We start from the raw sequence: 243,793 nt of genomic DNA on the forward strand, positions 1-243,793 counted from the left end.
AGTCAAGAGATCTGGGTTAAATCCATCGTTCTTTTGCCCACTACGCCACCCCAGTTCAGACATGGCCATATGCAAATCAGTCTTGACCCTGTGCCTCATGGGAACAGTCCAGCCCGAACTGCCAAGCCATGTCTTCCCTGGACCGGAATCAAGCATCCTAGGACCGGTTTCTGGCTATCAGCCGTCATCAGCCAGGATAGCTTGACTCCAGTGGCGTAGTGAGCACGGGTCCCACGTCTGGGAATACCCATCCCACTTAGGGCGAAAAGCGTTACAACAAACAAATGATGGACGGAATGCTGACAATGCAGGCATTCTCCCCCAGTCAAGAGATCTGGGTTAAATCCATCGTTCTTTTGCCCACTACGCCACCCCAGTTCAGACATGGCCATATGCAAATCAGTCTTGACCCTGTGCCTCATGGGAACAGTCCAGCCCGAACTGCCAAGCCATGTCTTCCCTGGACCGGAATCAAGCATCCTAGGACCGGTTTCTGGCTATCAGCCGTCAGCAGCCAGGATAGCTTGACTCCAGTGGCGTAGTGAGCACGGGTCCCACGTCTGGGAATACCCATCCCACTTAGGGCGAAAAGCGTTACAACAAACAAATGATGGACGGAATGCTGACAATGCAGGCATTCTCCCCCAGTCAAGAGATCTGGGTTAAACCCATCGTTCTTTTGCCCACTACGCCACCCCAGTTCAGACATGGCCATATGCAAATCAGTCTTGACCCTGTGCCTCATGGGAACAGTCCAGCCCGAACTGCCAAGCCATGTCTTCCCTGGACCGGAATCAAGCATCCTAGGACAGGTTTCCGGCTCGCAGCCGTCATCAGCCAGGATAGCTTGACTCCAGTGGCGTAGTGAGCACGGGTCCCACGTCTGGGAATACCCATCCCACTAAGGGCGAAAAGCGTTACAACAAACAAATAATGGACGGAATGCTGACAATGCAGGCATTCTCCCCCAGTCAAGAGATCTGGGTTAAATCCAACGTTCTTTTGCCCACTACGCCACCCCAGTTCAGACATGGCCATATGCAAATCAGTCTTGACCCTGTGCCTCATGGGAACAGTCCAGCCCGAACTGCCAAGCCATGTCTTCCCTGGACCGGAATCAAGCATCCTAGGACCGGAATCAAGCATCCTAGGACCGGTTTCTGGCTATCAGCCGTCAGCAGCCAGGATAGCTTGACTCCAGTGGCGTAGTGAGCACGGGTCCCACGTCTGGGAATACCCATCCCACTTAGGGCAAAAAGCGTTACAACAAACAAATGATGGACGGAATGCTGACAATGCAGGCATTCTCCCCCAGTCAAGAGATCTGGGTTAAATCCATCGTTCTTTTGCCCACTACGCCACCCCAGTTCAGACATAGCCATATGCAAATCAGTCTTGACCCTGTGCCTCATGGGAACAGTCCAGCCCGAACTGCCAAGCCATGTCTTCCCTGGACCGGAATCAAGCATCCTAGGACCCGTTTCTGGCTATCAGCCGTCATCAGCCAGGATAGCTTGACTCCAGTGGCGTAGTGAGCACGGGTCCCACGTCTGGGAATACCCATCCCACTTAGGGCGAAAAGCGTTACAACAAACAAATGATGGACGGAATGCTGACAATGCAGGCATTCTCCCCAGTCAAGAGATCTGGGTTAAATCCATCGTTCTTTTGCCCACTACGCCACCCCAGTTCAGACATGGCCATATGCAAATCAGTCTTGACCCTGTGCCTCATGGGAACAGTCCAGCCCGAACTACCAAACCATGTCTTCCCTGGACCGGAATCAAGCATCCTAGGACTGGTTCCTGGCTATCAGCCGTCATCAGCCAGGATAGCTTGACTCCAGTGGCGTAGTGAGCACGGGTCCCACGTCTGGGAATACCCATCCCACTTAGGGCGAAAAGCGTTACAACAAACAAATGATGGACGGAATGCTGACAATGCAGGCATTCTCCCCCAGTCAAGAGATCTGGGTTAAATCCATCGTTCTTTTGCCCACTACGCCACCCCACTATGCCTTTTATTAGTGCATGTTTTTAACACATAAATAAAAGGCCAATAGCGCAAAATCTCTCAAAAGCGAGACCTAAGGCATAAGAAATGCTTGTTTTCTTTTTGGTTGGAGGGGGGGTAACACAAACAATGGCAGAGTGAGAGGTGAGGTGAAGAATTAACACAGACAATGGGAGGGGGAGAGGTGGGGTGAAGAATTAACACAGACAATGGGAGGGTGAGAGGTGGGGTGAAGAATTAACACAGACAATGGGAGGGTGAGGGGTGGGGTGAAGAATTAACACAGACAATGGGAGGGTGAAGGGTGGGGTGAAGAATTAACACAGACAATGGGAGGGTGAGGGGTGAGGTGAAGAATTAACACAGACAATGGGAGGGTGAGGGGTGGGGTGAAGAATTAACACATACAATGGGAGGGTGAGGGGTGGGGTGAAGAATTAACACAGACAATGGGATGGTGAGGGGTGGGGTGAAGAATTAACACAGACAATGGGAGGGTGAGGGGTGGGGTGAAGAATTAACACATACAATGGGAGGGTGAGGGGTGGGGTGAAGAATTAACACAGACAATGGGAGGGTGAGGGGTGGGGTGAAGAATTAACACAGACAATGGGAGGGTGAGGGGTGGGGTGAAGAATTAACACATACAATGGGAGGGTGAGAGGAAAGAAGGATAAACAAGAGAAGGACAGAAGCAGCAGCAACACTGACGCTGCGATAGAAGGAGGACTTATTATTTGAACAACACTAACTGGAGTAGCTACCCCTCAATCTGTATGTTGAAACGAGATGTTATACCCAAAAGGAAGCAAAAAATGCTGATTAAAAGTGACATTAAAATGGACATAGACCGGTTGATAATACTGCACCTGAAGCAGTTAAGTCAAAGCTGGCCCATGATGTGCACGCCTACGCTGGCCCCTCGTTTCTGATGCTTGTGCACAACTTCCTGTTTACTAAAGCATAGCCACCATTCTCTCATCAGGTACAAGTATAAGCTCTGTTTACAAAGCACACACACTTCAAAGCAGTTTTAACCCAGTACAGAGAGGAATATCAAAGTAAAGAAGAAAATGCTACCTGAGTGTTAGAAATAACTGGATTCAAACAGCGTTCTGGGCGGTGGTATCGTTCGAGGTAGACGCGCGAGCTGAGCTCCATCTTTCACAAAGAGAGTAGAGGCTAGCTTGTTTCTAGGTCTTTCACTTAGTTTACCATATTGGAATAGGGAATTTATTAAACATGCAGCGCCAACAGGACGGTTAAAGAATTCTGTTTTAATCTAATAATTGAACACAACCGCGACGCCCACACATCTGCACAGTGGGAAAAAACGGATATCCTTTGAAAAATCCTACATCGGAACACAACACTGCACAACTTTGCACTTTCACCAGGAAGTGTGATTTGCCCCCAGTTGTTTCTGTCACTGTGGAGGACTAAAAGCAATGTGTATTTATGATGGTCATTTAGGTAGGTTTCACAGCTGTAATCGGGCAGGATGAAAACTAGGCCAGCTAAAAAGGGCACTCTTGTGCAGGGCCCGTGGGTCAAGGCACTGGGGTCAGCAAAGGGGTAGGCTGATATGCGTGGAAGGGAGTGTTATGTTGTTGTCTGTCGTTGTACAAAGTGTTAAACGAGACACGTCTGAAGTAAATTCAGAAAAACAAAAAACAGCAGACAGAATAAGGAGGTATAACGTGTTAAAGCGGACACTTCGGAAGTATGTTGAGAACAACAATAACGGCAGACAGAATAAGGAGGTATAACATATTAAACGAGGCACATTGGAAGTTAATTGAGAAGTACAAAAAATGGCAAACAGAATACGGAGGCACAAGTCATCTGCAGTACACAGGCGTTAACAAGTATTCATGACATATTAGCACAGCAAAGGGCAGCGCTTAAGGTGCTGACAATGCATGACGCATGGTTACCCAGTGCATGCTTTGGGCTTTAAACTCTTGACATGCTCCCATTAAACAAGGTGTCGAAATCACGATGTACACTACACAATTGCCGCGAGGCTGCGACATGCATTTATTTCAGTTTGTTAGATGCCTTTACAATGAAGGTGTTTGAGCCGTGCGGACCAAAAGTTCAGAATAAAGTGGGCTCGAGTATTGTCTGTTTGTGAGGTCTGTTGCCGGGAGCCCCCTGCTCAGTGATGTTTTGAAATAAAACATGGCTCTGTTTTTCAAACTTGAAAGCTGGTGCCGCGCTGAAACACAGCGTGGCGCACGTGTACTTAAAACGGATGTGCGGCTAAAGTATTGCCTGTTTCTATGGTCTGCGGCTGGGAGCCCCGGCTCGGTGAGGTTTTGAATAAAACATGGCTCGTGTTTTCCTAACTTAAAAGCTCTGTGGTGGGGGAGGGGCAGAGCGAGGCGCTTGGGAGAGCAAGGAAAGGGTGCCGCGAGGAATGCACATAATAAAAAAAAAAAAGCAATGGCCGTGCGGCCATGAAAGTGACACGGCCACACGGCATGACGAAAGTGAAAGGACAAAAAAGCTGACGAAAGCCAGATGGCAGCTATGCACGTCGCGCGCGCTTGTGCGTGTAACAGCAAGCTGGTGGCCAGCTAAAGCCTCTGGGTAGCACTTTCAAATCCGCATACTAAATGTCTCGCCTGAGACAGCGCATGCGCTGGCTCAGGCGAGACCTAAAAACTCAACACTACAAAACGGTATTCAATCTGTACCACACTCCTGCCAAGATGTTGAAATGAGGGGGGGAAATGATGGGAAATGTTTTCGGTGTGGTTCTGACAACGCTGATATCCTCCATATATTATATTTGTGTCCTAATCTGACCTCTTTGTTCGGACGTATAGAAAGGTTTTTGTCAGAGGTCACTGGAGTTTCAATAAAATTATTGCCTTCCATGCTGTTGTTAGGGATTGGGGAGGATTTATGTCAAGGAATGCCAATGTATGAATTTTGTTATCTAATATTTATTGCCATGGCAGTAGCACGTTTATGTATAGCATCCTCTTGGCTGCAGGCGGAGGCACCACCGTTCGAGATGTGGCGGGCTAAGTTTTGTAACACTTTTAATTTGAAGTTTAGTTTATATTCTGTCAAAGGGCACAGAAAGGGAAAAGTAGGCCTTTATTTGTGAAGGGCTATGATTGATCATGTGACGGGATGACTCTTATATTTAGCTACGGGAATGGACCTAAAACATTATTGTCTCTGGATGTAAGATGTGGTCTTATGAACTTATGTGAAGCATGTTTGGTGATATGGACTATCCCTATGCTGGATTGATATATATATATTTATTTTTTTCTAAAAGGGAATGTATTGAATCTGTATTGTGTCCTTATTGCAGATGTAAGTGTTTATGTATTTTGATACTGTGGATTTAAAAAAAAAAATGATTAAAGTTCAATCTGTGGTTGTTTTTAAACATAAAGAGTTCCCTTTTCCTTCTCTGTTTAATAATCAGTTTAGTGCATACCCTGCGGTGTCCTTACATACTCTTCAGTAATCACTGCAGACTATGTAAGCGCAAGGAGCTGTGCGCACTGATAGGCCGAAGGAGTGCCAAAAGCATAGGGCGGAATATAAAATAACTGTTATCATCTTTCCATCTCTGCCCCTTAACTCCTCGCCCCAACACTGAGCTCTGCCCCTGGTTGTTCATCTGAGTACTTGCACATATGGGGCCCGATTCACAGAAGTAACTTAAGACAAAATCCTAAACTTACTACCATTTTGGTATTCACAGAAGGCACTTACTCACTTCGGTATTCACAGAAGTTAGGAGTCCTAACTTCAGGACTCCTAAATGCCTTCTGTTAATACCGAAAGTCATAAAATTAGGATTTTTCTCAGTTTAGGAGTCCTAAAGTTAGGACTCCTAACTTCTGTGAATACCGAAATGAGTAAGTACCTTCTGTGAATACCAAAATGAGTAAGTGCCTTCTGTGAATACCAAAATGGTAGTAAGTTTAGGATTTTGTCTTAAGTTACTTCTGTGAATCGGGCCCATGCTTTTTAAATTTAGAGCTCTGCAGCTGTCATTTACACAAGTGGCGATTCCTGTTCTCCTCACTCGATCAAACTTGCTAACTAGTTTGCTATTTCGACGTTTCTAAACCTTTACTTCGTGTAGCAGGCTGAATCAACAGTTGTACTGCCGGCTCTGTCACAATGTAAAATGTTGTAATATTTTCTGGTGATCCGAGGTGCGTTCCAATCTTGGTTCCTTCTAATCCACCGGCAGATTTACAACGCCTAGTTTATTTTTCACACTGGTTGAGAAGAAGGCGGCCTGTGCACGGTCCATTGTTCACACTGGGTGAGGAGAAGGCGGCCTGTGCACGGTTCATTGTTCACACTGGGTGAGAAGAAGGTGGTCTGTGCACTGTTCATTGTTCACACTGGGTGAGAGGGAGGTGGCCTGTGCACTGTTCATTGTTCACACTGGGTGAGACAAAGGTGGTCTGTGCACTGTTCATTGTTCACTCTGGGTGACAAGAAGGCGGCCTGTGAACAGTTCATTGTTCACACTGGGTGAGAGGGAGGCGGCCAGTGCACTGTTCATTGTTCACACTGGGTGAGAAGAAGGAGGTCTGTGCACAGTTCATTGTTCACACTGGGTGAGAGAAAGGTGGCCTGTGCATGGTTCATTGTTCACACTGGGTGACACGAAGGTGGTCTGTGCACTGTTCATTGTTCACTCTAGGTGACAAGAAGGCGGCCTGTGCACAGTTCATTGTTCACACTGGGTGAGAGGGAGGCGGCCAGTGCACTGTTCATTGTTCACACTGGGTGAGAAGAAGGAGGTCTGTGCACAGTTCATTGTTCACACTGGGTGAGAAGAAGGCGGCCTGTGCACTGTTCATTGTTCACACTGGGTGAGAAGAAGGCGGTCTGTGCACGGTTCATTGTTCACACTGGGTGAGAGGGAGGCGGCCTGTGCACTGTTCATTGTTCACCCTGAGTGAGAGGAAGGCGGCCTGTGCATGGTTCATTGTTCACACTGGGTGAGAGGAAGGCGGCCTGTGCACTGTTCATTGTTCACACTGGGTGAGAAGAAGGATGTCTGTGCACTGTTCATTGTTCACACTGGGTGAGAAGAAGGAGGTCTGTGCACTGTTCATTGTTCACACTGGGTGAGAGGAAGGCGGCCTGTGCACTGTTCATTGTTCACACTGGGTGAGAAGAAGGAGGTCTGTGCACTGTTCATTGTTCACACTGGGTGAGAGGAAGGCGGTCTGTGCACTGTTCATTGTTCACAGTGGGTGAGAAGAAGGCGGCCTGTGCACTGTTCATTGTTCACACTGGGTGAGAGGAAGGCGGTCTGTGCACTGTTCATTGTTCACACTGGGTGAGAGGAAGGCGGCCGGTGCACTCTTCATTGTTCACACTGGGTGAGAAGAAGGCGGTCTGTGCACTGTTCATTGTTCACACTGGGTGAGAAGAAGGCGGTCTGTGCACTGTTCATTGATCACACTGGGTGAGAAGAAGGCGGTCTGTGCACTGTTCATTGTTCACACTGGGTGAGAAGAAGGCGGCCTGTGCACTGTTCATTGTTCACAGTGGGTGAGAAGAAGGCGGCCTGTGCACTGTTCATTGTTCACACTGGGTGAGAAGAAGGCGGTCTGTGCACTGTTCATTGTTCACAGTGGGTGAGAAGAAGGCGGCCTGTGCACTGTTCATTGTTCACAGTGGGTGAGAAGAAGGCGGCCTGTGCACTGTTCATTGTTCACACTGGGTGAGAGGAAGGCGGCCTGTGCACTGTTCATTGTTCACACTGATTGAGAAGAAGGCGGCCTGTGCACTGTTCATTGTTCACAGTGGGTGACAAGAAGGCGGCCTGTGCACAGTTCATTGTTCACAGTGGGTGACAAGAAGGCGGCCTGTGCACTGTTCATTGTTCACAGTGGGTGACAAGAAGGCGGCCTGTGCACCGTTCATTGTTCACACTGGGGGAGAGGAAGGCGGCCTGTGCACTGTTCATTGTTCACACTGGGTGAGAAGAAGACGGCCTGTGCACTGTTCATTGTTCACACTGGGTGAGAGGAAGGCGGCATATGCTCTGTTTATTGTTGACACTGGGTGAGAGGAAGGCGGTCTGTGCAATGTTCATAGTTCACACTGGGTGAGAAGAAGGAGGTCTGTGCACTGTTCATTGTTTGCACTGGGTGAGAGGAAGGCGGCCTGTGCACTGTTCCTTGTTCACACTGGGTGAGAGAAAGGCGGCCTGTGCACTGTTCATTGTTCACACTGGGTGAGAAGAAGGAGGTCTGTGCACTGTTCATTGTTCACACTGGGTGAGAAGAAGGCGGTCTGTGCACTGTTCATTGTTCACAGTGGGTGAGAGGAAGGCGGCCTGTGCACCGTTCATTGTTCACACTGGGTGAGAAGAAGGCGGCCTGTGCACTGTTCATTATTCACAGTGGGTGAGAAGAAGGCGACCTGTGCACTGTTCATTGTTCACACTGGGTGAGAAGAAGACGGCCTGTGCACTGTTCATTGTTCACACTGGGTGAGAAGATGGCGGCCTGTGCACTGTCCATTGTTCATACTGGGTGAGAGGAAGGCAACCCGTGCACTGTTCATTGTTCACACTGGGTGAGAGGAAGGCGGCCTGTGCACTGTTCATTGTTGACACTGGGTGAGAGGAAGGCGGCCTTTGCACTGTTCATTGTTCACAGTGGGTGAGAGGAAGGCGGTCTGTGCACTGTTCATTGTTCACACTGGGTGAGAGGAAGGCGGCCTGTGCACTGTTCATTGTTCACACTGGGTGAGAAGAAGGCGGTCTGTGCACTGTTCATTGTTCACAGTGGGTGAGAGGAAGGCGGTCTGTGCACTGTTCATTGTTCACACTGAGTGAGAGGAAGGCGGTCTGTGCACTGTTCATTGTTCACACTAGGTGAGAAGAAGGCGGCCTGTGCACTGTTCATTGTTCACACTGGGTGAGAAGAAGGCGGTCTGTGCACTGTTCATTGTTCACAGTGGGTGAGAGGAAGGCATCTGTGCACTGTTCATTGTTCACACTGGGTGAGAAGAAGGCGATCTGTGCACTGTTCATTGTTCACACTGGGTGAGAGGAAGGCGGCCTGTGCACTGTTCATTGTTCACACTGGGTGAGAAGAAGGCGGCCTGTGCACTGTTCATTGTTCACACTGGGTGAGAGGATGGCGGCCTGTGCACGGTTCATTGTTTGCACTGGGTGTGAGGAAGGCATCTGTGCACTGTTCATTGTTCACACTGGGTGAGAGGGAGGCGGCCTGTGCACTGTTCATTGTTCACACTGGGTGAGAGGAAGGCGGCCTGTGCACTGTTCATTGTTCACTCTGGGTGACAAGAAGGCGACCTGTGCACTGTTCATTGTTGACACTGGGTGAGAGGAAGGCGGCCTGTGCACTGTTCATTGTTCACACTGAGTTAGAGGAACGCGGTCTGTGCACTGTTCATTGTTCACACTGGGTGAGAAGAAGGCGGCCTGTGCACTGTTCATTGTTCACACTGGGTGAGAGGAAGGCGGCCTGTGCACTGTTCATTTTTCACACTGGGTGAGAAGAAGGCGGTCTGTGCACTGTTCATTGTTGACACTGGGTGAGAGGAAGGCGGCCTGTGCACTGTTCATTGTTCACACTGGGTGAGAGGAAGGCGGTCTGTTCACTGTTCATTGTTCACACTGGGTGAGAGAAAGGCGGCCTGTGCACTGTTCATAGTTCACACTGGGTGAGAAGAAGGTGGCCTGTGCACTGTTCATTGTTCACACTGGGTGAGAGGAAGGCGGCCTGTGCACTGTTCATTGTTCACACTGGGTGAGAAGAAGGCGGTCTGTGCACAGTTCATTGTTCACACTGGGTGAGAAGAAGGCGGCCTGCGCACAGTTCATTGTTCGCACTGGGTGAGAGGAAGGCGGCCTGTGCACTGTTCATTGTTCACACTGGGTGAGAGGAAGGCGGTCTGTGCACTATTCATTCTTAGTGCTGAGAAGGAAGTGGCCTGCACACTGTTTGTTGTTCACACTGAGTGAGCAGAAGGCGGTCTGTGCACTATACATTCATCATGCTGAGAGGAAGGGGGCCTTTCTCAGTTCATTGTTCACACAGAGTGAGGGGCAGGTGGTCGGTTCCTGTTCATTGCTGACACAGGGAGGCAGGTAGCATGTGATCTGTTCTTTGTTGGTGATATTTGGTTAGAAGCTGACTGTTGCCCTATTGTTTCTTTCAAGTTTTATAACAGCAAAAGCAGGTGGTCGGCTCAACACTGTTCATTGTCTGTACTTCTCTTGTGCTCTGTCAGAGATGGTACAGATGAGGTCTGTGGTTTGTTCCTGAAGATGAGACTGTGTACCATGACAGATCAGCATTGGGATACACATGACGCAGTGTGTGATCTGGTGCACCCACATATCCCTTGAACCACAGGGCACCACCAAGAGAGAGGATGGGAGTCAGGCACCAGTGTGAGCCCCTGAAGCACAACACAGGCCTCTGGAAGGTCTCCTGCAGAGCCAGGGCTCTGGTGCTTTTCAGAAGGGCAGCTACAACCTGCAGCCGAGACTGTATTTGCCATGGTCTGGGAACTGGCACTGTTACAGACCTTCATCCCGGAGGGGGAGGTAGTCATTTATAGAGGTAAAGACTTCACCCTCAGGGGTGACTGACAGATCACGAGAGGAGGCTTCACTCAAGCCTCTCCTGGTGCCAGCCTCAGGGTCTGATGTTCTCCTCCCTCCACCCTGTGCCCACAGCCAGAGATGTGCAGATGGCACTGCGTGTAATGTGCTGAGGCTGCAGGAGGTTCGTGTGTGATTGTCATCAAGAAGCGTGTGGTCTTTATTTCCCGGTGTTCTGATTGGATATCTTTGCAGAAGTCATCTCCGGATGCTTCTACCTCATTGGAAGATCATGTGCTCTGAATGTGGGCTCCAGGGCTGAGGTCCAGGACACGCACTGTGAGCCTTTCAGCACAGAGGGGCGAGGGAGGGAGGGGGAGAGAGGAGGGCAGGATAGAAGGAGGAAGGGAAGGAGGGAGGAAGGAAGGAGGGAGGGAGCTTGAGAAGGTGCAAGGGTTTGGGTCATTCAGGGAGGAATTATTGCACATTTTTAATATATTAATACCAGGCATTGGTCTGATGCTGTAAAAGGCGGCTCATGGAATGTTGTTCTCGTTAAGCAAATTAAGTAGAATGAATGCTCCCTACATCCTTCCAAATACTATGAAAGCTTCTAAAAATGGAAAGTGAATATTCTAAATATCCATGACATGACATAGCACTTTCTATCATATTTGCACAGGGATATGAATACCAGAATCAGAATCAGTCTCAGGGAGGAGTTTCCGATGATATAGGTGTCCACCGTGGGGTGAGACAAGCATGTGCATCAGTCCCACTTTCATTCATGTTATATATTAACAAGTTGCACCTTTTTAACTTATGTTACACCAGATGTATCACAAGTCAAAGGCACGTCGCTCCCTTCGCTCTTATATGCAGATGACGCAGTTCTGATGGCACAAACGCCTAGAGCCCTGCGCCAGCGAGTGTATGCCCTCGTGGATTTTATGGGCTCCTCAGACTTAGAAACCAACTATACTAAGTCTTGCATTATGGCACGTGCTCCCAAGAGACATCAGTTAACAACTCTTTCTTACAAGACAAAGAAAGACCGTAGGGCTATAGGACAGTCGCACTAGTATTTATCAGTATTAGTTCATTAGTTAGACCCAGACACTCAACTATTTGTGATTCTACCGCCAACGGATCACTACACAAAGCACATACAGGACAGGAGTGTCTATTATCTACACTCGTGTTATCATTGAAAATATCATTAATCTTTTTTAGAAACTACACATTTCCATCATTGATGATGCCCACACATCATAATTAATATAGACCAAATATATAAATTGTCCAACCCGTAATTACTGGAGTGTACATTAGTAATACACAGGAGTCACGGAATCTTGTTGAAAAAAATCCTAATTTATTTCTAGTTTTTTTGTAGATGTAAACACAAATTCAGTCGAGCCAACACGTTTCGTCCTAAAAGGACTTCATCAGGGCTCAAAAGTTTAAAACACATACAAAAACTTTTAATCAGATTGTTGCTTTAAATATACATATTTTCAATCTAAATCACTTAAATCATTTTCATACATTAATCAACAAATAATCAACACAAATAGACCATGACTCCACCTACTTCAATGGATCAGATATCTATAATGAATATTTCGAAAGTGCACTGATACATATTTAAGACACAATTTAGATAAGAAACAAAACAACGTGACTTTAAATAGATTCCAACAATACAGATCAGTTTCCCATGATAGATGAAGACACTCCACATTTCTTACTGTTGGCAGAAAATCAATTTTCATAATCCCAAATAATATAATCCTATTCCGTAAAACTCACGTGTAAGTAAATGCTCAAAACCAGGCGTATCATCTCTAGTTAGGCTTTGCGTTGTAATTGAGTGTATCCCAGATGGTAGTCTGAAGTAATATTTAAGGGATCTTGAAACATTGTATTCTGTATTTATTTCAATCGTATTATGATCAGATAAAGTTCTAATGTGTATAAAATACTTACATCAAAGATGAGTCATCAAATATTTTATGTTCAACTCCAATTTATTTATTCCAACCCTCCATCTTCCTCATCAGAAGTGGATTCATTATGATTAACTATCAACTATAAAAAATATTTATACAAAATAAAACGTAACCTATCCACAACACCAAGTGATTCATTATTATATAACCCACACTACCTACAAGACACTTTTAACAAGTTATTATCTACACCTCACTTGTGGAAAGAACCACAACAGATACAGATGGTTATCACTAAGCAAAATTATAAAGGAAATATCTATTATTTACAAACACCATTAGCTACTGGCCCCTTGAATACTACACTAACATTCATTTCTTGATGAACAATATTAAATGTTTCTAAATACTACACTAACATTCATACCCCTATTTATACACTATATTAAGAACAAAGCCTCACGCACAACTACCGTCTATCATTTGCCCCCAAAAAAGGCATCGAGCACTTATTTATATTGCTCTTCCATGGATCCAAAGCAACATCTACCAGGTTCAGAATGGCCAGAAGACATACGATAGTTATTTTAAGCCTGTTGCCCGGCCAATACCGTTCAAGTATAAAAAAGAACCAATAGGCTTACTTGTAACAAAATAAAAACATATGGGGCCCGATTCACAGAATTAACTTAAGAGAAAATCATAAACTTACTACTTTTGGTATTCACAGAATGCACTTACTACTTCTGGATTCACGCGGGGTAAAGATTACGCCATGTGGCGACTAGTGGAATTTGGCCAGAACTATGCATTACAAGAGCGACCCAGTATCGCCAAATTCCACCAATTCCAAGAGAGGATGACATTTTCCACCTGGGCCAAGCAATGTCACATTGGTAGTGTTCCATTATCTGAGATGGATCGCCCATGTCCCGATCTATCTGAGCCATCTCTTTATGATTTGGGAGATATTAAAACACAACTGGACCACCACTCTAAATCCCAAATCCCCAATTCCAAACAGTGAACCGTTGAGTGCAGTGGGTGCAGGAGGTCCCTTCAGGGTCATATCCAATCAGAAATGTGATCACAGCTGCCAATTCCTAGACATGGCCCCCTGAAGGTTTGATATCCAATGAGAACCGAAGTCCTCCTCTGTGAACTTTGACTTTTGAGACCAGTGAGGATCCCTGACTGGTCTCTGCCTTCTGTTAAACTCACCCCTCAAATTTCCATCCACAGGGTCCTGAGGTCTCACTGATTAAACTCAGGAAAATTTGGATTCTCTTGGTTTACCTTTAACCTCTTCTTGTGTGTGAGTTAGGATTTCATTTAACTTTTGTGTCTGGGAGATTTTCCTGGGGTCCTTTCTTCCCACCATAAGTCTAAGCTCCATATCAGGCTCTCATCTTGAACTGAAGCCTGCACCGCACACCATAGAAATGTTCTTCCTCAAAACAAATGCTTGTGCCCTTCCCCCACTCATCAGATAACGTGCAGCGCTGCATTTTATTTTCAATGGCCTTTTTCCAGCATACAGAGGCTTGGTGCAAGAGTAAGTACAGCCCATCTGTTAAGAAATACTGACCTGGCTGATAAACAGGGCAGGGTTATAACAATAGCAGGTTTCACAAATGTAGAAACATGTTTACGAGGCAAATTGTAGTAAAATTCCTCTTTTAACATGGTTAGCCCCCACTTCTTGGCTGATGCATGATGTAATTGCGAAATGTAAGTGCACTGGTTTTCAGCTAACCAGGTTTCAGGTATCAGATCTCTTTCCTAAAACTGTACCACCATTGGCACCACTCCAGTCACCCCTGTAAATCTCTAGTAAATGGTGCCCCTAGTACCTAAGGCATGGGTACTGAAGATGGTTCTCTAGGGCTGCAGCAAAAATTGTGCCACCCTAGGGTCCTTTCACCAGGACCATGCAAACTGCCATTGTAGGCTGCGTATCATGGTTAGGGCTGGGCGGTGAACTCCGCCGGCGGAGTTTGCAGAGTTTTTGCCACTCTGCGCTCCGCTTGGAACACAGAGTTTGGCAAAACTCTGCAAACCACAGCGAAGCGGTGTTTACCGACACCCTAAGCCCTTTAACTATGGTTACAAATGAGGAAGCAGGCGTGGGAAGACTACATTTCCCAGACTGTTGGAGGTAGTGTAATTGTGATCTCAGAATCCTCGGCTGGAGGGCAGTGGTAAGGAGCTGTGCGGTTGTGCCCGCACCATGGCCCTGCAGTGTGCCATGAAGGAAAGCCCAGAACTGCTCGCTGTCAGCTTGGGAAGCATTACTTCTGGCCCCAATGGTCACCTGCAGTTCGGGTAAAAAAGAAAAAAGAAGAAGCTGATGTTGCTGATGCGGGAGTACTTTGACTGACTCCAGGCATTTGCAGGTAAGAGGGGAGCCAGGACGGCCAGGGAATGTGGGTGCATTGGGACCATTGTTGTCAAAGAAGAAAGCAGGGGCAATAAAACACATCCCTCTCTTTCTCCTATAAAGTTCAGATGTGCATCTATGCAGGGTGTGGGGCAAATTATTTTCTATCAGTAAAACAGTTAGCGCACCCGAGGAACGCCCGACGGATTGGTGTGGATTAGCAGCCAATAGCAATGCATGGAAGTTCATCACCGCCCTACTGTCTAGGTAATAACCTAGTAGTAATAGAGGGAATCACTGAGATGCAAGTGGCCTCCTTCCTTCGCGCCTTTGTTCCGCATGCTTGGTCCCGTTGCTGCAGTGAAGATAAAAGTCAATCACCATGCCTGCCTCATTTACATTGGCCGCAAGAAATCAATCGGGACATGACAGGATGGGAGTCGGCTCATTCCGCCCACACGAGGAGCTCACTCCGCGGAATCACAGAGTTTTTCAGCAACTTCACGGAATTCCCCGTAGTGAAACTCTGCACGCACTGCCCAGCTCTAGTATTGGTGCAGAGAAAACCGAAGTCAACATGGCACATAGCCCTGTATGCCATGCCCACAGGCACTGCATGAGGTATAGGTAAGTCACCCCTATTGCTGGCCTTACCGCCCTAGGCAGGGTGCAGTATATCCCATGTGTGGACATATCTGCATAGGCAGATACGACCCTACAATACCTGGTGGATATTGTAAGTGCAAAGGGAAGCCATAGAGTCTGCATGGGTTGTACACCCGTCATTACAAGTCCCCCGGCACCATGATGGCTTCACTGTACCCAGGCATGTTTGGTATCAAACATCTCATTTTAATAAATCCTCACTGATGCCAGTGATGGATTTATTAATAAATGCACACAGGGGACACTTTAGAGTGTCCTCTGAAAACCTATCAAGCACTGGTGTGGTCTCTAACTAGTCTCAGCCAGCCTGCCACCACCAGACATAGTTCTAACCTCATGGGGTGAGAGCCAGTGATTTCAGAGGCCAGGAACAAAGCCTGCTCTGGGCAGAGGTGCTTCTCACATCCTCCAGGCCAGAATGGACTTCCAGAGCTTGAAGCTTCAAAGGGGGTGCCGCCTTTTAAATGAAACCCAGGCATCCCCAGATAGTGGAGGATGTCAACCCCCCTCCCGTCCTGTTACACATTTGGCAGGAGAACAGGCAAGATTCAGATTAGGAGGAGTGCCAACATTCAGGTGGGGCAAGTGATGTGGACACTACTTTTCCAATTCCTTCATCTTGAGATGGCAGGAAAATATCCTATCAGGGCTAGGGTAGTGCCCCATCCCACATGAAGTGGTCAGTTAGAGGATGTAGGTACCCTAAAGATAAGTAGCCCTTTGGCTACTACCTGTCACTCCCTTTAACGCCACTAAATTCAGTATTTAAGTGGCAACCCCAGACCCTGAACTTAGATTCGACGGACCTAAGAAGAGCAATGGACAGAGAAGAGCTGCTGACCCGAAAACTGAAGCCCTGCTACAGAATATTGGTGCCAAACCCTGCCTGCTGCTTTAAGGACTCGACAATCGTGGTGTGCTGTCTCGTCCTGCAACTGTGAGGCATCCAGGAACCCTGAAGCACCTCCAGCCTTCAACATATTGCCAAGGACCTCCATCGGAGTAGAGACGCTACTCAACGCAGCACCCAAGCCAAAAGTGGCACACCACCTCCGGAGGATCGGATCTGTCTTCCCACCAAGTGTAAAGAAACCAGGATCTACCAGAGCCATGCTGTTCCAATACCCAGGGTACTGGACCCTCTGCAGCACACAATGAGACGAAGGGTCCAATCCGGACTCCAAGTGCCCAGGAAGCATGCACCCATTGAGGGACTTCTATACCCCTGAGGTCCACTTTGTGAGTGGCCCAGCTGTTCCGAAATCGCCTCTACAACCTGCCTTCTCCTGACTGCAAGGACATCTTGACGCATGCTATCTGGCTGAGCTATCTGCTCTGCACCCAGTCTGCCCACCAGCTGTGCTCATGTGGTCTGGAGACCCTTGCCACCTGCTCCTTCAAGTGGGACCCCTTGGACTTACCTTTCAGTCCCCTTGTGCAGTGTGTTTTCAAGTGGCCCCCGTCTTCGTAGCGCACCCACTACCAATGACACCCTGAGAATGTCACAGAAGGACCTCTGCACCGTGAGTTGGTCACCAAAGACTTTAGATGCTGAAGCATTGCCTCATCTCACACTAGTGACCTGTAAACCCATCCTAAGCTTCAGGTCTGTCTTTCAAATGCTATTTGCATATCGTAAATTGTAAAATTGATACTTGTATAGCACACTACTCACCCGCAAGGGTCTCAAGGCGCTTGTACGAATACCGCTGTGGAACCAATCCTGGCTTTCCCTGTGAGGCGTCCACTCCTGGGCACCCCCAAGGTGGAGGCCAGGCATCCTTAGCGTTGTGGGGGCCGTTGTGGAGATTAAGCAAGCTATTGCCCAGAGTTGCAGAGTGGGACTCCATGATTGGAATGGCACCGAGGCGAGAATTATCAGGTCCGTGGAATTTTTGAGCCCAAGACCCGCCGAGGCGGGGAATTGAACCCTGGTCCCGGGCTAGACCACTGCATCAGGGGCTGCCACTTTAATCATTGAGCCACACTTCTTCATATCGGCATATTATCTCTCACTCAGGTCCACAACCCTGATGTTAGTGAGGTCACCAACACAGGTCCAACCCGGCCACCATACCACTAATGGATTTGACCCCATGACCAGGATATGACATGCTCCACGTTGGCAGAGATGAGGAAGTAGGGGTGGCATGGTGTCTATTGATCGTAGTGCTGCACTAACTGGTCTTCAGAACTTCACCTACTCCATTGAAGGCCGCTCTACATGCAGCAGCTTGGTTGGCTTCAAATACTAGAAGAACTCCCTGCTCTACACCTGATCTTACATCCCTAGGAAGTCACACAGTGTGTAAGACGGCTTGCATTCTATTATAAAGAAGCGTTGTTCACACAGTGTGACAGGAAGATCTCTTTATTAGGACACGGGCAGGCAACCGATAGATAGCGATCTCACTTCAAGAACTGACCAGGGTTCTGATGATGAACTCCATGTTCTATTGAATGCATCATCAGTGCCTAGAGGGATAATTACAACACATCTTCCCTTCACAGAACAGTAAGGATAGGGAAAAAAAACATATTAAAACAGCAAAGAGAACATAAGTAAGAGAATAGCAATTTAACTACATTTCAAACAAGAATTCAATACTTAGAAGAAGAATACTGAAAAGAAGGTAACAAGGAAATGAGGTCATCCTAGGATCACTGACATAATATCGACTACAAAAATATAGACTTACAAAAATATCGATGCCAAAATATAGAATGCCAAAATATCGAAGTCCTATCTCCAAACAGGAAATTACAAAAATATCGAATCCAAAATATCGTTGTAAATAATATAGTCAGTCAAAATATCGAATTTTTTTAATGTTTTAAAAGTAATGTTAAATTAATTAAATAATACATATAATTAACTGACACATACTTAAAAATACTTAAATAACAGTAAACTTAATGAATAATTAAAGTAAGTAAAAAAAAAAATTTAATGCATATATCTTAACGTGATATTAATTAAAAATATTCTATATTTTCTGTGTAGGATAGCGGGCGCGTAAAATTTACTATTACCACTCCAGTAAGTGCAATAGTAGGGAAAGCGTTGCATAGCGGGAGGGTAAAAATTACTATTCCCACTCCAGAGAATGCAACAATAGGGAAAGCGTTGGATAGCGGGAGGGTAAAAATTACTATTCCCACTCCAGAGAGTGCAACAGTAGGGAAAGCATTGGATAGCGGGAGGGTAACATTTACTATTCCCACTCCAGTGAGTGCAACAGTAGGGAAAGCGTTGGATAGCGTAGGGGTAAAAATTACTATTCCCACTCCAGAGAGTGCAACAGTAGGGAAAGCGTTGGATAGCGGGAGGGTAAAAATTACTATTCCCACTCCAGAGAGTGCAACAGTAGGGAAAGCGTTGGATAGCGGGAAGGTAAAAATTACTATTCCCACTCCAGAGAGTGCAATAATAGGGAAAACATTGGATAGCGTAGGGGTAAAAATTACTATTCCCACTCCAGAGAGTGCAACAGTAGGGAAAGCGTTGGATAGCGGGAGGGTAACATTTACTATTCCCACTCCAGTGAGTGCAACAGTAGGGAAAGCGTTGGATAGCGTAGGGGTAAAAATTACTATTCCCACTCCAGAGAGTGCAACAGTAGGAAAAGCGTTGGATAGCGGGAGGGTAACATTTACTATTCCCACTCCAGTGAGTGCAACAGTAGGAAAAGCGTTGGATAGCGTAGGGGTAAAAATTACTATTCCCACTCCAGAGAGTGCAACAGTAGAGAAAGCGTTGGATAGCGGGAGGGTAAAAATTACTATTCCCACTCCAGAGAGTGCAACAGTAGGGAAAGCGTTGGATAGCGGGAGGTTAACATTTACTATTCCCACTCCAGTGAGTGCAACAGTAGGGAAAGCGTTGGATAGCGTAGGGGTAAAAATTACTATTCCCACTCCAAAGAGTGCAACAGTAGGGAAAGCGTTGGATAGCGGGAGGGTAACATTTACTATTCCCACTCCAGTGAGTGCAACAGTAGGGAAAGCGTTGGATAGCGTAGGGGTAAAAATTACTATTCCCACTCCAGAGAGTGCAACAGTAGGGAAAGCGTTGGATAGCGGGAGTGTCAAATTTACTATTCCCACTCCAGTGACTGCAACAGTAGGGAAAGCGTTGGATAGCGTAGGGGTAAAAATTACTATTCCCACTCAAGTAAGTGCAATAGTAGAGAAAATAATAAATGTATTTTTATTTTTAAATTAATTAATTATTAATACAAAAACAAGTATTACAATTAATTACCAATCACACAAGAATTGATTATTTATTAATACCAATACATTTTTGTTTAATTAATTAACAATTAATAATTAATTAACAAACAATTGTTTTTCAATAACAAACATTAATAAATGCAAATAATACCAATTAATAATTAATTTATAAAATATTAATTAAGGATATACACAAATTATTTAAATAATTATTTTTTTCCAATTATATTACTTCCCACCATATTCCCGTATAAACACAATACCCACTACAAATATTAATTGAATACAATTAACATAATTATCAATTTACCTATTAATACTAATTAATTACCAATTAATACTAATTATTTACCAATTAATAATTAATCAACAACCAATTAATTTGCAATACCAATTAATAATTAACTAATAACAATTAAATTACTTCCCACCCTATTCCCCTATAAACCCACAACCCGCTACAGAAGTAAAATGCAAAATTAAATTAAAGATATATTAATTAACAATATACACAAATAAATTAAATAATTATTTATTTACAATTATATTACTTGCCACCATATTCCCCTATAAACACACTGCCCGCTACAAATATTAAATGAATACAATTAACATAATTATCAATTAAACAATTAATACAAATTAATTACCAATTAATACTAATTATTTACCAATTAATAATTAATCAACAACCAATTAATTTGCAATACCAATTAATAATTAACTAATAACAATTAAATTACTTCCCACCCTATTCCCCTTTAAACCCACTACCCGCTACAGAAGTAAAACGCAAAATTAAATTAAAAATAATTAATAATTCCTATAAATTATTATTTAATAATCTATAATTAAATTACTTCCCACCCTATTCCCCTATAAACCCACAACCCGCTACAGAAGTAAAACGCAAAATTAAATTAAAAATTATTAATAATTCCTAAAAATTATTATTTAATGTACTATAATTAAATTACTTCCCACCCTTCTCCCCTATAAACCCACAACCCACTACGGAATTAAATTACAAAAAAATAAAAAACACATAAAATTCAATAATTTAAAAATATTCTAACATACATTCCAATAATAATACATACTTTTAACACATATACTAACACTTAAAACACTATAAAAAATTCGATATTTTTAACAACTATATTATGACTGTCGATATTACTTACTTCTATATTATTGCAATCGATATTTCTTACCTGTTTTTCGATATTCTTCACCACTATATTTTTGCAAGTCGATATTCTGTCCATTCGATATTTAAAACTCGATATTCTGGCTACTCGATATTTTTTTTTCGATATTATGTCTAGTTACCGTCATCCTATAGACAAGAGGGGTATAGAAAACAAATCAAGGCAAAATATAGTCATTCAAATAATGTGGATCGATCCTTCTCCTTTTCTCTAAAGGAAAATTATCAACATCAGTACCAACATGGGGATTTGCATGGTAATGATCAACATGAGTTCCAACCTGGGGATTACCATGCAAACGTTGACCTTCCTTATCCCCAACACATTCACGAGTACTAATATCATTTTTGGAATTCTCAAAAGTGCATTTAGATAGTCTAGACATACTCCAAATATTACCATCCTCCAATTCTACAACATTTTGCATCACTTTAACAATGCGTTTGGGACCAAAAAATGTTGACATTCCTTTGGGAGACCAAGTGGCTTTTTTGACAAAAACAAGATCCCCAACTTTCCATGAATTCTCTTTCACATCAGATTTAGTATCATATCTTTTCTTGTACATAGTTTGATAATTTTTAATTCTCTGGTCAGCAACCAATCTTGTATTCTTACGTAACCATAATGGCATGAGTTTGGTTCCAGCCAGTCTACCTCTAAGTTTTTTAAAAGGAGGTACACCAGAAACACTGTTAGGCGTGTTCCTGTGAGCCCGCAGCTTTTCTCTCAAAACAGATTTTAATGGAACATTCATCTCTAAAGCAGACCGTGCACTGGCTCTAACCAAGCTATTCATGCTCTCCACAAGCCCGTTGGCTTGTGGAGAATAAAGTGCAGTGCGATGATGTGTGATAGAGAGATCTCTAAAAATTCTATCCATTTCATAAGAAGTAAATTGTACACAATTGTCAGTGATAATTATGTCAGGAATTCCTTCACAAACGAAAACATCTTTTAAAAGTTCGATGATGTTCTTCGTAACAATCGAATTCATGCAACATGCATGTTAGACCCGGCCTTGTGGCATGGCCATCCCTGACCCCTAGCCACACCCCTTGACCCGTTCACCTCATTCAGCCCCCGAGTACACGGCCTAGCCGGTCCTTCCCGCCAGGACCCACACACACCCGACCCGGACTTCCCCGTCCGTGCCCTCCATCTTCCCAGCACCACAGGGCCCGCATGCCCACTTCATGCACCTACGATGGCCGCCCAGCTCCAGCGCAACCCAGGCCTAGAGGCGCCGCCCCGGCTGGAGGACTTCGCGCTCCCACAGAGTGAGAGAGGGAGGAGCAGTTTCCATCGCACCTCTGACCTCCCCTTGGGAGATGGGTTTCGATCGGCGCTCCGGCCTCCCTGAGGGCTGGCTCCACGCCTGCTGTGTGTCTGGGACTCCTCCCGACCCGGCCCTGAAAGGATCAAAGGACGACATGGCAGGAAACTCCAACAAGCGGCCCCCAGGTGCTAAGACCCCTGCCTACACAGACTCCGGACATCAAAGAGGAGTTGACCTATAACAAGGGGTGCTCTGGGACTATCTGGCAGATTCGACTCTGGAACGACGAGAGCCCTGCTGACGTGGTCGCAGCTCCCTTGCAACCTTGGAACACCTGAGCCCTGCTGAGTGACTCGCGGCTCCCCTGAAGATCGTAAGACCTCCGACCTTGTGCTTGAGCCCTGCTGAGTGACTCGCGGCTCCCCTGAAGATCGTAAGACCTCCGACCTTGTGCTTGAGCCCTGCTGAGTGACTCGCGGCTCCCCTGAAGATCGTAAGACCTCCGACCTTGTGCTTGAGCCCTGCTGAGTGACTCGCGGCTCCCCTGAAGATCGTAAGACCTCCGACCTTGTGCTTGAGCCCTGCTGAGTGACTCGCGGCTCCTAATGACTCCCTCGGTCCGGCTGGACCCCAATGACCACAGCGTATCCCCCAGCTCGAGGATTGTGAGCTGTGCGCCGGGTACGTCCCTGCATTGATCCGGATCCCCAAAGACTGTCCCGCTACCCCCTATCCCTACCGAGACTCTTTGAGCCCGTGCTCTATTTGTACATATCCACCTTGTTGATCATAAAGATCCTACGAAGCTAATTAGATAAAGATTTGTTCCCAAGAACATACAGTGTGGTGTCTCTTTGTCGTGTGGTGCAGTGTGTACGATCCTAGACACGAGACTCTTCCCCTGAGGAGTCTCCCGCCAGTGCCTGGCTACGATACCCCGAGGGTAGGTCTCAGGGTGCTCAGGGACCCTCCCTGTCTCCTCTGAGGTCGCCTTCTAACATTGGTGGCAAGCGACGGGATTCGGGCCCATAATCTAGAGATCGTACCGTAAACGGCTGACGCACTACCGGCAAAGACGGCAGAAGAAAATGCCATGAGTCACACAGAAACCGACGCGAGTACTGTGTTCCAGGCGGAACAACTGGAAGAGTACACGCACAAAGAACTGAAGCAATTCTGCAAAGAACTAAAAATCGCTACCACTGGTCTGAACACCAAAGAAGATATGCAGAAGGCACTGAAAGCTTGGGTGGAATCCGGAGCCCCCCGCCCAGAAGGAGCGGGGGAGCTCCACGACGAAGCTGGACTCTCCCAAAGAGAAAGCAGCAGCAACCAGGTACGAAGCTTCGTACCAGACGGGGGTCTATCCCCAGAAGAACTCGCAGACAGAGAGAGAAGTCGTAATCACGAACTCGAACTGGCCAAACTGAAAATCGAGGGTGCGTTGAAATTAGCTGAGAAGAAGCTAGCAGTGGAACAGATGCGAGTACAAGGCGAACTAGAAGAGAAGAAACTCCAACGGGAGCACGAAGGAAGAAGACTTCAACTGGAGCACGAACGCAGCTTGAAAGAAATCTAGCTCAAAGCAAGGAGCGAAGAAGCGCGACCCCCAGAGAACCGAGGGGCGCCCCCCCGGCGGAACAGAAGTTCCTCATTCCCAAAGATGTGGTCAAGGAATATTACAAAAACAATGACATCCAACAATGGTTCAAGGCCTACGAGGTCGCCATGACCTCCCACCGAGTCCCGCAGAAGGATTGGGGGGCCGGGTTGTGGGGCCGATTTTTGAGCGAGGGAAGAGACACCCTGCTCGACCTACCATCCTCCATGCAGACCTCCTACAGCCACATGAAGGAGGCCCTCCTCACAAGGTACGGCCTCACCCAGGAGATGTACCGCCAGCGGTTCCGGGACTGCACGAAGATCCCTGGCACCACGTGGGTGGAGTATGTGAACTTTTTCAGCCGTACATTCGACGGGTGGATTAAGGGCAGCAAAGTAACCACCCTGGACGAACTAACCGACCTCATGTTATGGGAACACCTGGCCGCGAACTGCTTTGTGAAACTACGCCAGCATCTGCTCGACAGCAAGCTCACGGATCCGAGGAAGCTGGCTGTCGAGGCGGATCGCTGGAACAACACCCGGGTCTCCCGGGGCCCTGTAGGAGAATACCCCCAAGCCAGTCAGGGACCACCCCGCCACAGAGGGGGGGGGGGGAACCAGGGAGGGCAGAAAGAATCCCAGTCCGGTCCTCCGAAAAACCAATCTCCGCACTTCCCGGCACCCCCACCAGCTGTATCCGGTCCACCCGTGAGACGGGGGCACCGGGTGACCATCACTTGTTTCCATTGCCAGAAGCCCGGGCATTACGCCAATGACCACGAATGCCCCATGGCCCTGCGCATCCCCACTACAGCCCCCCCAGCCAGACAGATAGCCAATGTAGCCCTAGGGGAGGAGATTGAGGAGACCATAGAGTGGGAACCCGCCTCCATGGCCTTAGTATCATTAGGAGACAGAGAAATGGTCCCTGGGAGCCTCCTGCCCTACAACACGAAGAAATACGGGCAGCTAGTGACGATCAATGGCCAACAGGTAGAGGCCCTTCGTGACACCGGGGCGAGCATCACCGGTGTCCTCAGCCACTTAGTCCACGAAGACCAGATCCTCCCCAATATATTTTGCCCTGTAATTGCAGCTGACAACACTGAGAGCCTCTGTAAGGTAGCCCTGGTGCCTTTTGAATGGGGAGGAGTGGTCGGTAAATTGAAAGTAGCAGTAAGAACCTCCCAGCCGGTCGACTGTCTCCTGGGGAATGACCTGGAAAGTTCCCCCTGGAAGCAAGCCGAGCGCAAGGCGCACCTAGGGATGATGGGTTTTCCCGAGTGGGTGTGCGCCACCACCCGTTCTATGGCGGCCCGACTGCCCCCCTTGGGGAAGTCGAGGACGCACCTGCCAACGAGGACAGGATTGTCCCGGCCGAGGTCCCCCACATCTCCCCACGAGGAGAATATGTCGCCAGCGACGAACCCCTACCTTCCGACCCCGCACAGATCGCAGAGTTAGGCGATCTGCCTGAGTTAGCCCAGTGGCGCCACGAGGGGGGCCCCTCCCGAGAGGAGTTCTGCCTGGAGCAAGCTACCTGTCCTTCCCTGGTCGGACCCCGGCGGCAAGCAGAGGCCCAAGCCGCGGGCGACCAATCTGGAACACACCGGTTATATTGGGAAAATGACCTTTTGTACAGCGAGCAGAAGTCGGTGGAGCTAGGATTAGCCCGGGTGCTGGTGGTACCCCTACGCTTCCGAGACTTCCTCCTGGGCTTGGCCCACGATGTCCCCCTCGCGGGCCACTTGGGCCAAGACAAAACCTACAGCCGCCTAGTGACTCACTTTTACTGGCCTAAAATGAAAGCAGATGTAGAAACCCACTGCAAGTCCTGTCCCACATGCCAGGCTAGTGGGAAAAGTGGAGGAAAGCGCAAGGCTCCCCTCCAACCCTTCCCTGTCGTCAGTACCCCTTTTGAACGGGTCGGGATCGACATCGTGGGGCCCCTGCACCCCCCAACCTCACAAGGTCACCGCTTCATCCTCGTCCTAGTGGACCATGCCACCCAATACCCTGAGGCCATTCCCCTACGCACCATCACCGCCCCCGTGGTGGGCCGGGCGTTGATGGGGATCTTTTCTCGTGTGGGTTTTCCCCGCGAGGTCGTGAGCGATCGCGGGACGAACTTTATCTCCAAATACATGACGTCCCTGTGGCAACAATGTGGAGTGTCCTATAAGTTCACCACCCCGTACCATCCCCAAGGAAATGGCCTAGTAGAGCGGTTTAACCAGACTCTGAAGGGTGAAGTACTGGGTTTTTCGGAACCAACCCAGCGGTGCCAGGGGACACACCCGAAGACTTTGAGTTCTTCCTGTTTCAGACTACAGAAACACAGAGTCTTCTAGGTGAAGTCAAAGATCGTATTTATTGGCTGCAGACCAATCACAGGTATCCGAGAAGTACAGCACGGTGTATGTTCTCAGGAGACTGCTCCTCAACCAAAAAACAGTCTTTTCTTATATACAGAATATTACGCTCTGGGCAACACCGCCCCTATTTTACAAGTGGTCATTCACATATTTTTGCTTCAAAGAAAGAGCAAAGTCATGATGATAATCCCACATTTCAGCTCGGTCAGCCCATAATTATTTACCCAGCGAGGCTCAGAACCCTCATCAGATATCAGCAGACCCCAATAAAAACGGGCACCCCCTCCTCGTAAAACAAGCCATAAAGTAGGAAACAGAGTCAGATGTGAAAGAGATTAGTCAGGGTTCGTGTGGGATGCACGACTTTATGATGTGTCGGGCCCTGATGCTAATCCCATTTGGCCGCAGTAAAAGGAACTGGCCGGGCAGGACTGACCTCGGGCAGCGGAGTCAGTTTGCACAGGTCACAAAGAAGTCACAGAAAGATTGCGTGTCCTTTAGGCCTAGGCATGGCCTTAGTGCGCAGCCTATGTGAGGGCAACCACAAAATGGTTACCGTTCTAAAATGGACCCCGAGAGTTTAATATGTAGTATCGTATACACGGTGAGTTCATCGGGGAAACATGACGAAAACACTCATACATACCGCATTAGTCATTTGCGGTTCGCTGATACCAAAATCGGCATGGTAGGACCATGCTACCAACATGGTTCCGAAATTTACAGTACCACAGACCCTCCTTTTGCCCTTACATAGGCAATAACTATACTCATACTAATCTGAGTCCAGGTCTATATTCATAAAGCCATGAAGATGTTGCTGTAGCATCATCCTATTGCTTAGCTCGTCCCTTGATACAGGTTTCCTTACACATGATGTAACACAGAGGCTACACATTACAGGAGCACACTGTATACATAGACAGAACAGGAAAAGAATGGCTAAGATCGTCCCAGTGACTATCAGAATCTTCCATCCCCAAGCTGATATCAGTCCCCAGAACCACCCCATCATCGACCAGTCTCCTTTATCCACATGAATGGATTCGGAAATCTTATGCAGTTTGGAAATGGCCTGATAGACTGTCGGAGCGTTATCTGGTATGAAAATACAGCAGCTTGATTGGATAACCTTACATACCCCACCACGGTCTGCAAGTATGACATCTAGAACCATACGGTTCTGCAACGTCATGAGGCGATCCGCTTGGAGCTCAGCTGTCAAGTTACCAAGGGCACCAGCCGTTACATTAACAGTGGATTCAACTACACGAGTCAGTTGTCTCAGGTTCCTGCTATTGACCATTGGTCCCCAAAACGGCAGGAAACCCAGGAAGAAGTCTCCCGCTTCCTGACCGGCAGTATCCTCCTTACTAGCAACGCCTCTCACAACTCTGGTCTTGTGATAATCAGAGGCGGTAGTAAATGTCGGCGGTAGCAAATTTGCAACATAACACGTGCCCAAGAAATCAGGGGGCAACCATGTATATGCTCGGTCATTACAAACAAAGTATGTACCCTTGGCAGCCAAAAACGCAGGGGAAAACTGTGATGGAAAAATGTACGTTTCAGCACAGTCACTCTTCCCTAATTGAGCTCTTGGATTCTGACCATTGCCTTGTAAACAGAACCGACCTATGTGGGGTATGACCCAAATCGGAGATGAACTTTTACGCTGTTTCTCGCCCAGACTAATGCTATACCCCGTCGCGTTCCAACCCACATAAGCTCGCAACTCATCCTTGGGAATAGATGAATATGCATCGATATCTCTACTCATATCAGCAACTCCTCTCATCAAGGCTTTATTGTTCGTGCTAGGTCTATTGTAACGCGGTGGTCGTGGGGAATAGGTCTCAAGTGCAAAAAGAAACATAGTCTGGAATGCCCATGATGACCCATTATAGCTAAACGGCAGCACTAGATACGGGATACCCTTATCAATGGTATGCGGCATCAAACCACACACCCAGCAATTTGTTGTGTTCATAACTAGTTGGTGCTGGTGCAGGAGTTGAATAAACGAATTGTTTATGAACTCAGAACGTCTAGCTTGTTCGTGTTCAGGCAGAGGGTGGAAAGAGTGTGAGGGAACAGTAGGAGGAGGTATGGGCTGTATAGTGGGTGCAAACGGCACTTGAAAAGACAATAATACATAACCTACAGAAAACATCATCATGCTAAATAGTACAAACAGACATAATATTACAAAACGTTTGCTATTCATTACTTTACATATTCTGCTCTTAAAATTTATTTCCTCAGCGGGTCTCTCCATCTCGAAAAACTCCATCCTCTAATCGTACTGTTCGCGGCGGATGAATGTCTTCTGCTAAGGAGTTCACCTGTCAGTCCAGGGAACGCCCTAGACCAACCAGACCGTTGACCTAACGTCTCCGGCTTGTACCCCAAAGTCTTGGCACCGCGACCCTACAGCTGAACCCGGATGGTGGTTCGAAAAACAAAAATAAAAAAAAAAGTCCTTCAGATGGGAGAGGTGTAATATTAAAAAATAGCAAGGGAAAGGAATTTTTTATTTGTCTATAGTCTTTGACCTCAAATTGTAATGGCTTTTCCCAGGTACTGTTTGGTCTTGAAACAAAAGTTCAGGTTCTGTAGTGTCCAATCGAATTGACGGTGGCACAGCTTCTTGCAAAATGTCATCGCTTTCCTTCTCAGAAAGCGTTCCTTTTACTTGTGCATCGCTAAACGGCAGAAAACGAGGCACAGTCTCAGTCTCTGAGTCAGCGATCCCTTCCTGGACCCACTGGTCGTAAGGCAAAGGCAAAGGGACCCTCTTGCAATGAACGCCGTGGATCCAGTTCTTTTTCCCTTTCACTCGAACAGCTGATCTCGTCGAGAGAAGGACGAGATGGGGGCCGGTCCAACGGGGCTCATCATTTTTCGTCCGCTGAAAGTTTTTGACCAGCACCCATGATACAGGATTGATGGGGTGTCCTGGAGCTTCAGAGACCTGAGGCAGAGTATCATGCACCTGTTGGTGTAAAACACGCAATTTAGCCGTCAATTCATACAGGTAATCAAGCAGTATTGGATGTTCAATTTCGCTGAATTTTGTCGGTCTTGGCACACCCCATATATTGGCCGGACGGCCAAACACAATCTCATACGGACTAAGTCCCACTCGTGAATGCACAGTCATTCTTGTTGATAGGAGTGCTAAGGGTAGAGCATCAGGCCATTTAAGACCAGAACTCGCCTGAATCTTAGCCAACTTAAGTTTCAAAGTGCCATTGTAACACTCTACTAATCCAGCTGATTGGGGGTGATTTGCAGCGTGGAATTTCTGCTTAATACCTAGTCCCTCACATACATTCTTCATCACTCGACCTACAAATTCACTCCCATTATCACTCCATACCATTCTTGGCATTCCAAACCTAGGGAAAAATTCTTTGACAAGGGCTTTAGCTGTGGATAAGGCAGTATTGTCTTTTAGGGGATATGCTTCTATCCACCTTGAAAAAGCGCAGACAACAACAATTACATATTTCAAATTGTTGCACCTTTCCATGTGGATGAAATCTAGCTGCAAAACCTCAAACGGATACGTTGGAGGCGCAAAATGACCAGCTGGAGTTGGGGTTCCCCTACCAGGATTGTATTTCAAACATAGCATGCAATTTTTGACCACATTCTCCGCACACTTGGGAATTCCAGCATTCTGCCATACTGGAGCCAACAACTTACAAATCCCTTTCACACTGATATGCGCCATTCCATGTGCCATCGTGACCACTGGAAGCACATATGCATCAGGTAACAACCATCGCCGGTGTTCTGACAAATCAACCCAACAACCATTTTCATCCAATTTACCCTTACTTTCTTTCCACATACTCAATTCTTTCTCTGTGGCTTCAGCTTGAAGGGACTTCACACTCTCTATCGTGTCTTCACACATTCCAACATCACCAACCCATCTTGCAGGGCCTGCAACATACATTCGAGTTGTAACATCTTTTGCTGTTTCTTTCGCTATTTAGTCAGCAAAAGCATTACCACGACCAACATCATCGGTAACCTTCTTGTGTGCACTGCATTTTACAATCGCAACTTGTAACGGCAAGGTCAACGGTTCAAGGAGATCATTCACCAACTGACCATTCTGAATCTTAGTTCCATGTGAAGTCAGGAACCCACGTTCTTTCCACAAGCGCCCAAAACTATGGGCCACGCCAAAGGCATACTGACTGTCAGTATATATGTTCACTTTCATTCCTTTCGACAACACGCATGCTCTTGTAAGTGCAATTAATTCTGCTGCTTGAGCCGAATTATGTGGTATACGTGCAGTTTCAACAATCGTGTGCAAAGTCGTGATAGCATATGCAGCAGTCGTATCACCATTCGGAAGCTTGAAGCACGAACCATCCACCCATAAGGTACCATCACTCTCAACCAGGGGAGTATCTTTAAGATCCACTCTCCCTTTTGTTTCTTCTTCTGTTCTGAACAGACAATCATGCTGTTCAATCTCATCTGTGTCTGCCGAAATCGGCAATAATGTAGCTGGATTCAATGTGTTGCACCTCTTTATGTGCCCATGACTCGCTAGCAGTGTTAACTCGTAACCTGACAATCGAGCACTAGTTAAGTGCTGTGTCTTGGTCTTGTTTAACAATGCGTCCACTGCATGCGGAACCATTACAATCAACGTGTTATCCATCACTAACCCAGCAGACTGTCGAATAGACACAGCTGCTGCCGCTGTGGCTCTCAAGCAACTCGGCAATGCCTTAGCTACCGGATCCAAAGTCGACGAAAAATACGCGCATGGACGCTGTTTGTCTCCAAAAGACTGTGTTAACACTGACAATGCGCAACCTTCCTTCTCATAAACATACAATGTAAAGGGTTTACTGTAGTCGGGGGTACCCAACACAGGAGCTGAACATAATGCATTACGCAATTCTGAAAAACTTTTCTGACACTCTTCAGACCACGGGACAGGATTCGGGGTATCTTTACTTGTTAATGCTATCAAAGGTTTTGCCAGCAAAGAAAAACTCGGGATCCACTGCCTACAGTATGAAGTAATACCCAAGAAAGCACGCACTTCTCTCTGTGTTCTTGGCACGCTCAATTGTGCAATGGCCTGAATTCTTTCTGGGGTCAGTTTTCTTACCTCTTTCGATAAGAGATGACCTAAGTAGGTCACTTCTTGTCGACAATATTGCAGTTTTGAGAGAGACACTTTGTGATGAAAGGTAAACAAATGACGCAACAACGACAATGTAGCTTCTTTACAAATCTCCTCAGTATCCGCGGCGACTAGTAAATCGTCAACATACTGAATAAGGGTAGCACCACTAGGTAAAACAATTGTATCAAGCTGCGCTTTTAAAGCCTGACTGTATATTGATGGACTTTCACAGTAGCCCTGTGGAGCGCGTTTAAAACGGAAGCTTCGACCTCCTAAACAAAAGCCAAAAATATCCCTGCTCTCCTCTGCAATCGGGATGCTAAAGAAAGCATTCTTTAAATCGATCACTGAGAACCAAGCAGCGGAAGCTGGGATCATAGTTAACAAGGCAGTTATATCAGGGACGACTGGAAACTGTGGCACAACTATCTTATTGACCTCTCTAAGATCGATCACAAACCTGTAAACAGGTGGCTGAGAAGGGTCAGTACGTTTTAAAACAGGCAAAACAGGACTATTGCAAACGTTGCCTCTTGTCTCTTCAATTACATTCTTTTCAATCAAATCATAGATGATCGCTAACAACGCTTTCTCACCTTCATTAGAGATCTTGTATTGGGGAATGCGTGGCAATTTAACATTGGCTTTCAAAGTGACCACATATGGCGGTATTTCCAAGAGGCCCACATTATTAGGACCAGTAGCCCAAAGGACATCTGGAAGAGACGACAATTCAGCTGGCAGTTTATTCTTCGACAAATACATTGGAGAAATCACTTCCCTACCCAGTGTAAGTTGTACTCCTAAGGGAGAACAATATAATGTCGCATGTAACCTCTTTAACAAATCCAATCCTAACAGATTTTTACCACAACCTGTCGTTAGGATAAGGGGTGCTTTCAGCTCACAAGGTCCAACAGAAAGGGGCATTGCACTAGAGATCGGGTTCCTAACCGGGGCGCCAGAAAAACCTACTGAAACATTCATTTCGCCAGACAAAGGCGCGCCAGGGAGTTTTGAGTGCATAATAGAACTCTTTGCAGCACCAGTATCCAATAGAAAAGGCTCTGACACACCCGCTGTAGTCACCTTGACATACGGCCCACTCTGATCCACTGGCACTGAAACAACTCCCTCTCTTTGTCTATGGCTGTCCTAGTAATCATTACCTTCCGCATTTTCATCTTCCGCATAATAGTCGTTATTATAGTACTGAGCCGTCCTACCAGTTGCATTGGCTTGCTGATCAAAACTATTCATCGTATTTTGAGGCGGAAGAGGACGCGCGTTCTGGGGAACATTTCCACGCCCTCTACCTCTAAGAGCTTGCTGACCACCTCTACCTCTTGTGCCATAAGCATTATTCGTACGCTGCAACAATATAGGACAACTATACTTAAAATGACCTTCTTCTTTACAATACGAACATTGATTGGGACCTACAGGAACACGCGGTTGGGAATATTCGAACCTTTGCATGTTTCTTTGAAACTGCTGAGGTTGCTGATAGTTACTCTGACTACCGCGTGGTGGGTAGGCCTGCTGTAACAGAACCTTCGTCTTCAATTCTTTTGTTTTCTTGTCTGCTCTATCCTTCTCATCTTTATCCCTATTTTCGTAATACTGTGCAGTAGCCAGTATTTGCGCTGAAGAGGAAACAGCCGAAGAACTCTCTGAATCTTTTAATTTCTTGCACAACTCGGGAAGCAAATTATGCACGAATTTATCAACATATAACCGTTGACCACCTTCCGTACTCATGTCTTGACCACTGTGGTCGATAAATGTTTCTTCAAACCTGGTGAAGAAATCAGACACTGACTCATCTTTCTTCTGCTTGCATGCGGATAATTTATCCCAATTCACACGCATCGCGGGCATTAAAGTTTTCATCTAGGTAATAATTCTAGCAGAGAGTTGTGCTACTAAGGGCTCAGGTTTCGCACCACCAACTTGTCTAGTGTCTGCAGCAATGATATTAGCCCATGTGTCACCTAGTTCTGCAGCATGATCTGCATTACGAATCGATCCCCATAAAGGCTGCGGAACAACATTCCCGAACAACATATCTATGTCAGCTAGATTCATGACACACGATTCTGCGGTCTGTGATAACTCCTTATAATATCCTGCAGGGTTTTTACGGGGGTCAGGCAAGGTCTGCTTAAGGGCTAAAACTTCAGATCGCTTCCAAGGAACATGTACCCAAACACGCTGAAAATGAGCTGGCACAGCAACAATACCTCAAGCGGCATCAGCTGCAACAGCGTCCTTCCATACCGGAGGGACTTCTCTCATTGGGTATTGTTTAACCTTTTTATCAGAGGAGTCATGTTCAAACAGTGACTGAGAAGGACCCTCTATCCTGAAAGACAATAAAGTCGCAACTGCTTTCTCAACATCGGGACCCACAATCATACCTTTTTCAAAATCAAACCGTACATGACACAACTCCTGCGCGCTTGAGTCTAAACCATGATCTTCCAATTCCTCACAGAGGAATTCACACATTTTCTCGAAAACGTATCTCTGTTTTGGTGCTTCCCATTGATGAAAAACATTTACAACAGACCGTACATCATATCTTGAAGGATAAACAATCCATTTATGTGCCATGCGGTCTAATACTTCTTTCTCTTCAGAACCAGGCAGCTGACTACGCAACTGCTTACGTTGTGAACCAGGGGTCGTACTAGATGACCCGAAGAGAGCCGATATAAAACTAGTGACCGCACTAGCTATTCGTTGTCGTGTAGAAGGTGAAGTTGAGGCAAGAACAGGGGGAAAGACAGAGGGAAGAAAAACGGGTGCGGATACAGGTACAGGGGTCGTATCAGGAAGAGCGCCGACAGAGGCAGCTGATGTACTAGGTAGAGTCGCAGGAAGCGCAGAAGAGATAGGTAGCGAAATCGGCGGCCCGTGAGAGGGCTGCGCTGTAGGGATAGGAGCCGGCCGAGGAGGAGCTGGCGGCTGCGGGAAGGCTTGCGGCAAATTAACTGGAGGCTGTACGTTTAAAGGTTGCGTAGGCGCTGTAGCACTCTGCGCATACGGTGGTGGCGTACTCAGCAAATGTGACATTAGGGGATCTTTCTCCTTTTCTTTTGACGCATCTTGGTGAAGGGGCGGCAAAACTGGGTAACATTTATCAATCACTAGTTTACGTTGCCTTTGCAACTGCTCATTCATTTGTTCTTCTTCATTATCTTTAAACTGTAAAGCTGCTTGCATTATCGACATACCTTTCTCTCTTTTATTTTTCCTCGCTAATTTGATTTCTTTCTGTTTGGCTTCCTTTCGCCATAGGCGGAAAGAATCAAACATCGCCGGCCGGGCTTTCTTTTTAAATAATTTAACCTCTAGATTATCCAGAATCTCTGTGTCGAAACTACCATATTGGGGCCATTTTAAATCACCATCTTTCCTGGTGTATCGAATCCATACTTCATTGTACATAATGGGGCCCACGCCATGTTTCACATAAAGCTCATAAGTTGGAGTTCCAATTGGAGGAACCGGACACGAATCCTCTAATCGGGAGTCCTTATTACAACCCAGACAAAACAAATTTTCAAATATACTAGAACCAGGCATCTTCGCTCACTAGTCTAGTTTCAAACTTCAAAGGATTATCGAATACGATAGTCTCGTGAATACACGAGTCCTTCGGCTTTGGCACTTGCAAGTTCCAAATCAAAGCGATCCTAAAGGGATACCAAACTAAGAACCAAACTAAGGACTGGGAGACGCTCCACTTATACTTAACTGAGGTATCGATGACGTCACCAGAAGACTCGTTAAATCGTTTCGCTCTACCAAATCATCAAGGGTCCAAAACAGGGCGATAGTCAGGGCAGCAGTCCTTCGTAGCCGTAGGGACGCGGAGAACCTCGCAGTAAAGACTTTCGGACCACGTCGACATGCAGGGGTCGATAAAGTGGCGGCCTTCCTCCAGAATTTTCACATGAAGCTCCTCACAAACCTCTTTCTTGGACCGGTACCGCTGAAATCGCCCCACGTTGGGCGCCAACTGAAGTACTGGGTTTTTCGGAACCAACCCAGCGGTGCCAGGGGACACACCCGAAGACTTTGAGTTCTTCCTGTTTCAGACTACAGAAACACAGAGTCTTCTAGGTGAAGTCAAAGATCGTATTTATTGGCTGCAGACCAATCACAGGTATCCGAGAAGTACAGCACGGTGTATGTTCTCAGGAGACTGCTCCTCAACCAAAAAACAGTCTTTTCTTATATACAGAATATTACGCTCTGGGCAACACCGCCCCTATTTTACAAGTGGTCATTCACATATTTTCGCTTCAAAGAAAGAGCAAAGTCATGATGATAATCCCACATTTCAGCTCGGTCAGCCCATAATTATTTACCCAGTGAGGCTCAGAACCCTCATCAGATATCAGCAGACCCCAATAAAAACGGGCACCCCCTCCTCGTAAAACAAGCCATAAAGTAGGAAACAGAGTCAGATGTGAAAGAGATTAGTCAGGGTTCGTGTGGGATGCACGACTTTATGATGTGTCGGGCCCTGATGCTAATCCCATTTGGCCGCAGTAAAAGGAACTGGCCGGGCAGGACTGACCTCGGGCAGCGGAGTCAGTTTGCACAGGTCACAAAGAAGTCACAGAAAGATTGCGTGTCCTTTAGGCCTAGGCATGGCCTTAGTGCGCAGCCTATGTGAGGGCAACCACAAAATGGTTACCGTTCTAAAATGGAACCCGAGGGTTTAATATGTAGTATCGTATACACGGTGAGTTCATTGGGGAAACATGACAAAAACACTCATACATACCGCATTAGTCATTTGCGGTTCGCTGATACCAAAATCGGCATGGTAGGACCATGCTACCAACATGGTTCCGAAATTTACAGTACCACAAGGGGATGATCGCGGGCCTGGCAGAGCCCCTCCGGCGCAAGTGGGACGTCCTGCTCCCCTGCCTTTTGTTCGCCTACCAGGAAGTTCCCCAGAAATCCTTGGGGTTCAGCCCGTTTGAGTTACTCTACGGGCATCCCGTCCGGGGGCCCCTCAGCCTGGTCAAGGAAGGGTGGGAGGCGGCGCCCCGAGGCCCCCCCCGAGATGTGTTCCGATACGTTCTGACCCTCCGAAACCAGACTAGGAAGTTTCGAGAACTGACCGAGGCCAACCTGGAGGCGAGCCAGGAAGAAATGAGGCGCTGGTACGACCAGAATGCCACTCTGGTCGAGTTCCAGCCGGGTCAGCAGGTATGGGTCATGGCCCCAGTGAAACCTTGCGCCCTCCAGGATAAATGGACCGGGCTCTTCAAAGTCGTTGAGCGAAAGAGCCAGGTCACGTACTTGGTGGACGTCCATTCCCCTCGCGACCCCCTTCGGGTCCTTCACGTGAACCGCCTCAAGCCTCACTTTGTGCGGACGGAGCTGAGTCTACTGCTGGCCTCCGATGACGGGGCCGAAGAGGAGTCAGATCCCCTCCCTGACCTCCTGTGTACCAAGGAGAAGGATGGCTCCGTGGAAGGAGTGAACCTCTCTCCATCCCTTACTTCCCAGCAACGCGAGGACTGCCGCCAGCTCTTAGGGCAGTTCCCCGACTTATTCTCTCTTGTCCCCCAAGTCACTGACTGGTGTGTCCATGACGTGGACACCGGAGACAGCCAGCCGGTGAAGCAACGAGCCTACCGAGTCCCTGATCGAGTCCGGTCCTGCATTCAGGCCGAGGTCTCGAAGATGTTGACCTTGGGGGTGATCGAACCCTCAGACTGCCCCTGGGCCAGCCCCGTGGTACTGGTCCCGAAAGCAGCTGCCCCCGGTGTCGCCCCAGAACTCCGATTCTGTGTGGACTACTGGGGACTCAATGAAGTCACCCGAGCCGACGCTCACCCCATTCCCCGAGCAGACGAGCTCATTGACCGTCTCGGGTCTGCTCATTTCCTCAGCACATTCGATCTAACCTGCGGGTACTGGCAAATTGCGCTCACAGAAGGAGCCAAGGAGCGGTCCACCTTCTCCACCCCGGATGGGCACTATCGCTTTCGCGTGATGCCCTTCGGGATGAAAAATGCCCCGGCCACCTTCCAGCGTCTGGTAAATAGAGTCCTGGCCGGGCTGGAAAAGTTCAGCGCCGCATATCTAGACGATATCGCGGTTTTCAGTTCCGAATGGAGTGAGCACCTCCAGCACCTCCGGAGGGTGCTAACGGCCCTGCGCCAGGCAGGCCTCACCGTAAAAGCCAGCAAGTGTCAGATTGGGCAAGGCTCGGTGGTCTACCTAGGGCACCGGGTCGGAAGCGGGCAGGTCGCCCCTCTGCAGCCTAAGATCGACGCCATCCTAGCCTGGGAACCACCCACTACCCAAACGGAGGTCCGAGCCTTTCTGGGCCTCACCGGCTACTACCGGAGATTCATACGGGGGTACGGCAGCCTTGTCGGTCACCTCACGGAACTCACATCCAAGAAACAGCCCAAGAAAGTGCAGTGGACCTCTGCCTGCCAGGAGGCGTTCGATGCCCTGAAAGCGGCCATGTGTACTGCCCCCGTGCTCCAGGCCCCCGACTACTCCAAGGAGTTTGTGGTACAAACTGATGCCTCCGAGCATGGCATTGGGGCTGTCCTGTCACAGGTGAATGACCAAGGCCTAGACCAGCCCGTAGCCTTCCTCAGCCGAAGGCTGTTACCCAGAGAACAGAAATGGAGCACCATTGAGTGCGAGGCGTTCGCCGTAGTCTGGGCCCTCAAGAAATTACGACCCTATCTGTTCGGCACCCATTTCAAAGTCCAAACCGACCATCGCCCCTTGCAATGGCTCATGCAGATGCGAGGGGAAAACCCCAAACTACTGCGGTGGTCAATCTCCCTCCAGGGGATGGATTTCACCGTAGAGCATCGCCCTGGTACTGACCACGCCAACGCCTACGGCCTCTCCCGGTTCTTCCGCCTCGGCGAAGAGAACCCCCAAGAGGATGGGTAGTTCTCTCCGGCTTTCAGCTGGGGGGGACGCGTGTTAGACCCGGCCTTGTGGCATGGCCATCCCTGACCCCTAGCCACACCCCTTGACCCGTTCACCTCATTCAGCCCCCGAGTACACGGCCTAGCTGGTCCTTCCCACCAGGACCCACACACACCCGACCCGGACTTCCCCGTCCGTGCCCTCCATCTTCCCAGCACCACAGGGCCCTCGTACCCACTTCATGCACCTACGATGGCCGCCCGGCTCCAGCGCAACCCAGGCCTAGAGGCACCGCCCCGGCTGAAGGACTTCGCGCGCCCACAGAGTGAGAGAGGGAGGAGCAGTTTCCATCGCACCTCTGACCTCGCCTTGGGAGATGGGTTTCGATCGGCCCTCCGGCCTCCCTGAGGGCTGGCTCCACGCCTGCTGTGTGTCTGGGACTCCTCCCGACCCGGCCCTGAAAGGATCAAAGGACGACATGGCAGGAAACTCCAACAAGCGGCCCCCAGGTGCTAAGACCCCTGCCTACACAGACTCCGAACATCAAAGAGGAGTTGACCTATAACAAGGGGTGCTCTGGGACTATCTGGCAGATTCGACTCTGGAACGACGAGAGCCCTGCTGACGTGGTCGCGGCTCCCTTGCAACCTTGGAACACCTGAGCCCTGCTGAGTGACTCGCGGCTCCCCTGAAGATCGCAAGACCTCCGACCTTGTGCTTGAGCCCTGCTGAGTGACTCGCGGCTCCCCTGCAGATCGTAAGACCTCCGACCTTGTGCTTGAGCCCTGCTGAGTGACTCGCGGCTCCCCTGAAGATCGTAAGACCTCCGACCTTGTGCTTGAGCCCTGCTGAGTGACTCGCGGCTCCTAAAGACTCCCTCGGTCCGGCTGGACCCCAATGACCACAGCGTATCCCCCAGCTCGAGGATTGTGAGCTGTGCGCCGGGTACGTCCCTGCATTGATCCGGATCCCCAAAGACTGTCCCGCTACCCCCTATCCCTACCGAGACTCTTTGAGCCCGTGCTCTATTTGTACATATCCACCTTGTTGATCATAAAGATCCTATGAAGCTAATTAGATAAAGATCTGTTCCCAAGAACATACAGTGTGGTGTCTCTTTGTCGTGTGGTGCAGTGTGTACGATCCTAGACACAAGACTCTTCCCCTGAGGAGTCTCCCGCCAGTGCCCGGCTACGATACCCCGAGGGTAGGTCTCAGGGTGCTCAGGGACCCTCCCTGTCTCCTCTGAGGTCGCCTTCTAACAATGCAGAAACCCATTTGGATGTATTATCCACAAGAACAACAACAAACCTTTCATTAGGTGCTAGAATGTCAAATGGGCCCACAATGTCCAAAGCCAGTTTTGACCATGGTCGTTCTGGAAGTTACACAGGTGAAAGAGGAGCAGCTCTTATCTTCCTTGATTTGTCATTATTAGCACATGAAATGCAGTTTTGAACTACATCTTCAACATGACGATCAAGATCCGGCCACCAATATGATTCTCTGATTTTTGACTTGGTTAAGCTGCGGCCAAGATGACCTTTGTGTGCAAGATTGATAGTTTTCTGACACAACTTGGAGGGTGAAATTAGTCGATCACCTCTATAGAGGTTATTTCCAAAAATACTAAGTTCATCCCGAACATTCCAAAGACTTTTTGCACATTGTGGAACAAAATGTAAATCAGGCCAACCGTTTACTACAAAATCCATGACTGTTTTTCTAGATTCATCTTCATCCAAATTGAATTCCCACTCTGATTTGTTAAGTGCAGGTTCTTTAACCCACACTACAGTATTGTCCACATTGTTGGAACAACCTTTGTCAAGAGGCATTCTTGAAAGAAAATCTGCAGGAACATTCCTCAGCCAAGGTAAATATTCAACAGTAAAATTATATTCCCACAGACTCTCAATCTACCTCTTGATCCGGGGTGTGGTGTTTTCAACTTTTCTACATGCAAACATGTGAACCAAGGGTTTATGATCACTCCTGACTAAAAAAGGTAAACCCCAAAGATAGAATCTAAAATGATTAATGGCCCACATGCAAGCTAACGCCTCACGTTCAATAACGGAGTAACGTTCTTCTGCTCCCTTAAGTGAATATGAAGCAAAACCCACCACTTTTTCTTGACCATCACACATCTGGGAAAGAACAGTACCTAATCCTCTTAAACTAGCATCCGTGGTTAATATTGTTCTCTTTGTCACATCGAAATGCCCAAGTGTTGGCATGCGTGAAATTTCCTCTTTGACCATATTAAATGCATGCTCACATTCATTCGACCAAACAAAATCAGCACCTTTTTTGAGTAATAGTCTTAACGGTTGTACAACACTAGCAAAATTCCTAATGAATTTGGAATAGTATTCTGAAAGTCCAAGGAAAGACTTTATTTGATCTTTATTAATAGGTGTGGGGGCTAAAGAAATAACTTCAGCTAAATTGATTTTCGGACTTATCCCTTCACCTGAGATGGTATGACCAAGATAGGACATTGAACTTACGCAGAATTTACACTTTTCTTTCTTTAAGGTCAAACCACGCTCCTCAAGTCTTGAAAGAACCTTGTTCAGGGTCATGTTGTGTTCAGTCTTATCTATACCAAAGACTAATATGTCGTCCTGAAAGAACAAAACTGACTCAATTCCCTTTAAAACCTCTTTCATTATCCTCTGGAAGCATGCAGCAGCTGATGCCAAACCAAAGGGCATTCTGATAAATCTGTAAGCTCCCAGGGGAGTAACAAAAGAGGTCAGGGCCCTTGAATCCTCATGCAGCAAAACCTGGTGATACGCTGATGATAAGTCCATAACACTAAAAACTGTAGCATTGTTTAATTTCGCTAAGGCCTCGTTAATATTGGGCAATGGTTGTCTATCTACCCATATACAGTTGTTCAGATTTCTCAAGTCTACACACATTCTAATCTGTTTTCCATTGTCCTAAGGTGCTAAAACTATTGGGGCCAACCATTCAGAGGACTCTATCTCTTCAATCACACCAGAATCAAGTAATTTGATTGGGTACCTTTCTTACTCTGTGAACTGCAGGTTGAGCCTTTGATTTCAGTATGATCTTGTGTTTGAAACCTAACTTGTGACTAAAAACAGATGGAAATTTGTTAAAAATCTCTGAATTTTCATCAAGTTGTTCGACAAACATAACTTGTTCACGAGCATTTGGATTTAATATTATCCCTAGATCTCTTTGATGACGCCAACCAAGTAAATTGTTACCTCTTCTCGCGATGTATACCTTTCCTACTGTAATTCTGTCTTTAAATGTGATGGATTGAGTAGTATAACCAACTAAATCAATGCTCTGCCCACCATAGCCAACGAGATTAATGTCAGGGGGAAGGAGATTAATATTGTTCTTACCACAAGTTGAATCCCAGATTTTATCACTAATCAAAGTGTAAGGTGAGCCTGAATCTGCTAGAACAAAAAATTGCAAAAACCCAATGTAAATTTCACATTTGGGCATAATTACAGCATCACAATCAACTCCTTTCAGATCTTGTACGGTACAACTGTTGGAGTCAGAAATATAATGATATATTTGTTGAGGATAAATTGTCTCTTCATCAACAACAATAACTCTTGAATTCCTACACATACGTGCATAATGCCCACGCTTACCACAATTCCTACATACCACATTCCTAGCAAAACAATGCGGGTAATTTGGGCCATGACTTTGGCTACCACATTTGTTGCATTTCAGTCTAGGATCTTTGTTACGAAAACTATTCCATTTGGGTTTCTCATTTTTGTTTTGTGTTTTTTCTTGTTTGTTGGCATTCTTTTGTATTGCAGCTATCTGTGAATCGGAAACAGCACATTCATTGGGAATAAGTTCAGCTACTGACTCATTTGAAGATATAGCATTCTGCATTTCTTTTACCCAGCTGGAAGTATTTTCAATACTTTCAACAATGCTTATAGCCTCTAGGAGGTTAGGGTTTTTTGCAAGCAGCTTTTCCTGAACTCTAGAATCATTAGTACAACAAACGAATTGATCTCGGATTAAAGAGTCAGATAACTGTTCAAATTCACAGGTTTGTGCTAATGACTTAAGTGCTGCCACATAGTTCCCAACTCTCTCTCCTTTGGCTTGTATTCTCATGAAAAATGTATGTCTTTCCATAGCAATATTTATCCTAGCACCAAAGTGTCTTTGCAGCAATACCACAGACATTTCATAAACGTCTCCAGGTTCTCCAGCACCTCTTCCAATGGGTATAGGGTCTAAACTGTCGTAGATGTTTCTTCCTTCTATCCCTAGATTGTGAAGGAGAACGGCTTGCTTCCTTGCCGCTGAGAATTTCTCTCACCCAATTGCTATCAAATATGAGTCAAAGAGGGGCTTCCATTTTTCCAGGGGAGAACAGGTTCCCCACGCTCTGATAAGAATTGGGGTGGCTGACTCATACCACCAGCTGCCATGTTAATTGAGTGTAAAACAACAAACTAATACAATAAATTAATACAACAAATTAACACAGAAAATGTTAAATAACAGTCTAACATAATAAATTAAAATAATTAATTAAAGCTTACTTCATTTGACCCGATGACAGTATGAGGGAATGGTTGTTTCCAGTTTCTAATTCTTCAAGAGAAAAGCGAAAATTAATCATGAACTTCAAAATAAGATATGTGAATATAAATGTAAAATCATCTTCCAAATAATCAAAACATGACTAAATGTCACTGCCACCATAAAATATTTTTGTTTGAATATGACATTGAGTAACTTCCTTTAAAATGTCGATGAAGTAGGCTCACGAGAGTTTCCAGTTAGCGCTCTAGTTGTTCTGGAATGGAAAGAGGAAGTCCAGGAGGTTAATTTCCTTTTACCTGTAAGGTAACACTCCTCACAATGTTCGAGGCATTGAAACGTCAGTCAGATCCCGTGTCCGCCTAAGAGCTGAACGTTGTAGCACGCGGAGAGTTTATATATGAAATGCCCGCTCGCGTACAGTTAATTGGCAGAGCAATTTCCCAAGCTTGCGCTGAATTGATTTTCCTTCAATTCCTTAAACTCGCGCTGAATTCACCTTCCCTCCTAATAAGTAACGAGCACACAAAACAGCACGTTTGTTTAATTAGTAAGCGACTCGCACGAAACAAGAGAGCCCATCTCCATGACACACGTTGAGTTTACTCTTGAAACAACCCTGGATAACTCACGCTTGCGCCGCTGACTTTGAATGCAAATCTCTTCACCAAATGTCTTCAAAAGTCAAGGAAATACACTGTAAAAACGTAATCCCGTGTCCACAGTCAACCGACAGTTAAATGGTAACTCACCCGCCCGGGTTGAGAATTGCCCGTCAGTTTAAAGAAGCGTAACGTCTTCTAATCGCACGCAGGGTTCAGATGGTGGTGCCAGCTCATCGTCACCAGTATTATAAAGCAGCGTTGTTCACACAGTGTGACAGGAAGATCTCTTTATTAGGCAACCACCATAGGACACGGGCAGGCAACCGATAGATAACGATCTCACTTCAAGAACTGACCAGGGTTCTGATGATGAACTCCATGTTCTATTGAATGCATCATCAGTACCTAAAGGGATAATTACAACACATCTCAGTGGCAGTGCTGTAAAAAGGTTTGATGCTTTATTTTATTTTCTTTTTAACACTTCTTAGTCTGTAGCTAGACAGTGTCTTGGCTGTGAGTGCGCTGGAAGCCACGTTGTATATTTTCTATAGTACCCATGCAGGACCTGCGTGTTTGGATAACATAAACTGTGGGATTGGTGGGAGACTGGCTCTGAGCACCCCCACCAAGAAACATTAGTCTGTCTGTATCAGCTTGCTCTCAGTGCCACTAGTGTCTCCTCTTATCGGGGAGAGATTTGTTTCTGGTAACCTTAGAACATGGCAACCCTGATCCCTCAAGATCGTGGAAACAATGTGCTACTTTTCGCTCAGTCACTCATGCTCATTTAGTTTATCTCAGAGATACACAAAATAAACAGTCAATCAATCAATCAATCAATCAATCAATCAATCATTTGTAGAGCGCGCTACTCACCCGTGAGGGTCTCAAGGCCCTAGAGGGGGTGGGGGAAAAAGCAGCTACTGATCGAACAGCCAGGTCTTGTGAAGTCTCCTGAAGGTCTGTTGCAGGTGGGTGGGGAGAGGGTTCCATGTCTTGGTGGCGATGTGGAAAAATGATCTGCCGCCGGTGGTCGTTCGGCGGATGCATGGGACGGTGGCGAGGGCGAGGGTGAGGTCAGCAGAGCGAAGCTGGCGGTTTGGGGTGTAGAAGGTGAGTCGTTCATTGAGGTACGCTAGAAAGGCATTGTGGAGTGCTTTGTGAGCGTGGTTGAGGAGCTTGAAAGTGATCCTCTTGTTGACCGGGAGCCAGAGCAGGTTTCTCAGGTGGGCGGTGATGTGGTGAGGGATTCTGAGGACAAGGCGTACGGAGGTGTTTTGTATGCGATGGAGTCTTTACTGGAGTTTGCCCGTGGTTCCTGCGTAGAGGGCGTTGCCGTAGTCCAACCTGCTGCTGATATGGGCTTGGGTGACCGTCCTTCTGGTTTCGGTGGGGATCCATCTGTAGATCTTGCGGAGCATGCGGAGGGTGTTGAAGCAGGAGGAAGAGACAGCATTGACGTGCTGGGTCATAGAGAGCGTTGAGTCCAGGACGAACCCCAGGTTGCGTGCCTGGTTGGTGGGTGTTGGGGCAACTCCCAGTGTGGCCGGCCACCAGGAGTCGTCCCATGCAGAGGGGGTGGAGCCGAGGATGAGGACCTCCGTCTTGTCAGAGTTCAGTTTCAGATGGCTGGTCTTCATCCACTCTGTGACAGCCTTCATTCCCTGGTGGAGGTTGGATTTGGCGGTGGCTGGCTTCTTGGTGAGGGAGAGGATCAGCTCAGTGTCGTCGGCATATGAGAGGATGTTGAGGTGGTGCGCCCGGACGTTGTCGGCGAGTGGAGCCATGTAGATGTTGAAGTGGGTCGGGCTGAGGGATGCTCCTTGCGGTACGCCGCAGGTGATTGTGGTGGCTTCGGAACGGAAAGGGGAGGCGGACTCGCTGGGTTCTGCCGGTGAGGAAGGAGGTAATCCAGTTCAGAGTTTTGTCATGGATCCCTGCGTTGTGGAGGCGTGTGCGCAGGGTGTGGTGGCATACAATGTTGAAGGCGGCCGAGAGGTCCAGGAGGATGAGGGCAGCTGTTTTGCCGTTGTCCAGCATGGCCCTGATGTCATCGGTGACTGCGATGAGGGCGGTTTCGGTGCTGTGATTGCTGTGAAAACCAGATTGGGAGGAGTCCAGGATGTTGTTCTTTTCCAGGAAGTGGGTAAGTTATTTGTTGGCGATCTTCTCAATGACTTTTGCCGGGAACGGGAACAGGGAGATGGGATGAAAAATCTTGAGGTCCTTTGGGTCCGCCTTGGGATTCTTGAGTAGGGCGTTGATCTCGGTGTGTTTCCAGCTCTCCGGGAAGGTGGCGGTCTCAAAGGAGCTGTTGATGATCTTTCAGAGTTGGGGTGCGATGATGGAGCTTGCTTTGTTGAAGATGTGGTGGGAGCAGGGGTCGGAAGGTGAGCCGGAGTGGATGGTGTTGATGATTTTGATGGTGTCTTCGTCGTTGACGTTCCAGGAGAGTAGGAGGTCGGTGTCTTTGCTGGGCATTGGGTCTGGGGTGTCGACTACTGTTGTTGGTATCTGGGTGTCGAAGCTGTTGTGGATGTCTTTGATCTTGCGGTGGAAGAAGGTGGCCAGGAAGTTGCAGAGTTCTTGCGACAGCGGGATGTCATTGGAGCTGGAGCTGGAGGTGGCAAGTTCTTTCACGATGTTGAAGAGCTCTTTGCTGTTGTGTGCGTTGTTGTCGATGCATTCCTTGAAGGAGGACCTTTTGGCGGATCGGATGAGTTGGTGGTGCTTGCGTCTGGCGTTCTTGAGGGCTGCATGTTTGTCTGGTGTCTGGTCTTGGCGCCACTGCTTCTCGAGTTTTCGGCAGGTTTGCTTGGAGGTTTGGAGGTCGGTGTTGAACCAGATGGCTCTCATGTCGGTGCACCTGTTTGAGGGTTTCCTGATCGGGGCGAGGGAGTTGGTACAGTCGTTGATCCATTTTCTGAAGTTGTGGGCCGCTGCGTTGGTGTCAGAGGGCTCGGGTGGAGGGTCTCGGGTGAGGGTGGTGAGGAGCTGGTGTTTGGTGACTTTGTTCCAGCTGCGGTGTGGGATTCGTTGCGGTTGGTTTGCGCGGATGTCTGGATGTTTCAATAAGGATTTATTGAACAGTTGTTATTCTCGTGTAAAATATATGAGCTGCAACAACCATTAGACAGTAGCAGAGATATATGATTAGCAGTACTATGAATATAAAAGGAAAGTACAGTTTTACCATTTTGCAATAAGCATGAATAAATACATGAATATAAAATTCATGATAAAAGTGTGGGTACTCCTACGATGCCTATCTAGATGTACCTAAGTGTACCTAGCATGTGAGTAAGTGTATAGCCAAGAATCCCTCTAGGATTCAGTCGAACGCCATTACCTGAAGTGTGAGAATGCAGGAGCTCTTCTTGGTCTCGAGTTGGACACCCCGCAAGGGATGGTTAGACCGCTGTCAGCTGGAGTGTCGGCATGCAGGAGCCTAAGCATCTCTGGTCAGTGTGTCGGCCTGGAAGTCTCAGTTCCTTCTAACTAACACTAGCAAGAGGTGCTATATTTATACAGTATCTATCTAGGGCTCCTTTGTCCATTGTTGCTTGTATTAGCCATTGTTGGATTTGAGGATGATGTATGGGATGAACTGTGTATGTAGATATGGGGAGGAAGGTGATGTAGCCCCAGCCTGGTTTCCAAGAACCCTTATGAATATTCATTCATACTGTGTCAGTCTAAAGATGAAGTCATAGAACGATATTGTTTAGGGAAACCCTCCTTCGGCGCCCAGGGCTAGAACTAAGTAAAGGTTCAATCCTAAAAGGCTCAGTACTGTGTAATGTAGGGGAGGTGATGTGGGTGAAAGGGTATGATGTTACCCGGGCCTATATTAGGGTACCTATATGAAACATAACAGCCACAAATGTGGTGAGTTTGTCTGGTAGATAAGCAAGGGTGCTCGTTGTGATGGCTTTGTAAATGATGCAGCTGGTTCTGAAGATGGTGCGTGCCAGCACGGGGAGCCAATGGAGCTCCATCAGGGTAGGGGTGATGTGGTCATATTTGCTCAGGTCCTGGACGAGACGTGGTGCAGCGTGTAGGTTGCCCTTAAGGGTGCCAGTGTGGGGCCTGGGAGGACATGAAGCAGGGAGTTGCAATCATCCTGATGTGACAGTACAGGGCCTTGAACAGCAGTTCTGAAGTCACTTTCTAGACTTACACAGGGCACATACACAACTCACCAATAACCTTCATGTAGGCACTAACAATAAACAACTGATCAGAACAGAAGCGTACTACCATCACGTTGAGTGATCACCCTGATGAAGGTGTCATAAAGTTGGCAATCTGACTTTCATAGCGTCTAATAACTGACTTTTTCCATGGAGCCAAAAAACATCCATATTCACTACCCCTCCAGGCAACCCAGTATTTATCTCCTCACCCCAACCTGATATCGAACAGACCAAATTATAACTAGGCCTAGGAGTGCATTGACTCTGAATGACGCATTACTCGGACACTGCAAGGACTCTGAATGATGCATCACTCACACACTGCATGGGCTCTTATTGATGCGTCACTCGCACACTGCATGGACTCGGAATGATGCATCACTCGCACACTGCATTGACTCTGAATGACGCATCACTCACACACCGCCTTGGACTCTGAATTACGCATCACTCGCACACTGCAAGGACTCTGAATGATGCATCACTCGCACACTGCATGGGCTCTTATTGATGCATCACTCGCACACTGCATGGACTCGGAATGATGCATCACTCGCACACTGCATGGACCTCTGGATGATAGGTCACTTGCACACTGCATGGACTCTGAATGATGCATCACTCACACACTGCATGGACTTTGAATGATGCATCACTCACACAACGCCTTGGACTCTGAATGACGCATCACTCGCACACTGCATGGACTCTGAATGATTCATCACTCGCACACTACATGGAGTCTGAATGATGTGTTACTTGCACACTGCATGGACTCTGAATGGCACGACACTCGCACACTGCATGGATTATGTTAAACAGAAACTGTCAGAGGCCAGTAACAACAAGAACAGATTCTAACAGAACCCATACCACAGAACAGTATCAAACTACATAAAGGATGATCTGTATACAAACAGAGTCTAGCGTACACATGTTTTCATCGAATACAGAAAGCAGTTACTTTTCTAAGTGACAATCTCAAGGCCCCATGACCATGAGAGTGAAAGCAATTAGTCTTCTCCAACGGAAGCAATTGCCACCACCTCTAGTCTCATCCTCGACACTCTAATGGCAGAACTATCTAATATTGGCACATACGTAGGGAAAATGGACACTAAACTTGCAGAAGTCTCAGATGAGGTCAAATAAATGGAGACAGAGCTGAACCCCCGTTACCACCGTTCTGACACCACAGAAAGTAGAATAACAGATGTGGAAACAACTGGCTGGTCTTCCTGAAAGGGGGCCAAACATATAGGCCATAAGATGCATGATTGCTAACCTGGAAGATAGGTCCTGCTGGAACAATGTCAGGTTTTATCTTTTACCGGAGGGAGATGATCACAATAACTATCTCCTGAGAACTGTTTTCAATGAACTGCAGGAGTTCCAGAGAGCACACAGACTACAGCGGCAAAATGCATCTACTGCAAACTCACCCGGCCAATATTTGCCTGATTCTTGCAATACCAGCAAGGAAGAGCCACACAACAAGCAGCAAATAAAACAAAATGGGCCAATCATGCTCGATAATCTCCTGATTTATATTTTAGCAGAATCCTCATTAGAAACAAATTTCCTTAGAAGGTGCTTTCTTTCTCGATACACACAACTTAAGCAAGGGTTCAATAAATGCCTCCTGGAGGGAGCCACCAGTAATGGTGATCACAGGAGACAGCAAGAATACGTGAACCAAGAAGACCTTGGGAAATTCATGGAGACTTTGGGCTGGACTCTCATATGAACCCAACCATTCATTACACAACCAACCTCGAATAAAGAACACAAGTGACCGAGAGGACACACAAACCCAGCAAAAGTCACACACAAACACACACCTTACATACACAAATATGGTGCACAGTGACACGTAAATCTGCTCCCTCATCATTCACCTCCCCTCACACACAGATTTCAGAATGCTGCCATCAGCACTTTCTAAGTGGAGTTTCCTGTCTCAGTATCTGTTATATAGATCCCTCCCTAGCGGCTCAAGAGACGACTCATACCCGAGTACCTCTCACTGTTTCCTGCTCCTCTGAGTATCCTGATCATCAGTGAAGGCTCCGATGGCATCGAGGAGGGCTCCGAGAAGGAATCAGACCTCATATACAGGTAATTCTGATGCAGTCTCCTAGGACAGAGGGGATTAAATGTCATCTATAATCAATAGTTAGTGTTATACAGCCTGAATAGGGGCGCTGCAGACAACCTTCTCTTATCTAGTAATGTGCCTGATGCAGTCTGTCCAGAGTAAATTAATTATAGTCAGTGCACGGTCTGTGCAGGGCAACTGATGGAATCACACCTAATCGCAGCACACTCAACGCAGCAGTCAAATTTGCTGCTGTGCTGCAAAGGTGACAAGAAAAAAAACTGTGCAAAGCTGTATCTGTGACAACTGACCTGCTGCTGCTGTTGTATCCTGCTCTGGTTACGCTGCCTTGCACGGTGCACAGATTTGCACTATGGTGCAGACGTGAGTATGTGCTGCATGGCATAGGATTTGCACTGGAAGCATACACTTCCAGCGTGAGGTCCCATACTTAAACTCAGAAGGATCCCAATCATTAGGACGTGTGCTGAGCCCCCCACACACATGCAATCTATAGGTGTTATGGGGAAATAAAAAAAATTCTCTTCTTGACGCCTGCTTCGAGGAGATGTTAGCTTTTGACGCAAATCCTTGTCTGGCTATCTTAGTAAGTCGAATGCAAAAACAACAGTTGATGGACAGAATTCAGAAGAATGTCAAACATTCACCCCAGTACAGAGATCTGGGCCTAAATACATCGTTTTTTTGCTCACCATGCCATTCCAGTTTGAACCCAGCCATATGCAAATCAGTCTTGACCCTGTGCCTCATGGGAACAGTCCAGCCCGAACTGCCAAGCCAGGTCCTCCCTGGAATGGAACCAAGCATCCAAGTACCGGTTTCGGGGTTTCACCCCTCTTCAGCCAGGATAGCTTTATTCCAGTGGCATGGAGAGCACGGGACTCACGTTTTAGCATACCCGTCCCATTCGGGGTGACAAATGCAAAAACAATAGTTGATGGACAGAATGCAGAACAATGTCATACATTCACCCCAGTACAGAGATCTGGGCCTAAATCCATCGTTTTTTTGCTCACCATGCCCTTCCAGTTTAGACCCAGCCATATGCAGATCAGTGTTGACGCTGTGCCTCATGGGAACAGTCCAGCACAAACTGCCAGGTCAGGTCCTCCCTGGACTAGAACCATGCATCCTAGGACCGGTTTCGGGGTTTCACCCCTTTTCAGCCATGTTAGCTTGATTCCAGTGGCATGGAGAGCACAGGTCTCACGCCTGAGCATACCCGTCCCTCTCGGGGTGACAAATGCAAAAACAACAGTTGATGGACAGAATGCATAACAATGTCATAAATTCACCCAAGTACAGAGATCTGGGCGTAAAGCCATCGTTTTTTTTGCTCACCGTGCCATTCCAGTTTGAACCCAGCCATATGCAAATCAGTGTTGACGCTGTGCCTCATGGGAACAGTCCAGCACAAACTGCCAAGCCAGGTCCTCCCTGGACTGGAAACAAGCATCCTAGGACCAGCTTCAGGGTTTCACCCCTCTTCAACCAGGATAGCTTGATTCCAGTGGCAGGGAGACCAAGGGACCCACGTCTGGGCATACCCGTCCCACTCGGGGTGACAAATGCAAAAACAACAGTTGATGGACAGAATGCAGAATGTCAAACATTCACCCCAGTACAGAGATCTGGGCCTAAATCCATCATCTTTTTTGCTTACCATACCATTCCAGTTTGAACACAGCCATATGCAAATCAGTGTTGACCCTGTGCCTCATGGGAACAGTCCAGCCCGAACTGCCAAGCCAGGTCCTCCCTGGACTGGAACCAAGCATCCTCGGACCGGTTTCAGGGCTTTCAGCCCTCGTCAGCCAGGATAGCTTGATTCCAGTAGCAGGGAGAGCAGGGAGGACCTGGCTTGACCCTAAGTGTGCAGGAATGCCCAGACGTGGGTCCTGGGCACACTGTGCCACTGGAGTCAAGCTATCCTGGCTGAAGACGGGTGAAACCCCGAAACCGGTCCTAGGATGCTTGATTCTGGTCCAGGGAGGACCTGGCTGCACAGGGTCAAGACTGATTTGCATATGGCCAGGTCTAAACTGGAGTGAAATGGTGAGCTAAAGAATGATGGATTTAACCCACATCTCTTGACTGGGGGTAAATGTTTTGATTTGTTCTGCATTGCGTCCATCAATTGTGTGTCTTTTGCTTTCTTGCCCTAAGTGCGCCAGGTATGCCCAGACGTGGGTCCTGGGCTCACTGTGCCACTGGAATCAAGCTATCCTGGCTGAAGAGGGGTGAAAACCCGAAACCGGTCCTAGTATGCTTGTTTCCAGTCCAGGGAATATCTGGCTTGGCAGTTCGGGCTGGACTGTTCCCATGAGGCACAGGGTCAAGACTGATTTGCATAAGGCCCGGTCTAAACTGGGGTGACATGGTGAGCAAAAGAATGATGGATTTAACCCAGATCTGTTGACTGGGGGTGAATGTGTTGATTTGTTCTGCGTTCCGTCCATCAATTGTGAGTCTTTTATCTTAGTAAATTGGACAATTTGTAGAAAATGATGAGGTTTTGTGCCGAACCATCCACGTAACACCCCAAGAACACACCCTTGGTGCAAAGTGACACAAAACAGAGCAAAGAGGGCATCTTTCCAACCCAAAATACCTTTTTCAATGGAAAGTAGATACCAATGTATCACTTTGCACCACTTTGAGTCACTTTATGATGGTGTCAAGTATTAATAAGTCTAGGCCTGACTGTTATTAACTTCTCTTGGCACCATGTGACAGTGGCATGGTCCCAGCTTTGGCACACAGAGCGAGTCACTCTCACTTTCCTGAGCTGGCACCCACTGACTGTTACTGAGTCACTGTGACACACAGAGGGATTAACTGGCCTGTCCTTGTACACACTGAGAGTCACTGACTTGTCATGGCACTGACTGATATTGACATGGTACTAAAACAAATAGCTTTTTGTAATATTAATCTGCACATATATAAACCCCACAATAATGTTTAGAAAATTATTGTCAAGGTAAGTAGATGTAGGGTTAGAGTAGTAAATATATAATTCCCTGTGTATGTTTACCCTGTATGTTGGTAGTTGACATTTTGTGCATGTTGGACAGGCCTCACAGACGGCTCGCGCCCTCCCCGCTCGACAAGGCCAGGACTCCGGGCCACCTGGCATAACCCCGCGACCAGCACCTGTACCTTGTCCCCCGACGGACCCTCTGCCCTCGGACCCCTACTCATCACGGGGTCCAGCCCCACCGGCTTTCCCGGCCGGGTCAAGCCGCCATCTTGGACCCTGTACCACGCGGCCGCCTGGCCTCCCCTCGACCCTAACCCCGGGCCTGGCCGGCCCCGACATCCCGGCACCACTATCCACCCAGGAGGTGAGCGGACCACTTGGCAGGTCAATGGGAGACCGAAGTGTCAAGGGCTCTCCCCCGCCAGGTGCCGATCGCTCCCAGCTCCCCCAGGCACTGGCTCCACCCCCTGCTGGGTGTCTGGACACCTTCATCCCGGACCCTCCGACCTCCAAGTGCGAGGGTCCGGACATCAAAGGGCACCAGCCCTATAACTGAGGCAGCTCCGGAGCAGGAAGGCAGTTGTATCCTGGAGTCGAGAGACACCGAGTGAACTCAACCCTGACGGTCTACTGGCGCTGCCGTAGCCCGCTCTTGTGAACCATCGTCCTGCCTGCTGGCGCTGCCGCGGCCTTCTGCAACCTTCATCTTCCTGGGACCTGCTGGCGCTGCCGCGGCCCGTTGTACCGACCACCCTCACCGGGACCTGCTGGCGCTGCCGCGGCCCTCTGCAACCTTCATCTTCCTGGGACCTGCTGGCGCTGCCGCGGCCCGTTGTAACGACCATCCTCACCGGGACCTGCTGGCGCTGCCGCGGCCCGTGGTATCGACCATCCGCACCGGCACCTGCTGGCGCTGCCGCGGCCCATACCACCTAACCACAAAGCTCGAGGATTGTGAGCTCATCACCATCTCATCCGAATTACCTGATTGGTAAATAGACTGTCCCGCTACCCCCTTCCCTACCTTACGAGACTCTAATCGAGGGGACCCCTGAGTCCAGACCTCCTTGTACCATTTTACCGTACCTTAAATAAGTGCCTATAAAGATCACTGAACCTTATCCGTGTGTGGTATTTGTCTGTGGGGGGGAAGTTACTTGTCTGTACGATCGCTGGAGACGGCTCTCCCCGGAGACCTCTCCCCCTGACCCCGGCCGACCCTCCCGGTCCGTCTACCTTTTCTAACAGTGCAGGTCAATATTTTTATTATTTCATATTTTAATACACGTCCACTGACAGTCAGTGACTACTCGTGACACACAATGAGACAGCAACTCATTCTTGGGGCACACTGACAAAATCAATGGTCAGCATTTGCACTCACTGAGAGGAAATGGTCTGCACTGACATAAACTGAGAAGCAATGGTGGACAATGACACACTCTGAGAGGCTATGGTCAGTACTGATGCACACTGAGAGGCTATGGTCATCACTGAAACCCACTGAGAGGCTATGGTCAGCACTGACATACACTGAGAGGCTATGGTCAGCACTGACGCGCACTGAGAGGCTATGGTCAGCACTGACACTCACCTAGAGGCTATGGTCAGCACTGACACACACTATGAGGCTATGGTCAGCACTGACACACACTGAGAGGCTACGGCCAGCACTGACACACACTGAGAGGCTACGGTCAGCACTGACACACACTGAGAGGTCATGGTGAACACTGGCATAAACTGAGAGGCGATGGCCAGCATTGGCACACACTGAGAGGCGATGGCCAGCATTGCCACACACTGAGAGGCGATGGCCAGCATTGGCACACACTAAGAGGCTTAACTCAGCATTGGTGCCCAGACATGCACACCAGCACAGATTGTCCAGCTTTAAAAAAAAACAAATCTCGCTGGTCAGCCTTGACATTAACTGAGTGTCCGTGGTAACATTTTACACACACTGACAGACACAGTTCAGCTATTGCAGGCACAATGAGCAACCGTCAACAAATGGTACATGAAGAATGAATGAATGAAGAAGGTATTTAATAGAGCGCACTGTGGCCAAGCGGCTTCCTGGCGCTAAAACCTGATCAAGACTCACATAAATCAATCCGAAGAGTTAGGGAGAAAAAGCCTGAGAGAAGAGGAGGGTTTTTAAAGCTTTGCGAAAGTGGGAATAAATGGGAATAGAGCGAATAGAGAGAGGAAGACTGTTCCAGAGCTGGGGGGCCAAAACCGAAAAGCGAGTGCCCCCGGTTCTGGATTTGCGGAAGCGGGGAATGTACAGGAGAGACAGGGAAGAAGAACGAAGGGTACGACAAGGGGCATAAGAAGAGATGAGAGAGGTGATGAAAAGAGGAGCAGAACGGGAATGAGCCTGAAAGGCTAAACAGGCCAGTTTAAAAAATGAGCGAAAGTGGACGGGGAGCCAGTGAAGGGATTTGAGTGCAGGAGTGATGTGAGAAGATTTAGGAAGGGAAAGAATGAGGCGAGCAGCTTGGTTTTGAATGGCCTGAAGTCGGCGAGATTGAGAAGCAGGAATGCCTACAGACAGGCCATTTCCATAGTCAATGCGGGAGATGACAAGAGCCAAGACTATGGTTTTGAGGGCGTCAATGGAAAAGAACCGTGAGATCTTCCGGATGAGACGGAGGGACAAAAAACAGGAAGATACGAGTGAGTCACAGTCCACCCTTAAATACGCAGTAGGTGGCAGCTGGATAAGGCTTGTGCAGTGTGGCTTAATACAGACCTGGTACATGCAGTAAGTTTCAGTCCAGATGTGTCACGCACCGAGGGTCACTAGCCAGTCTCTGCATCCACACAGAGTCCCTGAGATGTCTTGCATCAAACTGAGACTTACGTACAGCCTTGGCAAACACACTAAGGGCCACTCTCCTTTCCTCACAGATTCTTGACTGGAGCCAGTACACACTGATCAGTCTTGGTGCACACTCAGATTCATTGTTTAATCTTGGAACACACTGATAGCCACTGGTCGATCTTGGCAAATAAGTAGAGCCAGTTACCATCATGGCGCACACTGAGGGTCAGTGATCAGTCTTGGCACACACTGAGACTCAGTGACCATTCTTGACACAGACCATGACCAGTGACCAGTATTGGCACACATCGAGACTCAGTGATCAGTCTTGACACACACTGAGACTCAGTGACCAGTCTTGGCATACATTGAGACTCAGTGACCAGTCTTGGCACACAGTGAGACTCAGTGACCAGTCTTGACACAAAGAGACTCAGTGACCAATCTTGGCACACACTGAGACTCAGTGACCAATCTTGGCACACACAAAGACTCAGTGACCAGTCTTTGCACACACCAAGATTCAGTGACCAGTCTTGGCACACATCAAGGCTCAGTGTCCAGTTTTGGCGCACACTGAGAATCAGTGACCAGTTGTAGAACACACTGATATTCATTAAATGACTTGACACACAAAAACAGAGGGCATTACAAGTCCTCCTATGACGTACTCCAGCTACAGGCAGGTGATCCACTTCCACATGTAAAGTTAAACGCAGGATTCTGTGATTTCCTCTCCAGGTGGCCGGGAGATCCCTCGTCTAAGGAGGCAGGCGATAACCCTGGGAGTGATGATTGCCGTCAACACATTCATAAACATCGTGCTCTACCGTCTGGGTAAGAAGTGTGGAGTTGACTTTCAGACACCCTAAGACCCCCCCCCCCCCCGTGGCACGTGAAATGGACTCTCTGCTTCAGGCATGATTAGATAAACTACAGATGAAAAGAAATAGAGGCTCCTGATTCTACATTGTAACCACAGAATTACAGTTAGGAGGTGGCCGTCGGCCTCAGCAGTAATGTCTGACTCAAAGATTTGTCTTAAACATAGTTTAATATGTACATTCTCCTGGATGATGAAGATGGAGATGGTGATGATGCTGAAGCTGATGATAATTAAGTGCTCTGAGCGCTGCGAGTTAGTGATGGAGAATGATGATGATGAGGATGATGGAGATGATAATGATGGTGATTATGATGATGGGTATTATTGTTATTATTATTATTATGATTATTATGAAGTGTTCCGAGGGCTGCGAGTTAGTGATGGACTATGATGATGATGATGGAGATGATGTTGATGATGATGAAGATGGTGATAATGAAGATGGTGGTGGTGATGATGATGAGGATGACGAGGATGATGATGATTATTATTAAGTATTCTGAGTGTTGAGAGTTGCAGAATGCTCCTGTAGGGGGCGCCGAGGTCAGTGATGATGATGATGAGCCAGAGAGGTTTACTATGAAGAGCAGTGGAAGGCTCCTGAAGGGGGCGCCGTGGTCAGTGATGATGATGATGATGATGTGTCAGAGAGGTTTGCTGTGAAGAGCTGTGGAGGCTCCTGAAGGGGGCGCCGTGGTCAGTGATGATGAGTCAGAGAGGTTTGCTGGAAAGAGCTGTGGAGGCTCCTGAAGGGGGCGCCGTGGTCAGTGATGATGATGATGATGAGCCAGAGAGGTTTGCTGTGAAGAGCTGTGGAAGGCCCCTGAAGGGGGCGCCGTGGTCAGTGAAGATGATGATGATGAGTCAGAAAGGTTTGCTGTGAAGAGCTGTGGAAGGCTCCTGAAGGGGGCGCCGTGGTCAGTGATGATGATGTGTCAGAGAGGTTTGCTGTGAAGAGCTGTGGAAGGCTCCTGAAGGGGGCGCCGTGGTCAGTGATGATGATGATGATGTGTCAGAGTGGTTTGCTGTGAAGAGCTGTGGAGGCCCCTGAAGGGGGCGCCGTGGTCAGTGATGATGATGATGATGTGTCAGAGTGGTTTGCTGTGAAGAGCTGTGGAAGGCTCCTGAAGGGGGCGCTGTGGTCAGTGATGATGATGATGATGTGTCAGAGAGGTTTGCTGTGAAGAGCTGTGGAAGGCTCCTGAAGGGGGCGCCGTGGTCAGTGACGATGATGATGATGATGATGAGTCAGAGAGTTTTGCTGTGAAGAGTTGTGGAGGCTCCTGAAGGGGGCGCCGTGGTCAGTGATGATGATGATGATGAGTCAGAGAGGTTTGCTGTGAAGAGCTGTGGAAGGCTCCTGATGGGGGCGCCGTGGTCAGTGGTGATGAGGCAGAGAGGTTTGCTGTGAAGAGCTGTGGAAGGCTCCTGATGGGGGCGCTGTGGTCAGTGATGATGATGATGAGTCAGAGAGGTTTGCTGTGAAGAGCTGTGGAAGGCTCCTGAAGGGGGCGCCGTGGTCAGTGATGATGATGATGATGTGTCAGAGAGGTTTGCTGTGAAGAGCTGTGGAGGCTCCTGAAGGGGGCGCCGTGGTCAGTGATGATGATGATGAGTCAGAGAGGTTTGCTGTGAAGAGCTGTGGAAGGCTCCTGAAGGGGGCGCCGTGGTCAGTGATGATGATGATGATGTGTCAGAGAGGTTTGCTGTGAAGAGCTGTGGAAGGCTCCTGAAGGGGGCGCCGTGGTCAGTGATGATGATGATGATGATGTGTCAGAGAGGTTTGCAGTGAAGAGCTGTGGAGGCTCCTGAAGGGGGCGCCGTGGTCAGTGATGATGATGATGAGTCAGAGAGGTATGCTGTGAAGTGTTGTGGAGGCTCCTGAAGGAGGCGCTGTGGTCAGTGATGATGATGATGATGATGATGAGTCAGAGAGGTTTGCTGTGAAGAGCTGTGGAAGGCTCCTGGAGGGGGCGCCGTGGTCAGTGATGATGATGATGATGAGTCAGAGAGGTTTGCTGTGAAGAGCTGTGGAGGCTCCTGAAGGGGGCGCCGTGGTCAGTCATGATGATGATGATGATGAGTCAGAGAGGTTTGCTGTGAGGAGTTGTGGAAGGCTCCTGAAGGGGGCGCCGTGGTCAGTGATGATGATGATGTGTCAGAGAGGTTTGCTGTGAAGAGCTGTGGAGGCTCCTGAAGGGGGCGCCGTGGTCAGTCATGATGATGATGATGATGAGTCAGAGAGGTTTGCTGTGAGGAGTTGTGGAAGGCTCCTGAAGGGGGCGCCGTGGTCAGTGACGATGATGATGAGTCAGAGAGGTTTGCTGTGAAGAGCTGTGGAAGGCTCCTGAAGGGGGCGCTGTGGTCAGTGATGATGATGATGATGAGTCAGAGAGGTTTGCTGTGAAGAGCTGTGGAAGGCTCCTGAAGGGGGCGCTGTGGTCAGTGATGATGATGATGATGAGTCAGAGAGGTTTGCTGTGAAGAGCTGTGGAGGCTCCTGAAGGGGGCGCTGTGGTTAGTGATGATGATGATGATGAGTCAGAGAGGTTTGCTGTGAAGAGCTGTGGAAGGCTCCTGAAGGGGGCGCCGTGGTCAGTGATGATGATGATGATGAGTCATAGAGGTTTGCTGTGAAGAGCTGTGGAAGGCTCCTGAAGGGGGCGCCGTGGTCAGTGATGATGATGATGATGAGTCAGAGAGGTTTGCTGTGAAGAGCTGTGGAAGGATCCTGAAGGGAGCGCCGTGGTCAGTGAGGCCGATGATGATTATTACTAAGGGTTTTGAGCGCTAAAAGTTGCAGAACCCTCCTGAAGGGGGCGCCCAGGTCACTGATGTGTCAGAGAGGTTTGCTGTGAAGAGCTGTGGCCGATGAGATGTGAAAGTGCTGTGAATACCGGTGCTGACTCTGACTGACTGAAATAAGATCTCCCACATTGAGCAGAGCCTGGGGACAAATAATTTATCTTAGAACATACTTGATTACCTAAATTCACTAGCCAGCCAAAGGCTCAGAAGTGGCACTTATGAAATAGATCAAAACATTTGTTGAGTGTCAAATAAGCCCTCTGCAAGGATGTCTGAGGTTCACCAACCGCAAGAAAACATTGAGAAAATTGTGACAGTGCAGAGAATGTTCAGCACAATTACCCTAAAATGATGCTGAGCTGCCTCAACATGTCATGAAATAACAGCCTTAGCAGCAAGTGTTCTCTGGCACCAAGGAGCAATGGTAAGCCCACTGGGGCAGAGGGCAGAAGGGGCAGTGGTCAGCCCACTGGGGCAGAGGGCAGAAGGGGCAGTGGTCAGCCCACTGGGGCAGAGGGCGGAAGGGGCAGTAGTCAGTCCACTGGGGCAGAGGGCGGAAGGGGCAGTGGTCAGCCCACTGGGGCAGAGGGCGGAAGGGGCAGTGGTCAGCCCACTGGGGCAGAGGGCGGAAGGGGCAGTGGTCAGCCCACTGGGGCAGAGGGCGGAAGGGGCAGTGGTCAGCCCACTGGGGCAGAGGGCAGAAGGGGCAATGGTCAGCCCACTGGGACAGAGGGCGGAAGGGGCAGTGGTCAGCCCACTGGGGCAGAGGGCGGAAGGGGCAGTGGTCAGCCCACTGGGGCAGAGGGCATAAGGGGCAGTGGTCAGCCAACTGGGGCAGAGGGCGGAAGGGGCAATGGTCAGCCCACTGGGCCAGAGGGCGGAAGGGGCAGTGGTCCCCACTGGGGCAGAGGGCGGAAGGGGCAGTGGTCCCCACTGGGGCAGAGGGCAGAAGGGGCAGTGGTCCCCACTGGGGCAGAGGGCGGAAGGGGCAGTGGTACCCACTGGGGCAGAGGGCGGAAGGGGCAGTGGTCCCCACTGGGGCAGAGGGCGGAAGGGGCAGTGGTCCCCACTGGGGCAGAGGGCGGAAGGGGCAATGGTCAGCCCACTGGGGCAGAGGGCGGAAGGGGCAGTGGTCAGCCCACTGGGGCAGAGGGCGGAAGCGGCAATGGTCAGCCCACTGGGGCAGAGGGCGGAAGGGGCAGTGGTGCCCACTGGGGCAGAGGGCGGAAGGGGCAGTGGTGCCCACTGGGGCAGAGGGCGGAAGGGGCAGTGGTCCCCACTGGGGCAGAGGGCGGAAGGGGCAGTGGTGCCCACTGGGGCAGAGGGCGGAAGGGGCAGTGGTCCCCACTGGGGCAGAGGGCGGAAGGGGCAGAGGTCCCCACTGGGGTAGAGGGCGGAAGGGGCAGTGGTCCACGCTGGCTTCAGTTCCAGAGCGCCCCCACGCCTGACCCTCAATAGGCGGATTTGCGTGAAGATCTGAGCTCGCACTCCGAGGTTTGAAGATGATGGTGCTTTGTGCAGTGAATCTCTGAGAGATCTGAGCACCTGTGGAGATGGGTTGATCTGGGGTCATGAGGGCACACGCAGGGGCAGGGGCAGTGATAGGGCCCTCGTTATAAGGCCACTGCAGCTTGCTCCACCCATTGCCTCTGCAAGAGCAGCGAGTGACCGTACACGGCTACTAACCAGCACAGTCCTACAAGTCTAACCGTCCAGACTGTTCCAGGCCCCCTAAGCTATAAGAATGGCTTGGGCGGCAGGTATTAATCATTTATATTGTATGTTGAATTAGTAAATAACTTTTGTTCTCATCTCTGAATTAAGCAAACAATGCCACCATGTGGCGGCCTGTCATAAGTGCCAGTATGGACAATTAAGTGCCAGTGCTGAGCACCAAAAATCACGGGCTCAAATTAAGCCCTGGGCAGGACTAAGTACACATTCTTGCTAGTGTCTCTCTGGGGCGTATCCAGCAACACTGCTGGAGGCAGAGGCCTAAAAAGGGCATTATGCAGCAGAAGTAAAGTGAGAGACAGACACTGTCTCTGTGACATGAGGTGTGTGAGACGAAGTGAGCTGAAGGGTAGAGGTATATTTATAGCTGATATTTGAGGGATAAGTTATGAGGAAACCTCCAGTGGACTCACAGGCTGCCCTTAGATGAACAGAAGTCAGGGGGAAGTTCTGAAAATGTGAGAATCAAGCAAGAGCGCACAGTGGGCATTGCATACATCATAATATGAGGCTGACATGTGGATTACACAAAGCCATCAGGGGCTCCCGTGATGCCAACACACATGGCACATGTGCTGAACATGAAGCGCAGGCAGAGCCCACAAAAGCCCGCCCAAGGCTCCTGCGAGTCTCAGCATGGGGTCTGTATGGAGGTCTGCATGGGGCTCTCTTGAGGTGTAGCACTGTTGCACTTGCCAGATTGGTAGATGTCCCTCAGGAGTGCACTGCCTTAAGTCCAAAAAGGAAAAAGTTTTACTCCAAATTCAACTAAGGTTGTTCCAACATGTCAATTTTATTTCACAACAGGGATTGTGGTACTTTCATTAATTCATGAAGTATATTTCTCTTGTTTGTTATTCCATAATAAATTGCTTCTGAAACACCAAACGTGTGTTTACTTAGCTCCAATGCATTTCGGGCCTTCTTCGTCAGGGGGTTATCTCTCGTGAGGTTATAAACCGGTGAAGTGAGGGATAGCCCTGCTGTTGAGTGACTGAGGTCATGAGTCATGTGTGACTTTTTATTCCCACCACTTCACCCTCCAAGTAGGATCTCAGTCATACAACATGTCTGACAAAGTCTTTGGAGGATGGATGATACATCTGTACAAATGACAGAAGGACAAACTGCAGTCCAAGAGTATCTGAATTGCCAACACCAGTGGTTCCTAAAGGTATGACTTCTGTGGACGTCCATTTAATAATTAGGGAGAGTGGGGACCCCCACTGAACCATTCTTGGAATCTAGGGACCCACACTGAGTCCTAGCTGGATGCCAGGGACACCGGCCCAAGCAATTTGGATGATTTGAAATGTAAAACAATCCACAAAAATACAGGCACAACCAGTGATCAACCAAATACACAAATGATGAAATATTTTATTTTCTTCATAAACAAATCTGGAAAATCACCGACAACAGCAATCTATCAACTTCGACTCCGTCATTGAGTCCACTGGCTGCACCGGAGCCGAGGGTACCACTCGTGTAGAGCACAATGCATCGCAGCCCCGAATTACGCCGCAGCCTCGACCTCATCAACAACAGCCCTACAGCCCTGTCGATGTCCGCACTTTAAGAGCGACACCATGAAGTCGACTTGATGCAGCTTGACCTCCAGCACCTCATCGATGCTGCACCACAGTAAGAAACTGGGGTACCGCACCTGTAATCACTGTATCACCTCCCTTGCATAGCAGTAAGGAACTGACGCCCCACCTGCAACCGCCACATCACCTCCCCTGCATAGCAAGAAGGAACTGACGGCCCACCTGCAACCGCTGCATCACCTCCCTTGCATAGCAGTAAGGCACTGACGCTCCACCTGCAACCGCCACATCACCTCCCCTGCATAGCAATAAGGAACTGACACCCCACCTGCAACCGCCGCATCGCCTCCCCTGTATAGCAATAAAGAACTGACGCCCCACCTGCAACCGCCGCATCACCTCCCCTGCATAGCAATAAGGAACTGATGCCCCACCTGCAACCGCCGCATCACCTTCCCTGCATAGCAATAAGGAACTGACGCCCCACCTGCAACCGCTGCATCACCTCCCCTGCATAGCAATAAGGAACTGACGCCCCACCTGCAACCACCGCATCACCTCCCCTGCATAGCAATAAGGAACTGACACCCCACCTGCAACCGCCGCATCACCTCCCCTGCATAGCAATAAGGAACTGACGCCCCACCTGCAACTGCCGTATCAACTCCCTTGCATAGCAATAAGGAACTGACGCCCCGCCTGCAACCGCCGCATCACCTCCCCTGCATAGCAATAAGGAACTGACGCCCCACCTGCAACCGCCGCATCACCTCCCCTGCATAGCAATAAGGAACTGACGCCCCACCTGCAACCACCGCATCACCTCCCCTGCATAGCAATAAGGAACTGATGCCCCACCTGCAACCACTGCATCACCTCCCCTGCATAGCAATAAGGAACTGACGCCCCACCTGCAACCGCCGCATCACCTCCCTTGCATAGCAGTAAGGCACTGATGCTCCACCTGCAACCGCCGCATCACCTCCCCTGCATAGCAATAAGGAACTGACGCCCCACCTGCAACCGCCGCATCACCTCCCCTGCATAGCAATAAGGAACTGACGCCCCACCTGCAACTGCCGTATCAACTCCCTTGCATAGCAATAAGGAACTGACGCCCCGCCTGCAACCGCCGCATCACCTCCCCTGCATAGCAATAAGGAACTGACGCCCCACCTGCAACCGCCGCATCACCTCCCCTGCATAGCAATAAGGAACTGACGCCCCACCTGCAACCACCGCATCACCTCCCCTGCATAGCAATAAGGAACTGATGCCCCACCTGCAACCACTGCATCACCTCCCCTGCATAGCAATAAGGAACTGACGCCCCACCTGCAACCGCCGCATCACCTCCCCTGCATAGCAATAAGGAACTGACGCCCCACCTGCAACCGCCGCATCACCTCCCCTGCATAGCAATAAGGAACTGACGCCCCACCTGCAACCGCCGCATCAACTCCCTTGCATAGCAATAAAGAACTGACGCCCCGCCTGCAACCGCCGCATCACCTCCCCTGCATAGCAATAAGGAACTGACGGCCCCAACTGCAACCGCCGCATCACCTCCCCTGCATAGCAATAAGGAACTGACGCCCCACCTGCAACCGCCGCATCACCTCCCCTGCATAGCAATAAGGAACTGATGCCCCACCTGCAACCGCCGCATCACCTCCCCTGCATAGCAATAAGGAACTGACGCCCCACCTGCAACTGCCGTATCAACTCCCTTGCATAGCAATAAGGAACTGACGCCCCGCCTGCAACCGCCGCATCACCTCCCCTGCATAGCAATAAGGAACTGACGCCCCACCTGCAACCGCCGCATCACCTCCCCTGCATAGCAATAAGGAACTGACGCCCCACCTGCAACCACCGCATCACCTCCCCTGCATAGCAATAAGGAACTGATGCCCCACCTGCAACCACTGCATCACCTCCCCTGCATAGCAATAAGGAACTGACGCCCCACCTGCAACCGCCGCATCACCTCCCCTGCATAGCAATAAGGAACTGACGCCCCACCTGCAACCGCCGCATCACCTCCCCTGCATAGCAATAAGGAACTGACGCCCCACCTGCAACCGCCGCATCAACTCCCTTGCATAGCAATAAAGAACTGACGCCCCGCCTGCAACCGCCGCATCACCTCCCCTGCATAGCAATAAGGAACTGACGGCCCCAACTGCAACCGCCGCATCACCTCCCCTGCATAGCAATAAGGAACTGACGCCCCACCTGCAACCGCCGCATCACCTCCCCTGCATAGCAATAAGGAACTGATGCCCCACCTGCAACCGCCGCATCACCTCCCCTGCATAGCAGTAAGGAACTGATGCCCCACCTGCAACTGCCACATCCCCTCCCCTGCATAGCAGCAAGGAACTGACGCCCCACCTGCAACCGCCGCATCAACTCCCTTGCATAGCAGTAAGGAACTGACGCCCCACCTGCAACCGCCGCATCACCTCCCCTGCATAGCAATAAGGAACTGACGCCCCACCTGCAACCGCTGCATAACCTCCCCTGCATAGCAATAAGGAACTGACGCCCCACCTGCAACCGCCGCATCACCTCCCCTGCATAGCAATAAGGAACTGACGCCCCACCTGAAATCGCTGCATCACCTCCCCTGCATAGCAGTAAGGAACTGACGCCCCACCTGCAACTGCCGCATCACCTCCCCTGCATAGCAGTAAGGAACTGACACCCCACCTGCAACCGCTGCATCAACTCCCTTGCATAGCAGTAAGTAACTGACGCCCCACCTGCAACCGCCGCATCACCTCCCCTGCATAGCAGTAAGGAACTGATGCCCCACCTGCAACCGCCGCATCACCTCCCCTGCATAGCAATAAGGAACTGACGCCCCACCTGCAACCACTGCATCACCTCCCCTGCATAGCAATAAGGAACTGACGCCCCACCTGCAACCGCTGCATCAACTCCCTTGCATAGCAGTAAGGAACTGACACCCCACCTGCAACCACTGCATCACCTCCCTTGCATAGCAGTAAGGAACTGGCACCCCACCTGCAACCGGGGCATCACCTCCCCTGCATAGCAATAAGGAACTGACGTAGCACAAGCTCCCGCGACATCTCACCTCTGTGTTTTACATCGTTTTTGCTCTGCCCGACGCTTCCATGGTACTGTACAGAGGCTCGTCCGACTCTGTAACTGTCCCTTGCTCATCCAGGTCGGACTGACTTCGTAGGGTTATCGACGTCAAACGCGACCAAGTAGCCCCGGTTGGAGTTATTTGGCTTTTTAAGATTTATACTTTGATTTAATATTGCAACAGTGATAATTTGACTTGTGTATGTTGGATTTTTGCCGTCTTAGTCTTGTTTTATTAAGATAAATATTGGCTATTTTTCTAAACTGGTTTGGAGTACTTTTGTGTTTTGTTTTCACTGTGTTACTCTGTGCGTGTGCACAAATACTTTACACATTGCCTCTGAGACAAGCCTGACTGCTTTGGCCCAAGCTACCTGGGGGTGAGCAGGGGTTATCTTAGCTGTGTAACTTACTTACCAGGACCGGAGTGAGAGTCCCTACTTGGACAGGGTGCAAACCACTGCCAATTAGAGAACCCATTTCTCACACCCACCATCTGTAGTATTTCTCCGAACACTCGCAGTCAGGACACTGTCAGACGGAAGACTAAGGAGTGTAAGGAAGAAAAAAGACGCCTGCAGGCTTTTCCATCTATTCACCCAGGACCTGGAACTGCACCCCTGAATCCACCAGGACCGCCCCAACGCTGCTCCAATTTAGGAAATGTTGAAGACTCAGCTCTCTACAGAGTACAGCATCACAATGGATTAACCATCCAATAACCAGTTGCTGCTTCTATCCGCCGTTGACTGGGCGCGTGCCTTTGACCCTGCGCGGTGCTCCACTGCCTATTGGCTAGGTTCATGCAACACAGATACCACATACATACAAAATAAAAAGGTTTCTAGTGTTGGGTCACGTATGTCTGGGTTTTACTATTTAACCAAGCAGGTGCAAGTGTTCCATCATGTGAAAGACAAAACTCAGAGCAGGCGGCTTTCATAAGTATCTACACAGGGACAAGGCTCTTATGAGCACCAAAAGTAGTTTTGAAAATTCACTCTTCAGGTGCCTTGGTACAAACCCTGACCTTCTGCGAGATGAGGGCTTTTAGTTAACCATCTAACAAGGACGGCTGGGAGAAGAAACAGACGAAACATGAACATAACTATGGATTCACAGAGGCAGTGGAGACGGGAATCAGCCGGGCTGCAACGGGCAGCAAACGTAGCTGCAAAACAACTGGACCGAAGCATTGCTGGGAAGCCCCACTTGTGCTACTGAGTCCTAAATGATCAGCCGCTCTCTCCAAAGAAGTATCCCACTAGAGTATTAACACAGGATGGGGCGACTGAGCTATCCCAAGAGAGTACTAACACAGGATGGGACAACTGAGCTATCCCACTAGAGTATTAACACAGGATGGGACAACTGAGCTATCCCACTAGAGTACTAACACAGGATGGGGCGACGGAGCTATCCCACTAGAGTACTAACACAGGATGGGGCGACTGAGCTATCCCACTAGAGTATTAACACAGGATGGGACAACTGAGCTATCCCACTAGAGTACTAACACAGGATGGGAAAACTGAGCTATCCCACTAGAGTACTAACACAGGATGGGACAACTGAGCTATCCCACTAGAGTACTAACACAGGATGGGACATCTGAGCTATCCCACTAGAGTACTAACACAGGATGGGGCGACTGAGCTATCCCACTAGAGTACTAACACAGGATGGGACAACTGAGCTATCCCACTAGAGTACTAACACAGGATGGGGCGACTGAGCTATCCCACTAGAGTACTAACACAGGATGGGGCAACTGAGCTATCCCACTAGAGTACTAACACAGGATGGGGCGACTGAGCTATCCCACTAGAGTACTAACACAGGATGGGACAACTGAGCTATCCCACTAGAGTACTAACACAGGATGGGGCGACTGAGCTATCCCACTAGAGTACTAACACAGGATGGGGCGACTGAGCTATCCCACTAGAGTACTAACACAGGATGGGGCGACTGAGCTATCGCAAGAGAGTACTAACACAGGATGGTACAACTGAGCTATCCCACTAGAGTACTAACACAGGATGGGGCGACTGAGCTATCGCAAGAGAGTACTAACACAGGATGGGACAACTGAGCTCTCCCACTAGAGTACTAACACAGGATGGGGTGACTGAGCTATCCCACTAGAGTACTAACACAGGATGGGGCGACTGAGCTATCGCAAGAGAGTACTAACACAGGATGGGACAACTGAGCTATCCCACTAGAGTTTTAACACAGGATGGGGCGAATGAGCTATCGCAGGAGAATACTAACACAGGATGGGGCGACTGAACTATCCCAAGAGAGTACTAACACAGGCACGGATGACTGAGCTATCCATAGAGATTACTAACACAGGATGGGGCAACTAAGCTATCCAAAGAGAGTACTAACACAGGATGGGGCAACTAAGCTATCCAAAGAGAGTACTAACACAGGATGGTACAACTGAGCTATCCCACTAGAGTACTAACACAGGATGGGACAACTGAGCTATCCCACTAGAGTACTAACACAGGATGGGACAACTGAGCTATCCCACTAGAGTACTAACACAGGATGGGACAACTGAGCTATCCCACTAGAGTACTAACACAGGATGGGGCGACTGAGCTATCCCACTAGAGTACTAAAACAGGATGGGGCGACTGAGCTATCCCACTAGAGTACTAACACAGGATGGGGCGACTGAGCTATCGCAAGAAAGTACTAACACAGGATGGGACAACTGAGCTATCCCACTAGAGTACTAACACAGGATGGGGCGACTGAGCTATCCCACTAGAGTACTAACACAGGATGGGGCGACTGAGCTATCGCAACAGAGTACTAACACAGGATGGGACTACTGAGCTATCCCACTAGAGTACGAACACAGGATGGGACAACTGAGCTATCCCACTAGAGTATTAACACAGGATGGGGCGAATGAGCTATCGCAAGAGAATACTAACACAGGATGGGGCGACTGAGCTATCCCAAGAGAGTACTAACACAGGCACAGATGACTGAGCTATCCATAGAGATTACTAACACAGGATGGGGCAACTAAGCTATCAAAAGAGAGTACTAACACAGGATGGGGCAACTGAGCTATCCAAAGAGAGTACTAACACAGGATGGTACAACTGAGCTATCCCACTAGAGTATTAACACAGGATGGGACAACTGAGCTATCGCACTAGAGTATTAACACAGGATGGGACATCTGAGCTATCCCACTAGAGTACTAACACAGGATGGGGCGACTAAGCTATCCCAAGAAGGTACTAACACAGGATGGGGCGACTGAGCTATCCCAAGAGAGTATTAACACAGGCTGGGGTGACTGAGCTATCCTGATAGACAGCTGTCTGTCAATCTTAAAGATGACCACCGGCCCAGCAGTCCAGCATCACAGCCTTTCCGTCCAAGGTCACAAGGTTTGGTGGACGGCTGCCGCGAGTTCGGGCTGCCACCCACCAAACCTTTAACATTATTTTGTATTTCAAAAAGAAGCTTCAAAATTGAGAGTTTGTATTTGAAAACCCAAAATTAAGGACCCCACAACTTAGGAGGTTTTCCTCAGAGTGTGGGGGACATTATTGTTTTTTTCTGATCCTGGTGGTGAGAGACTGGAAAAAAGGTATTTACACTGCCCGATACTCAATAGCGCAGACGGTCTAATGCCCCTACCCCGATGCCCCCTACTCCACATGGCATTAGAGTAAATGTTCTGTCCACTCACCCAACAGAGGATTCATCCACAGAAGACTCATGGCCCACACATCTCTAAATGACGTGGGCGGAAGGAGAATGTAGCCTATGACTGTTGCAGCCTGGCTTAGATTCCTCTGCTCATCACCAACACATGTTTCACATCTTAATTAAAAGCAGAGAAAGGCGGCTACATTCAGAAATAGAGAATTAAGCATCGTGTGATGGATACAAAAGACACACACTATTAATAGCGCATCGAAGCTAAACATGTCAAACGCCCTGTTACGGCGCTACTCGAGGGTGGAAGGTGCTGAAGTAATTCTTGGTTATTGTCAGTGAAGTAAATTAGGGCCTTGCAGTTTGGACAAGAAAATAAATTAACCCCTTCATTCCACACTTAATCTCTCCTCTTTGTTTTCTCTCCCTCTCCCTCGCTCTCTCTCTCTCTCTCTCTCTCCCTCTCCTCCTCTCACTCTCTCTTGCTCTCACCCCTGTCTCCTCCCTCTCGCTCTCTCCCCCTCTCTCTCTCTCTCTCTCTCCCTCTCCTCCTCTCACTCTCTCTTCCTCCCACCCCTGTCTCCTCCCTCTCGCTATCTCCCTCTCTCTCTCTCTCTCTCCCTCCTCTCTCTCTCCCCTCACCCTCTCTCTCTTTCCTCTCCTCTCCCTCCTCTCTCTCTCCCTCTCTCTCTCTCGCTCTCTCTCCTCTCTCTCTCTCTCTCTCTCTCTCCCCTCCACCTCCCCTCTCTCCTGGTTCCCCCCCCCCCCGCTGCAGTGGAGAGAGCAGTATTCTACAGCCCCAGGGTGCAGAGCTCTGCTGGTCTCCAGGACGAGGCTGGAGATTGTCCAGGGTCTTCCCAGAATCCTCCGCGCTCTCTTCTGAAAACCTCTCTGTGCCTCCATCCAGGTAAACACCCTTTTGCCTCTTGTTTCTGCATGTTGTGGTACATGACATGTACATGTGTGTTAGGGTTCAGCCATGTTAGTGAGCGTCACTCTGGGACAGTAGATGCTGTAAGTGAGGGCGGGGGTTGAAGATGCTGGGATGATTCAGTCTTGGGTAGTCGTGGTAAATGCAGGCTTCTTACTGCTACCGAGTGCAGCTCGAGGGACATATCTGCCTCATGCCAGTGGTGTAGCAAGGAAGCCAAGAGCTCTCAAGCAGCTACAATTGTAGTGCAGAGGGCCCTTCAGGGCCCAGTGCCACTACACCTGCTGCACGCTTGGTAGGTACGCCCCTGCCTCACACCTCCCACTCTGACATGTCATGGTGTAGTGTAATAGACTGTTCAGGCTCACATCCCTCACAGCCCCGGGCCCCAGTGCCACTGCACCTGCTGCATGCTTGGTCGGTAAGTCCCTGCCTCACGCCCTTCCACCTCACACTCTCACATGTAAATATGTTCCTATCATGTCATGTTGTATTGTACTAGACTGTTCAAGCTCACATCCCTCACAGCCCTGGGCCCCAGTGCCACTGCACCTGCTGTGCGCTTGGTAGGTATGCCCCTGCCTCAGACCCCTCCCACCTCACACTCTCACATGTAAATATGTTCCTAACATGTCATGTTGTAGTGTAATGGACTGTTCAGGCTCACATACCTGTGCCCCAGTGCCACTGCACCTGCTGTGCGCTTGGTAGGTATGCCCCTGCCTCACATCGTTCCACCTCACACTCGGACATGTAAATATGTTCCTAGCATGTCATGTTGTGTTGTACTAGACTGTTCAAGCTCACATCACTCACAGTCCTTCATCCCCTGGTCTGTGGTACCTCCCCCACTGCTGAGGCTCTTGTGTTACTATGGACAGCACTTCTATCTACGGCTGTGCAAAGACACACAAACACAAAGAAGGTTGTGTGTCAGATTCAGTGACAATAAATCAATCAAACACTTGTAGAGCACGCTACTCACCTGTGAGGGTCTCAAGGCGCTTGAGGGAGTGGGGGATGACACATGGGTGTTCCATGCCTTGGCGGCGAGGTAGGAGAAGGATCTGCCGCCGGTGGAGGTCCTGTGGATGCGTGGGACGGTGGCGAGGGCGAGGTCGGCGGAGCGAAGCTGGATGTTTGGGGTGTAGAAGGTGAGATGTTTGTTGAGGTACGCTGGTCCGGCATTGTGGAGAGCCTTGTGAGCGTGGGTGAGGAGCTTGAAGGTGATCTTCTTGTTGACTGGGAGCCAGTGCAGGTCTTTCAGGTGGGCGGTGATGTGGGCGGGGCGGGGGATGCCAAGGACGAGGCGTGCGGAGGCGTTCTGTATGTGTTGGAGTCTTTTCTGGAGTTTGGCCATGGTTCCTGCGTAGAGGGCATTGCCGTAGTCCAGTCTGCTGCTGACGAGGGCCTCGGTCACCGTCCTTCTGGTTCCGGTGTGGATCCATCTGTAGATCTTGCTGAGCATGCGGAGGGTGTTAAAGCAGGAGGAGGAGACGGCGTTGACTTGCTGGGTCATTGATAGCGATGAGTCCAGGATGAACCCCAGGTTCCGTGCGTAATTGATAGGTGTAGGTGCAGCTCCCAGGGCGGCTGGCCACCAAGAGTCGTCCCATGCGGAGGGGGTGGAGCCGAGGATGAGGATCTCTGTCTAGTCTGAGTTAAGTTTCAGGTGGCTATTCTGCATCCAGTGGGCGAAAGCCTTCATTCCTTCATGGAGGTTGGTTTGGCAGTGGCGGGGTTCTTGGTGAGTGAGAGGATCAACTGAGTGTCGTCGGCGTAGGAGACGATGTTGAGGTTGTGCGAGCGGACGATGTTGGCGAGCAGTGCCATGAAGACGTTGAAAAGGGTAGGGCTGAGGGATGATCCTTGGGGCACGCCGCAGATTATCTTGGTGGCTTCAGAACGGAATGGAGGGAGGCGAACCCTCTGGGTTTTGTCGGTGAGGAAGGAGGTGATCCAGTCCAGGGCTTTGTCGCGTATTCCCGCATCGTGTAGGCGTGTGCGTAGGGTGTGGTGGCAGACGCTGACGAAGGCGGCCGAGAGGTCCAGGAGGATGAGGCCCACGGTTTCGCCGTTGTCCAATAGGGTCCTGATGTCGTCTGTGGCAGCGATTAGGGCGGTCTCGTTGCTCTGATTGCTGTGGCTTCCGGATTGGGACGGGTCCAGGATGTTGTTCTCCTCAAGGAAGTGGGTCAGTTGCCTGTTGACGATCTTTTCAATTACTTTCGCCGGGAACGGGAGAAGGGAGATGGGCCGGAAGTTCTTGAGGTCCTTTGGGTCCGCTGTGGGATTTTTGAGTAGGGCGTTGATCTTGCCGTGCTTCCAGCCACCTGGGAAGATGGCGGTCTTGAAGGAGCTGTTGATGATCTTCTATAGTTGGGGTGCGATGATGCGATTAGCTTTGCAGAAGATGTGGTGAGGGCAGGGGTCGGCTGGTGAGCCGGAGTGGATGGTGTTCATGGTTTTGATGATGTCGTCATCGTTGACGTGGGTCCATGAGAGCAGGTGGTTGGAGATGCTGGGGGGTGGTGAGTCTGCGGTGTCGGTGGTTGTAGGGAGGGTCTGGGCGTTGAAGCTGTTGTGGATGTCTGCAATCTTGCGGTGAAAGAAGGTGGCAAGGGAGTCGCAGAGGTCTTGCGACAGCGGGATGTCGTTGGAGCTGGAGCTGGGGTTGGAGAGCTCCTTCACGATGTTAAAAAGCTCACAGAGTGACAGAAATAATGTCAGGCTTTAATATAGTGTCTAAAATATAATCTCTTTGAGTGTAGATTTACTGACTCTAATGTGTGATACTTATGGCACAATAATGTTGTCAGACAATATTTATTCCACAATATTCTGCTGCCAGACCCACAAAGAGGAGTCACTCCCAGATCCCGTCAAAGATTGCAACACTTTGTAGCATGAACCACTTTATCAGGTTGATCTGGACTCCTCTCGTTTTCTCTTTCTCTTCTTCTCTGACACCCCTTTTCTCTCGCTAACTCTTTCCCTCTTCTTTATTCCTTTCTCTATCTGCCTCTATTTCTCTCTCATCCCTCCTCTCTCTTTCTCTATTACTGTTTCTCTCTCTCCCTCGTTCTTTTTTACTTTCTCCATCTTCCCCCTCCCTCCCTCCATCTCACTGTACCTGTCTCTCCCTCCATCTCTCTGTACCTGTCTCTCCCTCCTCCGTCTGTCTCTCTGTACCTGTCTCTCCCTGCTTCCACCCTCTATTTCTCTCTACCTGTCTCTCCCTCCTCCACCCTCCATCTCTCTGTACCTGTCTCTCCCTCCTCCCTGGCTCCTCTCTAACCTGTCTGTCTCTCCCTCTCCCCTCTCTCTGTCTCTCTGTACCTGTTTCTTCTTCCTCTATCTCTCTGTACCTGTCTCTCCCTCATCTCTCTGTACTTGTCTGTCCCTCCCTCCATCTCTCTGTACCTGTCTCTTGCTCCCTCCTCTCTCCATCTCTCTGTACCTGTCTCTCCCTCCCCCTCTCTCTGTCTCTCTCTACCTGTCTCTCCCTCCCCCCTCTCTCTGTTTCTCTCTACCTGTCTGTATCTCTATCTCTCTGTACCTGTCCCTCCCTCCATCTCTCTGTACCTGTCTCTTGCTCCCTCCTCTTTCCATCTCTCTGTACCTGTCTCTCCCTCCCCCCTCTCTCTGTCTCTCTCTACCTGTCTGTCCCTCCTCTGTACCAGTTTCCCAGTACAACCTTCATGACAGACAAGGATGTCTCCTTGGACAGAGCTGCCCCAGGGTGAGGAATGAGCCTGGAACAGAAGATCCCTCTCCATGGAGAGATTTGCAGCCTCATCTGAGAGAGACTCTGTGTCTCCACAGAGGTGAGAATATTTTGCTTTTTATCTTTCTACACACACATTTGATTTGTGAATACAAATACATATTGTTCTGGACATTTCCATGTTAATTACAAGACTTGCACGGAGCCTGTTTGCTTTGAATGTATGTTTAGCAGGTCACCACTTTGCATATATTAAAAAGCACCTTTGCTCTTTGACAACCCACAATAAAACCTCTGAAAATAATACAATTTTACTAGTGCCTGCACCAGTGAAGAGATCTCAATCCTTCCCTGGCTAAGGTGTGTTTGGGTGTTTAGTATTTAATCCCAGGACCAGGCGTGCTGCCGCATTCTGAATGATTTGAAGCTTGTTTACCGAGAGCCGGTCAAGGTTGAGATACCGGGCATCACAGTGGTCTAAGCGGGAGGTGATGAGTGAGGTGACCACTGACACCCTGAGCTCTTTCGGAAGAAGAGGCAGGATTTTCTTCAAGATCTGGGTGTCGAAAGTCAAGGTGTCATCAAAAATCACACAATAGGTGAGGTTCAGTAATCCGCATTAGTCACAACGAATGCAGGAATCACACATGAACTCGAGTAAAGCACATGAGTTGCAATGGGAACCTATGGCACAACGCACCTGCTCTCTTATTAGAGATTATACGACACACAAACACCAGAATGTGAGATACAGGTGTACCCGCGTGGCAAGTATTTTGAGGCTGATCGGGTCCTCTGTCGAGGTATCACCCCATCAGGAGACAAAATGCCCCACAAGGTACGTTTTGACTAGAAAGGGGGGAAGGCCCAAATGTAGGCAACGGTGCAATGGGACCTTGTCCACCCTCCCCCCATCGTGTCCTGAAATTCCAGCTGCCATTGAACACGCGGTGCAGCTGCTGAAGTCAATGGCAGCACCCCAGGGCGGGATTTACTCTTGGTAATAAAGGCAGACGTGGGAGCGCGGATGTGCGCTGATTCTGGGATTTATGTTAACAGCGGTCCATGCCGGGGTTCGGCAAGCAATCTTCAATGCACGAAGGTGGAGTGCAACAATGCCCTCTGGGTCCCAGCTAGGCTTGGGCATAGTTTGTGGACTTCTGCTATGTGGAACTCGGCGAAAAACTGCCAAAAAAACTCTGCTGCGCACTGCCGGAATCTGTGAGTGTCGGAGTGCGTTAAGTCACTCTAGTAAATAAAAGTAGATCTAGTCCAAGTAGTTTCCATGTAAGTTAATTCCATGTAAGATGTTACAGCTTAGAGCCCCACCAGGAGCAGCCTTCCTGCAGCAGGTATAACAGTCACACTGCTCGTGCTGATTTTCAGTGCCAGGTATTTGTCCTGCACTGTAAAATCAGCACGAACAGCACCACGTGCAGCGCAAGAGGACGCTTCTTCCCTCTGCCACTCGAGAAGATGTTCTACTGGAGCATCGGCTTCCTCAATGTCAGCGGTAGTGGCCTGCCGTGGCTGCCCATTGAGGAATCTCACTGGGAGGTGGTCTTACGTATGATTTTTCTCACTTGCCAACTTAAAGCTGGCAAGCCACACAAGAAGAAAAACTCTGATCCATGCGCAAAGTAGGCAGAACAAAGCAAACTCCGCCGGCGGAGCAGAATTCGTTGCCCACCCCTAGTTGCAGCAACTTCACTAGGAGCCCCCTCAGTCCCAGCTCCTCACGAGAGCACACTACTGCCGGACTCACGGAGACAGAGTACCATGGCAGAGGTACTCAAGGTGCCTCCTTTATTGACCCTGGAATGGCACAAATGTGGGGGCAAGCCTGTAAGCCACCTTGAGAGCCCTGGGGGCACACGGGGAGCAGCAGGCAGGCCAGCACACAAAGGCAAATAATGGTGGTTCCTCCTGGCAGCGCTACAGCGGTCTTGCAGAGCAGAGTCAGGGCGCAGCTGGCAGCAGGCAACAAGCAGAAAAGCAATCCAGTGAGTCCTTTAGGCCACCCAGCAAGCAGCAGGCAGCAGGCAGCAACAGAAGAGCAGTCAAGAGGAGTCCTTTCGGCCACCCAGCAAGCAGCAGGCAGCAGGCAGCAACAGAAGAGCAGTCAAGAGGAGTCCTTTCGGCCACCCAGCAAGCAGCAGGCAGCAGGCCAGCAACAGAAGAGCAGTCAAGAGGAGTCCTTTCGGCCACCCAGCAGGCAGCAGGCAGCAGGGCAGCAAAAGAAGAGCAGTCAAGAGGAGTCCTTTCGGCCACCCAGCAAGCAGCAGGCAGCAGGCCAGCAACAGAAGAGCAGTCAAGAGGAGTCCTTTCGGCCACCCAGCAAGCAGCAGGCAGCAGGCAGCAACAGAAGAGCAGTCAAGAGGAGTCCTTTCGGCCACCCAGCAAGCAGCAGGCAGCAGGCAGCAGGCAGCAAGCAGAAAAGCAATCCAGTGAGTCCTTTAGGCCACCCAGCAAGCAGCAGGCAGCAGGCAGCAACAGAAGAGCAGTCAAGAGGAGTCCTTTCGGCCACCCAGCAAGCAGCAGGCAGCAGGCAGCAACAGAAGAGCAGTCAAGAGGAGTCCTTTCGGCCACCCAGCAGGCAGCAGGCAGCAACAGAAGAGCAGTCAAGAGGAGTCCTTTCGGCCACCCAGCAGGCAGCAGGCAGCAGGCAGCAACAGAAGAGCAGTCAAGAGGAGTCCTTTCGGCCACCCAGCAAGCAGCAGGCAGCAGGCAGCAACAGAAGAGCAGTCAAGAGGAGTCCTTTCGGCCACCCAGCAAGCAGCAGGCAGCAGGCAGCAGGGCAGCAACAGAAGAGCAGTCAAGAGGAGTCCTTTCGGCCACCCAGCAAGCAGCAGGCAGCAGGCCCGCAACAGAAGAGCAGTCAAGAGGAGTCCTTTCGGCCACCCAGCAAGCAGCGGGCAGCAAGGCAGCAACAGAAGAGCAGTCAAGATGAGTCCTTTCGGCCAAGCAGCAGGCAGCAGGCAGCAACAGAAGAGCAGTCAAGAGGAGTCCTTTCGGCCACCCAGCAGGCAGCAGGCAGCAGGCAGCAACAGAAGAGCAGTCAAGAGGAGTCCTTTCGGCCACCCAGCAAGCAGCAGGCAACAGGCAGCAGGCAGCAGGGCAGCAACAGAAGAGCAGTCAAGAGGAGTCCTTTCGGCCACCCAGCAAGCAGCAGGCAGCAGGCAGCAACAGAAGAGCAGTCAAGAGGAGTCCTTTCGGCCACCCAGCAAGCAGCAGGCAGCAGGCCAGCAACAGGAGAGCAGTCAAGAGGAGTCCTTTCGGCCACCCAGCAAGCAGCAGGCAGCAGGGCAGCAACAGAAGAGCAGTCAAGAGGAGTCCTTTCGGCGACTCAGCAAGCAGCAGGCAGCAGGGCAGCAACAGAAGAGCAGTCAAGAGGAGTCCTTTCGGCCACCCAGCAGGCAGCAGGCAGCAGGCAGCAGGCCAGCAACAGAAGAGCAGTCAAGAGGAGTCCTTTCGGTCACCCAGCAAGCAGCAGGCAGCAGGCCAGCAACAGAAGAGCAGTCAAGAGGAGTCCTTTCGGCCACCCAGCAGGCAGCAGGCAGCAGGCCAGCAACAGAAGAGCAGTCAAGAGGAGTCCTTTCGGCCACCCAGCAAGCAGCAGGCAGCAGGCAGCAACAGAGGAGCAGTCAAGAGGAGTCCTTTCGGCCACCCAGCAGGCAGCAGGCAGCAAGCAGCAGGCAGCAGGCAGCAACAGAAGAGCAGTCAAGAGGAGTCCTTTCGGCCACCCAGCAAGCAGCAGGCAGCAGGCAGCAACAGAAGAGCAGTCAAGAGGAGTCCTTTCGGCGACTCAGCAAGCAGCAGGCAGCAGGCAGCAACAGAAGAGCAGTCAAGAGGAGTCCTTTAGGCCACCCAGCAAGCAGCAGGCAACAGGGCAGCAACAGAAGAGCAGTCAAGAGGAGTCCTTTCGGCGACTCAGCAAGCAGCAGGCAGCAGGCAGCAACAGAAGAGCAGTCAAGAGGAGTCCTTTCGGCCACCCAGCAGGCAGCAGGCCAGCAACAGAAGAGCAGTCAAGAGGAGTCCTTTCGGCGACTCAGCAAGCAGCAGGCAGCAGGCCAGCAACAGAAGAGCAGTCAAGAGGAGTCCTTTCGGCCACCCAGCAAGCAGCCGGCAGCAGGCAGCAACAGAAGAGCAGTCAAGAGGAGTCCTTTCGGCCACCCAGCAAGCAGCAGGCAGCAACATAAGAGCAGTCAAGAGGAGTCCTTTCGGCCACCCAGCAAGCAGCAGGCAGCAGGGCAGCAACAGAAGAGCAGTCAAGAGGAGTCCTTTAGGCGACTCAGCAAGCAGCAGGCAGCAGGCCAGCAACAGAAGAGCAGTCAAGAGGAGTCCTTTCGGCCACCCAGCAAGCAGCAGGCAGCAGGGCAGCAACAGAGGAGCAGTCAAGAGGAGTCCTTTCGGCCAACCAGCAGGCAGCAGGAAGCAGGGCAGCAACAGAAGGGCAGTCAAGAGGAGTCCTTTCGGCCACCCAGCAAGCAGCAGGCAGCAGGGCAGCAACAGAGGAGCAGTCAAGAGGAGTCCTTTCGGCCAACCAGCAGGCAGCAGGCAGCAGGGCAGCAACAGAGGAACAGTCAAGAGGAGTCCTTTCGGCCAACCAGCAGGCAGCAGGAAGCAGGGCAGCAACAGAAGAGCAGTCAAGAGGAGTCCTTTCGGCCAACCAGCAGGCAGCAGGCAGCAGGCCAGCAACAGAAGAGCAGTCAAGAGGAGTCCTTTCGGCCACCCAGCAGGCAGCACCCAGCAAGCAGCAGGCAGCAGGCAGCAACATAAGAGCAGTCAAGAGGAGTCCTTTAGGCCACCCAGCAAGCAGCAGGCAGCAGGCAGCAACAGAAGAGCAGTCAAGAGGAGTCCTTTCGGCCACCCAGCAGGCAGCAGGCAGCAGGCAGCAACAGAAGAGCAGTCAAGAGGAGTCCTTTCGGCCACCCAGCAAGCAGCAGGCAACAGGGCAGCAACAGAAGAGCAGTCAAGAGGAGTCCTTTCGGCCACCCAGCAAGCAGCAGGCAGCAGGCAGCAGGGCAGCAACAGAAGAGCAGTCAAGAGGAGTCCTTTAGGCGACTCAGCAAGCAGCAGGCAGCAGGCCAGCAGCAGAAGAGCAGTCAAGAGGAGTCCTTTCGGCCACCCAGCAAGCAGCAGGCAGCAGGCAGCAGGGCAGCAACAGAGGAGCAGTCAAGAGGAGTCCTTTCGGCCAACCAGCAGGCAGCAGGGCAGCAACAGAAGAGCAGTCAAGAGGAGTCCTTTAGGCGACCCAGCAAGCAGCAGGCAGCAGGCAGCAACATAAGAGCAGTCAAGAGGAGTCCTTTCGGCCACCCAGCAAGCAGCAGGCAGCAGGCAGCAACAGGAGAGCAGTCAAGAGGAGTCCTTTCGGCCAAGCAGCAGGCAGCAACAGAAGAGCAGTCAAGAGGAGTCCTTTCGGCCACCCAGCAGGCAGCAGGCAGCAGGCAGCAACAGAAGAGCAGTCAATAGGAGTCCTTTCGGCCACCCAGCAAGCAGCAGGCAGCAGGCAGCAACAGAAGAGCAGTCAAGAGGAGTCCTTTCGGCCACCCAGCAAGCAGCAGGCAGCAAGCCAGCAACAGAAGAGCAGTCAAGAGGAGTCCTTTCGGCCACCCAGCAAGCAGCAGGCAGCAGGGCAGCAACAGAAGAGCAGTCAAGAGGAGTCCTTTCGGCCACCCAGCAAGCAGCAGGCAGCAACAGAAGAGCAGTCAAGAGGAGTCCTTTCGGCCACCCAGCAGGCAGCAGGCAGCAGGCAGCAACAGAAGAGCAGTCAAGAGGAGTCCTTTCGGCCACCCAGCAAGCAGCAGGCAGCAGGCAGCAGGCAGCAACAGAAGAGCAGTCAAGAGGAGTCCTTTCGGCCACCCAGCAGGCAGCAGGCAGCAGGCAGCAGGCAGCAACAGAAGAGCAGTCAAGAGGAGTCCTTTCGGCCACCCAGCAAGCAGCAGGCAGCAGGCAGCAACAGAAGAGCAGTCAAGAGGAGTCCTTTCGGCGACTCAGCAAGCAGCAGGCAGCAGGGCAGCAACAGAAGAGCAGTCAAGAGGAGTCCTTTCGGCCACCCAGCAGGCAGCAGGCCAGCAACAGAAGAGCAGTCAAGAGGAGTCCTTTCGGCGACTCAGCAAGCAGCAGGCAGCAGGGCAGCAACAGAAGAGCAGTCAAGAGGAGTCCTTTAGGCGACTCAGCAAGCAGCAGGCAGCAGGCCAGCAACAGAAGAGCAGTCAAGAGGAGTCCTTTCGGCGACTCAGCAAGCAGCAGGCAGCAGGCAGCAACAGAAGAGCAGTCAAGAGGAGTCCTTTCGGCCACCAGCAAGCAGCAGGCAGCAGGCAGCAACAGAAGAGCAGTCAAGAGGAGTCCTTTCGGCCACCCAGCAAGCAGCAGGCAGCAGGCAGCAACAGAAGAGCAGTCAAGAGGAGTCCTTTCGGCCACCCAGCAAGCAGCAGGCAGCAGGGCAGCAACAGAGGAGCAGTCAAGAGGAGTCCTTTCGGCCACCCAGCAAGCAGCAGGCAGCAGGCAGCAACAGAAGAGCAGTCAAGAGGAGTCCTTTCGGCCACCCAGCAAGCAGCAGGCAACAGGCCAGCAACAGAAGAGCAGTCAAGAGGAGTCCTTTCGGCGACTCAGCAAGCAGCAGGCAGCAGGGCAGCAACAGAAGAGCAATCAAGAGGAGTCCTTTAGGCGACTCAGCAAGCAGCAGGCAACAGGCCAGCAACAGAAGAGCAGTCAAGAGGAGTCCTTTCGGCGACTCAGCAAGCAGCAGGCAGCAGGCCAGCAACAGAAGAGCAGTCAAGAGGAGTCCTTTCGGCCACCCAGCAAGCAGTAGGCAGCAGGCCAGCAACAGGAGAGCAGTCAAGAGGAGTCCTTTCGGCGACTCAGCAAGCAGCAGGCAGCAGGCCAGCAACAGAAGAGCAGTCAAGAGGAGTCCTTTCGGCCACCCAGCAAGCAGCAGGCAGCAAGCAGCAGGCAGCAGGCCAGCAACAGAAGAGCAGTCAAGAGGAGTCCTTTCGGCCACCCAGCAGGCAGCAGGCAGCAAGCAGCAGGCAGCAGGCAGCAACAGAAGAGCAGTCAAGAGGAGTCCTTTCGGCCACCCAGCAAGCAGCAGGCAGCAGGGCAGCAACAGAAGAGCAGTCAAGAGGAGTCCTTTCGGCCACCCAGCAAGCAGCAGGCAGCAGGCAGCAGGGCAGCAACAGAAGAGCAGTCAAGAGGAGTCCTTTCGGCCACCCAGCAAGCAGCAGGCAGCAGGCAGCAACAGAAGAGCAGTCAAGAGGAGTCCTTTCGGCGACTCAGCAAGCAGCAGGCAGCAGGGCAGCAACAGAAGAGCAGTCAAGAGGAGTCCTTTCGGCCACCCAGCAGGCAGCAGGCCAGCAACAGAAGAGCAGTCAAGAGGAGTCCTTTCGGCGACTCAGCAAGCAGCAGGCAGCAGGGCAGCAACAGAAGAGCAGTCAAGAGGAGTCCTTTAGGCGACTCAGCAAGCAGCAGGCAGCAGGCCAGCAACAGAAGAGCAGTCAAGAGGAGTCCTTTCGGCGACTCAGCAAGCAGCAGGCAGCAGGCAGCAACAGAAGAGCAGTCAAGAGGAGTCCTTTCGGCCACCCAGCAAGCAGCAGGCAGCAGGCAGCAACAGAAGAGCAGTCAAGAGGAGTCCTTTCGGCGACTCAGCAAGCAGCAGGCAGCAGGGCAGCAACAGAAGAGCAATCAAGAGGAGTCCTTTAGGCGACTCAGCAAGCAGCAGGCAGCAGGCCAGCAACAGAAGAGCAGTCAAGAGGAGTCCTTTCGGCGACTCAGCAAGCAGCAGGCAGCAGGCCAGCAACAGAAGAGCAGTCAAGAGGAGTCCTTTCGGCCACCCAGCAAGCAGCAGGCAACAGGGCAGCAACAGAAGAGCAGTCAAGAGGAGTCCTTTCGGCCACCCAGCAAGCAGCAGGCAGCAGGCCAGCAACAGGAGAGCAGTCAAGAGGAGTCCTTTCGGCCACCCAGCAAGCAGCAGGCAGCAAGCAGCAGGCAGCAGGCCAGCAACAGAAGAGCAGTCAAGAGGAGTCCTTTCGGCCACCCAGCAGGCAGCAGGCAGCAGGCCAGCAACAGAAGAGCAGTCATGAGGAGTCCTTTCGGCCACCCAGCAAGCAGCAGGCAGCAGGCAGCAACAGAGGAGCAGTCAAGAGGAGTCCTTTCGGCCACCCAGCAGGCAGCAGGCAGCAAGCAGCAGGCAGCAGGCAGCAACAGAAGAGCAGTCAAGAGGAGTCCTTTCGGCCACCCAGCAAGCAGCAGGCAGCAGGCAGCAACAGAAGAGCAGTCAAGAGGAGTCCTTTCGGCCACCCAGCAAGCAGCAGGCAGCAGGCAGCAGGGCAGCAACAGAAGAGCAGTCAAGAGGAGTCCTTTCGGCGACTCAGCAAGCAGCAGGCAGCAGGCCAGCAACAGAAGAGCAGTCAAGAGGAGTCCTTTCGGCCACCCAGCAAGCAGCAGGCAGCAGGGCAGCAACAGAAGAGCAGTCAAGAGGAGTCCTTTAGGCCACCCAGCAGGCAGCAGGCAGCAGGCCAGCAACAGAAGAGCAGTCAAGAGGAGTCCTTTCGGCGACTCAGCAAGCAGCAGGCAGCAGGCCAGCAACAGAAGAGCAGTCAAGAGGAGTCCTTTCGGCCACCCAGCAAGCAGCAGGCAGCAGGCAGCAACAGAAGAGCAGTCAAGAGGAGTCCTTTCGGCCACCCAGCAAGCAGCAGGCAGCAGGCAGCAACAGAAGAGCAGTCAAGAGGAGTCCTTTCGGCCACCCAGCAAGCAGCAGGCAGCAGGCCAGCAACAGAAGAGCAGTCAAGAGGAGTCCTTTCGGCCACCCTGCAAGCAGCAGGCAGCAGGCAGCAACAGAAGAGCAGTCAAGAGGAGTCCTTTCGGCCACCCAGCAAGCAGCAGGCAGCAGGCAGCAGGGCAGCAACAGAAGAGCAGTCAAGAGGAGTCCTTTCGGCCACCCAGCAAGCAGCAGGCAACAGGCAGCAGGGCAGCAACAGAAGAGCAGTCAAGAGGAGTCCTTTCGGCCACCCAGCAAGCAGCAAGCAGCAGGCAGCAACAGAGGAGCAGTCAAGAGGAGTCCTTTCGGCCATCCAGCAAGCAGCAGGCAACAGGCAGCAGGGCAGCAACAGAAGAGCAGTCAAGAGGAGTCCTTTCGGCCACCCAGCAAGCAGCAGGCAGCAAGCAGCAACAGAAGAGCAGTCAAGAGGAGTCCTTTCGGCCACCCAGCAAGCAGCAGGCAGCAGGCAGCAACAGAAGAGCAGTCAAGAGGAGTCCTTTCGGCCACCCAGCAAGCAGCAGGCAGCAGGCAGCAACAGAAGAGCAGTCAAGAGGAGTCCTTTCGGCCACCCAGCAAGCAGCAGGCAGCAGGCCAGCAACAGAAGAGCAGTCAAGAGGAGTCCTTTCGGCCACCCAGCAAGCAGCAGGCAGCAGGCAGCAACAGAAGAGCAGTCAAGAGGAGTCCTTTCGGCCACCCAGCAGGCAGCAGGCAGCAGGCAGCAGGCAGCAACAGAAGAGCAGTCAAGAGGAGTTCTTCGCAGCAGTCCTTCTGACAGAGGTTCAGTCCCAGTTCTAAAAGTGCTCTAAAATCATGGGGTTCGAGCAGTGGTCTTCAAACTTTTTAATTCGCGCCCCCCCAGTGTAGAAAACAAATCACCGCCCCCCCCTCAACATTTTTCACAATTATTCTATTTGACTGGCAATGTTTAAATGTTTCTGGACTTATTTAAACATCGCAGCTAAGTTCTGCCACTGTTTTAGAAATGCAAACAAATACAGGATTTCCAAACATACTATTCTGGTGAGGCGGCCCTACTAATGTGTAATAGTATCCGCCGTGTGATCATTCGAAATGGTAGAGGGGGTTTCGGAGAACATCTGGAGTCCCTTCCCTCTTGACGCCTTCTCCCAGCCAGGATTTAAATGACAAAGGATGTGACTGAGGGCCCATTACAGACCTGCTTACTGCCGCTCATTGTTTTGGGCTGAAAACAAAGCATAATGTTTCTTCCGGCCAGACACTGGTGCCCCCCCTAGGATCACTTGAGGCCTTGAGCCTCTGTACTTATACTCCGAGGGCCTTATTTATGAGCCTTTGCTTCAGCTTTGCGCCACTGTTGCGTCACTTTTTGTGACGCATCGGCGGCGTAAAACATGCTCCCTGTTGCGCCATATTTACAAAGTGACGCATCTAAACAGATGCGTCACTTTGTAAACCCCTGTGCTACATTATACCTGCATCAGGTATAATGTATGCAGGGGGGCGTTCCCCCGCAAAAAGCCATGTAGAAGTGGCGCATTGACATCTGTAAGATTTCAGTGTGCAAGTTCTAGGACTGCATTGCCTCAATATCTTACGCCTGCCTCACAGCAGGCGTAAGACTGACGCAAGCACATTTAACATGGGGCTTACCCAAGTGTAATGACCCATTGGTGGAGTTGCGTCACTTTCTCCAGCAGTGCCTCATTACTGCGCCTACAAATACATCAGTAATATTTATGTATCTGTGACTCCTTGCAACATGATGCGCCGTACTGTAAATACGATGCATCCATCATGTCGCATGGAGGGCTCAATGAAGTGTGACGCATCGCAGTTTTCACGCAGTTATGCGTCAATTTTCATGAATAAGGCCGCAAATGTCCTTGATCTAGGGTGCACTTCAAAAGAAACCTTACAATTGCACAAAAGCCCCTTTCAATCCCAGCCCTGGCTCCAGACGTACAGTAGGGGACAAACAAACCCCTTGTGAAAGGGCAGAACACAGCCGATATAAATGTAAGGTATGAACGACCTCTCTCTCTCAGCCCAAGAAAACTATCAGTATGCAGATGGATGCAAATGCCTCTCCTGTCACACCCAGCCCTGCCTGTGTTGTGTCTGTCTGGAATGTATGCACAAAGTGTAGCTGTTAACCAGGCCCAGATGTGGATTGGAGTCAGGCTGCAAAGCACTAGAGTTATAAGCACAGAGTAATGCCCACTTCTAAAAGTGGCATTCCTAAAATAGTCATTCATATTCCACCTACATTAGTAAGTAGGATGTATCGCCACTATTCCAAACATACAAAAAATATGGAAATGCTACTCCTTTCAGATCAGAACTTACCATTTAAGTATCTATAAGGGAAATTCCCAATACTAGCCTATGAGAGGGGCAGCACTCACAGGAGCGAGAAAACAAATTGTCGCTACCAGGACATGCCACACAATAAAGGCACATGTCCTACCTTTTACCTACACAGCACTACCTAGGCCCTGCCTTAGGGATGGCCTATATTTAGTAAAAGAGAGTCCAAGGCTTGGAAAGTAACTGTAAATGCCAAGTCACTGTGGCAGTAAACTGTGCACGCAGGCCCTATAGTGGCAGGGCTGAGACAAGTTTGAAAGGCTACTTCTGTGGGTGACGCAAACAGCTCTGCAGGCCCATTAGTAGCATTTCATTTACAGGCCCTGGGTGTATGGGATACCACTTTACAAGGGACTTGTAGGTAAATTAAATATGCCAAACAGGTATAAACCAATCATACCATGTTTAAAGGAGAGAGCACATGCACTCTAGAAATGATTAGCAGTGGTAAAGTGCCCAGAGCCCTAAAGCCAACAAAAAGAAAAATAGGAGGAAGAAGGCATACAGTTTGGGTATAACCCTGCAAAAAGGGCCAGGTCCAACAGTATGTATAGTAGTTAGGTCAGAGTTTCCATATGAAGAGCATTTTTTCCCCAGTAACTTTGTCCCTGTTTGGTGAACGTTCGCAAAACTTTCCAAACAACAAGTTCGTCCACCTCAGCTCCTTCTTGCAAAGTTTCTGGGTGATCTGTCAAACAGGGGCCGAGAACAAGGTGGGGTCCTAAAATGCATTACCCTTATGCAACTTCCCATAGGAATTTTAGGAAACATTTTAGAGAAGATATCTCAACAGAATTATAACAATTTTGGAAGAAAGCTAAATTGTGATCTAAAAAGCCTGAGTTGTTGTAAATCTTTTCAGCAGTTTTTTCAAAAATAAGGTTCCAAATGTATGGATGTTTCAGGCCGCTGCACCTTCATGGTACTTCTGAAGAGTCCCACAGTATCACAACCTTAAAGCACTTGATCTGACTGGCTGGCCACAACATGAAAAGAAATGTTGTGGCCGCCATTTTAGGACTCAGGGCTCAGTCACTTTGTCCTAAAATATAAATAAAAATAAAGCATGGGAGGGCAGAGTAGGTCTATTCCGATACCCTGGCTCTTGTAGGAGTGTACCAGAGGACCCCCCCAGCTTAAACTGACATTTTTTCACATTGATGCAGACTCGTTGTAAACTTGCAGTACTTAATGGAGGCTCGTGTGAAAATGTGCGAGTGTACCACAAAATTACCGCAAGAATACTGCAAAATTACCATGGTATACCCAAACAATTGGGTGGGTGGAGGTGGGTGGAGGTGGGGTGTTGCTCAGCGATGCAGCTTGATCCTTCAATGGTGGTTAGTGGGCTCCTGGGTTTGGCCACAGGGCACGGGTCCTGCACCCAACCTCACACCACGCACAGCTGAAGTCCATGCGTGGCAGGGCTTCGTCACTCACGGCCAGGCCCTGCGCTTTTTTGCCATGCACTGCAGTTGGGTTAGGATAGTAAGGTATGTAAATAAAATGTTACTTCATTTTTTAAAAAAACATAGCAATTTACTAAGAAAAAACTAAAGTTAAACTAACATTATAGTTAGGTATAGTAGTAATATCTTTACATTAAAAACTTCTCACTGTCGTACAGTATTGTAGAGTGGAATACAGTGGTGTCGCGTTCAGTAGAGTGGCTCATGCATGACACTTCAGTGGTTTCGTGTGCAGTTGAGTAAAGTGTCATAAATTGGAGTGGTGTGCTGTACATTACAGTGGAGGGATGTGTCATAAAGTGTTGCGAAGTATTGTAGAGTAGAGTGTTGTGGAGTGGAGTGTTGTGGGATAGAGTTGAGTACGAGTTGTAAAATAAAGTTTATGTGGATGAAGTTGCCGTGTAGTTCCTATATATTATTCCTATACAGAATCTGCACGTTCGGATAACATAAACTGTGGGTTTGGTGGCAGACTGGTTCTGAGCACCCCCACCGAGAATGTTAGCCTGTTTGCATTAGCTAGCTCACAGTGCCACTAGAATCTCCTCTTATCGGGGAGAGAATAGTTTCTGGCAACCTTAGATCATGACAACCTTGATCATTGGAAACAATGTACTACTTTTCCCTCAGTCACTCGTGCTCACTTATTCGGTCTCAGAGAGTTACACAGAAGAAACAGTTGGGCGTGTAACTTACAATAGGAATTTATTGCACAGTTGCTCTTTTAGTGTGAAGTATATGTGCTGCGACAACTGTTAGACAGTAGCAGAGATATATAATCAGCAGTACAGTGAATATAAAAGGATAGTACAGTTCCACCATTTTGCAAAGATCATGAATACATACATGAATATAAAATGCATGTACTCCTACGATGCCTATCTAGATGTACCTAAGTGTACCTAGCATGTAAGTAGGTGTGATGCCAAGAATCGCTCTAGGTTTAGTCTAACCCCATTACCTGAGCAAGAGAGTGTGGGACCCTGTCCTGGTCTCGAGTTGGACAACCTGCAAGGGATGTTTTGACCACTGTCAGCTGGAGCGTCTGCATGCAGGAGCCTCAGCGTCTCTGGTCAGTGTGTTGGCCTGGAAGTCTTGGTTCCCTCTAACTAAAACTAGCAAGAGGTGGTGTATTTATACAGAAATTATGTAGGGTTCCTTTGCCCCTTGTTTCTTGTGGCAGCCATTGTTGGAATTGAGGATCACGCATGGAATGAACCATGTACGTAGATATTATGCAGGTGGATGTAGCCCATGCCTGGTTTCCGAGAACCCTTATGAAAATTCATTCATATTGTATCAGTCTAAATATGAAGTCATAGAACTCTATTGTTCAGGGAAACCCTCTCTCTGCGCCCAGGACTAGAACTAGGTAAAGGTTCAACCATAAGAGGCTCGTTACTGTGTAGTGTAGGGGAGGTAATGTAGGTGAAGGGGTATGATGTTACCTGGGCCTATATTAGGGTACCTATATAGAACATAACACCCACTCCTCTTCGGAATAGTCAACAATAATAAAATGCTAGCGAACTCCTATTTTGTCTTGGTAGCAGCGCATACAATTATCAGTGAGCCACGTAAAAACATTTTTAAAACATTAAAATCTTTTAAGAATAGTCTAAGGGGGGAAAAATTGTTCTGAAAATTAGTTTTTGGAATTGTACCCAAAGCCAAAGTCCTATATGAGTTTCTCTATATAATTCGAACCACTCCAAGCGATTAGAAGGTCATGCTTTTCTAGCAAAAGTGTTAATTTTTAGGAAATGTTCCAAATTTAGTTGAGTTTTGAAGAAAGGAAAATCTGAATTCTTTCCCAGCACATGATGACCCAATTATAGATTAAGTGTCCTGGCTGGGAGACGCAACATCGTCGTTGCTCGCCCCTGCAGGGGACGGTCCTTGTAACACCTCGCAGAGTACATCAACGGAGCACGGATGATATTCAGAACTGCCAATAGCTGGTGCAGAGGCAGCTGGTGCTGTAGTCGATACCTGGGTGCTAGTGGTGCTAGTGGTAGTGCTAGTGGAAGAGCTGATTCTCAACCCAGTTGTAGCAAAAGGCACCTGTGGGTTCTCGAGGAATGCAGCCATCAGTATAGGTGTACGCTGGGGAAATTGCTGAGCATGGGACCTCTGGGGTTCCAGCCTGGTATTCAAGTCCGTAGGCGAGTCAGTTGCAAGTGTCAGACAGAGATCCAACGCGCAATCTTCTCCGCAGAACGGGCATCGAAGAACAGGTAAGATGCAGTCAATCCACAGACTGGTCTAAACGATAGGAACCAAGAGGCACTTAGTTCCTGTAGGCGAGGTGTGCACCATGCGCTCACGGTATTTCCGCTCCAGGAGCGCTTTTGCCATCTCATTGGTTATTGGGCCGTCCATTGTGTTGCAGATAAATGACAATCAGGATTCCTGCTATTGAGAGCAGAATCAGAGGTAGACCTCTAAAAATGCTTCCAAATACGGAGTGTATAAAATTTGGAATAATTCAGAGGATTGTCTGAAAAGTGCTTAGAAATCCTGACGGTATGGTCTTAAATAGGTGTACAATACCACTCGTATCAGACATGTTAAAGATATGACCCACCATTTCTGTGAAATGAAAGGGGCAGTTTGTACGTATAAGTGCTTGTGTCTCAGTCGAGGTCCTTGGGACTTGAAGATCAAAGGTCTCTCGAGCGGAGGTTAAGGGTTTGGTTTGCTGTAAAAGCATGGCTTTCAGTCTACTCAAAGTTTCAAATTGTATAAAGGAAACATTCAACGAAGGCCATAATGGCGCCTCCCTGACTATATTCATTGGAGAAAACAATACTTGCATACAGCAAGTAACCCTGGAGTTCACAGTGACCAGATAGGCAATGCCTGGAAGCGTCCCACAGCAACCTTGACTGTTCAGCAGCAAGTAACTCCCATTCAAGAGCAGCCTGAATACTTGAGTAATTACAGCCACTGGAGTCCCTTTCATGTGGCAGGACAAGTTCGCTACTGAACCATTACATGCTCCGTGCAGTGAAATGTCCTGGCACATGAGAGAACCGCTCAATTCGTTCTTGCAGTTTGTACCACTTAAAAACACTTTTCGATCCCCATTCCGGCATTGTAATTTGAATGGTAACTCCCAGGATTTCTTAATGTATTCCTTATCTATTTTCCCATCTTTGCCCGCCTGCCTTTGCTCAAAGCAATATTGAAACTGAAAAGTAGTGACTGCTAGTGTTATGTGGCCATGGATTAGCCATTCGGTGGATGTTGAATGCGCTACCGTGAAAGGTAATGTGTCCAGTTTTTCAATACGCAGCATTGTATATTTTGCTCCTGTGTATGCCATTTCTACCTGTTTATCTGTTAGATTGTATTCAGAAAACAGACACGTACTGTTGATAAAACGCCAAGGCACATAGCCTGCTTGCAAAGATTGCAGCGTCCAGCTTCATAACATTACAGAACGGAACTGGGATCGCCAGTGTTGTATTATGGCTAAATCTTGTTCCAGTATGTCTATAGCAGAAAATACAATGTTGCCTAAGGAATCTATCCTGGAGGTCAAAGTTGTTAACCCGTTGTCTTCCACAGCTAATGATTTTTATAAGTTAATACTGTCTATTTTCTGTATTCTTTCAACAGCCTCTTGTTGGGATATTTTCTAAATTTCATTGTAGACAGCATAAATGCCAGCATATATGAAACTTTTCTGACGGTTTTTCCTGGGACCTAGTAAAAAATCCCTTAGATCCATGTCTTGTTTCAGTAAGGATAAGCATTGTTTCACTTCTGTGAGTGTTGAGGTTTCTAGCCAATCAAGGCGCAACTTCCCAACACTGTAGGATGTCACTACCCCTGGGTGTTCTCTTTGTACATAGCGTGGGTCTGGCCTATGGATAATGTACCCTTCGGTGATACCCAAGAATCTTTTCTGACATCGGTTTGTGTCTAAGTGCCAAACTACCCATTCTTTCCAATTAGGGTCTGATCTTTTGTACTGTAAAATGTAATCTAATGTTGCCCTTTCCTGTGAAGTCAAATTTTGCCACCCCTGTGATGGTGTAGGAAACCGAGGTGTGTTAAGGTCCTTGTTTTTGACCAATCCAAGACAGGATGTCTGTTGCATAGTATCATTTAGAAATATCATCTGCTGTGGAATGAGGCATGCTTTAAATAGTGCTTCTGTTCCCTGGACTTGCCAGTCCCTAGAACACCAGACTGATTTTAAGTCTATTGCATCCTTCCATAGGTCAAAACCCTGTACAGACAATTGGGAAATAAAGGAAGCAGAGTAAATCTGTTGGTGTTTGTCAACATATTTTTCAGTGCCGATGTCGGTGTAATCTAGTAATAATATGAGGTCGGTTCAGTGGTGTTAAACTCTGAAAAATATGAACATTTCTGTGCAAATGTTTGCAAACTACTTTTTGGTGGTGTCGGGCAATGTTCCCATTGGTGGTATTCAAAAACATTTCTGGGTGAAATAGATTTGTGCAGAAAATGAATGATGACCATAATGTTGGTAATAGTTCAAAGTGTCATAGTCTGAAGTACCTTCTAACATTTCAGTGTTCGCAAATGCAGCAGTTTTCTTTAAGTCAGACAACATGTTATCAACAGTTTCAGTGTCCCAGTCATCAGAAAATGTACTTGAGGTAATAATGATATTACTTAATTAAATTTTAAATACATGAGAAATGTTTTAAAGTTCAGTCGGACCGAATATGTCAAAATCAACCTTGTCCCAAACAATACCGTCCGGTATAGGAACTGCTGTAATGTTCACAGATGACAAGTCTCTTTGTTCACGATGTGAGGACTGATGGGGCTCCAGAATCAAATTAACCTTTTGGGCTGTCAAGCTTTGTTGAAGGTATCTTCCATTAATAAGCATGCTAAAAGTTATAACTAAGCCTAGCCAGAAAAGAAAGAACAGTATCTCAGTAATTACCGAGAGTTCTACCCAAGGCGATACCAGGTAAGTCTTTTTTAGAAAGTACAGAAAGTTCTTGACTTGTTGCTTGCGTGTTTGTTGGGCTAGCATCGTTTCTGGTTCACTAGGATCCAAAGAAAACATATCAAGGTTCATGAAGTAGCCAGAAGCAGTGCGATCAATTGATGGAATTGCATCGGGATTTGTTGAAATCGCATTTTGCTCTCGTCGAGGCATGTGGACGTAGACGTCTGTATTTGGTCTGATTGCAACTTGAGTTTTACTTTGAGTTTCATTTTGAAGATGAATTTCGGGTTCAAGAGAAACGAGTTCCATAGCATTGTTGCATAGCCCTTCATTCCGTAAAGGAGGCTCTTCGAACGTGATGAGTCTTTCTGTTTGAACTTCTTGGATTGTAGCAAGAGGAGGGCGTCTGCTACTTATGAGTCCACGAGGTCTACTGATTAGTATCGGTCACATAGTGTGGTTTGATTAAGTCGATTGAGACAAATCTTTTCTCCCTTTTCCCTGAAAGAGGCGGCAAAAGTACTTTTCTAGTTCCTTGAATTGCTAGGACTGTTATAGGCTTTCTGTATGATGGTTCAAATTCTTTTTTATCCGCTATTTTCTCTCTGACCAGATCCCTGACTTTTGGGATCTAGACAGATCATGGTGTGACTGCCTTGACTTGACCAGTGGCGGTCTGTTTTATATGGACATTACTTTGTTGTGTCCTGGATTCATTTAGATCCTGTAAAACAGCCAAACGGTCATGAATTTCAAATGGTTTTTCATCTGCCACTGTGCCTTCACAATCAAGATCAAGTACCCACATTCTTGTACCAAATAGGACCTCGTAAGGAGTGACACCCCCTAGAGAATTTCTTGGCTGGTTGTTGAGGGCTCTCTGTACTCCATATAAGTGATTGACCCAACTACCGCCCTTGCCTAATACCCTAGCTGTTAAAGATTGCTCTAGGTCCCGTTTTTTCGTCTCCACAACAGAATTTCGCTTAGGATGGTATGGAGAGGAGTACCGCAATGCTACGCCGATACTTTCCATGGCCTCTTTGTAAGCCCGTGAACTAAACGTCGGGCCACGGTCAAAATGTAACGTGCCAACTGCGTATGTCCCCATAAAGACTCGCAAATCTTTGATAACAGTTCGAGCGCCAGCCGAGCGCTGAGGCCAAGCCCATAGGAATCTTGAGCATGAATCCACTGCCACCAAGATATACTTGTAAGCCCCATCAAATTGTAAGGGGCCGCAGTGGCCCACATACATACAAGCGAGAGGTTTGTCTGATTTTAATAACTTGTCTGTGCCGGGCGTGTTATGGTGGAGCCTTTCATCTGCTGAAAGATGTCACATTTCAAGACATAGTCTTTACTTTGTTTTGTTAGACCCGGCCACCAATAGCGCTGTTTTAATAATGAAATAGTTGCTGTAACGCCTATGTGCGCATAGCCCAAACCCTCGGGTGCTGCAACAATCAAACCTTGTATACGATCCATATTTGGTATTACTCTATCCTCCACTCCAGGATCCTGAGCATATGGAATGTTGTTTGCATCTAACTTGTAGGAGTACTTGAGTGGAAATTTCCTAGGTACTGCTGAGCTGCCTTTGGGAGAAGCAAAGACAGCAACCATAATCTCACCGTTTATCCTCGTTTTTGAACGAGTGATTGCAGCTACGGAAGCTGTGTGTACAGCCCCTTCGCGGCTTCGTCAGCCAATGAATTCCCTTCAATGTGAACGCCATCACGCTGATGACTCAGTGTATGTATCTTGTGAGCCCTTGGTAGTTCGTTTTTCAACTCACCTACCTGTCCCATAGCATTTTATGCTTAATTGTGCCACCTTTTGCGTCTTTGAACCCGTTCTGTTCCCAATGATGCAAATATTCATTGTATGACTGTACACAGTAAAAGGAATCACACACAATTAGTGTGTGGAATTCGTGATCGGTATTCACCAGTGCCAGTATTAATGCTTTTAACTCTGCCAAACGTGCCGTGCAGTCTCCTAGAGATTGCGTCTTGTTGCAACTTGGATGGAAGTTCCCATCCCGCATGCGACCTTTAATGATAGCACATGCTGCGCTGTATTGTTGCTTACTCCCTATGGCCGGTTGAGCAGATCCGTCAGTGTAAATCATATATTCATACTGATCTAGAGGCAAGATTTCATTTGGTAGAGGGTGTTCTTGTTTGTATTGCAGGAATGCTTGTGTTTTTAGACTTGGATCAAATCTGTATTCAACGTCCGGTGCAGTAAGAGAATTGGCCCATTGTATCCATCTTGGATGTAAGGCTTTTGCATTTGGAATGCTAGCCTTTGTAGCAGCTTTTAAAGCTGGTACCAGGGTTATGACAATTATGTGTTTTCCCTGAGCCAGTGCTCTTTCTCTTGCCACAGCGGTCTGAACTGCTGTCAGGATTTTCTCTGTTGAAGTGAAACGCATTTCTGCGTTTGTGTACAGGTATGATTTGTAGGCGTTTGGTACTGTTTCACCTTCATTGAAGGTTAAGTAAGTGTACCCGCATTGACCCGCTATTACACGGATCACTAAGTTGTGAACGTTTACTCGTGTCTGTAAGTGTTTTGAAGTTATTGTGTCTTCTTGTAGTGAACGTAGGATGTTTGTGTGCTTCTGTGTCCATTGTCTAACTGAAAAGTCAGGTTTTATTAAACTGTAGAAAGGTTTTACTCTTTCTGCGTAATCCAAAATGTATGTTCTGCCAAAATGTAGGAATCCCAGTTTTGATTGTAGAATTTTTAATGATTTTGGAGGTTGGAGCAGCGCACACTTTTCTAAAAGTTAGCTGCCAGACTTTTCCCATCACTTGACAGCTCATATCCTAAAAATAGGACATTGAGGTGGGCGATTTTTGATTTTTTTAAATTAAATTATTACCCCTCAGAGGCAAATCCCATAATTATGTTGTTCACCTTGGTCAAGTGCCTTTCTATGTCATTTGCCATCAGATAAATATCATCAACATAGGACGATGCTTCTTCATCAAATTTTTGGAGTAACTCAGTTACTCTTGCTGAAAATACCCCGGGGCTGTTCTTATACACCTGGGGAAGATGACAAAATTGTCGCTGGGACCCTAACGCTGAGAATGCGGTCTTATACCTGCTTTCAGATGCTATATTTTGGCAAAAATCCATTTGAGATATCAAGTGTTGTTTTGTATTTTTTCTGCACAATGTAACACATTAATGTGGCACTGTGTGCATTTTGGACAGCGAATGTCTTTGTGCATGAATTTAAATATCTGTAATCTAAAACTAGACGATATGAGTTGTCTATTTTTGATACGGGAAACAAAGGATTGTTCATTGGCAAAGTGCATGTTTCAATGACCCCTTGATATTCAAGTTGATCTAAGATCTCCCTGACTTGTTTTTTAGCTTCTTGCTTTTTTGGATATTGCCTCTGTGCATTTGGTGAAACTTTTAACGGGATCACGTGGTGGGTTGAATTCTCATCCCATCCGACATGATTTTTGTATAATGCTGGAGGTAGGCCAACTGCCCACTCCCGTGCATATGTGTGTTAAATATGTATGGGAACGAGGTTAGAGAGGGATGGAAAAATTATATCTTCTTCCCTAGGACACTTCATAATGAATGCTGGCGGACAATCATGTTCAGCTAATAGGATGTCATAACCAGATGACAGGTTCTCCCAAAAGAATCCCTTAACTTTCCTGGACTACGTTCCCCCTCCATTTGGAGTGTTATTTCATGTAACGTATGTGGGAATCTCACCCTTGTATCTGGTGTTTCCACCATGATGTAATTCCATCAGGTTCTGGTGAGCTAGTGTTACTTCTGCGGCACTGTCTAGCATCATCTGAGCCCATTCCCCGTTCAGAAGTTGCGTCCTCAGAATTCTGGGCATGTCTGATCTTCAGGCCTGCAACTTTCTTCTTTTTCAACAGAGGTTTTGATTTTGGCTTTTCTTCTTTTTTGGAAGTATAGTCTTGAGCGTGCTGCTTGTCTCTGGACTTAGTACGCTCTTCTTTGTGTTCTGACCATCGTTCTCTCTCTGAGGTTTTCGTCAAGCCCTGAAAGGAACAAGAGGAACGTGTATCAGTATCCTGATACCTGTCAGGTATCCTAATATTATTCCTATTCCTAAGGTTCTTCCTCTTTTCAGAGTGCTCCTGTGGAGGAGATCTACCTCGGGATTGAGATCTGTTTTCTGTAAAGCTTTGTTGTTTTTTACTATCCTACTTCTTTTTAGAAGAAGCAGGTGTCTGCTTAGAAGTGTCCTTTTCAGGATTGCCTATCAGTTGAGGTTTTAAAACTTTCCCACCCAAACTGTCTCTGCCTAATTCTGCATACGCAGTTTAAATAATTTGGGGCAGTTCGCGTGGTTGATCTAATGGACTGAACTACCTTAGGCATTGGCGGATTGCCACTAACTCTGCTTCCCCTTTAATATAAGCTAGTATTATGGCTGATACCTGGTCATAGTTATTTAGAAACTTCATCCCTAAGTTCAGAGCAGGCTCTGCGCCGTACTTGTTCTGTATTTGTCTTAATACATCCAGTATCACTGCTAATGAAGGAATACCATGAGTCCTGGTATAAATTGCAGCAGAGACTGTACTCCTCTACCTGTGGTGTTATCCCCAGGGGCAAGCAGATTGTTAGCATTCTGTGTTTTTCAAATGGGGTAGTATTCAGGAATACTGCGTCAAGCTGAGTTATTTTCTGAGCTACCCAGAATGGCATTTGTTTGTGTTTCGTGAGCATCTTCCCCATTACTGCGTGTAATGTTTGTGGAGTAATTTTAGTTGCTTTACCCTGAGAATGAGTACCATTTGCTGCAACTGTTGCTGGTTGGACTGTGAAGTCTTCATGACAAATTGCGTCAATTTCTGTAAATTTTAATGAATTGTTTGTGTTGAGTGAGTAAGTCTGCTTGTGGCATTGTTTCAATGTCAGGATGAGGTGTGTAGGCTGCTAATATTGGCCGTGTTGCTCCTGGTCTTCCTAACGACCGAGCCTTACTGCTTCTCTTATGTGGGGTAGCTTTTAAATCAGTATTTGTGTTCCTGGTATGTGAGTGGAATCTCTATGTCCTCGAACGGACCACATTCCAATGGTACATCTCCATCTGTATTGTAGTGAAATGTCTGTGTTCTTGCATCTGTTGCTGGGAATGTAACCCACAAATAGAATACCTCAGTTTTATTTGATTTGTGTGCCTCAATCATGAAAGCTACTTAGCCACCCCTAGCTTGCAAACCATTATATAATAGTTTTAGGGTGATTGTATGTCTACATTTATTTAGGTGCAATTTGAATTGTGGCCAAATCTTCTTCTCCTGAAAGGTGCAGATCCACTACTACGTTATTTTCACCCTCAGTCATTTTGTAACAAAAGAAGTTTGTTTAAGGGAACAAAGATAAGGTTTTATTGCACAATTTTAGGAACACTATGTCCTTCAAGCTTGATTAACCAGCAGCCGATAAATAGGATATTTTGCCCACTCTGCTGTGGCGGAGTTTGTGCCCACCCACTCCAGACGTCTCTGGTTTTTTGTGAGTAGGGGTCTATGAGAATAGCACGACTGAAATACTCAGATTCTACTGTTAAATAAGTACCCAACCAATGTTGGTGGTGCCATGTCGTGTAGTTCCTATATATTCCTGTACAGAATCTGGGCGTTTGGATAACATAAACTGTGGGTTTCGTGGCAGACTAGTCCGAGCACCCCCACCGAGAACGTTTGCCTGTTTGCATTAGCTAGCTCACAGTGCCACTAGAAATTCCTTTTATCGGGGAGAGAATAGTTTCTGGCAACCTTAGAACATGACATCCCTGATCCCTCAGGATCGTGGAAACAATGTACTACTTTTCGCTCAGTTACTCATGCTCACTTATTTGGTCTCAGAGAGTTACACAGAGGAAACAGTTGGGCGTTTTACAATAAGAATTTATTGCACAGTTGTTCTTCTAGTGTAAAGTATTTGTGCTGCAACAACCGTTAGACAGTAGCAGAGATATATGATCAGCAGTACAGTGAATATCAAAAGATGGTACAGTTCTACCATTTTGCAATGATCATGAATACATTCATGAATATAAAATGTATGATAAAAGAAAACTCCTACAATGCCTATCTAGATGTACCTAAGTGTACCTAGCATGTGAGTAGGTGTGAAGCAAAGAATCCCTCTAGGTTTAGCCTAACCCCATTACCTGAAGCAAGAGAGTGTGGTACCCTGTCCTGGTCTTGAGTTGGACACCCTGCGAGGGATGTGTCAGACCACTGTCAACTGGAGCGTCTGCATGCAGAAGCCTCAGTGTCTCTAGACAGTGTGTCGGCCTGGAAGTGTCGGTTCCCTCTAGCTAACACTAGCAAGAGGTGCTATATTTATTTAGAAAGTATCTAGGGTTCCTTTGTCCCTTGTTTCTTGTATTAGCCATTGTTGGGTTTTAGGATGACGCATGGGATGAACCGTGTACGTAGATATTATGCAGCCCCTGCCTGTTTTCCGAGAACCCTTATGAAAATTCATTCATACTGTGTCAGTCTAAATATGAAGTCATAGAACGCTATTGTTCAGGGAAACCCTCCTTCTGCGCCCAGGATTAGAACTAGGTGAAGGGTCAATCCTAAGAGGCTCGTTACTGTGTAGTGTTGGGAAGGTAATGTAGGTGAAGGGGTATGATGTTACCCAGGCCTAAATTAGGGTACCTATACGGAACATAACAAGTGGAGTACAGTGTCGTAGAGCGGCATAGAGTGTGGTAGAGTTTTGTACATTAGAGTTGAAAGAGTGAAGGAGAATGTGTTAGAGGTGAGTAGTGTCGAGAGGAACATTAAACAGTGGCATTGAGTGTGGTAAACTATTGAATAGTGGAGTATAGTGAACTTTTAGTCGATTGAAGTAGCGTAGGCTGGACTAGATTAATGTGTCATAGAGTGTATTGTTATGTTGTACAGTGACGTGGAGTACAGTGGGCTGTCGAGTGTAGTAAAGTGTCATAAAGTGGAGTGGTGTGGCATACAGTGTAGTGGACTGTCGTTTGCTACACTGTTGGAAAGTGTCATACAATGGAGTACAGTGTAGTAACACATAGTGCATTAGAGTATTGTAGAGTGCAGTGGATTGAAGTTGAGTAAAGTGTAGTTTAGTGTGTTAGAGTTGATTGTCATAGGGTTTGAGAGAGTGGAGTACAGTAGAGTAGAGTGGAGTAGTATGTGATAGTGTTGAGTGGCGTATAGTGGAGTGGAGTAGACTGTAGTGGCATTGAGTAGAGTGGGTAGAGGGGAACACCATACAGTAAAGTGGTGTTGAGTCAAGTTGTGCACACTGTAATAGCTTGGAGTGGAGTGGCATTTAATGGAGTGGCGTAGAGTAGAATAGCATAAAGTGGAGAAGCGTAAAGTGGAGTGGCATACTTTGGAGTGGCGTACAGTGTTTTTGTATACAGCGGAATTGCCTTACAGTGTAGTGGTGTGGAGTGGAGTAGCGCACAGTTGAATAGCATATAGTGGAGCAGCGTAGAGTGGCAGAATAGAATATCATACAGTGGAGTGGCGTAGAGTGAATTTATGTACACTGTAGTAGCATAGAGTGGCGTGGGGTACAGTGCAATACTGTAGAGTGCAGTACAATGGAGTGGCATACATTTGAATATCATATGGTGGAGTAGTATACAGTGGAGGGGCCTACAGTGGAGTAGCATGGACTGCTATGGCTTATAGGGGAGTGAGGAAGAGTGCAATACCATACTCTGGAGTGAAGTACAGAGGAGTTGCGTACAGTGTAAAAGGGTAGAGTGAGGTTGTGTGGATTGGAGTTGAGTACAGTGGAATAGTATAGAGTGGACTAGAGTGTAGTGGCATGCAGTGCAATTGTGTAGAGTGCAGTGGCATACCTTGGAGTGGCGTACTGTACAGTGGCATGGACTGGAGTGGGGTACAGAGGAGTGTGTTAAGTGGAATAGCATATAGTGGAGTGGCATACAATGGAATGGTGCACAATGAAGTGGTGTTGAGTGGATTCACATACACTGGAGTGGTGTTGAGTGGAGTATCGTACAGTGGAGTTGCATATAGTAGAATAGTGTACAGTGTTGTGGCATAGAGTGGAGTGATATAGAGTGGAATAGCGTATACTTGAGTAACATTGATTAGCGTAAAGTGGAGTGGTGTATATTGGAGAGGAGTAGGCTGCAGTGGTGTGCATTGGAGTGGGGTAGAGTGGAATACCAGACAGTAGAGTGGCATAGATTGGAGTTGCATACAGTCTAATAGCACAGAATGGAGTGACATACAGTGTAGTGACTTACAGTGGAGTAGTTTAGAGTTCAGAAGAGTGTAGTGGCATACAGTGGAAGAGTGTAGAATGTTTCAGCATACAGTGAAGTGGGGTGCAGTGGAGTGACGTAAACTGGCATAGCGTACAGTGGAATGCAGTAGAATGGAATACAGTACAGTGAGTGGTGTACAGTGAAATGGCGTCCACTGGATTAACATAGAATGTAGTGGCATAGAGTGCAGTTGCATACTTTGGAATGGTGAAGAGAGGAGTAGCGTACAGTTGAGTAGCATACAGTGGAATAGGGTAGAATGTAGTGACGTACCTTGGAATGGCATACAGTGGAAAGCATACAGTAGAGTAGCGTAGTGTGGAGTGGCACAGAGTGGAGTGGCGTAGACTGGAGTGGAGTGCAATGAAGTGTGGCCTTGGTAAATATCATATAGAGTAGAGGTGTAGAGGTGTAGAGTGGAGCTGCCTAAAGTGCAGTAGCATTGAGTGAATTGGCATATAGAGGAGTGGTGTACAATGAAGTGGCATAGAGTGGAGTGATGTAGAGTGGAATAGCATATAGTGGAGATGCTTACAGTGGAGTGGTGTAGAGTGGAGTGGCATAGAATGGAGTGACGTAGAGTGGTGTACACTTGAGTGGTGTGCTGTCAAATACCACACAATGGAGTGGTGTATGCTGGAATGGCATAGAGTGGCATAGAATGGAGTGCATAACTATGAGAGCATGGTGTTCAGAGTCACCCAAAAGAGTGAATTGCACTGCCTTTCATTTCTTCAGATGTACCAAGCAATGCAGGGTCACGCATAGTGGCCATTGCGTTGCTTTGTAAATGTGGCTGAAGAATTACGTTGCCCATGCAACACCATGTGTGACGCAAGGGTAACACAATACAATAGTACAGGTAAGCCTTAATTATATCTTGTGCCACTGAATACCGTGGTAACTTCTCAGTATAGCGTGGTACATGGCGATGACAATTAAAAGGCAGCCATATTGTTTTGCTACACTTTGGCTGTGTTCTGGGTGAGGGCCTGAGATACAGGTAACTAGTAGGTTTTATTCTTGTTCCCTACCTATTTAGATCATTTTTAGGTGCGCTGCTCTGGCGAGACATTTAGTAACCGGGTTAAAAAGTGCTACCCACAGGCTGGCTTTTGCAGGCCACCAGCTTGCTGTCACGCGCACAAGCACGCATGACGTGCACAGCTATGCCTCTCCTTCTTTCGCGTGCACCACACGCGTTTCTTTTAGCGTGCGCGCACGCACACACAACTCCCGGGCTCTGTCCCTCGCGCGCTGCCAATGCTTGTTTCTTTCAGATGTGAACATTTTTTTTAAAAAATTAATCTTTTCATAACACTTTTAGATTACTTCGTTATTTAGTTTTGTTAGATCAACGTGCATTTACCCGCATTCCTATTCATAAACAACGATAATACTTATAAACATTACATTGTGAGCTCTGGTACACATTGCCTGCCTCGGCGATGCATTTGGTCTATTTCTGCGCTAAATCCTTCCCGTTACCGATTTACAAGTGAACTAATAATATAACACACACTCTTTAATTAAATTACATGTTACGTGTTAGGTGTCGCCTAAACACTCACGTTTAGCTGGGAACGGCCTATTCTATCCCATAATTCCTAAAATCTCCCCGTTATTAATCCCAGTGCCTTTCCTCCGATGGCTCATGAAGAGGTGGACCTGCAATTCATAAAGGACTACATCTCCCAGGGCGCCGTGGCGCCTGGTGCATGCCCTGCCCGGCATAGCCCAGCCCATCCCAACTGCGAGAAGAAGAGGCAGACGCGACAAGGAGCTTGCGGATTCATCTCAGGCTACAAGTGCATAATATTGGCCTCCGGGCCTTGCTGTAAAATCAGTGCGTAGATGTATACCTGCTTGAGACTGGCATCCCTCTGCACTGGCAAGCCGCTTATAGTTATGCAGGTGGCACATATATTTTGCCAACACAAATTAAATTGCATAATTAATGTGCAGTGTAATGACGTGAGGAGAAAATGTTTGTTTACATGTGTAAAGTAGAAACCGATAATTATGTGAAGAGTTTGTCCAGTTTAATTAATTGTGGGGCGTTTTGCAGTGTCACAAACTCACTGCACCTGTTCTTTGATTATTAAGTCATTTCGTACCAGGGTTTGTTGAGGTCCTGACATCTGACATTTATCTCCGACATAACCCTTAAGCATTCATGCCGGACACAGACCGCCAACTGTATTTATGCTTCAAGTTGGATGTGGTAGTGTCTGCCGCTGCTGTCGTTGGATCTCAATGTCATTTTAAATGTTGTTCATCCACCCTGATATGTTCTAACGCGCGCAGGGCACTCACTGCTCTTTGATAAAGACACGAGGTCTTGCCCTGACTACTGCAGACGTAGCCCTCGAAGTTACTAACATTCAGAACCTGCAATTATCCTAAATATTTTTTCTGAATTCATCGTCTAATTGGATACCGAGTGAAAGCGTGATTGGGGGCCTCTGAGGTTCTCTGGCAGAATTCACAAATTGCAGTATTGTTATACTTTTGTTTATTAGTGGGTGTTTGTGAGTTAGTTACTTGAAGAATAGTGTTCTAAGTTAAACCCCCGGATAGCTGTGCCACCCCACTCCCCCGCCCCCCAGATGCGAGCACGAGTGAGAAGGGGGTACAGTTCCGGCTATGCTGGGTTGTCCAAAGTTTTTCTGTGTTAGCGTTAGGCCGTGTTATGCATTCACATTTGAATAGCGCTTATCACTATTGTTATGGCGTCGTAGCGCATTCCCTGTTTGGGCACCCTTTCCACATATGCTTTGGGCTTTCTCTTATGCAATATATAGTCTGTTGGAGATTTTGTTGATCGAGGGCACAACTTATGTAAAACCATGGCCGTGAATAGTTATTATTCAAACACAAAAAGTCCAATAATAAACAAGCATTTACAAAGCAATAGGTCTCGCATTTGCAAGAGTTTAAGCTATTGGCATTGTAAATGACAATGCCTTTTATTTATCAGTTTAAAAAAACCAACGTATAAATAAATGGCATTGTCATTTACAAATGCCAATAGCTCAAACTTTCGCAAATGCGAGACCTATTGCATAGTAAATGCTTGTTTTATATTGTTTAACATATTGTTAAATAGTTTTCTGTAGTACCTAGTAAGTATATATATATATATTTTAAGTTTCGTTCATTTTTGGTTACTTTTTTAAGTTGTGTGGTAATTTTTACATATTACTGCTGTACTGCGTTGGTTTTTTTCTTAAATAATTAAATATGTTAAAAATTGTAAATACATTGTAGTGCACTAGATTTGTGAAATTTATTTTTGGAACTGCAGCACTTGCAAGGTAGTACCATGTTATTAAGTGAAAGTTTAAAAAAAATATGTAGAAAGCTATATATAATTTTCCTTACCTATTACCACTTAAATCAAGTGGTAATAGGTAGGGACAAAATATAAAACCTAAGACTTACCTAAATTTAAGGCCGTAACCCACAAGACAGACATTATGTGATAAAATAACATGGCGTTCGTAAAGGCAGGCATTACCCAATCACATAATGACTTGTCAAAGGCATGTACCACGGTACCACCGCAAAATTTCTCAAAACCGCAGCCTGAGACATCAGTAAGTTAGAATGCCTTATAACTTTAAAAGTACTTACTCTACTCACCTGTAAGCCCAAAAAGGATCATATGCACACAATAATCTTTGATCCTGGGGGCGTGACTTTGCTAAGCAGCAAGATGTCCGCTCTTTAGAAGGCTCTGCTGGCCGGGCTTATTACCTATCACCTTACCGGAAATTACAGGACTCTTCACTGTCAGATATCGCCTACAGCAGAGTTCCCCCATGCTTGTAATCCTGCGTTTGACACTGGAGGCACCCCTGTTCTGACTCTGAAGCTAGGAGATGTGAAGGCAAGTTGAGGCCTGCACGTGGCCTGCGCGTGGCCTGACGCTGCCGACTGTGCTTGAGTGTTCAATACGAGGTGTGGTGCCCCCGGTGTCGGAATACATGGCCTGACGATCCGGGATCTACTGGGCGGGTGGATCGTAGCTGGAAGACCGTCGGCACCCGCCTTTGCCCCCAGGCGGGGACCTGGGTGCAGAGCCCATATTTGCTGTGGCCTTTGTGGTGTGGTACTTGACGCTGTATTGGGGGGGTGCCTGCAGAGCTCACACAGGGCTGATGCCTCCTCGCTTGTTCATGAGTGGCCCCGCAGTCTGGCGGCTGGTCTGAGCGGCACAGTCCCTGGCCACCAGGTGAGAAATTGTGCAGCCATCGTCGGGGCCTCCAGGCTGGAGAATGAACCATGCTGTGGGCGGGCAACTGAATCACCTCCCTTTAAAGGCATGACGAGAGGCACATTGCTACCCTGCCTTAGAGTCTACATTCAGGGGTTGTGTTAGATGCGAGTGTCTGCCTAGGCCCTTGTGTGATCTTGTTGCTGCGTAAATGCCTAATGTCCCCACCATGATGCTGGTGGGTTGGGCCGTGGCCCTTTAATACCTAGCTACTCTCTGCCACCTGTTGTGCTGCTGCTTCCCGCGCCTGCTTCCCCACTTGCCACCGCCTTGTGGGAGGCCAAACCCTGTTGTTTTGGTCCCTGGCCCTGGCAGGGAGCTACATGACTAATGTTGCATGTGGTGCCTTGTGGAAGCTGTATGTAATTGGTCCTCCACATCACCTTGTGGCCTGGCTCTGTGTTACACTCCCACTGCCGGAACTTGCTCCTTCTTTAATCTCCCGGAACAGCAGCTTGTCAGCCCATTGAGATTTGCTGGGCCTACCCTTGTGCCTCGATTGATTACTGACCTCCTCAGACTTCTTAGCGCTCCCGAACACCTGTCTTGGCTAGTCCCAGCCTGGCCTGTCCCTGGGCGCTGCGGGGCTCCGCTGGCCTCCATACCGGGCAACTCCTGGTCTCCCTGGACCCTTAGCTTCTGCAAGCAGCATCAGCTCGCTCTGGATGCCTTTCCTCGCTGCAGCCCTTGCCATGGAAGGCCATGAGGGACAGGCAAACTAAACTCTCCTTTGGTAGCAGGCGCCGCACCCGCTGAGTCCTGTGAGAAAGTGGACAAATTGGAACATTGCTCCGAAGGGATCCGTTCGCTCGGGGTCATGCGTGACTTCTCTGTTGGACATAGAGCGCTTCACTCACAGCTGCTGCGGCCACCTGGACTGGCATCATTATCCGTGGCTGAACCTGCTCATGCCCCCTGGCGCATTCATCCTCCCTTGTTGAACTGCTGCACCATACACCCCAGGACACGCTTTTTTGGCAGACGGGGCCCCTCGCTTCGGATGCACTCACCTGTGGCTACATCCAACAGCTTTTCATTTCATGAGTGGGACCCTGCCTCTTTCTCTCCTTTACCTCTGGTGCCTGCAGTTCTCACCATGGGGAAACACGAGGACAAACAATCCAAACTTTCCTTTGGCCTTACCCGCCAGGCGGAGCAGGGCCATGACTCTGATCCTGCTGCTGATCGACCTGCGGAAGACGACTCTCAAGAGCTGGACCTCAGGGAGATCCTCATGGATGTGAAATCTAGTCAGAAAACAATAGACACTGAATTAGATTTGCTCACCAGTCGATTGGATCACGTTAAGCAACATGATGACAAGCATGAAACCAGGCTTAATCAATTGGAAAACCAAGTCTCTGATGCAGATCGCCTTCAGGCAGACCCCAAGGAACACCTGCCGCACATGGACAAGTTTCTTGACCTCATCAAAGCCAAAAATGAAGATTTGGAGGCGAGATCCCAATGCAGCAACCTCCTGATCACTGGGATTCCAGAATCTAACAGCAATCTCCAAAGTGGAAGACTTTGTTGAGACCTTGTTGCTCAACCTCTTTAGCGAGGGTCTGTCTGCAGTCTTTATAGTCGAGCATGCCCATCGCTAGCTTGGCCCTCAGCAGCCCCGGGCACAGCCGCGTGCCCCATAATTGCCCGGTTGTTTAACTACTGAGACTGCTGTGCGGTTCTATGGCTGCGCTGGAGCGCGGTGAGATCCAACAGCAGGGCAATCACCTCTCCTTTTATCCTGACTTTACATTGTCTGTTGAAGTGGCCAGACATGACTTTCTGCCTGCCAAGAAGCTTCTTCAAAAGGCAGACATACCCTATGCTCTAATGTATTATTATTATTTTTTAAATATTTGTTTTATTGACTTTTGAGACAAACATGTCAGGAACAGCATGGACTATTACAAAATTGTACATGAAGACACATCAAGCATTCCTATGTATTAGGCTGGGTGGGGCAGGTGCCTTCTATGCTTATATATAATATCACGCCGTGGGAACCAGTATCCCTTTACATGAATTTGCATTACGGATCCCATTCCCCATAAGGCTTAATGCCTCAGTCCATGTCTTCCCAATATCCAAACGGTGTCCTGTATCACACAAACCCAACGCCCAACCCCTCCCCCCACAACTAAAACATACCCCCCTTCCATGTCTGGAGTGTATCCCTGTATTGTAAGCCAACTCCTCCACTTTTTGTTCGCCATAACACACTGTCCAATATCCATATGATGGGTGTTCTCCCCCTCTTTTTATAGACCCTCCGGGCTACTTCCCACCAGTGCATTCTCGGTGGCCTCATCCTATGGCGTAGCTTCCGTTCCCTCACTTTTCAGGTCCTCTAACATTGCCCTCCATGCCCCCAAGTCATCCTCCAGCTTTTCATCACGTCTAGTCTGCTGCATGCGCAACACCTTAGCTGTCGCCCACTCTTTCATATCCTGCACCCATTGCACCATTTTGGGTGGGTTGCAGCTCAGCCATGTGACAGCTATCCGGCGTTTCGCTAATACTAGTCCCAAAAGGAGGAACCTCTGACTAAGGTTCTTGTTTTTGGGTCGGGCAACAAACCAAGCAACACTACCCACACTTTTCCCGATATTACCCATTCCGACGCCTACTGCAACGCGTCTAAGACACCGGTCCAGTACAATTGAAGCTCCAGGCAGGACCAGACCATATGCATATAAATGTGGCCTTCGCCCCTCCACACCTGGGACATCGACCCGACTGCTCCGGATAAATCTTGTGTAACCTTTTGGGTGTAAGGTATGTCTGGTGTACAAAATTAAACTGTATTAGGTTGAATCGTGCATTCGAGCTTACCTGTTTAATCCCTTCATGGATCTTGGTCCAGTCCCTCTCTGCTATGGGGTTCCCTATCAATGTCTCCCAGTTCATCTGGATCAGCAGTGCCCGGGTCTCCCTGTCTACCCAAATCTCCCGGTAGAGGTGCAACACCAAGCTGCGTCCCTTTGCCATTGATATCAGAGTCTGTAGTACCTGAGAGATGGCAGGCTCTTCCAGAAACATAGGCCACAGCTTCCTTGCTACCCGAGCTATTTTCCCATACTGGAGAAACTGCCCGACCCCAATGCGAAGGCGGTTGTCGCTTGCTCTTGTGTGATATACTGTTTGTTGTCGTACAGGTCCCCTATGTTTAGGCATCCCCCCTCCCACCACTTATGCACCAACATAGACATGGAGATCTGTTGAAAGGGCCGGACAACCCAAAAGGGCATGTCCGGGGCATAGGGAGCCCTTCGCAGCACTCTCTGGACTAAGAGTTCCCATGTTTCCGCTACATGTCGCACAATATATGGGCTTGTCTGAGGTATCTGTGTGCCCAGGATTAATAGCTCAGTGAGTGTTCTGTTCCTGTAGGTCCCCGTCAGCAGGGCCTTCTCCCAATTCCCGTCGTCATCCAACCAATGTATAGCATGTTGCAGCTGCGAGGCCATATAATAAAATTCCAGACATGGCACCTCAAGACCCCCCGTCTGTCAAGTTCTTTGAAGAGTGGCCAGGCTTACACTTTTACGCTTAGCCCCCCACAGCAACTCTAGTAGAAGCCTGTCTCACGATACGAAAAAATGTTGGGGGATTCTAAAAAGGGAATGCTGCATCGTGTAAAGGCATCTAGGTAATGCCACCATTTTAGCTATAGCAATCCTCCCCATCAAAGACAGTCAGCTCTTGATAGAAGCGCACCGAACCCCACAATCCCTCAATGTTTCTCCCGATATTAAATGTCAAGTACTATTCCGCCGTCTCCACCAGTCTGATCCCCAGGTACCGAGGCGCATTCCTCAGCCACGGAAACCCCACCTCCGGCAATCCCTCATCCGGGAGCAAGGCCAGTCTCCCCATTGGGACTAATTTTGATTTCCCTAAGTTTGTCCGCAGTCCAGACATGTGTCCATACAGTTCAAGGACCTCAAATGCCGTTGGCAGTGCCTGGGCAGGGCTACGGAGGTACGCCAGGGCGTCATCTGTGTACATAGACACCACATGATTAATCTCGCCCAGTGGGATCCCAAAGATCTCCATGTCCTTCCTGACGCCCGAAGCTAGAGGCTCCATTGCCATGGCGAATAGAAGTAGCGACACTGGGCGTCCTTGTCTGGTGTCGCGTTGCTGTTAAAGGTCTTCGATACGAATCTCCCCATCCTAATTCTGGCACAGGGTTCTGGATATAATACCTGCACCCATTTCAGGATTTAGGGACCCACTCCCATTACACAAAGGACCTCCCACAGATACACCCACCCAACCGAGTCGAACGCTTGTTCAATATCGAGCAACATCAGGGCACAATCCTCCAGTTGCAAAAAGGGTGAGTGCCACACATGTGCTAACCTTATGAAATTATGGGCCGTGCTGCGTTTGGGGCTAAATCCCGCCCGGTCAGGGTGAGTTAAACGCTGCATGTATGGGTGCAGTCGAGCCGCCATAATCCTGCCGAGACTTTCTATGTCTATATTCAGCAAGGAAATGGGTCTGTAAGACCCTGACAACTGGGGGTCTCTATCCTCCTTGCGTGTCAAGACCACCAGTGCTCTATCCGCGGAAGGTGGAATGCTTCATTATACACCTCTAAGAGGCGGGACGCCAGCATGGGTGCGAATTTATTGTAAAATTCGTCCGGTAGGCCGTCTCTCCCTGGCTCTTCGCTGTTTTGAGCAACTTTATACTTTCCAGTATTTCCTCTTTCATGATCGGGTCGTCCCATATTTGGCTAACCTCTTTTTCCAAACAGGGCATGTTTCGTGTAGCGACGAACTCTGCCATTTCATCCAGAAGCAGCATAGGGCGCCCCGCACATACCCCGGCTAAGTGGTCAGCTAAAATGTGCACAATGTTTTGCTGACTATATACAGCACTGCACCTGTACAATGGGGGAAACTGGCTTCTAATTGCTAATCAGTCTGGCAAGTAGCGTCCCAGAGCGATCGCCCTCCACGTGAAGTTGCTGCCGATATGTGGTGTAGTGGAACTTTTCAAGTCTGCATATCGCTGCGAACAGTTCTTCTCGCATTTCCCTCCACTCGTTCAAACGCCCAGGATTCACTGGCAACAGCACCTCCAGCCCAGCAAGATTCCCCTCCAGTACTTTAATGGCCCTCACAAGCTGTTGTTGCACCCCATATGTCGTGCCAAGACAGAACCCTTAGACCACCACCTTCATTGCCTCGCATTCCATGCCCCTCGAGGGCACCGAATTCCAGTTCGTGGGAAAGTAATTGGTGATCTCCTCTTCCAACTTCACTCCGAAGGGCAGGTCAGTAAGTGCATCAGTTGAAAGTCGCCACGTAGGAATCGCCACTCTGGGCCTCCCAGTACTTAAGGATAACAGCATAGGGAAAGGATCTGAGATGTATCTCAGAAGATACACTATATCCTTGACTCTGGACATCAAAGTTGCTGATAGAAGGAATTGATCCAATCTACTAAACGTGTTGGTCGTGGGTGTGTAACAGGAAAAGGTCCTGGCTTCCGGGTGTCTAACCCTCCATGCATACATTAACCACAGCTCCCTGATCATGTCTATCAAGGCCCCAGTCATTCCCGACTTAGTGCTTGCCTGGGAGGGTTCTCGGTCCATCGTCCCATCCATCATGCAGTTGAGATCCCTAAAGATGGCGAGATTCCCAGCCAGATAGGGGGCCGCTGCAGTCATTACTTCATAGAAGAAGCGGTGGGCATCCGAGTTAGGGGCATACACATTTATTAGACATAGCTCCTGCCCATCCAGCCTCCCATAGAGGATCACATAGCGTCCCTCAGGATGAAGCATGTGATGTATATGCTGAAAAGAGGTCCCCGGGGCCACCCAAATAAGCACCACTCGTACAAACCCCGAAAAAGAAGTGGCATATAACTTACCCCTCCATCTGCGCCGAATGTATGGTAATGTGTCACCCAGACATGCGTCTCCCGTAGGCCCGCTATACCAATTTTGTACCGTCTTAAGTAGGAGTGCACTTATCTCTGTTTTTCAAGTATTGTCATCCCCCATATATTCCAGATAAGTAATTTCATCAAGGAGGGAGTCATAATTGCACACATTCAACGTCATACCTCTCTTCTGAAACCCATCATACCAGCTTCAGACTGAGCGCGCTGCGGAATATTACCACCCAGACATGGATCCCTCAACCTCCCTTGAAAACCATTAGAAACAAATAGAACAAATTGAATACCCACAACTTCCCCCTCCCACTAGGCAGTGCAACAGGATCATCCCTCCCACCATTGTAGAAAGTGAACAATCCCATCCCCCTCCCTAAACCACCCCCATCTAAGTTCTCCAGCAACACCTTCAATCCCTGCAACAGTCTCCATACTTAAATGACATGGATTAAGAGCCTCCAGCTCCCTGGGTGGTTTCCAGCTGCTGGTGAGGGGTGTGTTCCCCCCACAAGACATACGCATACAGTGTATTCCTCACCAGTTAATCAAAATAAAAAAACAGACATTTGCATTAAGTCCTCTTGCAATCGCTTATCTGAATGTACAGGATTACAAGTAAATTCTCTTGCGGTCCCCTCTGGTCTAAGCCGACTTTGTTGTCGGAGATCACCTCCGATGAGGTCAAGTCAGAGTCCAGCGACCCCTCCACCATCTGCAAGGAACCATCTTCACACACTCTGACTCTTCCAGAATAACCTGTGGCCAGGTGTCGGTGTTCTTTGAACAGCCCACGCTGTCTCGTCGACGGATCCATCGTGCTTGTGCGAGTCTCCGAGTTTAATTGTGGCCTCCTTTGGGTTTCTCAAGCCCCTGTGGTGTCCATCCAATCCGAGGCTTCCTCCATCGACCCAAAAACAATGTCCTACCTTTGTGTTCAATTCGATGCTTGCCCGGGTAGAGGAGGCTGTACTTCAATCCTGCCTCTCCCATGCGTCTTTTAACCACTAAAAAGGTGCATCGCTGATCTTCCACCCTCTGCGTGTAGTCAGGGAAGATCGCGATATGATGCCCCCCATACTGCAGATCGGATATGGTCCTGGTAGTCTGCAAGATCATGTCCCGATCCCGGTAATTGAAAAACCAGGCTATGATGGCTCTCGGCGGGGCCCCCGGGAGAGGGGGCAGGACCAATGCCCTATGTGCCATTTCGATATTAAAAAACTTTGATGGTGTACCTGGTGGCAGAATTTTCGTGATCCATTCTTTCAAAAACAATTCTGAGGAAGGTTCCTCCCCTCTCTCCGGGAACCCCAAGAATCGTGAGTTATTTCTCCGGAAGGGTCCTTCCTGATCCTTAGCCCGTTCATCCAGCCTCATCGTCTTCCATTGACGCTCCATAACTGTCTCCCATAGAGACTTGACCTTCGTCTGGAGGTCATCCATTTGTTATTCCGTCGAGGTGACCCTGACAGAGACCTTACGCAGGTCGCTGTGGAGGAGGTTGACGTTGATCGTCACTGCGTCGATTCTGGTCACCATCTCATCCCTGGCAGTCCGCACGGGCGTCAGGATATAGTTTAGAGAGGGGTCCCGATGCTCTTCTCCCTGTATCCCCTAAGCAGATTCTTCTCCTCGCACACCTCTTTGAATGGGCCCCTGAGGGAGAGGTTGCGCATAGTTCGATATTTTAATCGACTGAGCTTTGGTGCCTTTATTTTTTCCCATGGTGAGCCGGGTTCAAGCAAGGCCCAGGAGTCCACCAGTCCAGGCCAAGCTCTGGTTTATGTCTGTGTTATTGTACGCCTGCTGTAATTCTGCTACCCTTCAAGACAAGGTCCCTGGCCCACTCCTAGTCAATTGTCTGCCCTCTGGCCTCTTATCAAGTTCTGCAGTCCTTCCGGACCATCCACAACCAATGCAATGGTATCACAAGCCCTCCCGATCTCACCTCCGGGCTCACAGATGTGTATAGGTCTCCAAGACCAGACCAGACGGCACAACCGGGGCATTCCAGCAGTCTCCCAGTCTTATGTACTGTGTAGCGCCGCAGCACCTCCTGTTGGCTGATCCCCTAAGATTGACTGCGCCCTCAGCGGCATTCACTTCTCGTCAGTTGGCGCCCTCTGGTCAGGGCTACCTTCCATCACACCCTGCTTCCCGACAGGTTCTCGTCTCACTTCATAGTCCACAGCCTCAGCAGAGCCCAATCCTGGTCCTGTCCGGCCTTCGATGTCCCAGTCACCCCCCTCTGGGTACTTTCACAGGAGAAATTCACCCCACTGACGTGCTTCTCTTGCTGGCTGGGCTCCACCCTTCTTATCTTCCCCTGACCAGTTCCATCCCCTGTAAGGGGTCCCACAGTATAATGCAGCTCTTGTGCATACCAAGAGGCCCCTTTGGCCTCACTCTTCTGCTTTTTGAGCTTCTGGCGGCATAGGTCTATGCTCTAACAGACTCTGCAACCCACAGAAGGGCGGGAGCAGGCGCCAGCATACCCAGGGTCCGGACTCCAGCCCCTTCCCCTCCAGATCGTAACAATGAGAGTCTCCCGCTCCTGCGGTGAAAAGCGGCTGGGACGGGCAGCCCCCTTCAAGTCCAGCAGCATGCGCCCTCAGTCCTGGGGGAAGCAGGTCACTGCACTGTCTGGGCTCCCTCCCCTCCTCCTCCGGATCTGTGTAATGGGATGGAGCTTAGAGAAGCACGTCCTTCTCGGCCATTGGTCGGCCACGCCCCAATGCTCTAATGTATCAGGTCAATCTGAGGGTGTCTATTGAGGTCAAGTCTCATTTCATTACAGACGCAAAATCTGCTCTAAAATTTGCCAAACATGTAACTAAGGACTGCAGGCCCCCCCAGGGATCGCCTGGCACTGCAGCGGAGTCCTACCCCGCGACAATGTCTGATCAGTTGCTGACTTGAACCACCACCGTCTTAGATCCCACTCGCAAGTATTGTGAGGACCTGTTGCTGTTGAAGCTGTCACTTGTTTCTAACATGCAGGGGGACCCATGATTGCTCATGTTGCTGTATTTGTTCTCATGTACTCTGTGTTGACATGCATGCTCCTACTCATTTATCAATTTACCCTTATAACTCCTAGTTTGGCCACCCTGCCGCCAATGGTGGGGTTTTACGTCTGGTGTTTTCTCGCCTTCAGAGATGATTCCCACTTAGGTTTGTTTTTGTGGAGACATTGTTGGTTGGGGGGAGGAGGCTTGGGTATCTCAACCTAGTCATGGGAAGGTGTGGGTGAGGGTGGTTGGAATTGAATATGTTACGGTGTGTGGTTTTGTTGTTTAAGTTATCTCTTTTTCCTCTGGTACCGCCATGGACCTATTTTGTCTTTTCCTACACCTGATCATTTCCCACTGTACTGCACACACCTTATACGATTATCCCCCTTCACTTTGCAGACATCATGGCCACGCTAAATTGCATTACATGAAAAACATTGGTGGTCTAAATGACTATAGGAAAGCACAACACAATATTGGTATCTGCTTCCTCCAGGAGACCCGCATACACAATGCCTCATCCCTGCTCGGTGGTGCGGTTATGGTTATTCTTCTGCCTTTTTCAATTATGCCACGGGCATGTCGATTTTGCTGTGTAGAGGGCTCCCATGGCAACTAAAACACTTCCTTATAGACTCAGATGGTCAGTTCATCATTCTAGTGGGCTTTTTGTATCAGCAGCAGATGATCTTGGCTGCTGTTTATGGATCCAATAATGAGAACCCTGAGTTTTTGTCAGATATTTGGGTGAATATTACTGGATTTGGGGCTTGTGCCATTCTCTGGGGTGGTGACTTTAACTGTGTGGTGGATGACTGACTGGACAGCTTTGGCACTTCCAGATACCTACACCCCCACTCTACTTCAACGCTCAACACGATCACACAGGGCAACTGCCTCCAAGATGTGGGGTGCCTTTTGCACCCCAAGATGCATGAAGGCACTTGCATTTCCACATTTCACAATGCTTGGCTTTGGCTATACTTTTGGTTGACCTCTAGGGATTTCCAGACCTGGACGACCAGGGTATCCCACTTGCCACGCACTCTCTTGGACCATGCCCCAGTTCTGTTGATACTTCAAATTTCCCAGGCAACTCCCCGTGCTTTTCTGTGGCCCCTGCTGACGGAAGCATTGTGGGACGCGGTGGTTCGGAGGGGATCAGTAAAGAAATCATAGACTACTTTGGTCATAATGTGGGCTCGCTCAAATTGCCGACCCAGCTCAAACAAGACATCCCGCTTCATGAACAACAATACTTCCAAACAAAGGACGTTGCCATGTTGTCCTATATACGTAACAGAATGTCGGAGTTTCAGGAGGAAGCGCTCAACGAGACTTGCTTCCTGCATCGTGACGCCCAGGCTTGATGTTATAGAGAAGGGGACAGGCCAGGCAGAAAACTAGCAGGTCCATTGAGGAAACGGCGCACGTTCAACTATATAACTGAACTTCTTGACTCTGAGTCTAAACCTGTGTCCTCCACACTGGAACCATTGAATATGACGACCGCCTTTTATGCCCAGATTGATACTGCCACCCTGATTCTTGGCTCTACCGAGTTACATGAATACCTCGAGGATATACAACTGTTGTGGCTTGACCGGGCCCATCATGCATATTTAGACTCCCCCATCACTAATAAAGAGATAGAGTAGGTTATAAGCACACTTCCTGGTGACAAAGCGCCTGGTCGTGGCAGGCTTACCACAGCTTTCTACAAGGATTTTGCCTCTCTACTAGTCCCACACTTACTAAATATGTTTCCAAGACACCCTAACTGCGGGCTCGCTGCCACCATTGACAACTAATGCTCCCTTTATATATACACTTCCCACTGTCCTTGTGCACCTAAATGGGATCACATCTGACTCATTCTTGGTCACGTGGGGTACCAGGCAGGAGTGCCCAATATCACCTCTACTTTTCGCCATTGCAATGGAGCTTCTAACAGCGAGACTCCGACAATGTCACTCGAACAAAGGTATTGGCTTCTCTACTAGAGGCCTGGTGGTCTTGATGTATGCGGTTGATATCTCCCTATATGCACGTAATCCAAGCGATAATACGGCCCCACTGACACACAAAGTGATACTGTTCAGAGATTATTCCGTCATCCAGGTGAACTGGGCCAAATCCATACTCTTTGCACTCACAAATAATACACGCCCTTTACTCACTGAATACTCCCTGAAATGGGCGTATGAACAAGTGCATTACCTGGGTATATGGCTGAGTTGTGACCCTAAAGAATTATGGTGCATAAAGTATGGACGCGTTATGGCCTGGACAAAACACCCACATGGTATAAATTGCAGATTTCTCTGGCTTGCCGCATTGCATTTGCAAAAATTGTCCTCCTTCTCAAATTCCTCAATCTTTTCCTAAATGTCCCCCCCCTCTCATATGCCAATTTTTTTAGTGCTTACGATCCAACTTTGGAACTCTGGCATGGGCGGGTGGGCAGCTGAGGGTTTCCTGGGAGCTCCTTACTCTACCACTTGCGCTGGGTGGACTGGGTGCGCTGGACATGAAACTGTTTGCGCTATGCGCCCAAGCCCAATTTCTCCACTATTGGTTCTACCCTACTTCATTTCTGGCAGTGATCTGGTTCTTACATATCCTCCATAGTTTGAGAGTACTTAAACATAGCAGGTTCATATAGGAAAGCTTGTGCACCAGCAGCCTTGAATGGGTCTATAAACTGTCGAAGCTTCCACCGCCTGTCCATCGTGGATTTGCATAGATCTGACCGGGCTACTATTGTCATGCCGTCTACTGAGACCAAGTATGTTGGTTGGGCCGTCAAGGAGCTAGCCTGCCGCAGAGAAAGTTTCCGATGTATATCAGCATAGGTCGGGACTGTGAGCCCTTAGGGCCAGAGACATTACGATTGAGAGGGAACCTGTGGACACATTGTAGTTTTGAATCCCAGTCCCAGTTGTTCAGATCTGGGAAACCCCTTCTGAATATTTGCACAATGTATTATCGGGGATTGGAGCCTTCCTTGCCCTCTGGTATCCCAAAGATCCTAAGATTGTTCCCCCTTTGTGGATTCTCAATGTCCTCAATCTTTGTTTTGAGGAATTTAAGCTAACCCTCGTGACTCTCAGTGGACTTAGCTGTTGTCGCGACTATCTCCTCACTAGAAGCCACTCTTTGCTGTAGTTCACTGACATCCGCTGTAGGATTATTAATCCGTCTGGAAATCTCCCGTAGAGATTTTTGCATCTGCAAAGTGTCTGCTCTTGCCTGAGTATAGTATGCCTTCGCCTCAGCCCTATGAGCCTGCAAGGGTAACATAATTGATCTTTAAGTTGGTTTCTGTACAGCCTCTTCGGTTCCTCCTGCAGACTCCTTGACTGTAATTTAGGAAGAGTGTCCGATATTGTCCCAGATAATACATCAGAGGAAGAGCCAGCATTCGGGGTTGAGCACCTGTGCAGAGCCTGGATCTCAGGGTGCTGATTTCCACCTATAGGCCCCACAAGAGTTACCGATAAACGAGAGATAATTGATCTAACTTCTCCCTTTGATGTAACCCATTTCCTGAGTGGGCTGCTCGTGGCCCCTTGGCTACTTGTCCTTTCCAGCTTGACGGTGCTTATTAGATTTGGATGTGGGGTGCGCCATGCTTTGATCCATGGACTTTCTTGGCTTGGTCTGCGCTACTATAGGTTTATCAGGGGGGGGATGCCTTGAGTAGGGATAGTATCTGCCTGCGACGTACAGTCCAGATTCCCTGGGGCAGATAGATGATCACTATCATTTTTGCTTGAAGCAGTCACCTGTACATTCACCTCTGTTATAGCGTATCATCTAGTGGCTCCCAGTTTTCCGCCCAGCAGCACACCCACATCATCCTCCATATCCTCCCTTAGTATAGCGGATGGGCACTCAACCGCCTTGGCCCCCCTGGGAAGATGGGGAATATCAAAGGCAGTACTTACAGTTTTTGATTGTGTGATACCACACAAAGCCTCTGATGAAGATTCCCGCACATGCGACACTCCAATAGCCACAGGTGAGAGCCCTATTTGAGGAGTTGGTAGAACACGACTGGAGGAATGCTGAATATCCACCGTTGACTTGACTGCAGCGAGTTCTTGTCCCTGATCCACATCCTGGTCTGCATCCTGGTCCGCACTCTGACCCTGGCTATGGCCTTGTACCTAGAACAGAGAAGGAGATGAGCTCGCTGGTGGGGTCACCGCCGCTGCCGCCATTAAAGTCTCTACCAGATGAGATACTTCTCCCGGTATTAAGTCTTTAAATGTGGCCATAATCGCTTCTGGTACTGCCCCTGTCTTTAGTAGCTTCATAATAGGATGCCCCACTTGTGAGGGTGTAGTGGCCGGGTGTACGGGTGCCGAGTTAGGACCTGTATTCTCCACCTGAAGCACTGCTAAGTCTTCACCCCGATTTTTAGCAGCCACTCGTGTGCCACGGGTCCCTCGACAGGTGTTAGCCTTCTGTGGGTCATCCCGGTGTCCTGTAGGATCGTACCGTGCAGATACAGGCGTAAACTTCTAGCCAAAAATGCCATGTATACACGGAGGCCACAGAGCCACAACATCAAAAGAAAAAGATAGTAGTCCAGTAGAGAGACACAAGACCAGCATCAGTCAAGGCCCACCGGGAAGAAGCACCCTCAAGAAAATCCCTGAAAAAGATCACTACTAGGTTGCACACTGTTGGAGATAAGCAGAAAATGAAAAAAGTAGTCCAGGAGAGAGCCACAGGACCAAGACCAGCTTCCAACAAGGCCCATCAGGAGAATACACTCTCCGAGGTCTCAAATAAATCGCCACAAAGTAACAAGCAGCTGATGGTCCGCCTGTGTGGTCAGCGTGGTGTGCAGCCACGGGCAATGCCGTCAATATCACCCGGCATCAACTGATGCAGCTGAAGGCTCCAATACCCCCATACCCCCTCTGCCAATACTGCTCCTCCAAATGTGTCCGTGGCAACAGCTCAGACGGGTAAGCTCAAAAAGCAAGAGTCGGCCGGAGAGAGGCCGCTGTAGGACTGCAGCCACATGCCGCCTCAGATGTTACTGGCTTCACGGTTGCAGCAGTGAACAGGAAGGTGCGGAATGGGGCAGAGCCCTCGGGGGAGTCAGCCCGCCATCTCCCTTTCTTGTTCTCGGCGGAGCCCAGTGAAATCAATGGAGACGGAAATTTTACAGGAACCTGCTTGCCTCAAGATTGTCATGGACGGGCGTGTTCAGATGAGCTTTTTTGAAGAGGACACAACACAGGCACTTGCTCAACTAAAGGGGGCAAATAATGACCATGCTTAATACTCAATTTATAAACTTTCTCTGGCTCTTTCCTCATTTTCCTTTTCTCTTTTTTCATTCTCTTTCTCTTAGTGGTTGGCGGCGGTGGGTAGTAGTGGGCAGGCGGGGGGCTCTCTCCGGGCCTTCTTTTCATCAATGGCCCTAGGTTGGTGTGATGCTTCCTTAGGACTGGGGCTAGGTGGGGGGGTGTTCTGGGGGGTGCTGGTCTGTTGTAGTGCCTTTTGTCGGCAGGTTGGTTTAGCTGCAGGGGGTTCGGGGAGGGAGGGGGATAAATAGGCCACAATTCACTGGTTTCATCCAGGTTGAATGTTAAGTTTATTATAGGATATTCTAGGTTTATGTTGGAATAACACGACATGGGAACCCAGCTATTTTCTGGTGTATAGATGGCTAAGGCTGCATGAATTTGATGTATGTATTGGAATGTGTCAGGGATTAATGCACGGTTTAAGCGACAACTGGTCCAGGAGGAGATCGGGTATTATAAACCAGATTTGGTGGCACTAACCGAGACGCACTTGGCATATAAGGAACTTAGGCAGCTGAATTATAACATATTCGCCACTACATCTCAGACCACATCGATTCGGGGGTAGCTCTCCTTTCCTCTTAAAAATGTAATGGTCAAGTTTTAAAAACGGCAGTTGAGCCAAGGGGTAGATGGGTATTGGTACAACTTATGTTATATTCTTTCAAACTTGTGATGTGTTTTATTTATGGACCAAGAAGTGACGCCCCGAAATTTTTGATGAATTATTGGATTGGGAGGGAGAATTGATTTTAATGGGAGACTTAAATTATGTAATGAATTATGGCATTGATTCCACCAACCGGGAGCTACAAATGAACATCAAATATTTTGCCAACTGTCAGAAATGCGATCTTGGGCTGGACGCAGATTGAAAGAACAGGTAGCGGCCAAATATGTAAAATATAGACAGCTCCAATTTGAATATGGGGATAGGGTAGGCCGAGTTTTAGCATACCAAATCGTAGAAAAACGAACTAAGGGTAAAATTCAGGCCATCATGGGGTTGGATGGCAAGCTCTATACAAAATCCAAACTTATTTTTGAGCAATTTACTGGATTCTACAGTAAGCTCTACAGCCAGTCACAGACGTTCGATCAGCCCAAGTGTAGGGAATATATTCAACAGTGTCACTTACCCTCTCTTGCGGGTGAGAAGTCATTCGATCTACAGATTGGAATTTCAAGTCTGGAATTTGAAGGGGCACTGATGACTCTACCTTCGGGCAAGGCCGCGGGAGACGACGCACTCCCGATTTAGTTTTATAAGACATTTGGAGAGATAATGCGTGTGGAATTTCTCTACATGGTGCAATATATTCAGGCAGGGGGACTATTCCAGATAGCTGGAATACAACTTGTTAGAAATGAGGGGGCTCTGGTTGGCGCAGGTAAGGACCAGCGACAAGCAGGGACCCTTTACTTCATGTCAGGGCGAAGGATGACTCCCCAGAATAACCCCTGCTCACCCTCTAGGTGCGTGGCGCGAGCAGTCCAGGCTAAATCTCAGGCGTACACGGTTAAGCAATTGCAATTAGACATACAGTAAACCCCCTGCATGCACCACAAACGGACACCAATCAGGTTGTATATAAAAATAAGCTTTTTATGTAGATTCAGCAGATTCAATACAAGGCCCAGTAACATTAAACTGATGGGGCCACAATTCGCATAAATACGGTAAAGTTCTCTTGGTTACGAAAGGTTCTTAGGCGGGCACAAGGTGACTGTGGGCCTCAGCGCACTTCGCGCTGGGGCGGCAACCGGGAAGCACGCGGCAGACGACAGGGAAATCAGAACGTTGTGGACCCTGGATCTGATGCGAGCTCGCGGTTGAGTTCGTGAGTACAGTACCTTGTTTCTTGACGCGAAGGCCGGTGCGGGATTTCAGCGGCTCTTCGTCAGAAGGGCGAAGCGGCGTCCGGGGCTCCCACACTTCACAATGGGGGTCTGATCTTCAGGCTCACGGCAAGAGCGGGGTGTTGCAGGTGGCGAGGGAACAAAGCGGGGCAGCCGGGCATGCAGTTAACGTCCGGGCCGCCTGAGGCTTGGAAATGCTCACAACGCCGATTCCGGCGGGAGGGTGAAGGTGCGCAACGGGCCTCCGGGCGAGCGGGGTGACGGGGGCAGCCCAGCACAGCGTAGGAGGAGCGGCTCAGATCGAGCGAGGCTCTTCCCAAGGCGGGGGCGGCTAAGCAGTCCTGGTCACGGCTCAAGGAGGGGCTGGGGCAAGAGGGTCACAGCTCTGGGAAGGGAAGGGACACCACAGTCCAGCGGCGGGCGAGTGAAGGTCAGGATGAGCCCAATGGTCCTGGGGCTCAGTTCAGGGGGCAAGCTCGTTTCCAAGCCCTAGGAGATCGTTTTGAAAAGCTCAAGTTTCTTGATAAGTAAAAATAAAGCAAAGTCTTCAGCAAAAGGTTCCTCTTCTCTCCTTTTGCAGCAAGGTCACCACTGCAGGCCAGTCTCCCAGGATAGGGACAGTCTTCCTCCTTACAGCTTTCCCGGTGCCTCCTCCTCAGGCAGAGATTCTTCTTGGTCAAAAGCGGATCTAGTTTCTTAGGAGCAGGGCTCCTACATTTATATAGCAATTCTTTTGTTCTTCCAGGCCAGGGGGGCCTTTGCCTAGTTCAGTCCAGTTCTGGAGCACTTTGTTGATGCGATGCAGGCTTCTTCTTTCAGAGTGCAGGGCAGAGTCATCAGACGCTCCACAGGGGGCGGAGCCGGCATTGTGGTGGCAGAGCACAGTCCTATTCAGAGCTCAGGTGTACTCCTCCCACCCATCTACCTGTCAATCTTCCTATTCACCACCAGGCTACCTAGCCCTGCCCATCTGGGTTTCCCCAGCCCTGTCACTCACACAAGCCAGACAGCAGATACACATCACGCAGAGGCGGCTGAAATGTTTAGGCAAGCAAAGGCCCACTTTCTAAAAGGGGCATTTGCAAACTCGGAATATTAAAATAAACCTTGCAAAAAGATGTACCTTATTATTCCGAGTTCATGCATACTAAACTCGATCTTCTACCATGTTCCCTGGGTCGGTTAGGATCATAGGATGTAACAATCCTAACCGCCCATGCTGGCCTATGAGAACAGGGTAGCCTTACAATAGTGAACAACAAGATGGCGGTAATTCACTATTAGGACATGCCACGCATACAGGGCTTTTCCTACCTTATGCTTACAACGCACCCTGCCCGTGGGCCTACCAGAGGGGTGACTAACATGAAGTTAAGGGAAGGTTTAGGGACTGGCAAGTGTGGGCACTTGCCAGTCAGCATGTCAGTACCAGACTGCATGCAGGTTCTGCAATGGCAGACCTTAGACATATTTTACCAGGCCGCTTCTGTGGGTGGCACAACCAGTGCTGCAAGCCCACCAGTGGTATTTGTATTTACACGCCCTGGCACTCCTGGTGCACTTTACTGGGGTCTGACAGTAAACCAAATAAGCCAATCATGTAATCCAACCAACATATACATTTTTTTTTTTTTTTTTATTTTTTTTTTTTTTTTGAAACCGTTTATTACAAGTTGTAAAAGTTACAGGTATGGGCCTACAACCACCCGGCCGGCCGCTAGAATGACAAAAACATATTGCATACATACAGTAAAAGTCTCTCGGCAGTGCAGAGCAGTGAAACAGGAGTAATCAATGGTGCAGGCCACACAGCTCCAAGCCCACAGTACGGTTCCCTTTTCTTGAAACAAAACAACACCAAAAAACCACACCCGCAAGGCAACCCGCGATCCCAAGTGACAGCACGTGCTCCATAAGTGGGGGATCCAAACCAGCAGCAGAACTCTGAGGAGGGGAATGGGAGTAGGTCAGGGACTGGGGGGACCGCGCGCCCGCGGCCGAGGGAGGGGGGCCGTCTAGGGAGACGGAGCAGGTGAGGCAGCCGGTAGCAGTGGTGGCTCACAAATACCCCCGCGGTAGGCGTTCCAGGGGCCCCAGAGTTTCACCCACGCCCCAGGCTTACCCCTCGCCACATACACCACCTTTTCACGAAACATACACCAATCCATATGCTCTTTCCAGGCCGATACCGCAGGGGGCCTCTGGGATCCCCACAATTGAGCAATGTCACGCTTAGCTATCATGTATCCCAGAGTCACCCACCGCGTCTGCGGGACCGAATAGTCATTCGGTTCCCATACATTCAGCAAGCATCTCCTCGCTTCAGGCAGCAGCGCGACACGCGTAACCACACGCAGGACCTCATGCACACCACGCCAGAATCGCTCCACCTTCGGGCACTCCCACAGTATATGCATGAAAGTCGCCAGCGCACCACAGCCACGCTTACACAATCCGTCACCAGCAAAACCCATACGCAGAAGCCTTGGCCCCGTCACGTAAACCCGGTGAAGGATCTTGAGCTGGACGAAACGAAGGCGAGCCGGGATGGCCACCTCTTTCGGGGAGGCCACCGCGGAAATCCAATCCTCGTCGTCCAGCTCCAGCCCGTCGGCAACCCAGGCCTCGCGGAGACTAGTCAGCAGGCACGATCTATCGTTGATCAGTTTTTTATATATGAGGGAGATCGTGCTGTCCGGTACATGGCCGTCCAGCACTCTGTCCTCCAGGGGGGAAGACTCCGGAATGGATGCGACGTCCGGGAAGACGGAGCCCAGCGCATGGCGGACTTGTAGGTACCGAAAGTACTCACTGCCCTGCAGCTGAAACTCCGCCTGCAGCGTCTCAAAAGTTTTGAATCCCCCCCTCGTCCAGAGATCTCCCACCGTGCTGATTCCGATCGTGTCCCACTTCTCGAAGCCCTTCGACGTCCATAGGGAGCCCAACCTCTCAGACGCATACAGCGGTGACGCCCGGGTCAAACGGTCCTTCCACCCCATAGCTGCATTAGCCGCGTGCCAGACACGCACCATAACACGCGTCGGTCCCGTCAAACGGGAGTCGGGCGCGCCAGAGTAGAGCGCGCGATTGTAATCGCCACCGGGTAGGAGCATTTTATCCATCTCAAATGCCGGGTTCAAGGCGGGCCCATAAAGGCCATGATTAATTGCAGCTAGTTGGGAGGCCCAGTAATACCGTTTTATGTCCGGGAGGGCGACCCCCCCATCGTACCACGGGAGCGTCAATTTAGCCAGAGCAATGCGCGGCCTCCCGTCCCAGAACAGGCGCCGCTGGAGGCCCTCCACCTCACGGAAATAGCGTGCCGGGACCAAGTCCATAGTATTCTGGAGGGCGTAGAGGAATCGTGGCAGGGACATCATTTTGAACAAAGCCGCTCGGCCGAGCGGCGAGAGCGGCAGACGCCTCCAGCGCACCACGTCCTCCCTCAAGCGCTGGAGGGGGGGCAGCAAATTCCGCTCATAGCGGGCCTCCGGGTCAAGTGTGATATAGATACCCAGGTACCGAAAACCGTGGGGGGCAATCTGGATCGGACAGTCCCGTGGTAGGGCCGGAGCCTCCCCGGAAAGCACATAGACACAGGATTTCGCCCAGTTGATGACCAGGCCTGAGTTGCGACCGAATGAGCGCAAAACATCAACCAGAACGATCAGTGATTTACGCGGGGAGGCGAGATACAGAAGGATGTCGTCAGCGTAGAGGGACACACGGTCCTCATGCTCGGGGGTCCAGCGGAGACCACGGATAGAGGGGTGCCACCGTAGCCACTCCGCCAGGGGCTCCAGGGCCAGGGCAAACAGGAGAGGCGACAGGGGGCAACCCTGTCGCGTACCCCTCCCCAGCGCGAATGGGGCCGAGACTCGCCCATTCACTACCACCTGCGCCAATGGGCCCGAATATAGCAATTTGACCCAGCTAATGAAACCCGGGCCGAACCCGAATTTCGCCAGCATCGCCCAGATGTATGGCCATTCAAGCGTATCAAACGCCATGGTGGCGTCCAAGGACGCCAGGATGGCCGGCTCCCGCACAAATGGGACACGCGCGAGCACCCCGTGCAAGCGCCGCAGATTGAGCGCCGTGTTGCGGTGCGGTATAAAGCCAGATTGGTCTTGGTGGACCAGGTCGCCCACCACGCCAACCAACCGGTTGGCCAACACCTTGGCAAGGATTTTGGGCTCCGCGTTCAAAAGCGAAATCGGCCTATAGGATGTGACCCGTTCACGGGGCTTCCCCTCCTTGTGGATCACCACAATTGTGGCCAGGCGCTGGTCCGGCGGGAGGGAACCCTGCGAGTGGGCCGCCAGGAACATCGCGCGCAGGTGGGGCGCCAACACATCCGGGCGTAGCTTGTAGAGCTCGATGGGAATACCATTGGGGCCCATGGCCTTGCCGGACGCAACCGAGCGAATAGCCAAGGCAATTTCGTCCGAGGTGGGAGGGGCGTCAAGCGAATCCCTGTCCTCCACCGTTAGGGAGGGCAGTGCGATGTCCCGAAGCAGGGCATGGGAATCTTCCTCCGAGCAGGGGGAAACCGGGGAGTAGACTTCGCGGAAATAATCCGCGAAGCAGGAGACAATGGCTTCCGGCTCGGTGACACACGCACCATCAACACTCTCAATCAAAGGCACCACGCGGCTCGCTCTCTCCCTCTTATCCAACCACGCAATCAATTTGCCAGCCTTATCACCCACATCATACAATCGCCCCTGCTGCTCTCTACTGAGGCCCCTGGCCGCCTCCGTGACGAGGGCCCGATAGGCCGCCTGCTTTAGGTGTAGAACATGCAACTTGGCGTCTGTTACCCCGCTCCCCAGGTCACCCTCCAGTTCTGCAATCTCGGCCTCTACCCGGGTCACCTCCTCCCGCTCGAGCCGCCGGGCATGGGAGATAAAGGAGAGGGCCTCCCCTCTAAGGACTACCTTGAAAGCCTCCCACAGGGAGATGGCGGAAGAGACCGACCCCACATTCTCGTCGAAATATCGCTGTAAGGATTTGATCAAATCGGCACGAATGGTGGGGTCACGCAAATACCATGCATTGATTGGGGCCACCCTGCCATCCCCCCTCGGGAAGACATCGAAATGCAACAACAATGGGGAGTGGTCTGAGATACCCCGCGCTAGATGGCGCACCTCCCCCACCCTCCCTGCATGGGCCGCCGGGACAAGGATGTAATCAAGCCGCGAGAGGCTACCATGGGCACCCGAGTGGAAGGTGTACTGTCGCAATGCGGGATGCTTTAATCGCCAGCAATCCACCAGGCCCAGCGTGTCCAGAAGGCCGGGCAGCCACGCCTGTGCCCGGGGGAGGTCCCTAGGGGGATGGCGATCCACAGACCCAGAGGCTACCGCATTAAAGTCCCCTCCAACCACCAGCAGGCCACTCGGAAGGTCCAGAAGGAGGCGCCCCAGGTCCGCGAATGTGGTGGCTTGTAACCCAGGCGGGACGTACACGGATATAAAGATAAACACTCTACCCTCCATTCTTCCCACCAGAACCGTGTAGCGTCCCCTCTCATCATGGCGCACCTCATCAATCTCCAACGGGAGCGAGTTCTTGATCATAATACCCACCCCCCGCGAGCCCGAGGTGAAGCCGGAATGTGCCACCAAACGATATCCCCGCCGATTCATTGCATGAAAGGAGTTACCTATAAGGTGCGTCTCCTGCAGGAAGACAACATCTGGTGAAATACGTTTTAAGTACTGCAGGACCACACCACGCTTAATCCTATCCCCCAGGCCGTTAACATTCCATGACAACACAGTCAAATCCCTACCCCCCATCATACGTCGAATCAATCGGTCGTCCCCCATCGAGCATCCTAATAACAACAACATAGTAGCGGGTTTGCCCTGCGGTGCTAACAAACAACACACCCCCCCCACCCCCCGGTCCCAACAGAACTCCCCCCTCCCTGCACCCCTGCATGAGCCCAGACAGCCCCCCCAAAGTGCAGTGTGCCTGTCGCCCCATAGCTAAATACTAACTAGTCCCCCAGAGGAGGAGGGAAGCCCCCAACAGACCCCACGCAACCTCCATAGGAGGGGAACATACGCAATCAATAAATGGTGAAGGAACAACGTCCAGAGCAAGGCCTATTCAGTCACCCCTCAATTCTGATCCGGCGGGCCCTCCTCGCCAGCCGCGCCCCCCCCGCCCCCCCGGCCCCGATCTCCAGGCAGAGTGTCCAGCCAGTCCCCAGCCGCCTCGGGCCGGTCAAAGAAGTGCGTGCGACCATCCACCTCTACCCTCAGCTTGGCTGGAAAGAGCATTGAGTACTTGAGGTTCAGGTCCCTTAGGCGACGTTTAACCCCAAGAAAGCTCTGTCGCTGCTTCTGGACCGCCGGAGTAAAGTCTGGGTAGAAATGTATCTCCATGTTGTCAAGCTTGACCGGTCCCTGTTGCCTGGAGGTCTGGAGGATAGCATCTCTGTCCCGAAAATTAAAAATCCGGGCAATGAGCGGCCGCGGCGGGGCACCAGTCTTAGGTCTGCCCCCGGGGACCCGGTGAGCACGCTCCACCGCAAAAAGCTTACTCAGCCCCCGGGGCTGGAGATGGGTCAGGATCAAATCTTCCACGAAAAGATCCGCCGCCTCCGCCTCTCGTCCCTCCGGGACCCCCACAATACGGACATTATTCCTCCGGGCCCGACCCTCGGAGTCCTCCAATCGCCGGTCCATCAGGGCGCTCGCCTGGCCAAGCCGGCGCACCTCCTTCTGGAGGGCCACCACGTCTGTCGTGAGGCTCGTTGTGGTGTGGGCCAGGGAGTCGACTCGGTCGTTTGTTTTGGACAAGTCTGCCCTCACAAGGCTCACATCCACAAGGACCGAGTCTATTTTTTGCGCCAAGGTGTCGAAACGCTGGTCCACCGAGGCCTTCATCTCTGCGATGGCGCCCATGACGTCCCGGAGGGTCAGATCCCCTGGATGAGCAGATGCCTCCGTCGGGCCCACCGGGGATGCACTCGATGTCTCCGGAGAACCCTTCTGAAGCGTGTAGCGGTCCATACTGTTGGCCTGGTGCGCCGTGCCACGGCGGGTCGTCTTCACCTTCGCCCGGTCGCCATCTTGTTTGGTGGACATGCTGGCTCTTCCACCGTCGTGCCAAGCTCCCCAAACGGGCCGCTATACCAGTCACGGGTGCCAGGGGGGGGTAGGGGCGACCACCGAACCGCGGGTCAACCCACCGCCGGCGGGTCAGCCGGGCTCCCGGACAAGGCCACCGCACCCCGCTCCGCAGCCCGACCCGGCTTGAGAGCTAGGAGGGCGCAAAAGCGAAAGTGAAAGTGCGGGGCACGCCAGTCGCCCAGCCCCGCTCGCCGCTGTTATTCACTTTGTCCCCGGATCGCCCCACTACTCCAATCCGGGGGGCCGGCGAGGAGAAGGCCGCAACCTTCGATCGATGCTCCCACCGGCGTTCGGGGTCCGATTCGAGCCCAAAAAACGGGTGGCGCCTCAGCTCCGGTTCCCCAACACAGTCCCCTCAACAAGGACAGGATATCGCCAGGATTAATTCAAGAGGTCGCGGAGGTCCTCGGGAGCCTCGCACCTACGCGGCCATCTTGGTTGCGCGCTAGGCTCCTCCCCCAACATATACATTTTACATAGGGAGCACTTGCACCGTGACACTGGTTGGCAGTGGCACAGTGCGCTGAGCAGCCAACACAATAAAAACACATGAGGCACAGCGACAAAAAGTGGAAGGGAGACTCACGCCAAGGTGCCAGGTCTAACACGTGTCCCCTCCAGCTGAAAAGTGGGGAGAACTACCCTACCCCAGGGAGTTCCTCATCACTAAGGCGGAAAAATCTGGACAGACCGTCAGCATTGGCGTGATCTGTACCAGGGCGATGTTCCACCGTGAAATCCATACCCTGTAGGGAAATGGACCACCTCAGCAGCTTCGGATTCTCACCCCTCATATGCATCAACCATCTGAGGAGCCTGTGGTCTGTCTGAACCCAGAAGTGAGACCCAAACAGGTAGGGTCTTAGCTTCTTCAGCGCCCAGACCGCAGCAAATGCCTCACGCTCAATAGCACTCCACCTCTGTTCCCGTGGAAGTAACCTCCTGCTAAGAAAGGCTACAGGTTGATCTAGGCCCTCTTCATTAATCTGTGGAAGAACAGCCCCCACACCATGCTCTGAAGCGTCTGTCTGAACGATAAACTCTTTGGAGAAGTTGGGAGCCAAGAGCACTGGCGCCGTGCACATAGCAGTTTTCAGGGCCTCAAAGGCTTTCTGACAGGTGTCAGTCGAAATCACTTTCCTGGGCTGCTTCTTCGAAGTCAGCGCTGTCAAGGGGGCAACCATGTTGCCATATCCCTTGACAAACCTCCTGTAGTACCCGGTGAGACCTAGGAAGGCTCTCACCTCTGTCTGGGTTTTGGGCGACTCCCAATTCAGGATGGTTTCTATCTTGGGTTGAAGGGGCGCCACCTGGCCGCTCCCAACCTGGTGCCCCAATAAAAGTGGGTGACAAACCTTTCAAAGGTCTTGTCCTGCCCCAAATGCCCTGCCAATGGCACATCGTGAGCCAGCCCCAGTAGGAAGACTCTGAAGTCCTGGGGTACCATCAGCGCACGGGCTGACCCAGGCTCAGCAACCTTAGGCTCTGTATACAGGAGGTCGTTCTCCCAGGAAAATGAAATGTGATCATGACTGACCACCTGCGGCCTGGTCTGCAGCCTGCTGCCGCATACCCACGAGAGAAGGGCATTCTTTTTGCGCCTTACAAAAGTCCTTCCTGGTGGGGCCTCCTTCCTGCTGCCAATGGGTCAGCTCCGGTAGGTCCCCCAGTTCAGCTATCTGTTCCCCTGTAGGCTCCAGGGCACCCCCCTCAAGGTCTGCTTCCTCCTGGACCGTGGGAACTTCATGGGCCGCCTTCCCGCGCCCCCTGCTCCTTCTCTCTAAGGCCGGTTCCTGGGCCTCCCTCTCAGGCTCCAGGACCTCTTGAGCACCTCTACTGGCTGCCATGGACCATGTGGTGACACACGCCCAATCCGGCATACCCAACATCTCCAGGTGAGCACTCCGCTCCACCTTAGCCCAAGGTGAGCTCTCCAAATCGTTCCCTAACAAACAGTCTACAGGCATGGCGGGCCTCACAACTACCTGAAGAGTACCAGAGACCCCCCCCCACTCAAAGGGAACCTGAACCACCTTGCAGTGCCTCTCTGTGTTGTCAGCGGCAACAACGGATAGAATGCATTGGGGACCACCTGCTCTTGAGACACCAGGTGACACTTGACAGCTGTCACACTGGCTCCTGTATCTCTGAGAGCTTCCACTCTATGGCCATTTATGGTCACCCACTGCCTGTATTTCTTAGTGTTCTCAGGCAGTTGGGTTTGAGGGACCACCTCACAGTCTCCTAATGAGACAAGGGCCATCTCTGTGGGACCCCACCCACCTTGGAAACCCCTCTCCTCCCCCAAGGCTACACTAGTCATCTGCCGGGGTGGAGCACCAGTGGGTGCTGGTTTACCAAACAACGGACACTTTACATCAGAGGCAAAATGCCCCACATTATTACACCTGTAACATCTGACGGGCCCCTTCTGAACAGGAGGACCTGTCGAAGCCCCAGTCGGTCTCGGGGTGGGGGAGGCTGAGAACCTTTCCCTTGGTCCCCTTGGGGATTACTTTGGGGCCTTTTTGGGAACTCCCTCTGTTTACCCCTGTCCCCCCCACTCTTCTCAGGTGCTGGCGTAGCTCAGGAAAACAATTACTGGACAAGTGCTCCCATGCCATTAAATCAAGAAGCCCTTGATAATCATTTACCTTGCTTCCCTTTACCCAACCATCCAGCGCGCTGCAAAAAAAAGTCACATACTCCACATACGTACTATTGGGAATCTTCGTGCAACCCCTGAACCTCTGTCTATATACCTCAGGAGTTAACCCATACCTGGTCATCAATGCTTCCTTCATATGGGAGTAAGAATTATGAACACTTGCAGGTAAATCTAACAGTGTGTCCCGCCCCTCACTCAGGAACCGTCCCCACAACCCCGCTCCCCAATCTCTCTCAGGGACCCGGTGGGAAGACATGGCTACCTCGTAGGCTCTGAACCACTGTCCTATGTCATCATTCTTAAAGAACTCCTTAACTACATCTTTGGGAATATAAACTCTTGGTTCCACCGGTACTGGCGGTGTGCTGCCACCAGAGGGATTCAGCTCCAAACTTTTCGCTTTCAGCTCCAGCTCCCTCAGCTTCATGTCATGCTCTAATTGGAGTTTCTTCTCTTCCATGGCCAATCTTTGTTTGTCCATGTCCATCTGTCCATTAAGCCTTGCCAGCTCCACTTCATGTGCCCTGGTTGCTGCCCTATCTGCCAACTCTTCTTGCGACAGGCCTCTGCCAAACTCATGGACTCTTTCTGGTGGAACCAACTCCACCTGATTCTCTGGTGCCTTTGACTCATACCAGGCCCTCAGCGCCTTCACGAGTTGGGCCTTGTTTTTCAATCCAGTTTGGGCAATTCTGAACTTGGAGCAAAAACCTTTCAATTCTTCATTTGTATGGCTCTCAAGTGCACTGTGGTCGGGAACCCTCGGCCGTTCAGTACTCCCTCCCCTCCTTGATTCAAAGTAGTCCCAGACGGTGTAAGGTTTGCTTTCTTGTTTTTTTATGGGTTCAAGAAATTAGTCAGTAGGTAGTCAATAGTGCGTGACAACAACACAGGTGTGGGGTCCTTCACGTCAGACTTCTTGTCTCGCTCTTGCTCTGCTCCCAGCTCCGTTTCGTGGTAGGTGAGCGTGGACCCAAAATAAAACAAAGAGAACAATACTGGGTTTAGGCTTCTATAATTCGGAAGCAAATTATACAGGGGGGGGGGGCAAGTGTACCGTCACCAGTCCCTAGTGTTTGTGCCTAACGTGTGGGGGAGAAACAAGTGGTGAGCTTTAGTGGCGTCCCCTTAGACGAGCCCACAGTCCCTGAACAAGCCCCGACTGCGCTGTTGGTACTTGCCTTCTTCCACGACCCTCCGGGGCCGTGGTGTTGGGAGACCAAGCCTCCTACTCGTCGGAGAGTGCAGGGGTCCCGGGGGCAGTGCTCCTGGAGCTGTTTTCCTTCGTTGTCTCCCTGGTGCTTGGCTCTTGGTTGGCTCCTCCAGCGCTCAGCTCCTCTGCTTCTCCCTCCTTTCTCCTCGTGTTCGGGCTCCTCCATTCCTCCTGGCCTGCTCCGGTCGCGTCCTCCTCCTGCTCCGAATCTCCTGGACACCATTTCATCCCCGTCTCGAGACTCTTACCAGTCCCTTTCGCGCGATCTCGTCCAGACGCTAGCGCGTCTACTCCACTTCCGGTTTGTGCTTCGGCGGCGGCCATCTTGGAATGGTCGGCGCCGCTTTCGGTTTGTGCTTCGGCGGCGGCCATCTTGGAATGGTCGGCACCGCTTTCGAGGACCTCGCCACATTGTCCTCCCCTTCGGAGTGGGCGTTCGGGCCACTCCAAGACCGGGAACCTGGAGAGGTAGTCCACGTTGGTTTGAAGTTTTCCTGGAACGTGTATGGCCTCAAAGGTGAAGGGCTGCAATGCAAGGAACCATCGTAAGATTTTAGGATTAGTTTCTTTATGTAAAGAGAGCCAGGTAAGGGGGGAAATGATCAGTAAGAACAAGAAAGGAACGTCCCAAGAGATAGTATTGCAGTGCCTCCATGGCCCATTTGAGCGCTAGGCACTCTTTTTCTATTGTTGCATATCGAGTTTCTCTGGGAAATAGTTTCCTACTGAGATAGGGGAAGGGGTGTAGGTCTCCCAAGCAGTCTGGCTGTGAAAACACGGCCCCGAGACCTCTTCCTGAGGCATCTGCTTGAAGGACAAATGTTTTTTTGAAATCAGGACAGGCAAGAACTGTGGACGTGCATAAAATGCTTTTCAGTTTCTGGAAGCTATCCTCCTGGGGGGCTAGCCAAAGCAGGTGTTTCCCTGTGTGAGTTTTTGTGAGCAGATCGGTGAGGGGACTGGCTATTTCTGAGAAACGTGGGATAAACCTTCTATAATACCCCACTAACCCAAGGAATGAACGAACGTCTTTCTTGCAGGAGGGTATGGGTATTCTGGTAATAGCCTCTATCTTGCTGACTTGTGGTCTTATCTGTCCTTTACTGATGGTGTACCCTAGATATTCTATGCAGTCGGTTCCAAACGTGGTTTTTTTGGGATTGATAGTGAGACCAGCTTGTTGTAAGGATTGTAGCACCGCTTCTAAGTGTCTTAGGTGGGTAGTCCAGTCTGGACTGTATACGACAATGTCGTCCAGATAGGCGACTGCAAATTGGAGATGTGGGGCCAGTATGGTGTCCATTAGTCGCTGAAAAGTAGCGGGGGCCCCATGCAGGCCGAAAGGTAGGACTTTAAAGTGATATAGGCCCATAGGTGTTGAGAAGGCTGTTTTTTCCTTGGCGGAAGAGGTGAGGGGAATCTGCCAGTAGCCTTTGGTTAAATCTATAGTCGTCATTATTCTAGCGTCGCCCAGCCGTTCGATTAACTCGTCCACCCTGCGCATTATGTAGGCATCAAATTTGGACGCTGCTTTTACCTGATGAAAGTCTATGCAAAATCTGATGCTCCCATCACGTTTTGGGACGAGAACGACCGGAGAAGACCAGGCGCTGTGGGAAGGTTCAATTATATCGGCTTCCAGGATCGCCTGTACCTCCTGATCGACCGCTGCTCTTCTAGCTTCCGGTATGCGATACGGTTTTAACTTGATTGGTTGGGTGGTTTTTGTGATGATGTCGTGTTCTACCAGAGAGGTTCTCACAGGATCCCCTGACAGGACTGTGGCATATTTTGCGCATAATTCAAACATCTGTTGTTTTTGTTTGGGAGTTACTTGTGGTCCTAATCGAATTGGGGTATCTTCCTGCCCTCCCTGGGGAACGTAGGACACCTCTATGGGTTTGTTTACAGTAATATGACATATTGATGAGTCAACATTTGGCACATCAGGAAGGGGCCCTCCCAGGCTTTAAGCAGATTGACGTGGTATATCTGTCCTTCGTTCTTTTTATGTGGGACGTCTACTCGGTATGTAACAGGAGTTACTTTGCTCAATATCATATAGGGTCCCCGCCAGGTGGCTAAGAGTTTCTTTTCAGAGCTGGGTAGAAGAATGAGTACCTGATCTCCTATCATGAATTCCCTCAGCTTTGATTGACCGTCGTATTGCCGTTTTTGCTTAGTTTGAGCCTTCTCCATGTTTGCACGCACCTCCTCCCACAGAGAAGACCACGTGTCTTTTAGACTAGCTGAATACTGGAGTAGAGGCCTACCCTCGTCTTCCTCTTCTGTCCACTTTTCTATAGCCATGTCTAGGAGCGTTCGGGGTTGTCGCCCGAACAAGAGTTCAAAGGGCGAAAAACCTGTTGATGTTTGTTCGTGCGCCATGATGGCGAACAGGACCAGGGGGAGTCGCCTGTCCCAATCCCTCCCTGCTTTGTCTATACTTTTTTTTAGGATGGTCTTAATCGTCCGGTTGTATCTTTCAACTAACCCATCTGTTTGTGGGTGGTAGACTGAGGTGTGTATTTGCTTTACCTTGAGGATGTCACATATTTGTCTCATTAACCGGGACATAAATGGGGTACCCTGGTCTGTTAGTAATTCCTGAGGGAATCCTACTCGAGAAAAAAACGTAACCATGGCATGTGCTACGTCTGAGGTGGTGGCTGAGGAAAGGGGTATTGCTTCTGGGTATCTGGTAGCGTAGTCTACCAGAACAAGGATGTACTGGTGGCCCCGAGCAGAGGGAATTAAAGGGCCCACCAAGTCCATCCCTACTCTTTTGAAGGGGACGTCTATGATGGAGAGGGGTTGAAGAGGCGCTTTGGGAAGTACTGGTGTGTTGACCAATTGACACCGGGGACACTGGGTGCAATACCTGGCTACTTCCGGATATATCCCTGGCCAATAGAATTTAGGCAACAAATATTTCAGGGTGTGCTCCTTACCATAATGTCCGCCCCCAGTCTGGCTATGGGCCAGTGATAATACCTGTTCCCTATAAGATCTTGGAACCAACAACTGTTCTTTTCTGTTGTCTCCCTCACGTGAAACCCTGTATAAAAGACCCTTTTTCACAACGAAAAAGGGGCCTACCTGTTCCGGTTGGTCTTCTTGCACCTGGTTCCAAGCATTGAGTAGCGTGGTATCATCCCTTTGGGCAGCCCGGAAGCTTAGTCCTGACTCCTGTGATGTGTCTGGGGAGGTAAATATAGTCGTGGGTAAGAGGGGTTCTGACCGTAAATACATAGCTTTTTCCCTTCTTTTTTCCTTGCGAGTTTTTGGTGTTTTTGGGAACGTTTCTTCTATCTCTTCGGTATAAAAAGGGGCACTATCTAACCAAAGGGCGGGGGGGGTGACGTGACATAGGCCTGCAGATTGTCATGGAACCTAGGAAGGTCTGTTCCCAGCAGGGCCGTCTCAGGGAGGTGTGGCACAACCCCTACCTTCCGTAGCTGGGACTCTCCTTCTATATCCAATAACACTTCTGCCAGGGGATACAGTTTTTTGTCCCCGTGGACACAGGTTACCTGTACACATTCATCCTCTAGCAATTGGGAATCCCGTATCAGGGACCTATCCACTACTGTGTGATGGCACCCTGTGTCCAGAAAGACCAAAACCGGCTTCCCGTTCACATAGATCTGCTTTCTATACCTTTCAGGGTTTTTTCCGGTCACCAACACCCTCCCTCGGGAATACCCCACTTCCATGGGCTCTTGTGGGGGAAGACGCAGGGGGCAGTTACGGGCTATGTGCCCCCATTCTGCACAGTGGAAACACTGTGGTCCCGTTAAGGTGGAATGTGGAAGGGGTAGTCGAGGTTGGGGTCATGGAAAGGGGTGTGGTTTGTGTTCGACAGGGAGGGGACTGGGCCTAGTGGGTGTTCGTGGGAATCCTGCCGGGGTTTTATGAGATGAAGTTTTGAACTCCGGGGAGCGGTGGAATGCACAGGCTAGGTCTACTGCAAGGGTCACAGTCAAGTTAGGGTGTTGCCGGATCCATGCTCTGGTACTGAATGGTAGGTCCTCCAAGTACTGTTCAAGGTAGACTTTTTCAGTCAGTTCATCCATGGACGAGATGGTAGGTTGTAACCAGCGGTTACCTAAGTCCCTTATCCTATAATATAATGCCCTGGGATTATCTCCCGCTATCCATTTTTCTTTTCGAAAGCGTGACCTATAATGGTCGGTGCCGCTTTCGGTTTGTGCCATCTTGGAATGGTCGGCGCCGCTTTCGAGGACCTCGCCACATGCACCTTCTCCCCAATCTATGTCATCTAATCCAGAGATTATAGAGGCTGCCCTTTCTGCAGGGAGTGAACCAGGCATGGTTTAAACAATGGAGATTCTTGGCAAAACAAAAAAATCTACTAGTCTTGTGGCTGTGTTACTGGTCTGCTCTCACTATGTGGTGATCAGTGATTCACTATATGCAAACCACAAATGCAAATCCGAAAATCCTCACCGTTGCCACCAATGTTAGAAATGAGGGGGCTCTGGTTGGCGCAGGTAAGGACCAGCGACAAGCAGGGACCCTTTACTTCTTGTCAGGGCGAAGGATGACTCCCCAGAATAACCCCTGCTCACCCTCTAGGTGCGTGGCGCGAGCAGTCCAGGCTAAATCTCAGGCGTTCACGGTTAAGCAATTGCAATTAGACATACAGTAAACCCCCTGCATGCACCACAAACGGACACCAATCATGTTGTATATAAAAATAAGCTTTTTATGTAGATTCAGCAGATTCAATACAAGGCCCAGCAACGTTAAACTGATGGGGCCACAATTCTCATAAATACGGTAAAGTTCTCTTGGTTACGAAAGGTTCTTAGGCGGGCACAAGGTGACTGTGGGCCTCAGCGCACTTCGAGCTGGGGCGGCAACCGGGAAGCACGCGGCAGACGACAGGGAAATCAGAACGTTGCGGACCCTGGATCCGATGCGAGCTCGCGGTTGAGTTCGTGAGTACAGTACCTTGTTTCTTGACGCGAAGGCGGGTGCGGGATTTCAGCGGCTCTTCATCAGAAGGGCGAGGCGGCGTCCGGGGCTCCCACACTTCACGATGGGGGTCTGATCTTCAGGCTCACGGCAAGAGCGGGGTGTTGCAGGTGGCTAGGGAACAAAGCGGGGCAGCCGGGCACGCAGTTTACGTCCGGGCCGCCTGAGGCTTGGAAATGCTCACAACGCCGATTCCGCGTGGAGGGTGAAGGTGCGCAGCGGGCCTCCGGGCGAGCGGGGTGACGGGGGCAGCCCAGCACAGCATAGGGGGAGCGGCTCAGATCGAGCGAGGCACTTCCCAAGGCGGGGGCGGCTAAGCAGTCCTGGTCACGGCTCAAGGAGGGGCTGGGGCACGAGGGTCACAGCTCCGGCGAGGGAAGGGACACCACAGTCCAGCGGCGGGCGAGTGAAGGTCAGGATGAGCCCAATGGTCCTGGGGCTCAGTTCAGGGGGCAAGCTCGTTTCCAAGCCCTTGGAGATCGTTTTGAAAAGCCCAAGTTTCTTGATAAGTAAAAATAAAGCAAAGTCTTCAGCAAAAGGTTCCTTTTCTCTCCTTTGGCAGCAAGGTCACCACTGCATGCCAGTCCCCGAGGATAGGGACAGTCTTCCTCCTTACAGCTTTCCCGGTGCCTCCTCCTCAGGCAGAGATTCTTCTTGGTCAAAAGCGGATCAAGTTTCTTAGGAGCAGGGCTCCTACATTTATATAGCAATTCTTTTGTTCTCCCAGGCCAGGGGGGCCCTTGCCTAGTTCAGTTCGGTTTCTGAGCACTTTGTTTACGCGATGCAGGCTTCTTCTTTCAGAGTGCAGGGCAGAGTCATCAGACGCTCCACAGGGGGCGGAGTCGGCATTGTGGTGGCAGAGCACTGTCCTATTCAGAGCTCAGGTGTACTCCTCCCACCCATCTACTTGTCAATCGTCCTATTCACCACCAGGCTACCTAGCCCTGCCCATCTGGGTTTCCCCAGCCCTGTCACTCACACAAGCCAGACAGCAGATACACATCACGCAGAGGCGGCTGAAATGTTTAGGCAAGCAAAGGCCCACTTTCTAAAAGGGGCATTTACAAACGCGGAATATTAAAAAAAACCTTGAGAAAAGATGTACCTTATTATTCTGAGTTCAGGCATACTAAACTCGATCTTCTACCATGTTCCATGGGTCGGTTAGGATCATAGGATGTAACAATCCTAACCGCCCATGCTGGCCTATGAGAACAGGGTAGCCTTACAATAGTGAACAACACGATGGCGGTAATTCACTATTAGGACATGCCACGCATACAGGGCTTGTCCTACCTTATGCTTACAACGCACTCTGCCCGTGGGCCTACCAGAGGGGTGACTAACATGAAGTTAAGGGAAGGTTTAGGGACTGGCAAGTGTGGGCACTTGCCAGTCAGCATGTCAGTACCAGACTGCACGCAGGTTCTGCAATGGCAGACCTTAGACATATTTTACCAGGCCGCTTCTGTGGGTGGCACAACCAGTGCTGCAAGCCCACCAGCGGTATTTGTATTTACACGCCCTGGCACTCCTGTTGCACTTTACTGGGGTCTGACAGTAAACCAAATAAGCCAATCATGGAGTCCAACCAACATATACATTTTACATAGGGAGCACTTGCACCGTGACACTGGCTGGCAGTGGCACAGCGCGCTGAGCGGCCAACACCATAAAAACACATGAGGCACAGCGACACAAAGAGGAAGGGAGACTCACGCCAAGGTGCCAGGTCTAACACAACTCATATTGTGGTGTTCTTAAAAAAGGATAAACCTGCTGACAATTTGGGTTCTTACAGGCCCATTTCACTGATTAATACAGAGGCTTAATGGTTTGCCAAACTTTTAGCTTGCTGGCTCGCTCCACTGATCTCTGGTCTAGTATCCCCACAGCAACACGGATTTGTTCCGGGTAGAAATTCTATGGAGCATACCAATACAGCGATTGCGGCATTTGATAGTGCCGGAAAATGCAATCTGAATATGGGTATGATACTACTGGATGCAGAGAAGGCATTCGACCGGGTGTTCTGGGGCTGCTTATGGGTCACATTGTCTGCCTTTGGTATAGGCAACAAATGTATTAAAATGATCCAGGCACTCTACATGACCCTACACACCACACGCTTATGCTGGGAGTTATTTTGAGCTTTTTCGCATCTACCGTGGACAAGACAGGGGTGCCCACGTTCTCTCCTTCTTTTTGCCCTTTACCTTGAACCCTATCTGCAATCTCTTCTTAGGAATTCAGATATTCAACCATGGGTCTATGCCGATCGGCAACTCAAACTTACCGCTTATGAGGACGATGTGGCAATCTTTTCTTCCAATCCTGCATCAGCTGTTACCCAGATTTCTCACGAGGCATGCATTTTCGGGGAGTTCTCTGGCTAAAAGCTAAATTTAGGCAAAACACAGGTCCTTTTGAATTTTAAGCCCGACTCTCCAATTCAGGGGGCTACCACCTTGACGGTTTATTTAGGCATCAAGTTATGCCCTACTGTTTCCAAAATCGTTAAAGTAAACTATAAAACCGTATTATCTGCAACGATTATTAAATTCAAGTCATGGAATAAGATACCACTCACTATTATTGAGCAAGTTAACCTCTTCTGTGCCCATGACGAGATGGTCTCGTCATGGGCTGCGGTTGCGCTGTGCCCATGACGAGACTATCTCGTCATGGACCCCGCCCACTAATGAAAGGGCCGGCACAGGAGGGGGAAAGGGCGTGGCAGCGAAGGGGTTAATATAATTAAAATTAATATCCTCCCAAAGTTTTTGTATTTGTTTAGGGCAACCGCAACGTACCCATTGACTAGTCACGTACCCATTGACTAGTATTGAGTAAGCGGTTGTGTATCCTCTTTGCATACGACCATCATGGGATTCATAGACTCTCACCTGGGGAGGTATCTTGGGTGAACAACTCTTCTACATCTTCTGGGTTCAGTCTCGACTACGGTCGAGGTTCACATTCCACTATTTTGATATATGGTTTGATCTACCCCTGGGGACCACTGTGCATTTGTGCTACCCCTAGCTTTGTTTTTGCTCTTTTTTTATGTTGTATGTTTTGCATTGGACACAGGACTGTGTCCCACTTTATTTTGTGTCTCGAACTGAAGCATCATTAAAAAAACCTGTCCGGCTGGACAGCCTTAATATAGTACTGATTCAGAGTCTATATTTATTCCTCTCCTATGTATTCTCCCTGTCAGGGACAACTGTGTTTATAACTTACTTACTGTTCTGTTGCCAAAGTATTGTGTGCATTGTTAATATATTTCTGGGTAGGAGATATGGTAACGTGTTAGTGAGTGATTTAATAAATATACATTTTTCTAAGTACACTGTGTGGTTCTCTTTCATTTAGCCTACACTAAAGGATTAGATACTGGTAAACATCACTGCTTTGCACTCCTCTTAGACTAAGATACCACTTAGCGAGCTTTCTAAGGTTATCTAAACAACTAAAATCACCATAAAGTGTGTCTTGATTGGTGCAGGGTGTCCACTTACATATGTGAGCACCATATGCCAAGCCAGCCTCTCACAACCCTGACATCGGAGACCCCCTTACATGAGATCATGCTCAGCAGCATAGTTAGTTTAGACAACAATTTCTTCCTGGAGAGGAACACATTATCCAACCAGCACCAGTTTATTCATAAGGGCACTTCCAGGTCCCCAAAGATCCCAATCACATGTGGAGCCCCCATGGGTTCCATACCGTTTCCTGTCATTTTCAACCTTTACACGGAGCCGACTGGGACTCTACAGATAACAGCATCAAGAATCACCATATGCCAATGATACACAACTTAACTTAAAATTCTTATCTGCTCTAGACATCCAATGCCTCAATGATTGCTTGCACATCATTCAGGCATGGGTGTCTGGTACCTACATGAAGCTCAACCTAAGACAGAATTCATTTTATTTGCCAAGAACAACAAACAAGATACAGAACAAACCTGGTTCAGTGAAATGAACATTGGTGGTTTCGAACGCCAACTCTCACTGAATGCCAAATCATTCAGATTCAACCTGGACACCAACTTCTCCCTCAAGGAACACATTGCCAAAAGAAAAGATGGCCTAGTACTAGCTCTCGCTGTTAAAGAATGTCACACTGCTTCTTCCAGAAAGCAACTTCAGGACGGCTGTTCAAGCCCTTGGGCTCTTGTATCTGGATGGTGGAAATGCCCTACTCCACGGCATCCCAGACTCTACTCTGGCACCTCTTAGGGGCATTCTACATACCACAGCACGTCTCATTCAGGGCCTGAAGACATATGATCACATAATCCCCACCCTGATGGAACTCCATTAGCTCCCCTTGTCATCCCGTACCATCTACAAATACAAATCTAGCTGTATCATTTACAAAGCCATCACAACCAGTACCCCCACTTATCTTACAGACAAGCTCCATGTTAGATTTGGGGGTCTCTAGTTGGTATAAGTAGGTACCTGTGACAAATAGGGACCCTTGTGTCTAGTCAGGGTAAGGGGGTACCCTCCTAAAATAACCCCTGCTCACCCCCTTGGTAGCTTGGCATGAGCAGACAGGCTTATCTCAGAGGCAGTATGTAAAGCATTTGTGAACACATACAGTAATCAAGTGACAACACTACAGATGGACACCACACAAGTTTTATATTAAAAATAAGTATTCTTTATATAGATTTAATACAAGACCATAAACGACAAGAATCCATAATACTGTTACTTTAAAATGGTAGAATTTAGCTTAGTTCTCTTAAGATGGTAAATGCGACACTCAGAGTTCAATGTACCTTAAGATGCGACACGCAGGGCAACAAAAGCGTTGCAAGGACGGTGATGCGTTGAAGATCCGGTGCAAATAAACAAAGATGGTGCTTTCTTCTTGATGCGACACGCTTTCCGGTGATGCGGCAGTGTCTGATGCGACGTCGATCCTCTTTTCCGGTGATGCGAGGTGTTTCCTCACGATGCGAGCCGCAACAGGCCCTGTGACACGCTTTCCAGTGATGCAGTGGCATCTGCTGCGACGTCGATCCTCTCCCCTGGCGATGCGAGTTGCTTCCACAATGATGCGAGCCGCGACAGGCCCTGCGACACTCTTCCCGGTGATGCGGCGGTGTCTGCTGTGACCGTGTGACCGTTGATCCTCTTCTCCGGCGATGAGCCGCGACAGGCCCTGCAACACATTTCCCAGTGATGCGGCGGTGTCTGCTGCGATGTCGATCCTCTTCTCCTGCCGATGCGAGGCGCTTCGGTGGACCTGTGATGACTCAACGATTCTTCTGCGACACGCTTTCCGGTGATGCGGCAGCGTCTGCTGCGACGTCGATCCTCTTCTCCGGCGATGCGAGGCCCTTCGTGTTGTGAAGCGGCAGTTCGGCGACACGCTTCCTGTTCTTGAGTCGCGCTTCCAGCTCCTTGCGACACACAAGTCCTCAAAAAGTCCAGCACAACTGCAGGCACTGCCAATCTCCTAGACACGGACTTCCTCCTTACCATTGCTCACTCCCTTCCCTTGGACCCAAGACCAACAACACCCCCTCCTAACCTCCTGACCGGAAGCAACAACGACATGACTACTCACGTCCAATCCTTCCCCACTCCTAACCACACTTACCCAGCTACTGACCCGAATGGAGCAGAAAATAGACTCCCTAGCTGCAGATATCCTACACCTACAACAAAACCTTCCCAACCAGATTAAGCCCCCCTGCTCACACACTCTGGGTAGCTACACACCTTCCCCCATATAGCCTCTTCCATGGCCCCACTTGGCACCCCATGGCCAACCAATCCTATGAGGAATCAGGCACATCGAACTAGCCGAGCTCTATGACCCATTTCAGAATCAGAAGCAGAGGATATCAACAACTCTTACCTCGAAATTGACCTGAACACGGCCACGGTTGCAATCCCAGTTTTGGTGAGCACTAATAGAATCCCTAGACCTGTCCTCTCGCCCAGACCCCCTGCTCAATACACTTCTATACATACAACACACACCAACACCGAGACGCCCCAGCCTCTATTGTGCATGCGCCTAAACTATAGATCAGCAGTACAACACGTCACTGATATTGCTGAAGTTATACTCACGGAAGAAATAGACATCGCATTCCTTACAGAATCCTGGCTCAATGACCATTCTACCCCAATCCTAGACCTTCTCACCCCCCCCAGGCTACAGCATCATCAGACACGACAGACGGATCAAAACAGGTGGCGGCCTAGCTATCATTCCTAAAGAAGGAATACAGCTTACCAGATTAAAATCCATAGAATACCTGACTTGAGTACATATGTGTTGAACTTACAGTCAAAGGCACCACGCTCATCAAATTTCACCCAATCTACCATCCTCCTGGTGAACGTACCCTCTTCGACCTAATAACTAATTTTTCCCTAACAGACACGGAAGACATGTTCCTGGATGACTTCAATATCCACTGGAACAACCCAGAAGACACTGCAACCCAGAACCTCTCCAACCTGCTTTAAATTACCAACCTCAAACAACTCTGCAATGAACCAACACACATCAGAGGAGCTACTCTGGATACGATCATCACCAAAAATGAGCTGGTCTCTTTGAGATCGATTTCTCCCATTGACTGGTCTGACCACCACCTCATACTGTTTAGTATTAACTCACATGTCAGAAACCAACCAAGACGACCTGAAAAACCTTAGCACTGGACCATGAACATCAACGGAGTCCCCATAACTGAACTGGAATCTAAGATTCATGCCCATCTACAACCCCAGCCTTCCAATATGACGGCCGCTGATCTCACAGCCCACCTTAATTCCACAATGACAGAGGTGTTAGATCAAGTAGCACCACTCAAACTCAAACATTTGAGATCTACCAAATCAAAATCTTGGTTCAACGTGGATCTTAATAATGAAAGAAGACAATTAATACAATCAGAAAGGACTTGGAGACTTAACCTGTTGAGTCTTCACCTAGCGCAACTTAGATCAACCCGGTCAGCATATAAAAAACCGATCTTTAGAGAAAAGGCCACTTTCTTCCGCAGCCAACTAGACAAGGCGAAAAATAGACCTAGAGAACTCTTCAACATTATCAAAAGTCAAACAAACGGCACACCCCCTCAAGAAATAAATGCCACCAAGGATAGATGCGAAGAAATCGCCAGCTTCTTCACAGATAAAGTTGCAAAAATTGAGCAATCCTTCATCCAAACCTCAAATCCTCCTCCCTCGCAATTTGCCCCCCTTTAACCGCCCCTGAACAAACAAATCAAAATCATACCATGGACAACCAGGACCGCTTCCAACTGAAAAATGACGCTAATTGGTCGAACTTCGAACCCATGCCGGAAATCGAAGTCTTCAATATAAGTGCAAGCTTAACGCCTACTTCCCACACTATGGACCCCCTCCCATCCACAATAGTAAAAAAAACTCAACCACATCATTGCCCCTTTCTGGACAAAAATCATCAACTCCTCTCTCAAATCAGGTTGTGTCCCAGACTCCCTACAGCTAGGACAAATCACACCCATACTCAAGAAACCAGGGGCCGACCCCAACAAGCTCAACAACTTCAGACCTATCTCCAACCTTCCATTGCTAGCTAAATCATTGGAGAAGTGCGTTCTCCAACAACTTAACAAACATATTGACGACTCCAACCTCCTCGACACCTTTCAGTCGGGTTTCAGGAAAGGTTGTAGCACCGAAACAGCAATGTTCAATATTGCAAACGATATCCACAGAGCCTTAGATGAAGGTGAAGCCTGTCTCCTGATCCTTATTGACCTATCTGTGGCATTTGACACAATAAACCTTTGAGCTGTACTTGAGTCTCTTAAAAGGCGATCTAGCATTAATGGCACTAGAATGGTTCACTTCTTTCCTTCAGCACCGTTCACAACAGATAAATATCAGCTCCTGCCTCTCTGTACCAACACGAGTCAAACTTGTAGTCCCGCAAAGATCGATCCTCTAACCATCCCTCTTCAATCGCTTCATGGAACCCCTCGCAATTATTCTGAAACAAGCAGGGGTTCAATACCACCTTTATGCACACGACACACAAATATACTACAAAATCAAATCACCCAGCGACGTCCGACACCTCAGTGGCACACTAACCAAAATCCTAACCTGGTTTAACGCAAACCACTTAAAACTGAACCAAGACAAAATGGAACTAATACTGTTCTCTCCGAAAAGTAACTACCAACCAATTCAAGACTGGCTCAAGGAGCTTGATGCTCTAAACTGCTCCCTCGTCCTATCTGACTCGGTAAAGTCACTAGGCATTACCCTGGACAAGAACTTGTCCATGAAGGACCACATCAAGAACTCAGCAAAATGTGCGCTTTACTCTCTACACCTCAAGAAAACTAAACCTTTCATTCCTCAAGATGATCTCAAGACAATTGTACAATCCCTAGTCCTTTCTAAACAGGACTATGGGAACGCCATCCTAACAGGGTCACCAAAAGCTCACCTAGCCCCACTAAGGACAGTCCTTTACATGGCAGCCTGACTCATAACTGGTGTAAAAAGATTTGAACACATCTCACCAGCCCTCAACACACACAACTGGCTTCCCATGGAAGGTAGATGTATTTACAAACTGGACTGTATCGCACACAAAACCCTTCACTCACCTTCTCCCAACTACCTAAACAGCAAACTAGTAAATACAAGAAAATCCTGATCTATGAGAAGCACCAACTCACTTCTTCTCATCCCTCCGAAACTGAAAAAGAAAATGAGCCAGTGCCGGTCCTTCTCTAGCAACGAAACCAGGATGTGGAACGCACTCCCGATTTACCTCAGATGCAACCCCTCCTTCTCTTGCCTCAAAAAGGACCTAAAACTCCTTCTCCTCAACCAATACTTTCCCGACCGAGTCAACCATCCTAGACATCAATAACATAATGGACTCCCCTCTCACTTTGAGCTTCAAGGATGGTGGTTATCTGACTGTGTCCATGACCTGCGTCCTTCTCCTCTCACTGGTGCTGCTTCTGGGCGATTTCAATATGTGGGAGAATGGTACTCAAGATGGCCACTTCAGAGACCTTACGGAAACTTGTGAGAGTCTTAGCCTGCATCAGTTGGTCCAGCAACCTACCCATCAAGGTGGGCACATCTTGGATCTTCTGTTTGCTGACTATAAAGAAACTGAGGTGGTTAACATTCTACCTCAGACCTGGACCGATCACTCGCTGATCCAGTTTCGGATTTGTATACGTGGCGGAAAAATAAGCAGACTGCCTCCTGCTATATATCGTTTGGGGAGAGACTGGGCAAAACTCATGAGGAGCAGGGCTGAGCCACTTTTTCGAAATTTGCCTCCTTTTGATCCTCATGATTCAGTGGACCTGAACTACCGTCTGTACCAGAACTACATTTGTGAGGTACTAGATCAGCTCATACCTCTGAAACGCCTGAAGGCCAGAATAAAACATTCCGCACCGTGGTACACTGAAGAGCTGAGTATCATACGCAGAGCCTCTCGGCAAGCAGAGAGGAAATAGCGCAGGCACTATGCTGAGCATGATAAAGTGGCCTTTAAAAAGGTACAAGCTCAGTATAAAGAATTGTTGGCTAAGGCCAAGGCGGACTTTTTCCTCAATTCTATTTTGTCAGCACCAAATAGCGCCAGAGCTCTTTTTAAGATCATTAGAGACCTCTCTAATCCCACTAGTGTGGGAAATAAGGTGGTCGCGTCACAGGCGCTATGCGATAAAATCGCCTCCCATTTAGAGGAGAAAATCGCTAATATTGTAGGGGGGCTAACTATGTGCGACCCCTCTCCTCTAAATGTTAATGGACAATCGCCCCTCGAAGAACTAGGGCTGGTAACCTCACTGGAGCACTTCACACCACTCACTAATGAGCTGCTTAACAATTGTGCACAGAATGTGAGGTCAGGGTCTCCATTAGACCCCATACCTAACAAGATCTGGAAAGAGCATGCTTCGGCACTGCTCCCTCGGCTATGGCAGATATGCTGCCAATCCTTGGAGGAAGGGGTGGTGCCCGAGGCATAGAAGCTGGCAGTGGTTACTCCACTACTGAAGAAGCCATCTCTGGACCCAGGAGATCCTACTAGTTTTAGACCCATTTCCTTGCTGCCTTTTCCTATAAAAATCCTTGAAAAGGTAGTGAGGTATCTGGGTATCTGGAGGAGTTCCATCTCCTGGATAAGAGCCAGTTTGGCTTTAGACCAGGTCACGGAACGGAGACAGCCCTGGTCACGGTGTTGGATAACCTTCGGATGCGGGCTGACAGAGGCCTTTCGTCAGTATTGGTCCTCTTAGACTGCAGCTGCATTCGATACGGTAAACCACTGAATTTTGTTGAACAGACTGGAGCATTTGGGAGTTAAGGGATGTGCCTTGAGTTGGATACAATCCTATCTCACAGGGAGACAACAGATGGTTTCCTTGCCCCCTTTCACCTCCAGTAGGACCTTGGTGGAATATGGGGTTCCCCAGGGATCAGCCATCAGCCCCATCCTTTTCAATATTTATTTGCAGCCATTAATCCCTATCATCAAGGCGCATGGGGTTGACCTTATCAACTATGCGGACGATACCCAATTAGTGTTTTCACTGGAGGGAAAGGATGCCCTGACTATGAACAAATTCCAGAAATGTATGAGTCAGACTTTAGACTGGCTCAGGGCTATCTCCCTGCAATTTAACGGAGGCAAGACTGAGGTGATCTACTGCTCCCCAACGAGAGTAAGGGATATGCCTTTTGACCTTAGACTGGCCCCAGAAATGGAACCCATTGTCCCTGTGACAACGGTGCGGAATCTGGGGGTCATGTTCGATAATGATCTTCAAATGGCTTCTCAAGCTAAAAAAAACGTGGGTTTGTGCTTTGCCCTCATGAAAGCTCTACGGCAGATTCTACCTCTCCTGCCGGTGGAGAAAAGACCTTTGGTAGTTCGCAGTATCATCCTGAGTAGGCTGGACTACTGCAATTCTCTGTATTTAGGAGCTCCTCTTTACATCTTTCAGAGATTGCAGAGGGTCCAGTCTATGGCAGCCAAACTGGCGCTGAATAGGAAACGTGGTTCTTCAACCACGCTGGCGCTTCAAGAGCTTCACTGGCTTCCTATGAGGGAAAGGGTCAAATTTAAATCCCTGTGCATTGTCTATAAAGCGGCACATGGCTTTGGCCCATTTTCCCTGCAGGAGAAAATTTCCTGGTACAAACCTCAAAGGACTCTCCGTTCTTCGAACACCTTCTTGCTAAACACTGGCAGGATCAAGAAGGCCAGGATGGGAGGTAGGGCCTTCAGTACTGTGGCCCCGCGATACTGGAATGAACTCCCTCTGAACATTAGACAGGCTAACTCCTTGATGGATTTCAGGCGCAATCTGAAAACCTGTCTCTTTCCTAGGGAGGGGCATATGGCCTCTTAATTCCCTAGTCCTGTCTGGCCTCTGCTCCTCTATCTCTATCTCTCCTCTTCTTTCTGTCTCTGCTGATGCACATTCTGTTGGTTTAAAAGTTTTGCTCCATCACAGTCCTAGCGCCAAGATACCCGTTGGGTGATAGCTGCGCGTTATAAATACATAATACAAATACAAATACAAATACTGGATACATAAGTATTATGTCTTTGCTTATATCTTTAAGCATCCTTGTGTCCTGCGATGTTATGCAATCTTTCTTTTCCTTTGAGTATGTAAAGCGCTCTGATATCTACGGGTCTAGCTAGCACTATATAAAACTTTATAAATAAATAAATAATGTCCGAACAGCAGTACTAAAAACTCATAGATTCATCGTTTACCATAGGAACTGTAAGAACTATCTGTGGGAAAGAAAAATGGTAACCGTTAGGCAGGAATCCTTCAGATCGAGTCTGGCCATCCAGTCCCCTGGGGAGGACATCTCTCGTGAGACGGATAAACTCCTCTTTGAAATGGCGACAGATGAGCAACTCGTTGAACTCTTTCACGTTTATCCTGGCCTGAACCCCTCGACCTTCTTTTGCACAAGGAAGAGATTGTGCAGAAAACGTCTGGGATCAATCACTGACCTGTAAATTGACCTTTGTGTTCTCGATCCTTCGCTTCGGTGTCTGCGTTCCATTTCTATGGAAGAAAAATGCAGAGGTCCGGGATGTGAAGCTTGAAATGGGGTGTGTCTCTGGTACCCATGGGTTGAAGGTGAGTTTCCACCATCTGTCCAAAAGCCACCTCAACCCTCCCCCTGTGTTTACTTGGGATAAATGGATAATCCTTACCAGAAAATCCTCCTGAATCATACGCTCCTCCTCTGGTGCTGCCCCTGCCTGCTCCTCTGGCAGGAAGAAGGTCCTTGTGCGCTGGTAGTCATGCCAACAGTTGGTTCTCTAACCTCACAGTGCACCTTGTGCTGAGCCATGATGCCAGCCACAGCCGGAGGTGTGCCCCTCCTGTGCAGGACAGGCGAGAGAGGCTGTGGCAACACAACAGGCCTTGGAGGACTGGGTAGGGGCTCCGACTCAGACAACAGAGGGCCGGGAGGAGGTGTGCAGGGGCAGCAAGCTAGGCACAGAGGGCAACCGGGAAGGGCATTAGCTGCTCAAAGGATCACGCAGGGCAGGTGGAATGAGGCAGGACACAGACTCTTACAATGGCAGGGAAGAGCTGGGCAGGGGCAGCAAGCTGGCCACTAGTACTGGGTGGACTTTTGCCAACCCCCCACTGCGAATGGCCGAAGGTTGTGCCCCATGGAAGTGTTGGCTGAATATGTTAAAAATAAAACCTTAGAAATTCACTTTAAAAACAAAGGTTAAGTAGACTGTATAGTCAGGTATGGTAAAATAATCTTCCCTAACATTAAAGAACCCCAGAAATTCACCTTTAAAAAACCCCAAAAAGTTAAAGTGGCGTTACAGTTAGATATGGAAATTAAATCTTTACTTATGTTAAATACCCCAGAAATTCGCTGAAAAAAACAAAGGTTAACATAATGCTATAGTTAGGTATTGAATTAGTTGAACACCAATAAATAAAACAAGCATTGGCATAGCCAATAGGTCTCGCCTTTGGGACCTTATAAGTGTTTAGCCATGCAACATTTGCGTAACTAAATACTTATAAGGTCCGAAAAGCGAGACCTATTGGCTATGCAAAGCGGCCGCGAAAGTGAAAGTGATCGCGATCCGATCACACATCAAAGCGGCCGAAAGTGAAAGTAATTGCGGTAAAACGCGGCGCGCGCGCCCGCGCACATGCACTGTAGCTCTAGGCTGGCCTGGTAGCACTTTTTTGGAGCCCTCTCAATAAGTCTCGCCAGACCAGCGCATGCGCTGGGTCAGGCGAGACCTAAAAACAAAAACTCTGAAATTCACCTGTTATATTTCAATACACTAAATAAAGCTAGCTCTCCTGCCATGCGTTGCTTCATATTACATCACCCACGACATTTTAAATGACATCATTGGCAACATCATTGATGACATTATTGATGACATCACTAAGGACATCATTGATGATGTCACCCAAGCTACTGCTCCTCAAATTACTCTATAAACTGCTCCATCATTTTAGAATTGAAAGTAATTAGTAATTGGCTCACAGACATATTCCGAACACACGGACTGCATGTACACGCGTGCATCCATGAGATAGAACTAGTGTAGTCGTGGAGACAAGTCTAATTCAGTTCTCTAAAATGTATACAATGCACAGGTGAATTACTGCAAAAGTTTTAAGTGCAAACAGCACTTTCATGTATTTATTCCTCGTTACATAACCATGGGACGGGTCCATTTGTAGACCTCCCACCGCTAATGCCCACCAAAAATGATATCCAATTGGAAACATGCCATGGATATTACCACTGCTAAGGGGTGTAATGTGGGTTGTCAAAGCATCCACTCTGCCCAGTGGGGTATCTAGGGTCAGATGGGAATAAACACTGAGGAAGCAGAGACCTGCCCACTCCCAGATGGTGAGCATCCTGGAACAGAAGTCTGCTCTTCTCTGCCATGGACACTGGTTTGTACAGGAGTGGATTGTGGTTAATGATTTGCACCTTATCTTGGATGTTAAACTCATTAGGTTTAAAACCAAGTATTTTTAATAAAGAGAAATTCCTGTGAATTGTTCTAGAAAATCACCTCTCACTACAAGGCCACATCAGTAACATTGCGAAACATGTTTCCACACTTTACACCACCCACGTCAGGTGTAGGTACAGAAGGTGTGGGGGAAGCACTACAAATGTTTTTAAAGTCACATATTTACAGCTGTGAGTCATACTCACCTACTGCTCCTTGTGCAACTGTAACGTACACACCCACTGCTCCTCTTGCAAGTGTCACGTACACACCCACTGCTCCTCATGTAGGTGTCACTTACACACCCACTGCTCCTCATGTAGGTGTCACTTACACACCCACTGCTCCTCATGTAGGTGTCACTTACACACCCTCTGCTCCTCTTGCAAGTGTGACTTACACACCCACTGCTCCTCATGTAGGTGTCACTCCCACAAACACTGCTCCTCATGTAGGCGTTACTTACACACCCACTGCTCCTCATGTAGGTGTCACTTACACACCCTCTGCTCCTCTTGCAAGTGTGACTTACACACTCATTACTCCTTGTAAAGGTGTCATTTCTACACCCAATGTTCCACGTGCAGGTGTCACATACACACTCGCTGCTCCTTGTGTACCAGGTGTCACTTACACACCCACTGCTCCTTGTGCAACTGTAACGTATGTACCCACTGCTCCTCGTGTAGGTGTTACTTACACACCCACTGTTCCTCATGCGAGTGTCACTCACACACCCACTGCTCCACGTGCAGTGTCACTCACACACCCACTGCTCCACGTGCAGTGTCACTCACACACCCACTGTTCCTCATGCGAGTGTCACTCACACACCCACTGCTCCACGTGCAGTGTCACTCACACACCCACTGCTCCACGTGCAGTGTCACTCACACACCCACTGCTCCTCGTGCAGGTGTCACTCACATGGAAATACTTGCAATCAGAGTAGACTTTCCTCAAGCTTAGGTGACGCTTGGGGGCTGAAAGGCGGGTTTGTGAAATGCCAGGGAGGTTTGTGCACTTAAATCCATTTGTGCCTTTTGTGTATGTCAAACATGTGCACATGAAATGTTTTAGGAATCTGCCACTCAGAGGGTAAATGTGCTTCGCCTTCAAAACTGTGGTGACTGTTTATATGGGTGTGCCTATGATTAAGCTTTGAGAAATCCAAACCAAATTTAAATGATATATATATTTCATATCTGTTTTATTATTTCACATCAATTACATGAAGCCAAACTAAATTATGCAGTACATAGTTGTGCATTCAATAAATACAAACATCTGGAGCAAGAGACAAAAAATTAGGAAACATGTATAACAGCGCATGATTGTGAAGCAATAGCCTGTGCGGTGGTGGAGGGTGGAGGGTGGGGGGAGGGAGGTCGTTCATCAGGTTGGCGGGGAGTCACGGGCACAAAACATTATGAAGGTACCCAAAGGCACAAGCAATGGCTGGGTTAGGAGCCCATGGGCTACTTGGGCTCATCTGTGCAGAAAGGGGCTGGGAGCCCAAATCTCGAGCATCCACATTTCCAAAAATGATTCGCATCTCCCTCAGGGCCGGCGGGGGTCGGGTTTAGCTTCTATGTTTGCTTTATAGGTATCCCAAATTCCACCTCCCATTACTGCCACTCCCCTATCTTGGAGGGGGTGTAATAATACACCAGCTTCCGTGCGCACCCACTGTGGTATGTGTTCAACCCTTTAGTTATGTCCGGAACAGCGGGCGCTTCCACCTCATCGCGAGTTGCTATCTGAAGCCACAAACGCAAGGTCAGTAAACCAGTGCACGTGTTTATCTCCTTTGGCTTTAGGGCACAGCGTGGAGAGGCAAGATTCATGAGTGGGAGTCAGTGCCTGACCCTTCCGTTCTGCAGTGGCGGATGTCACTTCGACCGGACCCCTTGCAAGGGAGGGGAGTCCCAAACCATATGATAAAATCCGGCCTCTGCAGTCTTGCGCGGGGCATTCAGCTGTCGCCATCGGGAGCGCACGCTTTATGCGTCGGGGGGACAGATATGCCTGGTTTACGTAACTGAACAGTGTGAAACGGACTCTCAGATTCCAAGATGCTTCCTTCACTTGCTGCAGAGATCGTGCCTAAGTTTGAGCAGTCCGTGGTTGTGGGAGTCCAGCGAGCCTGCGCCCCCCCCCCCCCCCCTCAGGCAGGCTGGCAGTGGACAGTGTAATATACAACCCATATAGAGAGGCACTAAATGAAACTATTTTAAATATAATTTGGACCTGCCAGAATATTGTAATAGCAAAGACCAAACGATAGCACCAACATTATATGGGAGACGCAGTCATATACAACATCGAGACGATACGGCGCGGCCCACCGTACTGATGAGGGTATGCAGGATGAGCGAGTGTGGCGCTTTCTTATCACCGGCTCCCCAGGTGGTCCTTACCACATGTTATATAGCATAATATGTCCGGAAGTGGCCGGCACCTATAATGTAAGTGTCTATATCTTTGGCATAAGACTTCAGGGCCCCTCCATGAAAGAGATCTCCCAAAATTACGATTACCGCCTCTCATCATGGCGGTTCGCCATCCCGCGCATACCTGGTTACTGATCCAGGGTGATCAAGGGAGAGTAGGGTATAACGGCAGTACTCTCGTGTACAAATCTATACTAGTATATGTGCACCGTGTTCATCATACTAGAACCCCTTTGTGGTGGACAGGTGCTATCACTCAGTCAAGTGCCATGTGTAGGAAGGTGGAATCTGACAATATGGTTGCCCTGTAGGAAGGTGGAATCTGACAATATGGTTGCCCCCACTTTTTTCCTGGTGTTTTGCTGGTTTATGACTTAGTTGGACTGGGATTCTGCTATTCAGGGCCGCGGTCTATCTCCTCTCTCTGTAAAATGGTTTCCATGTGCATTAGGTTCATATCTAATTGGATTCCGGAGTGCCTTATAAGCCCCTAGTATATGGTATACTATGTACCTTGGGCATAGCTACCTCAGAGGCCTACCAGGGGCTGCAGCATGCACTATGCCACCCCTGGGAAGCACTCCAAAATCGCACCAAAGGTCTGCTACTGCAGCCTGGGTAAGGGTGTGTTTGCACCCCTTACTGTGGTATAGGCTACCTATATCACTACCCTATACAGACACATATAAACCTATAAGCCACTCCTATGGCAGGCCTTGACAATCCTAAAGGCAGAGTGTTTGGATTTATCTGAGAGGGTGCCCAAGCATGAACTGAGCCCCTCTGCTGCTTTCGGAAATACTTTCGTTTGTCTGTTCTGTGATACAGCCATACCAAATACTCTTAAGTGCATTATAACCTCGCGGAAAATGCTAACTTTGGAATTGCTGCATCAAAACATGTTGTGTTTGGTGTCAAATGCTATGGAATACTACCCCTCTCCCGCCAGTCCTGGCGGCGGGGGTAGCATTCCACCCTTCTAGAGGGCGAGACATGTTCACACTGACTAAACCCGGTTAAATCCTTTCAAAGCCCTGGCATCACAAAATGGATGCCACTGCCACAGACACGGATCTGGCCTCCTGCTGCTGAGGGAAACTCCGGCAGGGGAGGCCTGGACAATAGTTTTCCTGTCACAGGGAGGTGTAACCACCTCCCCAGACAGGCAGATGTGTATTGGGGCAGGGTGGGTGCATTCAGAGAATTCTTTTGAGACACAGCCTGAGGCACACACGGTGTCCCTGTGCATAGCCCAGTTCAAACCGGTTGCAGGGGCACTCAGCCCCTGCTCTGGCATGCAACTGGACAAAGGGGAAGGGGTGTAACCACCCCCACCCCAGGTCCACCCATAGGTGGGGCCTTAGAGTTAGTTCATCCCCTAAACTTATCAGCACCTTGGTTGGAGGGCTCATCAGCACCTTGGTTGGAGGGCTCATCAGCACCTTGGAGGGGAGGGCTCATCAGCACCTTGGTTGAAGGGATCATCAGTACCATGGTTGTAGGCTCATCAGCATCTTGGTTGAAGGGCTCATCAGCACCTTGGTTGGAGGGCTCATCAGCACCTTGGGGGAGGGCTCATCATCACCTTGGGGGAGATAGGCCAATCAGCACCTTGGGGGGGAGGGCTCATCAGCACCTTGGGAGGAGGGCTCATAGGCACATTGGGGGGAGGGTTCATCAGCACCATGGTTGGAGGGCTCATCAGCACCTTGTTTGGAGGGCTCATCATAACCTTGGGGGAGGGCTCATCAGCACCTTCGGGGGAGGGCTTATCAGCACCTTGGGGGGAGGGCGTATCAGCACCTTGGGGGGAGGGCTTATCATCACCTTGGTTGGAGGGCTCATCAGCACCTTGGTTGGAGGGCTTATCATCACCTTGGTCGGAGGGCTCATCAGCACCTTGGTTGATGGGCTCATCAATACCTTGGTTGTAGGCTCATCAGCACCTTGGTTGGAGGGCTCATCAGCACCTTGGTTGGAGGGCTCATCAGCACCTTGGGGGAGGGCTCATCATCACCTTGGGGGAGGGTTCATCAGCACCATGGGGAGGGCTCATCAGCACCATGGGGGGAGGGCTCATCAGCACCTTGGGGGAGATAGGCCAATCAGCACCTTGAGGGGGGGAGGGCTCCTCAGCACTTTGGGGGGAGGGCTCATCAGCACCTTGGGGGAGGGCTCATAGGCACATTGGGGGGAGGGCTCATCAGCACCATGGTTGGAGGGCTCATCAGCACCATGGTTGGAGGGCTCATCAGCACCTTGTGGGAGGGCTCATCAGCACCTTGGTTGGAGGGCTCATCAGCACCTTGGTTGGAGGGCTCATCAGACCCTTGGTTGGAGGGCTCATCAGCACCTTGGCGGGGAGGGCTCATCAGCACCTTGTTGGAAGGCCTCATCAGCACCATGGGGGGAGGGCTCATCGGCACTTTGGGGGAGGGCTCATCAGCACCTTGGGGGGAGGGCTCATCAGCATCTTGGGGGGAGGGCTCCTCAGCACCTTGGTTGGAGGGCTCATCAGCACCTTGGATGGAGGGCTCATCAGCACCTTGGATGGAGGGCTCATCAGCACCTTGGTTAGAGGGCTCATCATCACCTTGGTTGGAGGGCTCATCAGCACCTTGGGGGAGGGCTCATCAGCACATTGGTTGGATGGCTCATCACACCCTTGATTGGAGGGCTCATCAGCGCCTTGGTTGGGGTGCTCATCAGCAACTTGGTGGAAGGGCTCATCAGCACCTTGGAGGGAGGGCTCATCAGCACCATGGGAAGGGCTCATCAGCACCTTGGTTGGAGGGCTCATCAGCACCTTGGTTGAAGGGATCATCAGCACCTTGGTTGGAGGGCTCATCAGCACCTTGGCGGGGAGGGCTCATCAGCACCTTGGTGGGGAGGGCTCATCAGCACATTGATGCGGAGGGCTCATCAGCACCTTGGTTGGATGGCTCATCAGCACCTTGGCGGGGAGGGCTCATCAGCACCTTGGTTGAAGGGCTCATCAGCACCTTGGTTGGTGGGCTCATCAGCACCATGGGAGGAGGGCTCATTGGCATCTTGGTTGGAGGGCTCATCAGCACCTTGAGGGGAGGGCTCATCAGCACATTGGTTGGAGGGCTCATCAGCACCTTGGCGGGGAAGGCTCATCAGCACCTTGGTTGGAGGGCTTATCAGCACCTTGGAGGAAGGGCTCATCAGCACCTTGGGGGGAGGGCTCATAGGCACCTTGGGGGTAAAGCTCATAGGCACCTTGGTTGGAGGACTCATCAGTGCCTTGGGGGGAGGGCTCATAGGCACCTTGGGGGAGGGTTCATCAGCACCATGGGGAGGGCTCATCAGCACCATGGGGGGAGGGCTCATCAGCACCTTGGGGGAGATAGGCCAATCAGCACCTTGGGGGGGGGAGGGCTCATCAGCACTTTGGGGGGAGGGCTCATCAGCACCTTGGGGGAGGGCTCATAGGCACATTGGGGGGAGGGCTCATCAGCACCATGGTTGGAGGGCTCATCAGCACCATGGTTGGAGGGCTCATCAGCACCTTGTGGGAGGGCTCATCAGCACCTTGGTTGGAGGGCTCATCAGCACCTTGGTTGGAGGGCTCATCAGACCCTTGGTTGGAGGGCTCATCAGCACCTTGGCGGGGAGGGCTCATCAGCACCTTGTTGGAAGGCCTCATCAGCACCATGGGGGGAGGGCTCATCGGCACTTTGGGGGAGGGCTCATCAGCACCTTGGGGGGAGGGCTCATCAGCATCTTGGGGGGAGGGCTCCTCAGCACCTTGGTTGGAGGGCTCATCAGCACCTTGGATGGAGGGCTCATCAGCACCTTGGTTAGAGGGCTCATCATCACCTTGGTTGGAGGGCTCATCAGCACCTTGGGGGAGGGCTCATCAGCACATTGGTTGGATGGCTCATCACACCCTTGATTGGAGGGCTCATCAGCACCTTGGTTGGGGGGCTCATCAGCAACTTGGTGGAAGGGCTCATCAGCACCTTGGAGGGAGGGCTCATCAGCACCATGGGAAGGGCTCATCAGCACCTTGGTTGGAGGGCTCATCAGCACCTTGGTTGAAGGGATCATCAGCACCTTGGTTGGAGGGCTCATCAGCACCTTGGCGGGGAGGGCTCATCAGCACCTTGGTGGGGAGGGCTCATCAGCACATTGACGGGGAGGGCTCATCAGCACCTTGGTTGGATGGCTCATCAGCACCTTGGCGGGGAGGGCTCATCAGCACCTTGGTTGAAGGGCTCATCAGCACCTTGGTTGGAGGGCTCATCAGCACCATGGGAGGAGGGCTCATTAGCATCTTGGTTGGAGGGCTCATCAGCACCTTGAGGGGAGGGCTCATCAGCACATTGGTTGGAGGGCTCATCAGCACCTTGGCGGGGAGGGCTCATCAGCACCTTGGTTGGAGGGCTCATCAGCACCTTGGTTGGAGGGCTTATCAGCACCTTGGAGGAAGGGCTCATCAGCACCTTGGGGGGAGGGCTCATAGGCACCTTGGGGGTAAGGCTCATAGGCACCTTGGTTGGAGGACTCATCAGTGCCTTGGGGGGAGGGCTCATAGGCACCTTGGGGGGAGGGATCAAAGGCACCATGGTTGGAGGGCTCATCAGCACCTTGGTTTGAGGGCACATCAGCACCTTGGTTGGAGGGCTCATCAGCACCTTGGGGCGAGAGCTCATCAGCACCTTGATGGGAGGTCTCTTCAGCACTTTGGGGCGAGGGCTCATCAGCACCTTGGGGGAGGGCTCATCAGCACCTTGGTTGGAGGGCCCATCAGTACCTTGGGGGGGAGGGCTCATCAGCACCTTGCTTGGAGGGCTCGTCAGCACCTTGGGGGAGGGCTCATTAGCACCTTGGTTGGGGGGCTCATCAGCACCATGGGGGGAGGGCTCATCAGCACCTGGGGGGGATCATCAGCACCTTAGGGGGAAGGCTCATCAGCACCTTGGGGGGAGGGCTCATCAACACCTTGGTTGGAAGGCTCATCAGCACCATGAGTGAGGGCTCATCAGCACCTTGGTTGAAGGGCTCATCAGCACCTTGGTTGGAGGACTCATCAGCACCATGGGGGAGGGCTCATCAGCACCTTGGTATGAGGGTGCATCAGCACCTGGTGAGGAGAGCACTCCTGGGACTGAGGGTACATCAGCACCTGGGGAGGAGAGCACACAAGTGACAAAGGGTTCATCAGCACCCTGGGAGGAGAGCACAACTGGGTCTGAGGGTACATCAGCACCTGGGGAGGAGAGCACACCTGGGAATGAGGGTACATCAGCATCTGGGGATGAGAGCACATCTGGGACTGAGTGTACATCAGCACCCAGGGAGGAAGGTATACATGGGACTGAGCGTACCTCAGCACCTGGGAAGGAGAGCACATCTGGGACTGAGGGTTCATCAGCACCCGGGTAGGAGAGCACACCTGGGACTGAGTGTACATCAGCACCAAGGGAGGAGAGCACACCTGGGACTGGGTACATCAGCACCTGGGGAAGAGAGCACACCTGGGAATGAGTGTACATCAGCACCCGGGGAAGAGAGCACACCTGGGACTGAGCATACATCAGCACCTGGGGAGGAGAGCACACTTGCCACTGAGCATACAGCAGCATCTGTGAAGGAGAGCACACCTGGGACTGAGGGTATATCAGCACCCGGGGAGGAGAGCACACCTGGGGCTGTGGGTACATCAACACCTGGGGAGGAGACCACACCTGGAACTGAGCATACATCAGCACTTGGGGAGAAGAGCACACCTGGGACTGAGGGTACACCAGTACCCGGGGATGGGAGCACACCTGGGAATGAGGGTAAATCAGCACCCAGGGAGGAGAGCAAACCTGGGAATGAGGGTACATCAGAACCTGGGGAGGAGAGCAGACCTGGGACTGAGCATACATCAGCACCTGGGGAGGAGAGCACACCTGGGACTGAGAGTACATCAGCATTAGGGAGGAGAGCACACCTGAGACTGAGCATACATCAGCACCTGGGAGCAGAGCACACCTGGGACTGAGGGTACATCAGCACCTGGGGAGGAGAGCACACGTGGGACTGAGGGTACATCAGCACCTGGGGATGAGAGCACACCTGGGACTGAGGGTACAGCAGCACCTGGGGAGGAGAGCACACCGGGGACTGAGGGTACATCAGCACCTGGGGAGGAGAGCACACCTGGGATTGAGGGTACATCAGCACCTATGGAGGAGAGCACCACTGGGACTGAGCATACATTTGTTATATTAATTATGGTTGTATGATTTAACAATGCATTCCGTTACAACGCATGCCTTTACCACGCATGCGTTACAACGTGAATGCCATTACCACGCATAACCTTCACCATGAAAACGCCTTTATCACGCATACCTTTACAACGATTTTTGTTGGAAAACCATGCATGATAATGGCATATTCATGGTAAAGGTTTTCTCTGATCTCTGCCCGGAACACTAAAAATCTTGCCCTGTATGATTCCCCCACCCTCAAACCCTTCTATCAAATACCCCTCCCCTGAACACTAAAAATGTACCCCTGCACGACACGACCCCCTCATCCCTTAAATCATTTTTTTAAACTAAAATCCCCCTTACCTCTCCACGACCTCTCCTCTCCATGTTCGTCCTACGTGCATTGTACGTCATAACGAGGAAGCGTAAGTGTCTTTCCGTTTCCTCTAACGATACCGATTGCCGCCAAATCTTTGAACAATCAATCTTTTTGACTGTGAAGGCGACGGAAAAAGGCGCCCTACTTTTAATTGTACCTTTAACACACATGCCTTTACTACGTATCTCGTAGTAAAGGAATGCGTAGTAAAGGCTATGCGTGGTAACCACGCATGCGTGGTTAAGGGTATGTGTGGAAATGGCCGCGTTGTACTGGCTGTTTCCCGTTAATTATATTTCTTAAGCACAACGGTTACTTGAAGGTATCCTGGCGCTGAGGGCTGCCTTCCGGTTGAACGGATGTGTGTTAACCCAGGAGGTAAAAAGCCAGGTTTTAAGTCCCTTCCTGAATGTCAACAGCTCTGTGGTGTTCCTGCGGTGGAAAGGAAGCTCATTCCAGGCCCTGGTGGCGCATGTAGTGTAACTTCTTCCGCCCCAATTTGCTTTTTTAAATGTGGGTACTACCACAAGTCTTGCTCCGGCAGATCGGAGTACTCTCTTATACCATTTAAAAGACTGTTTTAGATGTTCCAGACCTCCACCATAGCCGACCTTGAAAACTGTGCATAAGGATTTGAATTGAATCCGCTGTTTGACAGGGAGCCAATGCAGCTGTTTTATTCCTTTTTTAATTGAGACAATTTTTAGTGTTCCAGTCAAAAGTCACATCACCTGGTGTGGAGGGAGCATCAGCACCTGGGGTGGAGGGAGCATCAGCACCTTGGGTGGAGGGAGCATCAGCACCTGGGATGGAGAGAGCACCAGCACTTGGGATGGAGAGAGCATCAAGACTTGGGGTGGAGGGAGCATCATCACCTGGGGTGGAGGGAGCATCATCGCCTGGGGTGGAGGGCTCATCAGCACCTTGGGGGAGGGCTCATCAGCACATTGGTTGGATGGCTCATCACACCCTTGATTGGAGGGCTCATCAGCACCTTGGTTGGGGGGCTCATCAGCAACTTGGTGGAAGGGCTCATCAGCACCTTGGAGGGAGGGCTCATCAGCACCATGGGAAGGGCTCATCAGCACCTTGGTTGGAGGGCTCATCAGCACCTTGGTTGAAGGGATCATCAGCACCTTGGTTGGAGGGCTCATCAGCACCTTGGCGGGGAGGGCTCATCAGCACCTTGGTGGGGAGGGCTCATCAGCACATTGACGGGGAGGGCTCATCAGCACCTTGGTTGGATGGCTCATCAGCACCTTGGCGGGGAGGGCTCATCAGCACCTTGGTTGAAGGGCTCATCAGCACCTTGGTTGGAGGGCTCATCAGCACCATGGGAGGAGGGCTCATTAGCATCTTGGTTGGAGGGCTCATCAGCACCTTGAGGGGAGGGCTCATCAGCACATTGGTTGGAGGGCTCATCAGCACCTTGGCGGGGAGGGCTCATCAGCACCTTGGTTGGAGGGCTCATCAGCACCTTGGTTGGAGGGCTTATCAGCACCTTGGAGGAAGGGCTCATCAGCACCTTGGGGGGAGGGCTCATAGGCACCTTGGGGGTAAGGCTCATAGGCACCTTGGTTGGAGGACTCATCAGTGCCTTGGGGGGAGGGCTCATAGGCACCTTGGGGGGAGGGATCAAAGGCACCATGGTTGGAGGGCTCATCAGCACCTTGGTTTGAGGGCACATCAGCACCTTGGTTGGAGGGCTCATCAGCACCTTGGGGCGAGAGCTCATCAGCACCTTGATGGGAGGTCTCTTCAGCACTTTGGGGCGAGGGCTCATCAGCACCTTGGGGGAGGGCTCATCAGCACCTTGGTTGGAGGGCCCATCAGTACCTTGGGGGGGAGGGCTCATCAGCACCTTGCTTGGAGGGCTCGTCAGCACCTTGGGGGAGGGCTCATTAGCACCTTGGTTGGGGGGCTCATCAGCACCATGGGGGGAGGGCTCATCAGCACCTGGGGGGGATCATCAGCACCTTAGGGGGAAGGCTCATCAGCACCTTGGGGGGAGGGCTCATCAACACCTTGGTTGGAAGGCTCATCAGCACCATGAGTGAGGGCTCATCAGCACCTTGGTTGAAGGGCTCATCAGCACCTTGGTTGGAGGACTCATCAGCACCATGGGGGAGGGCTCATCAGCACCTTGGTATGAGGGTGCATCAGCACCTGGTGAGGAGAGCACTCCTGGGACTGAGGGTACATCAGCACCTGGGGAGGAGAGCACACAAGTGACAAAGGGTTCATCAGCACCCTGGGAGGAGAGCACAACTGGGTCTGAGGGTACATCAGCACCTGGGGAGGAGAGCACACCTGGGAATGAGGGTACATCAGCATCTGGGGATGAGAGCACATCTGGGACTGAGTGTACATCAGCACCCAGGGAGGAAGGTATACATGGGACTGAGCGTACCTCAGCACCTGGGAAGGAGAGCACATCTGGGACTGAGGGTTCATCAGCACCCGGGTAGGAGAGCACACCTGGGACTGAGTGTACATCAGCACCAAGGGAGGAGAGCACACCTGGGACTGGGTACATCAGCACCTGGGGAAGAGAGCACACCTGGGAATGAGTGTACATCAGCACCCGGGGAAGAGAGCACACCTGGGACTGAGCATACATCAGCACCTGGGGAGGAGAGCACACTTGCCACTGAGCATACAGCAGCATCTGTGAAGGAGAGCACACCTGGGACTGAGGGTATATCAGCACCCGGGGAGGAGAGCACACCTGGGGCTGTGGGTACATCAACACCTGGGGAGGAGACCACACCTGGAACTGAGCATACATCAGCACTTGGGGAGAAGAGCACACCTGGGACTGAGGGTACACCAGTACCCGGGGATGGGAGCACACCTGGGAATGAGGGTAAATCAGCACCCAGGGAGGAGAGCAAACCTGGGAATGAGGGTACATCAGAACCTGGGGAGGAGAGCAGACCTGGGACTGAGCATACATCAGCACCTGGGGAGGAGAGCACACCTGGGACTGAGAGTACATCAGCATTAGGGAGGAGAGCACACCTGAGACTGAGCATACATCAGCACCTGGGAGCAGAGCACACCTGGGACTGAGGGTACATCAGCACCTGGGGAGGAGAGCACACGTGGGACTGAGGGTACATCAGCACCTGGGGATGAGAGCACACCTGGGACTGAGGGTACAGCAGCACCTGGGGAGGAGAGCACACCGGGGACTGAGGGTACATCAGCACCTGGGGAGGAGAGCACACCTGGGATTGAGGGTACATCAGCACCTATGGAGGAGAGCACCACTGGGACTGAGCATACATTTGTTATATTAATTATGGTTGTATGATTTAACAATGCATTCCGTTACAACGCATGCCTTTACCACGCATGCGTTACAACGTGAATGCCATTACCACGCATAACCTTCACCATGAAAACGCCTTTATCACGCATACCTTTACAACGATTTTTGTTGGAAAACCATGCATGATAATGGCATATTCATGGTAAAGGTTTTCTCTGATCTCTGCCCGGAACACTAAAAATCTTGCCCTGTATGATTCCCCCACCCTCAAACCCTTCTATCAAATACCCCTCCCCTGAACACTAAAAATGTACCCCTGCACGACACGACCCCCTCATCCCTTAAATCATTTTTTTAAACTAAAATCCCCCTTACCTCTCCACGACCTCTCCTCTCCATGTTCGTCCTACGTGCATTGTACGTCATAACGAGGAAGCGTAAGTGTCTTTCCGTTTCCTCTAACGATACCGATTGCCGCCAAATCTTTGAACAATCAATCTTTTTGACTGTGAAGGCGACGGAAAAAGGCGCCCTACTTTTAATTGTACCTTTAACACACATGCCTTTACTACGTATCTCGTAGTAAAGGAATGCGTAGTAAAGGCTATGCGTGGTAACCACGCATGCGTGGTTAAGGGTATGTGTGGAAATGGCCGCGTTGTACTGGCTGTTTCCCGTTAATTATATTTCTTAAGCACAACGGTTACTTGAAGGTATCCTGGCGCTGAGGGCTGCCTTCCGGTTGAACGGATGTGTGTTAACCCAGGAGGTAAAAAGCCAGGTTTTAAGTCCCTTCCTGAATGTCAACAGCTCTGTGGTGTTCCTGCGGTGGAAAGGAAGCTCATTCCAGGCCCTGGTGGCGCATGTAGTGTAACTTCTTCCGCCCCAATTTGCTTTTTTAAATGTGGGTACTACCACAAGTCTTGCTCCGGCAGATCGGAGTACTCTCTTATACCATTTAAAAGACTGTTTTAGATGTTCCAGACCTCCACCATAGCCGACCTTGAAAACTGTGCATAAGGATTTGAATTGAATCCGCTGTTTGACAGGGAGCCAATGCAGCTGTTTTATTCCTTTTTTAATTGAGACAATTTTTAGTGTTCCAGTCAAAAGTCACATCACCTGGTGTGGAGGGAGCATCAGCACCTGGGGTGGAGGGAGCATCAGCACCTTGGGTGGAGGGAGCATCAGCACCTGGGATGGAGAGAGCACCAGCACTTGGGATGGAGAGAGCATCAAGACTTGGGGTGGAGGGAGCATCATCACCTGGGGTGGAGGGAGCATCATCGCCTGGGGTGGAGGGAGCATCAGCACCCGGGGTGGAGGGAGCATCAGCACCTGGGGTGGAGGGAGCATCAGCACCAGGGATGGAGGGAGCATCAGCACTTGGGATGGAGAGAGCATCAAGACTTGGGGTGGAGGGAGCATCATCACCTGGGGTGGAGGGAGCATCATCACCTGGGGTGGAGGGAGCACCAGCACCCGGGGTGGAGGGAGCATCAGCACCTGGGGTGGAGGGAGCATCAGCACCTGGGGTGGAGGGAGCATCATCACCCGGGGTGGAGGGAGCATCAGCACTCGGGTGGAGGGAGCATCAGCACCCGGGGTGGAGGGAGCATCAGCACCTGGGGTGGAGGGAGCATCAGCACCCGGGGTGGAGGGAGCATCAGCACCTGGGGTGGAGGGAGCATCAGCACCCGGGGTGGAGGGAGCATCAGCACCTGGGGTGGAGGGAGCATCAGCACTTGAGGTGGAGGAAGCATCAGCACCTGGGGTGGAAGGAGCATCAGCACTTGGGGTGGAGAGAGCATCAGCACTTGGGGTGGAGGGAGCATCAGCACTTGGGGTGGAGGGAGCATCAGCACCTGGGGTGGAGGGAGCATCAGCACCTGGGGTGGAGGGAGCATCAGCACCTGGGGTGGAGGGAGCATCAGCACTTGAGGTGGAGGAAGCATCAGCACCTGGGGTGGAAGGAGCATCAGCACTTGGGGTGGAGAGAGCATCAGCACTTGGGGTGGAGGGAGCATCAGCACTTGGGGTGGAGGGAGCATCAGCACCTGGGGTGGAGGGAGCATCAGCACCCGGGGTGGAGGGAGCATCAGCACCTGGGGTGGAGGGAGCATCAGCACTTGAGGTGGAGGAAGCATCAGCACCTGGGGTGGAAGGAGCATCAGCACTTGGGTTGGAGAGAGCATCAGCACTTGGGGTGGAGGGAGCATCAGCACCTGGGGTGGAGGGAGCATCAGCACCTGGGATGGAGGGAGCATCAGCACCTGGGATGGAGGGAGCATCAGCACTTGGGATGGAGGGAGCATCAGCACCTGGGGTGGAGGGAGCATCAGCACCTGGGGTGGAGGGCACATCAGTAGATGGAGTGGGGAGTGATTAGGGTCGGAGGGAATCCCAGGGCTCCAAGTGGAGAACGCAAACAACGAGGGAACATCCGCTATTGGGTTGAAGGGAGCATCGGCATCTTAGATCGAGGGAGCATCAGCACCAGGGATGGAGAGAACATCAAGACTTGGGGTGGAGGGAGCATCAGCACCAGGGGTGGAGGGAGAATCAGCTCCTGGGGTGGAGGGAGAATCAGCACCCGGAATGGAGAGAGCATCAGCACCTGGGGTTGGAGGGAGAATCAGCACCTGGGTTGGAGAGAGCATCAGAACCTCTGGTGGAGGGAGCATCGGCACCAGGGGTGGAAGGAGCATCAGCAACTCAGGTGGAGGGAGCATCAGCTCCTGAGATGGAGAGAGCAACAGCACTTGTTGTGGATGGAGCATCGGCACCGGGGATGGAGGGAGCATCAGCACTTGCACAGTGTGTCATTTAATCCATCTCCTCTCTGCAGTGCTGGGGTCTCTGGGTGGAAAAGTGACTTGTCTGAGGTCACACAGTGTGTCATTAACTCTCTCTCCTCTCTCTGCAGTGCTGGGGTCTCTTGGTGGGACAGTGACTTGTCTGAGGTCACACAATGTGTCATTACCTCTCTCTCCCCTCTCTGCAGTGCTGGGGTCTCTGGGTGGGACAGTGACTTGTCTGAGGTCGCAAAGTGTGTCATTGACTCTCTCTCCTCTCTCTGCAGTGCTGGGGTCTCAGAGTGGGACAGTGACTTGTCTGAGGTCACAAAGTGTGTCATTGAGTGTCTCTACTCTCTGCAGTGCTGGTGTCTGACAGTGGACAGTCACTTGTCTGAGGTCACACAGTCTGTCATTAACTCTCTCTTCGCAGTGCTGGGGTCGTTGGGTGGGACAGTGACTTGTATTAGGTCTCACAGTGTGTCAGTAACTCTCTCTCCCCTCTCTGCAGTGCTGGGGTCTCTGGGTGGGACAGTGACTTGTCTGAGGTCACAACGTGTGTCATTGACTCTTTCTCCTCTCTGCAGTGCTGTGGTCTGAGAGTGGACAGTGACTTGTCTGAGGTCACTCAGTGTGTCACTAACTCTCTCACCTCTCTCTGCGGTGCTGGGGTCTCTGGGTGGGACAGTGACTTGTCTGAGATCACACAGTGTGTCATTAACTCTCTCTCCTCTCTCTGCAGTGCTGGGGTCTCTGGGTGGGACAGTGTCTTGTCTCCAGGTCACACAATGTGTCATTACCTCTCTCCTCTCTCTGCAGTGCTGGGGTCTGAGGGTGGGACAGTGACTTTTCTGAGGTCACACAGTGTGTCATTAACTCTCTCTCCTCTCTCTGCAGTGCTGGGGTCTCTTGGTGGGACAGTGACTTGTCTGAGGTCACACAATGTGTCATTACCTCTCTCTCCCCTCTCTGCAGTGCTGGGGTCTCTGGGTGGGACAGTGACTTGTCTGAGGTCACAAAGTGTGTCATTGAGTGTCTCTACTCTCTGCAGTGCTGGTGTCTGACAGTGGACAGTCACTTGTCTGAGGTCACACAGTGTGTCATTAACTCTCTCTTCGCAGTGCTGGGGTCGTTGGGTGGGACAGTGACTTGTATTAGGTCACACAGTGTGTCAGTAACTCTCTCTCCCCTCTCTGCAGTGCTGGGGTCTCTGGGTGGGACAGTGACTTGTCTGAGGTCACAACGTGTGTCATTGACTCTTTCTCCTCTCTGCAGTGCTGTGGTCTGAGAGTGGACAGTAACTTGTCTGAGGTCACTCAGTGTGTCACTAACTCTCTCACCTCTCTCTGCGGTGCTGGGGTCTCTGGGTGGGACAGTGACTTGTCTGAGATCACACAGTGTGTCATTAACTCTCTCTCCTCTCTCTGCAGTGCTGGGGTCTCTGGGTGGGACAGTGTCTTGTCTCCAGGTCACACAGTGTGTCATTAACTCTCTCTCCTCTCTCTGCAGTGCTGGGGTCGCTGTGTGGGACAGTGACTTGTATTATATCACTCACTGTGTCAGTAACTCTCTCTCCTCTCTCTGCAAGACTGGGGTCTCTGGGTGGGACAGTGTCTTGTCTCCAGGTCACACAATGTGTCATTACCTCTCTCCTCTCTCTGCAGTGCTGGGGTCTGAGGGTGGGACAGTGACTTTTCTGAGGTCACACAGTATGTCATTAACTCTCTCTCCTCTCTCTTCAGTGCTGGGGTCTCAGAGTGGGACAGTGACTTGTCTGAGGTCACAAAGTGTGTCATTGACTGTCTGTCTCTACTCTCTGCAGTGCTGGGGTCTGAGAGTGGACAGTTACTTCTCTGAGGTCACGGTGGTTAGTCTAAATATCGAGTTTTAAATGTCGACCTACAAGTATATCGAGTTGTTAATATCGTAGGTAAAGAATATCGAAGTCAAGAATATCGATGGACAGAATATCGACCCCAAGGTAAGTATTATCGAAGTTAATAATATCGAAGTCATTAATATAGATGTAAGTAATATCGTAATGAAAAATTTCGATGTCAATAATATCGATATTTTATTAGTGTAATGTATTTTAATATGTATTTTATTTGTATGTTAAAGATTATTGTAATGTATTTTAATACATTTAAAAATAAATGTTTAGAGATTAATAATTATTTAAAATATAATTTAGCGTTTTAGTATCAGAGCGGGTTGTGGGTTTATAGGGGAATAGGGTGGGAAGTAATTTAACTATAATTAATTAATTAATATGTATTGTTTAATTGGTATTTATGATTAATTAATTGTTAATTAATTACTAATTGTAAATTAAATATATTAATTGATTAATTAATTGTTAATTAATTATTAATTGTAAATTAATTTTATTAATTGGTTAATTATATAAGTTATAATTAGTTTAATATTAATATTTATTTATTGGTATTGTTAATTAATTAATTGTTAATTAGTAATTAATTGGTGATATAATTTTATTAAGTGATTAATTGATGATTAAATTAATTATGTGAATTTTTATGTGCAGTGGGTTGTGGGTTTATAGGGGAATAGGGTGGGATGTAATTAAATTCAAATAATTACTGAATTTTTATTTATTTGTAATTAATAATAATTAATTGTTAATTAATTATTAATTGGTAATTAATTGGTATTAGTACGTTAAATATAGTAAATATAAATAATTTATTATTTCATGTTATTTGTTGTTATTGCTAATTAATGTATTGTTAATTAATAATTAATTTGTGAATAATTGTAATTTGGTAGTTAATATGTATAAATTAGTAAATAATAAGTATATTAATTATAAAGAATGTATTATTAATTGTAAATAATAGATAAACTGATATTTAAATGTATTGTGTATTTTGTATGTGTAGTGTGTTGTGTGTTAAAGGGGGAATAGTGTGGGATGTAATTTAAAGTTATTTATATAAATATTTATTTTAAATAATTGGTATTTAAGAATAAATATTTTGTAAATTAATTATTAATATGCTATTTTTTTATAACTAATTATTTAATTGGTTATTATGTTTATAGAATCCCTATGCTATCCAGTGCTTTCCCAACTGTTTTACTATCTGGAGTAGGAATAGTAATTTTTACCCCTACTCTATCCAGCGCTTTTCCTACTGTTGCACTCTCTGGAGTTGGAATAGTAATTTTTACCCCTACGCTATCCAGCGCTTTCCCTACTGTTTCACTTACTGGAGTGGGAATAGTAATTTGTACCCCTACGCTATCCAGCGTTTTCACTACTGTTGCACTCTCTGGAGTGGGAATAGTAATTATTACCCGTACGCTATCCAACGCTTTCCCTACTGTTGGACTCACTGGAGTGGGAATAGTAATTTTTACTCCTACGCTATCCAACATTTTCCCTACTATTGCACTCTCTGGAGTTGGAATAGTAATTTTTTTCCCTACGCTATCCAACACTTTCCCTACTGTTGCACTCTCTGGAGTGGGAATAGTAATTTTTACCCTTACGCTATCCAACGCTTTCCCTACTATTGCACTCTCGGGAGTTGGAATAGTAATTTTTACCCCTACGCTATCCAACGCTTTCCCTACTGTTTCACTTACTGGAGTGGGAATAGTAATTTGTACCCCTACGCTATCCAACGCTTTCCCTACTGTTGCACTCTCTGGAGTTGGAATAGTAATTTTTACCCCTACGCTATCCAGCGCTTTTCCTACTGTTGCACTCTCTGGAGTTGGAATAGTAATTTTTACCCCTACGCTATCCAGCGCTTTTCCTACTGTTGCACTCTCTGGAGTTGGAATAGTAATTTTTACCCCTACGCTATCCAGCGCTTTCCCTACTGTTTCACTTACTGGAGTGGGAATAGTAATTTTTACCCCTACGCTATCCAGCGCTTTCCCTACTGTTTCACTTACTGGAGTGGGAATAGTAATTTGTACCCCTACGCTATCCCGCGTTTTCACTACTGTTGCACTCTCTGGAGTGGGAATAGTAATTTTTACCCCTACGCTATCCAACGCTTTCCCTACTGTTGGACTCACTGGAGTGGGAATAGTAATTTTTACCACTATGCTATCCAGTGGTTTCCCTACTGTTGCATTCTCTGTAGTTGGAATAGTAATTTTTTTCCCTACGCTATCCAACACTTTCCCTACTGTTGCACTCTCTGGAATGGGAATAGTAATTTTTACCGTTACGCTATCCAACGCTTTCCCTACTATTGCACTCTCTGGAGTTGGAATAGTAATTTTTACCTCTACGCTATCCAACGCTTTCCCTACTGTTGCACTCTTTGGAGTTGGAATAGTAATTTTTACCCCTACGCTATCCAACGTTTTCCCTACTGTTGCACTCTCTGGAGTGGGAATAGTAATTTTTACCTTTACGCTATCCAACGCTTTTCCTACTATTGCACTCTCTGGAGTTGGAATAGTAATTTTAACCCTATGCTATCCAACGCTTTCCCTACTGTTGCACTCTTTGGAGTTGGAATAGTAATTTTTACCCCTACGGTATCCAACATTTTCCTTACTGTTGTTTTTGTTGGAGTTGGACTAGTAGTTTTATTGTGTCTCATATTTCATATGTTTTGTATTATTTTTGCTATTGTAATATATCATTAATAATAAACATTATTCACATTAAAAATATTGATTATTATTTGCTATATGTAATTATTAAATATTTATTAATGTTATTGTTTTATGTGTATAGATGTATTGGTAATTTTTAAAAACATTTAATAATTTATACGTTACAGAAATTATTATTAAAATTAATTATTAAGTAAGTATATATATTATATATTATATTCACTGAAAAAACCATAGGTTTCACACATGTTATAGTTAGCTGGACATTTTACTGATAAAAAACCAATGAAATTCCCCCGTTATAGTTACTGTAGGCAACTATAACTCACGCGACCGCAATCCTCTGCTGATGCTAATACTGTATTTAGACACTTATTTGCCCATGTCTTCTTCCATTAAATTTTAGCTATACATATATTACAAATATTTTTTTTTCATAAAGACACATATGTCATCAGCAGAGGATTACGGTCGCGTGAGTTATAGTTGCCTACAGTAACTATAACGGGGGAATTTCATTGGTTTTTTATCAGTAAAATGTCCAGCTAACTATAACATGTGTGAAACCTATGGTTTTTTCAGTGAATTAGCAAGGTTTTTTAAATGCTAATTCCTAACTATAACGTGTGTGAAACCTATGGTTTTTTCAGTGAATTTGTACGGTTTTTTAAATGCTAATTTATTTATGTATTATTTTTTATCTATTTATTTTACAATAAACTACGTATTAAAAATTATTATTATTTTTTTTTTGGTTTTCACCCTGCGAATTATTTTTTTTTTTTTGCAAAAAAAAAAAAAATTTTTTTTGTGTTTTTCAGGGTGCGCGCACTGTGCGCGCACCCCCGCGATTTTTAAAAAAAAAAAAATTTTTTTTTTGCCTTCGGGGTCCTTCAGGGACCCCCTGACAAAGGCTAGGGGGTCAGGAACTCTCTACCCTGCCCCCTTTTCACGTTCGCCACCTTCCTTTTTCACTCTCGCACTGAAAACAAACAAAATGGCGGCCGACACTTCCTGATTTCGACCGATTCGAACGTTGACTAACATGTAACCACCAATCAGAATTACGCTCGCGCACGTTAGGGTGCTCGCACGGTGCTCGCACGGTGCGCGCACCCTGCGCGCATATATATATATATATGCTTTTAAATGCTATTTTCTCCGGAAATACTGAACAGATTTACACCAGACCTACAAAAGGCACTTCCTTGACCTAGGGACTACCTCTCTGCCAAATTTTGAGTAATTCTGTTCAGCCGTTCGGGCTGTAGCTCGTTCTAAAGGTCCTATGGAAAAATGCATGGGAAAAACGTGTTTTGGGACCCCCCTTTTATCTCAGCCCCCGCTTGACGGATCCCCCCGAGACTTTCAGGGTAGGAGCGGAGCGTAGCGCCCCACCTATTTTGAGAAATTCGCGAGAATTCGTCGACCGGCGCCAAAGTTATTCAAAATAGAATGTTGAGGTTTTCCTATGGAAACGTGGTCCTAACTATAACTACCTACTGGCGACCGCCAGTAGGTAATGTATATGTTTAATTAAAGTTTTAATAAATTATATATATTAATTATACATTTTAAATATTATACAATATATTTAATTATGTTTATTTAATTTCTAAGTATAATTTGGTTTATTTTACATATATTTTTAAAGTAAAAGAAAAACGATATTTTTAATAACGATATTTTTGACATCGATATTTAATTTTCGATATTTTTGTACTTACCATGTTGTAGATAGGATGTCGATATTCTTGACATCTATATTTTTGTTGCGATATATTTGTAGGTCGATTTTCTGTCTGTCGAAATTATGTCATACAACCCTGAGGTCACAAAGTATGTCATTAACCCTCTCCCATCTCTCTGCAGTGCTTGGTCTCTTGGTGGGACAGTGACTTGTCTGAGGTCACACAGTGTGTCATTAACTCTCTCTGCAGTGCTGGGGTCGCTGTGTGGGACAGTGACTTGTATTATATCACTCACTGTGTCAGTAACTCTCTCTCCTCTCTCTGCAAGACTGGGGTCTCTTGGTGGGACAGTGACTTGTCCGAGGTCACACAGTGTGTCATTGACTCTCTCTCCTCTCGGCAGTGGTGGGGTCTGAGGGTGGACAATGACTTGTATGAGGTCACACAGTGTGTCAGTAACTCTCTCTCCTCTCTGCAGTGCTGGGGTCTCTGGGTGGGACAGTGGCTTGTCTGTGGTCACACAGTGCGTCATTAACTCTCTCTTCTCCCTGCAGTGCTGGGGTCTCTGGACTGGATCTTGACTTGTCTGAGGTCACACAGTGTGTCATTAACTCTCTCTCCTCTCTCAGCAGTGCTGGGGTCTCTGGTTGGGACAGTGGCTTGTCTGAGGTCACACAGTGTATCATTACCTCTCTCTCCTCTCTCTGCAGTGCTGGGGTCTCTGAGTGGGACAGTGACTTGTCTGAGGTCACACAGTGTGTCATTACCTCTTTCTCCTCTCTGCAGTGCTGGGGTCTCTGGGTGGGGCAGTCACTTTTCTGAGGTCACACAGTGTGTCATTAACTCTCTCTCCTCTCTCTGCAGTGCTGGGGTCTTTGGGTGGGACAGTGGCTAGTCTGAGGTGTAGGAGAGTAGGATCTTCTTTATATGGTTACCCCCACTTTTTGCCGCTGTAACACTGTTTTTCGACTTTAACTTTAGTCTGGCTGGGGCCCGGCTATTCAGGCCCCAGCCTAGATGCTTCCTCTCTAAATTGATTCCATGTACCCTAGGTACATAACAGATTGGATTCTGAGGCCAACGCGTTTCATTCCCCCATAGGGAACTTCATCAGGGCTGCAACATGACAAGACAACATATATATATATTACATTCAAATCATAAGACACAGGACTAACATTATATTATTTCTTATTTAAAAAGGCATACGCCACATACCCACATTTCCATTAATCACAAATGATATATTCCAAAAATTGTAATACATGCTTAGAACAAATGCAAATGGCCAACAGGTGGATTGATCAGTTTCTACATTCCATAGGTGGTCAAAAAAAGGGGAGGGCTGTCTTGGCTCGATGTATTAAAAAAGTGAAAAACCGTCTTCAAAGCGTATAAATTGTTCCAAATCACAGTATTGTGTGCCTGTTGTCCATAATCATACCATAACAAGTAGATTTTAACTTGTAAACAGATGGGAGCATACCTTATATTTTCCAATTTTCTGTCACTGTATAGTTTCCAAATTATTCATAGGGTAGAGTGTATTGCACTTGAACCCATAATTCCTGTTAAAAAATGCGACATCTAATATTAAACTTTAATAGTCAAACGTCAATATCTAACGTATCTTAAAACTAATCATGCACAAAATTGGGTACATGTTGAGAAGAGAGACAATATCAGAGACAGAAGTGTATCAACCAAAAAGTACCACTAAAAAGCGGCGCAAACCATATTCACGTTGGCATTATCACTTTATTATTAATATTCTCAGGAGTGGAAAGTGCCATTTGCATTTGTTCTAAGCATGTATTACAATTTTTGGAATATATCATTTGTGATTAATGGAAATGTGGGTATGTGGTGTATGCTTTTTTAAATAAGAAATAATAGAAAGTGTACTCTCTGTTCTATAAATATGAGATATTTATAGACGTTCATGATGCTTCTCTCTATTTTTATATATAATTTCTGATATTTTACTTAGGTGTGGTTTTGTGATCTGTATTAGTCAAACATCGGATGTCTATTTTTCTGTTTATGTCGGTCTATTGAAGATATTGTTTTGGTACAATCTTAATATATATTTGTTTGTCGTGTTAGTCCTCTGTCTTATGATTTGAATGTAATATATATGTTGTCTTGTCATGTTGCAGCCCTGATGAAGTTCCCTATGGGGGAATGAAACTCGTTTGCTGGACCTTTTATACCAGATGAACTCTTTAAAGTTGAAATAAAGAAGTTATTTATCTATAGCTGCTTGCCTCTTGGACTTTCTGAACTGTGCAGCCCCATCTATTCATAATCATATTCTCTTAAGTGCATTATAACCCAACGGTAAATGCTAACTTTGGACTGGCTGCACGGAAACATGCCATGTTTGGTGTCAAACACCTTGGAATCATACCCCCACAGCAGTAACCGGTGTGGGAGTATGATCCCACCCTTCTAGAGGGAGAGATATGACAGCGCTGGTATACCCGGTACCAACTTAAAAGAGCCCTGGCATCACAAAATGGATGCCGCAGCACCAGACACGAGTCTGGCCTCCTGCTGCTGACCGAAACTCCGGCAGGGGAGGCCTGGACAATAGTTTTCCAGTCACAGGGAGGTGTCACCACCTCCCAGACAGGCTTTTGTGTATTGGGGCTGGGTGGGTGCACTCTGAGAGTGCTTTGAAGTCCTGCATATTTGGTGTCCCTGTGCATAGTCCAGCTCAAACCGGTTCAGGGCCTACCAGCCCCTGCTCTGGCGTGAAACTGGACAAAGGAAATGGGTGTAGCCACCCCTCTTTTCAAACCCTCTGTTGGAAGGCGGACCCCGAGGAGTCGGCGAGACCACCAAGGGGGGGAGCCCTCACACTGTACGAAGTAGCCGAGCGCTGCCGAGAAGTCTCCTGAGAGATCCTTCTCCTATCACGTACTAGTACAGTAACACCACCACACCGGACTCAAGGAGGTTGTCTCAAGACAAGCAATTCTTTATCAGCAATAAAAAGGTTACAAGGTCAATATTTACACGAAGGGATCGAGGGATCCACCAAAAGTCTCAGTGTCTCTTTGGAAGGGTAGGGGTAGCGGGACAGTCTTTGGCAGGGGTGCGGTACGAGGGTACCTGGGGCCCAGTTCTTATCCTCACGCTGGAGGGCCTCCGGATCTCGGAGGGGTCGAGCCGCGACGGCGTCTGCAGAGCTCTGGCGTATGGTTCGTGGAGAGCCGCGATCAAATCAGCAGGGCTCTCAAGATGGTTTCTGCTCAGCTCGAGCCGCGACGTCGTCAGCAGGGCTCCGAGGGAGGCTTCAGCGAGGGTGGGCCGCGACAGCGTCAGCAGGGCTCCGATGTTCCGGGTGGCTTCAAAGTGTTCACAAGAAGGAGCCGCGACGCAGTCAGCAGGGCTCGTGATGGTTCCGACAAGAGTTCTTCTTCGTGGGGTCAGCTTCGATTCAATCAGCAGGGCTCTCGACTCCGGGATACAACTGCCGGTCTGTGGCGGGGTCGCCCCAGATATAGGTCTGGAGCCCTTTGATGTTCGGACCCAGGCGCCCGGTGGGGGCGGAGAGGCCGGGTGGAGGTGGCCAGACGCCCAGCAGGAGAGGCGCCAGGCCCAAGAGAGTTGCAGGGCGATCACACCTAGAGAGGGGAGGACAGTTGGGGGTCCCATCGCTACTGTCCTCCGCCGGGGGCGATGAATGGTTCCTGCGGCACCCCCTGGCCAGTTCGTGGTGCCTCGATGTTGGGGCTTCGCTGGGGTCGAGGCCGGGTTGAGCGGGGTTGCACTGGCTGGTGCACAGAGTCACGTGGAGGCCAACAAGATGGCGGAGCCACGAGGGGTACGCGACCTCGTGCAGCTCAGGATGAGGGGTCTCGGTGCAGTTCAGAAGGGTGGCCCGTGAAGGCCGGGGCGGGGAACGGGCACAATCCACGGGGGTAAGGACCACGCCACGAGGCCGGGTCCAACACCCTCCCATAGGTGGGTCCCCTGAGTTAGTCCAACCCCTTCCTTGGGTATAAAGAAGGAAGCCCTGGCAACAGGACTTTAGATATCCCTGGACGAAACCCTGCAACTTAATCCTGGAACTTCAACGCTCTACTCACGACTAGAGGACTGAAGAAATATCCTTTGGGGTCAAAGAGTGACTCCCCTGCTTGGCAGGCACCAACGAAGCATTTTGCTGGTCTGCATCTATGAAGCTCCCGATGGACTCTGAAGTATCTGCAGCCCAGGAAGAGGATTTCCAAACTTCTCAGAGGCCGACCAGATCCCCAGCAAAGCTGAGACCTGTTGACCAGGAAGATGACAATGATCTTGACCTGGAAAACCCAGCTTCCCTGGAAGATGAGGAAGAGAACCACAATGGCCCTCTCTTTGTCCATCCTGGGAGAGTTGGTGGTGGGCCTAGAAGGTCTAGATCTCCCTCAGTGGAGTCTAACCATTATGGTCCATCTACAGGGACCTCTATCTCTGCTCATAGGAGGGAAGCCTCCCAGGAGAGGAGAGAGAGACTGCTGAAGTATGAGGAAGTTCAGCTTAAAATCAGAAAGCAGCAGGCGGCATTAGAAAGGGAATCCCTAGAGCTCCATAGAGCTAGAACAAAGATGGGACTAGAGTCCCATGGTGGTAGCAACTTCCCTATTGTTAGGGAGCGGTCTCATGACCATAGAAACCTGAATGAGATTGTCCCTCCCTACCAGAGTGGGGATGACATCCAAAAATGGATTACTGCACTGGAAAGGGCCTGTAAAGTTCAGAGGGTCCCCCAGGAGCAGTGGGCAGCAATCTTATGACTCTCCTTTGCAGACAAAGGTAGAGATAAGCTCCTCACTGTTAGAGAGGAGGAGACAGATGATTACAACAGTCTGAAGAGTGCATTGATTGAAGGGTTTGGCCTAACCACTGAACAATATAGGTTAAAGTTCAGAGATACACAAAAGGCACAAAATCAAGACTGGGTGGACTTTGTAGATTTGCTTCTAAGGCTCTGGAGGGTTGGTTACTTGGCAGCAAGGTGCATGACTTTCAAGGATTGTACAATTTGATTATGAGGGAGCAGATCGTTAATAATTGTCAAAATCAGCTGTTGCATCAGTACCTGGTGGACTCAGATCTGACCTCTCCCCAAGACTTAGGAAAGAAGGCAGACAAATGGGTCAGAACCAGAGTGAGGCAGAAGGTTCAGAACCAAGGTGGTGACTCCAAGAAGCAGGATTCCAAAAACTCTGATACGGGTGGGAAAAAGGGTAAAAAACAGAATTCTTCTCAAGGGCCCCAAAAATCTGCATCTGTTCCAACTCAGGCTGTGCTTGTCTGTGATGGTGACATGGATATGTCCCCCTGTGTGAGTCCCAGTAACTTGGGCAAATACAGACAGCAGCCTTTAATAAATGGAGTAGAAGCTTGGGCATTTAGGGACACAGGAGCAAGTGTCACAATGGTGACAAAAGATCTTGTGGACCCTGGGCAGATTATACTTGGTGAAATGTACCAAGTAACTCTGGACAGGCCCTGGATTCTGGAAGAATGGACCAGGTGCCTCCCAAGAGGAGGAGCAGTAGGGTTAAGGCAGTGCCTTCCCCCCTAACTCAGAATACAGATTAGTCTCCTGAGGGAGATGATCTTGAACCTAAAGAAGGAACTGTCCCAGATGAGCTTGAACCTGACCAGGTTGAGTTCTTGGGGACAGGGGGCCCTTCCAGGGCTGATCTGAGCCAGGAGCAGAAAACCTGCCCCTCTCTTGAACCCCTCAGAAAGCAAGCTGCTGATGAGGTTGCTGGGAATGCTAGTGGCACCCATAAAGTATATTGGGATGATAGATTCCTTTATTCAGAGTGTAGAGACCCCAAGCCTGGTGCTTCCAGGAGGTTGGTAATACCTTTGAAGTTTAGGGGCTTCCTACTGACACTAGCCCATGATATTCCCTTAGCAGGACACTTGGGCCACAACAAGACTTGGGACAGAATTGTTCCTCACTTTCACTGGCCCCATATGTCTGAAGACACTAAGGAGTTTTGTCGCTCCTGTGTGACCTGCCAAGCCAGTGGCAAGGCAGGTGGAACCTCAAAGGCTCCCCCGATACCACTACCTGTGCTGGGGGTTCCCTTTGAGAGGGTTGGGATTGACATTGTGGGTCCCATGGACCCTCAAACAGCCTCTGGGCACAGATGTATCCTGGTGATGGTGGACCATGCCACTAGGTACGCAGAAGCCATTCTCCTTAGGACCACTACAGCACCTGTGGTGGCAAGGGCCCTCCTGGGAATTTTCTCAAGAGTGGTCTTCCCCAAGGAGGCAGTATCTGACAGAGATGCAAACTTTATGTCCAGTTACTTGACTGCAATATGGAAGGAGTGTGGAGTGAATTATAAATTCACCCCACCCTATCACCCACAATGCAATGGTTTAGTTGAGAGATTAAACAAAACCTTAAAGGGCATGATCAAAGGTCTCCCAGAAAAGCTTAGGCTCAGATAGGACATCCTTTTGCCCTGCCTTTTATTTGCCTACAGGTAGGTGCCTCAAACGGGGTTGGTTACAGCCCTTTTGAACTTTTGTTTGGCCATCCTGTAGGGGTCCTTTGTGTCTGGTGACGGAGGGAACGGAGTTACCTCTCAAACCCCCTAAACAGGACATAGTGGACTATGTACTTTGTCTCCGCTCAAGGATAGCTGAGTATATGAAAAAGGCAACTAAAGACGTTGAGGCTAGCCAGGAATTGCAAAAGGCTGGCATGACCAAAAGGCTGTGCTGACTGTTTACCAGCCAGAGCAGAAAGTGTGGGTGTTGGAGCCTGTGGCCCCAGCAGCCCTCCAGGACAAATGGAGTGGCCCCCATACAATTGTTGAACAGAAAGGGGAGGTTACCTACTTGGTAGACCTTGGAACCCCTAGGAGTCCCCATAGGGTACTTCATGTCAACAGAATAAAACCATATGTTGACAGGGCAGACATTGGCTTGCTCATGGCTACTGACGAAGAACAGGAGGAAGAGAGTGACCCACTCCCTGACCTCCTCACACAGAACCCTGATGATGGGTCAGTGGATGGTGTAGCCTTGGCAGGCAGCCTCACTGCCCAGCAGCAAACTGACTGCAGAAACCTTCTCAGCCAGTTCAGACATATGTTTTCTCTGACTCCAAGTCAGACCACCTGGTGCACTCATGAAGTGGACACTGGAGAGAGTCTGCCTGTGAAGAATAAGATCTACAGGCAACTTGATCATGTCAGGGGCTGTATAAGGACAGAAGTCCAAAAGATGTTGAATCTGGGTGTGATTGAACCCTCAGTTAGCCCTTGGGCTAGCCCAGTAGTCCTGGTACCAAAAACTCACACCAAAGATGGCAAGAGAGAGATGAGGTTTTGTGTGGATTACAGGGGTGTGAATGCAGTCACTAGGACTGATGCCCATCCCACCCCCAGGGCAGATGAGCTGATAGTTACTTTTGCCTCAGCCAAGTTTCTAAGCACATTTGACTTGACAGCTGGCTACTGGCAGATCAGACTAGCTGATGATGCAAAGCCAAAGACAGCATTTTCTGCCCCTGGTCGGCGCTATCAATTTGTGGTAAGGCCCTTTGGTTTGAAGAATGCACCTGCCACTTTCCAAAGGTTGGTGAATCAAGTCCTTACAGGCCTGGAAGACTATAGTGCATCATATCTAGATGATATTGCTGTCTTTAGCTCCACCTGGGAGGATCACCTGGTCCACCTGAGGAATGTTTTGGAGGCCCTGCAAAGAGCAGGCCTAACTATCAAGGCTACTAAGTGCCAGATAGGGCAGAGTCAGGTTGTGTACCTGTGCCACCTTGTGGGTGGAGGCCAGGTTCAACCATTGCAGAGGAAAATCCAGACCATAATGGACTGGGTTGCTCCCACTACCCAGACTCAGGTGAGAGCCTTCTTAGGCCTGACTGGATATTACAGAAGATTTGTGAAAGGTTACGGATTCATTGACACCCCTGAATGATTTAACTTCCAAGAAAATGCCCAAAAAGGTTCAGTGGACAGCTAGCTGTCAAAAGGAATTTGATGAACTGAAGCAGGCCATGTGCACTGCTCCCATTCTGCAAAGTCCTGATTACTCCAAGAAGTTCATTGTGCAAACAGATACATCTGAGTTGGGGGTAGGGGCTGTACTGTCACAGTTGAATGATGAAGGTCAGGATCAGCCAGTAGCTTTTATAAGCAGAAGGCTGACCCCTAGAGAGAAACGTAAGTCAGCCATTGAGAGGGAGGCCTTTGCTGTGGTTTGGGATCTGAAGAAGTTGAGGCCATACTTGTTTGGTACTCACTTCATTGTTCAGAAAGACCATAAGCCCCTCTTATGGCTAAAACAGATGAAAGGTGAAAACCCCAAACTTTTAAGGTGGTCCATTTCCATACAGGGGATGGACTATACAGTGGAACATAGACGTGGGAGTAACCATGCCAATGCAGATGGACTCTCCAGATATCTCCACTTAGAACATGAAGACTCAACTGGTTAGTTTAATGTCCCTGCATTTGGGAGGGGGGGGGGGTTGTGTAGGAGAGTAGGATCTGCTTCATATGGTTACCCCCACTTTTTGCTGCTGTAACACTGTTTTTCGACTTTAGTCTGGCTGGGGCCCTGGTATTCAGGACCCCAACCTAGCTGCTTCCTCCCTAAATTGATTCCATGTACCCTAGGTACATAACAGATTGGATTCTGAGGTGCCCTTATAAGCCTCTAGTATATGGTATACTATGTACCCAGGTCATAGGTACCCCAGATGCCTACCAGTTGCTGAAGCTTGTATTATGCCACCCCTAGAAAGCCCTCCAACCTGACACCATAGGTGTGCTACTGCAACCTGGGTAAGGTGGTGCATTCACCCCTTACTGAGATATAGGTTCACTATATCTCACCTATCACTACACATAGAAACCTATCAGTCACCCCAATGGCAGCCCTTATCAATCCTGAAGGCAGGGTGCTTGGTTTTGTGTGAGAGGGTGCCCATGCATGAGCAGAGCCCCTCTGCAGCCTTCGGAATCTCTTCTCCGGGGTTGTCTGTGATGCAGCCTGTTGGAAGGCGGCCCCCGAGGAGTCGGCGAGACCACCAAGGGGGGGGGGGCCCTCACACTGTACGAAGTAGCCGAGCGCTGCCGAGAAGTCTCCTGAGAGATCCTTCTCCTATCACGTACTAGCACAGTAACACCACCACACAGGACTCAAGGAGGTTGTCTCAAGACAAGCAATTCTTTATCAGCAATAAAAAGGTTACGAGGTCAATATTTACACGAAGGGATCGAGGGATCCACCAAAAGTCTCAGTGTCTCTTTGGAAGGGTAGGGGTAGCGGGACAGTCTTAGGCAGGGGTGCGGTACGAGGGTACCTGGGGCCCAGTTCTTATCCTCAAGCTGGAGGGCCTCCGGATCTCGGAGGGGTCGAGCCGCGACGGCGTCTGCAGAGCTCTGGCGTATGGTTCGTGGAGAGCCGCGATCAAATCAGCAGGGCTCTCAAGATGGTTTCTGCTCAGCTCGAGCCGCGACGTCGTCAGCAGGGCTCCGAGGGAGGCTTCAGCGAGGGTGGGCCGCGACAGCGTCAGCAGGGCTCCGATGTTCCGGGTGGCTTCAAAGTGTTCACAAGAAGGAGCCGCGACGCAGTCAGCAGGGCTCGTGATGGTTCCGACAAGAGTTCTTCTCCGTGGGGTCAGCCGCGATTCAATCAGCAGGGCTCTCGACTCCGGGATACAACTGCCGGTCTGTGGCGGGGTCGCCCCAGATATAGGTCTGGAGCCCTTTGATGTCCGGACCCAGGCGCCCGGTGGGGGCGGAGAGGCCGGGTGGAGGTGGCCAGACGCCCAGCAGGAGAGGCGCCAGGCCCAAGAGAGTTGCAGGGCGATCACACCTCGAGAGGGGAGGACAGTTGGGGGTCCCATCGATACTGTCCTCCGCCGGGGGCGATGAATGGTTCCTGCGGCACCCCCTGGCCAGTTCGTGGTGCCTCGATGTCGGGGCTTCGCTGGGGTCGAGGCCGGGTTGAGCGGGGTTGCACTGGCTGGTGCACAGAGTCACGTGGAGGCCAACAAGATGGCGGAGCCACGAGGGGTACGCGACCTCGTGCAGCTCAGGATGAGGGGTCTCGGGGCAGTTCAGAAGGGTGGCCCGTGAAGGCCGGGGCGGGGAACGGGCACAATCCACGGGTGTAAGGACCACGCCACGAGGCCGGGTCCAACAGGCGTCCCCCCCAGCCGAAGGCATGGAGAGTCACCCATCTCCTTGGGGATTCTCCTCGTCAAGGCGGAAGAAGCGGGACAGGCCGTCGGCGTTGGCGTGGTCATTGCCGGGCCGGTGTTCAACGTCAAAGTCCATCCCTTGTAGCGAGATGGACCACCGCAGCAGCTTGGGGTTCTCGCCCCGCATTTGCATTAACCACCGCAGGGGCCGGTGGTCGGTCTGGACCCGGAAGTGGGTACCGAAGAGGTAGGGCCGGAGCTTTTTGAGGGCCCATACTACCGCGAAGGCTTCACGCTCGATGGTGCTCCATCGTTGCTCCCGGGGCAGTAGCCGCCGGCTGATGAAGGCCACTGGTCGGTCAAGCCCCTTTTCATCGGCCTGGGACAGGACGGCCCCGATCCCATACTCGGAGGCGTCCGTCTGTACCACGAACTCCTTATTGTAGTCAGGGGCCTGCAGCACAGGGGCAGTACACATTGCTGTCTTTAGGGTGTCGAAGGCTGCTTGGCAGCGGGGTGTCCAGTGCACCTTCTTGGGCTGCTTTTTGGACGTTAGCTCCGTGAGGGGGCCAACAATGCTCCCATAGTCCCGGATAAACCGCCGGTAGTATCCGGTGAGACCCAGGAAGGCCCGGACAGCGGTCTGGGTAGTGGGGGGTTCCCAGGCCTGGATGGCATCTATTTTTGGTTGGAGAGGGGCCACCTGCCCGCTCCCCACTTGATGGCCCAGGTAGGTCACGGATCCGTGGCCGATCTGGCATTTGCTGGCCTTGATCGTGAGCCCGGCCCGCTGGAGGGCGGCCAGGACGGCTTTGATGTGAAGGAGGTGCTCTGCCCAGTGGTTGCTGTACACGGCAATGTCATCTAGGTAGGCCGCGCTGAAGGCCTCAAGCCCGGCCAAAACCTTGTTCACCAGTCTTTGGAAAGTGGCCGGGGCGTTCTTCATTCCGAAGGGCATTACCCGAAAGTGGTAATGCCCATCCGGGGTAGAAAAGGCGGATCTTTCTTGGGCGCCGGGGGTGAGCTGGATCTGCCAGTACCCGGCGGTGAGGTCCAGCGTGCTCAGGTAGCGAGCGGCCCCTAAGCGGTCGATGAGCTCGTCGGCCCGGGGTATAGGGTGGGCGTCCGTCTTGGTCACTGCATTCAGGGCTCGGTAGTCCACGCAGAATCGTAACTCCGGGGGGTGGCCGGGAGCTGCGGCCTTTGGCACCAGGACGACAGGGCTGGCCCACGGGCTGTCGGAGGGTTCGATGACCCCCAGAGCCAGCATCTTTGCTACTTCGGCCTGGATGCATGCCCGCACTCGGTCGGGTACCCGGTAGGCTCTGTGTCGCACGGGAGGGCTCTCCCCGGTGTCGACGTCGTGGACGCACCAGTGGGTCACCCCCGGGGTGAGGGAGAAGAGGGCTGCGTAGTCCTGCAGCAGTTGCTGGCAGTCGTTGCGCTGTTCCGGAGTCAGGGAAGAGGCGAGTTGGACCCCTTTGATTGATCCATCATGGACGTTGGACTGCAAGAGGTCGGGCAGGGGCTCGGAGTCGTCCTCGCCCCCCTCGTCGGTCGCCAGCAGCAGGCTCAGTTCGGTCCGGGCAAAGTGGGGTTTTAGCCTGTTAGCATGTAGGACCCGGAGGGGGTTCCGGGGGGACTCCAGGTCGACCAGGTAGGTGACAGGACTTTTCTTCTCCACTACCTTGAAGGGCCCCGTCCACTTGTCCTGGAGGGCGCCGGGTTCAACCGGGGCCATGACCCATACTTTTTGACCTGGCTCGAATTCTATGGTAGAGGAGTTCCGATCGTACCACCGCTTCATGTCCTCCTGGCTGGCCTCGAGGTTGGCTTCGGCCATGGCTCGGAACTTGCGGGTCTGGTTTCGGAGGGTCAGGAGGTATCGGTAGACGTCAGGAGGGGCGCCTTGGGGCTTCGTCTCCCAGCCCTCCTTGACCAGGCTGAGCGGTCCGCGGACCGGGTGTCCGTACAATAGTTCAAACGGGCTGAACCCCAGGGACTTCTGCGGGACCTCCCGATAGGCAAACAGGAGGCACGGCAGCAGAACATCCCATCTCCGCCGGAGGGGCTCTTCCAGGCCCTGGATCATTCCCTTTAATGTTCTGTTGAACCGCTCAACCAGTCCGTTCCCCTGAGGGTGATAGGGGGTCGTGAACTTGTACGTGACCCCGCACTGCTGCCACAGGGACCGCATGTATCTGGAAATAAAGTTCGTGCCTCTGTCGCTCACCACTTCGCGGGGAAATCCCACTCGGGAGAAGATCCCCATTAAGGCCCGGCCGACCACGGGGGCCGTTATAGTTCTCAGCGGGACCGCCTCCGGGTACCTGGTGGCGTGGTCCACGAGGACCAGGATGAAGCGGTGGCCCAGGGCGGTCTGGGGGTCCAGGGGCCCCACGATATCGATTCCGACCCGTTCGAACGGGGTGCTGACGGCTGGAAAGGGCTGGAGGGGGGCCTTGACCCGACCCCCCATCTTCCCGCTGGCTTGGCAGGTCTGGCAGGACCGGCAGTGGTTGTCCACGTCTCGCCGCATCCGGGGCCAGTAGAAGTGGGTCACCAGACGGCTGTACGTTTTGTCTTGCCCCAAGTGTCCGGCGAGGGGCACATCATTTGCCAGGTTGAGCAGGAACTCCCGGAAGCGGAGGGGGACCACCAACACTCGGCTGGCCCCGAGTTCTGCCACTTTTTGCTCACTGTATAGCAGGCCCTCGGCCCAGTAGACCCAGTGGGTGCCGGTCTGGTCCCCGTTGGTTTGGGCGGACGCTTGTTGGCGGACCCCTTCGAGAGTGGGGCAGGACTGCTGCTCTTGTTGGAACTGCTCCCGGGTGGGGCCCCCTTCGTGTCGCCATTGTGTCAGCTCTGGTAGGGCGCACGGGGAAGCCATCTCCTCGGGGGAGGATTCACTAGGTCCAGGGTCGGTGTCCGCCTCCCCCTCGCTGATGGCGGGAGGGGGTGCGAGCCCCTCGGGCGGGGCGGCCCCGGAGGCCGAGGATGAGCGGGGGGCCCGGGCGGTCATGGACCGGGTGATGGCGCAGGCCCAGTCGGATAGTCCCAGCATTCGGAGGTGCTCTCGTCGCTCTACTTGAGCCCAGGGGGAACTATCCAAGTCGTTCCCCAGGAGGCAGTCGACGGTGGCGTCGTCGCGTACCGTCACCTTCAGCAGGCCCGTCACCCCTCCCCATTCGAAGGGGACCAGGGCCATCTGGCACAGGCTTTCGCTGTTGTCGGCCGTCCGGACGGGGCACAGCACATTCGGTAGGATCTGTTCGGGGGTCACTAGGTGGCAGCGGACAGCGGTGACACTGGCGCCGGTGTCACGAAGGGCTTCGGCCCGTTGTCCATTGACCGTGACCTGCTGCCGGTACTTCTGGGTGTTGCTTGGGATAGGGGTGCAGGGTACCATTTCTCGGCTACCCAGGCAGACCAGGGACATGGCTGCCGGCTCCCATTCAGTGGTCCCTCGGTCGAGGGTCTCCTCTTCCTCTTCTCCTTCTCCCAGGGCGGCGGCCGCCAGCTGTCGGGCCGGGGGCCTGCCGGCCCCGTTTCGTCGGTTCAGGGGGCAGACCGGATCGCTAGCATAGTGTCCGGTTTGTTGGCAGCCGTAGCACGTTACTGGTGGCCGGGGTCCGGGTCTGGCCGGGGGCGCCCCCCTTCGGGCTAGGCTCGGGGAGAGTTGTTGCTGCGGTGGCCCTCGAGGGGGGCTCCTGGGGGCCCCGGCGGGAGGGTCATGGTTCCTGTTCGGCCCTCCCCCTCCACCGCGTTGGCGGGGGGGTCCGGTGGGGTTCCTCTGGTACTCCCCCATTGAGTTCCGGGGGACCCGGGAGTTGACCCATCGATCGGCCTCGACAGCGAGTTTTCGTGGGTCGGTCATTTTGCTGTCGAGGAGGTGCTGTCTCAGTTCCACGAAGCAATTGTTGGAGAGATGTTCCCACACGATGAGGTCGACCAGCTGCCCGTAGGTTGTTACTTTGCTGCCTTTGATCCATCCTTCTAGGGCCCGACTGAAAAAGTCCACATACTCCACCCAGGTGGTACCCGGGATTTTCTTGCAGTCTCTGAACCGCTGGTGGTACATTTCCGCTGTTAGCCCGTAGCGGGTGAGCAGGGCCTCCTTCATGTGATCGTAGGAGGTCATCACCTCCTCCGGCAGCTGGAGCAGCGTGTCTCGACCCTCACTCAGGAACCGCCCCCACAGGCCCGCACCCCAGTCTTTTCGGGGCACCCGATGAGAGGTCATGGCCACCTCGTAGGCCTTGAACCATTGTTGGATGTCGTCATTCTTGTAGTACTCCTTGACGACCTCTTTCGGGATATGTACCTTGGTCTCGGAAGGCGGTAGGGTGTCTCTAGTACTGGGGGCGTTGGTCCCTCCGTTCTTGGCCTTGATTTCGAGCTCCTTGAGACTGCGCTCGTGCTCAAGGGTCAGTTTCTTTTCCTCCAACTCCCGGTGTCGTCTCTTCTCCTCTATCTCCTCTTGAAGCCGTAGCTGCTCTAGGGCCAGTTTCTTTTCCGCCAGCTGGAGTTCGCCGTCCAGCCGCAGTCGTGCGAGCTCTAGCTCGTGGTTCCGGACCTTCTCCCGCTCTCGTATTTCTTCTTCGGAGAGGCCGGTTTCTAGGCTCTTTCTTCCTCCGGTTGCCGGAGTCAGTGCGGTTGATGTGGTCTCAGTCAGGGGCAAGGGACCCTCTTCCTGGGAGGGGCCCGCCCCGGCCTCTAGCCATGTCCTCAGAGCTTTCTGCATCTCCTCTTTGGTACCTAGGCCGGTGGTTGTAATGCCTTTGTTTTTGCAGAACTGTTTTAACTCTTTGTGCGTATATTCCTCCAGCCGTTCGGGCTGGAACTCCATTGTCGCGTTGTTTTCCTGGCTGCTCATGATTACTGTTCGTTTGGATGGGTAGCTAGTGGGTACTGGCTGGTACGTACTGCGTTCGGCTCGGATCCCGTCGCTGGCCACCAAATGTTGGAAGGCGGCCCCCGAGGAGTCGGCGAGACCACCAAGGGGGGGGGGGGCCCTCACACTGTACGAAGTAGCCGAGCGCTGCCGAGAAGTCTCCTGAGAGATCCTTCTCCTATCACGTACTAGCACAGTAACACCACCACACAGGACTCAAGGAGGTTGTCTCAAGACAAGCAATTCTTTATCAGCAATAAAAAGGTTACGAGGTCAATATTTACACGAAGGGATCGAGGGATCCACCAAAAGTCTCAGTGTCTCGTTGGAAGGGTAGGGGTAGCGGGACAGTCTTAGGCAGGGGTGCGGTACGAGGGTACCTGGGGCCCAGTTCTTATCCTCAAGCTGGAGGGCCTCCGGATCTCGGAGGGGTCGAGCCGCGACGGCGTCTGCAGAGCTCTGGCGTATGGTTCGTGGAGAGCCGCGATCAAATCAGCAGGGCTCTCAAGATGGTTTCTGCTCAGCTCGAGCCGCGACGTCGTCAGCAGGGCTCCGAGGGAGGCTTCAGCGAGGGTGGGCCGCGACAGCGTCAGCAGGGCTCCGATGTTCCGGGTGGCTTCAAAGTGTTCACAAGAAGGAGCCGCGACGCAGTCAGCAGGGCTTGTGATGGTTCCGACAAGAGTTCTTCTCCGTGGGGTCAGCCGCGATTCAATCAGCAGGGCTCTCGACTCCGGGATACAACTGCCGGTCTGTGGCGGGGTCGCCCCAGATATAGGTCTGGAGCCCTTTGATGTCCGGACCCAGGCGCCCGGTGGGGGCGGAGAGGCCGGGTGGAGGTGGCCAGACGCCCAGCAGGAGAGGCGCCAGGCCCAAGAGAGTTGCAGGGCGATCACACCTCGAGAGGGGAGGACAGTTGGGGGTCCCATCGATACTGTCCTCCGCCGGGGGCGATGAATGGTTCCTGCGGCACCCCCTGGCCAGTTCGTGGTGCCTCGATGTCGGGGCTTCGCTGGGGTCGAGGCCGGGTTGAGCGGGGTTGCAATGGCTGGTGCACAGAGTCACGTGGAGGCCAACAAGATGGCGGAGCCACGAGGGGTACGCGACCTCGTGCAGCTCAGGATGAGGGGTCTCGGGGCAGTTCAGAAGGGTGGCCCGTGAAGGCCGGGGCGGGGAACGGGCACAATCCACGGGTGTAAGGACCACGCCACACAGCCTGACCATATACTCTTAAGTGCATTATAACCCAACGGTAAATGCTAATTTTGGACTGACTGCACAGAAACATGTCGTGTTTGGTGTCAAACACCTTGGAATCATACCCCCACACCAGTAACTGGTGTGGGAGTATGATCCCACCCTTCTAGAGGGAGAGACATGACAGCACCTGTGTACCCGGTACCAACTTAAAAGAGCCCTGGCATCACAAAATGGATGCTGCAGCCACAGGCACGAGTCTGGCCTCCTGCTGCTAAGCGAAACTCAGGCAGGGGAGGCCTGGACAATAGGTTTCCTGTCACAGGGAGGTGTTACCACCTGCCAGAAAGGCTTTTGTGTAGTGGGTGGGAGCACTCTCTGAGTGCTTTGAAGTCCTGCACTGGGGGCACATTTGGTGTCCCTGTGCATAGTCCAGCTCAAGCCGGTTCAGGGGCTACCAGCCCCTGCTCTGGTGCGAAACTGGACAAAGGAAATGGGTGTAGCCACCCCTCTTTCCATACCCTCCCATAGGTGGGTCCCCTGAGTTAGTCCAACCCCTTCCTTGGGTACAAAGAAGGAACCCCTGGCAACAGGACTTTAGATATCCCTGGATGAAACTCTGCAACTGAATCCTGGAACTTTGACGCTCTACCCGCGACTAGAGTACTGAAGAAATCTCCCTTGGGGTCAAGGAGTAACTCCCTGCTTGGCAGTCACCAACAAAGCATTTTGCCGGTCTGCATCTCTGAAGCTCCTGACGGACTCCGAAGTATCTGCAGCCCAGGAAGAGGATTTCCAGACTTATCAGAGGCCGACCCGAGTCCCCAGCAAAGCTGAGACTCGCAGCCCTCGTGAGTGACGTGGAACCGGAACTCCTGGACACCGTGCACATTTGCAAGTACATCGACTTCTCGATGTCTCCCGAAGTTGTGCTTTGGGTGACTTGTAGCCCAAGCCCCGATCACCTTTTGCACCGAAGATTGTTGGCTTACACTCCACAAGTGTTCCGTGAGCCCACTTCTTGCATTTCCGCTTGAGGCTCCTTCGCGATCCCTGGTCCGTCGACTGATGGGTCCCTGTGAAGGCAACTCTGATTTTTCTTGGGTTCCGCTGGTTGCTCTAGATGTGCCCTGACTCCCCACCACGTGGTGAGTCCCTCAGTCCTTGCCGGTCTGCACCGAAGCATCTTTCTCCTTTCTGCGTGGGTTGCCGTCGCCAAGGCTTGTTGTGTCCAATCCGAGCACCGACGCTGCAGCACTCGACATCCTTCGTGGGACAGCTCGAATCCAGCTCCAGGTTGTCCTCGACGCCTCCTGGTCCTCGTGGCTGAGGAGTCAAGCTTCACCTTCTTCACCTGAAACACCCGACATCGGTGGGCATTCGTCTATCATGCCCCTGGTCACTGGCAAGTGACCCAGACTCTGTCCCCTCTGCTTTCAGGTTCTTCACATCTTCAATCCAGGCTTGGATCTCTTTGGACACTTCGCATCTTCCCGGCAGCAGCACTTCTTCGCCAGTTCCATTGAAAACGACGACGCGACCCGACACCATATGACACCAATGCACCCGGCTTCCCTGGGTGAGGTAACTTGAGTACTCCGGTGCTCCCATGAGTGTTGACACTAGAAATGCCTGAGTCCAAGCGGGTTTGGTCCTGACTCATTTCTAAGTGTCCCTAATCTTTAAAAATCTAACCACGACTTTCCCCATAGAAGCTAACGGGAGCTTGCGGCTGTGTTCTCACACTGCACACGTCCCCTGTGGATCTCCTGTGTCACTACCTTGGGTGGTTCCTCGGGGTCCCAGCGATTCTACAGGCTCTAGTCCATGTGTCTAGTTAAGTCGTGGTTCTTATACCACTATTTTAGTATATGGTTTGGCTCACCCCTAGGGCCTAACGTGTATTTGTGCTACTTACGTGTAATATTTGAAGTGTAACTTATGTGTTTTGACCTCTAGCCTCATAAAGAGACTAGGAGGGTGTGTTTAGTAATAAATACATATATTTTATATATATACCTGGTGTGGTTGCTTTTCATTTAGCCATTCAAGAGATTATAGACTGGTAAAACAAGCTACTTTACATTCCTTCAAGACTTAGCCTGAAGGCTGCTCTCCATAGCTACCACTAGGATAGCTTTCAATAAAGGTTGTCTTTAACCTATCATCAATAAGGGGTTGTTTGGACTGGTGCAAGATACCTACTATATCTAGTGGACAGCATATACCAGGCCAACTTCGCACATCAGGTCACACAGTGTGCCAATAACTTTCTCTCCTCTCTCTGCAGTGTTGGGGTCTCTGGGTGGGACAGTGAATTGTCTGAGGTCACACAGTGTGTCATTACCTCTATCTCCTCTCTGCAGTGCTGGGGTCTCTGGGTGGGACAGTGACTTGTCTGAGGTCACACAGTGTGTCATTGACTCTCTCTCCTCTCGGCAGTGCTGGGGTCTGAGGGTGGACAGTGACTTGTCTGAGGTCACACAGTGTGTCAGTAACTCTCTCTCCTCTCTGCAGTGCTGGGGTCTCTGGGAGGGACAGTGACTTGTCTGACATCACACAGTGTGTCATTGACTCTCTCCTCTCTCTGCAGTGCTTGGGTCTCTGGGTGGGACAGTGACTTGTCTGAGGTCACACAGTGTGTCATTAACTATCTCTCCTCTCTCTGCAGTGCTGGGGTCTCTGACCTGGAAAGTGATTTGTCTGAGGTCACACAGTGTGTCATTGACTCTCCCTCCTCTCTCCGCAGTGCTGGGGTCTCTGGGTGGGACAGTGACTTGTCTGAGGTCACACAGTGTGTCATTGACTCTCTCTCCTCTCTCTCCTCTCTCTGAAGTGCTGGGGTCTCTGGGTGTGACCCCGATTTGTCTGAGGTCACACAGTGTGTCATTAACTATCTCTCCTCTCTCTGCAGTGCTGGGGTCTCTGACCTGGAAAGTGATTTGTCTGTGGTCACACAGTGTGTCATTAACCCTCTCTCCCCTCTCTGCAGTGCTGGGGTCTGTGGGTGGGGCAGTGACTTGTCTGAGGTCACACAGTGTGTTAGTAACTCTCTCTCCTCTCTGCAGTGCTGGGGTCTCTTAGAGGGACAGTGACTCATCTCAGGTCACACAGTGTGACAGTAACTCTCTCTCCTCTTTCTGCAGCGCTGGGGTCTCTGGGATGGACAGTGACTTGTCTGAGGTCACACAGTGTGTCATTAACTCTCTCTCATCTCTCTGCAGTGTTGGGGTCTCTGTGTGGGACAGTGACTTGTCTGAGGTCACACAGTGTGTCATTATCTCTCTCTGCTCTCCCTGCAGTGTTGGGGTCTCAGGGTGGGACTGGGACTTGTCTGAGGTCACACAGTGTGTCATTACCTCTCTCTCCTCTCCCTGCAGTACTGGGGTCTCTGGGTGGGACAGTGACTTGTCTGAGGTCACACAGTGTGTCATTAACTATCTCTCCTCTCGGCAGTGCTGGGGTCTGAGGGTGGACAGTGACTTGTCTGAGGTCACACAGTGTGTCATTACCTCTCTCTCCTCTCCCTGCAGTACTGGGGTCTCTGGGTGGGACAGTGACTTGTCTGAGGTCACACAGTGTGTCATTAACTATCTCTCCTCTCTCTGCAGTGCTGGGGTCTCTGACCTGGAAAGTGATTTGTCTGAGGTCACACAGTGTGTCATTGACTCTCCCTCCTCTCTCCGCAGTGCTGGGGTCTCTGGGTGGGACAGTGACTTGTCTGAGGTCACACAGTGTGTCATTGACTCTCTCTCCTCTCTCTGAAGTGCTGGGGTCTCTGGGTGTGACCCCGATTTGTCTGAGGTCACACAGTGTGTCATTAACTATCTCTCCTCTCTCTACAGTGCTGGGGTCTCTGACCTGGAAAGTGATTTGTCTGTGGTCACACAGTGTGTCATTAACTCTCTCTCCTCTTTCTTCAGTGATGGGGTCTCTGGGTGGGACAGTGACTTGTCTGAGGTCACACAGTGTGTCATTAACCCTCTCTCCCCTCTCTGCAGTGCTGGGGTCTGTGGGTGGGGCAGTCACTTGTCTGAGGTCACACAGTGTGTTAGTAACTCTCTCTCCTCTCTGCAGTGCTGGGGTCTCTTAGAGGGACAGTGACTCATCTCAGGTCACACAGTGTGACAGTAACTCTCTCTCCTCTTTCTGCAGCGCTGGGGTCTCTGGGATGGACAGTGACTTGTCTGAGGTCACACAGTGTGTCATTAACTCTCTCTCATCTCTCTGCAGTGTTGGGGTCTCTGGGTGGGACAGTGACTTGTCTGAGGTCACACAGTGCGTCATTAACTCTCTCTCCTCTCCCTGCAGTGTTGGGGTCTCAGGGTGGGACTGGGACTTGTCTGAGGTCACACAGTGTGTCATTACCTCTCTCTCCTCTCCCTGCAGTACTGGGGTCTCTGGGTGGGACAGAGGCTTGTCTGAGGTCACACAGTGTGTCAATGACCCTCTCTCATCTCTCTGCAGCGCTGGGGTCTCTGGGATGGACAGTGAGTTGTCTGAGGTCACACAGTGTGTCATTGACTCTCTCTCCTCACTGCAGTGCTGGGGTCTCTGGGTGGGACAGTGGCTTGTCTGATGTCACACAGTGTGTCATTAACCCTCTCTCATCTCTCTGCAGTGCTGGGGTCTCAGGGTGGGACAGTGACTTGTCTGAGGTCACACAGTGTGTCATTAACTCTCTCTCATCTCTCTGCAGTGTTGGGGTCTCTGGGTGGGACCGTGACTTGTCTGAGGTCACACAGTGTGTCATTAACTCTCTCTCCTCTCATCAGCACTGGTGAGTCTGGATCCAGACACAGCTCGTGAACAGCTGACCCTGTCTGAGGGCTGGAGATGCGTAATAGGGACAGAGGGAAGGCCCCAGCAATACAGTCCCAAGAGAATCAAAACCTACCCTGCTGTGCTGGGGCGGGAGGGCTTCACCTCAGGGAGGCATTACTGGGAGGCGCAGGAGCTGCAGAAGGGGTGGGGTCGCGTGGAGGTCTCAGGCGAGTGCCCTGAACGCGGGGTCAGGCGCTGGGATGTGCCCTGGAGGGATGGTGGTCGGAGCTGGGCTCTCGCCTTCTCTCTCCACGGCCTGTTTCCCCGTCCGCTCTCCCTGAAGCTTGGGGTGTACATGGACTTTGAGGGGGGGGGGGGGGGGCGGCTGTCTTTCTACAACGCAAACACCTTGGAGCATCTCTGCACATTCAATCACACTTTCACCCGGGGGCTGCGCCCCTACTTCATGGTGGAGCCAGAGCAGAGGCGCAACTAGAGCCAAATTTCGGGGGGGGCTGAGCAAAAATTTCGGGGGGCTGAACTTTAAGCAATAGGCAGAGTGGAGCTGCAGGGGCTCTTAGAGGGGGTGAAACAACAGCAAGGCCTCATTAACATGCAAATGGTCGTTTAAAGACCTGTGAAGTGCTCGGGTACGGCTGCTTTTTTGCCCGGGAAGGTGTCTCAGCCCGGGCTGCCACACACGACGGGGGGGTGGGGGGGCGGCTGAAGCCAATGAGTCCAATGGGTGTTGCGCGCCTGAGCCAGAGACAGTCATCCGAGTGTAATAATAGAGCCCCCTACCCCGCCCCCCCTCTGGGTACCAGTACCCGTGCGAACTCCCGAGGGTGGAAGGAGCGGGAGATGTCACTGAGGGAGGGGGTTATGTTCCCAATGGATGTGGGAGCGGGAGATGTCCTGAGGGGGGTGGGTGTCCTCAAGGCGGAAGGGAGGGGCGGGAGATGTCCCCGGGGGAGGTAGAGCGGGAGATTTCTCCGAGGGGGAGTGGGAGCATGAGATGTCCCCAAGGTGGGGGGGGGGGGGGGGAGCGGGAGATGTCCCTGAGGGAGGGGGTTATGTTCCCAATGGATGTGGGAGCGGGAGATGTCCTGAGGGGGGTGGGTGTCCTCAATGCGGAAGGGAGGGGCGGGAGATGTCCCCGGGGGAGGTAGAGCGGGAGATTTCTCCGAGGGGGAGTGGGAGCATGAGATGTCCCCAAGGTGGGGGGGCAGCGGGAGATGTCCTCAAGGGAAGAGGGGGGGCGGGAGATGTACTGGAGGGGTGGGGGGAGTGGGAGATGTCCCAGAGGGAGGGAGGAGCAGGAAATGTCCCCGAGAGAGGTGGGAGTGGGACATGTACCCTTAGGAGGGGGGAGTGGGAGATGTTCGTGAGGGAAGTGGGAGATGTGCCCGGGGATGGGGGAGCGGGAGATGCCCAAGAGAGAGGGGGGTAGTGGGAGATGTCCCGGAGAGGGGGGAGCGGGAGATGTCCATGAGGGAGGGGGGGCTTGAGATGTCCCAGTGAGAAGGGGAACAAGAGATGTCCCTGACGGAGGGGGGAGTGAGAGATGTCCCACAGGGAGGGAGAAGAGGGAGATGTCCTCCATGAAGTGGGGAGCGGGAGTTGTCCCACAGGGATGAGGGAGTGGGAGATGTCGTGGGAGAGGAGGGAGCGGGAGATGTTCCCGAGGGAGGGAGGGAGGAGATGTCACCACTGGATGGGGGAGCGGGAGATGTCCTGAGGGGGGAGGGTGTCCTCAAGGCTGGAAGGGAGAGGCAGGAGATGTCCCCGGGGGAGGTAGAGCGGGAGATGTCTCCGAGGTGGGGGAAGCGGGAGATGTCCTCAAGGCGGGGGAGTGGGATATGTCCCAGGGGAGGGTGGGAGGAGTGAGAGATGTCCCAGAGGGAGGGGGAGAGATGTCCCAGAGGGAGGGGGAGAGATGTCCCCGAGGGAGGGGCGGGAGATGTCCCCGGGGAGGTAGAGCGGGAGATTTCTCTGAAGAGTTGGGGGAGCAAGAGATGTCCCCGAGGGGGGGGGGGGAGCGGGAGATGTCCTCAAGGGAGGGGGGAGCAGGAGATTCCCAGGGAGGGTGGGGGGAGTTGAAGATGTCACAGAGGGAGGGGGAGAGGTGCCCCTGAGGGAGGGGAAGCAGAAAATGTCCCAGAGAGAGGGGGGAGCGGGAGATGTCCCCAGGGGATGTGGAGCGAGAGATGTGTCTGAGGGAGGGGGGGAGTGGGAGACGTCCCGGGGGAAAAGGGAGGAGCGGGAGATGTCCCCGAGGGAGGAGGGTTGTTAAGTTGAGGACAGCAGGCAGAAGTAGAATAAAAGGGTGTTTATTCATGAACAGTATACACCCACGACCATGGCGTCCGGCTGCTGCGGATTCAAGCACGAAAATGAACTTTGCTTGAAAATCCGCTAAGCAGTAAACGGCGTGGAGCGTGGAACACAATCAAATATAAACATGTTGATACACGAGATGATCGCACGCGAGACCCTCGTGGAAAGCTGCATGCGCTGCGCTCATCTCGCGCACAGGGATTGCAACATCACTACAACATCTCCCCCCTTGGCAAGTGAAAGGAGATGAAAACGTATCTATCAAAACAATAAACTATCATAATGAAAGCAAATTACATTTAAAAATACAATCTGTAATACAACGTTTACAGAGTCTAAAAAAGTTAAAGGAAATGTCAAATTAATCAGGAACACAATCTTTGTATTTGTCTGGTAATCTCCTTGTGCGAGTAAAACCCTTCTCACACGTCACTTCACTTTTGTCACCAAGCGATGCAGTTGTGGAGGTAACTGGTGAGTGTGTATGACCCGGATGAGAAGGAACGGGTGTATGTAAAGTATTGTCACTTTGAAACCTAGAAGGAACCACATTTTGTAACCGATTATAGGATTGTGAACGACCCGCGTTGGAACCCTAATGGTTACCCATAATGTCAGCTTGAGAACTTGAAATTAAACTAGATTCCTTTTGTTCCACCACCCTTTGGTGAGTGTTGGACTTGGCCCTTCTGGCAGGTTCACCCCTGAACTTTTTTGGCTTTTTATTGGTGACTTGGTGTGGTAATTTTTTTGGTTTCTGCGCACTTTCCCTGTGTCCCAGGGTAAAGTGCGTGCGTGCGCTGAGTGCATGTGGTGAGATAGGCATGCCCTCCCATAGGAATGCATGGGGAATGTATGTGTCCCTAGTAGTTCCTGATGCGTGGGGTGTGCAGGCCCGAGTTTGGTATGTGCGGACTCGTGGGAGTGAATGCTGCGCGATGATGTGTGCGGCGTGCATGTACCTAGTGTGGAAGTGCCACTTCTAGAAGTGGGCACTTCTGTGTGCAGTGTGTCTGTCGCGTGATTGGCTGGTCGTGTCATGTGACGGGCTAGGGATTCCCCAGTGTCAGGATGAGTCACCCAGTGGTGAATGGGGAGATCAGCAGCTAGATGGGTGGGAGGAGTCCACCTGGGTCCTGAATAGGACAGGGTTTTCCAAACACAATGCTGGCCCCGCCCCCTGTGGTGCGACTGACGACCCTAGCCCTGCCAGTGAATAGAGTGAGGGGCTGAGCACATCAAGGGTGCTCCCCAACCAGCTGCGACTGGTTTTCCCCCTCACCCTGAACCCAGAACAAAGGGTTTGCCTGTATAAAAATGGGGCTGTGTCCCCACAGAAACTGTTCTTTGCCAGGATCCTGCCTGAGGGGGGCTGCTGCTGCTGGACCAGAGGACCGCCACCTGGACTACCTCCCTGCCTGGAGGCCCAGTGAGCTGGCTCTGGGTCCAGCCTTGCCCCCACCCCTGCCCTGCTGCATGCAGGGGAGAACTTGCCTGGACTTTTGCTGATTGTGTGCCCTGAAGCGCTGGGAGCGCTTTATTTTTCACCTCTAGCGCCTGGAAGCGCTTTCCTTTTCCTTTAGCGCTCAGGAGCGCTTTTATTTCTAAAAAGCCGGTGCCCACCCGGCGTTTGCCCCGTATCTGCCGATTCTAGAGTCTCCTGGCAGGTGCCCACCCTGCCAGGGACATTGCCGTAACTGCTTGCGGGTGCCCACCCCGCTTATTTGCTTATTCTTACGGCGGGTGCCCACCCCGCCGTATACCGCATTGTGGTGCTTGCGGGAGCCTACCCCGCTTATCGGTAAATTAATATCCCTAGCGGGTGCCCACCCCGCCAGGGACCTTGCTGTATTGAATTTCACCCCCCCTCGCGGGTGCCCACCCCGCGTCACCGCAATCGCAACTCACCGCCGCAGCCCAGGAAGTCAGGCAACGCTGACTGGGACGTGGGCGGGACTTTGAAGCAGGAAGCGACGAGAGCCCACCTCGCGCTCCTGCACTGGCCAGAGGAGGAGGGGAATCCGGAAGCTGTGAGCCCGGCAGACTCCGCTCACCAAGTCCCGGGTCCCAGGAGGGGGCCCGGGCGAAAGGAAGAGCCGCGCCGCCGAGACCGGAGCAGCAGTCCCGGTGAGTGGAGGGGGCTCCTAGGTGGCTGGTGAACGGGGGGGTGCGCTCCAACCACGGGGGCATTGGTGCATTGCTGGGATTAGAGTCCGCCGAGACTCCAACGTTAGGGGCAGCATTCTTTACCTGGGAGCCCACGAGGCTCCCCCGCATACGGGGGCAGTTCTTTTGAGGCGCAGAGCGGCCCCGGAAGGCAGCGGGCCGCTCCAACGTTACCCCCCACATTTGTGCACGAGCCCGCCGAGGCTCCAACGTCGGGGGACATTCTCGTTCTTCAGAGCCCCGTCAAAGCTCCAACGAGGCACTCCTTGTTGTTAGAAGAGCCCAGGGAGGCTCTAAACCTACGGGGGCATTTCGTCCATGACCAGAGCGGCCCCGGAAGGCAGTGGGCCGCTCCGACGTTATGCAGAGGGGCACATTTGTTTATTGAGCCTGTGAGGCTCTAACGGGGGCATTGCTTGATCGTCCAGAGCCCAGAGAGGGCTCAAGAGGCACGCCGGTGCCAGGTTCTTTTTCCCAGCTGCCCAGCACTTAGTGGGCAGCTGCAACGTTTAGGTTGTGCCCTGTTGCTTTACGTTCTAGACTGTGCATCCTGCGCAATCTTGCCCTGACTCTGTGGACAACGGGCGCTGGAGCCCATGAGAGGCCAGTTGGCCTAGGGACTGCCACAGGTGGTGGCTAATGTGAGTTTTTGCGCAATTGTACCTTTCCTGCACCTCTGAATGTGGTTATGCGTCATGTGCTTTGCTTTACACCTCTGAATGTTCTACATCATGTGTTTATGTGCTTAGACCCCTACAGGTATTGTGATACTTAGGTGGTTGTTTTCTCCCTAGTACAGGTGGTGCTAGTGAGGTCCTGATTCCCTGCGCAATATTTTCCTAAGGTGGTTAGGGTTGCGTAGGTGGTACTTACCTGATACCAGTAGTGACTGGTTGTGTGCTAGGTGTAATTTTGTGCAACAGTAATTTTATTTCCTATGTTCTAAGAGTGCTAATTCCGGACAGTGGTCCAGGTGGCCCTGTCCCCTGTATATATAATCCCTTGTAAATTCTGCCCGTGCCTGTTGGCACATTGTAGAGTGTGTGTTTTTATCTAATGTGTTGTGTATAATACAAAGGCTATTTTTATAGAATACCTTGTGTGGAGTTTCCTTTGTGGTGGGCCTTGGGTGTTGTTGCTGGGTGCGCGCGCAAACGCTTTACACATCGCCTCAGAGATAAGCCTGACTGCTCGTGCCAAGCTACCAAGGGGGTGAGCAGGGGTTATCTTTGGCGTGTAACTTCCTTGCCCTGACTAGAGTGGTGGTTTCTGCCTGACTTTGGCGCAAGCCTTAGCCAACCAGAAATCCCATTTCTAACAGTGAGTAAGAGGGCTGAACCTTTTCTTACTATACAAACCTGCACAGGAGAAGAGAATCTAGAAGAACCTTTCAACACTTTCTTAGGGTTTTTGATTAAAACCCAATCACCAGCTTTCAAGGATTCTCCACTAAAGTGTTTATTTGAGTCAAACTGACTTTGCATGGTGTCTTGATTGCTCTTTACTCTGGCTTTAATCACATCCAATGAATCAATTTTCTGTTCAGATTTATTAGATAACCATGTAGGAAATAAACTAGAATGTGCCGTTCTACCTCTCAGCAAGGTGAAGGGCGCAACCCCAGTGGTGGCGTGGGGAGTGGTGTTGTAAGACCAAATATTTTCTTTCAAATACTCACCAAAATCTAAATTTGATGCAATGGCGGTTTGTATACCTTCTTTGATAAGTCTCTTACCTCTTTCCACCAGACCATTTGAAGATGGGGAATAAAGAGATACTTTCAAGTGTTGAATATCATGACGTTCCAAAAATGTACACATGCGTTGAGACAAAAAGTGTGTACCATTGTCGGTAACAATAGATTTTTGAGAACCTTCAAGTTTAAAGACATGTTCTAAAAATTTGATGGTGTTTTCAGTAGTGGGGCCATCACAAAACCAATAAAACATCCACTTAGAAAAGTAATCAACCATTAAGATTAAAAATGTGTTATGTGTTGATAATTCATAGGGTCCAGAAAAATCTATACCTACTTTGTCCCAAGGGCCGCATGGAAAAGGTACAGGATGTAATGGAGTTTGTAACGTTTTCCATCTTTTGTCAGATAAAAGACACTCTGAACATGTTTCAAAGGTGGATTTCACTTGAGCTTCCATGGAAGGCCACCAATAAAACTCTGTGATTCTTTGACAAGTTTTAGAAATACCAAGGTGACCTTGATGTGCTAACTGAATGATTCTCCTGCGTAAATTCTCAGGAGGAACAAACAGATCATGACGCACGATGATTTCATCAGCAATGGACAACTCATCAGCGACATGAGTAAATTTCTTCAAGTCACCAGAAAGCGTTCTGCTTCCTGGCCAACCTTCAATGAAGAATTGTTTAACTTTGTTAAGGTTGTGATCTTTGTCATTTCCTTCTTTCCATGTGTGCTCAGAAATGGAAGGGAATTCTAGAACAGCATCTATGGCTGCAACCACACACTCAGAAATGTTGGCATCACCTTCATTCTGTACAGTTTCCAGAGACATTCTGGAGAGACAATCCGCTCTAAAGTTTTTCCCTCCCGGTAAATGTTTGATTACAAAATGGTATTCTTGCAAGGTGGAGAGTAAACGTATTATTCTTGCAGAAGCCTTATTGGGACCAGAGCCTGAAAGAATGTAAACCAAAGGTCTATGGTCAGTGAAGATGTCCAAATCTCGACCCCAAATGTAAGATTTGAAAAGCCCAAACACACGCAAGTGCTTACCTTTCAATTGTACTATTACGTGTTTCCGGAGGTAGTAATGTCCTGGAGGCAAATGCGATTGCGTGTTCCTTGTTTCCCACCCACTGACAAAGAACAGCTCCCAAGCCAGACAAACTAGCATCAACATTTAGGAAACATCGGCAATCATCCTGAAATGGTTGGAGAGCAGGAGTACACTCAATAATAACCATGTACAAAGCGAGCGTAGTACTCAGCTGAGCCAAGAAAAGAACGCAGAGCGTCTCTGTCTTTGGGAGGTGACGCTTCACGTACCGCTTGGATTAGTGAAAGTTTAGGTTTGATGCCTTCCCGGGAAAGTGTGTGACCCAAATAATCAAGAGTTTGAACACCAAATTTACATTTCTCGTGTCTAATGGTCATTCCAGAATTTTGGCAAAACTTTGGCTAAGGTGGAATTGTGTGCCTCGCGGCTGCTAGCGTGGACCAGAATATCGTCCTGATATGCCTGGACTCCAGGGATGTTTTTGAAGAGCGAGTCCATAAGTTTTTGGAATACGTTAGCTGCGGATGCAAGTCCAAATGGGAGCCTAAGATATTTGAATGACCCAAAGGGAGTGATGAAAGTTGTGAGTTCTTGAGACTGAACGCTAAGGGGAATTTGGTGGTATGCAGATCGTAGGTCAATTAAAGAAAAGTACTTGGAACCTCCCACACCAGCCAAAAGGTCATGGATTTTGGGAAGGGGATGACAATCTATGATAATGTTCTTATTTAATGAGCGCAAGTCAGCACAGAGTCTCACCTCGCCTGATTTGTTTTTGCAAACGACGATGGGAGAAACCCATTGAGATGAATCACAAGGGGCAATGATGCCTTCAGTACAGAGATTATCTAGTACCTTCTTAAGATCATCTCTGGCACTGAGGGGTAAAGGTCTAACTTTGTGTACTACAGGTTGGGCATCTGGTTTAAGTCTTATCCGATGTTCAAAACCCAAGACAGTACCAATTTTATTAGTAAGAACCGAGGGAAACTGATTGATGATTTCATTGACATCAGTGGGAAGATCTGAAAAGGAAGAGGTATTAATAGCCAACATGTCAATACTGTCAGTATCATCTGTAACATACCCCTCTGGTAATTCGCCAAGAACAATAGGGTCATCTGAGCCTGGTTTAAGATAAATTCCCATCTTACCCAGATCCTGCCAGCCGACAATGTCCCTGCCTTTAATTGCAACATACATTTTTGTGAAAACATGACGTCCTAAGCACATCAGCTTAGATTTAAAATATCCAAGCCTGTCAATTTCAGTTTCCCCAAATGCCTTAGGGTTGACATCTCTGGGAGTGAGTAATATAGTGTCATGCCAAGTGTTTATAAAAGAAATCTCCGAAAGAATTGTGACGGGAGATCCGGAATCAGCCATAGCTCTGAATGGAACATCTGCAATCAAAACATCACACCAGGGTCCTTTAGCAGTACCTACATCACTAATAGAATTACATTCAATTGTCACAACAACATTAGCGAGCTTTTCTGAAACAGCTTGTAAATCCTCAGCCAAGTCTATGCTGTTAATCTTCACTGGTCTCCTTGAATTTCTGCATACTCCTGGGAAGTGGCCAATTGTTTTTCATACAGTACATTTCTTGCCTATAGCTGGACAAATAGGAGAATTTCCAATATGTGATCTAGAGCCACACCTGGAACATATTAAAGTTTTCCTTTGAATTTTCTTTCTAGAATTGTAGGTAGAGATAGCAGAAACAGCTGCTTCAGGTTGAGTAGTAAGAGAATTTACAGAATGTCCACCATGAATGGCTTTAGATGAGGCCATGGAACGTTCAATGGATTTAGCAATAGCAATGGTTTCAGATAGTGTAGGGTTTCTGCAACTCAACAAGCTTTCTTGTATTTTATGCGAAAAACATCTGAAAACAAACTGGTCTCTGATTCCATAATCTGTATTTGCGCCAAATTCTCAAGTGGACGCCAGTATTCTCAATTCTGCAACATATTCCTCTACTGTTTCTTCAATATTTTGTTTTCTTTTAAAGAAATTGTGGCGTTCTGGCATAATACTTGGTTCCTCATCATATTGTTTAGTTAATTGAGCTAAGGCTTCTTTGTAAGGGTCTCAATCATCACCAGAACCTACATGAGGTATGTGAGGTAAATTTTCAAAGACTTTCTGTACTGCAAGACCAATGCAACTAGGTAAAATAGCTGCTTTACGAGCAGGTGAATAACCCGTGGCTACAATTGACACTAAATAATTGTCGAAGATGTTAATCCATTGACGCCATTTAACACTAGGTTTGCCGGTAGATGTAGAAAAGGAGGAGGGGTAGTGATTTGTTGAGATGAAAAAAAGCCAAAGATCAGCAAAATTAGACAAAGCAAACGTGGAAAAATAAATGACGGGTTGTAAAGGCACAATGTGTAACAGTAAAATGAAATAAGGAACCCAAATAATAAGTTTATGCTTGAAGGAGGAGCAAAATGTAGTGGCAAGAAATAATGAAGTTTCACAGTACCTGAGGGAAGGCTGCAATACACGAAGGTTAGGTGGGCAACATTCAAGTAAGACTCCAGTAAGAAGAAGTGTTGATGTTATGTTGAACACTTCCGATTTGAAGCGTTGCCTTTGTGATTAGCGCATGCAGGTTCTTAATGTAGAAAATGGGGACTGTTCTTTTAAGTGCCCAAAGTGTAGAAAAGACGTAACGTTGGAGATCGACGTGCGCGATCTCGTTGTGGTGTAATGCAGCGCTCCTCTGATGAATGCGTGACCAAACCCAAAACGTGAAGTTGGAGATCGGCGTGTGCGATCTCGTCAGATGCGAGGTATAATGCGTCTCATCTCCTCCCGGGGTCCGCGAAGAAGAAAGGAAAACTCCGTTATGTATTTTATCCGATCGGAGCAGCAAGCAAAGGATGGCCGATGGAAGTAAGGTGAAGAAGTTGATAATCCGTAAAACTGTAGAAAATGGTCGGTGGGTGTGAGGTCCAATCGTCGCCAAGATGTTATGTTGAGGACTGTAATGTTGCCCCTTTCCTTATGTAATATTCCCCCCCCCCAGATGACAAGGGCCGTTAATATTGTTGAGGGGTTTATTCTCTTGTTTCACAACTCCAGCAGGAGCGCCGGCATGGAGCTCCGTCCGCTATTTGAATCGTGCGCTAATGCGACCCTAAGATGGCCGCCGCCGGAAGTCCGGTGACGTCACGCCTAGCGTGCCGTCAACTAGACCGCAACACCACATCTCCCTCCTTTACAACATAACAGCAAATGTCCCTCCTAACAATAGAACAGTCTTACTTGTGGTCTAGGCTGAACTCCTCGAACCTTCGAGGGAGCATTATTCTTCTTCCGCAGCGTGTCCTCCTGCTCCCTGCGCCTGCGGTAGGGGTGTTGCTCCCTCCACTCGGATCCGCTGTCCCACTCGCTCCTTGGGGCGCAACCCCTCCTAACTCTGTCTCCCGGTCACCCAGTTCCGGAGTCTCAACTTCGCCTCCTCCCGGACTCCGGGGCCCCTTGGGAACGCTTCCTGCGTCTCCCACTGGACTCCTACTTTCGCCTTTCCCCGCCGGTGTGGCCCCGGCTCCTGCCTCGCTGTCCAGCTCAGTCTCATTGGTCCTGGTGCACCTTGCCATCCGGTCTTGTGCCCAAATCTTCCCGTCACTTAGTAAGGCTGATGTGGAATAGGGTTCCACCACTTGGAAGGGGGGCGTGAATTTGCTGTCCCCTTTCCTCCTCGGTGTTGGCAGTTTCACCCTCACCCACTCTCCTCTCTCCAAGGCGGCTTCCTTGGTGTTATGCCTTGCGTCATAGTAGTTCGTGTATACGGCTTGTGCTTTCTCCAAGTTCCTGCGCACCACTGCCGGTGACCAATGACTCTGTACCGTGAGCCTCTTCCAGGCTACATTGTCTCGGGTGAACGGTTCTCTTCCTCTCAGGATGCGGAACGGGCTGTAGCCTGTGGACGAGGGAGTTATCCGGTACGCCCATAGCATGCGCTTGAGTTCTTTCTCCCAGCTTGCTCCCTGCCCGATTGCCGCTTGCACTGACCCCATTATCACCCTGTTGAATCTCTCAACTGCTCCGTTCCCAGCCGGGTGGTAGACCGGCGTGCGCCTGACGGTTATCCCGTTCCTGTCCATGAAGGCCTCCCACTTTGTAGATGTGAACTGTGGGCCGTTGTCGCTGAGGATTCCTTTGGGGATCCCTTCTCTGATGAACACCTCCGTGAGGAATCCCAGGATGGTATCTGTCTCCGCGTTTTCATCTACATGGACTTCAGGCCACTTCGAGTACCTATCCACGACCACGGTGATGTACTTCTGGTTGCCATTGGCGTCTTGTATGGGACCTGGAACATCTATGGAAATCTCTTCCCACGGGTTTTCCGGGAAGTCGAAACGTCCCAACGGTGGGCGTAGCACTTTCTGCGTCTTGTCTGCGTTGTTGCATTGCTCACACGTCCTGACGTGTCTTTCCACTGCAAGGTCCAACCCTGGCCACCAATAGTCCTCCTTCACTCTTCCCTTCGTTTTCACGATGCCTAAATGTCCTTCGTGGGCCAGAGCTACCACTCTAGGTCTCAGCGCCATCGGGGGTACTACCTTGTTGCCTCGAAACAGGAAACACGGGTTGTCTCCAAGCGACAGTTCTTCCCTGACTTCCCAGTACTGTTTTAGTTCTTCTCCGAGCAACCTCTTCTCCGGCCACCCTTGCGTCACGTATGTTTTGACTGCCTTCACCTTCTCATCGGACCCATACTCTTCTTCCCATTCCTGCTTGCTGATTGCCCTTTCGTGATCGCTCATGAACGCCACTGCGTACTCGGCCCAGTTCTCTGCGTCTTGCGCCTCTGCCGGTTCCTTTGCTGCCGCCCTGCTCAGGTAGTCCGCCACACGGTTCCTGGTGCCCGGAATGTACTCTACGTCGTACACGTAGTCGAGGAGTCGCAGTGTCATCTTAGCAATTCTTGGCGTAGCGTGCTCGTGGCCGTTGGACGTGAGCACTTTAACCAGGGGTTTGTGGTCTGTTCGTAGGAGGAACCGTCCTCCCCACAGGAACTGCCGGAATCTTTCCACTGCCCACACGACAGCCAGCATTTCCTTTTCAATCACGCTGAATTTGCGTTCATTGTCGGCCAGCGTGCGGGACGCGAAACTGATTGTCGCCGTCACTCCTCTTGCCGACTGTTGAGTAAGCACTGCTCCAAGGCCTCGGTCGCTAGCGTCCGTGGTCAGGGTCGTGGGAGCCGTTGGGTCAAACCCTTGGATGGGTATGGCGTCACAAATTTCTCTCTTCACCTCCTCGAACTCTCTCTCTTGTTCCTCCTTCCATGAGAACGCCGTTTTCTCCTTCAGGATCGACCTCAGGTGGTGTGTCTTTGACGCAAAGTGGGATACGAACTTGCTGTAGAACTCAGCCATCCCTAAGAATGTCCGTACCTCCTCCTTGCTGGTGGGCGTGGGTGCATCTCTGATGGCAGCTACGTTGGATGCCTTGGGTTTTATGCCCTCCTGGCTGATTTCGTGCCCCAGGTACGTGACCTTCCCCAGCCCGAACTTGCACTTGTCCCACTGGGCCGTAAGCCCGTTTTGTTCCAGTACCGTCAAGACACCCGCTAGCCTCCGGTCGTGTTCTTCCATGGAGGCGCCCATCACCAAAATATCGTCCTGGAAGAACTGGATTCCTTCCATCTTGTTGAACAGACGGTACATCAATTTTTGGAAGACTGCCGCTGCCGAGGCGAGCCCGAACGGCATCCGTAGGAATTTGTAGCACCCGAAAGGTGTAATGAATGATGTGAGGTGGTTGCACGATTTGTGGAGTGCGATCTGGTGATACGCAGACGTTAAGTCCACAGTGGAGAACCACTTAGCGCCCTTGGTCTTCGCTAACATCTCATTGATGCGGGGTAGGGGGAACTTGTCCACTACAATGTTCTTGTTGAGTTCCCTGAGGTCCACACATAGTCTCACCTTCCCGTTCGGCTTCTGCGCCACGACCAAGGGGGCCAACCATTCCGCGTTATCGATGGCTTCGATGATCCCGTTGTCCTCCAACCTCTGCAGTTCCTCTTGTACTGCCTCCCTGGTGCGGAACGGGATGTTTCACACTTTGTGGGACACCGGTCGGGCTCCTTCTTTGAGGTTTATTTTGTGCGTGAATTTTGTAAGCCTCCCTATGTCGTCTCTGAAGACTTCGGGGAACTCCTCCTTCCACTGCCTTGCTCCCTCTTTGGGGTCGTCCTCCATCATGAGCACTTGTATGCGGCCTCCTGGGTTCAGCTTTATACTCAGCTTCCCTTGATCCTTCCATCCTAACACAGATGGCCCCTTTTCCGCCACGTACAGTTTTCCTTCACACGTCCTGCCCATGAAATCGAACGTTAGGGGGCAATACCCTACCATGGGTATGGGTTCCCCTGTGAATGTCACCGGGTGGATGTCCGTGGGGCGCAGTCGGTGTGTCACGACAGGTGCGAAATCTTCCTCCCATATCTTCCTCTTTATGATCGTGTAGGGGGAGCCTGAGTCTGCGACCATGGTGACTCCTACGCCCCCAATGGTCATGGCGCACCTCGGTTTCTTGTCGACCGCGCCGTCGATCCCCAAGATCTGGTCATCTATCATCAGGATCTCTTCGTCGTCCTCCTGCCCTTCTTGCTCTTCCTCCTTGGTCATCTCCTGCGCCACGTACTTCACTTGCTGCCTTGGCGTCTTCCTTCGGCATACTCTTTCATAATGCCCCATCAGCCCGCAGTACGTGCACTTAGCCCGGAACGCTGGGCACCCTTTGTCGTTGGCGGCATGCCTTTCACTGCCGCATCTGTAGCACCCGTTGGTGCTCCCTTGTCCCTGCGTCTGCTGTTTCGCGCCCCGGGTCATGGGCTTCCTGTGTTGGCGTGTGTTGTGCTGTTCCGCCGTCGTCTGTCTCTTGTGGCCTTTCCGGTCTTCTATCCTGCACACTGCTTGTTCTGGGTATCGGTCCTTCTTTGCTGTCTCCGCGCATCTCTTGGACATTTCTGCCTTCTTCACCATGGCTACCACCGTTTTGAGGGGTTCGTCTCCGTTAGCCCACAGCTTATCCTGGATGGACGCGTTCGCTGCGTGCATTACTATTTGGTCCCTAATCAACTCTTCCTGGAAGGTTCCGAATTTGCACGTTAGGGCCAGCTTCTGTAGCGCCGCTACATACTGGTCAATCGTCTCTCCTTTTTGTTGCGCTCTGTGGTAGAAGTTGTACCTGTCGACGGCTACACACACAGTCGGGCGATAATGAGCATCCATGTCGTCGATCGCGTGCTGAAACACATTATCATCCGCCGCGGGCCGTGCCACCTTCACTAGATCGTCGTAAACCCTCTGACCTGCAGGGCCCAAATGGTGTAGCAGTATCCTCCTCCTGCGCGTGCTCGAGAACTCAGCGCCGCTTTCCTCCTCCAGAGCGAACAAGAAATTCAAGAAGTACGGCTTCCAATCCTCCCATGGCATATCCGGGACCCCTGCTTTCGTGAGGAAGGGTATCGGGTTCGGCAGTCCCGTCGATGTGGCATTCATCTTACCCCTTGCCTCCGTCCGCCGCGGCCTTGGACTCGAGCTTCTCGACCCCTGGGTGCTGTCGGGGCTCCCTGCGTCTGGGTCGTCGTCTCGGTCTGTGGTGCCGCCGCTCGCGTGTCGTCCTGTGACCCCCGCCACGATGCGTGCGAGCGCCTCTCCACGTGGACTCTTCCCGGTGCGGTTCCACGCTGTAGGGTTGTCGCGGTCCGGAATCGGGCTCGGGAGTGGCCCTTCTGACTGGCAGCGCTCTCTCCTCCTCTCTCCGTGACACTGCCGCGCTCCTGCTGGTCAGGGGTGGTGACTGTGGGCGTCGTTGGCTTGCTGACCACTAGGCACTCACCCTGGAGGCAGCACTGGGCCGTTTCACCTCCTCGTCGCCATTGTAATGTTGCCCCTTTCCTTATGTAATATTCCCCCCCCCAGATGACAAGGGCCGTTAATATTGTTGAGGGGTTTATTCTCTTGTTTCACAACTCCAGCAGGAGCGCCGGCACGGAGCTCCGTCCGCTATTTGAATCGGCGCGCTAATGCGACCCTAAGATGGCCGCCGCCGGAAGTCCGGTGACGTCACGCCTAGCGTGCCGTCAACTAGACCGCAACACCACAAGGACAGCAGACAGAAGTTGAATAAAAGGGTGTTTATTCATGAACAGTATACACCCACGACCGCGGCGTCCGGCTGCTGCGGATTCAAGCACAAAAATGAACGTTGCTTGAAAATCCGCAATGCAGTAAACGGCGAGGAGCGTGGAACACAATCAAATATAAATATGTTTATAAACGAGATGATCGCACGCAAGAACCTCGTGGAAAGCTGCATGCATTGCGCTCATCTTGTGCACAGGGATCGCAACATAACTACAAGGGGCTTGAGATGTTCCAGTGAGAAGGGGAACAAGAGATGTCCCTGAGGGAGGGGGGAGTGGGAGATGTCCTCAAGGAAGGAGGGAGCAGGAGATATACCAGAGGAAGGGGGAGATGTACCAAGGGAGGGGGAGCAGGAGAAGTCCCCCAGGGAGGGAGAAGAGGGAGATGTCCTCCACGAAGGGGGGAGCGGGAAATGTCCCAGAGGGACGAGGGAGTGGGAGATGTCCTGAGAGAGGAGGGAGTGGGAGGTGTCTCTGAAGGAGGGGGATGTCACCAATGGATGGGGGAGCGGGAGATGTCCTGAGGGGGGAGGGTGTCCTCAAGGTTGGAGGGGAGGGACAGGAGATGTCCCTGGGGGAGGTAGAGCGGGAGATGTCCCCGAGGTGGGGGGAGCGGAAGATGTCCTCAAGGGGGGGCAGGATATGTCCCAGGGGAGGGTGGGAGGAGTGGGAGATGTCCCAGAGGGAGGGGGAGAGATGTCCCAGAGGGAGGGGAGGTTGGGATATGTCTCCAAGGGAGGGGAGTAGCAGGAGATGTCCCAAAGGGAGAAGGGAGCTGGTGATGTGCCTAAGAGAGGGGTTGCAGGAGATGTCCCAGAGGGTGGGGGTAGCAGGAGATATCCCCAACTAAGGAGGGAGCGGGAGACGTCCCTGAAGGAGGGGTTGAAGGAGATGTCCCCCAGGGAGGGGGTAGTGTGAGATGTCCTGAGGGAGGGGATGCAGGAGATATCCCACAGGGAGGGGATGTGGGAGATGTCTCGAAGGAGGGGGTGTGGGAGATGTCCCGAGGAGGGGGAGCGGGAGATGTCCCCCAGGGAGAGGGGGTGGGAAAGGTCCCTGAGCGAAAAGAGAGCAGGATATGTCCTCAAGGGGGGAGATGTCCCCCAGTGAGAATGGAGCAGCAGATGTCCCTCAGGTGGGGGGGTGGGAGATGTCCCCCGGGAGGGGGGAGCAGGAGATGTCCCAATGGAGGTGGGAGTGGGAGATATCCCCCAGGAGGGGGGAGCAGGAGATGTCCCGGGGGGCAGGAGATGTCCTTGAGGGAGGGGCAGCGAGAGATGTCCCTGAGGAGGGAGGGAGGGAGATGTCCCCAAGGAAGGGGGGAGTGGGAGATGTCCCAGAGGGAGTGAGAGAGGGCGATGTCCCTAGGGAGGGGGAGCTGGTGATGTTCCAGAGGGAGGGGGTGAAAGATGTCCCCGAGGGAGGGGAGGGCAGGATATGTCCCAGAGGGAGGGGGTAGCGGGAGATAACCCAGAGGGAGTAGGGAGCGGGAGATGTGCCTAAGGGAGGGGTTACGGGAGACGTCCCCTAGGAAGGAGAGAGAGGGAGATGTACCCAGAGAGAGGGGAGCAGGAGATGTCCCTGAGGGAGGGGCGGTAGCAGGAGATGTCCTCAAGGAAGGAGGGAGCAGGAGATATACCAGAGGAAGGGGGAGATCTACCAAGGGAGGGGGAGCGGGAGAAGTCCCCCAGGGAGGGGGTAGTGTGAGATGTTCTGAGGGAGGGGATACAGACAATACATCTTTTTTCGTGGAGAAAATTGCTGCAGGTTTATTTGCATACCAAACATGCCAACATGGTGAGTTAGCTTATGATGGGATCCAAGGGCAGACAGCCCCTCTGCCGCCTGCCCACCTGCTGAGTCAAATTGCACCGTGGCCCTTGCCAATCGGTGCTTACCAATTTTGGTGGAGGGGATAACCCCTCCCACCAGTGGACCGCCAGTCCACCTCATTACTCATGCCCCCCGAGGGGGTGGAGGATTCCAGGCAACCCCCGGTCGCTCAGGTTTACAACCGCCCGGAGGACTAATGGGGCACCGTCGCTCCTCCAGGGTCCAGCGCAATGACTTCCTGGGGATATTTGGCATTTGCACCCTTGTTCTCCTGAAGAGGGTACCCCTGTGTACCTTTCAGCCTCTGGATCGCCCTGTAACTGTGCCACAGCTCTGGGTGTGGCCACCATCACAACCAGGGCCCCCCACCTACCTATATCCTGCTGATTCCAGGGCCTCTCCCGGATCCAGCAAGAACAAGTCCATGCCCACTCTAGACAGGTGAACCCCATCTTCTTCAAACAACAGGTGGACTTGGCATGCAGCAAGCCATGCAGGAGAAAGCCAAACCCCCTCTATTCAGTGGATTTACGCATGGCACTGTTAGCTCTCCTGCGCAAGGTTTCCACGGCCTCCCCTGACCAGGCTCCTCGCCACACACTAAATGAGGGGTTGTCTCTGACCACCATAACTCACATGTCCCCAATTGTTTGCTTTACTTACACATGGAGGACTTCATTTCTTGCAACAGATCCCTCCTCCCCCAAGGGAGTCAGGTCGTTGCCTCGCCCAGGCCCCACAAGAAAAGTCCATACCCACTCCAGACATGTAGACCAGTCCTTGCCCACTCTGGACAGGTGGTCCCTATCCTCTACCAAATACCCTGTGGACTTGGCATGCAGCAGACCATGCCTAATAAAGCCAAACCCCTTTTGTTCAGTAAATGTGCCCATGGCACTGTTAACTCTCCTGCGTGAGGTTTCCACGGCATCCCTTGACCGGGCCCATAGCCACAATAAACATGGGGTTATCTCTGCCACCATAACTCACTTGCTGCAATTGATTGCTTAACTTACACGTGGTGGCCTCCAATTCTTACAGCAGTGCCCGCCTACCCAGGAAAGTCCAATCATTGCCTCCCAGGTGTAAGACCAAAATGCTGGCAGGAGAGACACCCCGCCTAATCCGTGCCGCAGCTTCTTCAGCAAGCTGTTCCAGTGCATGCCTGGCACCCCCAACCAAATTAACTTAGTGGAGGAATAAGCCCATCCTCCATTTCCTGAATTCCACCCCTCACGCCACTCTCAAGACGCACGGAAGGCCATTCACCCAGACCTTTGATCCTGGCAAAATAAAGAAATGCTAGGTTTCTAACACCCTTTATTGAGCACTGCACGCCATTCTATACAACTACTCAAGCTTGCACAGAATTTACACAATAACACTGCACCTCATCAAACCACGGGTGCATCACAGGGGTGCCTTTGGTATACTCAAAATTCGCCTGTACATAATACACTTAACCTGTCTTCCGGCCACTTCCCTGGGTGGCTACGGACAGGTGTACCTTTTAAACATTGGGATTCCCATTGTCCCGCCTGCATGATGCGCTCAACTGACAAACCCACCCAGAACGCTGTGTTTGCCGCCCCTGCACAAAAGAGTGACTGCACAAGCGTCTGCTAGGACCCACGTTGCCTGACATATTTAATCAGGCCTTCATTACCCTTTCAACTTGAAATTGGTAAGTTAAAGCCTTTTAGTGATTTAATACCTAGTTTTTCCCACTATGGTACAGCAGCACCCCTGCTAGATGTCAGCTTCCTCCCGGCCTATCTCACTGTCTATCCAGGCAGGGAATTTTGTTTAACTGACACAACCTGTAACATGCCCCCGGGTCCTGTGTGCAACCGCTTTACTGAGTTGGACCAGACCTATGCCCAACCCTTTTTGATTGCTCGACCATGACAGACACATGAATAGTGTCAAATCTGGTTTGAGGGACTGTTCGTATTGTGCCCCCTATTGCAGTCACTGACCCCTATATGGGGTGACAACTTAAACAGCCCCCAAGGCTACCTAGTTCATTTTATCCCCGGAATTGCTAGCCCTCCACCGAATAAAATCTAGGTACAGTTACCCTTCTAGTTGCCTTGTAATTCCCGCTTGAACGGTTTTACTCCCCATAGCAGAGAGTCTTGCGTCATATTAAACCCCCGATAATGTTGGAACCAAAGATTCCCCACATCATGTTTTGCCGCAACCCACTTACGTGGGTCCGCTGAGACCCCTCTGCCCACTGCAAGTAACCTCGTAACTTATAACCTATTCCCTTACTGCCCTTGCCTGTCACTCCAAGACATCAGGCAACAACCTGACGCAGCAGCTTGAGGGGGGTTGTTGGCCAAATGTACCCCCCAGGCCGTGTTTTCCACCTTTGTCCTTTATAGATGTTCCAGTTCGTATGAAGAGTGTGCCAATGTCCTGGCAAGGCATACCCAATAGCCTGTTCAACGTAGGTGGCTACCCTACTATGATGTGTAAAGGCTCAACCCTCAGAAGAGCTTAGGCACGGTGTGGGCTATTAGGTACCTAACATATCTCTTCCTCCTGGAAAGATACAACAACAGCTTCGGTGTTGGAAAGCTCACTAAGCACAACAATTTATCCTAGACCTTCTCCTAGAGAGGTAACAACCCCTCAGCCTCTGAAACCCGTAGTGAAATTACCTGGCTGAAGCCGCGGCCAATCTTCATTAAAATTGTTTGCGCTCAGGCCTGTCAAATCCCAAACCATTGGCTCTTCATGTGTTTGTTCCCTGTCCTTACCGCATTGTGAGGAAAGCTTTCCAACTGTGGTTGACTTAGGCTATTCCAAACCTAACCTGGGCATGTTTGCACACCTTCCCCCCGAGGGATATCCTGCCACTGATTGTGAGAAGGTGGCCTGATATATGCTGTCCACTAGTTCTAGTGGGCACCTTGTATCAGTCCAAACAACCCCTTATGGTGAATGGTTAAAGACAATCTTTATTGAAAGCTATCCTAGTGGTAGCTATGGAGAGCAGCCTTCAGGCTAAGCCTTGAAGGAATGTAAAGCAGCTTGTTTTACCAGTCTATAATCACTTGAATGACAAAATGAAAGGACAACCACACCAGGTATATATTTTAAATATATGTATTTAGGGTAACACACACCCCTCTAGTCTCTTTATGAGACTGGAGTTCTAAGTACTTAGTTTACAAGTGAGCAAGCATCAGTAAAAGCACAAATACACGTTTGGGCCCTAGGGGCATACCAAACCATATACCAAAAAAGTGGTATTAGAACCACGACTGGGATAGGCACTAGGCCTATTGCCTCTAGAATCACTGGGACCCCAAGGAATCACCCAAGGTAGTGACACAGGGGACCCACGGGGACTTTATGCAGTGTGTAAACACAACCGCGGGTTCCTATTATCTTCAATGGGCAATGTCGCGGTTGGAATTTTAAAGATTAGGGACACTTCTAATCGAGTCAGGACCCAACCCTTTTGGACTTAAGAAGTTCTAGGGCTAGCACCCACGAGAGCACCGGAGTACTCGAGTTACCTCACCCAGGGAAGCCGGGTGCATAGGTGTCTTTTGGTGTCAGGTCGCGTCGTCGATTTCAATGGAAGCCTGCAAAAAACTGCTGCTGCCGTGAAGAGGAGAAGTGTCCGGAGAGATCCAAGCCTTGATCTGGGATGTAAGGAACCTGAAAGCAGAGGGGACAGAGTCTGGATCACTTGCCAGTGACCTAGAGCAGGATGGACCAATGCCCACAGATGTCGGGTGCTTCAGGTGAGTTGATGGGTGTCTTGACTCTTCAGCCACGAGGTCCAGGAGGCGTCGATGAAGTCCACGAGCCGGATTCGAGCTGTCCCATGAAGTCTGTCGAGTGCTGCGATGTTGGCAACCAGAATGGAGCCCCAACAAGCCTTGGTAACGGCAAGTCACTGGAATTCAGAGAAAGGACTGCGGTGCAGACCAGCAAGGTCTGACGGACTCACCCAGTGAGGGTAAGTCAGGGCACATCTGGAACGCCCAATCAGAAAAGGAGTTGCCTTCATGGGGACCTGATAGCCAACGGGCTAGTGATCGCAAAGGAGCCTCGAGCGGTTACACTAGAAGCCGGCCGGCCCACGGGTCACTCGTGGAGTGGAGGCCAACAATCTTCAGTGCAGGAGGTGCTCAAGGCTCGGGCTACCGAGAGCCCAAAGCACAACTTCGAGGAGGACCAGGAAGATAGTGTTGCTGCAGAAGTTTATGGTGTCCAGGGGTCACGGTTCCACGTCACCCACGTTAGCCACGGGCCTCAGCTTTGCTGTGGACTCAGGGTAGCCTCGAAGACGTCTGGAAATCCACCTCTGGAGATGCAGAGACTTTGGCGTCCGGAGGGAGCTTCAGAATTGCAGACCGGACAGTTGCTTCTTTGGTGCCTGCCAAGCAGGGGAGTCACTCCTTGACCCCAAGGAGATCTCTTCAGTCTTCTAGTCAGGATAGAACGTCGAAGGTCCAGTATGTACGTTGCAGAGTTTCGTCCAGGGTAATCTAAAGTCCTAGGGACTGGATTTCTATACTTATAGTGAGTTTAGGGGATGGACTAACTCTAAGGCCCCACCTATGGGTGGGCCAGGAAAGAGGGGTGGTTACACCCATTTCCTTTGTCCAGTTTCTCGCCAGAGCAGGGGCAGGTAGCCCCTGCAACCGGTTTGAACTGGAGAATGCACAGGGACACCAAGTGTGCCCCCAGTGCAGGACTTCAAAGCACCAGAGAGTGCTCCCGCCCAGCCCCAATACACATCAGCCTGTCTGGGGAGGTGGGGACACCTCCCCTCGACAGGAAACCTGTTGTCCAGGCCCCCCCTGCAGGAGTCTAGACCCGTGTCTGTGGCAGAGGCATCCATTTTGTGATGCCAGGGTTCAGGAAAGTCTTACCGGGTTTAGTCAGTGTGAACATATCTCTCCCTCTAGAAGGGTGGTATGCTACCCCCGCCACCAGAATTGGCGGGGGGGGGGGTAGTATTCCAAAGCTTTTGACACCAAACACGACATGTTTCGATGCAGCCATCCCAAAGTTAGCATTTAGGAGTGCTTCCCAGGGGTGGCATAATATATGCTGCAGCCCCTGGTAGGCCTCTAAGCTACCTATGCCCTAGGTACATAGTATACCATATACTAGGGGCTTATAAGGCACTCCAGAATCCAATTAGATATGTACCTAATGTACATGGAAACCATTTTAGAGAGGAAGCAGCTAGGCTGTGGTCCTGATTAGCAGGACCACAGCCAGACTAAGGTCGAAAAACAGTGAAACACCAGCAAAAAGTGGGGGTACCCATGTGAAGCAGATCCTACTCTCCTACACTGATTAACAGGTTACTATTGCTACCCATCTCGAAGGTACTCATTTTATCGTCCTCAGGAGGGTGAAAGGCTGAGGGGGGCTGCCCACTATCCGATGGGATGGCCTTAGTAAACGGTTGCCCCCAAGTAATTTTCAAAATGCCCCATGCTTATGGGTCGTGTGTGCAAGAAATTTCTCCTTGAGTAGCGGGGCTTGCTAAATACCTTCCTGCTAGCATAAAATTCCTTACCAATACCAACCGAAAGAATGCGTGCCCCGGTAGCCTTTCACCCCTGTATGCTGACACCTCAGTCTTCCTCCTAGCACTCTCCCCGCACTTGGCGCTGCTGCCGCCCATACTCCCTCTGGGTTGTCTGGTCCCATCTTCCCTCGACCAAGATGCCACCATCATAGTGCACTCTCCAATTGCCATAGGAACGAGCTCACATCAATCAATCAATCAAACATTTGTAGAGCACACTACATACCCGTGAGGGTCTCAAGTCGCTGGGAGGGGGGGGGGGGTCGCTACTGAGCGAACAGCCAGGTCTTGAGTAGCCTTCTGAAGGTCAGCAGGTCTTGGGTATGTCGTAGGCTCAGTGGGAGGGTATTCCAGGTCTTGGCGGCAAGGTGGGAGAAGGATCTCCCGCCGGTAGTTGTTCTTCGGATGCGTGGGACGGTGGCAAGTGTGAGGTAGGCGGAGCGGAGCTGGCGGTTGGGGATGTAGAAGGAAAGTCGTTTGTTGAGGTAGGCTGGGCCGGTCTTGTGGAGTGCCTTGTGTGCGTGGATGTGGAGCTTGAAGGATATCTTCTTGTTGATGGGCAGCCAGTGCAGGTTTCTCTGGTGTGGGGTGATGTGGCCGTGGCATGGTACGTCGAGGATGAGTCGTGCTGAGGCGTTTTGGATGCATTGTAGTCGTTTGATGAGCTTGGTCGGGGCTCCCACATAGAGGGTGTTTCCGTAGTCGAGTCTGCTGCTGACGAGGGCCTGGGTGACTGTTTTTCTTGTATCTGTCGGGAACCACCTGTAGATCATGCGGAGCATGTGGAGGGTGTTGAAGCAGGAGGAGGAGACGGCATTGACTTGCCTGGCCATGGAGAGCGCTGAGTCGAGTATGATTCCCAGGTTGCGTGCGTGGTGGGTGGGTGTCGGGGCTGCCCCGAGTGCCGTCGGCCCCCAGAAGTCGTCCCAGGCTGAAGGGTTGGAGCCGATGATGAGGACCTCCGTCTTGTCCGAGTTCAGCTTCAGGCGACTGATCTTCATCCAGTCGGCGACGGCCTTCATTCCTTCATGGAGGTTGGCTTTGGCGGTGATGGGGTCCTTGGTGAGGAAGAGGATCAGTTGAATGTCGTCGGCGTAGGAGATTATGAAGAGGTCGTGCTGTCGGGCGACGTGTGCGAGAGGGGCCATGTAAATGTTGAACAGTGTCGGGCTGAGGGAGAATCCCTGGGGTACGCCGCAGATGATCTCGGAGGCTTCGGATCGGAATGGGGGGAGGCGGACGCTCTGGGTTCTGCCAGAGAGGAAGGAGGTGGTCCATTCCAGGGCTTTGTCTCGGATCCTTATGGCATGGAGACGTGCTTGTGGTGTGCGGTGGCAGACGGTGTCGAAGGCGGCAGAGAGGTCCAGGGGATTAGGGCTGCGGTCTCACCATTGTCCAGCAGGGTCCCGATGTTGCCGGTGGCGGCGATGAGGGTGGTCTCAGTGCTGTGTTTGCTGCGGAACCCTGACTGGGAAAGGTCCAGGATTCTGTTTTCTTCGAGGTATCGGGTTAGCTGCCAGCTCAATTCTTTGCTTCATAAAACAGATTTCCCCCTTATCTCCGCACCAAGTCCAGCCCCATCTTACAAAGGGGACCCCAACCCCAAGGAAGGGTAGCGCTCATCTGGTGGTGCAGCACCTAGGGGAGGAAATGAAAGCGTGAGAAATGGGCGGCAGGTATATTGAAGGTAACTGGCGGATGTATGAATATTGCAGGTCTTATGCTATGCCGTGCCTTCCTAAAACCGGCATTAGATTCACGATCTGAATACAACCAGGCGCTCTGCCCATGTAACTGCCCACATAATTCGAGACCCAGGCAGGATGGACATGCGACCCGACCCAATCTCTTTGACCTAACATCAGCCCAGCTGTGTCAGGCGGCCACTTCAGTTGTGCCACGCATTGCTCTTGCCGTGCTGCTAAACATATTGACATCACAAGTACTGACCCTGACACTTGTGCAACTATCTGCCAGGACTGACGTCAGGCGGCCACTTCAGTTTGCCCCACACATTGCTCCTGCTGTGCTGCCACTCCTAGAAACATCACAACTCCTACCCCTGACACTTGTCCAAGTCTGACGATACAGACTATAACAGGCACCCATCGCTTTTAGAATGGCTTGGGCAGCGGGCAATAGTATTTTCAATGTGATTGAATTACTCAATGCCTGTTGTAGTGGTCATCTCTGAAGCTGGACAGACAGCGCCAACTGGTGGCAGGCTGTCACAAGCGCCGGAGGTGAACAAAAGTGACGGTGCCGCGCACCAGGAACCACCCGCTCACATTTAGCCCCGGTAAACTTGATCCTGCGCATTAGCATTGGTAGGCCATCGCGGCACTTTTGGAAGTCCAGGGTTGACTCTCTCACCTTGTGGATTTCAACGAAACGGGCTGGAACTAATGCCAGGTTCAAATCTGAAAAGGGTGTGTCCCTGTGCTTGTATTGGCAGTGGTGAGAGTGTTTGAGTCCCTCCCCCTGCAGTAACAAAACCAATTGTATATCTCTTGAACTGATCTGTAGATACATGAATGAAATTGTCAATCCATTTCAGAGGCAGACGACTGAGGTTGCGCTTCATACCTTTCTATTCCTATAAATGTTTGGGTCTCTCCTTTGTTTGTTTTTTCACTACACCCCTCTGTACGGACATCCACATGAGTGAGACGCTCTGGATTTTTGACAACCCTACAAGTTGACCAACAATCTATCACAACTTGACCTATTTGGTGTAAATATTCTAAAGAATTCTTTATTGTTGTCCGCACAATAGAGCAATCTAAGCTGGGGATATGTAGGAACGACATGATTTATTTTCAGGATATTTGTATTGTTCCTAATATCCTATTTGTGCCACTACAGTGAACATAACTGTGGCCGAATCGCCTGTATGTGAGGCACATGATACACACATTAATTGTAACAAGAGTTTATGCATCCTGCCAGCCAAATCCCGGTATGCGGCGAAGGCAGCATCTGCAAATCACTCCACCCCTCCCCTAGCCAAGTACCGAAAGGGATGGATAAAGCCATGGACACTCAAAGATTCGTCATTTGAGAGGCATAGTACTGTTCGTAAATACCCCATACTTCATACACTTCATTTATTTGCCACTTCCCTTTCATAAAATACTACTGGTGTCATTGTTATCATGTACCACCTCACGTTTCATAAATGTATTTTGATATGACGCTAGCATGCAGGTGACAAATGAACGTTCAACAGAATTCAATTTGCACGAACAACAGTGCGCTTCAATTCTACTATTATTAGGAAAATAACTTTATACAGTCATGGTATATTGGACGGTGTCAAACACACATCAAAGCTCTTTTCCCTTACTGCGGTGGTTTGAAAGATTGCATATTCAGGGTCAACAATGTTCTAGCTGCATATTACTTACCACCGACAGAACGCACATACAGACGGAAGACGGAAACATTTTAGCGATGTTTATCACACAAAATAACCAGGCAGTCGGTGCCCCTGAAATGGGGGATTCCTCTGAGGAGGGATCAGATCCCGCACTGCTCCGGAACACCAGATATGAATGGTCTCTCTCGATGTCCATGTATTTATTATGTGCAGTCAGGGCTTTAGGTGGGATGAAAACAGGGGGGTCTCTTAAAGGGGGCGTGGCCAATGTAATTAAGCATGTGGCTTAACACACGTGCTCAAGATCTGTGCTTGGACTAGTGTGCCGCCCGACTTGTATATGGCTGTTTCCTTTATTGCATCCAGATATATGATATAACAAGTAACATCATACCTACAAGTCAGGACTGTTGGCTTTGTTAATGGTCGTTAGTTGCATAAAATATATAAGTAGCCTCGAGATGGGCCGCAATCCTTACTCTAGCTAGAGCAGACCAGGGCTGGGACATGACCCGGAACCCGCAGGCAGACCGGGTAGGGGGCAAGGGACCCATGCGACTACCCAGCTCGGTACCCACGGCTCCCTCACAACAGTCAGGATCCCCTCCGTTCGAATAAAAAAAATAAGAAATTCAGAGTGCTTGGTTGAACATTTGATTCCCCAGCTTCTTTAGGGTCACAAGAGCACAAGAGAACACAAAAACACTTTATTAAATGAATATTGTGCCCAGGAAACCTGTTGGGAGATAAGGGGGGTGGGGGGTGGGGAGCAAGCCGACACAAGACCACTTTCTGTGTGTGAAAAAGGCCACTTTATTGAAACAGGTGCATATCACAATTTCAACCCTTGGCAACTGCCTTCCAAAACTAAAATCTCACTATACAAGAATTTCCTGACCCCTTGTTCCTCCCCCCACCCCTACGATCCCCACATCAGATCCCCGACCCCACGAAATACAACATAACATTCCATAACCATAATCTTACCCAATCCTACACAATGTAGCATTTCCAAATCCTAAACTTCCCTGACCCTAATCCCTACCTGCCTTTGTGCTACTGTAACTAACCAATCTCTAATCTAAACTTATCCTACCTGGTTACCCTTTCCCTGCTCCTGCTCACAAACTACCAACATATAACAAAAAACTCCAGCCAATCCCGGCCAACTGTCAACCACCCCGCCACCCAGAAAAAGGCGGGAGTGTAGGCGGAGACGCCGCCTCCCCCTTTTTCTGCCCCCCCACAACAACATCCCAACCCCCTTCTCAACGTCTATAAACACCCAACAACCTGGCCAGCACCTCTCTCAACTCCAACAGGTACAAGTCCATACCCAGCCGGGATAAATGAACCCCGTCATTTCTGAAGAAATCCGGCGTGTCATACCTAATATCTATATGCGCAATCCTGCAAATCCCCGACTGTCGACAGAATCTCACAATTTCCGTGTTCAACTTCCGCCTGGCCTTGTCCACTGCCTCCGGGTTAACCGCCCCTCTCCAAATCCTACGAGGAACAAACTCTGTCCAGACAATAGAACAACCAGCCCACCAAGCTTTAATCAAAGTCAAGTCCCTCTTCATGTAACGCATAAGTGCCAAGCCCGTCTCCCTGACCATGTCGTTCTCCCCTAAGTGAAGTACCAGCACATCTGGGCACCTACCAGCCACCAAAACCCCGTTGAGAACCTGTAATAGCTCGTTCCACCGCATACCACCCCTGCCACGCCAACCCATGGAAAAAAGGTCTTTATTAAACCCCAAACTTTCCCCAAAATAGCTTGAGCGGGCATGGAATTGCGCCCGTTTCACAAAAGAATGGCCGACAATCCAAATGGACATCTCCCTGGCGAGGGGACCCATCACCGAACCTGCAACGAGAAACATGAATGAACAACAGGAAAAAAGGGTGAACAAACGCGCTATAACCCCCCAGGTACACTGCACACATAATGCTGATAGCAGTCCGAAGACCACCTGCCCAATCTCATAATGTTCCCTCGCTCCCAGTCTCTAGAGTGAGCTTCTGAAGCTGCACCAATCCAAAACGAATGCATCCCAAACTCCTTCCCGTCGATCCCCAGCCTGCCCAAAGCTTTCCGCAGTTCCGCTAAAAGCTGGGAAGCCTTGACAAACCGCCCGTCCCCATGCCCAAAGACCAAAACCCCAAAGCCCCAGAAAGAGATCTCCACCTCAAACCCCATTGAAAAGGACAAACCTGCAAAGCTAGCCATTTTTTCAAAGAAACACATTTTCCTCTGCCCCTCTGATCCGTCTTTGCCTTCCTCAGCCATATGTGAACCCTATCGGCACTAAAAGACACCTCCCTCCAAGACAACCCTTGCTCTGCTTTGGACCCCAACAACTCCGAGACCCGAAAGGCCACGAAAAGCATCCAGGACATCAGCGTGGAGAAAAGTATCACTTCCCCAACGCCAAAACACAAACCAGGCAACACCCCAATCACCCCCTGCAACAGCTCCCATGACAAAGGATTCCGCACCCGAGATACGCGCCCACATTCCCGCGCCCAACCCTCCAAAATACGTGCCCCCAGTTCCCCCGCGGAGGGGGCATAGCCCCACAATAATTTCCCGACGAAACCAATTCCTGCTAATTTGCCCGCTATCGTGACTCTCGTAAGACCCTTCTCCACCAGGTCCAAGATAAACTGAATAACATCTTCCTGTCTGGCCGCCAAAGAGGCCCGCCGCCGTGCGCCGGAGCGTAAAAATTCCGCCCATGCTGCCTGATACGCTGCTTTTGTGGAGTGGGCTAGGGAACCTAGAACCAGTTGCAACATCCCGTGTTGCCTAGGTACCACAGCTGGTGCGGCATTCTGGTCGGGGTCCTGTCAGCGTTCTTGGCGAGCCCACGGAATCTCCCCCACTGTGAACGAGACAAAGCATCCTCAATGTCATTGTCCACACCTGGTTACCACAAGAAGCCGCTCCTAGTGTGATAACCCAAAACGAGTTACAGGAACGTCGTAAGTGTGGGCATCTCACAAAAAGTTGCGGACTGGTCTCACACACCACCTGGTGTCATGCTTCATCATTGACCAGTCCTCGCCCTCTAAAACCTTCGTTTGATAGAGGGCGGGCATACACTTGGCGACAAGGATGCACTTTCTAAATGGATAAGTGGGGGCCCGTGAGATTGTGAGTGAGGTTAAAAATCATTATAGTGGTCAAAAGTGATTTTAATGTGAATGACAACTATATGATATTAAAAATATGTGTGACGGTGTATAGGATGTTAATGTCCCCTAACCGTCCTATGTGTGGTCAACATGTTTCTGCCATAATGGCCCTGTCGGGTCCGCGGCATTCATCAGGACCAAAGTATAGGTGAGGGCTCCGTTCTTACCATGTGTCGGTAAGATACTACCACTGCGTGAGTGTGGCATAGGCCACACTTCACTTCCTATGGTGCTTCCAAAGGTGAAGCCTATAAAACAAGGTAAAAAACAGAATTTATTTAGAACATAGTTGATGCGAACGTACCTGTAAACGAAAAGGAGAAAGAAAGAGAATACAATGCATGCATTGACCTCTAAGAGTGAATATAGTGTTTGTGACTCTGTGACACTCTATTTGTGTACACTTTTTGTGAGCAATTGCAGCCTGGGAGCAGTAAATACTGCTACCAAACTTACCCTAATCGGTCGGACAACTTGTCCCAAGGGGGGAAGGAGGGACTGTGGAGATCCACTGTTAATTTACTTCTGTAGGAAGAAAAGCACATAGCCTGGTTCTTAATCAATGCTTAAAATAAATGATTCAAGAGATATTGTCACACAGGCAGGATGATGGTTTAACATTGCAAGCAAATCCCCAACCGTGTTGAAAGGGACACTAAAAGAAGCCAGCATGTATAATGCAAGGTAATAATACACACGCATGCCGCTTAGTCATTCACATTCACATTCTTACTGTAACAGGTAGCAGAATATGCCTGTGTCCTACGCGTCCGCTCGAGCCTCCCGATTACGAAGACTGGAGAGAGCGGGCGCCGCCTTATATGTGCCGGTAAATTATACAAATTGAGCCGGGACCTTAAACAGGTGATGGATTCCCGGTGTCTGTGGGGCACAGAGCCTGGAATCGAGATGGCGGAGTACGCGTGGGAAAGAGACGGGGAAGCTCATTGGTGGAGAGCTTGGGGGTGTGAGTGTGTCGTCCAATCGGATGCGGGGGATCGAGAAGGCGCCGTTCATAGTGCGCGCTGTGGCCTGTCTGGTTCTATACGAAAGATAGGCGCAATGTCATTGGAGGTGACGTTAGCTTGGTGAGGAGCCTGGGGGTGTGAAAATTCCGTCCAATGAGGAACGAGTGATCGAAAGGATGCCATTGATAGGGCGTGTTGCAGCCTGACTAGTGCAGTGCACCGGACTGGGACAGATTCGTAAGAAGTGAGATTGGCTCAGCGAGGGTAACCTTGTTTAATTAAAACAGAGATGCGTAATCTTTTGACATACCCACGTCAAAAAAATGATCTGAATGGCTTGGTAGCCCATGTGCAAAGTACTGCTTTATAAAAACGAGTGCATTCACAAGTGCCCTGATTCCCAGATCGAAAAGACGGTAATAATGAAGGAAGGGGCCCGTTTTTTAGCATGCAGTAAAACTATGCAAAATGGCTATTGATGGTTGGATCATTTGTGTATTAGATCGATTAGAGAATGTTAGTGTTAGAAAGAAAGGAAATTGAGGGGAAACATTGCGTATAGTAATTCTACTGTCAGAATTATATCTCCTTTCTTCAATTAGTTAACTGCAGCCATGGAATGTCATCATTGAGACCTTTCTCATGAGAGCGTAGGCGGTACACCCAACGTTGTTCCCTCACATGAAGAGCCCTTGTGAGATCAAATTTCGTTTTCTTCATAACCTCCAGGATAGTCCACTGTAGGTCTGTATCTGTATGGTTTTTCTCAGTAAAGTGTCGGGTTAACTTGGTGTTCGTTTTTTTGCACCTGATTGTGCTGCGGTGCTCATTGATACGAATTCTCACTTTCCTCGTAGTCATCCCTACGTATTGAAGTTGGCAAGGGCATGTCAGTAGATATATCACATTATCCGTGTTACAGTTGCTAAACGATTTTAGTTGCCACGGTCTGTTGGTTCCAATGTCCACTGATTTAGTGTTCTTTGTAAGATTACACGACTGGCATCCGCCACAAGAAAAATGGCCAACCACGGGTGGTTGATCCCAGAGTCTTAGTTGGTCTGTATTCTCATGTGTGTTCATCTGGGCATGTACTAGTTCATCTCTGAGATTTTTATTCCGTTTGTATGCGAACAGTGGTGGTTCCCAATGTTTTCCAGTGCTGTTAAGTATGTGCCATCTTTTTTGAATAATTTTCTGGACTGAGTTTGAGATTGGGGTGAAAGTGGTGACGCAGACCGGTCTGTTGGTTTTCTCCTTTTCCACGTTTTCCAGAAGCGCCTCCCTCGGGTTGTTTCTGGCTCTTTTATTAGCCTTCTTCACCAGTTTCCTCGGATAATGGCGTTCAACCAGTTTTTTCTCAAGTTGTTCTGCTTGCTCAGTGTAAGTCTTTTTCTCGGAACAGTTTCTCCTGATACGGAGGAACTGACCAACTGGTAAGTTCTGTTTTAGGGCTTTAGGATGATAGCTCTCATAAAGGAGTAGGCTGTTTTTGTCGGTGGGTTTGTTATGAACTTTAGTTGTGATCCCCTCACTTGTGAGTGTTATATCCAAGTCCAAGAAGATTGCGTGGTTTTTATTGATAGTGTGAGTGAATTTTAGATGGCTATCTTGAAGATTCACCCACTGGACGAAGGCTGTAGCGTTCTCTTCTGTTCCATTCCATACAATCAGGACGTCATCTATGTAACGTTTCCAGATCTTTATGTGATTTTGGAATGGATTGACTGCATTATTGATGAAATCATCTTCAAACTGTTGGACATACATACAGGCCAGGCTGGGAGCGAATGTGCTCCCCATCGAAGTGCCTGTTATTTGGTGGTAAATGACCTGTTCGAATTCGAAGAAGTTTTCTGTGAGTGCCAACTCAGCACATTCCATGATAAAATGTTGGGGGGTAACAAAATCCCACTCCCTGTGCAAGATGATGTTTTCTACCACCTCCAAGGTTCGTCGTTGCGGAATGCTGGTGTACAGAGCTTCAATGTCCATAGTTATAAGCCAGTCACTTGTGGTATCAATCTCCAGGTCTCTTAGGAGGCATAGGACGACTTTCGTGTCCTTAAGGTATGATTGTGTTTCCTTGACAATGGGCCATAGGAACCAATCGCAGAATTGGGACAAAGGTTCTAAAACTGATCCGATGCCAGAGACGATAGGTCTACCTGGCGGTGGCATGCGTCCTTTGTGGATCTTGGGTAAGATGTAAAAGCGCGGCATCCTAGGTTCGTCATTAATTAAGAACTCCGCTTCATGTTTCGTGATCCAATCGTGACACAGAGCTTCTTCCACCATGCTCTTGATTTTGATCTTAATTGGGCCCGTGGGGCCCCTTTGGTGTATTGCATAGCTGTTCGTGTCTGCTAGTAGTCTCATGCACTCATCTCGGTACATCGCGAGGTCCATCAGAACAGTGGCACATGCACCGCACGAAAAGCAATATCATGCCTCAGGCACCCCAACATGAAGACCCTTAACAACTTCAGAACCTGTTCATCTCGGGCAGACTGGCGATTAACAATGTGCACCACCGCCATATTATCAATTTGGAAGGTGACTTTCTTTTGCACCAAAAGTTCCCCCAAAGTGTGATTGCCACCACCAGTGGAAAAAACTCCAAAAAGACAATGCTCCTGTTCCCTTCCAACCACTCCTCAGGCCAATGTTCCCGCACACCACTTCCCTTGCCAGTAAAGACCAAAACCAGTACTCCCTGCCGCGTCCGAAAAAATTTGGACGTCCCACACCATGTCCGCCTCCTTCATCAAAGGTATGCCATTGAATTGTTGCAAGGAAAACTGCCATATTCTCAAGTCCTCCCGCACCCCGACAGACAGACGTACATGATGATGTGGAGGCCTCTGCCCCACCAGTGCCCTACACTGTCGCCCACAAAAAGTCCTCCCTACTCTGTTCACCCGACAGGCGAAATCGAGGTGACCCAGCAGTACTTGGATGTCTTTCACTGTGACCTTTTGTTTTGCCAACATGATTTCCAGCAGCCCCAACATTTGCTGCTTTTTGTCTGCAGGAAGGCGTGCCTCCATCAACCGTGAATCCAATTCAATTCCCAAAAAGGAAAGGACCGTGCTGGGTCCCATAGTCTTCTCAGGTGCCAACGGCACGCCTAGTTCCCTCATGATCTCATTGAAACTGTACAGAGCTCTCTGGCAGTCTGTGGAGCCTGAGGTGCCTACAAAAAAGAAGTCATCCAGGTAGTGGGTAACTCCTTGGTGACCCGTCCGTTCCGTAAACAACCATTGTAGGAACGTGCTGAAACACTCAAAAAGCGCGCATGACATAGAGCAGCCCATTGGCAAAGATTTGTCCACGTACCAGTGACCGCCAAATTGGGTGCTCAAAAGATCCCAGTCATCAGGGTGAACTGGAAGCAGCCGGAAAGCAGACTTTATGTCGCACATTGCCATCATTGCTGTTGCGCCCACGGTCACCAATAGTGACATGGCTATGTCAACAGATGAAAAGGATACTGTGGCCTCCCTTTCGTCGATTAAATCATTCACCGACCCTCCTTCAGGCCACGACAAATGTTGAATGAGGCGTAACCGCCCCGGCTCTTTTTTAGGCACCACTCCAATGGGTGACACAATCAAATTTGGCAACGGCCATTCCTGAAAGGGACCCGCCATGCGGCCCTCACGCACTTCCTTATTGAGCTTGTCTTGCACTACCTGAGAGTGCTCTCTTGCCGATTTTAGATTATCCGCCCACCTCCTTACCCTAGGTACCTCGTATCCCAGTCTGAAACCCTCCAGAAACCCCAGTCGCAGCTGCTTCGCAGCCTCCCTCTCCGGATACCCCTGCAAGGCTGCCAACAAATTATCCACATTAACCGGAGTACAAGCCCTTTGGCCCAGGGCCCTTAGCCCCTCGCCCCACTCCCAACTGCTGCTGCTGACCCCCTGCCTTAAAGCCACCCGACTGCCACTGCTGTGAGCCCTGCAACTGCCCCTGGCCGCCCCAACAATTGACCAACGCGTGTCGTCCTCCACACCCAGAGCAATCGTGACGGAAACGGCAGTACTCCCGTGTGCACAATCCTTTGTTATAATCCCAGCAAGCCCCTTTTGCCCATGACTGCCCCCTGCCTGTTCCCCCCCCCCCCACCACGGGTGGGGACTCCTCGAAAGGGCCGATACACGAGCGGGAGCCCGCTGGTCATACAAATAGTTTTTCCAGACCCAGCCAGACCCATCGTATGCTGACACAAATCTGTATCAAGCTCACTCCAATTCGCATCCGGGTCCCACGACATGCGTGCCCGCAACTCTTCATCGTACTGCGCCCAGGCATAGCCGCCCCCCGTAATCTGCACCTTCCTGATCACATCCATGTATTTAAACATGGCCACTGACCTATCCTGGAATTTTTCGCAATACACACTAGCGTAAATGAGAAACGCTGCCGTCCAATTCGCAATCGTCAACGGCACCTTAGGCCTTTTAGCCAACTCAAATTCCTCCTCTTTGGAACCCTCTTTTGCCCTCACCTCCCTATGGAGGAGTTTGAGCATGGGGGGCGTGGCCTGGCGCCGATGTAGTGGGTCGAGGATTCCGGAGCTCCTCTGAGGCCTCCCTCCATTGGCATTGATCCTGAGGATTAACGGGGGCCCCTAACCCCCCATAATGATGGGGAATACTTGGTGACACCGGGGGCCTGCTGGCGATGCAGAAGAGCTTCCTTCTTTCGTCCGCCGCGTGACTGGCTGCGGTGCCTCAAGATGGCGGCGGAGACTGGCCGGTGAGAGCCTTGTGGCTCGCTGCTCTCTGGGGGCTGGACTCCGTCCTGGAAGGTGACGGGTTCCTTGACGCGAGTCCTGCTGTGGAGGCTGGTGGCTGGTGGTGGCGGAGCTGGCCCAGCGGAGATCGATATGTGCGAGGCGCTGCGGTCGGGCGCTGATGCCTGGCCCTAAGATGGCGGCCCAGTGATAGCCGGGAGAGGCGGCCTGCACGACGCTGTGACTGCGGTGAGGACGCTGCCTGCCTCCTGCTTTGCTCTGCTGTGCTGGTGGACCCTTCCAGGTGCGGGGGACACTGCGGACTGGCGGTGACGAGGCCCGGCCGGCGGTGAGTGGATCCCCTTTCTGGCAGCGGGCCTTGCTGCTGGTGGCGGAGCTTAGCTGTGAGCCCACCGGAGCTGCTGGTTCCTGGGGTCTTGCTGTCCCCATAGACTGCCTCTACTCCTTGACCCCTGTGGAGCATTGGACTGCCTGGTGGTGCATGTGGGGTCAGTGTGAGGGGCTAGTGGAGACGGTGGGCGCTGGAAGAGTGGCAGTGTGCTTTGCGCCAACGGCCTGTAGATTGGAGGCACCTTCCCCGGGGCGGCTGTGACCAGGGGGTCTGCTCGTGGGCCGTTGGCTCCTTAAAGAGAGCACCGCTGCACTGCGGGGATTCCGAGGAGCTGTGGAGGTTTGGAGAGCGCTGACGGGCTATTGATTGTCTCCTGTGAAGTGCGGGCTGTGCGGAGTTCCCCTGTCCATCCTTATAGTGGTGACTGGGGGGTACGGGGCCCTGCCTCTGGACGCTGCTGGTCTGCTGGCACTACGGTAGCTGGCCTCCCCACTCGTGCTACACTGAAGTTGCCCCTGACTGTGACATTTGGGAGAAGCTGGAGTGGAGGGCGTGTATTTGTGCTATTACTGATGATTGCTAACTTGTAAACTAAGTACTTCGAACTCCAGTCTCATAAAGAGACTAGAGGGGTATGTTCTATCTTAAATACATATATTTTGAATATATACCTGGTGTGGTTGTCCCTTCATTTGATCATTCAAGAGATTATAGACTGGTAAAACAAGCTGCTTTACATTCCTTCAAGACTTAGCCTGAAGGCTGTTCTCCATAGCTACCACTAGGATATCTTTCAATAAACCATTGAAACCATTCACCATAAGGGGTTGTTTGGACTGATACAAGGTGCCCACTAGAACTGGTGGACAGCATATATCAGGTTACCTTCTCACATTGGTGTGCAGCGTGTGGGATTACAGCTTGCTATTGTTTTACCAGATAATCTCATTTGAATTGATCAACTGAAAACCACTAAAGATACCTAAGGTACATAAAACATCAGGTTTAGCTACATTAAGTTCTACTGAACTTAGAGTTGTGTGTTAAGGGATAGCACACCCTTTCTACAACTCAAGAGAGTTTAGTAGGCCTCACTAGTGTAGGTAGTGCAATACACCACACCACATTAGTAATGTCTAACCAGCCAGGAACCCGTGGGTCCCTACCAGGAACCAGTGAGCTCCTTCCCTATAAATATGAGGATCTCTCCTTTGCTCAGCTAAGGGCCTTATGTTCCATTAGGGAGCTGAAGACAGGCAAAAGCCCAACCACCCAGCATCTTTTAAAGATACTCAGGCTGGATGATATCACAGGACCTAGTGGACCTGATGGGGTAGACAGTGTGGGTGGGGCAGCACCTGAGTGTGGGCCTAGGGGTGGAAACTCCCCTGACCCTATCGCTGATGCTGACCAGACTGGTGACAATGACCAGAATCTGGTGAACCCAGATCTCCTGGATGAGGATGAGGAGGATGACAATAATGCCCCTTACTTTATTCCTCCAGGTAGACCTGACAACAGGGCTAGAAGGGATAGATCTCTGTCAAGGGGATCTGTCCAGTCTAACTCCTCTTTAGGGACCTCTGTCTCATCTCACAGAGGAGGGAAACCTCCCAGGAGAGGAGAGAGAGACTGCTGAAGTATGAGGAAGACAAGTTCAACCTCAGAAAGCAGCAGATGGCCTTAGATAGGGAAGCCTTAGAGCTTTACAGAGCTAGTAAAAAGGAGGGACTAGAGTCCCTTGGTGGCAGTAATTTCCCTAGAGATAGGGAGAGGTCTTATGACCATAGAAACCTAAGTAAGATTGTGCCTCCCTACCAGAGTGGGGATGACATCCACAAATGGATAACTGCCTTGGAGAGGGCCTGTAAAGTACAGAAGGTCCCTCAAGGTCAGTGGGCAGCAATCTTATGGCTCTCCTTTGCAGACAAAGGTAGAGACAATCTCCTCACTGTAAGAGAAGAGGATGCTGATGATTACCAGGTCTTGAAAAGTGCACTAATAGATGGGTTTGGCCTAACCAGTGAACAATACAGGTTAAACTTCAGAGACACCCAAAATCAAGACTGGGTTGACTTTGTTGACTGTGCTGCTAAGGCTCTGGAAGGTTGGTTATTGGGCAGTAAAGTGTGTGACTTCAAAGGATTGTACAATCTGATAATGAGGGAACAGATTCTTAATAACTATCAAAATCAGCTGTTGCACCAGTACCTGGTAGACTCTGATCTGACCTCTCCCCAAGAATTGGGGAAGAAGGCAGAAAAATGGGTCAGAACCAGGGTGAGGCAGAAAGTACAGAACCAAGGTGGTGACCCAAAGAAGCAAGATTCCAAGAACTCTGACAAGGGTTGGGACAAGGGTAAAGACCAGAAGTCTTCTCAAGGGCCCCAAAGATCTTCTTCAGGTGGGGATTCACAGGCTAACAAAGGGAAAGGCCAAAATAAACCTTGGTGCAAAATCTGTAAGCAGAAAACTCACTGGACCATTGACTGCACCAAGGCCAAAGAAAATATGCCAGCCACCACCAATGCCCCTAAGGCACCTGTTCCCCCTAGTGCAGTTACAATTGGTGGTGGGAATACACAGAATACGGGTGTAGTAGGATTGACCCTGGGTTCTGAGATGGACTCTGGCCTAGTCAGAGTACCAACTCAGGCTGTGCTTGTCGGTGATGGGGGCATGGATATGTCCCCCTTTGTGAGTGCCAGTAACGTGGGCAAATACAGACAGCAGCCTTTAATAAATGGAGTAGAAGCTTGGGCATTTAGGGACACAGGAGCAAGTGTCACAATGGTGACAAAAGATCTTGTGGATCCTGGCAGATTATACTTGGTGAAATGTACCAAGTGACCAATGCTAGCAATGTCAGAACAGACTATTCTCTGGCAATTGTTAACTTCTCCTGGGGATGGGTAACTGGCCTTAAGAAGGTTGTGGTAAGTGCAGACCTAGCAGTACAGTGCTTGCTTGGCAATGATCAAGAGACTTCAGCTTGGGCTGAAGTGGAGCTCAGGACACATGCAGAAATGTTAGGGATCCCTGCACATGTCTTTGCTGTGACTAGGTCACAGGCTAAAATGTCTAAAACTGGACAGGCCCTGGATTCTGGAATGCATGGACCAGGTGCCTCACAAGAGGAGGAGCAGTAGGGTTAAGGCAGAGCCTTCCCATCTGACTCAGGATGCTGATCAGTCTCCTCAGAGAGATGATCTTGAGCCTGAAGAAGGACCTGTCCCAGATGAGCTTCAACCTGACCAAGTTGAGTTCTTGGGGACAGGGGGCCCTTCCAGGTCTGATCTGAGCCAGGAGTAGAAAACCTACCCCTCTCTTGAACCCCTCAGAAAGCAAGCTGCTGATGAGGCTGCTGGGAATGCTAGTGGCACCCATAAAGTTTATTGGGATGATGGACTCCTATATTCAGAGAGTAGAGACCCCAAGCCTGGTGCATCCAGGAGGTTGGTTATACCTCTGAAGTTTAGGGGTTTCTTATTGACACTAACCCATGATATTCCCTTAGCAGGACAGCTGGACCAGAACAAGACTTGGGACAGAAATGTTCCTCACTTTCACTGGCCACACATGTCTGAAGACACAAACGAGTTTTGTTGCTCCTGTGTAACCTGCCAAGCCAGTGGCAAAGCAGGTGGCACTACAAAGGCCCCCCTGATACCACTTCCTGTGGTGTGGGTGCTCTTTGAAAGGGTAGGGATTGACATTGTTGGTCCCATGGATCCCCAAACAGCATCTGGGCACAGGTTTATACTGGTGGTAGTGGATCATGCCACCAGGTATCCAGAAGCAATTCCCCTAAGGACCACTACAGCACCTGTAGTGGCAAGAGCTCTCTTGAGTGTGTTCTCAGGAGTAGGCTTTCCTAAGGAGGTAGTATCTGACAGGGAAGCAAACTCCATGTCTAGTTACTTGACTGCTATGTGGAAGGACTGTGGAGTGAGCTACAAGTTCACCACACCCTATCACCCACAATGCAATGGTTTAGTTGAGAGATTCAACAAAACCTTAAAGGGCATGATCAAAGGACTCCCAGAGAAGCTTAGGCGGAAATGGGACCTGCTCTTGCCCTGCCTTTTATTTGCATACAGGGAGGTGCCTCAGAAGGGGGTTGGCTACAGCCCATTTGAACTTTTGTTTGGACACCCTGTCAGGGGTCCATTGTGTTTGGTGAAGGAAGAACAGGAGTTACCTCTTAAGCCCCCAAAGCAAGACATAGTGGACTATGTCCTTGGTTTCCGCTCCAGGATGGCTGAGTACATGAAAAAGGCAAATAAAAACCTTGAGGCTAGCCAGGAACTGCAAAAAGCCTGGCATGACCAAAAGCTGTACTGACTGTTTACCAGCCAGGACAGAAAGTATGGGTGCTGGAGCCTGTGGCCCCAGCAGCCCTCCAGGACAAATGGAGTGGCCCCCATACAATTATTGAACAAAAAGGGAAGGTTACCTACTTAGTAGACCTTGGAACCCCTAGGAGTCCCCATAGGGTACTTCATGTCAACAGACTAAAACCATATGTTGACAGGGCAGACATGGGCTTGCTCATGGCTACTGACGAAGGACAGGAGGAAGAGAGTGACTCACTCCCTGACATGCTTTCTCAGAACCCTGATGATGGGTCAGTTGAGGGTGTAGCCTTGGCAGGCAACCTCACTGCCCAGCAACAAACTGACTGCAGAAACCTTCTTAGCCAGTTTAGACATATGTTTTCTCTGACTCCAAGTCAGACCACCTGGTGCACTCATGAAGTGGACACTGGGGACAGTCTACCTGTGAAGAATAAGATCTACGGGCAACCTCACCATGTCAGGGACTGTATAAGGACAGAAGTCCAAAAGATGTTGGATCTGGGTGTGATTGAACCCTCAGTTAGCCCTTGGGCTAGCCCAGTAGTCCTGGTACCAAAACCTCACACCAGTGGTGGGAAAAGAGAGATGAGGTTTTGTGTAGACTACAGGGGTCACAATGCAGTCACCAGGACTGATGCCCATCCCATCCCCAGGGCAGATGAGCTGATAGATACTTTGGCCTCAGCCAAGTTTCTAAGCACATTTGACCTAACAGCTGGCTACTGGCAGATCAGACTAGCTGATGATGCAAAGCCAAAGACAGCATTTTCTACCCCTAGTGGGCACTATCAATTTGTGGTAATGCCCTTTGTAGGAAGGTGGAATCTGACTATATGGTTGCCCCCTCTTTTTTCCTGGTGTTTGCATGGTTTTTGACTAGCCTGGCCGGGATCCTGCTATCCAGGACCCCAGCCTATCTGCTTACTCCCTTAAATTATTGGTGTGCATACTAGATGCACTAGTGATTGGATACTGTGGTACCTTATGAGCCCCTAGTATATGGTACCTTAGGTACCTCGGGCATTGGTACTTCACAGGCCTACCAGGGGCTGCAGCATATGTTATGCCACCCCTGGGAAGCATTCTCAATCTGACACCACAGGCCTGCTACTGCAGCCTGTGTGAGGTAGTGTTAGCACTCCTCACTGAGGTATAGGTTCCTATATCTCACCATACACACACATATAAACCTATCAGCCACCCCTATAGTAGGGCCTATCAATCCTGAGGGCAGGGTGCTTGGTTTACTATGTGAGGGGGTGCTTCTGCATGAGCAGGACCCCTCTGCAGCTGGCAGAGTCTATTCTCTGCTGCTGTTTGTGGATGCGGTTAAACCATATACTCTTAAGTGCATTATAACCTCACGGTAAATGCTAACTTTGGAATGACTGCATCAAAACATGTCGTGTTTGGTGTCAAACAACTTGGAATCATACCCCCACACCAGTAACTGGTGTGGGAGTATGATCCCACCCTTCTAGAGGGGATGACATGTACCCACTGTACTAAACGGGAGAAATCTCCCAGAGCCCTGGCATCACAAAATGGATGCCACCAGCACAGACACTGGACTGCCCTCCTGCTGCTGACCGAAACTCGCAGTGGAGGAGGCCCAACAAAAGGTATCCTGTCACAGGGAGGTGTCACCACCTCCCAGACAGGATTTAGTTTATTGGAGCTGGGTGGGTGCACTCTTAGAGTGCTTTGAAGTCCTGCACTGGGGGAGCAGTAGGCTCCTCTGTGCATATGCCAGCTCAAACCGGTTCAGGGGCTACCTGCCCCTGCTCTGGTGCAAAACTGGACAAAGGGAAGTGGGTGTAACCGCCCACTACCCTGACCCTCCTAGAGGAGTGGTCATAGAGCTAGTCCCTCCCCTATCTTCACTATAAGATACCAAGCATTGCCATTGCAAAGCAGATAACCCTGGACGACGCTCTACAAAGAAGAATCCTGGCCCTTCGATGTTCCACTACCTTTGGAAGACAGAAGAATCACCCTTGGAGTCAAGGAGTGACTCCCCTGCTTGGCAGGCACCAGAAACTTGAATCAACGGTTGCAAACTTTCCCGCTCCCACCGGAGTTCGAGGTCCCTGCTGTCCCAGAAGTAGATTTTCTGACTTCTCGATGGCCCCTGTGAGTCCCCAGCGAAGCTGTGGTGAGTGGACCCCACAAGTGACGAGGAACAGCAATACCCAGGGACCTTGCACTATTGTCAAGTGCAAACCCTAAACAACGTTCCACAAACTTGTACATTGGACCATTTGTGGCCCAAACCTCCAGCAGGTCTTGCTCCAAAAATCAGCTGCCTATCCCATCCCAAGTGACTGTGGGCTCCTGTGAAGCATTCCCTGAGGCGGAGTCTTTGCGATCACTTGCCCGTTGGCTAGTGGGTCCCCCGAAGACTTTTTCATCAACTCAAAGGGCTCTCCTGGTTGCTCCAGGCCTGCCCTCACTTACCCTTGCTGGGTGTGTCCATCAGACCTTGCTGGTCTGCATCATCGACTATCTTCAGTCTACACGAGACTTGCAGTTGCCAAGGCTTGTTGGCTCCAATCCGGTTACCTATACCTCCATCAGCTGCAGACGTTGTGGGACACTCCGAATCCAGCTGCTGGTCATCGTCGATCTCTCCTGGACCTCGTGAGCGATGAGTCAAAACGCCCTTGCCTATGCCTTAGTTACATAGTATACCATATGCTAGGGACTGATAAGGGTACCCCAGAATCCAATCTGGAGTGTACCTAAAGTACATGAACAACCAATTTAGGGAGAAAGCAGATAGACTGGGGTCCTGATCAGCAGGATTCCTGTCAAACTAAGTCGAAAACCAGCAAAACACCAGGAAAAAAGTGGGAGTGACCATGCAGTCAGATTCCACCTTCCTACAGTGCTGTGCTGATGATGAGATGGTGCTGTGCTGATGATGAGATGGTGCTGTGCTGAGGTGGTGCTGTGCTGATGCTGAGATGGTGCTGTGCTGATGATGAGATGGTGCTGTGCTGAGGTGGTGCTGTGCTGATGCTGAGATGGTGCTGTGCTGATGTTGAGGTGGTGCTGCACTGGTGGTGGTGCACTGATGAGGTGGTGCTGTGCTGATGATGAGATGGTGCTGTGCTGAGATGGTGCTGTGCTGATGTTGAGATGGTGCTGTGCTGATGTTGAGATGGTGCTATGCTGAGGTGGTGCTGTGCTGATGCTGAGATGGTGCTGTACTGATGTTGAGGTGGTGCTGCACTGGTGGTGGTGCACTGATGAGGTGGTGCTGTGCTGATGATGAGATGGTGCTGTGCTGAGGTGGTGCTTTGCTGATGCTGAGTGCACTCAAAGTGATCTAAAGTGCTCTGATAACTATAGCTTTGCGAGTGGACTCACATTTACAGGTATTTACAAACATTGAAAAGTAAGTGGGGAAAATCTACACTTGTCTAAATAGCTATAAAATGTGTATTTGCACTTGCAAAGTCTTTCTTCACTTTTTCCAGGGAAAAAAGAAATCCATTCTCTGACACCCCTAGTAATTTTGACAGTGCTGCCGCACCTTTTCCCACATTAAAAACAATGGTTATTGCAGAGTTTGTTAGGAACAGGAGTATTCACTGGTTTGTGTACAACCCAGATAACTGGGACTGTTTTATATCAAAATATACATTTTGAGCGTAGAGACCGAAAAAACCCAATAAGAGGAGGGCCATAAAGGACATTAATCAGCCGATAAAGCCTTCCTATGTCAGTCGACCTTCCAGGAAGGCAAGCTGCAGGATCAGGTTCACCTTCCAAAAATCAAAAGACCTTTGAAATGGAGCGGGCCGTCGAGCGTAGCGACGTGTTCTGCAACGTTTAGAGGGAGGCCGTTGTTTTCTAAATAAAAAACGCTTTTCACTTCTCCTGGCCACTTCACAAAAATCAGCTTCAGTTAAAAAAACAAAAAACAAATGCAGAGATTATAATGGGTCATTAAAGTGAAGAAAATTAAAAGGTTAAGATGCCGCTGCTAATGTGGACCTCAAATAAACTAACATTTGGGATAAATTAAAGCCCTTGTGAAAGACCAGGATGGGTAGTCTAGACCCTACAGAGCAGGGTTGGATTTAGATCAAAAATAGGTCCGGGATCAAAAAAAACGACGACTATGAATAATGTTAAAAAACTGTCACCAAATCCAAACAAACATAACTTGGAAGCAGAGACCTGTGTTCAAATGTCAATATTCACAACTTCTAACTTTGCAGATTAATTCAACTCTATAATTGCTAATTATGTTGTGGAAGAGGCCTGAGGGCTCATCTATTCAAAGGTCTGAGGATCATCAATGCAAAGTATGAGGGCTCATCAATTCCAAGGCCTTAGTGCTCATCAATGCCAGGGTCTGAAGGTCATCAAGGTCTGAGGGCTCATCAATGCTAACGTCTGAGGGTTATCAATACCAAGGTCTGAGGGCACTTCCATGCCAAGGTCTGAGCACTCATCAATGCCAGGGTCTGAGGGTCATCAGTGCCAAGGTTTGAGCACTCATCAATGCCAAGGCCTGAGGGTCATCAATGCCAAGGCCTGAGGGTCATCAATGCCAAGGTCTGAGGGACATCAATGCCAAGGTCTGAGGGTTATCAATGCTAAGGACTGATGGCACATCAATGCCAAGGTCTGAGGGCTCATCATTGCCAGGGTCTGAGGGTCATCAGTGCCAAGGTTTGAGCACTCATCAATGCCAAGGCCTGAGGGTCATCAATGCCAAAGCCTGAGGGTCATCAATGCCAAGGTCCGAGGGTCATGAAGGCATGAGGGTCATCAAGGCCTGAGAGCTCATCAATGCGAAGCTCTGAGGGCACAATCATGCCAGGGTCTGAGGGTTCATCAATGCCAAGGCCTGAAAGCTCAATCATGCCAGGGTCTTAGGGCTCATCAATGCCGAGGACTGAGGGCTCATCAGTACCAAGGTCTGAGGGCTCATTAATGCCGAGGACTGAGGGCTCATCAATACCAAGGTCTGAGGGCACTTCCATGCCAAGGTCTGAGCACTCATCAATGCCAGGGTCTGAGGGTCATCAGCGCCAAGGCCTGAGGGTCATCAATGCCAAGGCCTGAGGGCTTATCAATGCCAAGGACTGAGGGTCATCAATGCCAAGGGTCTGAGGGCACATCAATGCCAAGGCCTGAGTGCATATCAATGCCAAGGCCTGAGTGCACATCAATGCCAGGACCTGAGGTCTCATCAATGCCAAGGTCTGAGGGCTCATCAGTGCCACGGCCTGAGGGCACATCAATGCAAAGCTCTGAGGGCACATAAATGCCAAGGCCTGATGGCACATCAATGCCAAGGCCTGAGGGCTCATCAATGCCAGGGTCTGAGGGTCATCAGTGCCAAGGTTTGAGCGCTAATCAATGCCCGGGTCTAAGGGCTCATCAATGCCAAGGTCTGATGGTCATCAATGCTAAGGACTGAGGGCACTTTCATGCCAAGGCCTGAGGGCACATCAATGCCAAGGCCTGAGGGCACATCAATGCCAAGGCCTGAGGGTGCATCAATCCCAAGGCCTGAGGGCACATCAGTGCCAAGGTCTGAGGGCTCATCAATGCCAAGTCCCGAGGGCTCATCAATGCCAAGGTGTGAGGGCAATTTCATGTCTAGGTCTGAGGGCACATCCATGCCATGGTCTGAGCACTCATCAATGTCAAGGCCTGAGGGTCAACAAGGCCTGAGGGCTCATCATTGCCAAGGTCTGAGGGCACTTTCATGCCAAGGTCTGAGGGCACATCCATGCCAAGGTCTGAGGGCTCATCAATGCCAGGGCCTGAGGGCACATCAATGGCAATGCCTGAGGGCACATCGATGACATGGCCTGAGGGTCATCAATGCCCAGGCCTGAGGGCTCATCAATGCCAGGGTCTGAGGGCACATCAATGCCAAGGCCTCAGGGCTCTTCAGCACCTGATATGTAGGGCACATCAGCACCTTTAAGCGGTCACATCAAGACATGGGGTGGAGGGAACATTAGCACCAAGACTGGAGTGCACATCATTACCAGTGACGGAGGGTGAACCAGTGGAAGGGTTGAAGCACTGGGCGTGGAGGGCACATCAGTGTATCGGTGTGACTGTAGGTGGGACAGGGAGTTGTCTGAGGTCACACAGTGTGTCATTAACTCTCTCCTCTCTCTGCAGTGTTGGGGTATCTGGGATGGACATTGACTTGTCCAAGGTCACACACTGTGTCAGTAACTGTCATTTCTCTCTCTGCAGTAGTGGTGTCTCTGAGACGGGAGAGTGACTTGTCTGAGGTCACACAGTGTGTCATTACCTCTCCCTCCTTTCTCTGCAGTGCTGGGTTCTCTGGGCTGGGCAGTGATAGGTCTAAGGTCATACAGTGTGCCATTAACTCTCTCTCCTCTGTCTGCAGTGCTGGTGTCTCTAGGTGGGACAGTGACTTGTCTGAGGTCACACAGTGTGTCATTACCTCTCTCTCCTCTCTCTACAGCGCTGGCGTCTCTGGGTGGGACAATTCATTGTCTGAGATCACACAGTGTGTCATTAACTCTCCTCTCACTGCAATGCTGGGGTTTCTGGGTGGGACAATGACTTGCCTGAGGTCACACAGTGTGTCATTAACTTTCCCCTCTCTCTGCAGAGCTGGGGTCTCTGGGCTGGCCAGTGACTTGTCTGAGGTCACACAGTGTGTCATTACCTCTCTCTCCCCTCTCTGCAGTGCTGGGGTCTCTGGGTGGGACAGTGACTTGTCTGAGGTCACACAGTGTGTTATTAACTCTCTCTCCTCTCTCTGCAGTGCTGGGGTCTCTGGGCTGGACAGTGATTTGTCTGAGGTCACACAGTGTGTCATTACCTCTCTCTCCCCTCTCTGCAGTGCTGGGGTCTCTGGGTGGGACAGTGACTTGTCTGAGGTCACACAGTGTGTCATTAACCCTCTCTCATCTCTCTGCAGTGCTGGGGTCTCTGGACTGGACAGTGATAGGTCTGAGGTCACACAGTGTGTTATTAACTCTCTCTCCTCTCTCGGCAGTGCTGGGGTCTGAGGGTGGACAGTGATTTGTCTGAGGTCACACAGTGTGTCATTACCTCTCTCTCCCCTCTCTGCAGTGCTGGGGTCTCTGGGTGGGACAGTGACTTGTCTGAGGTCACACAGTGTGTCATTAACCCTCTCTCTTCTCTCTGCAGTGCCGGGGTCTCTGAGGGTGGGGCAGTGACTTGTCTGAGGTCACACAGTGTGTCATTACCTCTCTCTCATCTCTCTGCAGCGCTGGGGTCTCTGGGTGGGACAGTGACTTGCCTGAGGTCACACAGTGTGTCATTACCTCTCTCTCTTCTCTCTGCAGCGCTGGTGACTCTGGATCCAGACACGGCTGGTGAAGAGCTGATCTTGTCCGAGGACGGGAGACGTGTGACATGGACAGACAGACCGCAGCCCCGGCCGGACAATCCCAAAAGAATCACTTCCTCGTTCGCTGTGCTGGGGCGGGAGGGGTTCACCTCAGGGAGGCATTACTGGGAGGTGCAGCTGCTACAGCCCGAGAGGCTGTGGGGGGTGGGAGTGGGGGTCGCAAAAGAGATGCTGAGAAAGAGGGGGGATATCGTAGTGTTCCTTGATACCTTGATGTCTGAGATGGGTGGTGGTCGTAACTGGGACCTGGACCGGATGGATGGTAATTGGTACTGGGCTTTCTCCTTCTATTCCTCCCGCTGGTCCCCCCGTCCGCGCCCCCAGAAGCTGGGGGTGTACCTGGACCATGAGGGGGGGCGGCTGTCCTTGTACGATGCAGACACCCTGGAGCATCTCTGCACCACCAAACAAAGCTTCGATCATCTCACCTTCAATGACACCTTCACTGGGGGGCTGCACCCCTTCTTCTGGATCGTTGAGGGGGCAGACCTCAACCTGGTGTAACAATAGAGCCCCCCGGCCCCCCACCAGGTCAATAACAGGGCAGAGAGAGGCAAACAAGAGCCCCCCATCCCCTTTCATACCCGCTCTGATTACCAGCATCTGTTACACCCCCCCCCCCCCCTTCCTCGGGGATCCACACCTCCTTTCATCCAGGGAGACGGGGTAGGGAAAGTCCCCGAGTGAGGGGGGAGAGGGAGGTGTCAATGATGGAGGAGGGAGGCGGGAGTTGTCCTCCAGGGAGGGGGGAGCAGGACCCGTCCTCAAGAGGGGGAGCGAGGGATGTCCCTGAGGGGGGGGGGGGGGGGAGCGGGAGATGTCCTCAAGGGAGAACGGAGCAGCTGATGTCCCTGAGGGAGGAGGGTGCAGGAGATGTCCCGAGGGAGGCGGGAGAGGGAGATGGCCCCCGGAGAGTGGAGCTGGAGATGTCCTGAGGGAGGCAGGAGATGTCCCAGAGGGAGGGGGAGTGGGGATGTCCCCGAGGAGGGAGGGATGGGGGAGCAGGAAATGTCCCAGAGGGCGGAGGCAGCGGGAGAAGTCCTGAGAGAGGAGGGAGCGGGAGATGTCCCCGAGGGGGGGGGGGGGGAGAGGGAGATGTCCCGAGGGAGAGGGAGATGTTGTCAAGGGAGGGGGCAGGAGATGTCCCAGAGGGAGGAGAGGGTGGGATATGTCCTGAGGGAGGGGGATAGTGGGAGATGTCCCGGGGGGGAAAGGAGCAGGAAATGTGAATAAGGGAGGGGTTGCAGGAGATGTGTCTGAGGGACGGGGGTAGAGGGAGATGTCCCCAAGTGAGTAGGGAGCATGAGATGTCCCCGAGGAAGGAGTTGCTGGAGATGTCCCCCAGGGAGGGTGTAGCGTGAGATGTCCTGCGGGAGGGTATGCGGGAGATATCTCGAAGGAAGGGGGAGCAGCAGATGTCCAGAGGGTGGGGTGAGCAGGAGATGTCTCCCAGGGGGGGAGCGGCATATGTCCCAAGGGAGGCAGGGGTAGGAGATGTCCCCCAGGAGGGAGGAGTGGGAGATGTCCCCGAGGAGGGAGGGAGATGTCCCCGGGGAGGGGTTTGCAGAAGATGTCCTAGTGGGAGCGGGAAATGGTTCATGTCCCAGGGGGGGGCGGGAGATGTCCCAGTAAGTGGGGGGATCAGGAGATGTCCCTGAGGGAGGTGGGAGTGGGAGATGTCCCCCATGGAGGGAGAAGAGTGAGATGTCCTCCACAAAGGGGTAGCGGGAGATGTCCCAGAGGGAGACGGGTAACAGGAGAGGTCCCCGAGGCTGAGGGAGCGGGAGATGTCCCAGAGGGAACGGGTAGTGTGAGATGTCCCGAGGGAGGGGATGCGGGAGTTGTCCCTGAAGGAGGGGATGCGGGAGATGTCCCGAGGAAGGCGTGAGCGGGAGATGTACTTGAGGGAGGAAGCGCAGGAGATGACCCCCAGGTAGGAGGGAGTAGTATACCACCAGCAGGAGGCAACACTCCCTACCCCCCCCCCCCACAATAGCATGCATGTTCTACGCATAAATAAAACACACCACACAAATTTTGTTTGGGTAAAGTTGCTGCAGGTTTATTACATACACCGTTATGTAATATGGTGGGTTATCTTACGGGCAATCCAAGGGCAGGCAACCATCTGGGCCGCCTGCCTGCCTGATGAGCCAAGCAGCACTGGGGCGAACCCCATCTGTGCTGCCCCTTCAGCGATCCTCTTCCCGATCACGGTCCCTTATTACACACGCCCCTTTCAGGGCAGAGCGTAGCAAAGCAAACCTCTGGTTGTTCAGGCCCACAACCGCCCGAAGGACTAACGGGGCGCCGACACGGTTTTCCAGAAACCTCCCATGAGGCTCCTGGGCTCTGGCACCCCCTATGGTGTCGCGCAGAGGTACCCTTCGGTACCCATTTGCTTCCAGATCGCCCTGTAACTCCGTCACAGCTCTGGAGGCGGCCACCGTCGCCGCCAGAGCCCCCCACCAAAATAGCTATAGTCTTGCCCGCTAACTCTCCTGTCTAGAGCCTCCTGCAAATCTAGATGAAAGAAAAGATCCCTACTGGTTATCGATGCCCCATCTATATCCCAATAGCCCTAGACGTAAGCTTGGATCAGCTAGTGTCTGATGAAACAAAAACGCCCTTTATGCCTATGAAGTTGTGCCAAGCACTATTCCCCTTACGCCGCAAAGTTCCACTGCGTCACATGACTCAGCCCCGTCCCACTCAGGGCGGGACAGTTTCAGACACCCTGGCACACGATGCCCAACCTATTTGCTGATCACACTGGCAGCTGCCCATCTAGTACCGTGTGTGACTGGACACATGTGTTTCCCATCCCTGGGACAGCAGCTCACATGTTAGAATACCGTTCCATACCCCCGCTTGCCAGCTTAGGCTATACGGGCGAGGGGGATTATGCTTAACCCTGGCACGGTCCCTTTACATGCTAAATCCATGCGCACAGGGATGTCCATAACAGGCGTATGAGACAATGACCACGGCTGCCCTCCCTCACTTGCCCTGCATCCCTTATTCCTTATGGGAATTTCGGACACTCAGCTCCCTCTGGTGAAGCCCCCTAGGCATACCTGCTCAGAGAATCTGTCCGATTCGATACAGGGCGCACTGTCTGAAATCCAGTGCCTAACACTTGATGTGGGAGATGCCACACACTGCCTAGGTCATGGGAACCTTAAGGAGCACACCATTTTACCCCGGGTGTACCACTAAATGGGCCTGGCTCCACCCAGCTGTAACGCTCCTCTTGGGCTGTGTAAATGCGGCCCAGGATGACCCTTAAACAATCCGCGTGGTGTGCTGCCACAAACCGTATTGGTAATAAGAACCTTAAGAAGCACACAATTACCACCTGGGCGTACCCCTCAATGAGACCGGCTCCACACAGCTGTAGACCAGAGGGACACAATATTCAACCAATTTACTGGATTCTGCCACTTGGTACCCTACTGGTTGCAGCTCTGTGTTTATGTGAAGCGCGCGTGCCCCCGAGGCATGAAGTCGCTGATAACCGGGTATGTTACCCACTCGCTGATGTACCGCTAACGGC

At 50.2% G+C, this 243,793-nt stretch overlaps 1 protein-coding gene across 1 annotated transcript; it reads left to right on the forward strand.

Annotated features, from left to right (window-relative positions):
• The first annotated feature begins 49,791 nt into the window (after positions 1 to 49,791).
• On the forward strand, positions 49,792 to 240,741 carry LOC146813517 (zinc-binding protein A33-like). Its single transcript, XM_085615437.1, has 5 exons — positions 49,792 to 49,898; positions 56,454 to 56,549; positions 70,285 to 70,416; positions 74,124 to 74,267; positions 240,173 to 240,741. Exons 1-5 carry the CDS (start codon positions 49,853 to 49,855, stop codon positions 240,739 to 240,741), a joined length of 987 nt encoding a protein of 328 aa, XP_085471563.1. The 5' UTR covers positions 49,792 to 49,852.
• The last annotated feature ends 3,052 nt before the right edge of the window (positions 240,742 to 243,793 follow it).

Source organism: Triturus cristatus, chromosome 7 (assembly GCF_964204655.1).
Source record: "Triturus cristatus chromosome 7, aTriCri1.1, whole genome shotgun sequence".
NCBI lineage: Eukaryota > Metazoa > Chordata > Amphibia > Caudata > Salamandridae > Triturus > Triturus cristatus.

Bases quoted from the DNA above. Each gene is read 5' to 3' on its own strand.
- LOC146813517 (XM_085615437.1), top strand. From the start codon at position 49,853: ATGGCATCGAGGAGGGCTCCGAGAAGGAATCAGACCTCATATACAG. The intron at 49,899-56,453 runs GTAATTCTGATG...TTTCCTCTCCAG, and splicing joins GAATCAGACCTCATATACAG to GTGGCCGGGAGATCCCTCGT. The intron at 70,417-74,123 runs GTAAACACCCTT...CCTCTGTACCAG, and splicing joins CTCTCTGTGCCTCCATCCAG to TTTCCCAGTACAACCTTCAT.